This window comes from Vipera berus (genome assembly GCF_964194415.1).
Source record: "Vipera berus genome assembly, chromosome: 1".
NCBI lineage: Eukaryota > Metazoa > Chordata > Lepidosauria > Squamata > Viperidae > Vipera > Vipera berus.
The window spans coordinates 97,458,889-97,678,888 of record NC_138202.1 but is presented as its reverse complement, the minus strand read 5'-3'; the positions used below and the strand labels follow the sequence as shown (position 1 = coordinate 97,678,888).

The window sequence follows — 220,000 nt, the reverse complement described above, 5'->3', positions numbered from 1 at the left end:
AGAATATATGGAAAATTATTGCATGGGAACAAAGAAGTATGTACTGAATGAAGAAATGTCTGGTCTCCCAGCAGCTCGGAAACACTTAAATAAGTATGTGGACTTGACTTCTTTATTTCATAAATTAATACATATTTATGTTAATTATTCTGAATGTAAAATGAGCTGTGGGGGCAAATTGGTTAGAATGCAGTATTGTAGGCCAACTCTGCCCATAGCCAGGAGTTTGATCCTGACCGGGTAAAGATTGACTCAGCCTTCCAGAGTAAGTAAAATGAGGACCCAGATTGTTGGGGGCAGTATGTTGACTCTCTAAACTGCCCAGAGAATGCTGAAAAGTACAATGGAGCAGCATACAAGTCTAAGTGCTATTGCTATTGCGATTGATGTAATTCTGTGAGTGTCAAAAATGTAGGAAGGCATGCCACACTAACTCTTGTATTAATATTTAAACATTAAATATTAAAATACTCAACTGATATTGTAATCATTTCAAAAAACGCTAAACAGGTGTGGTAAAATAATTTAGGTGAGTTACATAAAGACTCCCTACATTTCTTGCTTATCTCTTTTGTCTGAAGATTACATATTTGGGTTTTGATAATCCTTTAAATTGGGGAGAAACTGGGAAGTGATGTTACTGTTTGTATCAGTCTTTCAAATGTAAGTTATCTTGTAATTATTAATATATGTACTCTATAGGAAGAGAGCATATGAATTGCACAAAAATCTTTTATGTATGATGGGAGAATTCTATGATATGAAATCTCTACTGCAGAACAGTATAGTTTACTGATACACACATTTTTTAGAACTAAACTGTTGTATTATCAATAACAAAATTGTACACTACACTACTATAAAAATCCCTTCCCAATCAAATAGAAACGCGATAAAGAATATGTTTTGTTTCATCCTCAAGTTGTTATATTCTTATTTGCCAGTTTTCTTAAGTTTCCCACATTTCTTTTCTTTTCTTTTTTCTTTCTCTTGATTTGATTTATCTCTAGGCTAAGGAACATACGGTATGGCTTCAATACAGTACTTGTAATTCTCATCTGGCGAATTTTCATTGCAAGATCCCAAATGGCAAGAAACATCTGGTATTTTGTTGTTAGCCTATGTTACAAGTTCCTCTCTTACTTCAGAGCATCCAGCACTATGAGATACTAGAGATGACAATTCCAGCATTAGGACATCTATGCATTTGGTGGTCTAATGGCACAAAGCCGTATAATATACCTACTCATCTTGTCTTTTGTAAAAACATGAAATATTAGATCTGGATTGTGAAATACAGTTCATGTGATGCTTAATTGTGCATTTCTGTGAAGATTATATGGCTAATCTGAATCAATCTCTCATTAGGCAAATATGTAGGTAAAATGTCCAAGCAGATTTATATCTGTATGAGGAAAATGTTAGGCCATGGACCAGTGTAACTGCAATTCTTGAATGCATTCAATTAAAATCTGCCTTAACATAGTAAACTTAATTTTTATTGCAAATAAGCGCATTTAGATAAGGTAAACAAATTATTCTCTTGGGTGGCAATTTATTTGAGAATCACAGTGGATTTTTATGGTTAATCTTATGAGAAATATTCCTTGTAAATTATTTAAACTGGGCATTCTGTTAATCTTTCCTTCTTAGCTCTTTTCCAAAGGCTCTTAACTATACAAAAATTACTAAAATAAATCAAAAATCTTTTTTGGGAGGGGTGCGGGAGGGAACTGCTGTTACAAGTACACCTATACATGCGGTTTAATCCACAGGAAACGGTTAACTGTCCACTACTGACAATTATACACAAGCATTAGAATACTTGTTTCCCTCACCTATTTCTTAAGCCCATCATTCAACTAAAAAGGCAGATTTCTTTTAAGAAGAAAACTGCCATTGGTACACAGTGTTTTATCTCAAGCTTTTTGAATTGTGGCTATAAAAGAGAAAATGGTGAAATCAGTGAATTTGTCCCTTAAGATACAGCAAGAGAAACTTTCACTGCAGATCAGGAACTTGAGATCTGAATAGGAAAAAAGTCTGTTCCCCGTGTTACCTATATAATTTAAAAATGAATTACCAAATGCTTTATTTAGCATTTAGGAGTCAGTATATTTATGCTAAATAAGTTCAGTAGTTTCAGTAGAAATAGTTGAAACAAAAATGTAGAACATGGAAACTGTTGAATAATTCCTACTTGGGCTAATATCTTTTTCTATATGTTTAAATTGATTTAGAGTGAGCATCCATTTGCAACTGTCCCCATAAAAAGTAGATTTGAATTATGCTACATTTAAAACATGCTTTTTATATCTCATGACATGTTCTACATTCTTATATTTCATGACATGTTCTACATTCTGTGTTAATTTATATGCTTTTGTTATAATCCACATTTACAGGTGTAGTATAGGATACTCCGATCAACTTCTATTATATCTATTTTTATTTCTATGCTTAAGTAAATTGTGAATGAACCATACAAGTGTTATGCACAAGACATATGTGTCCTACACTTATTATTCCACATTTAAATTTTATGCCACTGTTAAAATCTTCCATGTAATTGTGCTTCTACTTTTAAAAAGAATGTTTCCTTGTTAAAATTTAACTATTTTTCTCATAGTTAAATATGATTTTTAAAAAACAAAAGTTAAATGTGCATATAATATTTACAGGGATACAACATTTTGCATTGTCAAGGACTATACTCTTTTAAAGAGTCTATGAGACTGCTGTTGCAATGGTGGAATACAATAAATAGTGAACTTTGTGATGTAACATTTTACCATTTATTTGCAACATCCTTACTATATCTGTCTGTCACCGTTGCTCCCTAAATTCTTCCTCAATGACCATATATCAGTTTGGCACATTGGAATAGATGTCTGGAACTTAACATGCAATAGTATGGGTACATGTGTACATGTGTACACAGATCTAATAAATATTGGTAAGACAACTGAATGTTACTTAGGTAGTCATTTTTTCCTGTGTATCTTGTTTTATGGAATAAATTATAGGTTTCCTTAAAACAAATACAGCTGAGAAATAACACAACTCTCCATAAAAAAAATTTTGAGACAAATCTTTCAGCCTTCCACACATCTAGTTGATTCATGCTTTTTTTGTATCTAAATATTGTCATGCTATTCTTGTAATATAGCAATATCAATACTAGTTGTTTCAAACCTGAAAGAAAAATCTGTGAATTTGAATATTAGCCTGGAAAGTTTCAAAATTCAAAAAAATTGTCAAATTTGAAGTGAGAGAAAAAGGCATCATGAAACAGATCCCTTGAATATGCCAGAATTTAGAATTAGGGCTATAGAACAGCATTCCTTTACAGTGTGAGTTCTCTAGTATAAGAATAGATTTCAGAAACAGCATTTTAAATAATTATTTAATAAAGAATATTTGGGTGCCTTTGTCTGTAAACCAAAAATAAACCAATTCCTGAATATTGCTTTTGTTGCATTTATCAGGTGGCTTTAGCTAAATGTGAAATCTTAATTGAAAGTATCATGTGCTCTGAAATAGAACTAAATATACTACTGCTTTGCTTTAAATGTTTGTGGTATACTTGTAAACTTTTGAAGATGAGACAAAGATAAAAGTAGCACATTACCAATTTTCTGTCCTTGAAAGGGAAAAACAAAGTAGAGAGATTGGTCATTGAATCCAGGGAGTGCCTGAAATTTCATTAAAACATTGTTTTACCATGCTTTTAAAGAAGTACATTCACATAAATAGAAGTCTGACTTACAAACAAGTGTTCAGCCCATTTTAGCTATAATTATTACCACTTAACACATTTTTAAAAGAAACCTGTGCATTAGTTAAGGCAAATTTTGAATGGCTTGTGTCACGATATATCTTCTGTTTTACCTTAAACTGCAGCCAAGATTTCTGCTTCTTCATGAACATCTTTTTGTGGTGTTGCTACAATTAATATGTACTGACTCATATCATCTGCCTATGTGAGGAAATACTGCAGTTACAAAATGTATCAAAACTCTGATGTAACATTCTTTTATCCTTATAAGGAGAGTGCTTATAATAAGATAGAGTGTGTTTTCTTTAAGGTATTTTTTTAATCCCATTTTTTTTGTAGGATGGATAATGGGGCATGGAATAAAACACAAATAACATATTGACAGATTTCAATTTTTCCTCATGGTTGGAACGTTTTCCATTTTACCCCATCACAACATGGAAGAATTTAAATTGATTAGGATTTATCCAAGTTGGAATCTCACTGAATGTTTCAAGTAGCTGTATTGTTCCAGGCTTAAACCAAAGTAAATGTCTCATGTCATATCTAATTTTAATAAACAGCCTTTTATATTGTAAATAAAGTAGAGGTAAAAATACTTTTTTTCTGAGAACCATTGAACCAGAAATATTGATTGTATCCTTTTCATCAGGCATGTCTGGACCTCAGGCTTTATGCAGGCCTGCACAGCTAGTAATGCAGCCCACAAGATCGTGTTTAACATGTCATTTATATACATTAGCTGTCTTATATATCTTATACATGACCCAAGATAATTCCTCTTCACTCAGTGTGGCCCCGGCAAGCCAAAAGGTCGGATATCAATGCTTTAAATGGAAAGATCTGTCAGTTATCATCCATGCTTCTGTAGTCTCTAGGGCTGACTATTGAAATCTGTTTCACATATGGTTAATTTTTGCATAGTATATTAGAAGCATGCAACAAGGTCAGTGCTGTCTTTCAGCAACTCGTTCAAGAGACTTGGACCTATTCTTTCAGAGATAACTTACTCCATATAATAGAGATCAGATACTTTATAATATGCAAATATTTGATCAAATTTTGAATTGCTTTGCTTATTGGATCACTTCCCCAAATCCACCTTTTAAAATACATGTGTAGGATAGTATTGTCTGATTTAATAGACTAATGTATAATTTAATTTAGTTAATGTCTAATTAGATTTGCTTATTCAAGTCCTGCTGTGTACTTCCTCATCATGGTGACAGTGATAGGTGCATTCCTTGAAAGAATGAGTGAAGAATAACAGTACTTGCATGTTCAACAGATACTCAGTCACCCGAGGGTTGAAGGCTATCTCAAATAGATTCCTATATTTGGCAGCAGTGATATAGGAAAATGCTGGAGGTGGATGATTGTATGAAAGAAGACAATGGTAGACACTTATTAACCTTCAGTATTGGAAATACTCGCTAAGAATACAAGTAGCCAAAAAACCCCAAACAAATGGATTATTGAATAAATCGACCCAGAGTTCTCACTTGGGATACAAATGACCAAGCTCAAATTATATTTTAAGATATATTACATAGATTATACAAAAAACTAGCTTCCTTGAGAAGTTTATAATGCTAGGAAAAGTGGAAGGAAAAGAACACAAAGCATAGTAGCAAGATATATGGGGATGGGTTGAAAGACCTGAAGGACCAGGTTGGAGGCATATCCTGGAAATTAGGGAAGGGTGACACTGATTTTAAAGAGGAAACAGGTGGGGCAGAAACAGATAAAGTTGTCATGTACTATTTTTCATATTTCAATTTTTACATAATGTCTAATTATAGCCTTACTTTTAAACTTTATCAAAGCATTGGGGTCTAAGATTTTTAACGAGGCAAGGCAGCAACAATAAGAAGCTATAAAAATAATACTACAATAGTTTTGTAGGTTGAAAAATCCTAGTCCTTTTCTGTGCTCCTGTTAACAATTACTGAATAGTGCAAAACTACAGTATATCTGTTCCTCCCCCTGACCTGTTAAAAAAATCTATTTCCTCTTTAAGAGCAGTGTCACCCTTCTCTAATTTCCAGCTGACATCTGAATTGCACCGGTTTGTGTCATCTGCTTTTGAATACACAAGTGATGAAAAGAGACACACATAACCAATGCAGATAGAAGCAAGCTTACCAAGTGTAGCATATTCCTATTAAAAATAAATGCACAAGGCTTTAAGTGAAAGTCACAAAGAACAAAAATAACCACATGGGTTTCTTTCCAAATAAAATATTAAACACTGAATTGCACAGAAAGATATCACAAAGATCTACAGTTGGAAACCACAGCCTTACATTCCCAGATAAGATTCTAGATCGGGCCCCCAACCTTGGCAACTTTAAGACCTGTGGACTTCAACTCCCAGAATTCCCTAGCCAGCATGGTTGGCTGGGGAATTCTGGGAGTTGAAGTCCACAAGTCTTAAAAGTTGCCAAGGTTAGGGGCCCCTGTTCTAGACAATTCAGAATATAGAAGATTAAGAGTCGAGGAAACTTGGCATTAAGACTTAAAAGTTCAGCTTTTTGTGACTGTCATCTCCAGTATGGTAATAAATAGGATTATTATTTACCATATAGTTGAATCATAGATCAAACCTCGCTTCTTAAAATTATAGATATATTGGCTTCTCATTCAAAATGACAGTCTAGACCAGACATGTCAAACACAAGGCCTGGGGGCCGGATCCGGCCCGCGAAGTGGTTTCATGCGGCCCGCGAAGCCATCCTGGAAACAGGGAATGGCCCCCACTGCCTTGGCCCTGGCCCAGAGACCCTCCTGCCAGAGACCTTCAGATCTGTCCCACTCCTGCCCAGGCCCCCATAAGCACCCTTGATGCGAACGATGTAGAGCTGGCCACGCCCACTCAGTAGGTCATATGCACTCTAGCCACACCCACCCAGTAGGCCACGCCCACCCAGGCCATACCCACCCGGCCCCCTGAGGGCAACCGCAATGCTGATGCGGCCCTCAATGAAATTGAGTTTGACACCCCTGGTCTAGACATTTTAAATCTACATTATCAAATTTATTTTTCAATCGCAAGCTTGCTTGCAGGAAGACTTTCACATTCGCCACTATTGATACTTTATATTTCCCCAGTTCTAGTTTCATCACTAACACTCTTTAACATGTGATTGTTAGATTGATTCCTTGATGCCTAAGCTCCAAGAAAAGGAATTGGCATGTGCTATCTACTGCTGCAAAATGGTCTCTAATAAATTCCTTTAAGTCCATACATAAGACCATTTTAAAAATAGTTAATCTTTTCAATAACAGCTGACCCTTGCCTTCTTCCTAGGATTAAGTTAGTGACTAGTCCAAAATTAATCTGCTCGCTGTATGTCAAGGCAGGAGACTTTTGCGTTCTGCCCAGTGCCACTATCCAATATGAGGGAATTGTACTGTATGTGTTCTGGCAGTAATTATTAAGTTGTGGGTTTTTTCCCCCGGGAATCACCAGATAATGAGACCAGAGTTGGGTAGTGCGGACTGCAGACACTGTTGCACTTGATGTGTCGTAACGGCTGGCTGTTATCCAGACTGAAATATGGGGAGCAGAATGGAAAGTTTATTTCTAATACAACCAAGTCACACTGACTGCCTGTGGTACCGGGAGTCCTAGTTGTTAAATGACCATTTGTTCAGCAGTATTAAAAGTTACAACTGTGTTAAAGGAATGCTCCTTAGGCCCAGTCCTTAAAAGTTACCGCCGTTTCAGTACCTCTGTGGTCATGAAATGAAAATTTGGGTACTTGGCAATCCACGCACCTCTACAACTGCAGGGTGTTTCAAGACCCCTCTGCCCACCATGACATTGCACTTTATGTCCTCATTGCTTAGTGGTGGAAATTCTGGTCCCAATTAGCATCATTAACCTAGAACTATCTATACAATAAAGCAACAATTGTAAACAACTGTGGTCCATTTTCAATAAATAATCAGTTTGGATTTCAAAGCTTTGCTTAATGCAAGGAGGATCATAACTAAACATACTGTAATATGCTGTATACCTGCATAAGGGGTAGGAAGTTCAACGATCCTCTCGATGTTTGGATCAGACCAGTGAAGTGACATTTGGCAAGTATTTTTTTAAAAGATGGCTGGTTGCAACGTGGAGCCCAAGCACAGTGTCCTGCCATGTTGCTTACTGTTCTACATAGGAGTTATCAAACTGGGTCAGGCTTTCCAGGGGTGAGCAAACATGAGAGGGGAATTACAATCCCAAGGTATGGTTGCTGCCAGAACTTGCCCCTGTGCTACCTGGAGAGAATGAAAGTGTGCTTTGGCAGTGATTCAGCCCTAGGGATATGTGGTGCTTGTGGCCAGAGCTGGTTTGTTCTCAAAGTGAGGTAGGGCACACCTTATAGCACAATCTGGCTTGGATCTAGTGCTGGACACTTGCATACCTAGAGCTTTAACACTTGGAGTTTGCCCCCACTTTGATGTGCTGGCAGCAGGGTCAGTATCTTCTTGTGTTTGCTACTGTGGAAAGTAAATATTGATTCAAGATGAGAGTGGCTGGTTTGGTTGGGCCTGGATTTCAGGGACTGTGGTAAATTCATTCACTATTAAAAGGAAAATTTTAAAAACCCAAGTTTTGAAGAGTTGGAAACAACAGAGAAATATTATTTCTTACCCCTTTACTATTTGCCCTATAGCAGGGGTCTTCAACCTTGGCCCTTTTATGACTTGTGGACTTCAACTCCCAGAATTCCTCAGCCAGCCACAAGTCATAAAAGGGCCAAGGTTGAAGACCCCTGTCCTATAGTGGAATGTTTTGCTTTCTGCTGAAACAGGTTTAACACACACAGGATGAGTGGGATGAAATATGTTAATACATAGCCAAATGTGGCAGAATTCTGCAGCAAATTAAATGCTTTGTTTTGGTGAAGTGTAAAATGTTCCGTGTGCCTTTGGCGTCTAGTCATGCCGGCCACATGACCACGGAGACGTCCTTGGACAAGTGCTGGCTCTTCGGCTTTGAAACGGAGATGAGCACCGGCCCCTAGAGTTGGAAACGACTAGCATGCATGTGCGGGGGAACCTTTACCTTTACCTTAAAATGTATTTTATTGTATTTGCATGCATTCATATATTGCTCAGCTTCACTCCAGGCAGTTTACAATAATTACAGCATAAAATCCGCCATCTGTTGCCCTGTTCAACAAATATTGCATTGTGTGATAGGTTATATCATGCAAAGCTTTGATCAGCTTTTTAAAGTGGTAAATGAATAAATCAGAACATTCTCTCTTCCTAATACCTTGATTTCTTACCCAGATTTGTTTCCAGCATGAATTCTGCCAAAAATTCTCTCTGAATCTTTTTATATAACATTTTTGCACAACCTGCATAATAATGAGGAAATTGTGGAAAAACATTGAAGCAAAGAAAGAGGAAGAACAACTTTTCAAATGTTGGAACACTTGAGCAACTCAAAGAACCATAAGTTCTTGACCTATAGGAGAATAGTCACATTTTCTGCATTTCTTGTAGATGTTTCATCTTGTTTAGTGTACCCACCACAAACCACCTTTTCCTCAAAAGACATGACTAAGTAGAGATAGGACAATCAGAATATCCATTTTCAGGTGTTGTACATAGATTAGTTAAAAGTATAATTAAGGTGGCATGTCAAATCGGCTGCTTCCATTCACAATCTTGGTCATAATGTGGCCACTCAGAAAGTTTGCAAGAAGTGTTTCTTCTCTGGTCATTTGTATTAGATTGACTTCACCCATTTCCTAACCTCAAGAACAAGGAAGATTTGTGGTGTACGGCTCTATGGGTGTGGGTGTGTGGGAGAGTGAGAGATATTTACAGGAAGTATTTATAGATGACCGTCTCCCATGATCTCAAAGCTAACTGCTGGCATTTTGTCAAAAGTGCCAGGCATCTCAGTTTGCAGACTTGAGATTTATTTCTTAAAGGCAGAAAGCCCAAACCGATTAAAACTATCTGGTTATGTGGAATTTTAGTTCCTTTCTGCCTTCCACTTCTTTCTGGCACAGTGAGGGAGACAGCGTGAACCAAAGAGCAATGCACATCAATTGATTGAAGTTGACCCTGGCCTGGTTTGATAAACCTTGTCTGATAAACAGAAAAGCAACCTTTTTCACTGCTTCCCCAGGGCCAGTCCTGCCAGTAAACAGGGCGGCAGCTGCTTCAGCAGCTAATTTTGAGTGTCATGAAAGGGCAGCAATATTTAAAATAGGTTAGTCGTGTTTTCTGTTCTTGTAAAGGGTTAGAAGAGATGCTTAGTGGGTCTCTCTCTCTCTCTCTCTCTCTCTCTCTCTCTCTCTCTCTCTCTCTCTCTCTCTCTCTCTCTCTCTCTCTCTCTTTATTTTAATCCCATTTATATCCCGCCCTTCTCCGAAGACTCAGGGTGGCTTACAATCTAAGAAGCACAAATCAATGTGCTTAGCAATAGCCTTCATCCTATGTATATGCCTGCTTATTAGGGCTTTTGCCTGCCCTCCCCCAAGCGGCATTATTACAAAGTCAGCTTATTGCCCCCAACAATCTGGGTCCTATCTATCTATTTTCTACCCATTAAAATAGTTGGAAGAGGATTGGCATTTCATGCTGTATTCTGGCTGCAAGATATTTGAGGCAGATGCTAATGGGAGCAACAATCTCTTCTTTGTGGAGTCTAAAAGCTGCTGGGAGTTGCTCAATTCTTTGTAGGATGAATTTGATTGAGCCTTGGCAGACAGGTAAATTAATAATGGCTGCTAGATTAAAGGCTCTGAAATAATGTTTTAGCTCTACAAATAACTAGACAAATAATAGCTTTTTAGCCTCACATGATGACTGTTGGAAAGAGCTTGGAGCCTTCTGATTCTCCTATAGTACATATGTGCTGGATTAGCAGGAAGGTTACCTAACTTGTAAGTGAGCATATTATATACATTAAAGCAAATATCCATAAATTACTATCCTTCCCAACCCCCACCCCTCCCCCCAAAAAAATCTTGTGATCAGGCAAACCAATGAAAACAACCCCAGCTTAGTAGCTATCCTAGCCAATATTCAAGCTTGGCTGTAGAACAAAACTAGCACAGGAACAAACAATAACTATGTAAAGAATGTTTCAATATGTCAACAACCGAAATCAGTCACTTTCTAGAAATGGTGGTTGGATTTTTCTCTACCAAGTCTGTGACCTCTTTATAAATTTGTTTTTACTCAGCCAAGTGCAATTTCTTCCTGATGTATGCAAGTAAGGTCTTTTTCTAGCCAAGCTGCAGTCTCGGTAATTTCATGTGATTTCTTGGCAACATTTCAACAGATGACAGCACCTGGCTGGTCTTGCCTGAGCTCAGAGGTCAAGCGGGGCCAGACCTGGTTAGTACTTGAACAGGAGATTATCCAGGAATACCAGGGTTGTGGGCTTGACTGACAAGTTGAAGACTTGCAAAAATAGATAACTGGTACAGTAATCAACTTCTGTATTATTTACAAAGGAAAAATGTGGCTTCAGGGATCTTAAGCTGTTGACAAAAATCCAAATGACTTCTTTTCCCCCCCTGTGGTGTTTTCTCTGCTTAAAAGCTGCCTCTCTCTTTCTTGCCGCTCCTTACAGGAGAAGAATATACAGTAGTAAGAGCTTGGTTAAAGCAAAATGACACTTACCTAGTTGAACAGCCTTTTGCTGTAGTGGAGAAAAAAACCAAAATCATTTAAGATTTATGACAATAAAATTATAACAGTATCTTGCAGCACACTCCAAAAATAGCTGTCATGGAAAACATAAACAATAATAAAGAACAGATTTACCAAAATTATATCTACTGTACCATCTTCCCCGATTTCACTCCCTCACAATCTGCAGTACACTCCTTAGTATTTCTGTTATTTTTTGCCATGGGGTGGGTGTTATGTATTGGGCTCAAGTGTAACACCACGTGGTAAGCTGGAGCAGCTAACGGCTCTCCAGCAACCCAGACTCCAGTTCTCCAGTGCTGCTATTGGCTGCCCCTAGGCGGCAATGGGTTGCTTTAAACCTATCGGCTGCCACCTAGGGGCCTGGCTATAAATTGCTGCAAGCTGCAGCCCAGTTCTCATTTCAGATCCTGCAAGCAATAAACCATGAGCTTTGCTGAACTCACTTGCCTCGTCTCCTTTCCTGCACGAAGAACCCACTACACAACAGTGGGGATAAGAGCAAATGTACCCATTTCTAAACAAAGCAGAAACCTTCCAAGTGCCCTCGTTTTATTTTCTAAGAAGGTTTGTTGTGCCCATTTGAAATCCAAGTGGTTTCTTGAAACTTGACTTGGAGATTGGTAATTTACCTCTTAGTATAACAGTTTCAGTTTTGGTGTGAAAAAAATATCTTTTCTAAAAAAAATAGAACCAGGCAGATGGTCCAAGACAGTAGGCACAAAGACAGTAGTGATGGGTACATTGTGATCAGTGGTGGGATTCAGCCAGTTTGCACCACTTTGGCAGAACTGGTAGCTAATTTTTTGTTGCCCAGATCCAGAATGGACTTCCGGAAGCAGCATCCAAACAGAGAACCGGTTGTTCACATAGTTGAATCCCAGTACTGATTGTGATACTCAAGAACCGCACTGAAGATGTCAGTTCTATTTTAAGTATGGATAACCAGGCAGTGCATGAATTTACTTAGGTGAAACAAACTATGTTAGTTCTACGATGGGATTTCAGTTGGTACATAATTGCAATGCAACAGGAGATCTCAGACTTTGATGGCTTCTTAGCTAGAAAAGCACCTAGCTAATTGGCTGATCTCAGAAAGCTGAAGAGTCAAGCCTGGTTAGTCCTTGGATGAGATAAAATCAGCAAATCTCAGGATTTATATTCCAACAGCATAATTTGGTATTTTGTGCAAAGAGAGACAGTGAATCTTAAGTTCCTGTGACAGCACATTCTGAATCATTTTCACTTAATTCATTGCATAGTTTAATTATTATCAGACCAGAGTGTTGTAGAACACAAGATCCAGGAAAACCTTCCTTTAAAGCTTGAACTTGTTTGTCATAGTTCTCAGTTTCTTGTATAATTTTACTTTTGCCTATCCCAAATTTGCTATTCAGAGACACTCCTTCTGCTAACTTCAGTACTGAAAGCGTTCAAACAATGATGCTTAACATCCGAGGAAGTGATATCAGCAAAGTTGTTTGACCAAACCAATCTGCAAATCCTTATAAATACATTTCCAGACTTTTAGCAGTCTGTCTTGTAAGAGACATAAATGAAGCATAGATCTTCAGCAAATAACTCCAGTTCTTCACAGATTTGTTCTGTGTGCCCTCTCTTTATGTTAACACAATCTGTTACTTATTGAAAAGATGAGTCATTTTTCATTATTTAAAATATAATCCCTAAGTGGATGTACAAAACCATTTTACAATGGCAGCACATTAACACCATAAGGACAAAACAACTATGAAATGCAGTACTGGAAATTCAACCAACCGTTTTATGAGCAGTTTGTAGATATTCATTTAAGCACGTTGTCCTAGTAACTCCCCAAAAATCCTAGCCAGGGAAATAGGTGAGAGTTATATGACTGCTGACACACCGAACAACACCCAAAACACAAATAAGCAGCCTAGAACGCTTTTATTGAAAACTCTGGTAGTACAACTTAACTATACACTTTTATCTCCTACACAAAATATCTACAGAGAGAGAGAGAAATGTTATTTATTTTATTTATTATTTATTAATTTAATTTCTATACCGCCCTTCTCCCGAAGGACTCAGGGCGGTGTACAGGGCAATAAAATGCAATAAAAATACAATATACAAAAGTTAAGATAAGAATTAAATAGAATAGCCCAATTGCAGTAAAAAAGTTAATTAAAATTACAATTAAAATACCCCAAACCCATCAGACCAGGCCGGCTTGTTCAAATAGGTGAGTTTTCAGGTCACGGCGGAAGGCAGATGCGGTAGAATGACCTGCACTAACCTGCTTTCTACACTCAGAGTTTCTAGACCAGAGAAGATAAATGCAGACTAAATCCCAAAGGGATGTTTGTCTATTTAACTTACAAAATTAAAATACATCCCCCTACGGTATAGCAGATATTCATAATACCAGGGCTTTTTTTCTCATAGAACGCTCAGAACGGAGTTCCGGCACCTTTTTTGGATGGAACCTTGTAGGATAGGCAAGGTGGGTTGTATGACATGTGTGAGTTCCGGCACCTTTTTCTTTTACAAAAAAAGCACTGCATAAGACACATGTCTGTCTAAATGTATATCCGTGTTTAGTCTTCTCCCTTCCAAGCCATCACAATCAGGCACACTGTGGCAATGCTTTTGATCACTTTAAACAATTCTTATGATATGAATATATGTGTGGCAAGAATGATTCATATTTCCAAGAAACCTGTAGAGACAAGATGTGGAAAAAAATTCACCTCCCTCCTAGGTCACTGCCAATATCTATTAATTTATTAGACTTATTTATTTATGCCTTACGAAATGATAAAAGTATTTTAAAACATAACACCAAATGATTAAAATTTAGATAGATTAAATAAAGACTAAAAACTACAAGGACAGGTAACATGGGGGTAGGGATCTTCTCTCTATCCATCAGCCACTCCCAGCCTAGAGTGTCCCTATTGGGGCACCAGGTCAGCTGACAGAGACCAGGTTTAAAGCTGTTCTGGAAGGGCAGGAGTGCAGGGGTCAACCTCAACTCCAGCAGGAGAATATTCCAAATGGTTCGATATGGTTGAAGAAAGAGGAGATGCAGAAGCATAAGTATATTTTAATTCACAAGTAAGAAGAAAATATATATTTAATAATAAAAATATCTTTAGAGGAATCAAACTACTGTAGTGTAATCTGCATACTTTGATAAAACCTATATAAGATCAAATTTAGCAAACAGGTGAAGACTTAAAGGAAAACCATGCTTTAAATATTGCCCAAGTACAACCAGAATACACTCAAAATAGAAGAAGTCTTTACTACATAATACAGATTGATTTTGTGAATATATATGGCGGCTATTTAAGTACAAGCAAAACTTAGATAAAAATAGACCAACCATATGCATCTACCAATTTAAAAGGAAGTGACTAAGTCTGCTTGCAGAGTATCTTATAGTATAAAGCAAAGCACATGTTTTTGAGCTCTATTAGTATCCTGATCCCTAGCCAGGAGTGTCCACAGACTGTGGCAAAGAAAGTCAAAATGGTGGCCATGAAGTTCCGCCTGTCCTAACAAGAATCATCTGTCTAAGAGAAACTCTGAAATGTGAAAATTGATTGGTTGGCTTCCAACAAGCAGCATTTCACAGGTTAGGCCTGGCTAGCTGGGAGTTGTTCTTATGCTCTACGAACTCTGAACAACATAGCCAAGACCTCAGCTTTGATATGATAGCGTGCAGCAGATTTTGACACAGCCAAGTGAGGTAACAATTTCCTTGTCACTGATCCAGGAACTGCAAAAAGCAGGGAAAGAAATGTTTGGTGCTTCTGGGAAATGGTGTTTAGGTCAGGATCCTGAATAGGCAGGACTCAGAAGTCACTGATAAAACTTTGCGTACTCTAGATATACAAAAAAGAGTGCAGTCATTCCTGTTAAACAACTCATCTTTTTCCCACTTTAAAGTCTGTTCTAGCAGCTCCACAAGACACCTCTGAATGAATTACTGTGGCTCACATTTTTATACAAGTTTTGAAACCAATAGTGTTGATCCTTAATCACTTGTGCAGCACAGCTCTTTGTCTCAAAGGGCTAGCTTCTGGCAATTCCATTATGATTTAAAGCTCAGAACATTCCGACATTTTAATGTATACACATCCATCATGCAATTCCTTCTCAGTGGTAACCAGCATTATGCAGAACACGGAAAATTACTGACTGAGGAGTAGAGAAGAAAGTAAACAAAGAGTAGAAACAAGAGAAAGTGTGGAGTCCTTGGTACTCTCTGAGCATGCTTGTTTACTTGCAGATGTTAGGAGCCCTGATGGGTAATGAAACATCTTCAAGCAGACAACCAAGGTCAGATAATACCAAGACTCCACAGTTCATCCTTGAGTGATGTTTATTCTCTTCTATTAGAAAAGACAAACTAAGTAATTTAATTCTATCAATACCATTCACTATACTTCTCCATGTTTTGCATCCTTGCAAACTCTTCTAACTTCCTGCCATAGCACACTGTAATTCTCATGCTCACTATGTTATTTTAAATGTACAAAAACCAGTGTTGTATCCTTCTGTTTCTCCAAAGGAGCTCAACATATACCTGCAGCAATTAAAGTTTTCTCAGCTAAGATCCAAGCCCAGGTCTGCTTCAGGACTACGTTGGGCCCCTAGAGGTCATTCCTTCCTCTGGAAAAAGTTCAATCCACATTTTTGAGAACCATTTTCAAGCAATTCATTGCATTTTGAATACTGTCTTTTCACCATGAAGTTGCCCTACTTAAAATTGACATTTCTACCTGGATTTTCATCTTCTCCTATTTTTCCCCATCTCCTTGTCCCCTTTAATTATGGTTGACAGTGATCAATCTTCCAGGCAGTACATGCGAAACTACAGTGACCAGCTTTCATTTTGATGGGCTATGAACGTGCATTAGCTGATCTTAAATATCAAGCCCTTGACTTAGAACTGCAACTAGGCTTTCCAGCTCTGCTCAGAAACACTTGAGTCATTAGGCACATCTTCTTCAACCAGCTAGCTATTTTAGCTGCACAATGACTCCAAAATTCAGAAGGATCTTATTCTTAGCCAAATTCAATGTCCTCCCAACAATGTTACTGAAAGAAGATACCAGATGATTCCCTTTGAACAACGACTATCTCTCATGGTTCCGACAGACAAGAGATGAATAAAGCAGAACTCCGAGGCTTGAAAATTCCTGAAAGAACATGTTTATTAGTTATAAAGTACTGGCACGGTTAAAAGTGAAACTAAGTCTGAATACACAAATAACAATTGCCCAATTACAAAGTATAATATCCCACCCACAAAACTATGCAAGCAACTACATGTCATGGTTCCCATCGACAGAGACAAATAAAACAGAAACACGTTTATTGATATGGAGTATTGGTGCTTCAAAAGTGAAACCAAGTCTGAAGATATGCATAACAATTCCCCAATACAAAGCTAAGAAATCCAACCCCCCCCCCCCGAGGCTATACAAGCAACTATGTTTCCCCACTTAGCTTGTTGGCAGGCTTTTCATGAAATGCCCAACCTGCAGTCTTGGGAGCAACCGATGACCTTGGTTCCTATGAGAGAAAGTCCAAGAGAGAAAATCTGTTTTGTCTAGTGCAACACCTGGCAACCTCCCTCCCTCCGTGCTATGTGTCAACTAGAAATGAGAAGGGAAAAATGGCTGCAGCCACTATGTTTCCCAATAGACTTATTTGGCAGGCTTTTTATGCAATACCCAGTCCCTGGTCTTGGGAGCAGCAGATGACCTTGGTTCCCATGAGACAGAAGATTGTTTGGACTAACAAAGCTCCTGGGCAACCCCCTCCCTCTGTTCTATGTGGCAACCTAGAATGAGAAGAAAAAATGCCTGCAGCCATGCTCATTGTAGAGCTGACACTATGTTCATATGGTGGAGGAATAATAGAAGCAATGGAACACATTATTCTGTACTGTACTTTTACAAAGATGCCCCCCAGGAATTATGATTTCCATTTTTACTCAGTATGCTGGCTGTTATGATGTGTTTATCTTAAGCTGCTAATTGAATCAATCTGATTTTATTTCTTTGACCAGAGTCAAGTATTGTTCTAAAGTCTATTCAGTTTGCCGTAGTATGTACTCTAATCCTTTTAAGATATTTTAGAACAATTATGTTTTTTTTCTTTTTTTATCCTAATTAATTGTGAATTTTGAATTTTATTTGCCAGTCTATAACTGAAGATAGAGAGATTGATTGATTCTAATTTCCACCACATCCATTTACCAATTCATACATTTTCTTAAAAAAAAACCCACCTTATTCCTCTTTTTGATGCATTTTAAAAATAATTATATAATGTCCTGGATACTTTAAAATAGTAAGGAAAACTCACAGTCTTCCAGTTTCTAAAATAAAAATAATGATCATAGAGGGGACTCTCATAGTACAATGTGGGATTGTTTTATAATTTTGCAGAAACTTCTAGAGTGATTTGTTGACACTGAATCCCTTAACTCCTATGTTTCATAGTAAACTCTAGAAGTGCCTTTTTATCTTTACATCTTGCTATTCGCTACGTCTAATGAGGCATTGCTTTCCAATGATAAAAACTGAAATAAAGAACAAATTGTGAAAAGGCTGTTGGAAGGAAAAGTTCATGATGTAGTTGCAATTGGTGAGTGACACATACCTATATTAAAATTCTGAGGAAGATAGGTGCTCCCAATGGTGGGATTCAAATATGTGAACAACTGGTTCTCTGTATGGATGTCGCTTCCGGAAGTCCATTCTGGGGCCGGGCAACAAAAAAATTATCTACTGGTTTTGCCGAAGTGATGTGAACCGGCTAAATCCCACCACTGGGTGCTCCCCATATCTTGTCACAGTATGATCCAGTGTATAGCACCCACTCACAAAACCCACAAAAAATAGTATGAATGAACTGTGAACGCAGACCAGTAAACTATGTTTTACAACTGGGTTGTTAGAATATTAATGCAATTTCATAGCTTCTTTGGAATGCAGACTGGCTTCTTTTCCTGGTTTGTGATTATTCACTGAAATTAAAAAAAATCTACACAGGTCACTATTACATCCAAGTGGGAGGAAGAAATTAAGTATGCCCTCTGTCTCAGGTAAGCTTGATTCTGGTGTCTCATTAGCAGCACTCACCAACCTTTGCAATGCAGGGATGTTGGGACGACATTGCTCAGAATACCAGGTGAACAATAGAATACTACAAACTATTTTTCTAGAGCATAAATTTATTTAATTGGGCAATAGTTCACTTATTTTCCTATTGTAAGGGACGCATGGTTGGTAGCTGCCCAAAGGATCCAGACTTACATATTCCAGGGTACAAAATGGGAAAGCAAGGAAGTAGTTTAAAGTTACGTAGTCTGGCACATTGCTAACCTGATACATTTTGATCTCAGGGTTAGACCACAGTTTTCAAATGCAACTGATATCCAGGGATGTGCTGAGACTCAGTTTAAACGCTACAGGATAACTATTCTTAAGAGAGAGAGATACTGAATTTCCTAAACAGAGGGAAAGCAAATTATCTTAAATATGACTTTATTTCTTTTGCTCCACAGAGGCTCTATTCCAATGCACTATTAAAGGAAGTGAGAAGAGTGATTCTCAAAATATGTATTTTTATTAGTAAGCTCTACCTCCATTATGGAACATTGTTGGCAAAGAGCTTTATCATGTGGTCTTTGGGGGATTAGGCATAGACCTATATATCCAACCTGATTTTAAAGTGGTTCATATGTTTGAGGACAATCCATGTTCTAAAAATGTGTCTCTAGCATGTGAATTATGTAAAATGTTCTTTTGAGATACTTTTCTTTTGCTTTTACAGCTTATTGATTAATTTTGCTCCTAAATGAACATTTTGTTGAAGTGACTCAGAGCCATTGCGTCACAGACAACTACGCAAATGACATAAATGAACAATAGTGTGGGGTGATTTTCTGCCTTTGCGTTCCTAAACAATGGAATTCAGCACTATGACAAATACTTGATACTTAGTCATTTTGCTCACAACTATGCTCTACAAACTTTATCTTTCGGATGCTCAAATCAATGGAAACTGAACTTTTGAACTGTATTTTTATGAAAGATTGTGTGAAAACAGGCAAAGAACCATTTGAATGTTTATCTCAAAAGAGGCATCAGTCCAGCTAGTGAAAGGCCGAGGAAAAAAAAAAGAGATTCCACCTTAATTATCTAATTACAGCTGAGAAATTCAACTTACAACTTACTTGAAGATTCTGTATTTAAACAAATCTTCCTGAAATCCATATTGCTTTTGTTTCCTTGTCTTGCTAGCTTCATGGGGCTTGGTAATTTCCTTGACTTCCTATTAAGATTATTTGTTAGTTATTTGCTTTTGGGAAAAATATCTTCTCTCTGTATGTGTTCTAGAATTGCCTAGTTATTACATGTAGCCATTTGTTTCAAAGATTAAATGTTGGAAATTGTTTTTTAGAATCTTGTGTGACAATAAAAACCATTAGAAAAATATTTTCTAAAATGCCTACTGGCGTGGCTGTCACTATAATTCATAGTGTGCTATTGCCACCTCATGGTGGTATTAAAAATATAACAAAGCTTAAAGATAATGTCTCCCATTACCTCCTTGTAAAACAGATGGTAAAATTGTAATTTCTATAGGACATCATTTTATCGAGTGATAAAGAAATCTCTGCATAATAAACTATATACAGTTAGGAGATGATGATGATGTATAGATAGATAGGATATATAGGTAGGTAGATAGATAGAAAGAATAGATAGATAGATAGATAGATAGATAGATAGATAGATAGATAGATAGATAGATAGATGATAGATAGATAGATAGATAGATAGATAGATAGATAGATAGATAGATAGATAGATAATTTTAAGCAAGCTTATGTTATATTTTCTGATAATTTCCAGAACAATAGCTATGTTGCAATGGGTGGGAGGGAGGCTTTTCAAAGGTCAGCAATCTGAATTATACATAAATAAAAGGTAAAGGTTCCCCTGCACATGCATGCTAGTCGTTTCCGACTCTAGGGGCCGGTGCTCATCTCCGTTTCAAAGCTGAAGAGCCAGCGCTTGTCCAAGGACGTCTCCATGGTCATGTGGCCGGCATGACTAGACGCCAAAGGCACACGGAACGCTGTTACCTTCCCACCGTAGTGGTCCCTATTTTTCTACTTGCATTTTTACGTGCTTTCGAACTGCTAGGTTGGCAGAAGCTGGGACAAGTAACAGGCGCTCACTCTGTTACACGGCACTGTTATCCTAAATACCAAAGTGAAAATACTTGGGCTGACACTGGAAACTAAGCAGGATTAGCCTTGTTAGTACTTGGATTAGTGATTAACTGGGAATGATAGGATTGTTGTTTAGATTGGGAAGTAGAAATTGGAAGAAGGCAATGGCAAGCTACTTACAGCAACAAGAATGCTGCCACTAGGTGTCAAACATGATTTGTAGGTGCCTTCACCTTATATGAGGTACATATGAGAAACAGAAACAGACGTACTAAATCTTGATGAGGAATATAATGGTATTAGAAATTAGGGAGGATAAGGAGTAATGAAATTGGGAAATACATACAGGGGTCAAATTGGGAAATAGGATCAATTATTTACTAATAATTGTCAACTACTTTTGAAAATGAAATTGTTACATTGATGAGTAAGTGTAATGTGATTTTAAAAGAATCTTGAGTTTGATTCATAGAAAATGCAAGTAACCAATACTTGCTTACCTACTTACATGCATGCATGCATACATACATACATCTATAAGAATAGCTCTCTCTTCTGTACTAGTCAGACGGACAAATAGAAATACAGACAGACAGACAGATATAGTAATATATGTATATACTATAGTAATATATAGTAAGATATATATTCAACTAAATCAGTTTAGTTAACAATAGGAAAACATATAAAAATTAGGAGGTAAAGAAGCACATGTGATCCAAAGCCTTCAAGGACGATTCATAGTAATAAAATGTCTGGGTGTCTTCCACCCTTATAGGTTTTTTTAAAAAATAATAATAATAATAATAATAGCAAAAGTACCTATTATATATTTTTCTTAAGTTCTTGCTAGTTTCCAGACTATTCATATACATTTCAAAAGCACCCTGAGATCAGCAAAAGGCAATTACTCTTTTGAAACAAATAGAACTTCAAAACTTGATTTTTTTATTTTTCTAATAACAAAGAGAGAATTTCCCTAGAAAAGTCTCGATAAACAATATTTTACATTTCTGAAAGTATATCATACACTATAAATACTGTATAGCTGTCAAGCCCTACATTGCTTGACAAGAGCCCCTCTATGTGGGAAATGGGCAGTTAAGAAGTTTGACAAATGAATGAATGAATGAATGAATGAATGAATGAATGAAAAATAAAAAATAATCAAAGAAGCAAGAACTACACAGATTTCAGTAAGGAATATATAGTAGTAGTTTGGGATAAACAAGATGTATTGGCCTTTTGTATATGTTGTAAGTGTTTGCTCTTGTTGCACTGCTTGCTAACTGCTTGCATTCAATTGCGAAGTGCTAGTTCACGTGTGTGTTGTAATGGTTGCTAGCCAGCCCAGACTGGTTGTGTCCAGCCGGCTAAGTAGGTCTTTGGGTGGGAAACCTATGCTTCAAACCTATTGGTCGCCGCCTATCGGCCAACCATATAAATAGCTGCACAGCAGCTCCCTTGTTCTGTTCTGACCTTCAATAAAGAATGTTGCTCTTTTGAACCTTCCGTCTCGCTCAATGCCTGCAAGAACCGGCTACACAACAAAAGGAATCTTGAAAATTGATTTTCCCAGCCTTAATCAGTTAATTCAGAGTGATTCTCTGAACAACTTGAAACACTTCTTCCCACATTTCTCTCTTAAGTTGCTGTTTATCAGATAAGCTGACAGTGGACTCACCTTCTATATCTCTTGATTGTCTGTGTTCTCCATTTCTTTTCTAGCATCTGCACAACGCTTCACGAAAGGTGCAGTAAAGGGTCTCTGTATTTCAATGATGACAGATGTCACAAACTTCCCTTTTCAGCATATACCTATCCCAGTTCCATTCACACCAAGCAAAGAATTCATGGCGAGTAATAATATCTAGTCAACAAACTGAAGATGGTGAAATATTTTTTTGTGTGAACGTATCTCCTTTTTATGCTCTCAGTACTTTAATCGTAACTACAGCAAGTTTACAGTATTGGGTTAAAAAGATTTTTAAAAAACCATAGGAAACTGACTCACTCAACAAGAAAAAATAGTTTTAATGGGAAAGAGGTTAGAGGACTGGGGACGAGAAGGAAGAGGGCAGTAAAGGGCAGAAGAAAAAAAGGAAGCTTGAGGTAGTGAGGTCCAACTCTAAATTGATTCATAAAAGCAATACGTTGGTGGATCCAGCATACAGGTTCCTGGATATATTCCTGTTTTGTATGAACCAATGCTTGTCACTATTGACCATGAAAAAAGAATGCATTAATAGATGTTTTTCATGCTTCTCTCCCTTTGGAGAGAGTTGGCTTGGCTTGCCGCTCTACTGTGAATCACTTGGACAAAGTCCCAGCTGCATGCTTGTGTGACAAGGCTTCTAAAAGGGTAAGTACTCTTTTGAAAAGAGGTTGAGTGTAAAGGCAAACAATGTGATTTTCTTGAAGCCAAGTTCTCAATGTGCATAGACGGCATCATCCATCTGTGCCTTCTGCTAATGGATTCTTCAGAAACTGGCAAGCTGTCAGGACTCATTCTAGGTCGACATGCTATGTTACAACGGCTGTTCTCAAGACATTCCAAAGAAAAATAGAGCGGCCTTCTAGACTGAGCTGAAAAATGATTGTGTTTTTTTCTTAAACAATTGTGTTTGTCTTTAAGGTGATTCAAGGTGCTGGTGATGACCTATAAAGCCCTAAATGGCCTGGGTCTGGGATATTTGAGGGAACACCTCCTGCCAGCATCAAACTCCCTTCGTCCAGTGCGCTCGCACAGGGAGGGTCTTCTCAGGGTGCCGCCAGTAAAAGATTGCCGGCGGATAACACTCAGGGGGAGGGCCTTCTCTGTGGGTGCGCCTGCCCTCTGGAACCAGCTGCCCGTGGAGCTTAGGACCGCCCCTGACTTTTGTTCATTCCGCTGGGACCTGAAGACCTGGCTCTTTGAGCTCTCCGGCCCAGGCTGAGAATTTTTAACTGAGGTTTTTAGTTAAGGGATAATTTAATCTTTTTTAATTGTTTTTTAACTTTTGTATTTCGTATTGTTTGATTTTAAATACCCTGTAAACCGCCCTGAGTCCTTCGGGAAAGGGCGGTATATAAATTTAATAAAATTAAATTAATTAAATTAAAAGCTCAGCTTTTTAAAATTAGGGCAAACATCACAGATGCTTTGTACATTCCAAGGAAATGGTATGGAGGCTGCATCTTTGTTTCAGCTGCTGGTGTAAGACAGCAATCTGTGTGATTCCCATTGGTACATTTTTTAAAAAAATTTCTACTGAAATGAGATGTCAATAAAAGTGAGTCACAGCTGCAATGAACATTTTGTCTGAGTTCCAAAGATCCCAGAAGGCTTCATTGCTAAACAATCTGGAAATAAAATTAGGCATTTGTCTATTTCCAGATCCATTTCATTCTGGGGTAGAACTCAGCCCACATAGATTGTCCTAAGTTTATCTTCTGAAAGCCCTAAATGTTATTTTTCTGACAACACTCTCTGCTGGGTTGAAAGAGAAGGGTGAGGAGCTGGAATGATAACATCCTTTCCTAAGCACTACTTAAACACCACACAATAATACTGAGCACTACTTAAAACAAAGTGTAACTTTTTGCAGCAAAAAGAGCATTTGTAATATTCTAAGAAAATATTAAAGGTATGAGAAGAGGATGATCAGCATAGGGGGATAGACTGTTACAGAAGCAATGGGTTCATGGTTAAAGACTCTTAAGGGCCAGATTTAGGATTTCCTGGAGAAAATCTATTTATGTGCTCCTTAAAAAAATCAATGTCCACTTGATGGCATATAATCAGTCAAGCTTACTCTTGGTAAACTAATGGATAACTACTACATACAGTATCTGTCCTACAACTTTTGTACAACTGAATTTTCTAATCCTTCCATTAATTTTCTAAATGTAACACTCATTTTTTTCATGCACCCCCCAAAAACCCCTATAACTTGAATTCAATCTTGCTGTTACGATTTCTGAAATAAAGTAGCAAATTATCTCTGATTATAGTTTTTTTTATTTTAAAAGAAGGCTTCTGTCTAATAATGCAAATGCATGCATCAGCTAAAAGTCTGGAAATAGCACATGCACAAGTAGGAAATGAAAAATAGCCTACCCCACTGCAGAAATTCATCTAACAAATTTGTATACAATTACAAAAAAACCATGGCAGAGGTACAGTATGTTAAGCTACACTGAATTTAAATTTAAAGGAACTGAAACAATTAATGAAATACTTTTCTTAGAAATTTATACACAATTAGTTCAAAAAAACCTTGTTCTGCATTCCTCATGAGTTAAAAACATGTAAATAAGTAACAACAATTTAAAACCGTGTCTGGCTTGGTCTGATGGCAATTCCTGCTTGCCTTGTAGTAGGATGATTGTAAAGGTCATCCAGATTTTAGCCACCTACCATATGTCTCAAGATTGGACAGTGCCTACTTGTCTTGGAAGCAGGGAAAAGAAATGCTTACTTTTCCGAGATTTGCTTTTCAACCACCCACTTTCAGTTACTACCATCGCTGTTTTCTTAACAGAAGAAAATTTTAAATATTTGATATTTCCCTCCCTACAAAGATATTTATTTACACAAGGACAGTGGTTTGTTTAATCCATTGTTACTATAAAGAAATACTTTTACTTTTGTAATATATATCAATTACCTAGAAATAATCTGTACTCATTTTGAAAGAATTGTTTTGAGATATACTAGGTAGGTTACCTATGATCTCACCTTTCTAATCTTGGTTTTTCAGCCAGTGAGGTCTCCTTTGACTATATCAGGGGTGTCAAACTCGCAATGTCATGTGACATGTCTTGATGCATTGTGACTTTTTTGCCATTGCCGGCAATGGGGTGGGCGCGGTTTCACTATGATGCATCTGGCCCACGGGCCGGCAGTTTAACACCCCTGGACTATATCATTGAGTATCTTTCTCTTGCTATTTTGTTTCTGTTGTGCCTGCCAACAATGAATTAAAAATTTAAGAATAGGCCAATGTCATTAAATAGTAAGACAAAGAAATACTATTGAAATCCTGGCTTCATCCATGTTCAAAATGTAGCCTTATCAATTTGTATAATTATTCTATCCTTTACAGGTCTTGTGCCTCCTAAAAATATTACATGAAGACCATCAGCATGTTCCTGAGCACAGAACTGTTATTGTTTGTTTTAAATAAGGAGGCACCAAACTTTTTCAGAGTAAATTAAGCTGGCCAGATGGAAGAATGAGTGTTTGTCATATTTGGCTGAAAAATCTGAATGACCACAAGATGTCAGAAAAGATACAAAAAACACATTGCTGCCAACTTGTGGTTGCCCAGATATGTTTTCCCTAAGTCCCTGAAATCAACGTACCATGCAGGAACAGGTGGAAGTGGGACCCACTTCATTGGAGAAAGAACCATCAGTCATACTTCTTTTATTTCTTGAACCAAGCTGGTAATGACAGAATTTGCACAACACGTGACATCACAATGTGCTTTTGTGTGTGTGCTTAGCTTGTTATATCAAATCATTATGTTATGTAAATCACAATGTATGGCTTAGTAAGAAGTTCAAATCTAGCTAACTGCAATTTATATAATAAAGTATGACTTAGTATGATATATGAACTATTGCATGTGATGTAGAGATTAGAATATCAGTCTAGAAATAGGTAATAGGAGGTTTTCAAGACTTTTTCTCAGCTGTGTAGCTCATTTAGTGTTTTTGGGCCAACCATCATCTCTCTACCTATCTCAAAAAGTTGTTACAAAAATAAAATGGGTTTTGGAAAAAGAGGGCATAATTCACTCCGCTTAATCTCTCCCCATAGCTACTGTATTTTTGAACCATTTTGAAGAAAGAAACCATCAGCATGTATGGTCTTAACCTGTCATTTCAGTTTGCATTTAACTCTCAGCATAATGAAAGAAATGGAATAGAATGGAATAGATCAAGAACAAAGTAGCAATGAAAACAAGAGTAATGGGAATGAGTGGGACAATGCAAGTTCTAAAATGATCTTAGAAGAAAAGTTGTTGACTGATGCCTTGGAAGGAAAGAGCAGACCTGCAAGTGAAATCTCATAATAGGGTAACCAGTAGTAAGGCCATCATTGTACCTCCAAGGCAGCTTTGCCAACCAATGAGTTTGGACTAACTTCATGCATTCTTCACAAATAATGAATTCAGATTTCTGACAAGAATGACTTTCTCTTTCTTCTGCTGGGCAAAATGAAAATGAAAGCAGGGACAATGACAGAAAGAAAAAAGAGGCTGTGGGCACAGAAACTGAACCACAACTAACAGGCTACATTTTGCCCAACTGTTCCATGAACCTTTCTGTTAGTTTAACTTAGGATGTCATCTGAATCAGGAGAAGTGAGTAATCTGAATCAAGAGAATTGAGAAAACCATGCTAGCTTTAGCCCTATCCATCCATCCATCCATCCATCCATCCATCCATCCATCCATCCATCCATCCATCCGCCTATCTATCTATCTATCTATCTATCTATCTATCTATCTATCTATCTATCTATCTATCTATCTATCTATCTATCTATCTATCTATCTATCTATCTATCTGTCTGTCTGTCTGTCTGTCTGTCTGTCTGTCTGTCTGTCTGTCTGTCTATCTATCTATCTATCTATCTATCTATCTATCCATCCATCTATCCATCTATCCATCTATCTATCATCTATCTATCTTTGTACTTCTTAACTACCCATCTCCCTTAGAGATCAATTTTTGAGTTTTATTCTGCCTACTTGCAAAGATGATTTCCAAGGAAATAGATTGTTTCACTTTCAATTATTGAAAGATCCTCTCCCTTTTGTCCTTGTTAGTTGTACAAAGGGAAAAATTACCAATTCTGCAACTTTAGTGGCTCTCAAGGAACCACAGGCCTTTAGAGAAAGACCTGAGCCAGTTTAATCTAGTGATTAAGGTGCTGGCCTAGCAACCAGGAGACGGTGAATTCTAGTCTCACTTTAGACATGAAAGTTGGCTGGGTGACTTTGGACCAGTCACTCTGTCTTAGCCCAACCCATTCATAATGTTGTATTAAGTATGTTTGCTGCCTTGAGTTACTTATAAAGTAATAAAGGTGGGATAAAAATCTAAAAAAAACAAACTGATTTTTACATGTTAGATTGAATGAATCAGCTAAATTTCTCAATAAGGCAAACAGATATGGAAAAGTTCCACAGCAGGAAGGTGTTAATGAACAGTAAGGAGGAACAGACATCTCTAAAGCTGATTGTGATGTGGACTTAAAAAACAACAACAGCAGCCCAGCCCAATTGCACTATGCTTACAAAATTGTCAATGACAACTACGATTGTTTTCTGGAAAGTTTAGAGGAATCCCATGAGATATTTTTCTTTGCCATCCAGTTCTCAAAATAGAGATCTATGTTACAGGAATTCCTGACTGTTTTTTTTAAAAAGGTCAGCCTTTTTTGTACATTCCATTTGAAAAGAAACTGGCCTCATAAAATTACAGTGGTTGGGTTTGTTCTTTGCATAGCAATGCCCTTAAAAAAATTATACACATCCTTGGGAAAGTTACAAATGCTGTTGTCTGTTCCTGAGGAAAAATTAGAATAAACTTTCCTCTTTTTTCCCAATGAATAAATGCATCTTTTTAGATAAAAACTCTGCCAGTAAATGGTAAATACTCCTTCGGACTCCTTCCTGGCAAAAGTACAAAAGTGGTTTTCCATTGCCTTAGTCCTTATTCTTTTTAAACTTTCCATGTACTGTAACTCATATCCCTAGAACTTTCTATGATGCTGGCCTAGAAACCAGGAGATGATGAAAGACACCAGCTGGGTGACTTTGGATCAGTCACTCTTTCTCAGACCAGCTCACCTGACAGGGTTGTTGTGGGAAAAATGGGAGGAGGAAGAAGTATCAGGTATGTTCGTTGCCTTGAGTAATAATAAAGTAATAAAGATTGGGGAAAGTCTAATTAAATAATTAAAATGATGACCATTTTTCACACTCAATGAATGTTGCACAGTATCCCCACAGCCATTTGATCAAAATTTGGATGCTTGGCAACTGGTTCATATTTATGATGGTTGCAGTGTCCCGGGATCCTGTGATCCCCTTTTTCAATGTTCTGATAAGCAAAGTCAGTATGTGTTGCTACTTTAACAACTGCAATGATTCACTTAAGAACTGGGGCAAGAAAGGGGCAAAATTCATTTAACAAATGTTTCATTTAGCAACATAAATTTTGGGCTCAATTGTGGTCGTAAGTCAAGGACTACCTGTACACACTGAGTTTAAGGAAGACTGCTAGTCCCATGTCATAAACATATCCATCAATCTTCCAGGGGTAGGCAACCTCGGCTCTTTTATGACTCATGGACTTCAACTCCCAGAATTCCTGACTCAGGTATGCTGACTCAGGAATTCTGGGAGTTGAAGTCCATGAGTCATAAAAGAGCTGAGGTTGCCTACCCCTATTCCAGAAGATCACTGGGTGTGTGTCAAAAAAAAAAGTGCCCTTCTACCTTCATGGATCAAGCACTAGCATGCCTGCTCTGCTGGGCCTGGATGGGCAACGTTACTATTGGGAGACTCCTGCCCATTTTTTCTTCTCATGATGGCGATCCCACAGATGGGAGAACAAATGTTAAAGAGCCCAGCATCACTTCCCTTGCCATTCCTACAAAACACCAGTTTGGGATTTGGTGCCACGTCTGGCAGGAGAAGTGAGAGAGATGGCTCCTTGGCAGAGAGGGGGAGGCTGGCTGTCTTGTTGCGAAATGAAGAATGCCCCTGAAGAAATAGCGCCTAGGAACCAGAGCAGGGCTGGATTTACTCATCATTGTGTAACCACCAAAGCAAGCAGAGCTATCTCCATCTCACGCTCTGCCCTGAGTTCTGACTGAAAGCAGTCCAGGCGAGCCACCTCCAGGATTATCCAAACTACTCTGTAACTGAAGCCTCATCATCTTTCCAACAACCTTCATCAAAAAGGGGACTATCAGCCAGGTACTATTTCTATCATTTTTGTTCATGTATGCTACTTGGATGCCTTCTAGAACAGGGGTCCAAAACTTTGTCAACTTTAAGGCCTGTGGACTTCAACTCCTAGAACTCCCCAGCCAGCTGGCTGGGGAATTCTGGGAATTGAAGTCCACAGGCCTTAAAGTTGACAAGGTTGGGGACCCCTGTTCTAGAAGTATGGCTCTGTAACTCTGTAACTCCCAGAATTCCCAGTTAAGTATGGTTATACAGGAGAGTGTCTTCAGGAGTTCTAGTTACCAGTCTCCAGAGCTTTTTTTCTAAAAAAAAAGGTGCCGGAACTCAGAGGTGCTGTCAGTGGGAGTGATGCCGGTGTCTGTAAGAACCCCCTCTTGCTACGGCATCGCCGCTTGTCCTTTGCTTGAAGCCAAAGGCCATGGGGATTTTCCTCCCCACAGCCACTGTGGGGATTCCCCTCCCTGCAGTTGCCACGCCACAGCCCATGCTGAGCCCTCACCCGGAGCTGCTCCAAACCCTGACCCAGAGCTGTGTTTCTCATGGCAGCAGTCTCCGGCGCTGAACAGCTGACCGGCACCATCCCTGACACCAGCTGAAGATGCCCCAGCCACAGAGCGCTGCATCAGGCCACCCAGCATCTCCAGCGCCAAACAGCTGATGGCCTCTGGCCCTGGCACTCATTCACTTACTGCCCCATCACTTCCAAATGCAGTAAGTGAGCGAGCAAGTGGCGTTTGGAAGCATTTAGAAGCGACAGGGCAGTGAGTGAGTGAATGAGCAAATGGCATTTGGAAGCGTTTAGAAGCAACGGGGCAGTAAGTGAGTGTGTGAATGAGCAAATGGCGTTTGGAAGCGACGGGGCAGTAAGTGAGCGAGTGAGCAAGAGGCCTTTGAAAGAGATGGAGTGAGTGGGGGAGAGACTGAATGAGGTGCCTTTGAAAGAGACGGAGGAGTGAGTGAGAGCGACTGGAGACTTTTGTGAGCAAAGTGTGAGTGGGGGGGGGCTTTTGTGAGTGAAGGGTGAGAGAAAAAAGGAAAAGTGAGGGGGAGAAGGGAAAAAGAAAAGGCACTAACTTCTGACTTCCTCTGTTGCAGGAGTAGAAGGAAGCATTAACATTGAACCTCAACTTTTTACTTTTCTATAACATTATAAACTAGCCATTTCTATAATAGCATTTTCAAAATAGAAGACATTATGGGTGAGTGAGTGAGTGAGTGAGAGAGAGAAAGAGAGGAGATTCTTAACTGAAATGTACAAAGAATATGGAAGATCTATGCAAGGACTTATGTGCTTTTGGGAACACTTCCTGAAACATAATGTCAGCTGACATTTAGGACTGATTTGGTGTCTTTCTTTTTTTTAATGTGGAACAAATTTTAACCTGAAACAAATCTGTTGTTCTTTGTTGTTTTTGTTTCCAAAACTTTATTTCTTCTGAGCTAATGTATGATTCACTTTTCCATTGGATGAACCATTTCTGTTTCTTGGACTTTTCCTTCTGTTATTTTTCTTTGTGAGGTTTTTGTTTTTTGTTTTTCTTTTTGGAGATATCAACTTTTAAATGCAGTGTGTTAAAGCAATTCAACACGGATTTTTCCTTTTTTTCACAATACAATAGCCTCTCATTATAATAATTGAGAGCCAGGGTTGCTAGCAATTGTAATGGCTGAAGTTAATTTAAAGGGATTTGATAAAGTAAATCATAGTCTCCTTTTTGATAAAGTGGAAAAAATGGGCTTAATGGCCCCACTGTGCATGGATTCACAGTTGACTTCAGAGTCATCCTGGTGAGATAGTCAGCATATAAATTTAATATATTTTTTTCCAAATGCCCCTATCAGGAATTGAATTTGAATGAAGTTTCAGAAAAGCAAATGTTCTGTGCTGGTGGTACTAAGCTCCCAAAGATCTAGCATGGGATAAATGCATTCTTCCTAATAAAAATAACTTCCTGCCTTTTTCAAATCATCATTTCTTCCCTACAGCAATTTGAAAAGTAAAACAAAGTGAAACAAACCACTACTCCCTCCATGCAGGGAAAATTTCCTTAGTCATACTTGGATATTCTATTTGCAAATAATATCTTACCTAGTTGAGATGGTGTAGTTGGGGAGCAGGGAGGAGTGCAAAGTTCCTGCCTTCGCTGCAACTTGCCTGTGCAACATTTGCCAGCCGGGTCTTTTGGCAAGCTCAGCAGCAATTCCTATTGGCTTTCAAAAGCCAATAGCATAGCTGACTCAGGAATTCTGGAAGTCCATGAGTCATAAAAGAGCAAAGCCTGCAATAGGCTTAAGCCAATAGCAACACAGCTTGTGCAAAAGCTTTTTTTTTTTTTGCAAAAAAAGGTGCCGGAACACCGTTCTGAGCGTTCTATGAGAAAAAAAAGCCCTGCCAGTCTCTCATATTATACCAATTTGTTATAGACCTGCTTTTTTGGATGGCCCTGGCAAACACTGAAGGTACAAATTACAGAGGGAAAGTGAAACATTTTTTCCACTTATTCTTTTGAAGATCCTTTTAAGAGGAAAGACCGTATTTTGGTTCAAGCAGATGGAATTTATGAACGCCTATCTTGGCTGATTTTCCCTCAATTTAAAGACATCCTTTTCACAATTATGTTGGGTCATTACCATTCTCAATAAAATCTGCAAACAAAATCTGCAAACTTGGCAAATTCACTGCTTACCCCAAATCAGGACAGTTAATGAGCACATTAAAAAAAGACATTCCCCCCACACTCAAATGTTTGAGGGACTTCACTTTTAACTTGATAAAACTATCCATTTATTTCCCTACCGGTAGTCCTTGTTTAGCAATCACAATTAGGACCAGCAACTCAGCTGTCAAGCAAAGCAATTGCTAAGAGAAGCATCATCATTTTACAATCTTACTTTAGCTTTCCATAAATGCAAGGATTGGTCACAAAACTACTTTTTCATTACCATTGTAACTATGAATGGTTGCTAAATGAGGCAGTTGCTAAATGAAGACTACTCGTATTCCATTTTGTTTTAATTTGTTTTAATCAGTTGCCAATCTACAAGAGGATAGGTTCTCTGTTCCATGAATGCTAAGTCTAAATCTGATGTTTTGAACCCACCTTTATGTCAGTAGAAGAAACAATTTTTCCCCATTTTTTTATGTTCTGCTTGGGCATGGCGAAAAGAAAAAAAAAGAAAGAAAAGGTTCTGGAAAGACAGAATTATCTTCATATTCAGCAAAAGTCTTCTTCTCTTATGCCGTCTGGAATTAGAACTTTGAGAGAAAAGGAGAAGTGTTGGAAGCAGAAAATCTGGGCTCCTAATAGTAGGCAAACCTTTTTTTGCTCATAGGAGTAGTATGTGTTAGGCATATGGTGTTAGCCTACAATGTTGGGTTGAAAATATATTAACCATAATGCTATGTCTTTAAGATGTTAATTGGCCAATGGGTGTGTAAGTGTTCTCATGGCCATAAGAGGAAGCTAGGAACGTAGCTTCTCTCTCTCTCTGGATTCACTGCTCTCTACTATTACTGTTTTTGCTCTGCTGTTGGTTTACTACTGTTGTAACCTGAACTGTGTATTGACCTCTGGACCGGTAAGAAGACTTTGTAGTTTGGATTACTTCTTGGACTGTTGCTATTGTTTATGACCTGGACTGTTTATTTTTGACTGTGCATTTTTGTTCTTACACCACCTTCAAGTAAACTACTTTTGCTTCAACAACTCAGTGTATTCTTGTGTGACTCTTGCTGCTCTCAGTACCCTTCCTTGTCTGTGCAACTCCTTGGTAGCACAAGGAGACCTCTGCACAACAAATTCCTTAACACTGGTTATGGGCCCAGGCCTGTACTGAGTTAGTACACACAGTATTCCTAGCTGAGTTTGTGTTAGCTTTTTGGTGTAAAATGGCACAAGAACTGTTGTCAGGCATCTCCTGGATAACCCGGTTGGATGGGACAAACTATGTTTCCTGGTCCACGAAATGCTGCTTGCTTTTGCACAAGGAAGGACTATGGACTGTAGTAAATAACCCACCAGATACTACTGCTTGGGATGCAGATAACGAAGAGGATGCAAAGAAGTTAGACAACTTTAAACGAAACAATGAGAAAGCTCTTTGCATTATTGGACTAACACTGAATGACCAGCAGCTTGTCCATATTCATGGTGAGGAGTCTGCTGCTAGGTGTTGGGGCATTTTGCGAAGGCTTTATGTTCGAGACAGTGTGGGTGCACATATACACCTTACACGTAAGCTGTTTAGGGCTCGTCTGCAGAAGAATGGAGATATGCTGACCCATTTAAACTACATGAAGGCAACTTTTCAAGAGCTTCATGAAAAGGAGCTGATTTTTTCAGAGTTGCATCAGGTCTACATTATTCTGTCATCTTTGGATGAGAGTTATGATGGGTATGTTTCTTCTTTGGAAGTCCTGACCAGAGAGGAACTGACTTTGACTAACATTACTGGGAGACTGCTGGAAGAGTCCAGAAGAAGGCGTGACAGAGACCAGCTGAGAGAGACACAGCCACAAGAGGAGCAGCAATTTACCACTGCTTACAATGTCAAGAAATGTTATTCTTGTGGGGCTACAGGGCATATAGCCAAATTCTGTAGAAAGGGTAAAAAACAGAATGTGAATAGCAGTGGGAAGGCTAAAAAGAGCATTGGTTTGGCTATTTCTGGTGAACCAACATCCAGAAATAATGAATTGTGGGTTGTTGATAGTGGGGCTTCACAATGCATTACTAAAGTGAAAAAGAGGTTTATTAAAATGAAAAACAGCAACCAATATGTTTCACTAGCCAACGGTTGGAAGATGAAGGCCTCTGGTGAAGGTAATTCCTATTGTCCATGCATTAATGAACAGTTACCTATGTTATATATACCTAAACTAAGATTCAACCTTTTATCTGTAAGGGAATTGGTTAAAGTTGGGTTTGTGGTAACATTCAGAGGGGAGCAATGCACTATTGAAAGGAATGGAACCTGTGTAACTGCTAATTTGAAAAATGGTTTATTCGTTCTCACAAGTAACCAGGTTAGTACAGTTAAAGCTAACTCAATATGTGAGAACAAGAAGCCACATGATGAATGTATACATTTATTGCATAGGCGGTTAGGGCATGTAAACTTTAACTCACTACATAAAACAGTTGAGTTAGTAGAGGGAATTAAACTGAAGCCATGTAGTAAGTATTTGAATTGCAATGCCTGTAATCAGGAAAAGAGTAAGGCAACTCCTGCAAACAGGTTAAACGGCTTCAAAACAACTGTTCCTTTGGAAGTTGTGTTTGCTGATTTAATTGGACCCATGAAACCAAGTTTAGGAGGGTCATGTTATATTTTAAGTATATTGGACCACTACTCTCGTTATGGATTTTGTTATCTGCTTAAGTCAAAGGCAGACACTTTCCAACAATTTGCAAACTGGCTGAAGTTTGTGGAGAGAAAAACAAAGAGAAAGGTTCAGTGTATAATTACTGATAATGGTACTGAATTTACAAATAAGTGCTTTGTTGATATGCTAGAATCAGCTGGCATTGAGCATAAACGTTCAGCCCCTTATAGACCTCAACATAATGCATTTGTTGAGAGACGTGGGCAAACATTACAAGCCATGATGAGAACTATGTTAAGAGATTCAGGCTTAACAGATAGACTGTGGGGGGAGGCAGCAAAATGTGCAAACCATGTTCTGAATATAGTTGTTAATACTTCTACTGGTAAAATACCATACACAATATGGCATGGTAAAAAACCAAACCTTGATTACCTGCACACGTTTGGCACCCCAGCTTGGGTCCACATTCCTGCACAACTCAGGAGTAAAGGCCAACATAGGGCTAGGCAATTATACTTTGTAGGTTATGAAGCTAACCATAGATCCTATCGTTTCTGGGAACGAGGCACAACTAATGTATATAACAGTGCAAATGCAAAATTCCTTGAGCACGTTGGTTGGGATAGGTTAGAGCAAGAAACTGTTAATACTGATCCTCTAGTGTTTGAGGACTCCCATGATAACATAACTAGTAATGATAATACATCTCCTGTAAATATAAAAGATGAAGAGGAGATAGGGGAGATAAAAGATGAATCAGAGGAAGGAAAGGAGACAGAAATTCAAAGCCCTGTAATTCCTTGGCGTTCAACGCGTATCAGACGTCCACCTGATCGCTATGAAGCCAGTGTAATATGTCAAGTTAGTTCAGAGCCTTCTAACTATGATGAGATCAGGATGTATCCTGAAAAGGAACAGGCATCATGGAAAGCTGCAATGAACAGGGAGTTGAAGTCTTTGCAGGATCTTAAGGTCTATGAGAAAGCTAAACTGCCACCTGGTGAGCAAGCTATAGGTTGTAAATGGATATATAAGATAAAGAAAGGAGTAGATGGAACTGTAACCCATAAGGCACGTTTGGTTGCACAAGGTTTTTCCCAAACTACTGAGGATTATGACGAGGTGTTTGCACCCAGTCTGAGGGCAACTACTTTAAGAGCAGCTTTAGTATGGGCGGCTAAAAACCAATATATAGTTAACCATGTAGATGTTGAAACTGCATATCTACATGCTCCATCGCAACATACTATTTATTTAAGAATACCACCAGGATTGACCAGTGATAGAGACCATGATTGTTGGGAATTAAAGAAAAGCCTCTATGGATTGAAACAATCAGGCTATGAGTGGAACAAATGTATAGTTAATGAGTTAAGTGCAATAGGTTTTGTAGCCAGTAATGCTGATCCTTGTTTGTTTAGAAGAGAACACAACGGAGCATTATCTTTTCTTTTATTATTCACAGATGATATTGCAATAATAACAAAAACTGAGTTAGAAGCACAAACTATCATTTCAAGATTGCAAAATAAATTCACAATTAGAAATCTTGGGGAAATAAGCCACTATTTGGGGTTAGATATTGTGAAAACAAATAGGGGTTTTAAGGTGTCACAAGCCAGTAAAATATCTCAGTTATTAAAGAGATACAATATGGAAATGTGTAAACCAGCAAAAACTCCGATGGCTATGGATTTGAAGGACACTAATGTTGAGAGTCCTGTATTTGATAAGACTATGTACCAATCTTTGATAGGAAGTCTTATGTATCTTAGTAATTGGACTAGACCTGATATTTCTTACTGTGTAAACCAATTGGCTAGGTACAACAATAATCCAACTGTTAGACACTGGCAATCAGCTAAACGAGTATTAAGGTATTTGAAGCAAACTATTCACTACTCGTTATATTTAGAGCCAAATCGTGAGTTAATCCTCACTGCATATGCAGATGCGAGTTTTGCCTCTGACACAAACACTCGTAAATCTACTTCAGGGTTGGCTGTAATGTTGGGTGATTCTTTAATTGGATGGAAGTCCATTAGACAAAAACACATAAGCTTATCTACAATGGAGGCTGAATTTTCATGTCTATCAGTGTTATGTACAGAACTGCTAGTGTACAAACAATTATTGTTAGATATGGGTTTAAATGTAAATGATCCATTTATTGTGTATGAGGACAATCAAGCTGCGATAAAGATGGCTGATAATGCTGCAGTAAGAACAAGATCTAAACATACTGATCTTCGTTATTTAAATGTCAGACAATGTATCAAAGATAAATTAATACAGCTAGAGTATTGTTCAACTGATGTAAATATTGCAGACCATTTTACGAAGGTACAAAGTGCTGTGAAACACAATGCTAATTGTGAAAGAATGTGCATAAGATTGTAAGAGTTATATATTATTCTACCCAAAGGGGAGAATGTTAGGCATATGGTGTTAGCCTACAATGTTGGGTTGAAAATATATTAACCATAATGCTATGTCTTTAAGATGTTAATTGGCCAATGGGTGTGTAAGTGTTCTCATGGCCATAAGAGGAAGCTAGGAACGTAGCTTCTCTCTCTCTCTGAATTCACTGCTCTCTACTATTACTGTTTTTGCTCTGCTGTTGGTTTACTACTGTTGTAACCTGAACTGTGTATTGACCTCTGGACCGGTAAGAAGACTTTGTAGTTTGGATTACTTCTTGGACTGTTGCTATTGTTTATGACCTGGACTGTTTATTTTTGACTGTGCATTTTTGTTCTTACACCACCTTCAAGTAAACTACTTTTGCTTCAACAACTCAGTGTATTCTTGTGTGACTCTTGCTGCTCTCAGTACCCTTCCTTGTCTGTGCAACTCCTTGGTAGCACAAGGAGACCTCTGCACAACAAATTCCTTAACAGTATGGATAAGAAAGAGATCAAGTCAGGGCTGACACAATTTTTCTTAATTTAATATAAGTGGATAGCTTTTCTGATGCAATCATCTGAAACTCGTTATTTATTGGTTACTTATTAAATTTATACCGTATGCCACCCATCTCACTATATGCTCTGTGCAGCTAGTCAAATTGCCACATTGCCAAATTATTAGAAATTATATCATAATAATACGTTAAAAGATGAAAGATGCATCCAAAGATGGGTAGAAAGGAAAGGCAATGGGGAAGAAGGTCATTACAGCATTCACACTCGTGCCTTGGTGAAGAGAGATATCTTGGACAGCTTCTCATAGTTTTTTAAGGGAGATAACTTTCCAGATGGTTCAAAGAGGCCTATAATTGACTTTAAGATGTCTTTCTATAAGTCACAATATAATTGTTTCCCCAAAACATTCTAGAACTTCACTGAGACATCTTCTTGAGCATCTTGCTCTGAAAGGATGGATATTTGACGGGCTTTAGTTAGATCCAAGAAGGGCTTTAAAGATCTGTCCTCCTTGAGAGCTTGAGTCAATCCATCTTCCTTGGCTGACTTGAATGAATGAATAAATATGGGCAGAAGGATAGAGAGACTATGGTGGGCCAGACTGCAAGTAATTCCTTGCTATATTATATCAAAAATAGAAAGCAAATGCATACAACTGGACTAAACCACATTCATCTTATCATGAAAATGGGTAATTTGTTTTCCCAAACTGCCACGGAAGTCTACCATGACAGGCAACACTGGGTTCTCCAGGAAAAGTAGCAAGTCTTAGTGTTTTTAAAAGGACAATTCAGAATAGTTATGGCTCTTTCAATTCTTATTGCAAAGATGGATCAAATTTTAATTTCATTGTCCTAGCCAGTGACATAATAAGGATCAGTCAATAAAGCTATATTGACAACTCCAGGACAATTCAAGTTAGCTGGATGAGAAATAAAATGCTTTTCTTCAATAAGATTATTCTATATGTAATTCATTCACAATATGGGGGGAAAACACCCTTTGCTAATCAATTCAGCAGAGAATTTTCTATTGCTCCCCCAAAGTTTTAAAAAAAATCTGTGATTTTTTTACTTGTTTGTTTGTTTGTTTATTTATTTGTATTCAGCCTTTATTATTTTTACAATAACTCAAGGCAACAAACATATCCAACATACCTTTCTCCTCCTAACAACCCTGTGAGATGGATTGTAATGACTGAACTCACAGTCTCCCCTTTCTAGTCTGGTGTCTTAACCATTAGACCAAATTATGCTAGTTTGAACCATTCTGGCAAATATTTTAAATATTTGAACCATTCTGGCAAATATTTTAAACACAGCTCTTGTTCCTTTTTTTGCCCGCCTGTAGTGTTAGAATTTCACATCCAAAAAGTTTAACCTGCCATGGATATAATCAGTTGGTATAATATCCTTCTGATTATGATCTAGGTAGTACATAAATTTTCAGAAGTAAAATTCAACCATCAATTGATAACTCTAATCCTAACCCTAACCCACAGGACAACTGAAATAGGAGGGTGCAATTGATTGGTTAAGGGACGCGGTGGCTCAGTGGGTTAGGACACTGAGCTTGTCGATCAGAAGGTCAGCAGTTTGGCGGGTCGAATCCTGAGTGCCGGGTAACAGAGTGAGCACCTGTTACTCGTCCCAGCTTCTGCCAACCTAGCAGTTCGAAAGCATGTAAAAATGCAAGTAGAAAAATAGGGACCATTATGGTGGGAAGGTAACAGCGTTCCGTGCGCCTTTGGCTTCTAGTCATGCCGGCCACATGACCACGGAGATGTCCTCGGACAAGCGCTGGCTCTTCGGCTTTAAAATGGAGATGAGCACCAGCCCCTAGAGTTGGAAACGACTAGCACGCATGTGTGGGGGAACCTTTACCTTTACCTTCAATTGATTGGTGCATGAAAGTCACTAGCAGGCAAAAATGTTTTGTGGGGCAAACAGAGAAAAGGGCCTGAAACTCTTTTCATAACAACCCATGCATTTTCATTGTTCTCTTGTATTCTTACTAAGACCTATTTAGTGGCTTTTAAAAATAGTAATATTCTCCACAAAATGAAGGGGAAACCAGTTCAGTAGGAATTCCATAGAAAGCACGATCCTACATGGCAATCCTAACCATCTGGTTTTGGAAATGTATCTATTGAATAGTTCTCAGTTCATCTTCTCCAAGCCCGTACCTTCAAAACATCAAAGGCACCACCTCTCCTAATTCCCGGCCAGTGGCGCAAGCGGGGGAGGCTGTATTTAGATAAAAGCACTACCATGTACAGTTCCTTTGCTGTCAGAAAATTAACTCCCTTTAAAAAAAACAAACGTGGGATACCCTTGGAAACAACTATAATGAAATCAGAGTTGTTAATCATCAGTTACCTTGGCATGAGGCCATTATGTGATGGCTAGCCAGGAGGTCACTTTTTATTATTCCTTTTAATGTATAGACAGTTTGAGAAACATTCAGGTTTAGCGTTGTGCAGTAAAGAATTTCAGTTTCCTGAGAACTGGAAAGGAATTAGACTCAGCTAAATGTGAAAAAATTTACTAGTGCCTGGTTAAAAGCTTTACAGCTGAATTAATGAGTAACCTGCACTTTAATGAGCAAGTTGGTGCTCTCCTACTGTGTTACAGTTTTTCTTTGGCTAATATAAAGGTCCCCACACTGTTTTAACATACGGTAGCTACAGCTTGACCATGCCAGTGGCTTTAGGGCATTTCCTTCTTATACTTGGAACAGTCTACCTGCAAAAAACAAGCTGTCCATCGATGGCTCTCCAACAAGGTATGATTCCAATTGCCTCTTTATTGCTAATCGTTGTAAAAATTTACTTGGGCCAAGTAAATATGTTTACTTATTTCAGTGACTTCATTTATCAGCTACTCTTTCTTATTTCTGCTGTAGCCAAGTGTAGGAAAAAGGTAGACTCACACAACTGTTCACGAACTCAGCCTTTTTTTTTAATTAGCCCTGTTAGCTCTGCATACAGAACAAGCTGGCCAATTGGTACCAAAACTGCGATTGGGCTGAGATTCTATCCTTCAACTCATATGGAAATTCTTGAGGGTGGTTATTGTGGAAAAACAAAAAAGGAGAAAGGAGTGCAATGTAAGCTATCTTTTGCCTCTGGAAGAAAGGCAGAATATACATCTAACAAATAAAAGAATAGGCTGTAGATCTTATATGATGAGCGGCAGTGACACATCACCTTAAAAATAACTTTGGGGGATGGGTTTTTGTAGATGAGATCATATTTCATTATAATTCTGGGAGTAGATTCTAAAGGGACTTATATGAAAATATTAATTTTACATGCAAAGATGCAGAAAGTTACCTTTGGTTGTGTCTGTCTGGAAAGCTCTGTGGTTCTGTCAGAGAATTTGGTACATGGAAAATATAGGAAAGCAGTTTAGTTGATTTCTTTTCCTTCAAAATCTGTTCAGAGCCTTGGAAGACACCAGACAATTTCAAATTACTTTCCTTCCCTTTTCATTCATAAATTTCTCTTCTGGAAAAAGGACATTTCATAATTAAGTGGACATAACTGGACATAAATTTACAACCTGTTATTTTGCATTTCAAATACTCATGGATCAGTTTATTCTGAAGATTCAGGAAGACACCAAAACCATACAGTGAACTGATATATAATTATTCAATTAATATAAAATAAAATGTTTAATTATTTCAAGTTTCACCTTTAGTAGGCTTATCCATATAGTGATATTTCACTGCTATATAGTCTGAGGTTATAACATCTTGAAGCGAATGTTAAATTTGTTAATAAATGTAAATATGCCCATGTGGATAATAAAGACTTGACATTCAATATGATAAGTCTGATCTTTGTGATTGTTTTGTACCTGGCATGCATAAAGTTAGTTGAACTGAATTTCAAATTAAGCCATTTGTATTTAGAACTGAGCACATATAGATACTACTTTATTGTTTTTAATAGCATAGTTTGATCTACAGAATTCTACAGAATGAAGAAAATTCTGTTGTAAATCTGAATCTTATCCTTTGCATTAAGAATAATATGATTAAAAATACACTGTAGTATTAAATAATATTTAAATAATTTCAACTATTGGGTGACAATTGAAATTTGGACATGATCAGTAAATAAAGTAGAAGAATAGTAGCAAGGGTTACTGTTTTCTACATTGCCTCTTTTCTTTGCTTTTCAGACTCAAGATGTGGGCAGAAAGTCTATGGAAGCAATTCATGGGGGTTTTATAACCACTTTGCTCGGATTGTTGGTGGAAGCCAAGTACAACAAGGATCACATCCATGGCAGGTCAGTGTATTTCCTCCAGCTCTTATCTCACTAGCAAGGAAAATTAGGTTACTGCATATCTTTGATTTTTTTTTCTTGTATAGATGCTTTTGCTGAACAGCATGTTACTCTTTGGAAGACCAATGGAGCAAATAGTGAACAATGGTTATGTTCTCCAATGGAACATTGTCATTAATTCTGTTGTCTGTATTATGAGAAACTGAGATAGGCATACTCATATGGAAAATAATTTTAATCTCAAACCTCATAGGTAACACCAAACAAGAGAACAATCCATTTGCTTCCCCCTCCACAATTTTTACTGGCCATCTATGGTTATTTGAAGAAAAGACATTGTTCAGATATAATTTAATTTTTTTTTAGAAAATTTGGGGTGGGAGTGTTAAAATAAATGTATAATTACTTTTCTTTCAGTTACCATCATCTTCCTCCCCCCATAACGTACTTTGTCACTTCTAAGCTTCTGGCAACACCAAACAATGCAGTATACTACATCTGTTTTGGTTGGCAGATATATGCACAGGCACAAATGATATGCTCTACTCTAATCCCCCCCTTTGGATTTTTCCTCCCAGGTGGTGCTACTGCAACTATTGACATTCACTATAAAGTTGAGGAAGGGAATATGAAAAAAAGATATTTTAAATCATTACGATGATGTTAATTCCGTATGAAGAAAACCATTTAGATATTGACAGCATTAGGCCAATTTTGACAGTATCTGAATAGTCGTGATTCTATGAATGTTACCAATTAAAGGGTGAAAGAGGGCTATTAGCATTCACTTCTGCTTCATATTAAGAACAGAACAGAATATCTGAGATGGAAGGGACCTTGGAGGTCTTCTAGTCCAACCTCGTGCTCAAGCAGGAGACCCTATACCATTTCAGAAAAGTGACTGTCCAGTCCCTTCTTAAAAGCTCCAGTGATGGAGCACCCACAACCTCTGAAGGCAAACCTTGCCACTGACTAATTGTTCTCACTGATAGGAAATTTTTCCTTTGTTCTAGGTTGCTTCTTCCCTTGATTAATTTCCATCCTTCATTAGTTTCCATGAATTATATAAAGCAGAGATTATGTTCATGCATTTATGACATTAATCTGGCATTGTTGATTTTTATTCCATATTCACTGTGCCCTACTGTGTATTCTGCCTTCTATTGCTCTGTTATGAGATGTACACTTCCTAAAGTGGTATGTGCTCTCTCTGATACAGGTTTCCTTGAAAAGAAGTAATCACCATTTCTGTGGAGGAACCCTTGTTTCCACTCAGTGGGTAATCACAGCAGCTCACTGTGTTGTAAGCAGGTACAAGCAGGCAATTCACTGGAAGGCTATGATTTCAGATTACCATTGTGTTTTATAAATCATTTTATAGACTTTTGATATGCTTTCTCTATAACTGTAGCTTAGTAAATGACCAGAGACATCAAATATTTAAGCACATATGTTCATGTGATTTCATAATGTAATAGGCAACACACACACACACACACACACACACACACACACACACATCCTAGTGTACAGGAAGATGCTAGCAGGTGCTGGGGGTATTCTATAGTTTGTAATGAGTTAAGGCAGTGCTACAGAACTGTGCTTCAGTTTTATGATAATGTCAGGTTGTTATTACTTTGTATATTATATTTAATGAATCTCAATATATTTAATGGTAAGTCACACAGAGTTGTTTTGCAAAGTGAGATGTGTTGCATATAAATTTCATAAATAAATAATACTGTATTTTATTGTGGGGTTTTTTTTCTTGTGCAATACCATAAGTCAGATTTTAACCACAGGATGGACGGATGGATGGATGGACGGACAGCCAGCCAGCCAGACAGAATCTCTGCCTAAAATAGTTATTTAGTTTTGAAAAAACCCATGTTCAGTTTTTCCTAGTTATATCTCTCCACTGTTCTGTAGATCACTGCTCCGTTTGCTGACTGTCACTGCTGGAGAACATGATTTGAGTCTGAAAGATGAGGAAGAACAGACCCTCTATGTAAAAGACATAATTAAGCACCCCAACTTTAATAGGAAGAAACCAATGGATTATGATATTGCTCTTCTAAAAATGGACGGTCATTTCAGATATGGTAATATGCTAGCTTAAGATGATGCTAACGTCCACATATATGTGCATCTGTATGTGTGCATATCTGAGCCATCATATAAAAATGTGGTACTCAAAGGAAAACAGTTTACTGTACAATCTGTATAGAATGTCTAGGCATATGGTAGGTTGCGCCATCTATCAGTGCGTTTACATAGCTTGATTCCCCAAGAAGTCTCATAACTAAGTTCCACCAGCACAGTATGTACATTCTTTTTCTTAATCTGCCTTTACCACCCACAGTGCAGCTATCAATAGAGTACTATGTTAATTGCTTTCTGGACAAGGAAATATGTGGGTGATTTAGAGGCAAAAGTTTAAGTGTAGGTAATGAGAACATCCTGAGGGCAAGGTAAGACCCTAGTTATACATCCAAAGACTTGTGCCTGGCTTGTTTATCATTAGATGATCATACAAAACCAGGTACTTATACACAACTCCAACTGTGGATGGAAAGAATACAACAAATTTAAAACTTTGGGTGTGACAGACAGGTGGGAAACACAGAGACATTTAATACTGGATTTTATTTTGATGCCCACTTTGGAACAGAATTGTATTTCCATTTCATAGTGTTAAATTAGATTTTATATTTTTTGTAAATTATACTTTAACTTTTGTAGAAATCACTTTCTATACTGGGCCTCTTGACACCTGTCAAGGTGTATGAAATTGGCATTGAGACATGAGCCATATTAACATTCTTTCAAATGTGTAATCAGAACTTTGATCTGTTTTAATGTTAGGTGCAGCTGTATGGCCAGTCTGTCTTCCTGGCCCACATGAAAAATTTGATCCAGGATATATATGTGTCACTTGTGGTTGGGGCCGTTTAAGAGAAAGTAAGGAAATGATATGATATTTGAAAGAGTTTCATGCTTCAAAAGGAATTATTATTAAATGTACATTTTTATGCACGTGTGCTATCAGCTCTCTCTCCCTCCCTCCCTCCCTCTCTCCTCCCCCCATAGGAAGTCAAGGTGGGAGGCAAACAATGAAAATGAATAATACTGAAATGAAAGTGGGGAGGAAGTGACAATAAATGCAGTTAAGAAGTTTTGGGAAAGTGTATGTTTTCTCTCTATGCTCAATTTATTTTCAGTCCCCAAATAAATCCAGCCTTGGTTTTAGTGCATGTTACTAAGGCTACATTTCCATGAATATAAGCAAGCATTAGATATTGTGGTAAAGAGATATTCAGAAGCACCTGCTTATCACTCTGCTGCTTAATTTATGAAAATGATGGGATAATAGTGTGTATCCCTGGATGTTCAATGATGTCATATATTTCAACATTCAGTTCTGTTTCATCTAGGGCTGGAAATCCAGCCTTCAATGGTGATCACATTTAAGAAATAATTGGAAAAGTGTTGGCTCCACATTGTAGCTTTTCATCATTTCAACTCATGATGTTTGAATGTTTTGTGGTACAATACACATAAGTACACTGAGGGCTAGTGATCCAGTTCCTGGAAGCTCCAGTTTAAAAAAGGATCAGGCAGTAAAAAAAGATCTTTGCTTGAGATCCTTGACCCTGTTTCCAGCTAGAATAGAATAGAATAGAATAGAATAGAATAGAATAGAATAGAATAGAAGAGAAGAGAAGAGAAGAGAAGAGAAGAGAAGAGAAGAGAAGAGAAGAGAAGAGAAGAGAAGAGAAGAGAAGAGAAGAGAGCTGGAAGGGACCTTGGAGGTCTTCTAGTCCAGCCTCCTGCTCAAGCAGGAGAACCTATACCATCTCAGACAGGTGAACAATTCTGAGCCTGATGGATGGACAATATAACAGGGCAACTTCCTGAGTTTTGTTTGATTTTCAGATGGGATCCTTCCTGACATTTTGCATGAAGTCAGATTGCCCATCTTAGACCAGACTCAATGTTCTGGAATCTTGTCATCTCTAAGGAGGCCTATTCAAAGCCACACGATAATGTGTGCTGGATTTCCAGATGGAGGAAAAGATGCTTGCCAGGTTGGTAGATTATATCAATATATTTATTAAGGAGAATATGGTGGTGGTGGTGGTGGTGATGATGATGATAATGATGTTGATGATGATACACAATACTGCAGTAAAATATTATAGTAGTTTTAGGTCATTTTTTGTGACGTTTAGAAAAATTCCAAAGAGAACTTTTAGGAGGAAAAGCTTTGGCTCAGTAACAAAAGATTTCTGGTTAATTCCCAGATGGAAATTCAGAACAAGGCTCTTTGAGTAGCCACTGAGAACTCTTGCTTCTGAATATGTAGAGTCATCCCTGAGCTATAAAAATCAGATACTTGGCTTGGCAGAACGTAACTAGGGCACTAAAAATTTGGTAAGAAATGTGAATAAAAATTATCTTTTTTAGTCTTTGCGAGCAGACAGCCATTCTAGTCTGTTGTAGTAGAAATGATAATAAAGCTTCAATGGCTCAGTTATTTTCAGTTTCATAGGGTGACAATTTCTTGATTGTAGCTATTGTAGCCAGTCATTTTCAGTCTTTCTGCCTTCTGGGAACAATGACAACTACTGAGTAATACTTGTACATCTGCTATGAAAGCCCAAAACAAGATAAAATATTTGGGGAAGTAATTTAAGATGTTCCACCTTTATTCAGAGATTGTCATTTATACTCATAATAGTAAGCTTGCCAGCCTATTTAAGACAATAACATTATAGCAGGGTGAAGAGTGTCCAAAACAAATGTAAATTACAGATTCAAACTACCTAAACTCAGATTTCCATAGACCAAGCTAGAAGGAGCTTTGTAGCTAGGATATTGATAGAATTGAAAAGCAATCATGGCGAGTAGTGGAATCATGCATAGAACAAGGGTGTAGTATGCGTTTTTTTAATGAACAGAGAAGTATCCTTGAACAATTAAGAGAGAATAGGTTGCTCACAATCATAGTTCTAATGGCCAGTTCTATGAATTTCTACAGAAGCAAATTCCAAAGGTGTCTAGGCTTCACTCCTTTCCCTACAGGACAAATTATTCAAGCAGTCTATTGATCAGTGGGATCCAGTAGCTTAACTATTCTTCTTTAATCCACAGTCCTGCCATTTTTATTGCAAACTTGGTGAAGGGATCAAAAAAGGGTCCAATCACTGATAGAGATTGACCAATTATATTTTCTCACTTCAACTGGATCTGCAATGGTTTCCTCTCTCTTGCCAAGGTCAACTTTTTGGTGAAGTCTTTCACACATCCAATCCTGCCACTGTCCCTTCCCTAGGCAACACTGCCTCTTTTAGGGAACTTTATAATGTGGCAAGGGTGGAATAACTCCCACCAGTCTGCAAAAAAAGAAAGTTTGCTTAAGATCCAATAAGTAAAGAACTGCATTTGCTGTTTGAGATGTGTCTCCTTTTGGGAAAAAAATAATGTTTCTCCTGCAGGGGGATTCTGGAGGCTCACTTGTGTGTCAACAGGAACATGGTTCTTGGACCCTGATTGGAGTGACTTCATGGGGCCTAGGATGTGCTCGAAGCTGGATTCATAATCTACAAAAGAAGTATGAGAAAAGAGGAACTCCTGGAGTTTTTACGGATCTGTCCAAGGTGCTGCCTTGGATTCAGCAGCATATAGATGCCGGTAGTAACAAAAACCACCAATACTGTGATTTATCTCATGATTATATCAATTAGCAGGTCATTGATAATAGCATTTTACCTGATTAGAATTTATGACTTGCATTAAGAGTAGAAACTTACTCCCTTGCAAAACTATCCCCCGTGCAAAATAAAAACAAAAATGCCTATGTTTAGCCAATTTTTATTTATTGCTCATACATATTTATTTTATTAGCTTATAGTACAAAATACAAAAATACAAAAGCAATTAGTAGGAACCAAAATGAGAAGTGTGGAGTGGGGGGGGGAGAGGAAAAAAAAGTGTTGACTTCAGACTCCCTCTGTTGCAGTAAAATAAGGCATTAACATTGAACCTCATTTTTTTTACTTTTCCACAATAGTATAAGCTAGCCATTTCTATGTTTAGCCCATTTTTTATGTCTGTCTTTTGAGGGACTCTTTCTCATCCCTTGTCGGGGTAAACCAGATGGGAATCACAACCAGATAAGCAAATTCTACTTTATTGTAAAGCTATGTTGAAACAATCTTGCAAGCCTGAGAAAGTACAATCCTCCTAGCCCCACCTCTTTTTCAGCCTTAGAGAGGGGTTCCCAACCCCCGGTCTGGGAACCAGTACCAGTCTGTGGCATGCCAGTAACTGGTCCACATAAACAAGCAAGTCCCCATCCATGACGTGCAGGCAGCACACAAAATCACACATTCTCCGGTCCATGGAAAAACTTTTTTCCACGGAACCGGTCCCTGGTGTCCAAAAGGTTGGGGCCCTCTGGCCTAAGAAACTAGGGACAGTCTCTTCTGAGCCCCTTGCCCTGTCCACGATCATGCTGTCTCTTATCTAGCCATTGCCTTGGGAGTGTCTCCTGATTCATTCTCCCAAGGTTTTCTCATATGCCATCACATTACTTGACAAAGATGTTGAAAGTTGGTGCCTAATTTTATGTTATGATATTATGTTATGTTTTATTTCTTACTGGGTTATAAAGTCAGACTACATCTGGATTTACATGAGCAGAGTCTGCTTCAGGAGCCAGATTTTTCTTTGCTCTGCCTTCTCTGCTTTACTCAAATATGTACCAGAAGGCACAGGCTTTCTTTCATCCCATTAGATTTGGGGTAATGTTCATTGCAGGGAGAAATAATGATAATGATAATGAGTAATTAGAGGGCTGTGACTTTTCAAAAGTTACTGAATTGCAACCTTCAGCCAACTCCAGCTATTATAGATTTTGGCATTTGTAGTTCAGCAACACAGAGAAAGCCATGAATCCCCTACTTGTGCATTAGTGAATACCATTCCATTGTTACACACTGGCAGAATTGGCAATTTTTTGTTTGAATGCAAGGACATTGGGTGACAAAAAGAAGCCAGAAAGACATTTGGGTGTGGTACACATGTAATATTTTTCATTTTGTTATGTTATACAGCAAAGTGTATATACGTGAAATGGCTCCATGCTCGTTTTGCTAATCTCTTTGTTTTAAGAGGCTAGTTGCACATTATGGGAAGCTAAATGTGGGAGGTTCTTTGTTGGTAGTGACTGAACGCAGTATATAACTTTTGCACTGCACTGTTACAAATGTCATTGGTTTTATTTTATAGTAATATCAATATTCAGCATCAAAGTTTGCCTGGGTAATAGTTCTATTTCAGTCAAATTCCAGTTGGACTGGAATTTCAGTCTCTAAAACAATGCAATCATTAAGCAAGTCATCATGGGACCAGACCTAATTTTATTACATTTTTACCACAGCCATTAAGTGTCAATGTCATTAAGTGAATCGTATGGTTGTTAAGTGAATCCTAGGATAGTTAAGCGAATTGCATGGTCGTAAAGTGAATTTGGCTTCCCCAGTTGAGAATAACTGGCTGGGAAGATCACCAATCCCAATCATGTGACTGCCGATTGTAAATCACTTTTTCCTAGGCTATCTTTAAGCAAATAGTGGTAAGCCAAGGTTTGCCTGTTTATATATATATATATATATAGCTAATCTATTTCATTCATTCCTTTTAATTAGATGTCAAAATGAAAAGTTCTGTAGGTGAGTATAGAGTTTCAAGAAGATCTTTTTGAATTTGAATATTCTTGATAAGATCAATGTTTTATGGTCAGCTTTGTGCTTATGTTTGATAATATTTCCAGTCAGGGCAAAATTAAAATGTGAAAATTGTATTTTTTTATATTTATATAAAAAATAAAGGGAACACTTAAACAACACAATGTACTGTATTTAATAGTAGGATGTCTTATTTTCTGTTCCCTTTATTTTTTTGAGCAGTATAGTTTCTCAATTCAACAGATTTTTTTTAAGTACAGTAACTGATATTCCTTTTCCATATAAGTGTTGAATACCGGTATAATGAAATTGTCATGGTTCTGATAGATGAAACCCATCAAAAGAACTTCGAGGCAAAATTCTTCCTTAAAGAACATTTTTTGGGAAACAAAGTATCGGCACTACATAGTTGGACCCAAAAACTAAATTCCCTTCCCCCTGATACAAAGTAACAAAGCACAGTTCTCTTCCCCCAATAAACTGTCATAAAACACATTCCCCAATTAGCTTCAAGCATGGGCTTTCTCCTCAGTTCCCCAGCCCGCCAAAACATTATCAGCTCGTCCTTGAGTTCCCACAGCAGTGTTATTATGGCTAACTGAGCTTACATTCCCCCCCACCACCACTGCACCTGAATTCTAAAAGTAAAGAACAGCATGTTAAAGGAGAAGAGAAAATGGCTGGCTGCATTTTCATCAGTTGTCAAAGCAGGAACATCCAATGTTAGCAGCATTGTCAGAAATGCTTAAAGTTGATGTATTTGGGTAACATTTAAATAAGCAGTTCTTGAAATAAGATAGAAAGAAGAAGGGTGAACTTTAAGAATGTGTATGGCTATTCTTGAGTTTTAGTTTTACTAGCAGTTATGCTGATTAATTTGCAATGCCTTTTGCATTGTCTCATTTGGTAAGGAATTCCAGCGGATAAACTTTGCCATCCCTTGAAATGAAGGCTAAGAACTGGCTTTGTCTCTGAACTCATGTCTTCATTGCCTTTATTTTATAGATTAGGTTAGTGAAATAATATTTAAATATGGGAGCTATGCTGGCTTATTTGGACTCCAGAACTTTTAAGCTGTGGACCAAAAGGAACATAAGTTGAAACAAGTCCTTAATTATAGGAGCTAAGCAGCTTTCCTCCTCTAATTCTACAAAATTGAATTTTACTCAAAGCACAATTACATTTTTTATTTTTGTTATCCCATTTCACAAGCATTATATTAGGGACGCGGTGGCTCAGTGGGTTAGGACGCTGAGCTTGTCGATCAGAAGGTCGGCAGTTTGGCGGGTCGAATCCTGAGTAACAGAGTGAGTGCCTGTTACTCGTCCCAGCTTCTGCCAACCTAGTAGTTCGAAAGCACGTAAAAATGCAAATAGAAAAATAGGGACCACTACGGTGGGCAGGTAACAGCGTTCCATGCGCTGGCTCTTCAGCTTTGAAACGGAGATGAGCACCAGCCCCTAGAGTTGGAAACAACTAGCACACATGTGCAGGGGAACCTTTACCTTTTATATTAGGGCAGGGCTCTTCAACCTTTTTACCCATTGTACCACTTTTGGGATATGGCAACATCCAAGTACCACCAGTAGTCTAGCAAGGTGTCAAAAACTTGACCAAAAAAAGAAAAAAGTGATGAAGCACAGGTAGTCCTCGACTTACAACAGTTTGCTTAGTGACTGTTCAAAGTTACAATGGCACTGAAAAAAGTGCCCCTCAAGCCACAGCCGAGCAAGACACCTGCCCGCCTGCCCGCCCAGCGGTGGTCTTCCTCCTGTCTGAGGTTTTCATTGTTGTGAGGTTTTCTGTTGAGGATTGGCAGCAGGGATGGGGTGGAGGAGGGTGTTTGGTTTTTATTCCCCCCATCTGCTGGGTGGTTGCAGCAGGTTTTGGTCATTTCACATGACCCTGGGACACTGTGACCATCATAAATCTGAATCAGTCGCCTGGTGCTGATCCTGGAGCTTCCACTGAGCCCTGACAGCCCCGAAGAAGCGCTGATCCTGGCGCTTTCTCTGAGCCCTGACAGCCCTGCAGCTCCAGCCATTTCTTGCTCAGGCTTGTGCGGTTCTGCTACTGTTTCAGCTCATTCCCCTCCCCTGCTTCCACTTTTCTAGGATGGTCGCATACCACCTGCCAGGTGCCAATGTACCACAGGTGGTACCCGTAACACTGGTTGAAAAGCCCTGTATTAGGGCAACCCAGCTGACACACTGTTTCTTGTCTTCCCTCTTGCAATTGGCAAAGAGTAATACGGAAGGGCTGTAGCTGTGTAACAGAACATATCTTTCCTATACAGACTGAGTTCCTGCAAAGGTTCTCCAAATTAAAAGCCCTGGAAACCTGCAGAAAATTATGTGTGTGCATTTTTGGATCTCCCCCAGAGAAGCTTTAAATTCATGCAGTCACTTTCTTATCTTAAGTAATATAGAAATGTTACTCCTTGTTTACAACATGCTTTTTCCCCCCAAGATTTTATTGTAAAAAACAAAAGAGCTGTTTCCTCTAGACTTCCTATGCTGTTACTTTATTTTTGAGGAAGTAAAAATACAAAATAAGCAGAAAGTTAAAGTGCCTAAGTAAGAAAAAGTGAAGAAAATAATCTAACAGATGTGCTAGATGTCAACTTCCAAAATTCCTAGCAATGATTGGCTAGAGATTCTAGAATTTGAACTCTTGAGGGCAGCAATACAAATAAAAAAATCAATGTATTTGTTTTAATTAAAATGATCCACTGTAACATATTGTGTATTCACAATACAGCATCGTGTAACATTCAAGATGGTGCACTTTCTGGCAGTGAAGGAAAACTGATTTTTCCTGAATTCCCAAAGCATTTTTATCAGGATAATCAGTAAGTAGTTAAATATTTATTTATTTGCCATTTTTGAGGCTCAGTTACCCTGGATTGTTGCATATAGCCCTTCTCAAGCCATACTCTATTGCAGCAAAAGTATTACAGGTAGTCCGCGCCTTACAATCATAATGCAGTCCAAAATTTTGGTTGCTAAGTGAGACAGTTGTTAAGTGAGTTTTGTTCCATTTTATGACCTTTCTTTCCACAATTGTTAAATGACTCACTGCAGTTAGTAACATGGTTGATAAATGAATCTGGCTTCCCCATTAACTCTGCTTGTCAGAAGGTAGAAAAAGAGGATCATATGATCCCAGGACACTGCACATTATGAACCAATTGCCAAATTTGGAATTTTGATCACATGACCATGGGGATGCTGCAACAGTTATAAGTGTGAAAATAGGTCATAAGTCACATTTTTCAGTACTGTTGTAACGTCGAGACAGTCACTAAACAAATGGTTATAAGTCAAGGACTACCTGTATATTTAACTAGAATTCTTAATTATGTAAACCCAATTAGACTGACAAAATTCAGAAGATTAAAAGTATTCATACAATATATTAAAGGCATTTTCTCATGGCCATAATGATCTTCATTATTTTCATCTTTAATTTGGCAAGAAAATAATAATGCCAGAATAATTCCTGGTGCCTGAAACCCTAGCCATATTCTCCCTCAGAATATGCTACAGGAGATCGGTACTGCCCTTAAAGATTTCATGCAGGACAAGTTAAGGAAAATGAATAATGGATTCCTACAATTCACTTCTCCTCCAGCTGAGCACCAGTTGCTAGTGAGAAAAACTATCAACTATCAACTGCTCTTCATAACCTGGAATGGTGCTGGAGTTGAGGAAAAAGTGAGTTTTAAAAGATAGGAAAACAAATTTGTTCACGTTTGCTCTGTCTTCATGCATGGGTTGAAAGGGACCCCACTATCAATTAATTGCCAAAATCCTTTGACAACCTAAAGGTAAAATGGTGAGATATCTTCTAACTATGGTTAGCAGAATGTGAGGATAATCCCTAGACTTTAATGTGCTTTATTGTTGTTATATAAACCCAGATAATGGGCTTGAATTTATACAAACTACCGGTAAGCTGATTATAATTTATCAGCTAATTCATGGTTAAGCAAACATGACAAGTATGTTTGTGTACTGGGTTATTCAGTAAGTAAAGTAAGCAATGAATCTTCTTTTAAAAATGTCTTATGTGATTATGACTTCTGTATACCTTAGTTAGTATATAGACATTCATACTTTATGCATGTTCCATAACATTTATCTTATCTTTCACTAGCCTGGGAAAGTCTTCTTATGCTGTTTGAATTAAGTTTTTCAGAAACAAATCTAAAATCTCACTGGGTTTCATTAGAGATCTAAAATTATTCTTATGTGTGCATGGGGGGAAGGTTATGTGTATTTAACTGAATTTCAATATAATATGCATGGGAAGGTAGAAGAAACAAATTACCTCTTTGTTTTATCTATGGTTTTGTGCACCTGTGCTTAATTCATGGTTTAATTTTCAACTAGAAATCACTCAATGTTTTCTCAATCTAGGCTCTGCGTTTGGACTTTATCTGTTCCAGAAGGGAGGCATATATTGTTGAATTTTTCTCATTTTGATGTGGAGCCAGATGCATTCTGTGACTATGATTCTTTGTCAGTGATTTCTATGGATGATAGACTCATTGGTAAGTTTCTTCTTCAAAATGTATAGCCAAAAGCTGATTTCTAATTAAATACAAAGGATACTGCTATTAATAGCAATAGCAATTAGACTTATATAGCGCTTCACAGTGCTTTACAGCCCTCTCTAAGAGGTTTACAGAGTCAGCACTGCCCCCAACAATCTGGGTCCAACCTCAGAAGGATGGAAGGCTGAGTCAACCTTGAGCCAGTCAGGATCAAACTGCCAAACTGCTGAAAGCTGGCAGTCAGCAGAAATAGCCTGCAGTACTGCATTCTAAGAGGGATGCGGTGGCTCAGTGGGTTAGGATGCTGAGCTTGTCGATCAGAAAGTCTGCAGTTTGGCGGGTCGAATCCCAAGTGCTGCGTAACAGAGTGAGCGCCTGTTATTCGTCTTAGCTTCTGCCAACCTAGCAGTTCGAAAGCACGTAAAAATGCAAGTAGAAAAATAGGGACCACTACGATGGGAAGGTAACAGCGTTCTGTGCGCCTTTGGCATCTAGTCATGCCAGCCACATGACCACGGAGATGTCCTCGGACAAGCGCTAGCTCTTCAGCTTTGAAACAGAGATGAGCACCGGCCCCTAGAGTTGGAAACGACTAGCACGCATGTGCGGGGGAACCTTTACCTTTACCTTTACTACATTCTAACCACTGTGCCACTATGGCTCTTTGTTGACATTTGCATATGATTTCTTTGACCATCAAAACAATCTACTATTCAAAAGTCAGCATTACTTGACACTTTATTGAACTGAACCTGCAAAGAAAATTTAAAGCTGGGAGTTTTATGGCATGGAAAGAAAAATCATCCATATATTCAAAGTGGTAAGAATGTTTCAGCGAATGACCACACATTTTTTAAAATTAATCTCTGAAAGTTGTAAGGGATGTATGTGCGACCATAATAATAATAGGCTTCCGGTTTGCCGAGCCAGCCAGCATGGACGTCTGGAGGATGGCTCTCGTCTTCCACGTCCAGTTTCGCATCGCTGGGGGGTCCTAAAAGGGCCAAAGAGTCACCTTGGAGGGGTGACCAGAAAGAAGGGGCTTTTGCAGAAATGTGGGGGAGCTGCAACCCCCCCGTTAGTGCCTGCATTTCCTTCGTACCGGCGGACGAAAGACTGGCCATAGTAATATGGCCAGTTACTAGGCTGCAGACAGCCGAAGTCAAATTTACCATCAGGCAACATTAAAGCAGCGTGGAAAGACGGGGGTAAGATTCCTCTCTTATACCTTAATCTTTTTCTTTTCACCTAAATAAGCTACTAAGTACCTTTCCCCCTGTGGAGGGGGAGGGGGGAATTCAACCCTCCCTTCAAACAAGTGGCGAGCAAGCTCAGGGGTGGTTTTTAAAAAAAACATTGAAAAAAGAAATGGACTAAAAGAAAAGAACTTTCAAAGCACTTGGGGGACATCCAGTGGCTAAACCTGAAATTGCAATCTGATTTTTTTTTTTAAAAAAAGAAAACATTTAAGAAAAATAAGATAAAATTAACCTTGAACACCAGATGTAAAACTCCACCATGGAAGAGTTTCAAAAACAAATCTATGCTATATGGGAAATATCTTACCAAACTTATCAGTTCCTTTCTGCAGCTGTCAATGAAATAAGAGCTTTTGGAAAAGAATTAGAAAGTATCTCTAAAAAGCAAACTCAAATTGTGACTACAACCAATATTTTATCGGGACAGAACTTAACAGAAGAATCAAATACATTGGCAGAAGAATTAACTACTCAACAAACACAGATTTTCGAAGACGAAAATGAGAAACAGATGGAAAAAAATTTATTCAGCCCAGCGCAATTATATCAAGAGGCGAAAATAATGAGAAGATTTCGTGTTGTTAACAGACCCCTCAATCCTTCAAAAATGGAGACTGGAGGGCTACTTAAATATGATACAACAATATAAGAATGCTTTGGTGACCCTGAGGCAAAGAAGCAAAAAACGACATGGCAAAGGAAGAAAGCAAGAATAAGATTGAAGAAATATGGACATACTTAAGAGGCCTGAAATAGATAACACCAAAATAGATAGGATTGTACTTGGATTATGAGAGATTGCTTTGATGAGTAGATAAAAATATTGACTAATTAAAAAAAACAAAATACAGATGTATGAATACTAACATTGAAATACTGAACTCTTTAAATGAAATGGATTAAGATGTATATATGTTAAGGTAACAGCGTTCTGTGCACCTTTGGCATCTAGTCATGCCAGCCACATGACCACGGAGATGTCCTCGGACAAGCGCTAGCTCTTCAGCTTTGAAACAGAGATGAGCACCGGCCCCTAGAGTTGGAAACGACTAGCACGCATGTGCGGGGGAACCTTTACCTTTACCTTTACTACATTCTAACCACTGTGCCACTATGGCTCTTTGTTGACATTTGCATATGATTTCTTTGACCATCAAAACAATCTACTATTCAAAAGTCAGCATTACTTGACACTTTATTGAACTGAACCTGCAAAGAAAATTTAAAGCTGGGAGTTTTATGGCATGGAAAGAAAAATCATCCATATATTCAAAGTGGTAAGAATGTTTCAGCGAATGACCACACATTTTTTAAAATTAATCTCTGAAAGTTGTAAGGGATGTATGTGCGACCATAATAATAATAGGCTTCCGGTTTGCCGAGCCAGCCAGCATGGACGTCTGGAGGATGGCTCTCGTCTTCCACGTCCAGTTTCGCATCGCTGGGGGGTCCTAAAAGGGCCAAAGAGTCACCTTGGAGGGGTGACCAGAAAGAAGGGGCTTTTGCAGAAATGTGGGGGAGCTGCAACCCCCCCGTTAGTGCCTGCATTTCCTTCGTACCGGCGGACGAAAGACTGGCCATAGTAATATGGCCAGTTACTAGGCTGCAGACAGCCGAAGTCAAATTTACCATCAGGCAACATTAAAGCAGCGTGGAAAGACGGGGGTAAGATTCCTCTCTTATACCTTAATCTTTTTCTTTTCACCTAAATAAGCTACTAAGTACCTTTCCCCCTGTGGAGGGGGAGGGGGGAATTCAACCCTCCCTTCAAACAAGTGGCGAGCAAGCTCAGGGGTGGTTTTTAAAAAAAACATTGAAAAAAGAAATGGACTAAAAGAAAAGAACTTTCAAAGCACTTGGGGGACATCCAGTGGCTAAACCTGAAATTGCAATCTGATTTTTTTTTTTAAAAAAGAAAACATTTAAGAAAAATAAGATAAAATTAACCTTGAACACCAGATGTAAAACTCCACCATGGAAGAGTTTCAAAAACAAATCTATGCTATATGGGAAATATCTTACCAAACTTATCAGTTCCTTTCTGCAGCTGTCAATGAAATAAGAGCTTTTGGAAAAGAATTAGAAAGTATCTCTAAAAAGCAAACTCAAATTGTGACTACAACCAATATTTTATCGGGACAGAACTTAACAGAAGAATCAAATACATTGGCAGAAGAATTAACTACTCAACAAACACAGATTTTCGAAGACGAAAATGAGAAACAGATGGAAAAAAATTTATTCAGCCCAGCGCAATTATATCAAGAGGCGAAAATAATGAGAAGATTTCGTGTTGTTAACAGACCCCTCAATCCTTCAAAAATGGAGACTGGAGGGCTACTTAAATATGATACAACAATATAAGAATGCTTTGGTGACCCTGAGGCAAAGAAGCAAAAAACGACATGGCAAAGGAAGAAAGCAAGAATAAGATTGAAGAAATATGGACATACTTAAGAGGCCTGAAATAGATAACACCAAAATAGATAGGATTGTACTTGGATTATGAGAGATTGCTTTGATGAGTAGATAAAAATATTGACTAATTAAAAAAAACAAAATACAGATGTATGAATACTAACATTGAAATACTGAACTCTTTAAATGAAATGGATTAAGATGTATATATGTTAAGAATGATACAATGTAACTAATATACTTGGATGTAGTAACATGAAAGGATGTGCTAAATGTTGAAACAGAGAAATTTTGGTTAATTTTCAATATGTGGAAATTATAAATGAGAAATAAGAATATTATATTGTCCTCCTCCTCTTCTTCCTCCCTGCAATTGGTATTCTAATGACTACCATTCTCATATTGTACTACTAACTTGTAGATATGAAAATGAGATAAATAAGAAGTGTATTTACATTACTAGGTATTGGAGAAAATTGTGTAAAGGGAAAGGAGTTTATTTACAAATATGAAAATGAGAAACTTTAAACGTTTAATCTTAATATTAATGTAAAATTAAAGCTGGAAAAATGTATAAGGCGTTTTGATATATTAAAGATGGAATATTAAAATATAAAATATACTAAGGTATTGACAAATATAAGAAAACTATTAAATGACTGATGGATAGCAATGAGAAGTATGTTAATTTAGATAAGAGATAATATGTATTAAAGGAAATAAGAGAGAGGGAATATTAGTTACAACAACATGGAGATCTGTAATAATACGTATTTGTCTGAAATGGAACTACGTATTGTAACCCAGACACCACATTGCTTTTTAAAGATACTATTGTAATAGTGGAAAATTAATAATAAGTAAGTAAGTAAGTAAATAATAATAATAATAATAATAATAATAATAATAATAATAATAATAATAATAATAATAATAATATCCATGTTTATAAATATCAATATCTTCATTTCTACATCTATGCCTTTTAGGGAAATTGTGTGGAATGGACCTCCCACTACCTATTTTGATTGGTTCAAACAGCATAAGATTGAAATTTGTCTCAGATAACAAGGAAGAAGGAACTGGATTTACCATGACATACCAAGCTATTAAGCCAGCTAGTTTTCTAGGTAAATACTAATGCTCTCGATCAGTCCATTGTGCATATTCAGATTATTCTTTATTTGACATTTGGAGCCACACCTATCCTGCATTCATTCCTCTCTCCTTCCTTTTCAAGAGATAAATGTGGTCTTTATGGTTCTGAACTTCTGAATTCCTGAACTTGACGAAGAAGTACCATTACCAAGTTCCTTGAGGAGTAACTTGAGCTATCACAAGACAGGATGGAATTGAGATATGAATTGACTTTACATATAATAAGATGTTTACACTCAAAAACTGAGCAGTTACTGATACAAATGAACTGATCCCTATCAACTTTAGAACTGGCCACTCTGACAAAAGAGATACCACCACAAGCAAGGCCAAACTATCTATCCACTATTCAAATATCTTTTTACACCCTTTGTAATAACATTATCCATTTCAACTGTTTTCATTCATCCTCTAAGTAATACTTCTTTCCCTATAACAGAGGTCCCCAACCTTTTGGGCACCAGGGACTTGTTCCGTGGAGAAAGGTTTTTCCATCTACCAGAGAGTGCATGGTTTTGTGTGCTGCCTGCATCTCGTGGATGGGGTTTGCTTGTTTGTGTGGACTGGTTGCTGGCATGCTACGGCCCGGTACTGGTCCACAGACCAGGGGTTGGGGACCCCTGCCCTATAATGGTAAACTTCCTACCTTCCCATGCATATTATATTGAAATTCAGTTAAATACACATAACCTTCCCCCCATGCACACATAAGAATAATTTTAGATCTCTAATGAAACCCAGTGAGATTTTAGATTTGTTTCTGAAAAACTTAATTCAAACAGCATAAGAAGACTTTCCCAGGCTAGTGAAAGATAAGATAAATGTTATGGAACATGCATAAAGTATGAATGTCTATATACTAACTAAGGTATACAGAAGTCATAATCACATAAGACATTTTTAAAAGAAGATTCATTGCTTACTTTACTTACTGAATAACCCAGTACACAAACATACTTGTCATGTTTGCTTAACCATGAATTTTGTACAATTTTAATGTACAATATATCACAAATATATTTATTTATTTATTTTTATTTATTTTAATTCCATTTATATCCCGCCCTTCTCCGAAGACTCAGGGCGGCTTACAAGCTTAGCAGTATGCATATATTCCACAGTGTGATAGGACAACATAACCTTCTAAATGTTTGAAACAGGTTATTTCTCTGTGTCATATAATACTGTATATGTGGATATATGCATAATGCTGTATTTTTTTTAAAATTCCATTTATATCCCGCCCTTCTCCGAAGACTCAGGGCGGCTTACAAGCTTAGCAGTAGCCTTCATTCTATATATATGCCTGCTTATTAGGGCTTTCATACACCCCCCAAGCGGCATTATTACAAAGTCAGCTTAATTGCCCCCAACAATCTGGGTCCTCATTTTACCTACCTCGGAAGGATGGAAGGCTGAGTCAACCTTGAGCCTGGTGGGATGCGAACCTGCACTAATTGCAGGCAGCTGGTGTTACTTAAGGAGGCATTAGCCCACTGCTCCACCAAGGCTCTTATTTATTTATTTATTTATGTCATATTTATGTAGTGTATATTGGAGGTGGTGACCCTTTGAGAGCTATATGCAACGAAATTTCATTTTAATGTATGCCGATTAGTGTACATTCAATGTGACAATAAAGTTGTTATTCCATTCCATTCTATTCTATTCTATTCTATTCTATTCTATTCTATTCTATTCTATTCTATTCTATTCTATTCTATTCTATTCTATTCTATTCTATTCTATTCTATTCTTTTGAAGAAATTTTGGTTTCTTTTTAGATTCTGGCTGTGGATCTTTAGCAGTTCTCTTTAAAGAAGGAACAGTGCAAAGCATGCACTATCCTGAAGCATATAATAACCTGGCAGAATGTCAATGGATTGTTCATGCTCCAAAAAATCATGTTGTTAAGGTATAAGTCACATTCGTAAAATATTTCTTTCAGTCAGAATTTATGCATGTTTGAGCTGGTTCAAATGTTCAAAGTAACACTTTGGTACCTTTTCTATTCATGATTATACACACACACACACATACATACACATACATATACATACACATACACATAAAGACACACACATACACACACACACACGGTTACTGTGTGTTTATATTAGATTTTTTAGTCCAACAGTTTTAGTATCAAGACTGACTATCATCAGCCTGGCTTTTATTCTATGTCCCTGATTACATCCTATAAGTAAATGTTTATTTCTTCATCAATCCTGGTCGTTGAAGTGTTAAAAAGGACATTGCTATTCTCATTTTGAAATTTGCCAGTATATTAAACATTAGTAAATTAAACTCTAGATCTGTTTTGAATTGAATAGTTGTAAAATTATTTTTTATATATTTTTAATGATGTGCAACCCAATCTTCTGCATATTTTCTTGGGAAGAGGAGAATAGCATTTGCCTGTCCTTTGTTGATTGATGTTTTTCTTAAGCACTATGTTTGATCAATGGTTTAACTGTTTGATAACAGTAAGTCCTCTAAGAAAAAGAATAGAAAAACATAAAATCAAACTCCTTTGTTTTGCACGAATTTTAGTTCTTTCCTGTTTTTATCTTTCCGAAGCTTGTCTATGAACACTTTGAATTGGAAGAAAATGAAGACTGCACTTACGACTCAGTGACAGTTTATGAAAATGTTGCAAAGGAGAAAGAAATAGGTTTGTTATATTCCTTTCTGAATTGTGGGTTGATTCAGATCTAATGGTTCTTGTGTATGTACAGAGAGAAACTAAATTAAGAATGCTGGTATGGTTGATTGGCTTTATAGGAGCCAGCTATCAGCTGCAAAATGCATGCTTTTCCATTTGCCTTTGCCTGAGTTCTTCTACCATACTGGTGGTTATCTCTTACATATAATCTGAATCCATCATTTGCAGTACTGTAATAAAAATACTGCGGGACCTTATATGGCCCTATTTTGTAGATTATTGAGATAATGCAGGTGAAGTATCCTCTAATGATTCTATGTAAAGTACAGATATTGCTGTCTACCACGTTACTCTCAACTTGGGACCTGAGGTAAATAAATGGGATATGGCTGAAAGAATGTATGGGTTACTCCAGTTAGGATAGAACTAATTTTTGCTTTGCTCCCTGGAAATAATTAAAATCAAAGACAATTGGTAAGTTGAGAGAGGCTATAGCAAATAATTTTTAAAGAGCTGGACCAATGTCCAGTTAAAAAAACCCAGTTAGAGCAGAGATACTCAGAGACTGCCTTGAGCATGGAGGCAAAGGAGGCAGCTGCTTGTACCTCTTCAGGTACAAGCAGCTGAGGAATAGGATAACTTGAGTAATGGACCAGATTCTTGTGAAACTGAGGCAGGACTCTTGTGGACACTTCCCTCCCCATACCTAGGTTATCAGGTACCTTGCACTTCATTAAACCTGCCTAATGGCATACAAGGCACACCAGGCAAGAAGCTTCAAAAAAGGTCACCTTCAAATCAAGGAAGGAAAGCTCTTTAAAGATTCATTTGTCAGGTATGGGTAGAGATTAAGAAACGCAAGTTAGATGGAGGGACTCAGAAAAACGTCTTGTGGAGGTCCTGTCTCAGAAATTAGACAAACAGTATCATTGCTCAAAATCCAAATAGCGCCAAGCACATACGATCTCTCAGGATATACCTGAACAAAAATCTTTCTTTAAATTAATTGAATTTGACAGCAGGATGTGATAAAGCTAGATACTGGAATTATGAGTTATTCCAGTGTTTTATTATGTATTTCAAATACATCATCAGAAAAAATAACGATACAGAAATCATGTCTGCAATATAACTTGTCACTTTCCCCTATCAAAAAGGTTAAAATCAGGATAATTATTACTTGATTACTTATAGAGTTAATTATGCCCTTGAATAATGCCTGATGTTTTACAAATGTTAAGAGGGGTGAAAACATTAAAAGAAAATAGCAGAGGGCACCAAAGGTGCTTGAAACTCACAGGCATGGCTAGACATGTGTCTTTCAATATTAGAGGGCCTTCTCCTGTATCTTTGATAGGTCGGAATGGAGCCTCTCCTTTCATCTGATTCATCCCTAAATATGTGGGACTCTTTTTAAAATTCTGCTCAATCATGTCTGATTTTTGGAGTCTGTTGGTGCCTGCAGTTTTCTAGGCAGGATTTTCAGAAGTGGCTTGGCATTGCCTTCTTTTGGGGCTGAGAGACGGACTGCTCCAAAATCAGCCAGCTGCCTTTGTGCCTAAGACGGGATTAGAACTCATGGTCTCTTGGTTTCTAGCCTGATGCTTTAATTACTACACCAAGCTGGGTCTCTATTAATAAGAGCATTCATTTTTGTATTGTTTTAACTAAATATTATAAATGTATTGCATTTTTTTAAAAAAAATGACAGATGAAACAAAAATAATTTACCATTTGTTGCCACCTTAATGAGATAGATGAGGAAGTGATCATCAGACAAGACAAAAGGATCACATTTTCCAAATGGACCGACAAAGTCTAATATTAAGTTATTGGCAGTGTCAAAGAAATTGACATTGAATGGAGCAGGTAACCAAGCGAAACCTACTACAAACACACAACTACAAACATTAGTTGTTGTATCCTTTATATAAGTATGTAGAATGCTCATTCATTGAGAAGACCAAGCTGAAGGCACTGTGTGGATTTTAGTATTTTATCTTTTAAAAAGTGGCAGTTTGCTGTTATCATCTTACCATTCATTCATTCATCCATTCATTCATTCATTCATTCATTCATTCATTCATTCATCATTTTCTTAGCTCGATCATGTGGATTTGCTGTCCCATCACCAGTTTTGAGTTCCTCTAACACCATGCTTATCCAGTTTCATTCTGATGAAACAGAGACCTACAGTGGGTTCAAGGCCATATTTTTCTTCATTGATATTGCAGGTAAAAAAATTGTTACTGTGTACAGTATGTGTGTCTTAGTTCTGCATACATATGCATAGTATATTTTGTCCACTTCAGTATGTTGTTTATAGCAGCAAACCTCTTTCAAATTGCTAGATTTCAGTGGATCATTAATACATTTTTTTATTCTAAATCAAGTCATAATTTATATTTAATCTTATTTCTTCTGCCTTTCTAATGTAATACTTGAATTAATGAAATATAAAGTTTACCAGCTCTAGAGCCTATCCAGAATAGTGATTAATACAATCACCCAGTTATAATGTGCAATTTATCATTAACATGGATAGATTTATATCACCAAAACCATATCTAGATGAAGCCACAAAATTGTTAGCATGGATGGCCTCTAACCCTCAGATCATATTCAGAAATCAGTCCCTGGAATATCCAGATAGGGGTGGAAACATTCTTACTTGACAATCTAGACAGCCTGTGAATCAGTGCTGACAATATTGGGCTAGATGGTCCACTAATGGCTTGGCATTAGACATTATCTGAAATTGCTCTGTCTTGCTCCTAATTAGCTGGTCATGGTGCCCTTTGAATTGTATTTTGGACCCAAGTTTAAAACCAGCTACTCTAAATTTACCACACTGTCTTCTATGCATCTAAATCATGGTACATGACGTATCTTAAACCTGATTTTACACAACCTGCTACTCTTCAGATTTGGGCATTCAATATTAACAGCTTCAGATTGAGGAAATCTGGTCCTAAATATTAAGAGAATGAAGCAATGGTGATACTAATTAAGAACCAGTATTACACCAATATTGATTTCATGTACCAATTTCATCTGCCACTTCAGGCTCAAACCGTCCTTTGTACTGATACAACTTTAGTGTAATATCATAGGCAAAATATGCAAGTGTAATTAAGCCATGGTGCTCCAAATTACAGACCATAAATTAAATCAGTTACTTCTCTGCATATACACGTAGTTGTAAACTGAATTTTTACCTTTCCTGGTGAAAGCTGAATAACATTCATTACAGGAATTCTGAGAATGCCTCTGTGTGCTTGTTCTTCTGCTTTTGTTAGATTTAAACGTAACAAATTCGAGCAGTGGAGTGATACTTGAAGAAATCAGTGAGCCTGCAAATGAAACAGACATGCCTGGTAAATATGCTTCTCATGGGAATCTCCTTAATAACTCTAAAGAAGGGGAAAAGGAAAGCAGAGAGAAATCCAGAATTTAATTTATAAATATTCTTGGCATAAATGTGACATACACTGTAGCCTAACTCATGCAAAACAATAATTATGCTAAATTTCTGTAAGCATTCAATCATCATTCACCAAATCTAGATGGAAACTGTGTTATGCTAATAAGTAATTCATGAATGAATCCACTTATTTAAGAATGAACCTCACAGATTAGAAACCTGAATTTTTGTAAATTATTTTATAGAATATTGGCCAATCAGAACCTCAATCTATTGGATTACTCAAAGGGGTCCATTATACAGGACTTATGATCACAATTGAGACCAACATTTCTGTTGCTAAGTGAGACATTTGTTAAGTGAGTTTTGCCCCATTTTACGACCTTTCTTGCCAAAGTTGTTAAATGAATCACTGCAGTTGTTAAATTAGCAACACGGTTGTTAAATGAATCTGGCTTTCCCATTGACTTGGTTGGTCAGAAGGTCACAAAAGTGGATCACATTCCCCTGGGACACTGTAATCGTTGTAAATATGAGTCAGTTGCTAAGCATCTGAATTTTGATCATGGGGATTATGGGAGTGCTGCAAAGATCGAAAGTATGAAAAATGGTCATAAGTCACTTTGTTCAGTGCCATTTTAACTTTGAATGGCCATTAGATGAACTGTTGTAAGTTGAGGACTACCTGTAATGGGAAGGCTTTAAGGAAGGTAAAAGAAAAAGGTGTAAAGTAACAGTGCTCTAGTGGTGGCTCATAAAGTATTTTTCTAGCAAGACTTGTTAGCTGGCCCCAGTGAAGTGACTTTCCTCTCAAGGGATGGAGATGGGATGCAGTAGCCCGCACTTGGCCACTGCACACTGGTAGAATAATTAGGGATTGAAGTATGGATACCATATTGAAGGTCATCTGATGGATCTCCTATCCTGACACCAACTTTTAGACTGGCAAATCCCCATTGCTCTGCTGTTACTGTTACTGATAGCTTACCTAGGCAGTGTTTCTCAACTGTGGGAACTTTAAGATAGGTGGACTTCAACTTCCATGCTGGCTGTGGAATTCCAGGAATTTAAGTCTACCCATTTTAAAGTTTTCAAGGTTAAAAAACTGACCTAGCAAATAGTCTCATCAATCCCTGCTGTAAAGATCCAGCTGTACAACATTAAATTGATACAAGCAATCTAAAGGGTCAGCTAAGGACAAATAAGGGACACGGTGCCTCAGTGGGTTAGGACGCTGAGCTGCTCAATCAGGCTGGCCACATGACCACGGAGACGTCCTCGGACAAGCGCTGGCTCTTCGGCTTTGAAACGGAGATGAGCACCGGCCCCTAGAGTCGGAAATGACTAGCACGCATGTGCGGGGGAACCTTTACCTTTACCTTTAAGGATAAATAGCATTATGTTTTCCATGAAGATTGTTGTGCTATATACATTTACATTTTCTCTGTTAACAGATAGTACTTGTGGATTAGCATCCAACCAGCCGAGATTTCTCTTTAGTCGGATAGTTGGCAGTGAGGAAGCTGTGCCATATTCCTGGCCTTGGCAGGCCAGCTTGCAAATTTTGGATGAAAACATCTGTGGTGGAGCTGTTCTCACAAGAACGTGGGTGGTTACTGCTGCTCATTGTTTAAAAAAAGAGTAAGTACAATATGGATACTCTAGTTTTGAGAAAGAATAAGTCTATTCAATGTAGAAAACATACCAACAAATGCATAAATTACAATGCAATGTTCCGTGTATCTACTCACAATTGTCCAGATAAGTAGACACATTGACTAAAGGCAGGGTGACTTAGCAATAATCTAACTTAAATCTGGTTCTTGGTTTTTTTGCATCTCAAACAAACATTTCCTGGATTACAAGTTTTCAAAGAATTATTTTGTAATTATGTAGAAACAGTTACCCCTTCATGGATTACTGACTTGTCGTGGCGAAGGAGCTTGCATAATTCAATGAAGCTATGAGCTATGCCGTGCAGGGCCACCCAAGATGGACAGGTCATAGCAGAGAGTTCTGACAAAACGTGATCCACTGGAGAAGGAAAGGGCAACCCACTCCAGTATCTTTGCCATGAAAACCCTATGGACAGTACCAAAAGGCAAAACGATATGATGCTGGAAGATGAGCCCCTCAGGTCAGAAGGTGTCCAATATGCTACTGGGGAAGAGCAGAGGGCTAGTACTAGTAGCGCCAGAAAGAATGAAGCGACTGGGCCAAAGCCGAAAGGACGCTCAGCTGTGGATGTATCTGGTGGTGAAAGGAAAGTCTGATGCTGTAAAGATTTTTTCTCCATAGGAACCTGGAATGTAAGATCCATGAATCAAGGAAAGCTGGACGTGGTCAAACAAGAGATGACAAGACTGAACATCGCCATCTTAGGAATCAGCGAACTAAAATGGACAGGAATGGGTGAATTTTTAATTCAGATGACCATCAGGTATACTACTGCAGGCAAGAATCCCTCAGAAGAAATGGAGTAGCCTTCATAGTCAATAAAAGAGTAGGAAAAGCAATACTGGGATACAATCCCCAAAATGACAGAATGATCTCAGTTTGAATCCAAGGCAAAGCATTCAATATCACAGTAGTCCAAGTCTATGCCCCATCTACCGGTGCTGAAGAGGATGAAATTGACCAGTTCTATGAAGCCCTACAGCACCTTATAGAACTAACACCAAAAAATGATGTCCTTATCATCATGGGGGATTGGAATGCTACAGTAGGAAGCCAAAAGATAACCGGAATAACAGGCAAGTTTGGCTTTGGAGTACAAAATGAAGCAGGGCACAGGCTGATAGAATTTTGTCAAGAGAATACGATGGTCATAGGAAACACTCTTTTCCAACAATCCAAGAGACGGCTCTACACATGGACATCACCAGACAGTCAACACAGAAATCAGATTGACTATGTGCTCTGCAGCCAAAGATGGAGAAGCTCTATACAGTCAGTAAAAACAAGACCAGGAGCTGACTGTGGCTCAGACCATGAGCTTCTCATTGCAAAATTTAGGCTTAAACTGAAGAAAGTAGGGAAAAGCACTAGGCCACCGAGGTATGAATTAAATCATATCCCTGTTGAATATACAGTAGAGGTGACAAATAGTTTTAAGGAATTAGATCTGATAAACAGAGTGCCTGAAGAACTATGGACAGAGGTTCGCAACATTGTACAAGAGGTAGCAACTAAAACCATCCCAAAGAAAAAGAAATGCAAGAAAGCAAAATGGCTGTCTGAGGAAGCTTTGCAAATAGCTGAGGAAAGGAGGGAAGTGAAAAGGAAGGGAGAAAAACAAAGATACACCCAATTGAATGCAGAATTCCAGAGAATAGCTAGAAGAGATAAGAATGCCTTCTTAAATGAACAGTGCAAAGAAATAGAAGAAAACAATAGAATAGGGAGAACCAGCGATCTCTTCAAGAAAATTGGAGAGATGAAGGGAATGTTTCATGCAAAAATGGGCATGATAAAGGACCAAAATGGCAGGGACCTAACAGAGGCAGAAGAGATTAAGAAGAGGTGGCACAATTATACAGAAAAACTATGCAAGAATGAGCTTAATGTCCCTGATAACCACGATGAGGTGGTCACTGACCTCGAGCCAGATATCCTAGAATGTGAAGTGAAGTGGGCCTTAGAAAAGCTGAGCAACAACAAAGCTAGTGGAGGTGACAGTATTCCAGCTGAGCTATTCAAAATCTTAAAAGACGATGCAGTAAAAGTGCTACCCTCAATTTGCCAGCAAATTTGGAAAACTCAACAATGGCCATAGGATTGGAAAAGATCAGTTTACATTACAATTCCAAAGAAAGGCAGTGCCAAAGAATGTTCAAACTATCACACCATTGCACTCATTTCACATGCTAGTAAAGTTATGCTTAAAATCCTACAAGCTAGACTCCAGCAGTATGTGGATCGAGAACTACCAGAAGTACAGGCAGGATTTCGAAGAGGCAGAGGAACTAGAGATGAAATTGCCAACATACGCTGGATCATGGAGAAAGCTAGGGAGTTCCAGAAATACATCTACTTCTGCTTCATTGACTGTGCTAAAGCCTTTGATTGTGTGGATCACAACAAACTGTGGCAAGTTCTTAAAGAGATGGGAGTACCAGACCATCTTATTTGTCTCTTGAGAAACCTATATGCGGGTCAAGAAGCAACAGTGAGAACTGGACACGGAACCACTGATTGGTTCAAAATTGGGAAAGGAGTCCAGCAAGGCTGTATACTGTCGCCCTGCCTATTTAACTTATATGCAGAGCACATCATGAGAAAGGCAGGGCTAGATGAATCAAAAGTTGGAATTAAGATTGCTGGAAGAAACATCAACAACCTAAGATATGCAGATGATACCACTCTAATGGTAGAAAGTGAAGAGGAACTAAAGAGCCTCTTGTTGCGAGTGAAGAAGGAGAGTGCAAAACTTGGGTTGAAACTTAACATTAAGAAAACCAAAATCATGACATCTGGCCCTCTCAATTCCTGGCAAATAGATGGGGAAGAAATGGAGGTAGTGACAGATTTTATTTTCCTGGGCTCCAAGATCACTGCAGATGGGGACTGTAGCCAAGAAATTAAAAGACGCTTGCTCCTCGGGAGGAAAGCCATGGCAAATCTACACAGCACACTAAAAAGCAGAGACATCACCCTGTCAACAAAGTGCGTATAGTCAAGGCCATGGTCTTCCCAGTTGCAATGTATGGCTGTGAAAGTTGGACCATAAGAAAGGCTGAGCGCCAAAGAATTGAGGCCTTTGAACTCTGGTGCTGGAGAAGACTCCTGCGAGTCCCTTGGACAGCAAGGCAATCAAACCGGTCAGTCCTAGAGGAGATCAACCCTGACTGCTCTTTAGAAGGCCAGATCCTGAAGTTGAAACTCAAATATTTTGGCCACCTAATGAGAAGGAAGAACTCACTGGAGAAGAGCCTAATGCTGGGAAAGGTTGAGGGCAAGAGAAGAAGGGGACAAGAGAGAATGAGGTGGCTGGATGGAGTCATTGAAGCAGTAGGCGTGAGCTTAAATGGACTCCAGAAGATGGTAGAGGACAGGAAGGCCCGGAGGAACATTGTCCATGGGGTCGCAATGGGTCGGACACAACTTCACAGCTAACAACAACAAAAGAAACAGTTATATTACTTATTGAAGGTTTGATTTAGCCAAGTAACCATCTAATGGTGAGTCTGAACTATCAGTTTAAAACATGGGAGGTGGGTTAGCTAACAAGTTCTATAAATAATATATATTTTAAAAGAAAATAAAGAGTTGCAGTAGTTTTTGACCCTATTCTTAAAAACACTTTCTCGTATGCATTTTTCTTTGTGGCTATGACAGCACAAAAAGTAAAGTACTTATCCAACTAAGTTTCAGTCATCAATAACCCATTTTAGATTTGACAAATTCAGTATTTTATCCACTTATGTTATTATGTTAAAAATAAAGTTGATTTTTACTGGCAGCTCTTGATCTTTCTCTGCTAGTGCAAGAGTTACTTGTACTAGCAGTTACTGGGGAGCTTGTAACAATCCTTATATATTCATGCATACAACAGTATTTCAATCTTGTTAATCAAGATCTAACTGAAAGATGTAAGCTAACTTCATGACTGGATGATGGCTTATAATAAAAAGATTCTTTCTCTCTCCATTGATTTGGTTGAAAAAAAAATCTTTAAAATCATTGGGAAGAGTCAATGCTGGGAAAGATTGAGGGCAAGAGAAGAAGGGGACGACAGAGAATGAGGTGGCTGGATGGAGTCACTGAAGCAGTAGGCATGAGCTTAAATGGACTCCAGAAGATGGTAGAGGACAGGAAGGCCTGGAGGAACATTGTCCATGGGGTTGCAATGGGTCAGATATGACTTCGCAACTAACAACAACAACAACTCTGATAAGAAATTAACTTGGGCTTTACATAAGCTACTTACTCAACATTTTCCTACCAAATTATCAGCAGCAGTATTGGAAAATAAATGAAAAATTGATAATTGATGTAATTTGCATTTGTGCTGTTTCCCAAAGTATGTATAGCCTATTCTCTATTAATATAGTTGCAATTTACCAGTACAACCTACACTCCTCCTCCACTGTTGTAACCTTACTTTCCTTTTGTATCTCATTGAGTACAGAATTGTGTTCTGTATTAAATCTATATACTATATTAATTATATTCTGTATTAATTAATGAACAAGCACATTTCAGTACAATTAATAACAGAATACTATGCTATGTATGTCATCCTAAGTTCAATACATAAGCTGACCAAACAGGAGAAGAATAGCAGCAAAACTGTACACTAAAAGCAGATATAGTATATGAGTGAAGCCTGTCATCTATCTTCATAAAAAATAATAATAAATAATGAACATCCAAATTCTTAAGATCCACTTTAAAATAAAGCTGCATTATATAACATTCAGTAAGAATATTCAGCCACAGGAAAAAAATTTCTTCTGCTCATCAGCCTAATGCAGTAACTCTAACCAGTCAACATGTGAATTGAGTCTTTATGGTTGATCTAAGAATCTAGACATTGGCAGACTGACACAGTAATTTCATACTAGAATGGCCATTTCATGTACCTGAAAGGAAACTGATAGCTATCTCCATCAATCAAACCTACAAATCCCTTTAAACTTCATATATAGCACATGACAGTAATTTAATTGAGGTATAACCAGGGTATGGTGTTAAGTCCTACTTTCTCTAAAAGATTCAGCTAACAAATTAGCACTTGTGATAACCAATTACCTCTACCACGTTTTTACCTATATTTGATCAAACTCACCACGATACATGTGACAAATGCCGTCCAGTTCTCAAGACCAATGTTTTATTTCTTCTAATTCTGAATATTACGGTCGTCATACAATTCTGATTCAATTTCAGGGCAATCATACTCATGGCTTGGTTCACCTCATTATACCAGCATCTAACTCTCAACTAACTTCTGCAACTTTAACTGTATTACCTGGGCATTATATTAATGTATTCCATTCAATGACAAAGTCCCTCCTTAATAATTATTGATGGTTATGTGACTGCCTGTTGCTACATGACAGTTACAACTTTTATATTCTCATTTCTTCTCATTACTGAGACTCTATGAAATAAATTGGAAGTTTCATACCCTATCAAGTGACTGGACATTTTTTGGACATCGTAAATATATTGAACATTTTTTATTATATAATCATATTTTAACACCTAGTGGTAAATATGAACTTACTTGGTTTGTGATCAATACTGGATTCTTATTTCAAATTCAGTATTTTTGTTTATCTACCAATGAATAACTGTGTAGGGGAGTATGAGAGATGCTATGCTTGAGCTGATTAAAGCAATATTTGAATTATATTTTTTTCTAGGGGAAAATATCAAGATCTGTGGAGAGTGGTGGTGGGCACTCATGATATAAAAGAGCAAGAACAGAGCAGCCAAGTTAGTACAAGTTATTTTTTCTTTATGACATAATGTGAGTTGATCGTGAACATGTAGAACTCTATAATCTATGAGCCTTAGTTCTTTTTAAGGAAAGTGATCCTTTTTAGTTGAACTGAAAATGGTTTGGGAACTATTTTGCATTTTATAATACTGGTAAAGCCAGTCTTACAGGATTTTTGAAACAATATTAAACTTGTCAAACTTGTTCACTTTTTAAGTACTGAAGCATTTTGTTGAAGTATTTATACTATTAGCTATGATTTCTATTTGAATCAGCAAATAGTTTCCAGCCAAACAGAGGTCTTAAAAGTCTTTGGTTCTGCTGCAGGATTACATTTACGATAGCTAAGACAGCTAGGCTGGAAATGTTTTTCTTTGGTTTCTGGGTGTTATTTCCTTACTCTGCTTTTCTTGCTTTTTGCTTTTGCTTTTGTTTTTAACATCTATCCTTTTATTGGTTTTATTATCTAGTAGTAAATAAGGAATTGGAATATGAATCATTAAATGTAGAGGGTTGATTAATACCAGATCTTTGGGAATCTTGAGTATCGTTGTTTGAAGCACGAATGTTCCACTCTGTTGCGCTGACTGGTGGATGATGAAGAGTTGCCCGGGTTGAATGGTCTACAGCAGAGTTACCCAACTGTGGCAATTTCCAGGTATATGGACTCCAACTCCCAGAATTCCACAGCCAGCATAGCCATCATTGAGAATTCTGGGAGCTGAAGTCCACTCATTTTCAATTTGCCAAGGTTGGAAAACACTGGTTTGCAGCAGTGGTGGGATTCAGATATGTGAACAACCGTTTCTCTGTGTGGATGCCACTTCCGGAAGTCCATTCTGGGCCTGGCCAACAAAAAATTAGCTACCGGTTCTGCCGAACTAGTGTGAACTGGCTGAATCCCACCACTGGTTTACAGATACAGTAAGGTGTACATTTGAAAAATGTCATTACAGGTAGTCCCCATCTTATCGCCATTTGTTTAGTGACAATTTGGAGTTACAATGGGATTCATATTTATGACGGTTGCAGCATCCTACAGTCAGATGATCATGATTTGCAATCTTCCAACCTGGCTTTTGACAAGCAAAACCAAACCTTGTAGGGGGAGGCATAAAATTTATTTATTTATTTTTAAAACTTTAATAAATAAATGGGAGAAGTCAGATTCACTTAACAAATGTGGTAAAAATGATTATAAAATTAGGTCTGGTCACATTATAATTTACTTAATAACCACATTGCTAAGTGACTGAAATTCTGGTTCCCAATGTAGTTGTAAGTCAAAGACTTCCTGTACTATATAATAGCCTTGAGCAATTAATAAAAATACAAAGAGCATTGCTCTTTAGCCACCCAGTGGTATAGGAGAAGATTATTTAGGACATCTAAAAGTGGAGTTACTCCAGCCTAAAAGTGAATGCTGCAAGTACAGGCTGGAGTAACTTCAAAGTTAGGGGACTATTATTTTTAATGTGATGGATGGTCGAGTATGATTAAATATGTGAGAAGAAATCACCTTGTTGTTAGTTGCAAAGTCATGTCCGACCCATCACGACCCCATGGACAACGTTCCTCCAGGCCTTCCTGTCCTCTACCATCTTCTGGAGTCCCTTTAAGCTCACGCCTACTGCTTCAGTGACTCCATCCAGCCACCTCATTCTCTCTTGTCCCCTTCTTCTCTTGCCCTCAGTCTTTCTCAGCATTAGGCTCTTCTCCAGTGAGTCCTTCCTTCTCGTTAGGTGGGCAAAGTATTTGAGTTTCAACTTCAGGATCTGGCCTTCTAAAGAGCAGTCAGGGTTGATCTCCTCTAAGACTGAGCGGTTTGATCGCCTTGCAGTCCAAGGGACTTGCAGGAGTCTTCTCCAGCACCATAGTTCAAAGGCCTCAATTCTTTGGCACTCAGCCTTTTTTATGGTCCAACTTTCACAGCCATACATTGCAACTGGGAAGACCATGGCCTTGACTATACGCACTTTGTTGGCAGGGTGATATCTCTAGAAATCATCTTAGCTAATACTTAAGTTTAGATAAAAAAACACTATATCTAATCTGTTTTGGGCCTGCACATTTTTTACTATGTGGCTCCCAGCATGCCATCAAAAGCTAAATGTAACCTTTGACTTAAAAAGTTACATACTCCTGTCCCCAGGCAATTTGATGCCACAATCAGGATATGATTATGTTCAGGTCACTTTAGGCACAAGGGACCAGCTCTGAGTCCCGGCTCTCCAGGTGTTATACACAATGCTGCAAGCCCCACAGAATTTAACCCCTTCACTCTTAGGGAATGCTTCCCTCCTACACTACTCTTATACTATTGCTCTCATAAGGTGCAGGTAGTGTTTCATAACTTTATGCCTGTTATTTTCTCTACCCTCTAAGTAACAAGGCAGAAGCATCAAGCAAGCAAAAGGTTTGCATGGAAGTATTATGCTTATTTATAATACGGCCTGATTTGCACTGGATTTCTATAGTGGATTACTATTTTGCCTATCTTACTCTCTCACTGGTTCTTGCCTCTCATGAAAAGAAAAGATTTCTTTCTAAACAGCTATAGGTAGTCTTTGACTTACAACCATTTGTTTGGTAACTGTTTAAAGTTACAACAGCACTGAAAACGTACCTACGACCTATGTCACACAACTGTCGCAGCACTCCCATGATTGTGGGATCAAAATTCAGGGTCTTGGTAACTGGCGTGTATTTACAATGGTTGCAGCATTTTGAGGTCACCTGATTGCCATTTGTGACCTTCCCAGCCAACTTCCAACAAACAAAATCAATTGGGAAATGGATATGCTTAATAAATGCGCGAATCACTTAGCTGCAGTTATTTGCTTAACAGTGGTATAGGGCAGGGGTAGGCAAGCTTGGCTCTTTTATGATTTGTGAACTTCAATACCCAGAATTCCTGAACCAGCCATGCTGATTCAGGAATTCTGGGAGTTGAAGTCCACGTCATAAAAGAGCCAAGGTTAACTACCCCTGGTATAGGGTTTCCTGCCTGAGCAGGGGGTTGGACTAGAAGACCTCCAAGGTCTCTTCCAACTCTGTTATTCCATTCCATTCCATTCCATTCCATTCCATTCCATTCCATTCCATTCCATTCTATTCTATTCTATTCTATTCTATTCTATTCTATTCTATTCTATTCTATTCTATTCTATTCACTGTGGCAAAAATATATAAAATCTCACTTAATCTCATTTAACAACCACCCTGCTTAGCAATAGAAATTCTGATCCCAACAGTGGCCATAAGTCAAGGACTACCTATATTGAACTCTGCTGTATCAATGTCTCAGACAGATCAACTGGCATGCACCCAAGTTGATAAGCATATCCAATATACATGAGCATATACATCTCATATAACATGCTGCCATGATTTCCCCATGTGTAGAAAAGATTGGTGAAGCAGTACATCACACATCCGGATTTTAACACCAGTACTCTGGATTCAGACATTGCTCTAGTGGAACTTACTGAGCCTTTAGAATTCAATCATTACGTTCATCCAGTGTGCCTTCCAGAGCAAAACAAGAAGATTGAACCTTCAAGCATTTGTGTAATTACAGGATGGGGCATTCAGCATGAAGGTGAGCATTTCCCCTTCCATCAGAACATTCTCTTCATTGATTAGCCAGAATGATTCTTATTCAATTCTTCAACCAAGGGAGGGTATGGAAAAAAAGCTATAGAAAACAAGTAAAGGTAGACTACAAGAATGATAACATAACACATATCAACTCAGTGTATTAGACTTAAGCCAGGGTTAGAAGATCCTTTTTATATCAAGAATTACATTCCCTGATAGGCAATCTCTTGTGGGGGGGTCCCACGCAAGGCCAAACCAGTGGTAGGCAATCCTCCCTTTTTCATTTTGCCTCCCATTCCCCTCTTTTTTATTTATCACTTTCTCCTCCTCCTTCTTTCTCAAGGAGGGTTGTTCATTCTTGCCAGATGCCCAGAGTGATTTCACAGATGGATTTTGAAATTAGACCAAGGGTTCTGTAATGTATTGGGATTTTTACTTGTACTGATTCACGTGTCTGTTTGAATGCTGCGATAAGGATGCTCAATGGTGTGTCTGTGTAACGGTCACTGACTAAGCCAGACTTGTTGTCTCCAAGAAGATCATTGGATGATTCGGGGCAGAAATTGGTTCCTTTAAACCTATTGGTCACCGCCTAGTGGCCAATAGTATAAGTAGCTGCACAGCAGCCTCTGTTTCAGTTCTGTTCCTGTTTGCCTCAATAAAGCATGTTCCTGTTTGCAACCTTCCATCTCGCTTATTGCCTGCAAAGAACCAGCTACACAACAAGTTCTATGAAATCAGCTGCTATCTTCCTTTTAAAGATTAAGGTCCTCCTTATTGCTTTCTTCATTGGAAACTATTGTTTCTTCCCTCTTTCACCTCAAGATGGAGCACAGTCAAGTAAACTGCACCAACTCAAAGTCCCTATTTTGGTTTCCGAAGAATGTCAGAAATATTATGAGAACTATCCTGGTGTTGTGAACAAAAAGATGTTTTGTGCTGGGTTCCCTGCAGAAGAAGGAAAGGATGGATGTACAGTAAGCTGCCTATAGAATATATGCATTTCACAAATTCTGATGCTCTCCTATAATACTAAGATGGTGACAACAGAACTGTTTCACAGAAAATTAATGCATCTCTCTTCATGTTTTTTGTTCGCCCAACAAAAAAATGTATATCTAATGCAGGGTATGTTTTGGCTAGGAAGTTGGCTGCAAAAATCTGAACATCCATTAGATGCCAGCAAAGATGATGGAAATCGTACTCCAGATTTTTGCAGCAGAGATGTTATCCTTTCTATCAGCCTGCCTCTATATTTTTGCATTTGTCACCTCTGCCTCCCCTCTCCACCAACATCTTCCCTTATTAAGTGAGCAAATACGAGGGGGTCTTTTCTGCACATTTGTTTGAGGGTAGTTGGAAGATCCTGATCTAGTGGGTTTCCCAGGATATATCCTAGATCAGGAGTCTTCAAACTTGGCCCTTTTATGACTTGTGGACTTCAACTCCCAGAATTCCTCAGCCAGGCATGCTGGCTGAGGAATTCTGGGAGTTGGAAGTCCACAAGTCATAAAAGGGCCAAGTTTGAAGACCACTGTCCTAGACAAATATGCAGAGAAATCCCCTATTCATACCTCTCTATAGAACAGGATGGATTACAGTGGAACAAAGAGAGATGTGGAGGCTTTGATATTAGTGGGAACACCCTATTCAGCCATATTGCCTGAACACTGTTTGTTTGTTTATCTGTTGAATTTATTTGCTGCCTATCTCGCTGTAGGGCTACACTAGGTGGCTTACAATAATACAAGGAAGAAAAATGAAAGATGCGTAAACAGAACCCAAGTACAATAAAATAAGCAATGAGAAAGGAACATGGTTCTCATTCCCTATATAAATGTTCTGTTTGATAGTTTACTTAACGAGAAATGTTCTGTTATGAAAACTGCTTGTTGGAAAACATTGAGGAAGCAATTCCTATGATTTATTTAGCAGACCTGTTTCCTTAAAATGTGCATCTTTCAGGAAGAATAGATTAGCAAACATCTGCTGTCTTGCATTGTCTTCAGAACTTAGCAGGATCCATCTTCATTTGCTAATAAATGGTGAGGAATAATAAATAACCAGAAAATAATGATGGGATGGCAACAGGAGTTATATTCTTAACTCCTTATTGGTTGCTATGGGTTGCCAATCTTGGCAGGTCTTGAAAAAGTTAACCAGGGTTTGTTTGTATTTGAATCAGAGACTACTGGGAAATTCCATGGCTGTAGATTAGATTGGGAAGATGAAAAAACTCCCTAGAGGAAAGCAATGGCAAACCACTGTATATTGTATCAGAAAACAGATGGAGGTGTCCATGTAGTCACTATGAGCCAACCGATATTTGAAATAGCAATAGCAATAGCACTTAGTCTTATATATTGCTTCATAGTGCTTAGTGCTTTACAGCCCTCTCTAAGCAGTTTACAGAGTCAGCGTATTGCCCCCAACAATCTGGGTCCTCATTTTACTGACCTCAGAAGGATGGAAGGCTGAGTCAACCTTGAGCCGGTCAGAATCGAACTCCTGGCAGTGGAATGCAGAGTCAGCCTGCAATACTACATTCTAACCACTGCGCCACCACAGCTCCAGAAAATTTCATGCAGAACATATAAACTAAGATCATAGTGACAATCTGTGATAACATTCTTCTTTGACAAACAGATTTTGTTAACATAAGTCATATTCCTTTTCACTAGGGTGATTCTGGAGGTCCACTGGTTTGTCCTGCAAAAGACTCAAGTTACTACACCCTTAATGGAATAATCAGCTGGGGCTTTGGTTGTGGAAGAAAAGGCTATCCAGGAGTCTATACAAATGTTGCTGCTTTTGCTGATTGGATCAGTCAATACATATATGGAAAAAATAGTATGCACTTATGTTCATTTTAACAACAGCTCTTCAACTTTGATCTGGATGTTCTTCATATGCATAATCAGTAGGGACCTGCACAAAACTGTTATGGACTGGCTGCTGCCCTTTGCATATATCAGAGGGGGCAGAAACAATCTCAGTGTAATTCTGCTCACTCAGTCAAGTAATACTGCTCCCAGCCCTTTAAAGTTCCAATGCATAGAAGCCAGCAGGGGAATTACAAACACAATTACCAATAAATCATTCCAATCAAATTGTTTTAAGAGATGACAGAGCTATTTTCTGTTGCCCACTCCCACCCTACCTGCAACTGCCCTTGCATCTTATTTAGGAAAGCATTCCTCAGAACCAGGACTGTAAACTCATAATCTGCAGTCCCTGGGAGCAAAGGTACTCCCACCTATGACCTGACATTCAAGAACAGGAATTTCCAAACCCCAAGGGGAAATTTTATCAGATTGTCATGGCTCTCATTAGAAAAAAAAGGGAGGGCATGTGGGGAAGGGTTGCTTCGTATTAGTTAACTGAAGGATAATTCATGCTTTCAAAAAGCCCCCAATCTCTTCCAGCTAATATTTGCTTTCAAGTTGTAACTTTGCAAGGATTCTTTTGTAATTTACCTGTGACCTGTGTTGACCAATCTGGTTTAATGATTTTGACATTTTTCTCCATTTGTGGATCTGTATATTGGACTGTGGATCTTGTTAGGGCTCCTTTGTATGTTTATGCAGAGATCCTTAAGCGACCAGAAGTACTCTGGACCTTGAGAAATCTTTTCTCTACCAGCCCCTGCAATTTTATTTTCAGATTATTTTGTTTTATTTTTTTGAGTCAGAGCTCATTGTTCATTTCTTCCAGTCAGTCTGGCTGTTTCTGCATTAACAATGGAGTTGGGCTATGATCCCAAGAGACATGGCAGATGTGTCTCACACTGGTGCTGTGATGGGATGTTGTCATCTGCTAGCAATGGATTTCTAGGATCTTTATCAAAATAATGGCAATCAATGTTAACCTTTAATTAAATGTATTCCCAGGAAGCTTAAGCTTTTCATAATCATTATGCCATTCCTTTGTTGTAATTTAATGTGGGTCACCTTTCGAAAGGCCTACATTTATTGTGCGCTTCTTTCTTTTTGCAGATTCATCAAGCATGGCATGAAGACCTTTGGAGAAGACAATTAAATGAAGGCACAATTTTGAAGGGCATTGCTTAGTTCATGTATCTGAGCCCCAGATGTGTGGGCTACATTGGTCAAAAAGGGAAAAAAAGAAGATTAAAAAGCTGTAACTGTTCTATTCTCCTATTGGGATATTCATTAATTAGTACAGTCTTAATTGTGTGCTTATATTCAAGTTTCTGTATGCATTAAGAATTACTCAGTAGTAGGAAAAGCACTGAATGAGTTAGGAGTTCTAACTTTTTTTAAAAAAAGAGTGCACCTTGTTTTTACAGTAACTTTATAGTATAGATGAATATATATTTTTTCCATATTGTTAACTATCTGCTGAAGTGAGGAGAAAAAGGGACAAAAATAAGGATTTAGCAGCGCTACTGATTGCAAGGCAAGAAATGTATGTGATTGTATTATTACTTATACAATAATCAACAATGTCCAGATTCCTGATGAAAATTATAGAGTTATATAGGTTTTTCTCCATCATACTTGCAAAGGCTGCAAATAAATGTATGTAGAGGGATTTTTAACTGAGATGTTTGCTATATGTTTTCAAATAATGCTCTAAGGCAGTGGTAGGCAACCTTGGCTCTTTTACGACTCGTGGACTTCAACTCCCAGAATTCCTGGCTGGCTCAGGAATTCTGGGAGTTGAAGTCCACAAGTCGTAAAAGAGCCAAGGTTGCCTACCCCTGCTCTAAGGCAACGGTCCTCAACCTTTTTGGGTCTGTGGACCAGCAGTGGCAGTGGCGGGGAAGGGCAGGGATGATTGCACAAATAAAGCTTAGCACACTTGCCTGCCACTTGCGGGACCCCTTTCCTCTAATGAAAGACAGTGGCATGTTGTTTTTTCCATTGATCACCTATCCAAATAAAGACTGAGAGTTCTTAGCATTTTTTAAGATAAGCCCAGGTTGGTGAGTTGCTCCCCAACCCTCTATTTCTTTTCTTTCTATTGACCCAAGATTCTAGGGCATCCCCAAGGATCCACCTACCTTTTAATATGAGAAATAAACTCAATTTAATTGGGATTTATACCCCAACTTTCTATTCACAGTTTTACATCCAAGAATGCTGCAAGGCACAACGTATTTCTGTAGTCATTCTGTGTCCAACCAAAGGGCCTCTGAAAGCAGAAACCTAAGGAACCCCAAAAAATCCTATAGAAAAAGGCAGAGCGCACCAGCTACCTCCAAGTACTTGAGTTCAGCAGCTCTTCTAAATGAAGAGTGTCTAAAGCAGGGGTAGGCAACCTTGGCTCTTTTATGACTCGTGGACTTCAACTCCCAGAATTCCTGAGCCAGCCATGCTGAGGAGAAAGGGAAGAGGTTTCCATGCTGAGCCATGCTGGCTCAGGAATTCTGGGAGTCGAAGTCCACAAGTCATAAAAGAGCCAAGGTTGCCTACCCCTGGTCTAAAGCATCAACGGGCAAGCTGAGCTTTTCTTGGTGGCCCAGAGAGTCTTCTCTGATCAATCTTGCTGAAAATATAATTTTTCATCTTATTAAGGAACGGAATAGTAAAACTGGAGGGGAAGGTCTACCCTAAACCTATGAACCCCATTGTCCAAGATCAAGGGGGGGAGGGGAAACTAAGGGACTCCCTTTCAATCACTGTCCCGCGCCCGGCAGTCCTCGGGGCTACCTCGGGGCCGCCCCTCCCCTGCCACCCAATGGGCGCCGACCTCTGCTATCACCCTAGCCCAGGGGTAGGCAACCTTGGCTCTTTTATGACTCGTGGACTTCAACTCCCAGAATTCCTGAGCCAGCATGGCTGGCTCAGGAATTCTGGTAGTTGAAGTCCACGAGTCATAAAAGAGCCAAGGTTGCCTACCCGCGCCCTAGCCTTTGCAGAACAGGTACGCAGCCTGGAGAAAGCCAGAGCAGGTGTTGCAATAGCGGGCGCCGAGCCAAGCCAGCGGCGCCCTTTTGTCCTCTGGAGCAGCCGAAGCAGCGAGAAGCTTGAGGCCGTGGGAAGGCGCGGCGAGAGCTCCAGAAGCGGGGAAGAGAGGAACCTGCGAAGCTACTTCGGCTTTTTCGCCCTCCGTTCTTGCCTGCGGAGGAACTGCTGCCATGGAGCCGATCAGCTGGGTAAGCGACACCGAAGCCCCCTGGCTGGCAAGAATGGAATAGAATAACAAGAAGGGACCTTGGAGGTCTTCTAGTCCAACACCCCTCCCCGCCCCCTGCTCAGGCAGTTCCAGGAAGGCAGATTCTGCAGGATCCAATCTGGGTTGCTCGCCGGGATTCGAGGTCTTGTCTTCCAAGCTTTCTAATCCGAAAGCTCGGAAGACAAAATCTCTGGTCCCGGTGACCGACCCAGATTGGACCCTGCAACATTATCCTGGACCTGGGACATTCGCCTTATATTCGTAAGGCACATTGTAGCTGCCTTTTTGGAGACGTTTCCTTACAAATGCGGTGTCACAGCGTAGGGCGGGCTTCTGCTCATTGGATAGGCAGTCCGGTTAATACTTTAAATCTGGATTCCCACAACAAGCAGAGATTTTTGACTTCAAAGCCTAAGGGACCCCTCTTAATCAAAGAAATTATATGTTTGAAGGCAGGGTGGGTGGGTGGTGGCTTATGGTTACCAGCATTAACACTTCCATTTGTGGTAATTTATTCCTTTATCTATTGTCTGATGATCTGAAGTAATGCTGTAGATTTATTTTTATTTTTTCCCAGCTTGGACACAAATCTAAAAAGTTGGCACAAGAAGTGGTAGTGAAAAAGTACAACTCATATATGCTCCACCTCTGAAAAGCTGCAACTTGAACTAACTTGTTCATATAGCCGTGCATGTCGGCATTAAGACAAGTTTCACATTTCTTAGGTGGGAAAGTGATAAATGGAGGTTAGAGAAATGCCTTTTCATTATCCAGAATCACATATAGTTAATGAATTCTGCCCTTGTCTTTAATAAACCGAAAGCTTAAATTTTCCTTAGTCATAAAGCAGACTGTATAACTTTTAGACAAGTTGCTCCTTCTCTGGGTCCTTGGTCTTTTTGGTGGGCACATTTTGGATTTTGAGAGCAAGTCACCAAACTTCCATGTGTCAGATGAACAAAAGCCTGGGCCAAACACTCCAACACTGGAAGTTTTTAAGAAGAGACTGGACAACCATTTGTCTGAAATGGTTGGGTTCCCTGCCTGAGCAGGGGGTTGGACTAGAAGACCTCCAAGGTCCCTTCCAATTATTATTATTATTATTATTATTATTATTATTATTATTATTATTATTATTATTATTATTATTATTATTATTATTATTATTATTATTATTATTATTATTATTATTTCATTTTCTAAGATTGATTCTGGGTGCACTCAGGCATCATGGAAATTCAGGTAGTCCTCAACTTACAAGAGTTCATTTAGTAACCGTTCAAAGTTACAACAGTGCTGAAAAAAGTGACTTATGACTGTTTTCACACGACCATTGCAGCATCCCCCCCCCCATGGTCACATGATCAAAATTCAGATGTTTGGCAACTGGTTCTTACGTATGACGGTTGCAATGTCCTGGGGTCATGGGATCAGCTTTTGAGACATTCCGACAAGCAAAGTCAATGGGGAAGACAGATTCACTTAACAGCTGTGTTACTAATTGAACAACTGCAGTGATTCACTTAGCAACTGGTGATGACCTATAAAACCCTAAATGGCTTGGGTCCGGGATATCTGAGGGAACACCTGCTGCCGGCATCAAGTTCCCTTCGTCCTGTGCGCTCCCACAGGGAGGGCCTTCTCAGGGTGCCGCCGGCAAAGGATTGCCGGCTGGCAACACCCAGGGGGAGGGCCTTCTCTGTGGGCGCACCTGCCCTCTGGAACCAGCTGCCCATGGAGCTTAGGACTGCCCCTGATTTTCGTTCGTTCCACCGGGACCTGAAGACCTGGCTCTTTGAGCTTTCCGGCCAGGACTGAGGATTTTTTAAAAAAATTTTTAACTTATTGTAATTGGGATTTTAATCAGAGTTATAGGGGTTTTAGATTTTAATTAAGGAAAATTTAATCTATTTTAATTGGTATTAATTTTTGTATTGTAATGTTGTTTTAATTGCCTGTGAACCGCCCTGGGTCCTACGGGAGAATGGCGGTATATAAGTTTAATAAATATAAATATAAATATAACTGTGGCAAGAAAAGTCATAAAATGGGATAAAACTCACTTAAATGTTTCACTTAGCAGCATACATTTTGGGCTCAACTGTGGTCGTAACTTGAGGACTACCGATACTGCTTATTCTTGAAACTGGTGCTTTGCTTTACAGCATGATAGCTTCCCATATATTTTTTCTAAAGTCTTTAAAATGTTAAATGGGGTTAGGGAATTCTGCTATGTTCTGGATTGTGACATTGTCTCTGGATGCCACATGCAGGATCGAGGTTTGGTCAATAGATTTAAAGCTGATCAATTTGATGATAATCTGACTGAGAAGAGAGTACATCTTTGCAGTGGAGTTTTCATTCTTTTTGCATACCTGTGCTTCCCCCCCCCCATCTTTTAGGACATTTCTGTTTTGATTGCTGTGGCTGCAATTGTACCATCTATGCTATTTCTGCTTTATAAAATAATTGGATCTCAGAGGAAGAAAGATCCAGTGACCTTGCAGGATCCAAATATCAAATATCCATTGTCTTTGATGGAGAAAGAGGTGAGCTGTCATTTCTTTCTTTCTTTCTTTCTTTCTTTCTTTCTTTCTTTCTTTCTTTCTTTCTTTCTTTCTTTCTTTCTCTCTCTCTCTCTCTCTCTCTCTCTCTCTCTCTCTTTCTTTCTTTCTTTCTTTCTTTCTTTCTTTCTTCCTTTCCTTCCTCCCTCCCTCCCTCCCTCCCTCCCTCCCTCTCTCTCTCTCTCTGTCTCTTTCTTTCTTTCTTTTTCTTTCTTCCCTTCCTTCCTCCCTCCCTCCCTCCCTCCCTCCCTCCCTCCCTCCCTCCCTGTCTGTCTGTCTGTCTCTCTCTCTCTCTCTCTCTCTCTCTCTTTCTTTCTTTCTTTCTTTCTTTCTTTCTTTTTTGGCTTGAATGTATGAAAATGCCAGATAAAACTCTTGACAGCAATGTGCCAAGTTGGAGATCTATATTTTAAATGAGAGATTGCAGGGGTTGGATTCGAGCCTTTGGCACAGAAAGCATGTGCACTGAAAAGATTGTGTCTGTTCAGAAACATTAAGATTTGAGCATGCGATATTGACTTACATCTATTTTCTCATGTTTGGAAGGCCATAAATGTGCCAAGTTATTTTGAAATTTTGCCCTTGGGATATTGCATAATGTTCAGTAACAGCAGTTCTGATATACTGAAGCAGCAACAGAGTAGATACCGCTTGAAATTCTAATCCAGCGTGTACAAGATTTTCCCAACCCACAACTGGGTATGTTGTATATTCAGTTCTGTGCGGTTGTGCAGTGATCTAATAGAGGCATAAAAAGAAAGAAAAAGAAATATTCCAAGGAATTAAAACTTAAATGATTATGGGGCCCACAGTGCATAAAGTATGCTACCTGGTGGGCCGCATTCATGTCCATAGAAATATTAAAAACTGAATTGAAACTGCATGTTTTATATGAAATATATAAGGTACATTATTCAGTGTACTCAACGTCATATTCCTGGTGTGGCAACCAACCATGTTTCTCATCGATTGGCAACCATATTATCCAAACTGGGACACTTTGAGAGAGATAGGGGGACATTAAAAAATAATAAACACATATTAAAATTACATAAATCTTCTGAATGTTTTTAATTTTCCTGTGTTTCCCACTGACCTCACTGTCTATCCCTATAGCACCTCAAGGGAATTACAGCTGTGGTTCTTCACTGATAGGCAAACTATCTGATTCAAGGGAAGTGAAATGAGAAGACACACAAGCCAATGTGTTGAGGGAAAAGCAAAGGCAGCCTTCTTCCCTGCTGCACAGCTTGTGAGGCTCAGACTTCACTTTTACACCCACCCACCCCCCAGTGCCTGCTTATACGGCATCAGTTTCTCTCACACAGGGTTGCAGTGTTGGCTTTCTCTGTGGGGGAAGAGTAACGTGCTATTCACTATGGGAGAGAATCCAGCAATGCCAGGGAAAAAACATGGGAAATGGGTGCCTGGAGCTTGAAAATCTGGGACAAATGATAAACCCAGGAGGCATGGTCACCCTATTGAGATGCTGGCTGCCAGGCATGGCCAGATGCACACAGTGGGGATGGGAGGAGAAGCTGAGGCAGTAGTGTCTTATGGGTGAGGCTGCCATAGGCCAAACCAAAAAACTCTCAGTGGGCCAGATATGGCCACAAGCTGAATGTTTGAGATCTCCGAATGAACCAATGTCCAAAGATCTTGTACGTTCTCTGCCTTGTTATGGCTAGGTCACTTTTGGTATCCTCAGTTCCCCCTTATCATTTATGGTGCCTCCCCCCTTTTTCCTCAGCTGTATATTTTAGCACATGGAAAGTGAGGCTTGTCATGATGAAAAGGTCTTAAATTATTTTTGTGATGCTTTATTGCTCAATGTTTTTCACCTGATTGCTTTTCCCCAGGATATCAGCCATGACACCAGGAGATTTCGATTTGCACTTCCATCACCGAAACACATATTGGGCTTGCCTGTAGGTAAGCATAGCCTTATTCTTCATCACTTCCTGATGCAGAGTCCCAACATCTTTGAAAAGCCCTTCTCTGAAACTTGTTTGATACGGAAGCTGGTTTTTTTTAGCACTGCACAAAATCTTTTGTTAGTTATCTCCTTGAAATCATAAGTGATTTTAATGTTGAGATGTTGAATAAATACTATAGTATGCAAAGACTCTTAGAGATAACAGTCTGTTTTCAACAGCATTGGTCAGCATTATAAGTGAATAGTGTTCACTGGATCCAAAGGACTGAAAATTAATTCACAGTCTGTATCAAACTGAGTAGCAAAGTTACTTCCAAGTAAGTAGTTACGCTTACTAAGTTACACTTACTATTTCATTCAACAACTCTCTTAAATGGATGCTGATGGGTTAAGACATACTTAGGCTGGAACTTGTTCACATTGTAGGGGAAGCAGTCAAAATGCAGTCATGGCAAACTTTCCTGGATAAATCCAATGGACAAGAGTTGACTTTATTTTTAACTAATTGTGTTGCAGAAGAGGTTATCTATCAGTTCTGGGAAATATGGGTGGAAACCATCCAGTTGTGAGGCATCCAGCTGTGTGCACATGTTCTTTTCTCTTCTTACGGCTCTGCCACCCACCTTCTTTGAGGGACGTACCTTACCCTGTCCTTTTTACAGGAAACTATATGATGCCCAGACATCTATCCATTCCCTGATAGATGATTTGCTTAACTAGAGCAGTGTTTTTCAACCACTGTTCCGCGGCACACTAGTGTGCCGTGAGATGTTGCCTGGTGTGCCGTGGGAAAAATTGAAAAGTAATTATAAAATACTTTCTTTGTGTTTATTTGATTCCTATTCAAGAGAATTACTTTATATATAGTCAATATAGGCACAGAGTTAAATTTTTTAACATTTTCTAATGGTGGAGTGCCTCGTGATTTTTTTCATGAAACAAGTGTGCCTTTGCCCAAAAAAGGTTGAAAAACACTGAACTAGAGTTTCACACAGGCTGACTTGCCTTATTATTAAAGTTCTTTTATTGCAGGTGTTTATATACTGTCCTTTAATATATCATAATGGGGATTGCAAAATAAAATGAGAAAGTAAAACACAGAGGCCATAGAAGTAAACTACAGCCGAAAGGTGGCATATACAGTATTTAAAACTCATCTCTCATTGAACACCGGGGAGAATAAAATATTTCAGTTTTAAATAGTGGTCAGTCATGGTTTTTCCAAGCCAGGTGTGACTCATGGATGGTGAAGACATAGATGACAAGGAATTATTAAACTAGAAACAGGTTAGGAAACTAGGCAGATATTTTAGCATAAAAGATAGGTCTCCAATGAGGTAGAATTCTAGCACTGTACTGTGATCTCTTAACTTTTGGAAAAGGCAGAAACTACTCAAAATAGGTTGGAATTTAACTGTTGATTGCAGCTGCATCTGTATTTTATTTCAACAGGCATGCTGTCTGCTGCAATCCTTTTAATATAGTCATTAACCTCTTTAAGATGTATCTGCCAAACAAATGCCTTAAGAGAGGTGGTCAAGTTATGCGAAGAAAAGAGTTAATCCCCTGTCCTGAACACTAAAGTTCAGGCTGCCATAGTTAATTAACACATGCTCATAACTTCAGTCATGCAGTTAATGTCATGTTTTGTTTGGTGGCCTTCTACTTTTTCACAAGCTTGAATGATGACACTCCACACCTTTGCAGGATCTTCAGTTCACGGGGATTTGTATATTTCCAGTTATTATTTTCTTATCAGCTAGTTGGAACTTACTTCTTCCACTCCCACCCAGCATTTTTATGTTTATCTTTACAACTATAGGAGGTTCTCCTTCTTTCTTAACTAGGTATATAAGAATTGACATTTCTCTCTGGGGATGAGAAGAATTGTGTTCCCAACCAATTTTGCAGATGTTATCCAGTTTGAAAAGGGATCCCAAATCATTTGCTTTCTTCTTTAATGCCATAATAATAAACTTTGGAACTATAACTATTTTTCTCTAGGCCAACATGTATACCTCTCTGCCAAAGTCAGTGATAACCTTGTGATTCGGGCTTATACACCAGTTTCTAGTGATGAAGTGAAAGGATATGTTGATTTAGTAATAAAGGTAGGTTTAAACGGTTTTGACCAGGTAAATTAGTCTGTTTTGGTTGCTATGTTTCTCAAATAAATTGGTCCCTAATAGTCAAGTTACATAAGTCAAATTAGAATAGAATAGAGCAGGAAGGGACCTTGGAAGTCTTCTACGCCAGCCCCCTGCTCAAGCAGGAGAGCCTATACCATTTCAGATAAGTGACTGTCCAGTCTCTTCTTAAAAACCTCCAGTGATGAAGCCCCTATAACTTCTGGAGACAAGCTGTTCCACTGGTTAATTGTTCTCACTATTAGGAGGTTTCTCCTTAATTCCAGGTTGCTTCTCTCTTTGGTCAGTTTCCAACCATTGTTTCTTGTCTTGCCCTCTGGTGCTTTAGAGAATAGTTTGACCCTCACTTCTTCTTTGCAGCTGTTAAAAACAGACAATATACCACATTTGATATCTAGAAATTATCTTTGAATATATGGTTGGAATACTGTGCACAATTATTTTAGAGATAAAGCACTGAGACCGAGAAGAAGAATGAGTAAATGATGAAAAATCTACTTCTCTATAGCTTATTTAATTTTCTTACTTTTCTCAGCAAAACCAATGTACCTACTTACTATAGGTGCTTCTAAAACATCTGAGGAGTCCTGATTTGAATTTCTTGTTCATAGTAAAAGTAAAAAGTCTTAATGGATATTGACATACCAGGGTATCAAAAGATAGAATGTGATATAAATTTAAAACAGTTTTTTTAAACCAAGTATTTTATGTCTAATTTGAGATAAAGACCCAGAGTGAATAGTTCTTCTTGACCATACTATGTTTGGTTCTGCCTGTATGTATAATGAAGAAATAATATCATCCAGAGCTTAGTAAGCAACGTATTCAAAATTACTCTGAAGTGATGTTGATCATGGTTTTGGGTTTATTCATTTTTATTTACCATGTTAATGTTGCTTCCTTGAGGCACGCATTCTCTTAAGACCTCACAAAACATATCTAACATTAAAACCCGCTACAGTATAAAACAGTTATACTTAAAACAGGTTATAAATAAAGAAGCTCAGCCTAGAGTACATGTTCTTCAAAAGGTTAATTAAAAAGTTCTTTCCCCATTGTGAAAAGATCATTAATGTGTCTTCAGATGAATTTCTCTGGGGAAACTGTTCTATAACTGAAAAGGCCTTCTCATTAGAGCTTTCCCTACTTGCTATATGAAGAGAGGACACTATAGAGAAGGAATTCTAAAGATCCAGCTTATATTTAAGATGGTATTTAAGGCAACTCGCTCCCAAACAATTTGGAGTCTAAAACAAGTACATAAATAGGGCCACTAAATACCTGGTAAAATACATAATTGAGGGTGAAGGTTTGTTCTCTGAGCTTGTGGGTTGGTTCCAAACGTTTTCTTACCAGGATAGGTAACATCTTCAGCAGAGTTTAGGGGATATAATTAAATACTTCATAATTGGCCAAAAATAACAGTCTAGGTTAATACTCTTGTAACTTTATTGAGGATAAAATTATTTGCCCCTAGCAGTGCAGTGGATTTGTTTTATAGAGCGTAAACAGGAGAAATGTGGCTTTTTCTGGCTTCTAATTCATGATTTATATAATAGTACAAAATAGAATGATCTTTTCCAATACAGACCACTGTCAGTTATTGCATGTGTGTGTATTCTTTCTAGGTTTACCACAAAAATGTTCACCCAAAATTTCCTGAAGGTGGAAAGATGTCCCAGTACTTAGATGCCATGAAGATTGGTGACACCATGGATTTCAGAGGGCCTAATGGGCTTCTGGTTTATAAAGGATCAGGTACTATTTCATTGTCAAGTCCCAAGAAGTTTATAATTATGAATAGGTTTAATCAACTGCTTTTGAAGAAATAAAATGAGAGATGAGAGAGATGAGAGATATTTATTTTTTATTTTATTTATTAAGTTTTGAAACTACCCATCTCTCTACAGAGAGACTCTGGGCGGATAATATAGCATGTCACAAGTTAAACAAACCTTAGATCTTTTGCCCGTGCAATCAATTTTAAGTTGTTTGTGTGTGCTTCGTAGCCACTTGACCTACAATAATTTGGGGATATTTTACAGATAGCATCTCCAACTTTAGCATACTTTTTCCCTCTCCTCTCCTGCTGTTAATGAATATCACATTATTCATGTGGTTGAATATAATTCATTAAATAGGCAGGGGTCCCCAATCTGTGGGCTGTGGTCCACTAGCGGGCTGGGCCTATTGGCCTCCAGGCCGCATGAGTGGCTGGCCAGTGCTTGTGTCTGCACGTGCGTGCACAGCCCCACTTGCAGGAGCATTGCAAGCATTGCAAGTGTTCGCGGCCCCACATGTATAAACATTACCACGAGCGTCACGGGCATTCACGGGTCCACTCATACAAGCGTTGTCACAGGCACCCACTTATGCAAGCAGTGGGTGTTGCTGCATGAGCACACATGCACACATGCATTTTTTGTTGTTGTTAGTTGCGAAGTCGTGTCCGACCCATCGCGACCCTATGGACAATGTTCCTCCAGGCCTTCCTGTCCTCTACCATCTTCTGGAGTCCATCTAAGCTCACGCCTACTGCTTCAATGACTCCATCCAGCCACCTCATTCTCTGTCGTCCCCTTCTTCTATTGCCCTCAATCTTTCCCAGCATTAGGCTCTTCTCCAGTGAGTCCTTCCTTCTCATTAGGTGGCCAAAGTATTTGAGTTTTAGCTTCAGGATCTGGCCTTCTAAAGAGCAGTCAGGGTTGATCTCCTCTAGGACTGACCGGTTTGATCGCCTTGCAGTCCAAGGAACTCGCAGGAGTCTTCTCCAGCACCATAGTTCAAAGGCTTCAATTCTTTGGCGCTCAGCCTTTCTTATGGTCCAGCTTTCACTGCCATACATTGCAACTGGGAAGACCATAGCCTTGACTATACGCACTTTTGTTGACAGGGTGATGTCTCTGCTTTTTAGTGTGCTGTCTAAATTTGCCATGGCTTTCCTCCCAAGGAGCAAGCGTCTTTTAATTTCTTGGCTACAGTCCCCATCTGCAGTGATCTTGGAGCCCAGGAAAATAAAATCTGTCACTACCTCCATTTCTTCCCCATCTATTTGCCAGGAATTGAGAGGGCCAGATGCCATGATCTTGGTTTTCTTAATGTTTAGTTTCAACCCAAGTTTTGCACTCTCCTTCTTCACCCGCAACACGAGGCTCTTTAGTTCTTCTTCACTTTCTGCCATTAGAGTGGTATCATCTGCATATCTTAGGTTGTTGATATTTCTTCCGGCAATCTTAATTCCAACTTTTGATTCATCTAGCCCTGCCTTTCTCATGATGTGCTCTGCATATAAGTTAAATAGGCAGGGCGACAGTATACAGCCTTGCCGGACTCCTTTCCCAATTTTGAACCAATCAGTGGTTCCGTGTCCAGTTCTCACTGTTGCTTCTTGACCCGCATATAGGTTTCTCAAGAGACAAATAAGATGGTCTGGTACTCCCATCTCTTTAAGAACTTGCCACAGTTTGTTATGATCCACACAATCAAAGGCTTTAGCATAGTCAATGAAGCAGAAGTAGATGTTTTTCTGGAACTCCCTAGCTTTCTCCATGATCCAGCGTATGTTGGCAATTTGATCTCTAGTTCCTCTGCCTCTTCGAAATCCTGCCTGTACTTCTGGTAGTTCTCGATCCACATACTGCTGAAGTCTAGCTTGTAGGATTTTAAGCATGACTTTACTAGCATGGGAAATGAGTGCAATGGTGCGATAGTTTGAACATTCTTTGGCACTGCCTTTCTTTGGAATTGGAATGTAAACTGATCTTTTCCAATCCTGTGGCCACTGTTGAGTTTTCCAAATTTGCTGGCAAATTGAGTGTAGCACTTTTACTGCACTGTCTTTTAAGATTTTGAATAGCTCAGCTGGAATACTGTCACCTCCACTAGCTTTGTTGTTGCTCAGCTTTTCTAAGGCCCACTTCACTTCACATTCTAGGATGTCTGGCTCGAGGTCAGTGACCACCTCATTGTGATTATCAGGGACGTTAAGCTCATTCTTGTATAGTTCTTCTGTGTAATTTTGCCACCTCTTCTTAATCTCTTCTGCCTCTGTTAGGTCCCTGCCATTTTGGTCCTTTATCATGCCCATTTTTGCATTAAACGTTCCCTTCATCTCTCCAATTTTCTTGAAAAGATCTCTGGTCCTCCCTATTCTATTGTTTTCTTCTATTTCTTTGCACTGTTCATTTAAGAAGGCATTCTTATCTCTTCTAGCTATTCTCTGGAATTCTGCATTCAATTGGGCATATCTATGTTTTTCTCCCTTTCCTTTCGCTTCCCTCCTTTCCTCAGCTATTTGCAAAGCTTCCTCAGACAGCCATTTTGCTTTCTTGCATTTCTTTTTCTTTGGGATGGTTTTGGTTGCTACCTGTTGTACAATGTCACGAACCTCTGTCCATAGTTCTTCAGGCACTCTGTCTATCAGATCTAATTCCTTAAATCTATTTGTCACCTCTACTGTATATTCAACAGGGATATGATTTAATTCATACCTGAGTGGCCTAGTGCTTTTCCCTACTTTCTTCAGTTTAAGCCTAAACTTTGCAAGGAGAAGCTCATGGTCTGAGCCACAGTCAGCTCCTGGTCTTGTTTTTACTGACTGTATAGAGCTTCTCCATCTTTGGCTGCAGAGCATATAGTCAATCTGATTTCTGTGTTGACCGTCTGGTGATGTCCATGTGTAGAGCCGTCTCTTGGGTTGTTGGAAAAGAGTGTTTGCTATGACCATCGTATTATCTTGACAAAATTCTATCAGCCTGTGCCCTGCTTCATTTTGTACTCCAAGGCCAAAGTTGCCTGTTATTCCGGTTATCTTTTGGCTTCCTACTTTAGCATTCCAATCCCCCATGATGATAAGGACATCATTTTTTGGTGTTAGTTCTATAAGGTGCTGTAGGGCTTCGTAGAACCGGTCAATTTCATCCTCTTCAGCACCGGTGGTTGGGGCATAGACTTGGACTACTGTGATATTAAATGGTTTGCCTTGGATTCGAACTGAGATCATTCTGTCATTTTGAGGATTGTATCCCAGTATTGCTTTTCCTACTCTTTTATTGACTATGAAGGCTACTCCATTTCTTCTGAGGGATTCTTGTCCGCAGTAGTATACCTGATGGTCATCTGAATTAAATTCACCCATTCCTGTCCATTTTAGTTCGCTGATACCTAAGATGTCGATGTTCAGTCTTATCATCTCTTGTTTGACCACGTCCAACTTGCCTTGATTCATGGATCTTACATTCCAGGTTCCTATGGAGAAAAAATCTTTACAGCATCGGACTTTCCTTTCACCACCAGACACATCCACAGCTGAGCGTCCTTTCGGCTTTGGCCCAGTCGCTTCATTCTTTCTGGCGCTACTAGTACTAGCCCTCTGCTCTTCCTCAGTAGCATATTGGACGCCTTCCGACCTGAGGGGCTCATCTTCCAGCGTCATATCGTTTTGCCTTTTGGTACTGTCCATAGGGTTTTCATGGCAAAGATACTGGAGTGGGTTGCCATTTCCTTCTCCAGTGGATCACGTTTTGTCAGAACTCTCGGCTATGACCTGTCCGTCTTGGGTGGCCCTGCACGGCATAGCTCATAGCTTCATTGAATTACGCAAGCCCCTTCGCCACGACAAGGCAGTAATCCATGAAGGGGACATGCATTTATCCCCCCCCAGAAAATCATCCCTTCTTTCCCTCCTCCCTCCCTTTGGGCCGCCAACCCCGAAGGTTTGGGGAAGTCTGGAATATGGCATTCAACAAATACCACATTATTCTGTTTATTTCTTTGTATCCTATCTGTTGTTTTTACAAATAACTCAAGGTGGCAAACATTTCCAACACATCTTCCTCCTCCAATTTTTTTCACAACGACCCTGTGAGGTGGGTTGGGCTGAGACCCAGCTGGCTTTTGTGGGTAAGGGTGGACTTGAACTCATGGTCTCCTGCTTTCTAGCCTGGTGCCTTAACTACTAGACTAAACTGGTTGTCTTATTTATAACAAATAGAATTCCCTTTCTGTTACACTAAATATAATTTGGTAATAACTCCTGGGAGTCTCTGGTCAAACTATTGGATCTGAGCTGAATGTAACCAACCATTAGATGGTAGCAAATATTTACAGAATCCTAGCAAATACTTACCGAATATTATAACTCTGTTATAATGGTAGCAAATACTTACAGAACATCTGTGCCACCATCTAAAGATGTTCATATTGTAGCAGATTGAATAGCATGGTTCCAAAGGTCACAAGAAAACCTCCAGGAGCCGTAAACTGCTCTGGAGACTCAGATTGTACACTTGTGGATTAATATTTAGCTTTGTATGAGCTCAGGCAATTATGGGTTATTCAGCAAGCTAGTTTCAAATACCGGTATATATCAAGCTTAACTCTGATATATGAGAGGGAAGGCCTTTAGCACTGTACAGGTTTTCACACTTAGAAATTGATATAATATTGCAGATTTAATATACAGTAATGTATATAGCCATGATTCAGAGCTTTGCACTGGTCCAATTTTGTTGGAATTGACGCTTGTAATTTTACACAGGTAAATTTGCTATCAAATTGGATAAAAAGTCTGAAGCAAAGATGAAGTTTGTTAAGCATCTTGGGATGATTGCTGGGGGAACAGGTAGGTATTCCTTGTTTTGGGAATAGGGAGGCTTGAATAAATTAAAAAAAGCCATATACTTCCTGATTATGATGTATGCTGTAAAAGGAACTTCGTCAAATTAATATTTATTATTGTCCCCTCTATTGCAAAAGAGTAAGCACAGAAGACCTGACCAAGGCTTAGCATGGAACAGAAGATATGTCATATCTGATGCACAACTTAATTTACTTCTAAAAATGTTTGAGTACTTACCCTTGTCTAAATAATTGCTTAATAAGCTAACTCTGTACTCAGTTTGAAGCGCTGATTATGACATAAAGTCCTAGTCAATTTGACACTTTGGCTTTTGAAAAGCCACATTTTTATTATGAGCCTAGGCATTTTTGAAATCTTTTAAGATTCTTCTCTACTGATCCTCTTTTATAGTTAAGTATAATTTAATGTTCTGTCATTACCCATGAACCTGTGGCTCAGAAACTGAATGTAAAATTAAATAGTGTGAGACTATTTAATATAATTTAATATATTAAATTTAATATAAAAGGAGGAGAAAAAAAGATATCCTCTTAGACAAAGTATTAAATAACAATATTCTTGAATCTCGGGAATGACTGTTTTATCTATCATTTCTCTCTCTTTCTCTCTTTTCTTATCTTGGAAATTTTGGAGAATTATATTACCTTCACTGAGTATTAAAAAAGCACACATTTGTTCTATTTTGTATGCCTTTCATGCTCAGACAAATGTCCACCTAGTTTTATAGTTGACAAGGATAGGAATAAGAACCCAACGTTATGGTTCTACTTTTGGGCTATGGAAAAAATATTACTTCATTCTGAACCTTGGCTTTGATTTGACAGGAATTACTCCAATGCTTCAGCTGATCCGCCATATCACAAAGGACCCTACCGATAAAACAAAATGTTATCTCCTTTTTGCTAATCAGGTTGGTTGACTTACGTTTTGTTTGCCTTTCCGTTTTTGTGAAATCACTATAAAAGCAACAGCGACCAGCAGTTGCTTGGACATCCACATCATCCTCCCGAATACATATCAAAAAGTTTCTTCATTGCTCTTCCTTTGGTGAAAATTAAACATTTTTTTCTGGTTCCATGAAAAGCTGGATGCTGCTGATTTCAAACAGAGGTATTTATTTTTATTTTTATTTTAATTTCATTTATATCCTGCCCTTCTCCGAAGACTCAGGGCGGCTTACAAGCTTAGCAGTAGCCTTCATTCTATGTATATGCCTGCTTATTAGGGCTTTCATACACCCCCCAAGCGTCATTATTACAAAGTCAGCTTAATTGCCCCCAACAATCTGGGTCCTCATTTTACCTACCTCGGAAGGATGGAAGGCTGAGTGAACCTTGAGCCTGGTGGGATGCGAACCTGCACTAATTGCAGGCAGCTGGTGTTACTTAAGGAGGCATTAGCCCACTGCTCCACCAAGGTAGGTGGGAGGATGGTGAGGTAGCCAGGAAGAACTATAGTTTGAGTAGCCTCCTCATCTTCTTATATACCTCCTGTGTAAGACTGATATATGCCCAGTCAGGTGATGACAGATTAATTCTGCATGCCCCATGGGTTCATTGGAAAGGGATTATACTTAGCACATTCTTATTATTAAGCCCAATGCTAAATTGCATATTTAATTAATAGAACCAGCATAAGATGTTGTGCCAGATGTATAGGAAATCCCTGGTGGTATTGATAGTTTTCTGATTCCACAGAATTGCTAACATCTAATTCTAACCACATTGCCCACAACGCAAGCTACTCTACTTGAGAATAACTCACTTCTAGGAAGGTTGAATAGATTGCCTTCCACAGCAAAGAGAATTGATGAATACAGGGAAGCTGCAAAACAATATATAAAATAAGAATCCTAGATCAAAAGGTAAACTAATACTAACAATGGACTCTGTATCAACCTGAATGTTCAACTCTGAATGGATACTTGACTTTTGATTGGCAGACGGAACACGATATATTACTGAAACCAGAACTTGAAGATGTAGCTGCAAACCACTCAGACCAATTTAAATTGTGGTATACTTTGGACAGACCACCTCATGGTAAGTTGATGTTGCTCAAAGGCTAAGTGAACTCTTCTATACAGAACAGTTTAAGATAACACATTTGTTACTCGTCCCAGCTTCTGCCCACCTAGCAGTTCGAAAGCACGTAAAAATGCAAGTAGAAAAATAGGGACCACTCCGGTGGGAAGGTAACAGCGTTCCGTGCGCCTTTGGCGTCTAGTCATGCCGGCCACATGACCACGGAGACGTCCTCGGACAAACGCTGGCTCTTCGGCTATGAAACGGAGATGAGCACCGGCCCCTAGAGTCGGAAACGACTAGCACGCATGTGCGGGGGAACCTTTACCTTTACCTTTATACTTTGGACAGACCACCTCATGGTAAGTTGATGTTGCTCAAAGGCTAAGTGAACTCTTCTATACAGAACAGTTTAAGATAACACATTTATCTCTATCGCAATCATATGGGACGTTTGCCTTGCTATGATGCACCACTTTTACCAAAGTAGAGTTTGAATGTTTCACACATTGCCTTTCCGGACTGAAATTATTACCATTATTCCAAGCACCTTTCCACTGTGATTTGAGCAGTACAATATCAGATATTGTCTTTATAGAAAATTACTTGAGAAGTATATAGTTACTGTGCTGTGTTTCTAAGCAATGGATTACCTATCACAGTTAGCGACACATGTTTTTTAACACGGGAAGGTGAAGAGTAGCATGAAAATTCATAATGCAGTCTTTCCACCTGTAGTAATAACAGTAATTAAGCAATTATGTTTGTGCAAGTCAACAACAAATTTGTTAGATTTTTACCCTGCCTTTATTACTTTATACATAACTCAAGGTGGTGAATATACATAATAGTCCTTCCTCCTCCTATTTTACCCACAAAAACAACAACCCTGTGAGGCAGGTTGGGTTGAGAGAGTGATTGGCCCAAAGTCACCTAGCTGGCTTTCATGCCTAAGACCTATAACTTGAAATCTGGTTTCTAGCCTGGCATTTTAACCAGTGGATAAGCTGATCTTAGTTAAGGTTATGATTCTATCTCTGAAGGAGAGGTATACAATCTTGGCCATGTGTGTTTGCAGGGTATCTCCAGATGTTGCTATCCAAGTATCAATATGGTTTGAGGAAATTATTAAATATAAAGAGAATGATCGTGTTACTATGAAATATAACATTCAAATTTAATGAAATCAAGCTTAGTTAGATTTCTTTGAAAGGGAGAAGCCATGAGAACACCATGAGTGTGTGCAGTACTATCTTCTGCCCAGACATTGCCATAAAGCTTCTCTTTCCTTTTTGTTGCAGGATGGAAGTATAGCACTGGCTTTGTTACTGCAAACATGATAAAGGACCATCTTCCTCCCCCCTCTGGGGACACTTTGATTCTGATGTGTGGACCTCCACCCATGATTCAATTTGCCTGTCAGCCCAATCTTGAATTGCTGGGATATGCAAAAGAGAGCACATTTGCTTATTGAACTTGAATGTAATTCACTTAGCAGATGTCATAGGTACTATGGTTACGCAAAACATTTGAAGGTGCACATTGCAGAGTGGGTTGATGTAAGCAAAATTTTCCTCCTTGAAGCAACCATGACTTGTAGGAGTGTCCCTACAGCTACCTTGAAGAATTTTCCCAAACGTGTAATTCTGCAACTGCTTTGGTTGGCTGGCAATCCCAGAGAAGTGTTGTCTGTGCAAGAATACTGTAATGGAATGCACACCTGGAAAAGCAGTGGATGGGTGGAAGGGACTTGTGGCAACATAGAGCTTTTCCAGAGAGAGGCCCAGAGTAAAAGGCTGCACAGCTCCAAGCTGTGTGTGGGGGTGGGGGTGGGTGGGAAGAGGTTCAGGGTAGACACAGTCTAGAATCTCTCAGGATGTATCTAGTAAATTAGGTTACAATTTTAGTCTGGCCAGATTCTATTAACTGTAAGCAAATGAAGCAATGAACTCAGTTGCATGTTGCGGTATCATCTCTAGGCCTGTGCCTGACAAACACACATTACAGAGGGGAAAGACTTCACAGGACCTGTGCTGATCCTTCAAAAGAGGACTCTTATCTCATACTTTCTAATGCCTTGCCTAGCCTTAATAAAGTTTTATAAAGCTTTTTTTGTTTCACGTGAATGAAATGCTGATACATTTTGTCAGTGCTTTTTTTTGTAAAAGAAAAAGGTGCCGGAACTCACACGTCATACAACACGTCTTGCTTACCCTACAAGGTTCCATCCAAAAAAGGTGCCGGAACTCCGTTCTAGGCATTCTATGACAAAAAAGCCCTGCATTTTGTGGACTTTGAATTTCCATATGATTTTATGTCAATTTTTATTAGTGTATAAAGCATGAACCGCTTTTGAAACAAAGTTGGTTAGGAATTAATTGCAATGGGACAGTGGTAAGGAGCCCGTGGCTTCTTGTAAGATCTGTAGTCCATTTTTTTTGCAGTTGTTGGATCTTCTTCTGGCTACTGTTGCTGAAGCTGACTTCAGTTTTTCACCAATGTAAAAACTATGACATGCAGTTTTTCAAACATACAATTAAAAAGATTTAATTCAAGTATGGCCAAAATAAATCCAATTGGGGTTTTGCTGGGCTTAAATAGCTAATTTATATTCAGAGTTGCTTCCCCAAATATTGACTCCAGATGAACTGGATGAAACCATTAGCACACCAAGGCATCCCTAGAGAGAAAGAATGCTCCTCACCTTCTTTATTGACGAAGTTTTTTTTTGGGCAGTCTCTGACTGAAGAGAAGCAGGGATGCATTTAGCTTGATGTTTCTTGTAGGAAAGATGGTGGTCATGTAAAAAGCCGTCTAATTTACCATATGCTATTTATTTATTATTTATTATTAATGGGATTTATATCCCGCCCTATCTCCCGAAGGACTCAGGGCGGTTGGCAAGACCAAAATATTTGTCTTCTGAATCAAATATGCAGCTTCGCAGGTGCAATATTTAGAATAACCATGCAACTACAGCACAATTTCCGATCATAAACTTCACACCAAGCTACTGGTGGGAAATGTGCTTCATATAAACCAACTTAATAGCTGTAAATACAACTAAGAGTGACATCACCTAATTATATGTGATACCATTTGGAGCATAAGCATTTTCCACAGAAGACTTTAATATTTAGATAATAAAGAAGACAAGCAAGGAAATTATAATTATTTAAAACCTATTCTCATGCAGAACCTAAAATACCTCATTTGGATTCAAAATATTCTGCAGCAGAGAAATCAAAATTCCTCCATTTACTGATATATGATACTCTGGTCCAAAATATTTTACCTTGTAGCCCAAATAATGCTTCAGGTCCAGGAACACCTGTATACATGCTTGTAATGCAACATTAGTTTTGTAAAAAATATATTGTAGAACAAAGTTTGACGTTTGAACATGCAGTATACAGTATGAAATCCAGAATTATACCTATACAACAAATAAAAATATGTTCAAAAGGGTACATAGGTCTGAAAGGGACATCTTCTGGATGAACATTGAGCTGTGTCTCTGCAATTTACCATTGATTATAGTATCCAAAGCTCTCTTTGTTGTTAGTTGCGAAGTCGTGTCCGACTCTTACTTAACTGTGAAAGCTGGGCTGGTGCCACAGAATAAATTTGTTGATATCTTCAGGTTAATACTTCTGCAGGAAGAGTACACTCAAGGCTGTGCTTATGTCAGCAATAACTTGGGAATGTATTTTGCAAACAAGGAATTTGTTTGCCACTAGGTGGCAAACGTGTATAAAGATATTTAGATGATCACGGTTGCATTAGAATTGCTACAAGCCCTTTAATTTAAGCCTTTAAATTGTAGATTGCTACAAGCCTTTTTGACAGATCGGCAAATATTTCCACACAAAAAAAATATTAAGAGTGGCCGATTGCCCCCCCACAATCAGTCCTGAAAAAGAATAGTGTTGAGGTGTGCCCATTTATTTCATTTCAAGAGGAAACTGAAGCAGACAAAAGTGCTGTTGGAGATAAGACAGAATACCACGTCAGACTCTAATTATTAACAATATTCCCCTGATGTGGTAATCTGTTCTCACACACCACTGAAATATTACTAATCCTTCCCCCTGAATTTAGGTGGTGAACATGGATCACAGATTTTGGTGGTTTAGATGTAACTATTAATTATAACATTAATTATAATTATGGTTCTTTTCTGACAAAGGTATTTTTCTCTTGATTACTGTAATTTAAGAAAATATTAAAATTTAATAGTTGGGAGATGACTTCAAGAATTTTCTGCACTGAAAGATAAGCGGGATGACAGAACAAGAATACAACTGTGGGCATTTGCTTGGTCCCTTCATTGTTTTTCATACTTCAAATTAACTTCAATCTATAGAATATTTCAAAGAATGTTTAGCTTCCAGCTGATTAGGACAAAAATAAACTGATCTGCTAGGCTATTATGTATAAAGCAGTGATGAGCTTTCTGACTGAATGGCTATGGTTTAGGAGTGGGGTGTCCAACACCTTGACAACTTTAAGACTCGTGGACTTCAACTGCCAGAATTCCCCAGCCTGCCATACTGCCAGGAAACTCATCACTGCTTCCTTGATGTCAGCCGTAAAAACCTATGCCAACATGTTGTTATGTGTTTCCTTTGAATGAGTAAGTCAAACAAAATATAGAATTTAGTAATATTTAAGTAATTGTAGAATTTAGTAGCATTTACGACACATTTTTGGTGTTGCATGAATTAATGCACCCATTTAAACCCTTGAATGAAGAACAGTCACCTCTAACTTTTCAATAGTTTCTATCACACTACAGCAATGAAATGTTATACAAATAACTAATGTAAGTTTTTGTTAACCTGTCACCACTTAGCCCGGGTAACAAGGGTTCTTGTTGTAGAGTGAATGTATAGTTCAGAATTAGCAAGTGGAAGGAAGACAAGAATTATTGCAGAGGATAGGAATGATTTCATCATCAAATACTGGGAGCTTCTAGTACTCAGTAGGTGACACTCATAGTGATTAGTCAAAGTGCTCAAGAAAACAGTGAGTGTATCAGTTGGTGGTAGCACCAGGTTAACATTGTCCAGCTCTGAAAATCAAACAGGAACACACCTGGTTAATTTTGGAATGGGAGAACATCAGGGAATATGATTGTAGACTAGCCCAGAAAGCTTTAAAAAAATGAAGAAAAAGGCAACTTCCATACTGCTTTAAAAATAGCTGCATGGTTGCATCTATTGAGTCATCAGGGGTTAGGTTGCTCTTGATCATGACTGTCTTTTGAACCAATGAACACATTTTTAATGCATCAAGGAATCACTTTCTCACTACCATAGTTCAGATTCAATATACATCATTGCACAAACAACACTAAAGAATAGCTACAGCAGGGGTCTTCAAACTTGGCCCTTTTATGACTTGTGGACTTCAACTCCCAGAATTCTTCAGCCAGTGTGTCTGGCTGAGGAACTCTGGGAGTTGAAGTCCACAACTCATGAAAGGGCCAAGTTTGAAGACCCCTGAGCTACAGCTTTGAAATCTACTGCAGTTCCATTGCTGTGCACTATAACCAAATCTTAGAATTACAAAAGATAGAAAAATGGATCACTATTAAATTGTTCATAGTGATTAAAATAGATTAACAACAGATCTTTGATTTCCAAATTTCTAGAAAAATTGCAGTTTGTTGAATGCATGTTTTTACTACCTAGACCATAGTATTTATCTCTGTGTATATGTGTATCCTTTAAAAGCACATTGAACTTTCACATATTTTAGTGGCAAAGAAAATGATATATTTCTAGGTATAGCATCCAGCTTGTTGCATCAGTTTTCTGGCATGATAGGAGAAAGGATTTAGTGTTATTCCTGTGGCATCTTTATCTCCAGTCCTCAAAAGTTGATGTTAAAAATTGATCGTTGTTCAGCATTTGATCTTGGCTTAACATTGTCTGGAAATTAAAAAAAAATCAAGCCATATCTAGTCAGATATATCAGAAAGTAAGAAATGTTTTTATAATTTATGAAAGGGTTTACCCAAAATCCTTTTCTCTATCAGAAGCCTAGCCTTCTTCATTCCTCTCTTAAAGGATACAACATTTTGAAATTAATAGTGTTTTCTTCCAATGACCTCAGTGGGAGCAAAAAACATAAATGAGGGGAGCTTGATAGAGCTCAGGAATCCCTCTCATGAATAGGGATGGCAGCTAATATTATATTGCTGATTAACAATGATCAATAATAAAACTTGTAGATGGTCCTCTTGAATTCATACATACCGTAAGGTTGTTTATTCCTCGAGACAGCTCCCCTATTTGCATCACTGTTCCTTCTGAATGGTCCATCTGCAAAATCATTTCGGCAACTAGATGAAATTAAAGCAGCCATGCAATCTTAGTCAAATCTGCATGCACAAGTTTTGGGATAGTTTTGGGATATGACAGATGTCTCTGTCTTCAGGAAGTTGAAGTTGAATTACACGATTGCCCCCACCCCCAATACTGGAAATATTTCCAAGTTGCACATTTTCCATAAACATATATCTGACACCACTCCATATAACAATTAGTAGGTTAATGGGACCAAAAATGAAAAGGCAATTCATTGCAACTTCTTTTTTTTAAAAGTTCTAGTTTGATGCTATATTTTTAAATAAAAAGAATGAAACAGAGCTGTTTTTGGTAATTCAAAAAGCATTTCTTGATCTCATGCACAGATTCAAATGCTTATCATAACTATTTTAATAGCTCAAACATTCATGTTCATTGTTTAACACATAAGATATCCATTAATATGTTCAATGCTTCATTATTCTAAAATGTTTTTCAGTTTTTTATTTGGCTCCATTACAGTATTTAGTCATGGCAGTTGTCACTGTAACAGAGAAAGTAGGAATATGACCACTGTTCTTTCCCCTTTTCAACCCCACTCAACGTCCCCATTGTAGGGCCTGAATTTCGGTATTCAGAGATATTCGTGGTGATGGTAGTTTGTTTCTAAACTGATTAGGCTGCCTGTCTTGTTTAGATCCATGGGAGATTAGGTGCCTAAGTACAGGACCTGAAGACCTGGCTCTTCGAGCTCTCTGGCCCAGGCTGAGAATTTTTAAATTTTTAATTTTAACTGGGTTTTTATTTTTTCTCAGGGTTTCATTTAATCTTTTTTAATTATGTTTTAACTTTTGTATTGATTTTCTTTTAAATACCCTGTAAACCGCCCTGAGTCCTTCGGGAAAGGGCGGTATATAAATCTAAATAAATAAAATAAATAAATAAAATAAATTATAGCTAATTCTTGTGGCCTATGTTGACTTGTGTTTTTCACACTATCCCTTCCCCTTGCAAATTTTAGAAATTGACATTTATCAGCTAGCCTTACTTAGATGTGTGCCTTTTCCAAAGTTGGATTTCTTATAATCTCCCTATTCCAGATAGCCTGGGCTTTATTTTGGGATAGACACCTTTGTCTAACCCACAGGTCTGCAACCCGCGGCTCCGGAGCAGCATGCGGCTCTTTCAGCCGTCTCCTGCGGCTCCCGGTCCTCTGCCATGTGCAGTCCCCCCCCAAAAAAAAGTGGGACTAAAAAAGTTCAACCAATCAATTCAAATATGCAGGGTAGGTGCAAATCTCGCCTTGGCTCCACTCTTCAAACCCTGTTCTGCGCATGTGCGCATGTACGTGCATGTGCACATATTTTTTGCGGCTCACAGTTTTTCCTTTTGTGAGGGAACCGGTTCCGAGTGGCTCTTTCACTGTTTCAGGTTGCTGACCCCTGGTCTAACCTTACAGTATTCTATACAAATCAGCCTTAAGTGACACTCAAATAGGCCTACTAGCAAATCATACAATTGACTGGATGTGTTTAAGGATTCTTGCAAGCCATAAGGGCTAGCACCTGGGATAGCACAATTTAAGAGCATAGTTTTCCTCCCATTAAAATAAACATTTTATTTTAAGACAAGAGAGCCTCATCTCTGTAATGATTTTTCTAAGGAAACAGTAGCTGACAAACTTATATACTTATTAATATGACTCTAAGATACAGTCCATGAATGTTACTCAGCTGTATATTCCACACTGGTATTCCATACCAAGCCAGTGTTCATGGATATTCAATTAAATTTTGATGACTTCTTTTAAATCAATGTTCGGGCTGGAAATTTCTGGGAGTTGAAGTCCAAACTTCTTAAAATTGCCAAGTTTAAGAAACACTGCTTTAAATGAATTGGGACAGAACAGATGGGTCTTCAAACAGTGTGTGGTTCCGTGGTTTCCAAACTCTAACCATGACTGCTTTAAATGGACAGTGAAACAGCATATAACTCCAAATTACAAGTTACCAGGAATCATAATATTTAAAACATGCAAATTCCAAGTTTAATTTTCATTTACTTTGTGGTATTACATGCATGCGTACTGAGAAGCTTTTCTGTACAAAACTGATTCCTGTAAACCACGCAGATCCTTTATCCTCACTGAGAGGGGAGTTCTCAGTGAGTTTGAAATGAAAAGAGGCTGAGCTCAAAGTTAGGAGGCTAAGAAAATGTGAGGAAAAATCTATACTTTATGAGTGTTTAATTTTAAGAAGCTCCAGGAGTTAGACTGAAACCTGTGTTTTAAAAATAAACCGAACATTAAAATAGTTCTGATCGTGTCTAAATCAAACACATACCGAACAAATTACATGCTTTAAACAAAATAGAAAAACAATTACATTTTAAATGAGAGAAAAATGGAATGTGTTAGATGTAGTAAGTCATGCATATGAAAAAAAACTTTTTGCAATTGATCTTGTGTTATTACCATAATTTTTCTGATCAGTTTAAGTGGAGGTTTGGCTTGCTATTTTATATCTTGCAGAAAACTCCCAATTACTCCATTTTTCAGGCTTTTAAAAAATTACTTTACACATGTTTCTGTGTAGTATTCCTTGGGGCAGCAATTCATAAAATCACTCTAAGTACTTTTTAAACCATAATTCAATCACAAAAAGAATAATCACAAGAAAAACAATTAGAGGTTTTCGCAAGTAAATATTTTATTGCTTTCTTCAAGAAATTGTATTCAGATTTTTTTTAGAAAAGATTGATTAGGCCTATATTTTAATGTTCTATTGTATGTAACCACTATGGTGCAGACACTGCACAATTAAAATAACATATTTTAATAAAAATATACAATCCAGCTGTGCTGTCAAGAATAAAATAGATCATTCTTACCACTGTGGGCATGAAAAAGCTAATACAAAATGTTAAAAATTATTGTTGGGCATTATAAATGAAATATAAAAAGCTCTGTCCTGCCACAGCAGCTCAGAGAACACTCATGCTCAATTTTAGGTGCCTTGAATGTCAGCTACAACTGTTGTGTAAAGCTTTTTCTTTTCCTGAAAAAGGGCTTGAGAAGATGAGTAGGATGAAACAGTTGCAAATGGGGGAAATTTTTTTTTCCAAATGATATTTTAAAGATTCTTCAAGCTTCATCCTAATACATTAACTAAAGACATGCAGATGCATTATGCACTTTAGTTAAATTATAAGAAAAGGTTATCTGTAAGCTCCAGAATACATCAAGAGGATGAAAGGTGAGTGTTATCAGTCCCCTTGGCCCACCTGATCCAGTTTGTCTAATTCTTTGTCAGGGAGGGTGTTATGCACTCTATATGCACCATAACTCTTCTGAGTGCCATTGGTTATACTTGTATCCATAGGGCAAATATAATCTGTAGATTCATCAAACTTCTTTTTTCTTAAGTTTCCAAAATGTGAAAATCCAAGTTTCTTTGGCTGTCAAGAATGAAGGGTGGGTGGAGAAAGAGAGAAAGCTTTGTCAGATAATCACTACAGAGGAAACACAGAAAAAACACTGACAGTTAAAAATGACCTCTGCTAAATAATAACACCTTTCACAGACTTTACAAGATTAATTTGAACATTTTCATTGATTTTTTAAGTTCCTGTAGGAAATGAACAAATGCATTAAAAGGAAAGGGGAGGATTGTCTTTTTGCTGAGGAGGATGGCTAGTAATGGGCTCACTGACATAATTCTTTGGACTCCGTGTAGGGAAACGAACCTGAAGTAAAGTTCTTTAAAAATCAGAATGTAACTGTTCACCATTTCAGCAAGAAGTATTAACATATTATCCTTTAAAAGGAGAGGGATGATAATAGTTAGATGAAGTCTTAAAACAATTTGTTCTGTGCTTCCAAAGTCACAGTATTTGCAAATCCCAATATAGAATTCCAGGACTCCCTACACAAAGTATCAAAATACTAGAAGATGCTTCAGAGGTTATTTAGTCCAGCTTCCTGTAAAAGGCAGATTCTCAGCGCAAGATACAACAGCAGCATCCCTCGTTGGTTACAAGAAGGCAGGCTTTCTGAGAAGCCAGACAAGTCTTGAGAGAAGTGAAACTAAACTTTCTACTGCTGCCATCTTGTTCCTATTCAACCTTGACTCTTCTAGGTACATTTAAGATCCTTAAGGGCATGCATACTTTTAAGGGCACTAATTCACCCACCGAAGAAAAACTGATCCCAGCTGCAGAATGTGTGATATGCAAACTAGCAGAACATAAATAAATGCTTCTTTAAAACAAACGAACTACTCTACTCAGTGCTGAGAAACACACACAAAGTTCCATATGTCATTATGGAGGGTTTTTCTTCCATACCTGCTCCCAAATATCAAACCTTTCAAGTGGCACAAAACCATAGCAGCAACAACCCATGGATGTTTTTTTTTTTGAAAAAACAAAAAACAAAACCCAAGCTTTAAAAAAATCTGGACAAACAAGCATTGTTTCCAAAGAAAGAAAGAAAAAGAAAATTATCATTGCAAATATATTGCCCCATAATGAATCCTGGTTAACATCACAGACATGACTGTCCTCCTATTATGTTCACTTAGAAATAAGCCCTACTATCTCATCTTCTGTCTTCTCTCTCTCTCTCTCTCTCTCTCTCTCTCTCTCTCTCTCTCTCTCTCTCTGTGTGTGTGTGTGTGTGTGTGTGTGTGTGTGTGTGTGTGTGAATCAGCCTTGTATGTGTGCCTTTGAATCTGTGTGCCTTGATATAAACCCCTGCATTATTTTGGAAGAATCGTTTTGCCCCTGCCTTCTTCCTAGGGCTGAGAGGGAGTAACTGGCTCAAAGTCACCTAGCTGACTTCTAAAGCTGAAAGAGGACTAGAATTCAAGTTTCCCCACTCCAGCCCAGTCCTTAACTTATGAGAACAGACTGGCTTCAAAATTTAACCTAATATACTGAACATAAAATGAATATGTCAGATGCAACCACCAGCAGGGTAATGTTTACATCATTGTTCCCTGACTGGAAGCTACGCTGCCTTTCCATCCCACGGATAAGTTTAAGTACAGTATTTCAGCTACAAAAGAAAAGCCTGCAATACTCTGCAGATGCAGATACTGTTGCTAGAGCCTCAAAATGGCTTAATAATCAGAGCAGGTATTTCCTTTTTGAGGACACTAAATGAAATTCTCATCCTCACTTAGCCAGATTTCCCAGAATTCTTTGGGGACGCAGGCTCTTAGTGTACTAAAAGCCTCGGTTTTCAAATAACATGCCAGTTATAACAGCTCTTATCCAACTATTTCAAAAGAACTCCTACTGACCTCTCCGTGAAACTCACTCTCAAGTAGTTAACATGAAATACAAGATTGCTGCCTAGGAGATTACTGGCTTTTAAATTGCCAACTAGGAACTCATGGCTTCTCTATAGCCTACCCGGACTTTTGCGGTGGTAGTCAGAGCTGTATAAGCGGTAGATTCCACGATTTCCCTTTTATCTTGCTGAGCCTCTGGCCCGATCAGCACATTGAAATTTGTGGTTAAGTGGCGTCTTAGCAGAGTCTTTTGGGGTGGAATGTTGAGGAGCATTGCTAGAGTGTCTCCATTGAAACGAGGCTCCAGGATCTGTGGGAGAAACAAAGAGCATCTGTGCTGCTTGAAGTGTGGTCTCTAAGCAGCAAGGTATTCAAAGGCTATTCTGAGGATTGCCTGGTTTCATTTGCTCTGCTAATGTGGGATGTGTTACTGTATCACAGAGCCAGAAAGCAGCGTCAGGGTTTTTCACATGTTAACCATTATAATCCGTTTCCGGCAACTCTATCACATTAACAGGAAATATAAATTTTTAAAAATGCCATTTTAAGCGGCACTTCTTTGGGATATCAAACAAAAACATCTGTTTCAGATAGTTATATTGAAGTTTCAGATCTATACTGTAGGATGAGTAGGCCCTTCCATTTCCATTTGATCACATCTCTTAATGCAAGCCATAATGACTCGGATCCTGGAGTAATTCCTAGGATTTTGAGTCAGAAGAAACTCCCAATGTCAGGAAAAGAAATGATTAATTCCCTTTCCTCCTATATTTCCATGCTATTCTGGAGGGTGCCCCATTCAGTTGCAACAAATCTATGGGAGGGGATTGTAACAAATGTCTAAAAAATTTCCAACTTTTCTGTCCAGCAGTGAGAACTTTGGGGAGCTTAGTTTTGTTCACGGAAGCCAGGATCCAAGCCAATGTTTAAAAAGGGGTATCGGTCATTTATAACAAGGCCATTGCCTCAATGGATATTATAGTTGAATGATGAAAAATAGCACAAGAGAAAAAAAGAACAGAAAACTGTAAGAAGAAGAGATGAACAGAATTAAGTAGGACTATATGTGTGTGTGTGTGTGTGTGTGTGTATACACACATACACATATATACACACTATCTACATGCATAACATCTGTTGTGTCATTTTTAGAGGCACAAAGGAAGGAATCAATTGTAGAAAAAGATTTAAAAGAAGGAAGAGGAGGATTATATGCTTGATATAACGTTATGAAATGTATACAGTTCCTAGGCTAATGTGAGCTTGTTTTAAATAAGATAAACAATAACTGATGTCAAGAACACAATTGTTTTAAAGAGCATTTGTAACTGTCCATCTTCAGTCTAAGCCACTTGAGTTTGCACTGTTGTTTAAAACAATTCATGATGAAGGATAATGTGTTCTCCTTTGCCTGGCATACTTTATACTTTATACTCCGGACTGCCCCCGACCTTCGTTCATTTTGCTGGGACCTAAAAACCTGGCTCTTTGAGCTATCTGGTCTGGACTGAGGGGTTTAATGTTTTTAAATTGTGATTTAATTTTTGTGGCTAGACTTAATTTAATTTTATTTTAATTTTATATTGGATTGTTTTTAAATTTTGCCTTGTAAACTGCCCTGAGTCCTTTGGGAATAGGGCGGTATATAAACCGAATAAATAAATAAATAAATAAATAAATAAATAAATAAATAAATAAAATATTCATTAAGACTTAGCCAACATTTTATCAAAAGTAGTTTCTGCTCTCTAATTTATTTCATATATGAAGTGCTAATGATTTGGGTACTGGTTTATAACACAAGATGATTTGTGTCAATAACCGTCATGTTAATATTTATATTGCAAAACCTAAAGGAAATTAAGCTCTTTTCTCTTACGATGAGTCCACCGTGAACGCCACTTCCTCGAAGGTTTGGTGCATATTCTGCCAAATCTACTGATCGGAGCCATTCCATCACTCTATGATTTGACCATTGAACTACTTCTGATGGTAAAACATTATTCTGTGTTGTAGGGGGGGAAAAAGGCATGGTAAATACAGTAAACTACACCTAGATGCTGCTAATAATGTGATGTTTCTAAATATTCAGTAATTCTTCCTTAATCTGTTTTGTAGGCTTTATTTAATTCCCCCCCCCTTTTTCCACAAATATCCATTTGCATTTCAATCTGTAAGGTAAAATGTAGGCCGTAATCAATCTTATACTTAGAATTGCATATAAATATGGGCCTGGCATTCGTATCTCTCTGAGCAGAAGCAAAAGGCAAGGAGAAATTAACTAGTGAGCTTGCCCAGGAACAAAAAAGTCTGATAGATTTCCTCACCAATGGATATATGAGCACTGAGTCTAAGAAGCAAAAATCAATGATTTTTATCTCACCTCATCTGCTGGTCTTCTGCGTAAGCAATGTGGGTTAAAGCTGTTCATGTGTAGCACGTGAATGGCACATTTAATGCTGAGGTGATGCAGCTGGCTTGTGACTTTGAGGAAGAGGAGGTCGTTCTGTAAAGGAAACCATTGGTTTTAACAGAATAAAGCTATTAAACTTTAGAATTGGAATTTCTTAGAATTTTAAGAAACCAGAACAACACAATTTTTCTTTTCCTATTGGGGCCTGTATGTACCATCATTGTGATTTCTACTACTGTTATCAGAGCACACAAAGTAAAAAGGGAAGCACTGTTTCTTGTTCTGTCACCACGGAATCTTCCTCGACTGACAGCCACAACTGGGAACAGAATTTCCATCGCTAAGCAAGGCAGTTGTTAAGTGAGTCAGGCCCGATTTTACGAACTTTTTTTTTGCAATGTGTGTTAAGCAAACTACATGGCCGTGAAGCAAATTCGGCTTCTCCCATTGACTTTGCTTGTTGGAAGATGGCTGGGAAGGACGCAGATGGAAGTCACATGACCCTGAGACACTGCAACAGTCGCAAACACATGCTTGTTGGCAAGTGCCTGTAAGTGCAAGGATCAGTCTTAAAGACACTTTTTTCCAGTACCATTGTAACTCTGAATGGCTGCTAAACAAATGATTTTAAGCTGAGGACTACCTTTAATGTGCTTTATAAAATACTGGGGAGTCATCAGTTTAAGGAAGGTGCAATGCTGCCTCATGCAACTAATGAGCGGGAGATTCCCCTCCATTTTACAGTGTGCTGGAGTTCTGAAGCTGACTGTTTCTTTTGCCTATTGTACATCTCAGTTCTGGATCCAAAAAAAATAAATAAAAATCTGGTGGTTGTTTTGGTCTGTTCTGTTTTGTTTACTCCTTTGTATTATGACACTGGCATTATATATAAACATACTGTGTATGCATGAGAGCCAGTTTGATTTAATGATTAAGGCATCAGACTAAAACAGGAGGCCATGAGTTTCAATCCCGTCTTAGGCACAAGGCCCTCTGGGTGACCTTGATCCAGTCAGAAAGGAGGCTATGGCAAACCACTGTTGAAAAACCTTGCCAACAAAACTGCAGGGATTTTTCCAGGAAGCCTCTGAAAATTGGACATGGCTGAACAAAAAAAAATGTACACATAGTACGTTGTTTAGATTGATCTATCGTTTTAATAATTTTTATAGGATTGAGATGTGTTGTAGGATGAGATTTATCCTTTTTTGTAGTATGATTTTAACAAAAAAACATTCACTTGTTTTAAGCTAGAGCAGCAATTAGTGTTGGTTTTAAAAAAAAGTATGTGTGTGGGAGTTTCCCCTTGTCATGTTTACCATGAAGGTCCCAAAATGATCTGAGTTAGCTTTCTGCCCACTCAAAGTGTCTGGAAAGTTAAATATTGACAATACTTGGGAATGCAAATTCTAAAAATGGTTTTGAAAGAAAGAAATGCTAGGATAAAATTATTCTCTTCTGCTCCAGGTCACACATTTGAATGGAAGAAAGGAACTTTTGCTAGTCCCAAACTTTGAAAATACAAATTTTAGCTACCTTACCACAGTTAGATATTGCAGCATTCTGCCATCAACTCGTGATTCATGAAACTGATCTTTGTACTGAGGTAAACCAATATCATCAAGCCATCCTGTGGAATGCACATACATATATTTTACTGCGTAATAATAAAAAAAAACACCAGTTCATTTGTTCACAAGACTAAATTTTGATTTTGCAGAAGGTTTCTTCCTATATTCTCTGGGGAATAATATAATTTCCATCCCTATTGTTTGTGTCACTTCTACATATTTAATATTTTTCCCATCAAAAAAGTTTTCTAAGAAATCTTCCATCTAATTTCATAGTTTATACAAAGCAATGCAATGCTTAAAAACATGTCAAGGAAATAAAACTGAAGAAAATGAAAATAAAGCCACATATCTCTGTAATGTTTCTAGAGATGAAATTAAAGCTGAATAGGTTTTTTTAAAAAAAACAACACATACACATTTTTAAATTGTAAAGTAGGCTAGAAACCTAATCAATTGGATTTTCATTTCCTTTTGCCATTTCAAATACTTACGTGTAACCCAGATATGATCTAACTGTGCAGACTTCTCATCTTGTTTTGCATTTATAGCTTTGATTGCCAAAACCAATTTCTTTCTGTGTAAAGGATGCTTAATTCCTAATTCCTGTAAGGGGAAGCAATGATGATAACTAAAACAGTACCTTTCAACTTGACACCTCTTCAAATAGATCACAAACACACTGAAGTTCTTGAATAAAAGATACTATGCTGAATTGGAAATTGGGAATTTCCAAAGTAATATTAATGTTTTAATGTTTAAACCTCAAGATATCCAATTTGTTGTCTGCTAGTACATGACATAAAGTTGCTAAAAAGAGCAACTCTTTTGAATAACTGAATAATAATTCAATATATGCATGGCTGATTTTTTTTTTGGACCTATGGATCATAAATACTGTATTTCACTTTTACGCTTAAAATATGCAGAAAAAATTATATGTCAATTATATCTGACATATCTATTCATTTTCCCTGCTTAGACCTCTGCTCTATATTTTTGGGAGATAATCCAACCATACTGCTGCAGCCAGATCAAATAACACCAGGGGATATTTCTTTAATATTTTCAAAATTACATATAACAGAGTTGGAAAGTACCTTGGAGGTCATCTAATCCAACCCCCTGCTCAAGCAGGAAGCCTTGTATCATTTCAGACAAATGGTTGCCCAATCTCTTTTTAAAAACCTCCAGTATTGGATACCCACAACTTCTGGAGGCAGGTTGTTCCACTGGTTAAATGTTCTAAATGGCAGGAAATTCCTCCTTAGTTCTAGGTTGCTTCTCTCCTTGACTAGTTTCCATCCGTTGCTTCTTGTCCTGCCTTCAGGTGCTTTGGAGAATAGCTTGACTCCCTCTTCTTTGTGGCAGCCCCTGAGATAGTGGAACGCTGCTATCATGTCACCCCTCGTCCTTCTCTTCATTCATGCCCAGTTCCTATTGCCATTTTTTATATGTTTTAGCCTCCAGTCCCCTAATCATCTTTGTTGCTCTTTGCTCTCTTTCTAGAGTCTCAACATCTTTTTATATCATGGCAACTGAAAATGGATGCAATATTCCAAATGTGATCTTACCAAGGCATCATGAAGCGGTACTAACATTTCACGTGTTAATATATAGTATCACCTGAATGCAACCAGCAAACAGAAAAAAAAACCAAACCCAGAATGGAACTTAATGGAACTTTTAGCAATCTAGAATGTTTACCTTTTCCATATCCTGAGGTGTTGCTGTCAGAAGTGTATGGCCAGATGTTATCCACTGTCTTGCAAAAATGACATACTGACCAAGACCAAAGTCCTCAAGCCAGTTGCAAACGCGTTCAGTGCCCCATTGGGCAAATGGGGCATTATGATCACTAAGAACCATAATTAAGGAAAAGGGATTTAAATTAGCATATCGTTATCAACAATATGCGATCCATAACTGGGACTAAGATGTAAGATAAATTGAATAAATAAATATATAACACTTTTCTAACTATCAGTCATTTCAGATTAAAATCTTAATCATAATATTATCATAATAATATGGGGAGATTATATGCAGAAAATCTTGAGCACAGAGATAACACACTTTATACTCTTAAAGAATTACCAGTATATTTTTGCTTCCTTGCAGTTGGTTTTTATTTTCAAGAATAAGGAAATTTGCTATGCATCGACTTGGAATATTAATAAAATTGTAATATTTCTCAGAAACATACAGATAAGCTAATTTGGCAAAAATGGAACCCCAATAGCTTCAGCATGACATTTAGATTTTAGCATTTCATACTAATCCCATTGCAAATGCAAATGAATTTGCTCTTTGGTCACTTGCTATGACTCAGTTGCAAACAATCAAAGTCCATTTTGATAAGGTTAATGGGAAGTAGCCTAAGCAAAGAAGCGAAAAATATGCTTGCTCCAGAAACTGCAACCAAATATAAGTGGGAAAAGAAAAAAATTCCCACTCCACAGTGAAGCTGCGTAAATAAGAATTACTACTGATAAAGGTTCCTAAACAGTTGAATGCATCTTGTACAATTACAAGTACATATTCACCAATTGGTTTGAAAATCTCTACATAATGATAAAATCAATGTTTTTCACTGCATAGTGAATTTAGTCAAGGGACTAGAAACACTTAAGCAAATAGCTAGCCACAGGAAAATAAATAAATAGCCATCTTCTACCTCTTTTGTCCCTTGGTGTCCTTTGACCGAGATAATCGAGGTCCAGCTGTTGCACGGAGTCCACCTCTTCGAAATTCAACTAAGCCTAGATCATCTCCAGGGAAATTTCCAGATTGAGTTCGACGTATCCTTTTATGGAGATATTAAAAATGCTAAGTCGTCAGAGATTCATCTTTCAGCAACTTTTACATACCAATACCTGAACTTTTAATGTCAGGTACCCTACAGTTTCTAATGTTTCTTCAGGTGGATTCATTAATTTATTATTACTTGTGTCTCCTGGATTTTCCTTTTATATTTTGTTTTACTATGTGATTTTTATCTATTATTATTGTTACTATACATGATGTATACTGAGCAATGTAAATGTAAAATAAATAAATAAATGAGGTAGAGCGGGGGGGCGGAAGCACACTTACTTTCCCCATATTTTTTTAATTCCTTTTGGACTTCTTTTACTGTCTGGAGATAATGGAGACTGTGCACCTGAATTTGTTCCAGACGACAAGGGTGAAAGTTCCTCTGAAGTTGCGCTGTCCATGTGGTCAGGGGCTCCTGTGGAGTACAAAGGATATCTATGAAACTCCAGTTGCTCAGAGTATATTGGGCAAAATTGCAAAAATTTCCATCCGTTTTTGCTTGCAAAAATAAAAGCCTGCATCCTCTCAAATGTATAAACTGGTGTTCTAAGGGGAAAAAAGGTAATTGTACTTAATTTACTCGGTGTACAGTCATGCTAGCCATATGACCATTGAGATGGCTTTGGACAATGCTGACTCCCTCAGCTAAGAAACGGAGATGAGCATTGCCCCTATTGTTGACATAATAGACTCTAGGACAGGGGTTTGCAACCTTGATAACTTTAAGACTTGGGGACTTCAGCTCCCAGAATTCCTCAGCCAGCTATGCTGAGGAATTCTGGGAGCTGAAGTCCACAAGGTTGCAGACCCCTGGTCTAGAGAAACCTTTACCTAATCTATAACCTTGGATGGCTAGCTGAAGACTTCACTGATCATATTATAAATTGAGCAGGTGTCCCATGATGGATATTGGTAATTATTGATAATTAAAGCCTGATTTGTAACATGGATGCAAAAAAAGATTTTTCAAATGAACGGAATTCTCTATGGCATGGAATAGCCAAAATGTTTTCCCATAAGCTATGTTTTGCATGGTTTAGTGGCAAAAATAAGATGCATTTAAAAAAAAATTCCCCCGAAACCTAAGTGTTTTCTCTCGAAGCACTAAATACAGATTTCAAGCATGTCCAGTATCCATTAAAAACCACAGAATCCCTCGTGTTGCTCTCTAAACACAGTCTTGTATTATTAGGACCATATGTGGCTTTCACTTGCTGGATCAGAAATCACAATTAAAAAAGGCAACTCCCTGCAGTTCGGATTTTCAATAAAGTTATTTATTTCTAGCATAAAGGTGGCATGTTAGTTAGGTATACAATACCTAATATTGGTGCACTGACACTCCTGATGCGATCTTCACTCATTCCAAGAAGCAGAAAGCCATATGAAGAAGCAAAGATGATGTAAAATTGAAGCAAAACAAAGTTAAAGAAAAGCAGAGAAAGCAAATAGCCGAAGGAAGAAAAATAACATGGACAGGAGGCAAAATAGCAAAGCAGATGAATTTGAATGCTCAGGAGCAGAGTGTACTTCGTACAGATGAAAATCTTTTACTATGAGAAATGTACAATTTAAAATGCAAATAATTCATAGCAAAAATGTGCATCTTTTTCCTCCTTAAAAACAAATCTTGCTGATCTTCTGGGCTCAGCTATCAGTTTTATTTATAAAGAGAGGCCAACCATCTTTTTTCCAAGGAGAATCTATGCATTTGAAAAGGACTTACTATTTTGACAGGCCTGAGTTTTTGAGTGTCTCTATAATGTAAATGAAAAGCAGAGGCAGAGTTCTTAGGAATTCTGGCCTAGTTGTTAGGAATTCAACCATTAAGTCATGCAGCTTATTTACATGCCCCAGTTAAATTTGTGGGTAGCTTCAGCTGACATGATGACATTTCTAATTAGCAATTCAAAAAGGTGCAATAGGTTTACAACAACATGTAGGCAGTGCATTAAATAATAATAAATAAAGAATGAAGGAACTAAAGTAATACAAATAAATAATGGAAGTTATCTTTCCTGGGCCTACCCTGGCATGGACACCACTGCCTTGGTCTGACAGTGGTTAGTTATAATCATGAACAGAGGTATCCACAAGGTTTTAATGTGTGTCACATATGACATTGTTGTGGCTGCCATTGTAACTTTTCTGCGCATATCCCTGCAGTTGTTCCATTTCTAGCCTTTGTAGTGGATGCAACAATTCAGTATACACAAAATTCTTCCCAGATCAATAGACACTCCAAACTCTCAGACTAATTATATTTTAGGGCCATCATCAACTAATTATGAAGCTAACAGTTTTGAATTCAGGGAATTAGGAAATTCCAACTTTCTGCACTACAGTGTAAGAGCCATATTGATGGAAATTAAGATTCATTACTCTTGATAACATATTATTCTGACAAGTCCAAATTTTACTCAGCAACATTCTAAAAATATTTTTAAACCATACACAAATGCACATAGATGGCAAGTCCATTGTTGTTTCCACAGTACATACTCAGGCTCTGTATGCCGTTGTCCTCACTGCCATTTATACAACATGGAGTAGTAGGTGTATTGTACAAGTGGTTATCTCCATTGTGTGCTGTTCGAGGAAGTTTTCCTGGCAAGGTTTGGTACTTGCTGCTTTTCACATGAGTTTTATTCTATGCATGTTACAATTTTTTTAACAAAAAGAAAGAAATAATTAGGGTTATTATTAGCATTATTTCTAAAATACGCTACATTCGCTTTGTTCAGAAGCTATCAGCATTTGTCTTCTGAGAAGTAAAAATATTTGGCCAATATAGAAATTCTCACTGTGCTCAAACATTCTCTACTATTGTGGAGAGAGGTGACTTTCTGGATTAAAGAATGTACAAGAGAGCAGGATTTGACAGCTAAAAATAGAGTAATGAAGGCAGTGCTCATCACATATAAATGTTTACATGCCACATATCAAAATCTATAGTAATTACTTTATCTTAATTTATCCTTGTATGCTACTGGAATCACTATATTATTTAAGGAAATAAATGCCACCATCCGTGTGACATCTGGAACAGATGCACCATGGATGTCCTTAATTTATCTGACACTTGATATCTTCTGAGTGCCTGAATTCTGTGCTGAATAGTCATGGATAGCTTTTGTGGCCGATTTAACTATTCTCACTGTTGAGAAGCCTACACAGTCCATTTGTTACAAATACCTAATTGTTATCATTTATAGATTAGGAAAGCAAGGAGTAATGTGTTAATATTTAGTTACACAAGCATTTTGACATGACTTCATCCTATTATACCTACTCACTAGCCTTAGTAAATGTTAATTTTAAGACTTAACTTAAACGTTTATTATACAAAAATTAAAAATAAAAGTTTGGCTAATTTACACACAAAATAAATAAATGGTTTTCAGAGTGTAAATGTTAAAATGGAGTTAATATACCTCTTCTCCTAGATCACGTTCTACTGGTTTCCCATCAACATGCTATGAAGTTGCAAGAAGGGCAATTTCAAAGTATGAGGGAGAGAAAGTAACAAACAAAAGGTTAGTGTAGACATAAATGATGTGATATTTTTAGTCCAGTCTGTTGGATAACAATAATAGGTTTATTTTCTCCTCAATATCCAGTGTCCTGCTATACTGATATTAATGTGCATGTCATTTCTCATAAGGATACAGAGAAGTGCAACAAAAATGATAAGGGGCCTGGAGGCTAAACTGTACGATGAACAGTTGAAAGAACTAGGTATGTCTACTCTAACAAAGAGAAGGACTAGAAGTGACAAAGAAACTGTCTTCCAATATCTGAGGGACTGTCACAGAGATGTTGACCTATTCTCCAAAGCACCAGAGGGGAGGGCAAGAAGTAAGGGGTGGAAGATCATTAAAGAGAGATCCAATCTAGAACTAAGGAGAAATTTCCTGACAGTGAAGACAATCATGGAATAGCTTGCCTCCAGAAACTGTGGGTGCTCCTTCATTTGAGGCTTTCAAGAACAGATTGGACAATCATTTGGTATAAGATCTTATGCCTGAGCAGGGGAATGGACTATAAGACCTCAAGGTCCCTTCCAACCCTTTTATTCTGTCTTCTAAGTCTAGTTTCTACCAAGTCAATGGAATCTGTTGCAGGGGTTGCTACAGACAGTATGCTGAACCTAGTCACCTTCCATTCTTTCTGATCATTGACTCACAGAAAACAAACTTCAAAAGTTGGCCACTGCAGAAATCAATACACATAGCACATGTTGGAATATAGTAAAAATAACACCCACTCCAATCTCCCCACTCCTCCATGAACAGAATGCAAGATATACTAATTGTACTAATCAGTGCTTTTATTGTATCTATGTGGAACGAAAGACCTGCTGATTCCCCTGTGAAAGTGAATGGCAATACATTACTGCTTTTAGGTTATACAGACTGGATTCAGCAATATAGGCAGCATAGAGAGTGCATGGAAGTGATGCAAATCTTCTGTTCCATCATTTTTTATATACTAAAAATAGGAATAGAACCATCTGTTTATAGCGAATTCAGCTTCAAATAAGTTGCAAATGAGCAACTTCAGAGAAAGGTGTGCACTGAAGAAAAAGTGCATTAATGGATGGCCAACAGTTTTATAAAACAAATTCTCACAAGTATGGAATCCCAGGGCTCCAGTACGTGATATGGTTCAGCTAGGATGCTGCAAATGAAACAGAATCTGTAATATTCCCGATAAGCATTAACAAACCTGCCATTTCTGGCCTAAGGGTATAAGGTCTTCCTTTCAGGTTTTTGGCCACAATCAGCTATTTCTGCTTCTGCCTAGGACAGGGGTAGGCAACCTCGGCTCTTTTATGACTCATGGACTTCAACTCCCAGAATTCCTGAGCCAGCACGGCTGGCTCAGGAATTCTGGGAGTTGAAGTCCATGAGTCATAAAAGAGCCGAGGTTGCCTACCCATGGCCTAGGATCTATTTGCCAATTGCACAATCTCTGGTATCACTATTATAGTATATCAATCTCAAGGTCTCACTAAAAATCTATTATTTGTATGTACATCCAAATTATACGCCACAAAAGAACAGAGTAAATGTGGAAAACAAGGAGAAAATAAACCTTAGAATTATATAGTAATTGGGAAAGTTAGTTCTTCATTTACTATGCATAAGAACACAAATTATACTGAAGGAATACAATGGAAAGCCCACAGATTAGCCTATTAAACTGATATATCACCTTCATGATGAATAAATGAGTATAGTTAGTTATGTTCAATCAAATTATTTTAGATTTGGATTTATATTGCATTTGTTGTTCAGAATTTATCAAATATATAGCTTCTTCCTGATGTTGGTGATTTAGCAATATTGATGCATTTGACAGTACAGAGCCACGTTGTTGTTTTTTATCTCAGTCAAGGTAACAGTGGAATTAGAATTATTCTGCTACATGAAAGTTCTATGAATTGAGTTTTATATCCAGCTTTATGTGCTTCCAATGCATATTTATTAGACAAAAATTGAAATATTGGAGCTAACCTTTTCCAGAGATTCACTTTGCAAGTCTTCTAGACTACTTGAAATTTTTTTCTGAGATATCCTTCAAAATATAATGGCAACAATTAATGAAATCCTACATATACCAAATCACATTGATGATAGCAACAATTATTTGACATTTACAAAACCCTTCCACATAACCTGCAATCTTAAGTTTGAATAATAAATGCCACCAGTAGGACTCTTAGCTGTTAAGACATGGGTGTGTCCATCTACATGAAAATAGGCTAGAGCAAGTTAAGATGCTTCCAGAACGTTAACATGGACATAATTTGTAATATACATTGTATATGAAGGGCAGAAGTGTACTGGTTTTTGACAGATGCATCGGGAATGCAAGAATCTTTTCCTTGCCATCCAAATGCCAGAACACATAAGACTCCAGGGCGACTGATTTGTTTATCAAAGGAAAACAAAACAGACTGTGAACGTAGTAAGTGAATTATTATTAGACTATGTGGGAGGCAAAGGAGGAAGAATGAATTGCACTTTATAGATCATATAAAGAAAACACATAAATATATAAAGATCAAGTAAATAGGCTGTGAGGAAGGGGAAGACATAATAAGAGCCTTGGTGGAGCAGTGGGCTAATGCCTCCTTAAGTAACACCAGCTGCCTGCAATTAGTGCAGGTTCGCATCCCACCAGGCTCAAGGTTGACTCAGCCTTCCATCCTTCCGAGGTAGGTAAAATGAGGACCCAGATTGTTGGGGGCAATAAGCTGACTTTGTAATAATGCCGCTTGGGGGGGGCGAAAGCCTTAATAAGCAGGCATATACATAGAATGAAGGCTATTGCTAAGCACATTGATTTGTGCTTCTTAGATTGTAAGCCGCCCTGAGTCTTCAGAGAAGGGCGGGATATAAATGGGATTTTAAAAAAAAAGCTTTGGTTGATGGATTCAATAATATCCTCCAAAAGAGAAAATTCAGAAGTGGTGCTTAAACTAGATCAACTTAAGATTTGTTTCCTTTTCTTCCCTTACCACTTATTTTAACTTCTTTCATTCGGTGGTACGCTCTTTTCTGTGCTTTTCATAACATAATCTACTTTGAAAGGTAACAGTGAGAGGTGTATGCATCAATGGATATATTGATAGAAAACCTCATTTAGATAAACTAGACAATAAACTCCTACAGATGGACCAAGAATAGACAAGTTTTTCTAACTCATTGTAGCGGTATCTCTTACAATGACTTTGATAATTTGATCAAAAAGATTTCAGTTATTTTTCTTACCTATTTTGAAATTCCAGGGTTTCCCCATTTGTCAAAGATAGTTTATTTGAGGGAACTGGAGAGCTTCCCCTGTTGATGATAACAATATTTTATTGTTGTTAGCCGCCCTGAGTCCTTCGGGAGATAGGGCGGCATATAAGTCCCAATAATAAATAAATAAATAAATAAATAAATAAATAAATAAATAAATAAATAAATAAATAAATAAATATGGTGTTATTTGAATTTGAATTTAATTTAAATAGAATTTAAGGGGCAATCTTTTACTTAGTTTAACTCTGTCTCAGGCTATATTACCCAAACAAACATACATACAGTAACTGTGTAGCCCACAATTAACTGTGAAAAATAAACTGTATAGCAGAAATAGGATACTTTCAGTTACATCAACAAACTAAGGAAAAAGTTAGCTCTTACCTGATTTCCAGTATTTTCTGTGATGCCGGGAGTAACATAGGTGGGGCCAAGTCCCCCTGAGGTATCTATGTAGAAAGCATTTCAGTGTCGATTAACTTTCACAGAAAAAAGCGACAAATTAAGTGCATAACTAAAAGAAAGAAAAAGCAAACCAACCTCTGATTTATATTCTATTTGTGGTGCATGTATGTGGTTCCATTTCCTTAAGGTTGCTTCAAAATCAACTTCCCCACTACCAGACAAAACTCTTTCTGAGGTCCCTTGAAGGTGCAAAATTTTTAAAACGTCAGTTAAAAGGACCAAAGCTCACAATATTACCAAAGTCTAAATACCAATTGGCTGAAAGCAAATATGTAAAGAATTCAGCAAGAAAAATTAAATAAAGTGGATTCATTTAATAAACAATTTCTGATATATGTTGCTGATTGTTACATAATCTCTTTAACAACTATATAATTCTACATTTTCTAGAAAGGAAAAGATATGATTTCCCGAAGTTGTAATTTCAGAATTGAAAATGGTTAAAGGATTTTAAGAATATCAGTTTGGTGTAGTAATTAAGGCACTAGCTACTAACCAGAAGACAGATAAGTGCTAGTTTCACCTTTGGCACGAAAACAGCTGAATGACCTTGCCCCGGTCACTCTCCCTTAGCCCTAGGAAGAACTTAATGGCAAACCAATTCCAAAAATCTTTACAAGGTAACTGCAGGAACTAGTCCCAGAAATTTATTTTTTATACAAAGTATATAAAAATGCAAATATAAAATAGAGAAAGAAAAGGATAAAGTACAAATAAATAAAGGATCTTAAAAAGCTAGGGAAATTATAATTTTCCAGTATATCATTAGTAAATTATGAACTGATTGAATATTTTGCCTTAGATAACTAAAAATCATATTATGCTATGAGCAAGAATTAATTTCAAGAACCATGGCCCGTTCAGTATAAATCACTACATAAAATTATAAGTTATAGTTGACACAATCAAAACTGAGAATCTGTTCTGCTTTAAATGTCTTATGAAATTGAAACATGAACCCTGTATATAGAAGAACACAATCATTAGATGGGGAAGATTGTGGTTTTGAAGTAATTAGATCTGAACTAGCAATAGCACTTAGACATATATACCACTTCATGGTGCTTTACAGCCCTCTCTAAGCGGTTTACAGAGTCAGCATATTGCCCCCAACAATCTGGATCCTCATTTTACCGACCTCAGAAGGATGGAAGGCTGAGTCAACCTTGAGCTGGTCAGAATCGAACTGCTGAACTGCTGGCAGCCGGCAGTCAGCAGAAGTAGCCTGCAGTATTACATTCTAACCACTGAGCCACCTGGGCTTCTACTTATTGGCAATCATGTAAAGACAGCTCTACAGCTTTTTAACATATCAGCACCAAATGGCTAGATTATTAAGGTTCTCTTCTGTAACCCTAAAATGAGAGAATACATCTACTGTAAATAATTTTAAATCTAGAAATTTGATGAAGTAATTCATTAACATTGGTCCTTGTGGAAAAAATATTACAAATACTAATTAATCAAGATGATTGAGCACCATTTGAGCTACAGCTGGTGCAGAGTGCAGCAGGGCAGGTAGTTTTGGGGCCCCCAAGAATGGCCCCTGTAACACTACCTGTCTTGCTTCCAGGTGCAATTCAAGGTGTTGGTAATCACCTTTAAAGCCCTTCATGGCATGGGTCCAGGTTACTTGAGGGATCTTCTCAACCCACTGGGATTGGCCCGTACCATTTGTGCCGGCAGAGGAGGCATGCTGCGGATCCCATCAGTCTGATTATTTTGGCTGGCGGGGTCCAGGAAGAGGGCCTTCTCTGCTGGAACATCTTGCCCCCCTCCCCATTGTGAGGTTGGCCCCAACCCTCTTATTTTTTCATAAGGGCCTAAAGACATGGCTTTGCCACTCAGCTTGAGGCTTCAGTGGGGGAACCAGCCCCATGGAGGTGGTTGATTGAGTAATAACAGATCCCACCTCTCCCCATCCTCTCCATGTGTCTTTGGTTTTAATGGTTCTTTTGTTAACTTGTTATGTTTTAACTTAGATGTAATTGTAAGTCCCAGAATTGCCCTATGGTAAGATGGGCAGCTAATACATTTTATACGTAAATAAAATTTGTCTGATTAAATTAAATAAATATAGATACTGCACTTATAACTCTGATGCATTTTGAGGATGCCTGAAAAGCACAATTATTCTTGATAAGTAGTTCTCTAGTAACTACTCATGGGAAGGCAAGGTAATTTTAATATTTTTCAATGTTTGAGAAAAACAAATATAGATTATTCCATGGTATAACAATATATAAGAAGCTTCTGGCTAAAAAAAAGTTTTCCCCAAAACAAATAGATTCAAAAATCTCTGTTGAAGATATAGATAATTGCACATGACATATTTCAGAGGGAAAATCTTCAGAGTTTTATGCCAAATAATATTTGTTAGATTTACCTATGTAGAAGGAGGTGCTAATCAAATTATATTTAAAGAAAGTATAATTTCTGTAACATTAAATCAAAGCTACAATATATAAATACCATTTATGTAAGAAATATAGAGTACTATGTATGAATATGGGGAGGGAGGGAGGGAGAGAGAAGGATGGTACAGTAATCAGGTTATTTTTTATGTTGTTCCATTACAGTTTTACCCATAATAGCCAAACATAGTTAATTACAGCAGATTGGATCACTAAAGGTTTTGTGGTAAATAAGTTTTTTAAAGATACATTACACAACTGGAAAATATAACCATACACAATAAAATATTGCCCCATAATATTTAGTTTACATATCATGTTTAGATAAATGGAGGCAAGGCCACAGAGAAGTTACTTCTTGCAATTCTTCCTGTATTTTTTGCCTGCTCTGGGGAAAAACTGAGCAATTTAGCACAACTTTTTTGCTAGACCTATCATTTAAGAAATATTAAAGGATTAGGCTTGGTAGTAGCCTAATAATGACTACAAGATGGGAAATATGATGATTAAAGTAATTTCTGATGTCAAATTATGTACCATGTCAGCAAGTATTACACTATAGCTTTATTTAAACTGCAATACTATAATTACAGGTTTACTTAAACTATAATGCATTAGTTGTACATTATTATGGCTAAATAGGTTTGAAACCTATTTTATTTGGGTATGCAGCTTTTATTTTAAAGAAGGAAGAATAAATGTTCTATATATATGCTTTCCATTCTGACTAGATATCCACATAAATTGTCAGTTCCTGTATTTAGAAAAGCCTAGTCATGAAGATAAGTGAACACACAGAAAATAGATTTAAGAATGAAATCAGTTTTAACAATGGAAGCAAGAATTATCTGAATACAATTTGCCATGCCATCCAATAAACGTTTCATGCTTAAGGAAGACAGTTTGAAGAATGTAGACACAGGAGACCAAATACCAACTAATATTCTTTCAACTTTTATTGTTTTTCTCATTAGTTTTACGTTATTGTGGGAAAAATCATTATTAAACAATAAGAATGCTTCCATTGTCAAAATTATTATTATCATAGTAACTAAGCAATACTTTGAGCTCTGACATCTGGAGACTTTTGTAATCTATACAGGTAAATTGAGGTGATTGAGATCTCAAACAATGAAGCTTCCTGGAAAGCATAAACGGAATATTTGTTATGTTACAATGTTCTCTAAATTCCTGCACGTGAAAAGGATATGAAATACACAGAAAACAAAACACATTACATTTATATTACACTCACCAACTTACCTTGCTGGCATTCTTTCCCCTTTTAAAGATAAGGTTTTAAAAATGTGTTCCAATGTAATTATTTTACAACTTCTACTGGTATGAATGTTTTACAGTTATTAATTGAGAATTTTATCACTTCTTCTTGACTTGCAAATGATGGAAAGGCATTTGCAGGCAATGATATGGTGATTTTTATCCATATCTATTCCTTGTATGAAAAGGGTGATTTGATCAAAGATTTTTCTTCGTCTTTCAATCTGTACTTTGCTGTTCAGTTCCTTCTGATTCTTAGTGATTGTCTACATTGTCTGTCAATAACTGCTTTCTTGAGTTTTAATAAGTTCAAGTTTAAATCACCAGAGATAATATAAGTCATGTTGTCTTCTGTTAGCCTATTTTTGATTGCCTTTTATTTTTCCAAGGATCAGTCCTTCTCTAATACTCTTGATTTCACGTTGTGGTTCAGTATATCTAAGCAGCTTGATTGTTAGCTGTATTTTCTAGGACCCATTTTAACTTCATATCTAGCTCTAATTCAGTGATCAAACCTTTCTACCCATCATCGATTTTACAATCTTTTTAACAAAGTTCCTCCAAATATTTTCACCTTTTTAATATTCTTTCTTCAGATCTTTGTGTTCTATATTTACATAACATGTTATCCTAATTTTCTTAAATAAATCTCCTGTACTTCCCTCCAAATATTATCCGCACCCACTTTGTCGTGTCTGTTTAGATGTAATTCCTTAGATGTAAGATGTCTCTTCTTATTTAATTCAGCCTGTAGCTGGGCAAACGTTTCTGCCTCTGTTGCCTTCTGAATACAGCCTTTCTTTAGTTATTTTCAACATATCAGCAGCAAGCCATTTTTCTTTCTTTTACCTTTTTATAGTACACTGTAGTAAACAGCTGCATAATCATATTATTTTAAAATGTTCCCTCTGAAACAACCGCACAAGCATTTATCAGTTCATTCAATTTTAAAGGAAATGGAAATAGGTTGGTTTTCCCACAACTGTATTTCTATATAGTAGCTTGTGGATTATAGCTCTAATCAATATTAAACTATGTTCACCTGCTAAAAACACAAATGGTACAGCAAAAAAAAAGTTTAATCTTCTTTTACCTTTCCCATATTGACAATGCAATCTACTGATGAAAAGCATGTGATTACATAATAAACATAGAGGTTACTATACTGTGTTCCACACAAAATATCCACAGAGCTTCAAAGAAGAGATGGTAATGAAGGCAGTTGGCCATTTTTTTAGCATTAGATAAATTTTAGTTATTAAATTAGATGAGACCATTTTGAGGATCTTCCAATCAATACATCAGTAATTAATTATACCTTGGACCGCCAGCATTATTTCTTTCACCCTTCGGTACTGGCTTAGCAAAACAGTTAACTCTTCTATGCGACGGTCCTATAAAGGAAAAGACAACAACACTGAATTTATAAGAGTATCGAAATAATCACACAGAAAGTTCTGAGTGGAACATTAGATACATGAGACTTTTTCTAGTCTTCCAAATCCTGAAGTTATTTCTGTGGGATGGTTTGTAGGTAACCCTGTAGGTAGGTTATCCCATTAGCCTTTAAGACTCCATGATAGGTATGGAAGTGTCCGTGTATCAACTCCTGTGATAGCAAATGGGTGCTACGTTAGTGGTCCTGTGTTTTCTGGACATCCTCTTCTGAATCAAATCTGAAATAATGTACCATCATATTCAACAGTGCACAAGTGCATTAGTGTGCCTTTGCCACTCCTTCTGCAGAGGGATAGCATCTTGGTAATGAGACAGCATGTGAGGCCGCTTGCAACATTTTTTAACTACAACTGTTAGCAAAATAATATACACAGTATTTGCTTTAAAAGTCACATTATTATTTCAGGAAGATTCATCAGCCTGTACATTAATACAAAACTATCTATCATCCTCCCTATCCCTCCCCATTTCTCAAAGACATGCTAGTCTAATTTAGCTAAACCACACAGTTGATTTAAACTTTCGATACGCTAATACAATCCCCAGAATGATAGCCAGTTTGTTCATGGAAGTAAGCCATCAATCCTTTCTCCAGTCCAAGTATTCATTAGACATTATTGGTTTTATTTTATTTCCAGGCACAAAAAGACGTATTAAGGTCTCTCTAAGGTAATGAAATGGGTGGGGAAAAAATCATGACAGGGTAGTTAGCTACTTCAATTCTGGATAACCACATTTTAAGAAATACTGATATAAAATTATTTAAATTACCATGCAAAGAGGAGGTCCCTTATAAAGAACCAATTCCCCTCCCCAGTTATAGCTTGAATATAATCTATATTCCATAAAATATAAAGAAAAATACAATAATTATAATAAAAGATTAAGATATTTTACCACTGTAATAATTAAAAATAAAAACAAAATTCTGAAAGGCTAGAGTCAGCATAAGGAATTAACAAAGCACTAAAAGGCCAGTACATTATACAATGCCAGAAACCATGACCTTAAAATGAGTGCATCACAGATAGCTTCCAAAGAGGAACAGGGAGACAGAGCAGATATCTGAGGAATGAAGAAGCCGGCCAAAGAAATAAATGAGCACGCATTAACCAATTAGAATTGCGCACAGTGAGATTTTGAGCAACAGCACAGATATAAAACCTTTTAAAAGAGACAATGCAAGTGGCATGCTCTTTATCCTCAGGAAAACTTCCCTTTTCTTGAGTTGGATTGGGCCAGAACTAGCAGTGAGAGAATAAGGGATGTGGTGGCTCAGTGGGTTAGGACGCTGAACTTGTCAATCAGAAGGTCGGCAGTTTGGCGGGTTGAATCCCGAGTGCTGCGAAACAGAGTGAGTGCCTGTTACTCGTCCCAGCTTCTGCCAACCTAGCAGTTTGAAAGCACGTAAAAATGCAAGTAGAAAAATAGGGACCACTACGGTGGGAAGGTAACAGCGTTCCGTGCACCTTTGGCGTCTAGTCATGCCGGCCACATGACCACGGAGACGTCCTCGGACAAGCGCTGGCTCTTTGGCTTTGAAACGGAGATGAGCCCCTAGAGTAGGAAACGACTAGCACGTATGTGCGGGGGAACCTTTACCTTTACCTTAGCAGTGAGAGAACAAGAGAGATGAGTGAATGTGTAGCTGCAGTTGCTTGTGAGCTACTGAAGGAGTTTGTGCATATTTCTCAGAGGAGTAAGAAAGTGACTGTCTATACCTGGAACTCAAACAAATAAGGCTAGCTGGATTTGGGAGAAAGTTTTTTTAACACAAAAATTCATAGCTACATGATCACCCACTGAATCTTGATTTAAACTTTTGATACTCAACATCTTTCAGTTTAAACGGGGTGGAGAAATGCAGAATGGCAAGGACAGGATATTCCTTAGCAAGGAGGGTTTTTTTCCCCTTTTAAAATCACTCTCTTAAAGAGATTCCTGGAGGAATATGGCAGAATGAATACAGCTCAATGGACAAGTGGATCCAACATTTGCAGCAATTTACAAAGGAGCTGGTACAGATTGTCTCATATGAACTTCTGGATCAAAGAGACGAGAAATTGCTCAAGCTGTTTCTCCCTATGGTTGCTCCTCTTCCTCACAAAGAGACTGCAAGACAGTTATCTCTGGCGGTGGGGGTGACAATGAAATTGGGAGATGGGAATTCACCATATTTTTCCCAGCTGCAAACAAAGTCTTTCGAACGACACACAGTTTGTGCACCTTCCTTGCTACCTTTTTTCAGAAATTGCCTTTTACTTACTTTAAACCAATTAAAGACACCTGCAGAGGGGCAAGGCTAGAAGTACTGGGTGAGAGCTTTCAGTCTTCAATATAAGAATATAAAGATTTACTTTTATAATCTTTAAGAACTTAAACAGCTGAGAGCAAGACAAAGTTTTGGCTACAGAAAATTTTAAGGGGTCAGAAAATTCTGGAGTTTTGGGCTTTGAACATTAAGCCTCTTGAGATTATTTTTTAAATAAATAAATGTATGCCTGTGGGAAATAAATTTTGGGTTTTGAGACTGGAGGCATAAAAGACAAGCAGGGAGTTTTGCATCATGAATTTATGGAACCGCAGGGAGTTTTGCATCATGAATTTATGTTAGCTTTGTTGGATCTTTTTGAGAACACTTAGTTCCCAGATGAAAATGTTACGGAACAAGTTATGTAGCAAAATTTATTTGACAAAACTATAACAAGGTTCTGAATAAGTATTTGTCACCAGATAGAAAGAGAAGACTCGATTAGGCTCTACAAATTACAAAGAAAATAAAAATGATAATCCCAAAGGACAATTGCAATAATTTCCTTTTGCTGGATTTACAAAAGAGACTGTTTAAAATGCTAAAGTAATTTGTAACCAGGATCAACAACCATTTGAATGGATTACAGAAAAAGACTGCCCCTATAGAAGAAAAAAGTTGGTTTATTCGACTAAGAATAAAATGGGATATGTTATTTTGGGTGGCTCTTTCTGAATTTACTGATATTTTAATTGGCAAAATATGGTACTTGATTTGCTCACATTTAAAATGATGTAAAGGTTCTTTTCTTTATACCTACTTTATGAAATCTTAAATTTATAGAAGTTAAACTGGCTTTGTATTTAACTGCTTTTTGAAAAATTAAAGTGAGGACTTGGTCTTTTTAAAGGAGAAAATATTTCTCTTTGTTATGCTAAATGTTATTCTTTTGTTTATATTATGATACTAGGATTATTTTATATACAAAAAGGTAAAGGTAAAGGTTCCCCCGCACATGCGTGCTAGTCGTTTCCAACTCTAGGGGCCAGTGCTCATCTCCGTTTCAAAGCCGAAGAGCCAGCGCTTGTCCGAGGACGTCTCCGTGGTCATGTGGCCGGCACGACTAGACGCCAAAGGTGCACGGAACGCTGTTACCTTCCCACCGTAGTGGTCCCTATTTTTCTACTTGCATTTTTACATGCTTTCGAACTGCTAGTTTGGCAGAAGCTGGGACGAGTAACAGGCGCTCACTCTGTTTTGCGGCACTCGGGATTCAACCCGCCAAACTGCCGACCTTCTGATCGACAAGCTCAGTGTCCTAACCCACTGAGCCACCACGTCCCTTGATTTATATATATATGAAATATGAATGTGCTTATACCTTAGAGTTGTGGAATGTACGCTATAGGGATAAGGTGCTTTTTGGAATGTGGTTTATTGGAGTTTGTTTTTTGTAAGGGAGGAATGGTTTTTGTCAAATGTGGGCTTTCTTTTATTTAGATGACATTAGGATACTGGAACCATTGTATGGCTTTTAAATGTTATAAATGATTAAGTTATATGCCAAGCTACGAAGACTACTTTCACTGGGACAGCCATGCCACTTCTAGCTTGCCAACAGTTACGAGGGGGAACAGGAGCATATGGAATGCACAGTGGTTTCTATCCGTATGGGAAGCAAGGTCGCTGGAGATATGTTATGGCGAGGAGAGAATTTCTTCTCATAACAACTGCCTGAAGATTAATTGGACAATGTGACCTGGACTGTCAGAGAGGAAAGGGAAAGTTTTACTTTTTAAATTATCCTTCTGGTGCCATATTGCCAGAGCTGGTTTTCCATTCATTAGTGCCAGTATGCTTTGCCCAATAAAGTTTTGCATTAGGGAATTGGAATGTTTCAGGTGTGCTTACTTCGTGGGATCATCAGCCACAACCTTGACATTACAGCTGAGATGTAGAATGTTTAGCTCCATATATACATTAGTTAACGTTACAATTTTAGATTTTTGTTTGGATCTTTTGCTGGTAACTGGATTGAAGAACAATGCCACTATATGACTTCCCTATGGCTAAAAGATAGGTTATAGGATGAAGAGTCTTATATTTGTTAGCTAAGAGGAGGTGAAGAGATTATGAAATTGTTTACATTTGTCATGATGAGAGTGGAAAATCACTTTTTGGGGGAGGGAGTTCTTTTCATACATTTGTCTTCCTTTTCCTTACATTATTTTATCTTTTTTTAATCTTCTGGTTTGTATTATCTTTTATTATGCTATTCAAAACAATTAATAACATTTTTTTGTTTTTTTAAATCTCCTTAAGAGGGAAAGGCTGGGCTTGTTCTTCAGATCAGATAGGAAAAATTAGAGCAGAGTTTAGTTCAGCTCTGTAACTAAAGGCATAAGGCAGGTGCAGCTGGATGCTAAACTGATTGTCTATTAACATTGCCTTCCAACAAACCAAACCAACCCCAACCCCCAGGACTAACTCATAACTGCTTTCTTACCTTTTCCTGATTTGCAGCCAAGAGTGATTCCATTCCTACTTTTAAACACTGGACTTCTTGCTCTAAAAACGGAAACAATATTTGTATAGTGTGAATTACCCCAAATGGAATACAAAATGAGTGATTTAGTGAACCGTAATAGCTTCATTGCCCCTCTTCCCATTTAAATGACATACAGATGACAAATAGTTGCTGAGTATTAGTTCCCAGGTTTTATCAGATGTGTATGTCTCCTTAAAAAAAAAGGTAAAGGTTTTCCCTGTCTAATTGTGTCTGACTCTAAGGGGTCCTGCTCATGTCTGTTTCCAGCTGAGGGAGCCAGTGAAGCAAAGTTGCCTCCATGGTCCTGTGGCCAATGTGACTATCCACCAAGGCACGTGGTACACTGTTACCTTCCAACCAAAAAGTGGTACCTATTTACCTACTTGCCTTTGCATATTTTCGAACTGCTAAGTGGGCAGGAGCTGGGGCAAGACTGGGAGCTAGCTAGCTAACCTTCTAGTCAACAAGCACAGCGTCTTAACCACCAGCCTACCACCCCCTTTACATGTCTCCTAGGAGGTTTCAATTGTTGTTCCTCTTCCTCACCCTTCTCGCACAATTAGTGACGTTTTGGCCTCAGCTTTTTTTTCACAATTCCACCCTACAATAGCTTTCCTTTGGTGGAAGAGAGAAGTTGAGACAGCTACACAAGGGAGGAGAATGTGGAAAAATTTTCTGTCACTGATTTTTATACAACATTCAAGTTAATGAAAATACAGCACAAAATAAAAACACAAGAGGAAAACAATTAGCCTAGAGTTGTACAACTAGTATGTTTAAGTATACACATAACCGTATCTGTGTCTGTAAAAAGACAGATTTCTATGGACTACAGAAACTAGTTGCTTATTAAAAAGCAATACATTGTGTCAATATTTTAAATATGAGAAAATGGACAGTTCAAACCAAAGTAATTGAGAGTGATTAACAATTTTTTTTAAAAAAAAAATCCAACTGCTTAAAACGTGACTTGAAAAGACAAAGATGTTTATAAAGTTCGGATTTTGTTTTTCTTTCCGATTTCTAAGAATAACTGCCTCTTTCTGCTTTACTAAATGATATAAAATTCCTCAGGAAAAAAAAATCTAGTAATTTCATTCAAGAGAAAAATGGTAGCAACTGTTCCACTGTATCTTTTTCTCTTAAATTTGCTTAAGAGAATTTTAGGAAAAGTCTTGTTATGCAAAAGATATTTACCACATACTATAACAACTTTTCACTAGTCTTATTAAACTATAAGATTTTTGTCTGTCTGTTTCTTTTAATGTGGGCTACCTTCATGGTCTTCTTCCAGATTGGATTGCAAGTATGCATGTAATCACTAGATGGCAGCTAAGAAAAATGAAAAACTCTGTTTCTTTGCTAACAACTAGGGGCTGCCTGGTTTTCTTGCAGCCAGTTTGGTTGCCCTGTTTTAGCCTATATGTAAAATCTTAATTTTATGTTGGATTTAATCTAAGGTGATTTACTGTAATAGAACAGTCCAGTCACCCTTCAAAGATGAAACATGGATAAATGGCTCAAATATTGTAAATGCTGCTAACTGGATGGAAGATTCTTCATTGTAGACATAAAATTGTTAGCATTTTAGGGAAAAGATATAGCTGATGATGTAAAAATGGATTTGATTATAATATCTGCCCAAACAATTCTGAGGAATTTTAAATGGACATTTCCCAAGTTTGAGAGTTTTTTGTACAGCAATGCAAAATGATTCAATTTATTTAAGCTTCAAAGAAATAATCGGCAAAGATGGCAATGTGACACACAAGGAAAGTTCAAAGAAAGAATGAGCCCTAGTTATGGATATTAGTATGGCATGGAGGAAATATTGTTTAGAGATAATTTCATGCAGAAAATTTGAATTATTAATTCTAATGATTTATAAAGTTTTGTAAAGTATATTGAGGGAGTAGCAGAATTAATAATTATATGTTTTATTTTATTTTATTTTATTTTATTCTTAAAAACTAAAGTTGGCATAGATGGTGAAAAAAAGACAAGGCCATACAAAATTGCATGCAATGTGCAGTAACCAGACAGAAAAAAAATGTTCATCTTGTATTTAGAGATTTTTGAGAGCCAATTTAGTCTAGTGGTTAAGGCACCAGGCTACAAATTGGGAGACTGTGAGTTCTAGTGGCACCTTAGCCATGAAAGCCAACTGGGTGACTTTAGGCCAGTGACTCTCTCTCAGTCCAAATCACCTCACAGGTTTGTCGTTCTGGGGAAAAGAGCAGGAGGAAGATAAGTTAGATATGTTCACTGCCTTGAGTTATTTGTAAAGTTAATAAAAATGAGTTATAAACAAACAAACATTAACCTTCTAAAAGAGTCACAGCAAGGTCTTTTAATATTTAAGAACTCTTCTCCTAAAAGTACTTTATTAGACAAATATTTTAAAAGGTCAATTTGTACTTTTTTTTTTTACAAAACTATAAATGCTGGATGGGTACTGAAAGTAAAAAGGAAATAAGTTCTTAAACGGAGGTTGATACAATCCTGTCATTTCTCTGCAACTAGTAGCGATTTTCATTTCAAGATTTTTTTCCCCAACTATCCAGTCTACCCTACAACTTGGCTGTTTACCATCCATTAAACTGCTGCTTAAAAATCTATCAAAATTGTTTGAGTATTGCGACCCTCTGTAGAAAAGCACTTAAAAAAAGATCTTTTGCATTTATGGGTTAGATCTAGATTTTATTAAAAATAAACCCACCAAAATCAACAACATGTAATTAAGCTATAGCATTCTAGTTACTCAAAATGTAGCCATAAAGAGCTTGTATTAGAATTCACTGACTTTGACAGAACCTATTTAAAAGTGTTACATTATTATCTAATTTCAAACTGAGATTTATTTTTGTCAGATACAAACAACAAAAATGTTATCTGCAACACAAACCTTACGGTATAAGTAGTCCTCATTTAACAATCCTTTTTTCAACAACTGTTATAAGTCCCTGAAGTTATGGCCTTTACAGCATCCCACAGTAATGTCATCAACATTTATGATTTATTTACATTTTATCCCACCTTTATTCTATTATTAGTAACTCAAGGTAGCAAACGTACATAGTCCTTTTTTCTGCTCCTATTTTCCCCTCAACAACAACCATGTAGAGCTGAGCTGAGAGAGAATAACTGGCCCAGAGTCACCCAGGACTTGGCAGTCCATCCCCAGTTATGACCAGAGGAGCATTACAAATTCTCCCATCTCTCCAATGTTGCTGCCCTTTTGTCCACCTTGCAGGGACTCCTTGGTGGTGGTGGCAGTGTTGGGGCTAAAGTAGAGGCCTGGGGCCTTCAGTAGTTTCAGCTGGCCACTTGCACTGTTGTCCTCACACTATTCTCACAAAGCTACAGAAGGGCTTGGAAGCTTTCCAAAGGATTGCGAGAATGGTGCAGGCTATTTGGAGAACAGCCCGAGTAGCCTCAGGAAGAAGGCCTGGCATGGCCAGCAGCTGCCTTGCTGAGGTGGGCACGTCTCATTAGCAGAGGGATGAAGATGACAAAATTCAGCTGTGAGTCTGTGGAGTGCAGAGTGGAGGGGTGGCTGGGGCTTTGTGCTGTAGCTCTGGACTGGTTGGCCATGGCATGGAGTTTGAGGAAGTGCTCCTCAGCAGTGGCATTAGGGTTGAACTAGCGACCTGTGAATGGTGGCGGCTGACTGAAAGTGAAGGCCCTGAGCCTCTATTCAGCCATAGCACCACTGCCATGAAGTGCCAGTGTGCAGGGTGACTAAAAGGCAGAGATGAGAGGGAGCTGGGTGAGTGAGGGGAATTGAAAGGAAGGCAGAGATGAGGCAGTTACTCCTTATTGGGGCTGGGAGGACCAAACCGGGAAGTGGATCAGGGTGGGTCCTCACTTAATGACTGGTGGGGTTTGGTTAGTGACAACGATGGGAACTACCAGGATTGCTGCTGCTAAACGATGTGGACATGTTACACTGTAATTTACAACCATATCACTTAGTGACATAAATTCCAATTCCGATTATCATCGTAACTTGAAAACTACCTGTGTTTAGATCATTCAGATAGCTGCCTGGTTGCTTTCAATAATGAGTTATTCACATATATTAAAATTACAATTTAGCAGCAAAATATAAATTAATGTTCACTGCTGCAGAAATGCATTTTATCTGCAATTTGTGTTTGAAAGGCAAGAAAGGGAAGTCTCATGGCTTACGTTTTTCTTTTAGCCTTCTCTTATACACTTCCTCTACAACAGGAAATGGAGAAAGTCAATCAAGAATGCAGGAAAAAACAGAGGAGATAACTATATTCATTTCCACTGAAATATGCACCCCAAAATAAAAGATATGCTTGACATTTCTAATCTCTTCCCCATTTTCAAAGGGACATAAGAACATTTGTAAGGAGCTAAGTCACTTAAAATGCACAGGCCCTCTTTTGGAATCCACAGACAATTCAGTGGTCTTCAAAAACAAGTGTATTTGCTAACTTTTCCAGCAATTTTTAGCCAATAGTCATATCTAGCAAACGTCTTTAATGCAAAGCATGCAACAACATTATGAATAAATAGAACCCCTATCCATTTAACAAGCAATGCAATTCCTAGTGTGTCTCAAGACAACTTTGAAAAAAAAATCTTAAAATTGTCATTTGTCTACGGTAAACTACCACTAATTCAATTTTACTGCCCATAAATAGGAGAACAAGATTATTATTATCCACATTTGATCTGGAAGGATAAAAGGCTGAATAATTACTATATAACATTATGAAACCATCAAGTTGGAAACAGCCATGTACATCATCAGCTGCAACCCCTGACTCAATACAGGAATCCAAATGAGCTTTCTACAATTTTTACTGAAACACAACCAGTAAACATATATTTTCCTTGTGTGAGTGATGTATAAAGATATTGGTAAATAAGAGAGAGTAGGGACAACATTTAATATTGCCCATTATTTTGTATAATCTAGAATAATAGTGTAGTTAATGAAAAATAATCCACTTAGCAAGTCTAGCTCCAACAAACTCTTAGCAGGAGTATACTCTTGCCTAGTATACAACAAGATTATAGTTGGAATTCCACCTGAATTGCTGCAAGCCAATTAAAACTATGACACATTACTTAGATAATGAAGCTTGATATGGGAATGCAACTGCTGTAACTTAATAAATGCATAAATGCTGCATGGATAACTGAGAAAATCCCTTTTTATTCTCTTTGGCACTATGGCTATCTATTAAGGTAAAGGTAAAGGTTCCCCTGCACATGTGTGCTAGTTGTTTCCAACTCTAGGGGCCGGTGCTCATCTCTGTTTCAAAGCCAAAGAGCCAGTGCTCATCCGAGGACGTCTCCGTGGTCATGTGGCCGGCATGACTAGATGCCAAAGGCGCACGGAACGCTGTTACCTTCCCACCGTAGTGGTCCCTATTTTTCTACTTGCATTTTTACTTGCTTTCGAACTGCTAGGTTGGCAGAAGCTGGGACGAGTAACAGGCGCTCACTCTGTTACGCGGCACTCGGGATTCGACCCGCCAAACTGCCGACCTTCTGATCGACAAGCTCAGCGTCCTAACCCACCGAGCCACCGTGTCCCTGGCTATCTATTGGACACTTCATTTTAAATAATAACAGTCTACATATGATTTTTTAAAACATCTGGAAATAACAGAAATAAAGCAAAAACCATTACCTCTCTCTGCAATTTCATTATTGGCTGATGTCCTCGAGATTTGACTCTGTAATCGTTCAATTTCTGAGTCTTTTAGAGCTAACTGTTCTTGAAGTTGTGCTATTTCAGCCTAGAGGAACAGATTCATAATAATTTTATTTCTATCTTAACACTTTGCCAATAAAGTAATACACAAAGAATCACTGTGATTTATTTCTTTTAACAATATCAGTAAACTAAAACAAGCCCCCTCCCCCCTGCTTTTATTTTGTAGGGGATTAGAAGACAGGATAATGGATACATATACTGTATGATCCTACACATATCCTGGTTTTACACAGCATGAGCTATTGCATTAATTAAAAGGTAGGAAATATTTGGTTATAGGAGTTTCAAGAGAGGAAAAGCTTTGGTGTTCAAGTTTCAGAACAACTGTCTATTAAGATATGGTCATTGACCCCTAATGAAGTTTCAGATTGTTCACTGACCCTCAAGCACTTATTATATGAACATAATTTAATAAATACTACTAAGTACTCCAAATTCATAATAATTTTATTTCTATCTTAACACTTTGCCAATAAAGTAATACACAAAGAATCACTGTGATTTATTTCTTTTAACAATATCAGTAAACTAAAACAAGCCCCCACCCCCCTGCTTTTATTTTGTAGGGGATTAGAAGACCGGATAATGGATCCATATATGATCCTACACATATCCTGGTTTTACACAGCATGAGCTATTGCTTTAATTAAAAGGTAGGAAATATTTGATTATAGGAGTTTCAAGAGAGGAAAAGCTTTGGTGTTCAAGTTTCAGAACAACTGTCTATTAAGATATGGTCATTGACCCCTAATGAAGTTTCAGATTGTTCACTGACTCTCAAGCACTTATTATATGAACATAATTTAATAAATACTACTAACAGTACTCCAAATAATAATAAAGCAGCAATAATAATGGATATTGTAGTCCCACTGATCACTTTGCAGAATCTTGATCTAGAGTCCGGGGAGTAGGTCGCATACAAATTATTGTACATGTATACGGACCTATTTTGACATGTTCTCTATTTCTATGACATTTCTTTGGATTTAACTTCTAGCAACTAGCAATTTTAAAGAGCAAAGTAAATGTTCATTGTAACAGTGTGAAGTAATTGAAATATTCTGTAAGATCGTTCCTCAGGAGCCAGTCTATACAAAATGCTTTTGGCTTCCTTCTGATATGTCCCTACGTTCCTCACAAACAAAAAGAATCAAAATGCACACTATAACCCTCTGGAAATTAGAATATACATCATAGAACAGTGTTGGTGAACCTATGATATACATGTCAAAAGCGACATAACATGATATTTTGGGTGACATGCCAGCATTGGACAAGACCTGGCTTAAAAACAGTAGCTGTGAGAGGGACCTTGGAGTCCTAGTGGACGATCAATTAACCATGAGCCAGCAGTGTGCAACCGCCGCCAAAAAAGCTAATACAATCCTGGGTTGTATAAACAGAGACACAGAATCAAGATCACGTGAGGTATTAAGGTAAAGGTAAAGGTTCCCCCGCACATACGTGCTAGTCGTTTCCGACTCTAGGGGCCGGTGCTCATCTCCGTTTCAAAGCTGAAGAGCCAGCACTTGTCTGAGGACATCTCCGTGGTCATGTGGCTGGCATGACTAGACGCCAAAGGTGCATGGAACGCTGTTACCTTCCCACCGGAGTGGTCCCTATTTTTCTACTTGCATTTTTACGTGCTTTCGAACTGCTAGGTGGGCAGAAGCTGGGACGAGTAACAGGCACTCACTCTGTTACGCGGCACTCGGGATTCGACCCGCCAAACTGCCGACCTTCTGATCGACAAGCTCAGCGTCCTAACCCACTGAGCCACTGCGTCCCTCATGTGAGGTATTAGTACCGCTTTATAAATTGTGCTGCTTACTTTAGTTGCTTTCAGTTTCCATTCATATTGAGTCCTCTCATTTTCTAGCTCTTCAACCTTAATTTTCAGGTGTTTCAGTTCCTGTAACAAATTCTGCAGAGAAGTGAGAGATAAAAGAATACTTCTTAATGACACTGCACTTAGGGTAAAATCATCATTAATCACATGTAAATATTATTATCAATGACAAATACATTCCATGGTTAAATTTATGTTATGGTAAAACGACTTGACTGAAAATATTGCGGTATGGCAGTGTTTCTTAAAGCGTGAGTTTTATAAAGAGTGGTTCTAAGACCTCTGGGTGTCCAAGGACCTCTCATAAAAAATCAAAATTATTCACAAGTCTATTTTGAAAAATAACATAATATTAAATCCCATCGGGCAATCATGAGTAGCGGTAGCAGCAGCAAATGCATAAATTTTAATATTTAATATGGTAAATATTGATAATTATATAGCCCATACAAGCAATTTTGGAATCCTCCATAATTTTTAAAAAGGCGAAAGGGCCCTGAGAGAAAAAAGTTTAAGAAACACTGTTGTAGAAGAAGCAGAATCTAGCATTCTATTTTATGCGGCACTGTTTTATTTATAAGCCAGAAATTTCCATTCTTAATCTCCTTTCATTAATATCGGAGTTTGGTATTCTACAAGTAGTCCACAACCTATGACAATAATGGAGTTTTCCCATTGCATTCCTAAGTCATGAGGGTCATAAAGTACATGAGCGGATTAGATTTTATGAACATTTTTTGCAGTTGTTAAGCAAAATAATTGTTCACTATGTGGCATTTTTGCCAAAACTCAAAGAAAATGCCAGGTTTGGGCAAAAATATCTTGTCCCATGTTTATGGGATACTGCAAATGGCCATAAATGGGGGACAGTTGCCAAGGGACTGAAATGCAGTCACATGACGGTGGAGGGGCCCAGTTGTTGGAATGTTGTAACTGGGTCACAGACACCTTTGGGGGGCACACTGTAGCTTTGAACGATCACTAAGCAACTAGTCATAATTTGAGTACTATCTGTATAAAGTCACTTCAAGTACTACTTTTAGCTTTAAGTACAGAAAGACAACTTCTGTGAGAGTATCCCAATATAACATGCGTTCTTCCTGAGTGAGATAGAAAAGCTAGCTAGGTCTTAAGTCCCTCCTGAAACCCAAGAGGGAACTGATAGGCAGGATCTATGTAAAGAGAGCGTTCCCACACATTTGTTCTGTACCAGCCTACTACCGGCCCTGCAGATAAGGCAGGGACAACCCCTTTACAAGAAGGCAAGAGGCTGGAACTAAGCCTGCCAAATTTATGGACACAAAAGCAAACAGAGCAAAACAAGACACGAACCATGAAACAGGAGCTATTCAAACGGTTGCCTTCAGCAAACCAGCCCTCCCACACATTCCCCTTTTAAACAGTTCTGGGCGTGGCTTCTCTCTGCCTCCTTCCGAGGTGCCCCATTGCCTTCCTCTGTTTACTCCTGCTTGACTGCCTCCTGCGTCGGGCATCCTTGAACAGGGCCAGCTGTGGGTCATCTTCATCCACGCTGTCAGGCTCACACAGCTGGGTCTGCATCATAACCAGATGGGAGGGGCCTGGCTGAGGGCTCTGTGGAGCCTCAATACTATCCTCAGCAAGCTCTCCAACACCCCCCTCCTCCTCCTCTGAATCATCCGACCCAACTGCCGAACCCACAGGCTGACCCTGAATCACAACAACATTGGAGCAGAATAAAAAATGCATTTTAAGATCCTGTCATTCTCAGATAGATGGGACCTGCAGGAAGTTGACCCTACTTGATCTAATCCAATGGGGAAAATAATATATATAATATTTTGTGTCAGTTTCTTTCAGCTTTGTTTTCTTTTTCAGTCTATATGAGGTAACCCTTACTACGTTATACTTAATGTTAAGCAACCATACAGATAGAGTCAGAGGCATTACTTTAAAGAAATCAGCAGGAGTAAAACAAATATGTCCAAAATGTGATTCTCCAAGTTTCAGAAAAGCACAATGCTACTTCAACAAACCTGAGCTAATAATAAATCTTAAAATCAGCTTACGTTAGGCATACCAGTGTCAGTCCTATCCTGCTGAATTCTACCAGCTTATCTAAAGTAGCTTTCAGTCTGACATATAAAGTGGTTTTGATCAGAGTGAAAGTTTATTCTACAAAACCCATATAGCCCTGAGATGTTTTTGCAGAATAAGCAATTAACTTTAAAGAGCTTTCAACAAAGAAAAAAATGTCTGAGTTTTATGGAGGATTCCCTTTGTCCCATTCATTTGATTCTTTGGAATAAAATGTACAAAATAAATGAAACCAGATGCCTATAACTTAAATACATTTTGAAAACCATTGCCTTAAATGGAGGCCCTCAGTCAAATAATTTTCTCACGTCCATCAAATAATAAGAGTTTGATGCACTTTGCTAATACATTATAGATTAACTTTTAAAAATTACTTAATGGGTTTAATAACACATTAATTACTATAACACTGAATTAAAAAAACAGATTATATCCGAAATAATTTTTTGCTTTCCTTGTTAATTATACATTATTAAAATAGATTTACCAAATTAAGCAATTTGGTTCAATATTCCTTACATACTTCTATAAATTAAGAGGACTGGTTGCTTTAAATAAAAGCATTATAAATTAATAAAGAATCATAGAAGGACCTAAAGTCCTAAGGGACATTTAACTAGACATAAGAACATAGAATATCAAGGGTGGAAGGGACCTTGGAGGTCTTGTAGTCCAGTTCCCTGTTCGAGGAGGAGACCTTACACCATTCCAGACAAATGGTTGTCTAACCTCTTCTTGAAAACTTCCCGTGATAGAGCACCACAGTTTCTGGAGGCAGGCTATTCAACTGATTAACTGTCAGGAAATTTCTCCTTAGTTCTAGGTTGAATCTCTCTTTAACAATTTTCCACCCGTTACTTCTTGTCCTACCCTCAGGTGCTTTGGAGAATAAGTCGACCCCTTCTTCTCTGTTATAGCCCCTCACATACTGGAAGAGAGCTATCACGTCACCCTTAATCCTTCTCTTTGTTAGACTAAACATATCTAGCTCTCTTGATCATTCATCATATGGTTAAGCCTCCAGACCTCCTTTATCGCTCTTCTCTCTACTCTTTCTGGGTCTCAACATCTTTTTTGTATTGCGGTGATTAGAATTGGGTGCGGTATTCCAAATGTGATCTCACTAGTTAGTACAATATAGAGTGGTATTGTCACTTCCTGTGTTCTTGATGCTATCCCTCTGTTGATGCAATCTAGGACTGCATTGGCATTTTTGCCAGCTGCAGCACACTACTGGCTCATATTTAAGTGGTTATTCACTAGGACTCACAGATCTCTCTCACAGTTATTGCTGTTGAGACAGATACTGCCTATTCTGTACCTCTGCATTTGTTTTTTCTTGCCTATGTGGAGGTCTTTACTTTTCTCACCAATGAATTGCATTTTTTTGGATAGGGCCCAGTGTTCAAGTCTCTTAAGTTCTTTACAATTTGCAGCATGGTTCTACTTTAATAATATACTGTGAGTTAAAATGTTCATATATTAACAAATTAGACAGTAAGCACACATAGGAATAATCCATAATTTGAGACTACTTACATATTGTAAAAGTGGGTTTTACAAATATGCATCCAAAGATGGATCACCATTACAATCTCATATCAGGAATAGCCCGTTATTTCAAGCACAGCTCTTCAGCTTTGACAAAGTTTAACAAAATCCCTTTAAGCCTGTTATTGCCTCAACTCCAAAACAAGACAAGCAAAACTTGACTCTTACTTTGTTAAGAAACACAGCATTCTGTAAAGGCAGCATCAATTCATGCCAAGTGGTCACAGAAAACTCTGATTAGTAATGTTTAGTTTATTCCTCAAAAAAAGAAAAGAAAAGAAAATGTATAGATTCAGGCTAACATTTGACCTTCATACTTCACACTGAAAGCAATTCTCCTGTGAAGGGAACTCTGTCACCCATTCAGTGCTGTTTTGAGAACCAATAGCCTCGACACTCGGCTTCCTACTGTGTGATTTTCTTCCCTGGATTTGATTATTAATCTCCAGTTGCAGTCTACACATCTGTTCTTGCAGGTCACTGATCAGGTTGACTACTGACTAAATAAGAAAGACAGAAAATGACATCTAGAGACAACATGAAATGAAGCCAAAAACATACTCTCTTGGGGGAGGGGATGAGATAGAACAATAGGCATTAAGGTGTCCTCTTTTGTGAAATAGTGAAAAGGGTAGGGATCATTCCACAGAACAGATTCCATTAATGCTTAAAACAACTATCAAAACTATTCCTTCTTAAGAAGCTCAGATGACAAGTTAACATCGTAAGAGATAAAAATAATGCATTGGGAAGACTCAAAAGCCCTTTAGTTTGATAAATGTTTTAGCTCACTGTGTATCTGTAACTGATTTCCTCAATATCTGCCTATGATCACATCAAACCAGTACCTTTTCTGCCATATTGTAGAAGGAAAGCTTGCATCTGCAAAGCTTACATTTCTTAAAAGAACATAAAAAATGGACAGTAAAAAGTAATGGTGCTACCTTTTAAGGCTAGGCAACTCTTCAGATTCAGCTGAGAAAATATGCCTGCAAAAACTTGGAAAGACATCACACCTATCTGTAACTCATTAAAGCATTCCTTTTTTTTTACAGAATCACATAACTACAACAAAAAGCATTCCATTGTAGCTTTGTGATCCTGAAAGCAGAAAGTGGTTACTTTAATGAGTTGCAAATAAATACTACATTTATGCTATGTTCTGAAGCCCTTCCAAAAAGTATACAAAGAACTGACAGTCTTAATTCTATATTTTAAAAAGTATCAAAGACCTCATAGATCACAAGCTTTCATAAAATATTCCTGGGAATTTGGCTATTGTGGAATCTTATTAAATAGAATCCCCCTTGTTGTTTTCATAGCAACAATACAGAGGTATGTTATTACTGGCTTCTTCTGGGAGAGTGTTCAATTTCCCAGTCTAGCCCACAACCTGGGATTTTCCATTCAAGTGCTTAACCAGCTTTGACTGCTTATTCAGAGCCAACTAAGAACAGCCAGATACTGCTACTGTTCTGAGAGAACCCTGATAGCTCTTAAAAATCAATTATAAATAGCTCTTAAAAATCAATTATAAATAGCTCTTAAAAATCAATTATAAATAGCTCTTAAAAATCAATTATAAATGCAAGTATCATATCCATCATGATCTACCAATATTTTTCTTTTTAATGCCGAGTAGATCTCATTCAGAAATAATGAATCGAAAGAATATCTTACAAACATCCAGAGTTCTTTTTAAATCACAAAGATTCAACAACACAGACATTGAAAACATCCTCTGAAAGAACAGCTGAAAATAATATCTCAAAATATAAAGCTATTTCCCAAATGAAAATAGAAGCACAGATAGCCTTTGCAGTGTTCATTGAACCAAGATAGATGAGAAAGTTTGGGTACAGTTGCATCAGGTTTAGCATTCCATAACCTCAGTTTATGCTTTTTTAAGATTATGATACACATACCACAGAGGTACCATTAAACGCTCTATCAACATTGTATTTTGTTTTTATTTTTGATGGGTGTCAGCTCACCTATTTTTACATAAAAGTTAATTTTAAATGATAAAACATTAAAGCAGTAAAAAGTCAACTCTAACTTTATGCTGAAGTAAATTGTAGCTTCTGAGTGGCTCTATGATTATACACAAATTAGGGTTGACACGACTTATTTTTAAAAATAATACAGGAGTCCTCGACTTACAACAGTTAATTTAGTGACCGTTCAAAGTTACAATAGCACTGAAAAAAGTGACTTATGACTGTTTTTCACACTTACAACTGCTGCAGCATCACCATGGTCATGTGATCAAAAGTCAGATGCTTGTCAACTGATTCACATTTATGACGGTTGCAGTGTCCCAGGGTCACGCGATCACCTTTTGTGACCTTCTGACAAGCAAAGTCAATGGGGAAACCAGACTCACTTAACAACCGTGTTATTAACTTAAGAACTGCAGTGATTCACTTAATAACTGTGGCAAGAAAGGTCTTAAAATGGGGCAAAATTCACTTGACAAATATTTCACTTAACAATAGAAATTTGGGGCTCAATTGTAGTCGTAAGTCAAGGACTACCTATTAAAGGCAGGATACAAATAAATAAATAGGTATACATAGATCAGCTTTGTAGTCATATAAAACTGTATCTTCAACTCATATAAGAAAATCAATTCCAGGCAAGATATTCCAGAATGAAAATGTTAAAAGTCTCGATCTTTTTTCTTGCCGTATCAATTGGAAACATTTTGCAAAAAGTCCTTAAGTTTTGAGAAGAAATTCTGAAGGCATAATTTTGGAGAGAAAACATTCTCACTAAGCCAAAATCAAACTGCAGCTGCATATAGTTTGCCTGGAAAGAGAAATGCAAGTAGTCTTCAACTTATAGCCCACAACTGGGACCAGAATTGTGATTGCTAAGCAAGCTGGTTAAATGAATTATACTTGATTTTATGACCTTTATTGTCATGGTTGTTAAGTAAATCTCTGCAACCGTTAAGTGAATTACGCGGTTATTAGGCAAATCCAGCTTTCCCATTGACTTTGCTCATCAGAAGCTGGGTGGAAGGGGCACAAACAGTGACCACATGACCTGGGAGACTATAACTGTGGTAAATACATGCTGTAGGTCAGGGGTAGGCAACCTCGGCTCTTTTATGACTCGTGGACTTCAACTCCCAGAATTCCTGAGTCAGTTGACTCAGGAATTCTGGGAGTTGAAGTCCACGAGTCATAAAAGAGCCGAGGTTGCCTACCCCTGCTGTAGGTCAAGCACCCAAATTATGATCATGTGATCATGGCGGTACTTTGATGCTCATAAGTGCAAGGACTAGTCATTTAAGCCATTTTTTTCAATGACATAACTTTGAACAGTTGTTAAACAAATGATTATAAGCTGAGGATTACTTGTATATATTCTGCAAAGGGAATTCATTTTCAAAGTAGAAGAGATAGGGATTCTGACAGGTTCCCTTCACTTAGCTGAAAGCAGATGCTAAACCCTTCCCTGCTTCTGTCTCTCAGTCAGGGTGACCCATAGGCTTCACCACCCAATTCTTGTGTGAGAACTAAGTACAAAAATTACAGCTTTGTTTTTCATGACATTTTGTTGCCATAGGAACCATTTCACAGAGTCTATAGAGCCACATGATTCTGCTACTTTTCTTTCAATCTGTTTCTGTTTATTCCCCTGTTTGGAAAAAAAACCCCCGTTACATTGGTTTCATCTGGTTTCTTCTATGTCACTTCTTTTCAGAATTAAAATGGGAAACAGATTCAAGTAGAGTGGGAAAGAGACGTCTCTGATTTAAGCAAATCTGTTATTTCTCAACAGAGTACTATTATCTGTGTGTGTTTAGACTGAAATTACAGAGATAAATCAAGGGAGATAAACCCAATTTCAGGTTTGCAGCAGAAATATTTATTTTATTCAACTTGTATTCCGTCCATCTCCAATCATTTTGGGATGGCTGACAACAATAAAAGAATAGAAAGAGAATTCAAAAGAATACAAAGAGAAACAAATTATAGAAATTACCAAAACAGGCACAAAAAATAATTAGAAGATAATCACAAGATAGCAATCCAACAACGAAACAAATATATAATATCACAAATGGAGAAATACCAGGTTATCCAAAGTTCTGGGTAAATAGCCAGCTCTTAAAGCTTTCCAGAATTAAATCATGGTGGGAGTTATATGGATTTCAGGGGAGACTTTATTCCAAAGGGTAACATTGCTACACAGAAGGCCTGTTTCCTAGGCCCACAGAGATGACAGTGTTTAATGGAGCGGACCTACAATTAATCCATTGTGCCAGCTCACACTGGACAGGCTGAAACAATTAAAGATAGGAGGCCCCATAGGATCTCCTCAGGAAAAAAAAACCAGCAAGCTTCTTGACATGCAAGCTTCTTGACAGCGTCCTCACTGACATACTAAGGGGCAGTTTGTAGACCATGTGTTCTATAATCAATAATTAACTTCCTTAGGTTTAAGATTAAGGATGAAACTGCACTGTTTGCATCTCTTAGCACTCTTTCCAAGTGGCTTTTTAAAACAATATAAGAGATAAATTTATGCAGGTAATGTATTCTGCCTGTATTGCTTCAGCAAAGGGACATACAAAATTATGTTCAAACTTGTTATACTTCTCTGACTGCTTTGGAAATGGTCTTTTAGATAGCAATACATTTGCATATTGCCGAGTATAATGCTGATAGAAGAAGGTGCATGCTATTTATATAAGGTAGAAATCAAACTGGAAAGTTTTCTAACTGAACTGTAGAACTGATTACACAAGTATGCATTTAATCTAGATCAGATCCTTTGATAGTGAATTATGTAATTGATAATACAATGGACAAAACATGACAGGAATAATAGGAGTAAAAGAATGCTTTTAAAATGATCTGCTTTTCTTAAAGCCTGGGGTTAGGAAAATATTAATTTTTATTTTTAAACTACATCAGGAGTATAAAATATGCAGCTTTTAGAACATGTGTGGCCAATGGGAGATTGAATATAACTCCAACTATCACATTAGAATAGATGGGGCCAACAATTTGGATTTTTTGTTTGGCAAGGCTTAATCTATCTATTTCATCTCCTAAGCATCCACCCCAAAGATACAAAAATAGCTTGAGTCCCATTCATTTTGGCAGCTTTTCCCTTCCACTTGCTTTTCTGATAAAAAGGAAAATCTGCAGTTTTCTCTTCAGGAGAATTTCACTATTCTTGCATCCTCTATTGATTTAAAAAAAAACCAACAGGAGGGAGAGGGGAGTACTCAATATTGCGATTACAAAAATTTCTCTTGAGGCAAATGAGCAGTTCAGAAATGTGAAAAATAAATAAGTAAAACAAAATGCTGACATAAAAAACCCACATGAAATGAAGTTAAGAAAAAAAAGGAAGGTGTTTTCTTCCTTCAGGGTTAAACAAAAAGAGATTGAATTTATATATAGGATTTTCTTAATATGAACTAGGATAAAGATTAATGAGTCAATGGAGGTACATATTATTCCCCACAGCAATGAGAAGCAGAGATGGTTAAACTGATTCTTTTATCCACAGATGAGAACATATTTAATCTTGCTTCTATTTTGAAATTGATTCCAGATTTTGTACTTGCAATGAAAAAGAAAATGAAATTTTGATTTTGTTTCTGTTGATTAGATAGGTTTATTGTTATAGAAATGGTTTCTGCATACTGTTGTGTAAAAGCAAAAAGTTGTGATTATTATTATTATTATTTATTGAACTTATATACCGCCCTTCTCCTGTAGGACCCAGGGTGGTTCACAAGGCAATTAAAACAACATTACAATACAAAAAGTTAATAACAATTAAAATAGATTAAATTATCCTTGATTAAAAATCTAAAACCCCTATAACTCTGATTAAAAACCCAATTACAATAAGTTAAAAATTAAAAGTTCTCAGTCCTGGCCGGAAAGCTCAAAGAGTCAGGTCTTCAGGTCCCGGCGGAACGGACGAAAATCAGGGGCAGTCCTGAGCTCTACGGGTAACTGATTCCAAAGGGCAGGCGCGCCCACAGAGAAGGCCGGCGGCACCCTGAGAAGGCCCTCCCTGTGGGAGCGCACAGGATGAAGGGAACTTGATGCCGGCAGCAGGTGTTCCCTCAGATATCCCGGACCCAAGCCATTTAGGGCTTTATAGGTCATCACCAGCACCTTGATTGTAATGTTGTTATCTTCTTCTGTGCTAAAGAGAGTCAGAAGTTGGTGCCTTTTCCCCCCCTCTTATTTATTTATTTATTTATTTATTTATTTATTTATTTATTTATTTATTTATTTATTTATTTTTGGGACTTATATGCCGCCCTATCTCCCAAAGTACTCAGGGCGGCTAACAACAATAAAAACAACAATACAAAAGTTAAAAGAAATTAAATAAACAGCCCCAATAAATAAGTTAAACTAAACAATTAAAAATTAAAAAACATTTTTAAAAACCCTGTCGTCAGTCCAGGTCAGCCTGATGAAAAAGGAAAGTTTTAAGGCCGCGGCGAAAGGACCGGAGATCCGGGGCCATCCAGAGCTCAAGGCGGAGTTGGTTCCACAGGGCTGGCGCTCCCAAAGAGAAGGCCTTCCCCCTGGGGGTCACCAGCCGACATTGTCTGGCCGACGGCACCCTGAGGAGGCCCTCTCTGTGTGAGCGCACTGGGCGATGGGAAGTCGTTTCCGGCAGCAGATGGTCCTGCAAATATCCCGGGCCTAGGCCATGTAGGGCTTTAAAGGTAAGTACCAGCACCTTAAATCTCACCCAGAAGACAACCGGTAACCAATGCAGCTCACGCAGGAGGGGTGTAATATGGGAGTATCGGGATGCTCCCATCACTACCCGCGCGGCCGCATTCTGCACCAGCTAAAGCCTCCGGGTGGTCTTCAAGGGCAGCCCCATGTAGAGAGCATTGCAGTAATCTATCCGGGAGGTAACGAGTGCATGAGTGACCGTACGTAGGGCATCTCGGTCCAGATAGGGGCGCAACTGGTGCACCAAGCGAACCTGGGCAAATGCCCCCCTGGCCACGACTCCAATAGGATCTTCAAAACTGAGTCGTGAGTCCAGGAGGACGCCTAAATTGCGTGCCCTATCAACGGGAGGTAACACCTCTCCTCCCATAACCAAACATGGAACCTCTTGGACAAGTCGAGATGCCGGTATGTAAAGCCACTCAGTCTTGGCCGGGTTGAGCTGGAGCCTGTTCTTCCCCATCCAAATCCGTACCGCTTCCAGGCAACAGGACATCACACCGAGGGCATCGCTGGGTTGGTTCGGGGTGGAGATGAAAAGCTGGGTATCATCAGCATATTGATGATACCTCACCCCGAAACCACGGATGATCTCACCCAGCGGCTTCATATAGCTGTTGAACAGGAGGGGCGAGAGTACCGACCCCTGAGGCACCCCACAACTAAGGGGCCTAGGGGTTGACCTCTGCCCTCCTGCCAACACCGTCTGCGAACGGCCCGAGAGGTAGGAGGAGAACCACCGTAAAACGGTGCCTCCCACTCCCAACCTCTCAAGAAGTCGCAGCAAGATACCATGGTCGATGGTATCAAAAGCCACTGAGAGGTCTAATAGGACCAGGACAGAGGAATAACCCCTGTCTCGGGCCCACCAGAGATCATCCACCAGCGCGACCAATGCCGTCTCTGTGCTGTACCCGGGCCTGAAACCCGATTGGTATGGATCCAGATACTCAGTTTCCTCCAGGACCAAAGGGAGCTGCCGTGCCACCACGCTCTCAACAACCTTCGCAAGGAAGCGAAGGTTGGAGACAGGACGAAAGTTATTTAAAATAGCTGGATCCAAGGCAGGTTTCTTGAGGAGGGGCCTTACCACCACCTCTTTCAAGGCAGCAGGGAAGCACCCCTCACTCAAGGAAGCATTAATAACTGCCAGGAGCCAGTCTCGTGTAACCTCCCGAGCCGCATAAACCAGCCAGGAGGGACACGGGTCCAACAAACACGTGGCGGCACTTAATTTCCCCATGATCCTGTCCACTTCATCCGGAGTCACAGGATCAAACTCTTCCCAAATATTATAGGCCAAACCCATCGCTTCCCCCTGGTCAGATACTGCCCAGTCGGAGTCCAAGCTCACACTATCTTTTTTCTTTTCCCTTCCCCCTTTTCTAATATTCTAATATTTTTTAAATTTTTCTTTGTATTTTATATTTTGACAAACTAATAAAAAAGTAAGAAAAAAAACTTGGAATTTACACACTTAGTTAACTTTCCCTCTGTCATAAATCTATCTAGATCTAGATCCTATCCAGATCTCGAACTTGTCTGAGAAAAAAGATGAAAGACATCTTTAAAAAATGTAGAAAATATTATTGTTATGTATTGGGCTCAGTTGTAACACCACTGGTAAGCTGGAGCAGCTAACGGCTCTCCAGCAACCCAGACTCCAGGTCTCCAGTGCTGCTATTGGCTGTCCCTAGGCGGCAATGAGTTGCTTTAAACCTATTGGCTGCCACCTAGGGGCCAGCCTATAAATTGCTGCAAGCTGAAGCCCAATTCTCAGTTCAGATTCTGCAAGCAATAAACCATGAGCTTTGTTGAACTCACTTGCCTCGTCTCCTTTCCTGTGCGAAGAACTCACTACACAACAATTATCATCCTCCCTCTCTGCTGGAAATTATGTCTTTACAAAAATTTTCTTGCCCCAACATAGGAATATGGCAGGAGTCAGCTTTAATAATGTAGAAAGCAATCAGTGCAGAATTCTGATCATAGCTTAGGGAACCGAAAAGATAAACCAGGCTTACCTCAGCTTTGTTCTGCTTCTCTTCATACTCGCTTTGTTCCTTCTCCATTCCAACCAGTTTGATTTTCAGATCTGAAACTTCTGCCATTAAATCCAATTTCTGAGTTTCTAGCAACGTCCGACTTAACAGTTCCTGAAAAAAGAGAACATGACTTTTCCAGCTATTCAATTCTAAAATAACAGAAATGGTCTTTCACCCATCTGTTTCTGATTTTAACAATGAATATGCAACATCTACTTTACTGTTGTTGTTGTTATTGTTGTTGTTATTATTATTCGTCCTACAGTCAGATGTTTAGACTGGATTTGGCATTTTTGTCCACCCAGTAAGTCCTTCCCAAGAACCTGGGATAGGCATGTTTGATGGTGTTAAAGCTACCGTTGCAGGATATAAGCTGTTCTAAGTAAAACTGTGTTTTGCAATTGACTGACGGTGATTTTGTCAGTGCCAATGGTGATCAAGTGGTGCTCCATATGTTTTAGATTTGTACTCAAGATACCAATTATTATTGGTACCCATTTTGCTTTCTTTTGCCACAATCATTTTGACTATTTGCAGCTCCTTGTATTTTATGATTTATTATTATTATTACTATGTACTACAGTAATTACTTTATTATCCAAGAGATTTACCATTCGGTATATGGTTTGTTAAGCATGTTTTGAATTATGGACGCAGTCAAATAAATATGTAGTACCAGTAAATAAAATAAGTCATAACTGTTAGAACAGAGTAAAAATACCAAAAATAAAGGGTTTTTCCCCCTAGGGTTCATCCAGAATAAAGAACAAAATTGTTTTACTATTTTAGGTTTAGAAAATTATATATGAGAGATTGGATTTTTTTTTATTTTTTTTTTATTGAAAAGTTTTAAAATACAATTTTCCTTCAAAAAAACCCCCCTTCCCCCTCCCTCCTCCCCCCCTACCTCCCCCCCTCCCTCCCTCCCTCCTCCCCCCCCTACCTCCCCCCCTCCCCCCCCCGACCTCCCAGAGCTGAATACAAGGTATATATATAAAAAGAAAAAGAAAAAAAAGAAAGGCAAACATAAGCAACCATATACTAACAACTATAAATTCTAAAATCCATCACTCTCTAGCTTATATAAGATAAACCAACCCTTGGCAATATTAAATATATATAAAAAACTAAGATAAACAAGAAACACTTTCTAGCTTATATAGAATAAAACAAACCTTAATAATATTAAATATACATTAAAAACAAGAAAAAAAACCCCAAAATATAAAGAGATAAAAAAAAAAACAGAAAAAAAAGGAAAGAGGAATTATTCAAATACTATATAATACTTCTCAGCCTATACTTGTCCTAAATAGACCCCATTCAATTTGTCCATTCCATGATATAACGTTCTTACAAATAATCTTTCAAATTAACCAAAATCTTCGCCACCTCAACCAAATCAAAAAACTTTAAAGTCCACTCTTCTGTAATCGGCCGTTCCTCTTCCAGCACATCTATAATTATTCCAAACAATAAAAAAAAAAAATTGCGAACAAAACTTTAACCTCCATTTGGAAATCTTCTATATATTCCACCAAACTTTAATCCAAAAAAAAAAACTCACCCTTTCCACAAAACCACCACATATAAAAAATATATTGCGTCTACACCCAAATCTTTTCCCCCCTCCCATACTTGACTATGAATACGTCGTAGAAATTCCATAGACTTCTGCAAATCCTGCTATTTTCTCTTCTTAGATCGTTTTGCAGCAGCACGCGTCACCCTCTGTTCTATAGAATCATCCGACGAAGTTGTATCTTGATCTCTTCCAACACCGTTGTCTTCTATCTGACCACCTTCGACCTCTTTATGCACTCCTTCTCCAGATCCCTTTTCAGCTTCCAAAGGTGTTAATGGCGTTGCATTTAAAACATTATTGTAGAAATCACGCGCTTGCATCACAGTAACCAGACGGTACCTTTTACCTTCGTGCGTCACCATCAACCCAGCTGGGATCTCCCATCTGAACCTTATATCTCGTTGCTTTAGCTCTTGCACAAGAAATGTAAAATCCTTCCTTCTCCTTAAAATCTTTGGAGGAATTTCTTTTAAGACCAAGACTTCTTGATTAGCAATCACAACTTTAGTATCATAAGCAGCTCGTATAACTTCATCTCTAGTTTCCCTTTTTGCAAAGTAAACCACCACATCTCTAGGCAACTTTCTCTGTCTAGCAATCCATGAATTCACACGAAACACTTTATCCATGCCTCCTTTTATTTCAGATGCTGGCTGTTTCAACACTACTTCAAAAGCCTCAGAAACCAGCTGCTTTAAATCTTCCTTGGTATTCTCCTTTAAGCCTCTAACTCTAATGGCAAACTGCATCTGGTAATATTGAGCAAGACTCAGTTCCTTTTCCACTTTATCTTCATTCTCCAATACTTTTGCTTCTAATATAGCATTCTTTTGAGTCAAATCTTCTAGCTTTTCCTCCAATTCTTCCACACAGCGAGCCACTTTACACACTGAAGACAAGATGTCTGCCTTCATCACTCTGAACTTCTGTTCCATCCTCTCCTCCATTCTCTCCTCCAATTTCTCCAATTTCTCCTCCATCTGTACAAATCTATGATTAATTGATTCCAAAATTACCTGGGCGTGTTTTTCAAGAGCATCTTGTAAGTCCTTTGATGTCAATACATCAGGAGGATGCAGCGCCTGCAGTAATGATTGTTGCACAGGAGAAGTTCCAGCACTCCGAAGAGTTTTAGGGGGTGGTTTAGCCGCCATCTTTTACCAAATGTGACGCACTTTCACTTCAGATTTATAATTCAAAAAAGTCCATCAAGCTGGAGAGTAAAATATACCTTTTCCTCTTGTATCGCTCTGCCTGCTCCTTTAATCCATAGTCATTCCTTCAGGCAGGGGTGGTCGCAGACGCCTGGCTCTGCTCCAAGAAATCAGGAGCAGAAGCGCCGGCCAGCTGGGAGCAGCCCAGGCTACGGGGGAGTTCAATCCTTCAGTCGCCCAAGCCATAAGCTCAGGCGGCCCTGGAGAACTCTACCCCTACCTGGGAGCTCGCCCCCTCCTCTTCTCCCGAGGAGGGGGCTTCAAATTCGCCCGAACAGCTGATCAGCGCTGTTTCGGGCGAAAAAACAACAGCTGAGCCGCGGGCAGCCCGGGAAGGCTGTCTCCGTCGCCGCGGAGCCACCGGAAGTCCGAGAGATTGGATTTTTAAGGAGGAAATAGCAGCTGGGGAAAATGTTTGCCCTTTTCCCCTCTTTCTTCCCACAAAGATGACTAGATAGGGCATATTTCACAAATACAAATACAAAGGAATTCTGTATATTAGAAACTGCAACAAATGTACCTGTGGCCAAGTGAGGGAGGGCATCCATTTTAACTCAGATGGCTGGTAGTGACAGTTAAAGTAAAAATTCCCCAGAAAGATCCACTGAAATCTATAAACCATCCCCACTCTACAAATTAATCCTGGGGTTTTTTTTGTGAGTGGGATTGTTCTAGTCTAAAATTCCCACAAATTGTTGGGTGGAACAATCTTAAAAAGAACCAGAAGATAAATAAGCATTAAGGATTCCAGAAAGTCACATGACAATATATGGAGATACTATTTCTAATAGCGTCATGTCTCATTTTTCTCACAGCTAGCTCTCTAACCCCATCTTTTCTGGAAGCTGGAAAAATGAACATTAATATCGGCAAGGGAGCACTAAATAAACACTAAAAAACCCTTTGCAAATGGCATCAAAATCAAATCAGCTGAGTAATTTTATTCACAGATGCTGTAAAAGACATGACAAGAAACAATGGGTTAAATTATAAGGAAAAATGTTTTTTCAGTTGGAAGTCAGAGAAAATGTCCTAATTTCCTCAGTTGTTCAAAAATAAAATAGTGGTGGACTCTCCTTCACAGAAAGTGCTTAAATAGAAATGATCACGTCAGTAATGCTACAGTGGCAGGTTTCTGCCCTGGGCAGAGGTTTGGACCACATGATCGCCAAGGTCCTCTTCAATTTTTACATTCCATGAGTAAATGATTACTAGCACTGGAACTAGAAATTTGCCCTAAAATGAAAAGAGGCCTAATAGTGAACATTTCAAATAAATGAAGCACAAGTAATTTCTATCTTGTGTTACAGTCAATAAACAACTTTTTTGCATGAAGGCAACACCTATTAAAAATGAAGGAAATAGAGAATGCTAAAGATAGCAGCGATAGACAAAAGTTGTTGATTCCACTTCTTCAAATAGTCTGGTAGTCTAAGGAAATATCAAATTTCTGGAATAGTTTTAATTGTCAAGAAAGAGATAATTATTGCAGGATTAACTTGGAGTCAATTGTAATTCAACAAAGGCTTCATAAAAGGTGAGAACAACTATCCAAGAATTACAGGACGTTTTCTCGCCTGGAAGAAGATGCTGTGACCAAAATACAATGTCAGTTGTTCATGAAATACATCAATATACAGACTTATTCTTGTGTTTACTGATTTTGCAGGAGCATTTGACAGTATCCATTGGCAATGGTATAAATGGTGCTACTCCAGAAGGTGTTCCTGCTAAAACAATATGCCCCTTGCTCCACTTATACAATGTATGAAGGATGACAAAGTTCCTGGTAATGACAAAATGTCCAAAGGCTTCCCTGTATATATTGGTGAAAGGCAAGATGGGATTGCTCTGTCTTGGGATTCAACACTACGATCAATGCAGTAAAGTGGAAGTCTACTTTCTAGGATGGTGTCATATTTGGACAAGATGACTTCATCACAGATTAAATGTTATTTTGCAGCCAATGAAAGAAAGATATGCCTACGAAATCATGCTTAATATAAAAACTCCTGCTTATATCTAACCATCAATATTGACAAGACCAAGGTATTCACAACCAATGATTCCTAGACAACCGCACCCTTTGATGAAGCTCACTTGAGCGATTTACATACATTGGCCAAATTATGCAAGAATATAAAATAGTTGCCACAGACAATATCAACAACCAAATTGGCCAGGCTGCTTTAGCCTTCAGAAAGGTGTTTTCTAGAGAAAACCCAGCATAAGGTGCTGCCAAAATGTACAGTTATCAATAATCGATTATCAATGCGTAAAGTCAAGGACCTTACTTTCAAAATGATTTGAAGAAGGTTGAAGTTTTCTAAAGGTTCTGCCTGAGCCAAATAGTAGAGATTATAATCTATGCAAAAATACAAAGTGAAACTGTTAAAAGAATGGCACTGCAACCAATTTATGCTAGTTGAGTAAATTCAGAAACATAACTATTGCATGACCCCTGCCAACTTTCTCATTAACATCTCAGGAAATCACACCAGGGAACTGGAAAATACAAAGATGAGCTCCAAAAAACAAAAACAAAAAACCCTTAGCTGAAGCATATGGAAGAAATCCCAGGAAACAGGACCACAACAAAGCCATAACAAAACAAAAACCGGAGGAATATTCTATGTGATATCAGCAAACTGATAGTATCTACTAATTACTGTAGATCAGGGGTGTCAAACTGCCGGCTTGAGGGCCGGTTGCATCATGCAGAGGCCTTGCCCACCCCTGCTCCAGCAATGTGAAAAATGTCGCGATACATCGTGACATGTCATGTGACACGGCGAGTTTGACACCCATGCTGAATATGTTTACGAGATATAAATCGAGGACTTTTAACATCAAGATCAGATCTGAAAGGCATGCAGAAAAATGTCACAGAAGTAGACATGAGGCATTTGAACACATTTTAGAATGTTATACAAGTAGGAGTGTCAAACTACCGGCCCATGGGCCGGTTGCATCATGCTGAGGCCACACCCACCCCAGTTCCAGCAATGCAAAAAAAGTCATGATACGTCATGACATGTCACATGATGCGGCAATTTTGACACTTTTTTTTTAATTGAAAAGTTTTACAAAATTTTAATAATAACCCCCCCTCTCCCCATCAACCCTCCCCCCTTCCCTCCCCCCCAGACTTCCCAAAGCAGAATACAGGGTATTACATATAGCAATCTTATGCAAACATATGCTAAATATCTATTACAACAATAACAAACCTTCCACCCTTTAACTCCCTTATAACAAAACTAAAGTAATTATAATAACACTTCTATAATTGTTAAGAATTATTCATATGCTATTTGAAACTTTTTAGTCCCATATTTGTTTTGAATATAGTCAATCCATCTTTTCCATTCCAAAATATATTTTTCTTGTGACTGTTCTTTCAAATATGCTGAAACTTTTGCCATTTCAGCTATGTCCATTACTTTAAGTATCCATTGTTCTATTGTAGGTAAATCTTCTTTCTTCCAATGTTGCGCCACCAACAGTCTGGCTGCCGTTATTAAGTGTAACATTAATTTAGTTTCTATAACAGTACTATCCGAAATAATCCCCAATAAGAATAGCTGCGGAGTAAATCTTATTTTTTTCTTAAAAACTTTCTGAAAAATCCACCATATTTTTATCCAAAAGGCTTTAACATTTTTACATGTCCACCATATATGATAATAAGTTGCCTCTTCACTACCACATCTCCAACACTTAGGTGGCTGATTTGGATACACACATGCTAACTTTTTAGGATCTAAATGACATCTATAAAACATCTTATAAAATTCTCTCTTAAGTTTTGTGCTTGTGTAAATTTTACATTTCTAACCCAATTTTTTCCCCAAGTATCCATCATTATGGGCTCTTGAATATTCTGAGCCCATTTTATCATACAATCTTTAACTAACTCTGATTCTGAATCAATCTCTATAAGAGCATTATATAACCTTTTTATATGCGATTGACTTTGATCTCTAATTTGCTTTATCAAATTTTCATCAACTTTTATTATACCAATTTTCTGATCTTCTTTCCATCTAGCTTGTAATTGTATAAACTGAAACCAAGTCTGTACTATCTTTTCTTCCTTTAAAACATTTAAAGGTTTCAGTTTCAAAATATTCCCTTCCATCCTAAGAAGTTCTTTATAAGTAATCACATCTTGTTTCTGCTCCACATTTATATTTCCTATTGCATGTCTAGGTATTGCCCATATAGGTATTTTATTATTTAATATATATTGGTACTTTTTCCAAACTCGGAACAAAGCGTTCCTTAAAATATGAGTCTTAAAAATATTATCCACCTTTTTGTCATAAAATAAATACGCATGCCATCCATACAATAAATCATACCCCTCAATATTCAATATTCTTTCATCTGTTAAATTGAACCAATCACTAATTGTTGATAACACAACTGCATCATAATATAATCTCAAATTGGGCATCTTCAAACCCCCTCTCTCACGTGCATCTTGCATTATTTTAAGCTTTACTCTCGGTCTTTTCCCTGCCCAGATAAATTTATTAATACCTTTTTGCCACTCATTTAAATTTGCATCTTTCTTAAGTATTGGTATCATTTGGAACAAAAATAAAAATTTTGGTAAGACATTCATCTTCACGGCTGCTATTCTCCCCAACCAAGACAATTGTAATTTTTTTCAACTATCAATCTCCTTTTGTACTTTTGAGTCTTCGGAGAAGGGCGGGATATAAATGGAATTATTTATTTATTTATTTATTTTATTTATTAGTTTTTATAAACCGCCCTTCTCCCGAGGGACTCGGGGCGGTGTACAGAGGAAGGAAGGTATACAGATGAACAATAAAAATAATAAAACAATAGTGAAAACAAACTGGGTCCCCAATTAACGCTATCATGCCAGGCCGGACTGCTGGAACAAGAAAGTTTTTAAGTCGCGTCGGAAGGTACGGAGGTCGGGGGCCATCCGGATTTCGGTTGGTAAGCTGTTCCAGAGGGCTGGCGCACCCACTGAGAATGCCCTCCCCCTGGGGGCCACCAGCCGACATTCCTTGAGCGGTGGCACCCTGAGGAGGCCCTCTCTGTGGGAGCGCACAGGACGGTGGGGTGCTGACATTGGCAGAAGGTGCTCCCGTAGGTAGTCCGGACCCATGCCATGTAGGGCTTTGTATGTCATTGTTAGCACCTTGAACTTCACACGGAAGGCAACCGGAAGCCAGTGCAGCGCACAGAGGAGAGGTGTGATATGGGAGTATCGGGAGGCTCCCAAGAGTGTCCGTGCCGCTGCACTTTGCACCAGTTGAAGCTTCCGAGTGGATCTCAAGGGCAGCCCCATGTAGAGAGCGTTACAATAGTCTAGGCGAGAGGTCACAAGGGCATGGGTGACTGTACGTAAGGAATCCAGGTCCAGATAAGGCCGTAGTTGGCAAACTAGTCGAACCCGGGAGAAGGCCCCCTTGGTCACAGCTCCTATGTGGTCTTCTAGGGAGAGCTGCGAGTCTAGGAGGACACCCAGGTTGCGGGCCCTATCAACAGGGGGTAGTAACTTGTCCCCGATGTTAAGCAATGGGACGTTCTGAATATCCTGGCTTGCCGGAACGTACAGCCATTCAGTCTTGTCCGGGTTCAGTTGAAGCCTGTTCCTCCCCATCCATTCCCGGACCGCTTTCAGGCAGCGGGACATCACGTCTAGGGCATCACTGATATTGTTTGGAGTTGAGATAAAAAGCTGGGTGTCATCAGCATACTGATGGTACCCTACTCCAAAACTGCGAATGATCTCACCCAGCGGTTTCATGTAGATGTTGAACAGGAGAGGCGAGAGGACCGACCCCTGAGGGACTCCGCAAGCGAGAGGCCTCGGGGTCGACCTCTGTCCCCCTGTCAGCACCGACTGCGAGCGACCCTGGAGAAAGGAGGAGAACCAACGCAGAACCGTGCCTCCCACTCCCAGTCCCCTGAGGCGTCGCAGCAAGATACCATGGTCGATGGTATCGAAAGCCGCCGAGAGGTCTAATAAGACTAGGACAGAGGAATGGCCCCTGTCCCGGGCTCTCCAGAGATCATTCATCAGAGCGACCAATGCCGTCTCCGTGCTGTAGCCCGGCCTGAAACCCGATTGGTACGGGTCTAGATAAACCGCTTCATCCAGGATCTGAGGAAGTTGGTGCGCCACCACGCTCTCAACAACCTTCGCAAGGAAGCGAAGATTGGAGACTGGACGAAAGTTATTCAAAGAGGATGGGTCCAAGGTGGGCTTCTTGAGGAGAGGTCTCACCACCGCCTCCTTCAAGGCGGTGGGGAAGTGACCCTCACTCAGAGAAGCAGAGATGACCGCTAGGAACCAGCCTCGTGTCCCCTCTCGAGCTGCATAGGCCAGCCAGGAAGGGCACGGGTCCAGTAAGCATGTGGAGGAGCTCAACCTTCTCATAATCCTGTCCACTTCCTTAGGAGTTACAGGATCAAATTCTTCCCAGATGACGTCGACAAGACTGTCCATGTCTTGTTCTTCCATCTCAGCCCAGTTGGAGTCCAGGCCAGTTCGAATCCGAGCAATTTTATCCAGCAGATATTGACCGAATTCCTCGGCTCGACCCTGCAAGGGTTCTTCCCTCACCTCTTGGTTTAATAGGGAGCGAGTCACCCTGAACAAGGCAGCCGGGCGATTATCTGCGGACGCGATGAGGGTGGAAAAATAGTTGGATTTTGCCACCCTTATCGCAGCGAGATAAGACCTGGTGAGGATTCTTAGTCGCAATCGGTCGGATTCGGATCGACTGGATCTCCAACGGCTCTCAAGGCCCCGTCTCCGACGCTTCATCTCCCGGAGCTCCTCGGTGAACCATGGGGCTCGCTGGGATCTGCGCCGGGTCAGAGGCCGCAAGGGTACAACTTGGTCCAGAGCCTCCATGGCTGCCTTTTCCCAGGCTTCCACTAAGGCATCCGCCGAGCTGTGAGCAGGGAGTGCATGCGTGTCCCTAAGCGCTGCCTGGAACTTATCAGGGTCCATTAGGCGCCTAGGGCGGTACCATCTGACTGGCACCGTGCACCCACGGTGGGGGGTGGCAAGGGGGAAGTCTAGCCGCAGGAGGTGGTGATCGGTCCATGACAGGGGTGTAACAGTTGTGGTACCCCCACCGATATCATCACGCCACCGTCCAGACAAGAACACCAAGTCTGGGGTGTGGCCTCTCTCATGAGTCGGTCCAGAAATTATTTGCGACAGGTCCATGGCCGCCATGGAAGCCATGAACTCCCGAGCCAGTTCGGACGATCCTCCCAGGGACGGTAGATTAAAGTCGCCCAAGACCATAAGTCTTGGGAATTCAACCACCAACCCTGAGAGGGCATCGAGTAGCTCGGGCAGGGCCGCCGCTGCACGATTAGGTGGTAGGTACGCCAGCAGCAGGCCCAACTGCGCCCCTGGGCCGTATCTCAGTAGGAGAGACTCACACCCGACCATCTGAGGGACTGTGGTCTCTCGCGGGCTAAGGGATTCCCTGATGATAACTGCCACTCCCCCGCCCCTCCCATGAGCCCGAGGCTGGTGCAGCACCTGGAAACCTGGCGGGCAGAGGTCAACCAGAGGAACACCACCCTCTGGGCCCAGCCAGGTTTCCGTGATGCAAGCCAGGTCCGCATGCTCGCTCTCCACTAGGTCACGAACAAGGTGAGCCTTGTTAGCAACGGACCTGGCATTTAGGTAGACCAGCCTGAGCTTAGGAGGCTGCACATCTTCGCTCCCGGGTCCTCGGGGGAAGTACAGAGGGTCGGAGCGTCTCACCGCTTGTACAGAGCGGAGATGACCCTCCCGGTGTCGATACGGCCCTCTGCTTGTGCACCTTCTGCCGTTCCCCACCATCCTGGGAATTGGTTGTTCGTCAGCTCGCCACTGGGCTTTGTCGGCGACTGGCCCACGTTCCTCACCTTCGTGAACGGTCGTAGGCCCGGCCTGCGCTATGGTAGTTGGAAGGCCCCCCTTCACCGAACAACCATAGTCTTTTCCCGCCCCCCTCCCTAACCCGACAAAGAACTTAACTAGGAACTTAACCAGGGGCCTCTTGTTGGACTTATGCTGGAGGCCCCTGACCCTGCCCGGCCATCTCTCAGAGGCCCAATGGTCTGGCCCGTCATCGAGATTGGATGTAGTATAGGCGGGTCGCACCCAGGAGAGGGGGGAACCTCTGAGGGCGTGTAGGTCTGTGCTGGAATACTGGAGTAGCATAGAGTTACAAGGGTTTTTGGGAAGGCAGCCCCCTGGATGGAGAATTGGCAGGAGGGTCGAGTCGGGTGGGTGGGTATCTGACCATCACCCAGCCACTGCCACTTGGCTGGGTGAACCCCAGAAGCAGGCCACTCCCCATCCTCTCACGATGGGTTGTGACTCTGTTTCCGGGGGTGGTCCAGAACCCACTCTGGGTGAAGCATACCCCATAGAGCTCTCACCTCTATGGGGCTGCAGGTGTAAGGTCAAGCCACTCTGCCACCATGGCTTGCACCCAGGCCCGTCATGTCCTGTGGGGAGAGGGTGGGCAGGGAGGTTGAGAGTTGGTAGAGGCAAGGTGATGACGGCTTCGGTGGTCCAGTCGCTGCTGTCTCCACTGATCAGCTGGATCGTGGCATCTTTTTGGTTGAGGATCGGCACGGAGACACCGTCGGCTCCCAGGGTGCGGGCCGGAGAGGCCACGCCGCGTCTATTAATGCTACCGTCGAAGGTTCGTGGTAAAAAGTGGTCGACCGGGGCCGCAGCTCCATAGGCCCCTGTTGGTTAGGGACCGTCCAGAGCTCGGCCTCCCAGAGGTACGGGAGTCCCATGTCGCTGCCTCCGTTCCACGCGCCTCGAAGAAGGCGGACCATGCCGCGTCCCAGGAGCTCGGGGATGCTGTTGTCGATGTTGCCGCCGTCGCCATCGTCGTCGATGGTGTCTTCACTGATCAGCTGGCCCGCGGCTCGATCGGGGGCCGGAGAAGCTGTCACCGACGCCTTTGCCCTCGCTGCCGCCGTTTCCGCCATACAGCTGATCCGCGCCGATTCAGCCGCACAGCTGATCTGCGGTGAATTGTTAGGGCCGATTCCCAGCTGATCTGCGGCGATTTGTTAAGGGCCGCTTCCTCCGCGCAGCTGATCCGCGGCAATATGTTCAAGATCGATTCCGCCGCACAGCTGATCTGCGGTGAATTGTTAATGGCCGATTCCGCCGCACAGCTGATCCGCGGCGATACGTTCAAGGGCCGATTCCACTGCACAGCTGATCGGCGCTTTGTTCAGGGGCCGATTCCGCCGCACACCTGATCGGCGCTTTGTTCAGGGGGCCGATTCCGCCGCACAGCTGATTGGCGCTTTGTTCAGGGGCCAATTCCGCCGCACAGCTGATCGGCGCTTTGTTCAGGGGGCCGATTCCGCCGCACAGCTGATCTGCGGCGATCTGTTCAAGGGCCGATTCCGCCGCACAGCTGATCGGCGCTTTGTTCAGGGGCCGATTCCGCCGCACAGCTGATCTGCGGCAGTTTGTTCAGGGGCCGGTTCCGCTGCGGCGATTCTTCAAGGGCAGGCCGAGGGGACGCTGGTACCCACTCACAACGGCCGCCAACGGCCCAGGGGGCGGGCCGGAGATGGCCCGGCGCCCCTACAGCTGGTCCGGGGGGGCAGCGGGCGGCACATTGCCCAACTCAATAGCCCAAGTCTCTGACCCCACCACAGGGGTCCAGAGACATCCCTGGGGGCTCCTGGGGGGCGCCTTACCGTTGGGGGCTTACGGAGCTCTCCCCAGCACGTCCGCCATCTTTGGGGCCGGAAAAAAAAATTTAAAATAAATAAATAAATAAATAAATAATTGTTTTTATATAATTTCACATTCGATGCTGTGATATATACCCCCAAGTATTTAACCTTTTTTACTATTTCAAATCCTGTTGATTTTTCTAACGCTTCTCTTTGTTTTATGGTCATATTTTTTGTTAATATTTTAGTTTTTTGCTTATTAACTTTAAATCCAGAAACCTGTCCATATTGTATTATCACATCCAATAATTCTAAAACCGATTGAGTAGGTTGACTTAAAGTAACAACCAAGTCATCTGGACACTTGTGTTATACAGGTAGACCTTGACGTATGACCACAATTGAGCCCAAAATTTCTGTTGTTAAGTGAGACACTTGTTAAGTGAGTTTTGCCCCATTTTACGATCTTTCTTGCCACAGTTGTTAAGTGAATCACTGCAGTTGATAAGCTAGTAACCCAGCTGTTAAGTGAATCTGTATCTCCCATTAACTTTGCTTGTTAGAAGGTCACAAAAGGGGATCACATGACCTTGACACAGCAATGGTCATAAATATGTACCAGTTGCCAAGCATCTGAATTTTGAACACATGATCATGGGGTTGCTACAAAGGTTGTAAGTATGAAAAATAGTCATAAGTCACATTTTTTATTGCCATTGTAACTTTGAACGGTCACTAAACAAACTGTTGTAAGCTGAGGACTACCTGTACAAAAACATTGTTCAACAATATAGAGGCAGTTTTCCACTGTACTGTGTTATACATAAATACATCACATTTTAGCTGAACATATAAATGTGCATCATAATGTACACATCATATCAAAACATCTATACTGTCCTAAACCTCTATGAACTACAATTATAAACTCTCAAGGTTTGTTTTATATTTTTATTTAATCCAGATTACATTTCAGTGAGGCCATCTTAAATGTTAACCAAATGACACTTGTGGCCCAGAAAATATGCTGAACTGAAAATTATTTGAAGTGGAGCTTAAAGAAATCACCATGGTGCAGTTACTAACATGTGGAAGTAATTACTTCTATTTTCAAGCAGATGCTTACGTTGACCAATTCCCTAGTGGAATATGGCCCACTTTGCTATGTGGAAATTAAAGAGTATTCCAGCGGTATGATGCAATTGGAAGGCAGCTTAAATAAACATGCAGTTGTAAGAAGTAAAAGTACAGTTCAGAGTTGTTACTTTTGAAGTGAAAATACAATATATGCCATCTGAAATCTATAGAAACTCCAATATGAATGGCAAAGAACTCAGAGTAGAGCCATAGAAAATGGAATGTATACTATTTACAGCATTATGCTTCCATCTAAATTATTGTTTTATTTATATTAATATATATGTATTTATTATCAATTAAAACAGTTTCCAAGAAAAGAATTGATTTCATGAAAACAATGAAGGTGGCATGATTGAAAAAGTTATGAATGATTCATACACTTATCAATCACTCATATTTTTCAAATAAAGGTAAAGGTTCCCCCGCACAAGCGTGCTAGTCGTTTCCAACTCTAGGGGCCGGTGCTCATCTCCGTTTCACAGCCGAAGAGCCAGCACTTGTCCGAGGACGTCTCCGTGGTCATGTGGCCGGCATGACTAGATGCCAAAGGCGCACAGAACGCTGTTACCTTTCTGCCGTAGTGGTCCCTATTTTTCTACTTGCATGTTTACGTGTTTTCGAACTGCTAGGTTGGCAGAAGCTGGGATGAGTAACAGGCGCTCACTCTGCTATGTGGCACTCGGGATTCGACTCGCCAAACTGCCGATCTTCTGATCGACAAGCTCAGCGTCCTAACCCACTGAGCCACCGCATCCCTATTTTTGAAATATAATACTATAAATTAGCAGTGTAAATTATTTTTTAGTTTGATTTTTAAACTAAAGATCTTCCATGAGATTATTTGCATGTTATGATTTACAAGTGTAATTTGCAAAAATTAATGTGAAATACATTGAATAAATATATAAATATTTCTTAACAGCAATAATAATATGGTATATTAAATAGTAAGGAAGTATAGAACAGCAGCAAAGATTCATACTGCAATTGTAAGTTCCAAAACAGCACAGTGTTTTTGAAACATTAAGTTTATTTAAAATAAAATTATTTAATAAATGCAGTTTGAAAATGCAGCAAAATCCCCAACTATCAGGAATTTAGAAAACAGAAACAAAGCAGAAAATGTTATACTACAATGGAGCAGTCCAAAACAATATATATGCTTTATTAAAATATATATTGTTGAAAGTGCAAACTATTATGTTCTATCTCTTCATGAAAGAAGTTTGGAAAAAATCCTACCTGTTCTGCAAAATTCAGCAAGAATCACCATTGTATGAAGGCTGCAGTTTATAAGAACCATGTGTCAGCTCAGATGTAAAAGGGATGGGATGCTACTCATTTAAGTCAAACACCGCTAAGAATCTGACTGTGTTATTACACAGTAACAGGCGTTGGCCTGCAGCCTTCCCCTTCACTGTTTAAAACATTGTAAATTTAAGGAAAAGGAGAAAGCCCAAATTTGCCAGAGCAAACCATTTCAACACATAGGCTTATACATTTATATTCAACACTAATTTTAGATGTAACTCAAAAAAGCTTAAACAAGAACATTTTTCAGGGGCGAAGATGGTGCGCTTTAAAAAACTAAAAACCTCCTACAGCATTTCAGCAATTAATTATGACTGGCTGTTATAATATCTGCATAGCATCAACAACTAATGCCTTTTTTGTCCTATCTTTTTGAGATCTGAAACCTGAAAGTGGGGGAGAGGGGGCAGTCTTGTTGTCATGTCAGTAAAAATGGCCTGCCTGCCTCTGTGACACAAGTCAGCTGAGCTTGGCTAGACTTGTATGAGAGATACCGGTAATCAGGAAACTCAGGGCTAAAGGCCAAACTGGGCCTTTCCAGGACTGAAAAATGTCCTGGAAAAAGGAAAGAGCTTAGGAATAAAATGGTAGCTTCAGAGTTTCCAAGCAAAGCTGAGAAACAGGCATATGTCCCTTGAAGAATGTACATGGCAGAAAATAGCAAAGCTCTGCATTGCAACACGTAAGTCTAATGAATGCATGCTAGAACTGCATAAAACAAAAATAAGAATGGGATCAAATGGGGCTATGCTTTATCCCAGACATCAATTCCGGCTGTACACCATGGATCTTCCAGAAAAAAATAATGTTCTTGTAAGTTCCCTCTCAATTTAATTTAATTTAATTTAATAATATTTATATACCGCCCTTCTCCCTGAGGACTCAGGGCGGTTCACAGGGCAAAAGTCAAATACAAAGTACAAACATTAAAAAGAGATTAAATAATTGCCCAAGTTAAAACAATTAATACAATAATAAAACCCCAAAAATAAAATTAAGAGTACAAAAAAATAAAAACCCCACCAATCCCCATCAGGCTAGGCCGGCTTGTACAAACAAAAACGTCTTGAGATCGCGACGAAAGGAGCGAAGATCGGGCGCCATCCGGAGCTCTACCGGCAACTGATTCCACAGCTCCGGAGCGCCCACAGAGAAGGATCTCCCCCTGGGCGCCACCAATCGACATTCTCTGATCGGTGGCACCCTGAGGAGGCCCTCTCTGTGGGAACGCACAGGGCGCAGGGAGCTTGATGCCGGCAGCAGATGTTCCCTAAGGTACTCCGGCCCCATGCCATGAAGGGCTTTGAACACCATTACCAGTACCTTGAATCTCACCCGGAAGGCAACTGGCAACCAATGCAGCTCACGGAGCAAAGGTGTAACGTGGGAGTATCGGGAGACTCCCAACACAACTCTCGCGGCTGCATTCTGTACCAGTTGGAGCTTCCGGGTGGTCCTCAAGGGCAGCCCCATGTAGAGAGCGTTGCAGTAGTCCAGACGAGAGGCCACGAGCGCATGAGTGACCGTGCATAAATCATCCCGGTTAAGATAGGGCCGCAACTGGCGCACCAGGCGAACCTGGGCGAAAGCCCCCCTAGTCACAGCTCCTATATGGTCTTCCAAGGTGAGCCGTGAATCTAGGAGGACTCCCAAGTTGCGAGCCCTATCTACAGGGGGTAATAGTTCACCCCCCATAGCAAGAGGTGGAATGTCCGAATAGACCCGGGATGAAGATATGCAAAGCCACTCAGTCTTGTCGGGGTTGAGTTGAAGTCTGTTCCTACCCATCCAGACCCGAACCGCCTCCAGGCAACGGGACATCACGTTGCCTGATGTTTGGATGTTGAACATTTTGTTACAAAATTCACATTGTGGCTAAAGATAAAAACAATAATAAAACATCTACATTCACCGTGAGGACTGCAATGGGCAGAAGACTCCCAGAGTCCATCCGTAAATACCAACTAGCAGACAGACAACATGTTCAAAAACTCCTTAATCTCACAAAATATGGACAGATTCAGCCATAGTTTCAACTGGGGAACTATAAACGACAGGCCAAGCTAAATCCAAAAATGTAAGGGGATTCTTGGAAGCTTAGCATTTAGACAAGTCAGCCATCAATAAGACACAGAGAAATAAACCATATTTATACACCATTCAAAAGAAACAAATAAAGCTATCGATATTAATATTAATATGTCCTAGAAACAGTGCTGATAAACCCCAAATGAACTTTGAACTATTAATTTTAAAAGCGCTGTGGAATACAAATATTAAAAGTAAGAGGATGTGAGACGATTGATTTTTTTTTTTCATCCAGAAGATGAAGTAAGAAAGAGGCCTCTGGATTCCCTGACAAAAGTAACAGAGCATTTTTGTGGTGGCAGCCAATGAATAAATGGAATACCCTCTGCAGAGAGGCTCATTACCATCCTTTTGGTGGCAGGTGAAGATCTTTTTATTTTATTATTTTATTTTCTCAGCTTTTTAAAATTGCACTATAATTCATATTGTTTTAGATTTTTGACAACCATCAGTATGTATTTGTATTGAGATGTATTTGAATTATATAGTATTTTATTTGATCAGATATGTTTTAACTGTTTTATTATATACCACCCTGAAAGCTTCAGCTATTAGTAGTTTAAAGGTATAATAATAATAATAATAATAATAATAATAATAATAATAATAATAATAATAATAATAATAATAATAATAATAATAATAATAATATAAAGTTGGAAGGGACCTTGGAGGTCATCTAGTCCAACCCCCTGCTCAGGCAGGAAACCCTATACCATTTCAGGCAAATGGCTGTCCAGTCTCTTCTTAAAAACCTCCAGTGTTGGAGCATTCACCACCTCTGGAGGCAGGTTGTTCCACTGGTTAATTGTTCTAACTGTCAGGAAGTTTCTCCTTAGTTCTAGGTTGCTTCTCTCCTTGACTAGTTTCCATCCGTTGCTTCTTGTCCTGCTTTCAGGTGCTTTGGAGAATAGCTTGACTCCCTCTTCTTTGTGGTAGCCCCTGAGATATTGGAACACTGCTATCATGTCACCCCTCACCCTTCTCTTCATTAAACTACACATACCCAATTCCAGCAACCGTTCCCTATATGTTTTAGCCTCCAGCCCCCTAATCATCTTGGTTGCTCTTCTCTGTACCCTTTCTAGAGTCTCGACATCTTTTTTACATCGTGGTGACCAAAACTGGATGCAGTATTCCAGGTGTGGCCTTACCAAAGCATTGTAAAGTGGTATTAGTACTTCACTTGATCTTGATTCTATCCCTCTGTTAATGCAGCCTAGCACTGTGTTGGCTTTTTTGGCAGCTGCAGCACACTGCTGGCTCATATTGAAGTGATTGTCTACTGAAGTGATTGTTTAAATATACATATACACATACATACATACACACACACACACATACACACACAAACACACACAGTTTGCTGTCTCGTCCTTGATCTTGTAGTCGGTCCGGTCCGTTCTCCCATGTCCTCAATCGTCATAGCTTCCAGCTGTACTGGCATACAAGAATCCTTGCCTAAAGGAGAAATGTCATCTGTGGTTTACCAGATTAGTTGCAATGATTGTACAAGCAACTATGTCGGGGAAACTGCAAAGCGCCTGCAGACAAGGATTCACGAACATGAGTCAGCAGTCAGGCAAAATGAACACCGGTCCCAAGTTTGGACATATATGACTGAAAACAACCATACATTTAACTTCGGAGGGGCCGAGGTCATCACCCAGGATTCGACAAAGGGCAGCCACCTGCTGAAGGAAGCCTGACTGTCTGACCAGTATTCTATTAAGCGGCATGTTGACCTGTTACTGGCATGTCAAGCGCTAAGACATGAGCAATCGCGCAGGGGGCCAGAAAGGGCAAATTGACAACCACCACCCGCCCGTGTAATCACTCAGGATAGAAAGGTGAGGGACCCTGAGTACACATCAACTGATATGCCAGTATATATGTATATATGTAAATAGCCAAAGGATGGTGCTATGAAATCACATTTTTTCTGTATGATTCCTGATTGGCTATGTTCCCCAGGTGGTCAGGTCTATTCAAAATATAAAAACATATACTATTTTACATAAAAACATTTATTTACAGTAGAGAGGTAAAGGAAAAAAAGAAAACAGAATTCACAAGTGGATTGATTAATAAATACATAGGTTTTAACCCAGAAGCAGCACATTTCATACTGAAAAGAGACAGCAGTGAATATTTAGCAGTTTTAATTTAAAAATAATTACTACTTCCTTCCTGCATTATAGAGAAATTCCTAAGTTACCACAGATAAATTCTTAATTTACCAGAAAGACTGGAAAGAGGTGGCTGGAGTCAACATTAAAGGAACATCACTGAAAACAAATGCTTGCAAGTTTACAGTGCATGAAAATAATCTTGCGTGATGGTCTGTGACCACTTTGGAGAGCTATTTAATTACATTTGCTGAATTGGAATATTACGCTGCCAAAAAGAAAGAAATGTTTAAACTAGCAACAAGAAGAGTGAAAATTTCAATGTGAGTTTGTATAAATACAGGGATCTGGTACCCTGCCATTCCCTGCCTTCCTGGACTCCATAATGTGCCACTGCCCACAGTACCCCGCTGCCCCTCCACGGCCTCCAGCAGCTGTTCAGCAGTGTCTGCCAGCCCACCTGGGGCCTCTGTCAGCCATTCTATGGCTTCTGTGGAGATGTCAGCCCTCTGTCAGTCCTCCACTGGCTTCCACTGAGCTGCCCAATGCCTCCCCTGGCTCTCCTGTGGTTTCTGGTGACCCACCTGAGGCCTCCATTGACTCTCTTATAGCCACCACCATATTAGCCATGCTTCCTAGTGCCTGCCTGCAGCACTGCTCCCTCCACACTCCTTACCTGGGATTCCCATCTTTCCTCACTTAACAGCCCACATGGCCTGGGATTACAATGGCAACCTGGACTGCCAGGATTGCTTTCATTAAGCAATGTACTCGTGTAACATCATGTTTTATGACCCTATTGCTTAGCAACAGCAATCTTGATCCCAACTGCTACCGTAAATCAAGGACTACCTAAACTTCAGAGGGGAAGGTAAGCTATCCTGTGGTGTATGTTTTTATGTTCTATGATTTGGATCTCAGAAAGAAAGGATGGGATCAAACTTTTGTTTAGAAAAAATATCTCATCTGCTCCCCAGTTTTTGTTGTTGTTTTCTTAGTTTCCTAACGCTCCTATGAGATAGATTAGATTGAAAGATAATGGCTGGCTCAAAATCATTCAATTACTTTTATGGCTGAGTAGAGATTTGAAACTGAATGTCCCAGGTGGACTCCAGTACTGTTATCTATTATAGCCCATCTGGACTTAAATAATCACTTATTGTTTAATTCAGTAATCCTTGTTTTTATTAGTAGCATCAATCTAATGTTTCTATGCTTTTTGTTATAAAAGAAAACAGTTGGATTTACTATTGGAATTTTGATTTTATTTATTTGCTAAATTTATATCCTACCTTTCATAAAGCTCAATGTTTAGACAGCACCGCCTCTTCCTATTTTCCCCAATAACAAACGTGTAAGGTAGAGGACAGGAAGGCCTGGAGGAACATTGTCCATGGGGTCGCGATGGCTCGGACACGACTTTGCAGCTAACAACAACAAAGGTACCGTATATTGGGCTAAGAGAGACTGACTACCCAAAGTTACCCAATCAATTTATGGAGCTGAGGATGGACTAGGATTAAGTTTCCCCACTCCTATCCAATACTTTCTCTACTACACCATACTTGTTTCCTGCAAGCAGCTAATTACAGGTAGTCCTTGACTTATGACCACAACTGAGCTCAAAATTTGTGAGTGAGACAGTTCTTAAATGAGTTTTGCTCATTTTACAACCTTTCTTGCCACAGCTGTTAAGTGAATCACTGCAGTTGTTAAGTTAGTAACAGGGTCGTTAAGTAAATCTGGCTTCCCCATTGACTTTGCTTCTCAGAAGGGCACAAAAGCTGATCGCACGACACCAGGATACCGCAACCGTCATAAATATGAACCAATTGTCAAACCTCTGAATTTTGATCAGGTGACCATATGGATGCTGCAACAGTTGTACATGTTAAAAATGATCGTAAGTCACTTTTTTCAGTTGTGTTGTAACTTCCAAATGGTCACTAAACAAATGGTTGTAAGTTGAGCACTACCAGTATATGCCATATTATATTATGCTTATCTGTTAAAGCATTTGTTTTTATTGTTTATTTTAACTGGGCAACTATGGAATTTAGTTTCCATAGTTCAATAACTGCTGTGTTGCTTAGATTCTTTGTAAATAAAAGTAATTAATTGTTTTGGAAAAAAATGTCATATGATTTTATAGACTCTATTTTGAAATTTTACATTGATATTCCTTATTTTATTTAAAAATATATATTTTATTTACGGTAAGCATTTGTGTAAACCAGTCTCCAAACTTGTTAATTCACTTCAAATCTCCTGTAATTTCAGCCACAAAGGAGAGAGAGCAGAAACAGCTTCTAAGCTCTCAGTTACAATGAATTTCTATATTATTAAGAGTAGGTAACCAGTCAAACAGGTTCTTAGCCACATCCAGTTCTCTTGTTGAATTTTCACCGTCAGATAGCCATGAATAATGTACACAGTAGTATTACTTTACATCCCAGCTGAATAGTAATATAACACAATATGACTGAAAAATTCAAGAACAAAGCAAATAAGTACAGCTGATCATTGGAAACATACTTAATCTCAGCTTTAGTTGAAGGGTCTGTAGAATCAAGAGTGATATTAAGTGTGCCTGTTTAAAGAAGAACTTGCACTAAAAAAACTTGTTTTCCTACCTGTTGAAGCATCTCTTCTGTAGCATTAAGCTTCAGCTGGTGCCCTTCAAGGCAAACTTCTAAGTCTCTGATTTTTTCTCCTTGGGCTTCAACTTGGTCTGTGAGAACACTCACCTGTAATATAAGAATAAGGATGAGGTTATCTGTAGCAGTAGCAACAACAGTGGCAATAGTAACCACATAAAAATACTAACACTTTCAGCAGTCAGATCTGTTTTTTTTTTGGGGGGGGGGACACAATCATATTAAAGTTTTCCAATTAATTTCATGTCTGAGAAAGGATTTGAACCCCACCTCCCCACAGACCTAGATCTGTCTTCTATATCACATACCTCTTAACCCATCTGCAAATATTACAAATTGTTAAAAAAGTTTGGCTATGTTCAAAAACAATATAATTCTCACCTTAAAAGCCACTACTTCGCACTTTAAAAATGAATCAACAGGATTTTTAATTAATTTAAAAAAGGGAAAAATGATCTGTTAAAAATTGACCTGAAGACCATGCACCAGTATTTACATTAAATACTCCTTTGAAGGAAAAAACCTCTGTAGAAACCCTGTTAATATTTTAAGCAGGCTTTGAGCAAGCAAAGTCCTTTCAGCTTTTGCCAATTTTCCCCTTAAAAGCAGGAAAAACACAAAGCAAAAAACCTTTCAGGAAGCTAACCAATAACCGTTCTTCTTACAAGAAAAGCTCACCTATCAAATAAAGCTTCTCTAACTTACACAACACAGTACACAAAAGACATGTCCTAGTACTGTCAGTGTTCTAGTTCTCACCAGTTCAAAGTATACAAGCTTGAACAAGAACAGAGAATTTATGCCATGAAATGGCCACAAAAGAGAGAATTATTATTACTCAGAGACTTATAGAAAAACATTATTAAGAAATAAATAACTCCATTCTAAAAGAAATTAGGAAATACAATAAGACCTTTGTTTTCTTTAAAAAAGCAGCTTTTGTAATCCATCTGAAAATGTAGTTATAATATGATTATAATTATCATATGATAAATGGGGATTCGCACCATTCAGATTTCTTTTATCTTTATAAAACTTAAAATCTGGGATAAATTGATTGAAGAGCTTTGTGGATTTGCTATCTCCTTCCTTCTTTTGGACAGGATTGGTATTAATAAAGGAACTATTGCAGAATGATGGGATTAGTGACATACCTTTTGTACTTTTGTAAGGTAAAGGTAAAGGTTCCCCCACACATGCGTGCTAGTCGTTTCCGACTCTAGGGGCCGGTGCTCATCTCCGTTACAAAGCCGAAGAGCCAGCGCTTGTCCGAGGACGTCTCCATGGTCATGTGGCCGGCATGACTAGACGCCAAAGGCGCACGGAACGCTGTTACCTTCCCACCGTAGTGGTCCCTATTTTTCTACTTGCATTTTTACATGCTTTCGAACTGCTAGGTTGGCAGAAGCTGGGACGAGTAACAGGCGCTCACTCTGTTACGCGGCACTTGGGATTCGACCCGCCAAACTGCCAATCTTCTGATCGACAAGCTCAGTGTCCTAACCCACTGAGCCACCGCGTCCCTCTACATTACTTTAGAAAACCTATAATTATGTAATGTAGAATTAAGGAGAAAGTTGTTGACTGTGAATGCAAACATTGGTTACAGATTCTTTTCATAAACAGGTATCCTCTCGGTTTAGGATTTTCCCATTAGTGTCCTACAGCTCTCTTTAGCTTTACCTGACCATCACTGAGACAACGTAAAGCATGTTGTGTCATTCTTACATTGACACAACAATGCCTGTACAATTCTAAAAGATATTAATAAGTCACTTGTGGGAATCCTGGTTTGGTCTGAAGGAACATCAACCTTAAACATTTTTAGTTGCAATCAGAACACCATGTTTTTATTACTATATGTATTGTACTATAGGTACAAAAGTTCAGGTATTTCATATTCAGTGAGTAAAAATGCTGCAATTGATTTTATGAAAATGAAAATATTTCTAATAAGAGGCCTATTAATAATAATTAGATGCATTATAAAATCTCTTGCATTAGCCAAATTGTACAAACTATTGCAAAATAATTGAATCATTACTTGCAGCGCAAATGTACTTTTGCAAATAATGTCATATTTCTACATGATGCACTATTTAGGCAGTGCCTCATAAAAGAAACATTAATGACTTGCACCTGCTTTTCTAAATGCGAAATAGATACTAGAGCAGGAAATAAGATATGCAATTCACAAATAATATTTTAATTACTTCATCTTCAATTAACTATCATGAACATTTAAGGCCAATGGAAGGATAAATGACCATGCTCGTAAAAATAATAGGGACAAGATTACCTTGTGGCACAGTTTAAGAAGTGCAGTTCTATCATGGAAGATGCTGCTTCTATCATGGAAGATACATTCTCCAAGAGGCAAATAGATCTGGCCTTTTGTCTTTCTCTTGGATAATGTTCTAGTACTCATATTTTCCCCAAAATAAGACCAGATCTTATATTAATTTTTGCTCCAAATGACGCATTAGGGCTTATTTTCCAATTAGGTCTTATTTGGGGGGGAAATACGATACTATTTTGGGGAACACAAGGTATTAACAAGAATCTTGAGGGAGATGAGCAGTCTAGAAACATGAGAAATAAAATAAAATAAAAAAATAAAATAAGGAAAACCCTTTATACTTTTTGGAGAAAATTAAGAATACTGTAGCTAAATTCCCAAGTTTGGAAACAACTGTATATATCTTTTTTGTCCAGATAAAACAGAAAATGAAGATGTTTTCTGTTCTGACCTTTAAAGCCCTTAAGGGCATTGCTTCAGGCTACCTGATGAACTGCCCAATCCCTCTAGGACAAGCCCATCTTAGATATGTTGACACAGAGGGCCTACTTTCAACCTTGTTGGTCAAAGAACTCTGGGGGAGGGATAAGACACCCCCTAGCTCCTGTCTACCACGCAGTTCTTTCAGCAGTTCCAATCTTCTTCTTTGCACTCTGATACAGGTGACTCTGAGGCCAGATAAACCTCCAAGTGGCCTCAAGACCTCACAGGGAGAGTGCTAATGACCTGATGACTGCAAAGAAATATAATCCTTCCAATCACTACCACCCATCCTGTCAGAACTAATCCTTCCATCGACCACACCATCCTGCCAAAACTGATGAAGCTTCTTGGATGAGAAGTGAAACGTCTTCCTCAAGGGGGAAAAGAAAACAGTCCAAAGCACCTTTGAGACAATTCTGAATATCAGGAGCCAGAAGAAGAGCCTTCTCTGCTGCAGCACCTGCCCTTTGTAACATCTTACCCTCTAAGATGTCCTTGCCTTCCTATCCTTCCCCAAGAGCCTGAAGACCTGGCTCTGCTGATTGGCCTGGGGATCAAATGGGGAAGTTCCAGGTGGCTGCTGGATTGATGACAGACTCCACTTCCCCTCCTTGCTGTCTACTCTCCACCCATCCATCCTTTTGGTTATCATATTGATGTATTCTCATTGTGTTCTTTTTCGTTGTTTATTTTACTGTTCTATTATTTTGCTTCTGTTCAGTTTATACTCTTTTCATTTCTTCCTTTTTAAAAAGGCGAAAGGTTTGTACGATCTGAAGAGAAACCAGAGTATCCTTCCTTTTTAAGCCACCTAGAGTAGCCCCACAGCAAGATAGACGGCAAATAAATTTAACAAACAAACAAACAAATGAGGAAAAACAAATGAAGGAAAACACATTGCACCATAATTGTAACTTTTGCATGTTTGTTTTATCCTGTTTTATACTACAGTTGCTTGATAAGTCTTTTTTCCCTATATGATGGGAAAAGAGATTAGCATTGACCTGAGCTAGGAAACAGGTTCTTAGCAGCCACAAAAAGAAGAGGCTCATGTTAATGTAAGACAAACAAGAAAAAAACAAGACAGCCAAGGCTTTGCCAAGGAATTCAAGAGAACTGGTATAGTGAAGGATATTGAACTTTTCAATAAATTCCATAAACCTATTTCCATAAATCATAATTGGCTGCAAAAACAGCAACTTTTACAACAAAGCTTACACTCCAAACCCAGACATTGCATTAGGGTTCTTGCGAGGTGCTAATGTAGTCCAAAAGTAAATGACACAATATCTAAAATCTGCATGGAAGAGACTTAGCAATTTGTGGCTCGGCCAGCCCACTCCAGACTGGGCAAAAGCATTCGCATGTGTATTCTCTAGGGTCATGGGTGAGCTTAACTGCAACCTACCACCCAAAGGTTGAAGTAGAAGCGAAAGCGTGGGAGATTACATTTGATAGTTTGGAGCACAACCCGCCACTCTCCCCACTTAAAAAATAAACGGCCGCGGGGTCTTTTCAACAGCCTGCTTGGCTATTTACTCCGAATGAAAAAACTATTTTCATAAATCATTCCAGGACTTTATTGAAAGTCCAGGCCCAGTAGATAACTGGATTTGATGGCTTGTATGTTTGCTTATTTTCCATTACTGCTTTTGTAAAATGCCAAGGGAGTACTTTGGGAAGAATGCTCCAAGGATTGGCATGAGAAATAGCCATTCATCTGCCAGGGTTGATAACAAACCAATACAAGAAGTGCAATAATTTTGGTAAATGGACAATCCAGCCAGGTCATTTGTCTCTCACACCCTTATATCTATAGTATGGTAGATGAATCCACCATTATAGCAGAAATCCAGCAGACAAAAAACTGAAGTTCTCATTTATTGCTCCTTTAGCAATGATTAGCTTAGGCAAGATGAACCAGTATGGAAGCTTTTAATATAGGAAGCTGATTTTACACAAGGACACAAAAGACTGCACTGATAAGTTACATTGACTTGTACAAGTGTATGACTCTTAAGACTATTTTAAGTTGCTCTAAAAAGAATAAAGTGGTTTAATCATTCTACAAGCCTAAACTTCTTTCATATGTAGCAGCTAGGTGATTCATCTTCTGTAAAAATCAGGACATACTGTATCTGAAGAAAATGAATATGAAATTATTTTTGACGCCACCATGACTATCAAATGAATCAATGTATTTCATACTTTTTAAAAAGAGGTTAAATTACTTCCAAATTAGTGCCAAGAAAATCCCATGGCTATATCCCAATAGTTATCAGGAGGAAGACTTTGTTATGGTATAATCAATGCAAGGTTATGTAAATTCCATACCTGCAATATGAGAGATTCTTTATCGCCTTCTAATCTTGTCAGACGTTCTTGATACGTCTCATTACTGGTGGAAGTATGATGATTCACCTGGGACTGAATAGAAAAAAAGTTTAGAGCACAGGTAACAGAAACATAATTACAGTGCTGGGATTCAAATATGTGAACAACCGGTTCTCTGTGTGGATGCCGCTTCTGGAAATCCATTCTGGGCCTGGGCAACAAAAAAATTAGCTACCAGTTCTGCCGAAGTGATGCAAACTGGCTGAATCCCACCACTGCATAATTATTATATGTAATTAATCTAGATATTCCATTTTAATGAATGTAATTGTTGTGTAAAGCTAGATCTTTCCATTACTAGAAACGAGAGAGAAAGAGAGTGGCACAGAAAGGATGCAACAAGGTTGTGGGTTTTTTTTGGCTCTGTGTGTGCCGTTGTTCTATCTTATTCGCAGGATATTATATAGGATCCAAATAGGTAAATATCAGACTAGACGAGCCATGGGAAGGACATGGAGAAAAGTTGTGTAAATACAGTTAAAACAAGCTCAGGTCATTCTCAAGATTTAGCTGTTGATGGAACACACAAGCCAAAAAAATAACTCTTGCCTGAACCAGAGGGTTGTTAGTTATACCTTTCAGTAAAAAAGATTAACTTGTTTTAAAATAGGCCTGGAATGGGTGGTAACAAAGATGTGTCATGGCTAATGAAAGGAAGTTTGAATCATCACATTTCTCTATCAAAACAGAGGCAAACATAAGCAAAATATAGTTATTAGGAGCACTTCTGTTATTCTTTCTGCTGTGATCAACTTGGTTGCTGTGAACAAAACTAGGAATATAGGCCATTAATTTATTGCCCTCCAGCTCCTAGAGAGTTGATCTAATTAGGATACAAAATGCCAGACTTCAAGTTCAGCAACTTCCCCTAAGCTAGCAATGGAGCAAATGGAGGCATCCATATGTTAATCTGCAGAAGTTCTCAAATCAATATAATAAACCTCTCCAATTCCTGGCCTATTTTCCAATTGTCATATATTGACTTCTTCTTCCAGAACAAAACATAATTAATAAAGAAATCTTTAGTGAAAGTTCCTGAATGAAGCAAATTATACTGTCAACTTTATAAATGAGCATGGCTGTAGCCATCTTCCCTATTCATTTTTGGTTGACACATAGGAGGGAGGGTGGATTGCCAGATGCATTGATAGTCTAAATAAACTTTTATGCCATGGGAACCAAGGTCATCGGCTGCTTCTGAGACTGCAGGCTGGGCGTTGCATAAAAAGCCCGCCAAAAAGATGTATTGGGGAACGTTGCTTGCATAGCTTTAGGGGTGGAATTTCTTAACTTTTTATTGGGGGATTGTTACGTGTGTCTTCAGACTTGGTTTCACTTTTGACGTGCTGATACTTTGTAAGTAATAAACATGTTCTTTGAGGAATTTGCAAGCCTCCGAGTTCTGCTTTATTTGTCTCTATCTGTCGGAACCATGACATCATATGTCCAAGTAGCCACTATATCCAAGTTCCTCTATGACATCCTGAAATTATACTTGCATTAGAAAACTAAAGTGCCGTGGAAAAAGGCCAAAGCCCATCTTAGTCCAGCATTTTATTTCACATTTGGGCCTCTGAGGTGGTCACAAGCAGGAGATGTGCTCTTCTCCTGCTCCTGTTTCTCTATGGCTGGGTTTTTGGTTGTCTGTACTGCAACCTGGTGGTAATCTTGAGTTTCAAGGCTAATAGCCTGTGACAGTTCTAACTTCCGTTAATTTCTCCAGTATTCTTTGTAAAGCCATCCAATTTAAAAGATATCATCATGACCTATGTTATCTAATTCCACAGATTTATTATACGCTGTGTGAAGAAGTGCTTTCTTTTAGTTATGCTAAATCTCCTTCAAATCAGTTTTATTAGTTCTTGATCAGATTTCGTCCTGCCTATGTTCCCTCAGTGTCCTGTAGTGGTATAATATTGGCAGTTTGATTTTCAATCCTTTTTTTCCCCACTCAGTCTTCACAAGCTTCACAAATAACATTGGGAACAAGCAAGCACCAGTGCACACTCTCTTGAAAGTATCTATGCAGATTCTCAGTCATCCAGGTCATGGTAGTCCCCAAAGTGCTTTAAGAAAAAAACAAAGTCCAGTAGCTTTTGAAAAAGCACTGTTGGGTCCCTTTAAAGTAGAGTCTATGACAGGGGTAGGCAACCTTGGTTCTTTTATGACTCGTGGACTTCAACTCCCAGAATTCCTGAGCTGGCTCAGGAATTCTGGGAGTTGAAGTCCACGAGTCATAAAAGAGCCAAGGTTGCCTATCCCTGGTCTATGAAAATTAAGATATCTAACTGTCAAGAAAAATGCTCTACAATATCTTCAACCTTCTAAGAAGCTTGACTACATGTTGAGCTTCATAATAAATCAGAAAAATCCTAATTAGCCAAACCTAAGAGATAAAAAACCAAATTCTGTATAATGGACAGGGTGTATAGTAAGCAGAAAAGCAAGGTGCATTTTGAATGCTGCAATACATTTTCCCTAGCTTATTTTGTTCTGGAAAAAAAAATCATTCTACATTAAGCCATAAATAGATAAAGTATTACAATGCTTCCTACTCTCATTTAAGCTCCAAAATATTCCAGACTGAAACTACATTAGCTAAAATCCACATGAGATGAAGTAATCAAGGAAAAAAAACATCAGCTCTGCCAAAGCATCAGCTACTACCGGCCTTAATAAAAATAGGCAAACATAGTCCAGACAAGTTCATCTATTAAGTAAACAGCTGCTCTGTTTCAGTCTTAAAAGTATGCAAGTATCTATAGCAAAACTAATGACAAGATAAAACATAGAAGCACACCCCAAAAGAGTATGTGTGTGGATGAAGCTTGAAGCAAACAGTCATGAATATACAAGACAAATATCTTATGGCCAATCAACTAGTGTTAAGATAATTATGAGATTTTTGCAGCATCTGGTTGCTACATGTTTATGTTTTAAAGAGCTGGTAACTGTTTACTGGCTATGTTTAAAAGAATGTTATATTCTAAGGGCAGATATCTTCCTTGAGCTACACATTGATCCCAGCTAACTCAAAAACTTTCCCAAAGGACTACAGAGTTGCAGGAAGTACAGAAGAGAGGGAAAACAGCTGGGACTGTCATTCCAGGCTCATAATGCAGAATTGGAATAAGGGTTACATCAGAAATCACTTCAGAGAAAATGTAGAATGCAGAGATATCATATCAATCACACTCCAGAGACCTCTATGATTATTTGGAGATCTAGCGGCATATGTTTTCTTTATACATAGAATGCCAGATATCTGCTATACTGTCTAAAATATTGATACATGGAGCTTTCAGTCTGATAGCCATGTCTTCTTTCTCTAAGTTACTTAATGGTAAAGTCCTCCAAAGGGCCTCTGAAATGTTGAAAGAGCATATATATCCCTTCTAATAACTTTATGAGATATCTTAGGGTGAGAGAAATAATTACGCTGATGGTTGAACTTCAGAATTTGAGCCAAAATCCACTCAGGACTGGTCCAACACTAACTGTAACATCTCACTGGCTATCCTCCTTGATAACATCATTCCCACATACTGATACAGAGCAGCAGGATTCCATGACCTAGGACATCGTATTCTCAACACAGAGTATGAGAGAATGGGTGAAGTCATTTGAGAACAGAAGAGATTTTCAGTTAAGACTATTTAGAAATGGAAGAACAAAGGATAAAGAAATCAAAAAGGAACGTCAACGTTGTACAGTGTATGACAAGGACAAGTTGATGCGGAAGTCACTGACTTTTTAAAAGCAGCTGTAGGAGATGACCAGGCTGAGCCCAAGGGAGGGAGTCAAATGTGTTATTTATCAGCCATGATTCTAAGTCCAGCCCACCTTGAATTCCTGGGACTGTTTTCTACCACCAATTTGCTTGGGCTGTTAGTAATTCAGATTCTGGTAGAGAGCTTAAGCTTGCAATACATATTTATACCCATTTTAATTGCCTGGATCTCCAGATTTCCCTGGAGCTTGACAGTAGCCTTCCAATTTCAATCGCTGACTATGGTAATAATAAATGATGATGGGAGATGAAGTCCAGTATCACTAGGAAGGAGAACATATACATGGCAACTGATTTGATAATACACTAGTAACCTTGTTCACAAGTATATACTAAACTCATGATCAGGAAGGAACCTTCCAAAGTGTTCTATTAATTGGGGCTGCCCTGGAACCTAAAATGCATTGACATACACTGAAGCAATTCCACATAGCTATTTTTTTTAAAAAAAATGTTCAATTAACTTGTCTGCTCCAACTTCAAAAACTTTTAGATTTCTGCCTCTATTAAGAATGAAGTGCTAGATAATGGAATAGGTCAAAAACAATTTTTTTAAAAGCCAACAACAAAAACCTCTAGCACTTGATTAAGAAAAAAAAAGTCTTTGTGTGATAGGATGAGGACTACTGAATACTGGTTCTAATTTTCAATCAATAGTTATTTCAAATCAGATCAGAGGCCATGAAAAAAGAAGCAAGATTACAGGAGATGGAAAGAATTACACATATACACCAACATACTAATATTGTTTATTCATACACTAGTACCACAGTCAGTGATTGTTTTCATTATTGTATTTGTTTGCCATTAACACATTATGATTCAATGCTATGTGGTTCTTTTGGTTTACTGCTTTTGCTATTGTTTTTCTGCTGCACACTGCTCGCACTGTTGGATTTGGGTGGCCCCATAAGTCCATACAATAAAATAATAAAACAAATTAAAAAAATCTCTTTGTCTCATAAATTCCCTTTTTGACAGCACTTTCTTTTGCAAACCACTATGTTATTTTTCAATTTACCATCCTCTTTCTTGTTCTCACTTGATTCATTCTTGCTTAATTCTCTTCCAATTAGTTCGTTTGCCTTTCAGTTCCTCTCTTTCCCCACTCTTTCTCTGACTCTTTCATAAGTAATTATACTTCATTACTTCATGTAGAGACAATTCTATTCTACTAGATTTTATTTAGCCATTTTCCTTCATTCACCCCTGCTGCATCATTACTTAATTAAATTTTATTTTGCCTTATTGTGTGGATTATTTATGCATTAGATTTAGATCTTTCTTTCTCTTTTTATCCCCATAAAATAATCATGTGACATGGACTGGGCTGAGTTAAACTAATTAGCCCACACATTTTTAGTATTTTTTATTTGCTATGCACTTCAATCTAAGATCTATAACAGCAACCTTATCAGATAGGTTGCACTGAGAGAATAGTTGGCTCAAATCTATCTGGTGAACTTCCGTGTGAGGATAGACTAGAACAGGGGTCAGCAACCTGAAACAGTGAAAGAGCCACTCAGAACCGGTTCCCTCACAAAAGGAAAAACTGGGGGCCGCAAAAAATATGTGCGCATGCACGTACATGCGCACAACAGGGTTTGACTGAAGAGTGGAGCCAAGGCGAGATATGCACCTACCCTGCATATTTGAATTGATTGGTTGAACTTTTTTAGTCCCACCTTTTTTTTTTTTGGACTGCACATGGCAGAGGACCGGGAGCCGCAGGAGACGGCTGAAAGAGCCGCATGTGGCTCCGGAGCCGCGGGTTGCAGACCTGTGGACTAGAACTTGGGTCTCCTTGCTCCTAGTCCAACATGTTGTCTATTCCACCACAGAAACTCTTAAAAATTAGAACTGTTTGTGTTACTTTTCTTTTGCCTTGGAAGCAATATTCTCTTAGATTACAATTGGAACCTATTCAGTGCTTTTTTTGTAAAAGAAAAAGGTGCCGGAACTCACACATGTCATACAACCCACCTTGCCTACCCTACAAGGTTCCATCCAAAAAAGGTGCCGGAACTCCGTTCTGAGCATTCTATGAGAAAAAAAGCCCTGAACCTATTGATAGGGGTATGTTTAGTAGGAAGTGTCACTAGAGAAATCAAGAACAGGGTAGGTAGAAGCTGTTGGTGCTCAATCAAATTACACTGGCAAAGGATTACTGAGGTTCCAAATATGCTATGAAAATAGCTTAAGTGCGTAGATTGTTGATGAAGATTGTAAATGAAACAATTTACAAAATTTGGGGTACTATACCCCCTCTTAATAGCTTATATTTCCTGCAAATTTGCTGCTACTTCTAATAAAACAAGCCAGCAACATTTCTAAGCAAAGATATGCTAGAAAATGGGGGGGGGGGGAAATTCTGTTTTTCACACTCCAGAATCAGGCTGGCTGTTCTTTGGACTTAAACAAGCTAAGGGTCCAGATATGAAGAAGGTTGGCCAGATTTTGCTCAGTACAACTGCTTATCATTTATGTAAACAAAGTAATGTTAATATGCAAGATATTGCAAAACGTCAGGTTAACTACCCCAGCTCTAAAAGGGTGCTGCATCATAAGAACAGATTGCATTGCTTTTGCTGTACCATTATCCTATCTTGAATACTTAATAAAATCCATGTCCCCTAAAAGCAACTATTTGTGCAGAAAAGATATAGCAGAACATTGAGATATGTTCAATGCATTGTGGCATTCTGTTAATGAAAAGTGGCAGAAGGAAGCAGAGCAGAGACAAGAGAATGTGGTCATCCAGCTATTTGTTTAGTAGCTCATCATTTTGAAGGCTGTGATCTGGTTTATTAACACACACTCAGATTTGAAAAGAAGTGGGGGAAGGAACAGCTGCCTGAGCTTTTCAGCACATTTCTGATGTGAATAGAGAGAAAACCGAGGTCCAGTTGAATAATGTGTTTGAGTTTCTGGGGAGCTCAGAATGAAATAGCTTCCTTACTCTGAACTGTGCCATCATTAATGTAATAATCTCATAAAAATTATATAGAAAGATTTCACAAGTTTTCACTGCATTATATATACCAAGCACAATCATTAACATACTTACCTACAATACTGATGATTCTCTGATACTGGGTTTTGCTTTATATTTCCCCAAAGAAAAACCTAATAGCTCTAAGACAGGTGATAAGAAACAGAATTTATCCCAAAAACCAAATATCTCTATTCAATCTCTTCTCCCTTAGACAAAGAGAGTGTCACACCAGGAGCCAGGCTTCCAAAAGAGACAATTTGGCTCATGTAGGAGAACCACTTTAAGGGATCTCCTTCTACAAGGCCCCCCTCCCCACCAAGGTTTCGAAATACTGTCATTTAAATGTAAATGACAATAAACCCGACTAAATAGATTTGACTCATCATTTATTTTTTTTTGGAGGGGGGAGATAACCATAGTAAAGGGTAGCCCTTAGCTTCCTCAAAAGTTATTGATTACTGCTCTGCAAGAATTATTTTGCTGCCTCACATGGTTCTCAAAATGGATGAAGCTACAACCATCTAAAGTTGCCTTCAGGGAAGACGAGCAACATATAAGATGAATGAAAATGAATGAATGAATGAATAAATAAATAAATTGCAGGCACTCCCTAATGGAAACATTGTAGAGTATAAGCTACATCTTTCTAACCGATGGGACAAAGGTTTTTTTTTCATTCCCATTTATATCCCGCCCTTCTCCGAAGACTCAGGGCGGCTTACAATCTAAGAAGCACAAATCAATGTGCTTAGCAATAGCCTTCATTCTATGTATATACCTGCTTATTAGGGCTTTCGCCCCCCCCAGCGGCATTTTTACAAAGTCAGCTTATTGCCCCCAACAATCTGGGTCCTCATTTTACCTACCTCGGAAGGATGGAAGGCTGAGTCAATCTTGAGCCTGGTGGAACGCGAACCTGCACTAATTGCAGGCAGCTGGTGTTACTTAAGGAGGCATTAGCTCACTGCTCCACCAAGTTATAGCATGTATCTCATCAGCTTGCTAATCATCTAGCCAACATCTTTCCCCTTGGTTTGAGCTACATTCAGGGAACTAGCTGTGCACAGCAATATCATTCTCCACGTGGGGAGACCCATGTCAATACACCTTTGTGTGGACTCACCGTGGATGCAAAAAAGATGTAGAATGTTGCTTTCAACATGTCGCTAATGGCCTAAGTTGAAGTGAGAGGTTAGTTCATCATAGAGGAATATGATCCTGTCTTCAAATATAGAGAAATACTTGGTGATTCTGCACCAAGTGTCCCACCAAATGAAGTGAAGATGCATCCTAGCAAAAGGGCTTGGTTGATGGCCTTGAAGGACAGGAGGAAGAGCCAACTAGAAAGGCAATGGTCAGATAAGCAGGGCTTGAGCCTAGACCAAGAAATTAACTTGAGAAAATTGTTCCAGGAAGTTCACAGGAAGGGGGTGCAGGGGAGAAGAATGTTCAGACTTGCAAGATTCTGTTATCATAGCTGTTACAATAAAAGTAGCCCTGACCTATAGGGCATTGGCTTTTTAATCTAGTCTATCTTGTAGGGCTGATAATTACACATACCATCTCTATGATTCTACGTAAGCCGACCTTTTATAGCTTAGTGTTATATGTTAAACAGACAATTATGGTTCTTTTAGCACATTGTGGTTTTAAAAATCCAGGCTTGATAATACATTAACCAAGGCTTATTTTGGACTGATCCATTGCTTTGACTTAGTAGATTTCATTCTTTGATAAACATAGGGAAAGAGGAAAATATCTGATAAAAGTAATGCAACACAAAGCAAAATAAGGAAGTGGCTAATTTGCAACACATGTTATCGTTTTAAGGTGGATAAACATATGTTAAGTAATGCCTTTTTTTCCTACTAACTCTCTTTTGGCATAAGATGACAGATAATTAGTTTACTCTGCTCCTCTGGTGAAAGAAAAATTCACTATTTGACTCCTGTCACTTGACCTTTCTGTATGCTGGTATACAAAGGCATTTTCTGACATTAGTTTTCAAACTAATTTTGGAACTTTCAGGAAAATATTGTTCTTTGTGGGCATTGGTTTGATTATGTGTGTGTGTGTGTGTGTGTGTGTGTGTGTGTGTGTGTGTGTGTGTGTGTGTGTGTAATCTTACATAATCCTTTCTTTTTCTTCAAGTAAAGCAGATTTATGTTTTTCAATCCCATTAATTTATTTCATCCTTTGAATATGTGAATGATTTTAGGTTATTTATTTCAATTCATTCTTATAATGGACTTGCAATCTTGCAACATCAGAGCAGAAATTTCATTTGAATCCCCCTCCCCCAGCCCCAGTCTTCCTTCTCTTTGAAATTAGAGCTTGGTTTGGCAAATGCCACGGAGGACGGATAGAAGTCCAGCTCAAATCCTTTCTCTCTCCCATGCTGGACCGGAGGAATTAGAGTTTTTATTACCAGCCACAGAGCATCGGTTTACCACCACAGCTGGTGTCCAAGCATGCAGCACCAATGTAATCATGTGGCATAAAAAAAATAAATGTAGACTGAATTTTCAACAAAAATTAGATTGCTTTTCAAATGAGCTTGTGAAATTTTATGCAAATCACATTTTTTTCCTCAAGGAAGAATAACAAAATAATAGAGTTGGAAGGGACCTTGGAGGTCTTCTAGTCCAACCCTCTGCTCAGACAGTAAGCCCTATACTATTTCAGACAAATGTTTGTCCAATCTCTTCTTTAAAACTTCCAGTGTTGGAGCATTCACAACTTCTGGAGGCAAGTTGTTCCACTGATTAATTGTTCTAACCATCAGGAAATTTCTTCTTAATTCTAAGTTCCTTGAATTCTCTTCATACACTACTGCTCCACTACATAGTTTCTCTTCTCAACCCTTTCTTTAAGAATCCTTTTAGAAGTAGGGCATTTTGTTCCTTAAAAGTCTTCTCTATAAAGCCAAAATTACTAAAACCCCATCTGACTTCTCTTTTCTCAGAATCTGAGCAGAAATAAGAGAATAAATATATTTAATAAAGTATATTAGCAAATAATCCCAATTTCTCCCAAGGCTTTGAGAATTAATTGTCCAAAAAGGATTTCATTGTAAATGAGAAATTATTATGCAATTATTGTACAGCTTTCTGTAAAGTGCTCTTACTTCTCTCTTAAATCACCCATCCACCCTTTTTTAAGTTCCCAGAATTATAGACATGGGGCTGCAATCTTACATCCACTTACTTAGGAATAAATTATGACTCCAATAGGATTTACCAATGAAAAGATATATTTAACATCAACATGAAATTCTTAATACAAAAAATCCAAATGCCTACTGTCAGGTTTTGCGAACTTTAGTGACTAATAATACTGAATGTAGTGAAGACTGAATCTAATTAATGTCAATTCCCTCTGCATTATTAAAATTAAATTGTATAAAAAAAAACCTTTATGTAAACAACATCTTAACTGCAACATTAAAGGTAGTAATACAGTCTCGAACTAGAGGGAATATCTGGAATATACCTCCAACATTACTGTACATAAAATATACAGTTTTTAAGTATTTCTTAATAATGTGTTTAGATTAAACATTATAAAATGAAGTGGATCTAAATCAATTGGGACCATTACATTTTTATCTACTTAAGGAAGTCTGAAATTGTTTAAATCTAAAAAAAAACTACCTTGCAAGCTAATTAGCTTAATGGCTGCTCTGATTAATTGAACTTTTATTACTTTTAAAACTAATTGTACGCTATATTTTCAAAAGCTACTAAAGAAAAGCTTTGCATACAAACATGACCACCTCACTGGAAAACAGACTCTAACTTGATCTCTTGTTAAGAACATTCTGTTCCACCACCAAGCTAAAGCATTGCTTGATCATTTTCCTTAGACTTCCTTGTGAGTTTTCCTAAAGACAAAGGGGAATACTGGCTACGTCCCCAGTCCCCTCCCTAAAGGGCTACTAGTTTCAAACTGGAGAACAATTTCTCTCACAGTGGCAGAAAATGTAACATGCTTAGACTTCTCTCCCTATAAGCGCGGTAAATGGTAGAAATACAAAAAAAGAAAAAGGTCACTTACCCTCTTTAGCCACGTGAAGTGTTTGTAAATATTAATCTCACTATCCATGCTTCGGGCCCATTGCAAAGATCTTCCCTTGGTTCACAGCAATTTTAGCTCCGTTATGGAAAAACACAAACTCTTCTTGGCTCCCCTCTCCCTTCCAGCTCCTAGCTAGCAGAACGTCTGCACCTCTCTGACTTTAATATGTCCTTCAGGCTTATTCCAAACTTTTCTACCGTACTATGTTTATACACAACTGTATAAACTTCAGGCTGCATTCCCCACCTCCTCTACTAGCAGCATCTGGCTTTTTTTAAAGAGGAGATCAGTCATCAACAGGCTCCCATATCGTTCTAAAAACATCAAAAGATACCTAAAGCCAAACAGACTCAGAAAGAGAAGAAAAAGACGGGAGCTTCCGTGAACTTGCTGCGAAGTCTGCAGCAAGAGTGTTTAAAGTAACCAGCTAAAAATTGCCAGGCTGTCATAGAGAAACTATTTTCAAGTAATGCCTTCTCTAGCTTTCTGTTTCAAGAGTGGCTGGAACTCATTACCCCCAAGACCCTCTTATTTCCTGTCTCAGTTTTTTACACTGTGTTTATCGGAAGAGTCTTCAGAGTCCCAGTTTATTTCAGGCTGGCTTTAGCCTAAAAATAAGCCCTGCTCTTGAGAATTGTTAGTAGCTCCCTTCTCACAAACACTTGGAAAGTGACTTTGTCTCTGTAATGCCAAGTATTCCACACTTGGTTGTTGCTTTTAGTGCGGGGGATGAATGAGCATATCTCAAATTCATAACTCAACATTCTTTTCATTCACTCTTACTGCAGTTGAAAACTGCATAGCCCTGCAGCCCTCAAGCCAGACTGTGATCACGTGAGATTACAGGGCTGAGAGTGGATTCCTTCTTGTAGTTTTGATGTGTCCCTTTCATCTTCTCTGCAAAACCACTAGCTTTAGCTTTTGATTCATTCAAAGTAACCTTGGATGAAAATATTAATAGAGAAAAATAACCACACACTCTCCTTAGCACTAAGCAGTTACGCTCTGTGCATCAGCCGAGGGTGCTAATTGAAGCAAAGTTTATAAAATCTGAAATTTTCAGTTGATTTGACCAAGATTGTGTATTTACTTATTTACTTTATTTTGTGGAAACATAGGAAATGCCTTATTCCAAGTCAACCTTTGATCCATCTTGCTTAATACTGCCTTCAGTGATTGACAGCAAGTTTCCAAGATTTCAAGGCCTTCTCCAGAGCTGCTGGAGGTGTCTAAATATTAATCTTTTGCATGTAAGGTTAGTAGCTGTATAACTAAGCTACTCTTCTCTACTAATGGAATGCTTCTAAAATATTGGTAAATATGGTGTAGACCAGGTGTGGACCCCCGGTCTGTGGACCAGGATCGGGCCATGGCATGCCAGCAACTGGGCCTGCACAAACAAGCAAAGCCCCATCCGCAGGGTGCAGGCAGCACACAAAACCACGCATCCTCTGGTCCATAGAAAAACCTTTCCACAGAACCCCAAAGGTTAGGGAACTCTGGTATAGACCACTAAAATATGATAATGCCTGCTGCTATCTGATCAGAATGGTGACTTTTTGCTATGGGGGAGTGCATCAGAAGTTGACTGCATATCGGTAGTTAACTACAGAAATTAAAGTCTCACAGCAATACCTTTGTTTAAGGGGAGGAACTATATACCAATGAAACAGATGTTCACTTATGGAATTATGGCTATTCAAAGCATCGTTTACTATGTGTATCACCTATGATAAATTTAAGGACCCTACTTCCAACTAATAAAAGTTTGTTGCAGGACCCACTTTGCGTCGGTCACTGGGACCAAAAGTTTATTCTTCCAAGCTTTCATGCTTGTGCTGGAACCCATCATAAGGGAACTGCTCTCTCTCCAGAATATGTGCACTGGGCTGTTCTATGGGTTGTATTTATATGGTTCCTGGTTGTGTGCAGCTTTTAGTTGTTAGTTAGGATGTTGTTGGTGCCCAGTGCAAATATTCTGGAGAGAGAGAAGTTCCCTGAAGATGGGCTCCAGCATGCTTGTGAAAGCTTGGAAGAACCCACCTTTGGTTCTGGTGATCAACTCAGATTGGATCCTGTAACAAAATTTGTTCATCCAGTCCATTTAAGAATCAAGCTTTTTGACCTCAAATGCAGTAATACTTGAAATAGCAGTGTTCTATGACATAATCTAGATTGGGTGGTTGAAGTTGAAAGGGAGCATTCAAACTAGTAATTTAATACACTTATTAAGCAGAAAAGTATAACTCTGCTGTTACCATTTATTTTATTTTTTTACAATATTTTGTTGTTTCATCATTTATTGCACTAACCATCTTAGATGACTTCATCTTGAAAGGGAAATAAAAACATTAAATCGTTCATCAGACAGATGTTCAATTAATCAGGACAGTAAATGTATAACACATATGCAGATGGATCGGTAAGAGTTTTCTTTGAGACTACAGATTGTGCTTCCCATTTCAAAAATCCGTTTGCAGACAATTCAGTTAGCCTGAAAGTTATCAATTCAAGTAGACTATCAACCCTTATAAAATATTACCACCTATTATGTAATAATATATATTCTGGGGACCACTGAGAATCTAATTGAGGGGTCTTCAAACTTGGCCCTTTTATGACTTGTGGACTTCAACTCCCAGAAATCCTGAGCCAGCCATGTGTCCCATTTTAAACCTAGAGAATTGTTCCAACATTTTTTTCTTTCCCAAATTCTAATATGAAAGTCATATATTATTCTGCATGTCTTCTACATCCTCATTTGTGAGTAATATCTCAAAACATTTCAGTAAAAGCAGAACCTCACATTTCCCCTATATGTAAGAGGAATGGCCAAGAAGTAGAAAAGTAGTATTATCATTTTCTGTCTATGTAGAATCCCAGTAACAGGGGAGAACCCAAACAGGTTCTAGAATGAAAATCAGTAGCATTATGCTCTGATTTGTTCGTCTGAACTATTTCTTTAATTTTAATCATTGTAGCATAGCTAATCAAGTTCCCTTCTCAGGGTAAATGTACTTCCCCTATACTGCTTGTAATACAGAATGAGTTCAGAACGTTCTGAGTGGCAAAGCGTGTTTTCCATTGTCCCAACCCTTATAAATATGTTACTGAATCCAGGTCTTCCTACCTAGAGAAGAAAGTCTCCGGCTAGGAAGTAAGAAGAGCTGAAAGGGAGACTCTCCTGCATGCCAGCTCAAATACTGACTCATTTGAACACTACTTTCATGGACAAAACCAGCATATTTAAAAGATTCCACATACCTATTTCTGATTCACTGACCTCCTCCAGGTTTCACATAACAGAACCTTGATCCCCTCATTGTTCTTCTTCACTACAAAGGAACTGAAACTTCCACAGACTTTAATCCAACCCTCCTCCTCATGGTTAGGAATGTTGACAAAGTACATTCCAGTGAATCACATGCCACCTTGTTACCTGCCTCTTAGTTTTCAGGTCACAATAGAACTCTGGCCCCAGGTAGTTTGGAGAAAGAGACAAACAGTGAAACACTGAACAAACAATGTTCCTTAAATGGGTGAGGAACTTCAATAAACTTCCTTTCTACCTGTTCACTTGTTCTGCTCAGGATACAAGAAAAGTAATTATTTTCAATTTTGAAATCTGGTGACATCTATTAGTTGCTCTTACTTACAACTATAGGATGCCACCGAACAGGGATGGCTGTCTCCTCACTTGGTACGTTGATTTAATACTGTGCTTTTGTTTAGAAGAGCGTTGTGGCCATTTCTCCATGCCAGAAAACAAAAGTAAACTGTCAGTATACATACTGCTTGCAACTTCCTGGAACAAAATCTCAAGAGTTAACCCTTGAGTTCATAAATCCAGTAAGTGTTAAGTAAGTCCCTCCCTTTCCTTTGAAGTTTAAATCTGTGCTCTAAATACACACACATAAACAGATGTCTCAATGTATTAATGAACTCCTTCATAGAACTGATTTTATTTTACTGCCTCTTTTTAGTTTCTCTTATAATGGCTTTGGAAATTATGTTCTGAGGATTCTCTTGAGCATTTCCTAATGTAGCTTTTTTTTTCCAAAACACATTAACACCAACACCATCGTAATATCACAATCAAATATCAGGAGAAATTAGAATCCACCTAGAGGAGGGGACACGGGGATGGCGAAAGGACAGCAGGGCTGCTCTGGCCAAATGCTAAGGTAGGACTTCCCTCAGACCCTTCCTCCCTCTCATTATAATCTTCCTTCCTTCCTTTTCCTCTTTTCTTCTTTTTCCTTCCCTCGTTATTCTTCCTTCCACTCTTTCCTTCTTTTTGTTTGTCTTTCCTCCTTCCCTTTCTCCTTCTTGGATGCTCAAATGCAAAAGGGGAAACATTTCTCGATGCTTCCTTGCCTTGTGATCAAAGGCCACGTTTGCTAGTAGTCTGTGGCCACTTGAAAGACTGAGAATAAACCAGGCTCAGTTTATCCCATGCTTGCATTTAGTGGAGGTGTCCGCAAACAACAGTACAGCAAAACTGTCAAAATGGTGGCTGTGATAGCTGACCAGAGCTCCACTGTTTTTTATGCGCAACAGCTTTAGCATTTAGGAACAGAGGTAAGTTAGTTGCTTTTCTATTCATACATAATCCTTAAAAGAGCTCTCCTGTAGGGACTATGCTATGGTCTAATTCAGACTGGAAATATAGCAAAGGAAAATATTTTCCCCCACTCTGCTTTGTCCTGTTTTCCCCACTGGAAATGGCTGATTGCAACACACAAGGAGGGGATACTTTCCTAAGAGTTCACAATTCAAGAATACCAATGTTAACTTGGATTGCCAATAAAGTCCTGTCTGTTACAAAAGAGAACACAAAATTGCTTTCTCCTTTGAGCCCAAGTCTCAATGGATCCAGGATTGAAGCAGAACTGCCTGAACTGGGGCATCTCCAACCAAGTTGCCTTTCCTTCCTTCCTTCCTTCCTTCCTTCCTTCCTTCCTTCCTTCCTTCCTTCCTTCCTTCCTTCCTTCCTTCCTTCCTTCCTTCCTTCCCTTCCTTCCTTCCTTCCTCCCTCCCTCCCTCCCTCCCTTGTACTTCTCATCTCTTTCCTTCCTCCACACTCAGAAAGGGGTGATGGGAGGGGGACAGATTGCCAGAACTGCCGGTCTCATGCTGCCATCTGCCGTCGCTATCCCACGTGGGCAGGCGGGGCTGGTCCCGGTGAAAGGGAAGCCTCGTGGCTACAAGGCTAGGTCAGCGAGGGAGCCATGGAAGTGCTGGTGGGAGGGGGTGGCGCTGATCTACAACCTGGCTGCGTCCATCAAAGCCAGAATGCACTCAGCCTTAGATACATGGGGCAGCCTTGGAACCAGCAAGGAGCCACCCTGCCGCCTCTGCCCCACCCCCTGGGTGTGTGCACAGGAGACGGCCAGCGCCAGCATCCTGGGCCAAGTCAACCTGCGGGGCAAGACAGCCAGCAGTGATGCCAGATTCCTCTATCTGCTCGCCACCTCTTGTGTGCGCGCCCAGGGGGTTGCCTGTCACTGATTCCAGGGCTGCCCTGTGGATCTAAGGCTGAGCATGTTCTGGCTTTGATGGCTGGCACCAGGTCTTAGATCAGTGCTGTGCGCCAGTCCTTCGCTGTTTCCAGAGCAGATCCCCAGGCCAGACAGAACCACATGGTGGGCTGAATCCGGCCTGCGGGCCTTGTGTTTGACATGTCTGACTTAGGGCCTGGTACCCATGCATTCCTCTTCAAAAAAATCATACAGTTTGTAGTGTACATAGATTTGCAGAACAATGGAATAAAGGACTATTCCTGAACTTTGTTTTATGATTTATCTCATGGTTACTATGAAATTGTGTGAATGCATCAATGCAGTGCATGTTATCTCAGCTTTGAGAGCTTGGATTCATTGAAGGAGTTTACCAAAAATGTAAATATTGTAGAATATACAGCCTCATGCTACATAACTAAGCTCCATTTCATGCTGAATAAACTAAATGATTAATGTATCTTAAATAGAAAACTATATTTAGATAGATTTTTACTCCAAAAGCATTTGATTAAAATAAATTGGATAAAAATAAAAAAAACATTTTTTTATTTTATTTTTTTAAAAAATAATCAATTATTATCCACCCTGTCGAGAACAGTGCTCTCTATAGGATAAAATGAAAAAAACACCTCAACCCAACAACAAATCCAACTCTAACATGATTCCCTAATAGTATTATTAGCTAATAGGATTATAAACACAAACTCATTCTTACAGCATGTTTCAACTAACTACATGTTTGCTCTTTGGATGACATTTGTTATGCATATATGAGGCTGTTGAGCCAAACTGTTTTGAGGCTTAAAATAATAAGATAAACGATAAGGATCAGTTGAATTTGATTCCTGCTATGTGTACAAAGACACGGCCAAGTGATTCTCTTGGCAATAGCACTCCAAGAATTGCTATCTTCAGGTTCTTTCAAATGCGTTTCCTTTGAGAACATTAGAGTTTAAAGGCTGAACTCCCAGACAGCTATAGTCTTTTTCTTTTAAATTACCAATTCCTCTATTATTACCTTATTAGTCATTAAAATGTATAAGAAAACAAAAAATAAGTCTTCAACTATTATTCAGTGACTCATAAATTGTATACGGTAACTTAAAAACTGTCCTAAGAACATCTTATTCTATGCAGCACATAAGTTACCATCAAATAGCAAAATATGTAGAAAATATGTACACTAGTTACATATGTACACTAGCACTCTATATATCCATTGTCCTTTTATCACCGTTTCAGTCTTCTGAGGACCAATTCAATACAGGCGTGACCACTAAACACATATAAATAAATAATCAACAGCTCCACTTGACCCAACATAGCAAATTAAGCACAAACGAGCTGTGAACTCTGATAATAATCTAAAATCAGCAATTCATTTTACATGAATTAAAACTATATCAAATCCAAGGTGCTGCCTGCCTAAACATGACCTGGAATAAGCATACTTTTTTTTTCACCTGCAGGCACAATGAGATGATTGCCAACTGATTTACTGCATCAAAGCGACACATACTTATAAATAAAGAAAAATAATTGTCTTTAAAAAAACCTTTTCAGGAGGAAAAACAATAACCTCAGGAAATAGAAAAAGTTTGAATTTTGTTACCATTTCAGTACCAATCATTCCATTTTTTTGTTTAGATATTTTTTCCAGCCTAGTAATTGTAATATTATCATGACAGCATGACTGAAGGCAATTGGGTTCAGATGACAAAGTAATATAAGAAATGCTTAAAAATAGAAATAACTTATCTGGCCAATCCAAAGACAGGATAAAATACAACTATCAGCTTCATCACTTCCCTGTAGCCCTCCTTTGCCACTTCTAATCTGCCTTCAAAGATTATTCACTTTTTTGTTACTCAACTGTAAAGTGAAAAATGAATCGTTTTCTTGAGAGAAATATATTCTACACAATCTATGCATTTTCAGATCTTTCAGTTCAGAAGATCATAGACACTAAACCAGCCAACTGGAATTTTTATGTACCTCTTTAGCACTCAGAATAAGTTTTATATAATAAATCTTTCCAGTTTCTTTATTTCCAGTTCAGTAATCCTTTGGGAACTGATGTTATATGCCATGGATGCTAAATACACATATATATATTCCAACTAAAATTCACTCAAAGGATTACGTGAGTGGGATGGAAATTATACATATTCACATATTCTTTTTTGTCATAATAGTTTCCATAATAGTTTCCATTTTACTGATATTCAGCAACAATATAAGCCAGCATTAATATTTGTAAAATTAAAGTCACATATTATCTTAAAGGTGAGATGTTGGTTCTAAAATTTACAGACAATTAAAACAGATGCATTGCCTATATAGCAATACTTCAATAGCAATGGGAAGAAAGCTATTTATTTATGTAAGGGGAAAAAATAAGATTGGGATAACCTTTCCACTATATATATATATCACCCTACTCCAGGAAAACTGTAAATCCTGAACTGGTGCTTAGAGGATGTGAGGATTTGGATGGGGCAAACCAGATTGTTTATACATTTCAACATTGGTGCTAATAGCCCTTCATGGCATGGGTCCGGATTACCTACGGCAACACCTGCAGCCGGCGTCAACTTCCCTCCGTCCAGTGCGCTCCCACAGAGAGGGCCTCCTCAGGGTGCCGCCGATCAAAGAATGCCGACTGGTGACCCCCAGGGGGAGAGCGTTCTCTGTGGGCGCGCCAGACCTCTGGAACCGCTTACCGGTTGAGCTCCGGATGGCCCCCGACCTTCGCTCCTTCCGGCGCGATCTCAAAACTTTCTTTTTCGAACAAGCTGGCCTGGTCTGACGGGATGGGGTTGGGTTTTTATAAATAGTTTTAATTTTAATATGTATTAATTTTATGGGCATAATGTTTAATGGCTTTTTAATTTTTGTATTCTATTTTTATTGTGTATTGCCCTGTTCACCGCCCTGAGTCCTTCGGGAGAAGGGCGGTATACAAATTAAATTATTAAATTAAATTAAATTAATAATAATTATCTCGGTGTTCACTCAAAAAGGGATGGGTCTTGGCTATGAAGCTCTCTGAAACGCTTACTTAAGCAAGAGTCTGAAGCTTTGGCTGGTGTACCAATTATGACTCTAACTGGTTACAGATATTCTTGTGACAGTAACTCATGTCTTGATCATTACTTTATTTACATAATCTGAAAGGCAGCCCAATTTAAAAGGACCATGGGCAGCATATAACATTCAAAACAGATAAAAAACCAGCCATTAATCAAAAGAAAAGTGGCACAGAAGATTTAGCATAACCCACTGAAGAAGAGTACTATGTAGGGCTTTTAAAAATAAAGTCAGGGATTTCAATAAGAATTAAAAGTCATCTGCAAGATGAATTGTTCAAGCCAACAAGCCATGAATTGGCTTTCCTTTGTACCTCTGCCTTGAAACTACAGTTAAATTTTTAAAAGCATATTCTGAAAACAATCTCTTGAATTGTGGCAGTGTATAAGTTACACAATAGCTAATTAATAAATATTTTCATTTATTTGCCTTGAAAGAATTTGATTCAGGAGACTAACTCTTCATAATTATACAACATACTCTTTCCATACCAAGAAATCAGCTGATGGACTGCAAGTTGTCTCCCTTGTGTGTTTTTTCCAACTCTATCAAAACCAGCAAAAAAGGCTGCCAGACGATAGTGGTATAAGTTCCCACTGATTTTTTAGCAGAAAATGCATGAAATCTTAATGAAGGTGTAAAACACATCTACACTAAAGAAAATCAGGGAGAGGAAATAAGACAAATTTCAGACCTTGGTCCCTCAACTTAATATTAAAGAACCTGGCTGACCTGGACTGACAGGGATTTTAATTATGTTTACAATTTTTAACTCTAATTTTAATTTATTTTAATTTTTAATTTTAATTTATTGTACAGAGGCCTTTAATTTTAATTTTATCTTAATTTCTGTATTTATTATATGTTTTGTTGTTAGCCGCCCTGAGTCCTTCGGGAGATAGGGCGGGATATAAGTCCCATTAATAAATAAATAAATAAATAAACTGCCTTCCACTTTGTTTCCTGCACAAAAGTAAAGAGTAATAAAATGGAGCCTCAAGCATCTCCTCTAAACTCAATTCTTCCACACTGAAATTAAAATGTTGAACTCAGAAGAAGAAGAAAAAAAACCCCAGAACATGAATGGTTTAGCAACAACTATATTACTTATCTTTTACCATTAATATTAGAAATGCTATCCAGGGATATTTGCTAAAGATATCTACTAAAATGCTTAATATTTGTATAGTTGTTAAAAAGGGAAGTGGTAACCAGGCTGTTGAACTTTAGAGACTTTTAATGAAGCACTAGGACTGTAACCGGAAATTTTGACCTCAGGTTTTATTGATTACTCATTAGCTAAACTGTAAACCTGTGGTGATATTTGAACTAAAGGCTTATGGGTGACAGATATTACTCAAATTACAAAATCTCATTTTATGTCTTCATATCACTTTTCTGTGGGATTGATACAGGATATAAGAAAAGAAACCCATTAAATTTCAGGTTTGTTTATAAAGCAATTGAAGGAGTTCAACTTGAGTGATGGATAACATTTGGGCAATTTCAAACTACTGACTGCCCAGAAATCAAGTTATTAACTTACGCCTGGGGAAAAAGAAAACAACTGTTACATATAAAACTCATTTCTAGAGCAAGTAAACATTCTGCTAATATCATCCTTTTATTTAATTTCCTACTTGGATACAAAATGGTTTCCAATACGATACTCTAAAGGTATTTTTATTTATTTTATTTTTATTTTAATTCCATTTATATCCCGCCCCTCTCCGAAGACTCAGGGCAGCTTACAAGCTTAGCAGTAGCCTTCATTCTATGTATATGCCTGCTTATTAGGGCTTTCACACACACCCCAAGCAGCATTATTACAAAGTCAGCTTAATTGCCCCCAACAATCTGGGTCCTTGGGAAGGTAACTTTGCATAGAGCAAAGTAAGACAAATAAACTAAAATAAAATAAATCATGAAAACATTATAATTTGAGCTACGTTATTATAAAGCATTGGGTTACATTTCAAATTTGAATAATCTTGGATTTTAATTTGGTAGTGAATTGGAAGACTGTGTCAAAGATTTCACTGAACAGAAATTAAATCTGTTGTGTACCCTGTGCATGACTCCATTCTAAGATAGTTCAACTGTGATATCTCATGTAAACAGACTTTCATTTACAATGTTTCAGTCCTCAAAGTATAAAAGAAAAAAGAGTTAATGATGGGGAAAGTTAGGACAGCTTTTGCCACTAATTGGTTTTACTGGGGGAAAAAATCGTAAGTGCAACTGCAAAAACCACTGCTCCACCTATTTTAAAAAGTAACCCTGAAATTATTTTCTTAATGGGAATGCAAAGTTAGCAATGTCTATTCTTTGTAACCAGTTCTGGAGCTTCCTAATAATCTCTGTCATAAGATGCTGACAACTGAATGTTGCTGATATAGTACAGAGTAGTCCTATCAGAACGATACAAAGCTTTTCATCTTGAAGAGATGTAATGAAGCCTTACTCTAGGTCTAGGAGGACACTGTTAAATATAATAAATTAAGATTTCTTTATTCTGCTTGACCAACCTGACATAGGATTTTAAAGTGGCCATATTTTAAATCAATATTAAAATACTTTAATTATAAAAAGAGAACAGTATAGAGTTCAAAGTTGATTTTTGTTTACATTAGTTCTCTGAATACTGCTGAAGATTTATTACCCTGTTGAAGCAAACCAGTGGAACCAACTCATGTGTTCCTTAGCATTTCCTAATGTTATGATTGCCATGAATACATATCTGCACAAATGCTGCAGATAAGCCTAAATATATATCTGAAACTATATACTCTTTAGACAGTTAATTTAGATCAATTCAGTTAATGATAACATGAATATAGTATGACAAATATTAATTAGGGGAAAAGTGTAGTGTCTCTTTGTGAACAATTTCCTTTACAGGAAACTATTACTAGCTGATAATAGATACATTTCCTTGCAAGCTTATTCCCGAGCAACAAATTAGATGTCAAATGAAATAATACAATTTCCTATTTCTATACCTATAATTAATATCAGGATGGTGACAAATGAAGCACAGAATTCTTTGGAAGCTAACTTTGCAGAGAGGTAGAGGAAAGTAAAAGAACTAATAAAATAAATCATGCAAATGTTATAATTTTAGCTATATTATTATTAAGTAATGGATTAACCAGAACCAAACCCTTCAGATTTAAATCTTAAGAGGGTAGAGGTAATATTCAAAACACAACACAAGAAAACAATATACGTACCTTTAGCAATTTCTAAGGAAGTGCACCATGCAGATTAGAAACTCTTGTATTGTGAAAGTTTATAAATCTATTCAAAACCTTTTAAGATGTTTTGAAATCTGCAAGAGCCACAAGTTCTCAGTATTACAAACTTCATTATGAAACATTAGGAAAGGGCCCTTGGCTATCAAACCAGCTACAAGTAATTCAAAGCTGTAATGCATGTTAACTTGATTCAAAGCACAACTACATACTGTATTAACTTTCAAATAACCTGCTATTGTTCTGGAACCAAAACTATCTCATATCTTGCAATAGTTTAAATTTCTATCCACACTTCTATCCACATAGAACAGGGATGTCAAACTGCTGGCCCATGGGTCAGATGCGTCGTGCTGAAGCTGTGCCCACCCCACTGCCGGCAATGGGGAAAAAGTCACGATGCATCGCAACACATTACTTGACGTTGCGAGTTTGACACCCCTGACACAGAATAATAGAGTTGGAAGGGCTCTCAGATGTCTCTTCCGACTCTTATTATTACTCTAACCCAGGGGTGTCAAACTCAATTTCATTGAGGGCCGCATCAGCATTGCGGTTGCCCTCAGGGGACTGGGTGGGTATGGCCAGGGTGGGCGTGGCTAGAGTGCGTATGGCCTACTGGATGGGCATGGCCAGCTCTACATCATTCGCATCAAGGATGCCTATGGGGGCCTGGGCAGGAGTGGGACAGATCTGAGGGTCTCTGGCAGAAAGAGGGTCTTTGAGCCAGGGCCAAGGCAGAGGGGGCCGTTCCCTCACTGTTTCCAGGATGGCTTTGCGGGCCACATGAAACCACTTCGCGGGCTGGATCCGGCCCCCGGGCCTTGTGTTTGACATGTCTGCTCTAACCTAATTAGGCAATCCATCTGTTACCACTATTCTGTTACCACTTTTTTGTAGTAGTAGTCCATCCAAGTGAAAGTCTCAGATCTACTGCTATGCTTGATGCAGTCCTCTGGCGAGGATCTTTTCCAGGATTGCTAATTGAAATCCTAAAACTGGAAATCCACCAACTGTAACCAAACACAAGGAAAACCACTGTGGTAACCCATGGCTTTTTAATCAAGTAGTATTGCCCATACCAAGGGACGCGGTGGCTCAGTGTGTTAGGACGCTGAGCTTGTCGATCAGATGGTCGGCAGTTTGGCGGGTCGAATCCCGAGTGCCACGTAACAGAGTGAGCGCCTGCTACTCGTCCCAGCTTCTGCCAACCTAGCAGTTCGAAAGCACGTAAAAATGCAAGTAGAAAAATAGGGACCACTATGGTGGGAAGGTAACAGCGTTCCATGCGCCTTTGGCATCTAGTCATGCCGGCCACATGACCACGGAGACGTCCTCGGAGAAACACTGGCTCTTCGGCTTTGAAATGGAGATGAGCACCGGCCCCTAGAGTTGGAAATGACTAGCACGCATGTGCGGGGGAACCTTTACCTTTACCTTATTGCCCATACCAGGGGTAGGCAACCTTGGCTCTTTTATAACTCGTGGACTTCAACTCCCAGAATTCCTGAGCCGTGCTGGCTCAGGAATTCTGGAAGTTGAAGTCCACGAGTCATAAAAGAGCCAAAGTTGCCTACCTCTGGCCTATTCAAAACAACTCTTAAGAAGTTTATTACATAGCCATTTCTGATATTTCAGAACAAAAGTACTGCAGAAACAGGAGTTGATATCTTCCAGCAATACAATGCAGTATATACATTGTTTTTTGCTTTTACTTACCAGATGTTCCTCCAGCCAGTCATGTATGCAAGCTATTGTAGCCCCTGGTACTTGGTGCCACAAAGCTTCTTTCTCTTGAGGATCCTTGAGCATTTCCAATGCTAACTTCAAATCTTCCAAGAGGTGCAAAATTTGAAGTGAGCCAAAATACATTGATTGAGCAGGTGACACCATGTCATACACACCATTTGTATATTCTGCAGCTGCCTTGGTACCTAAAAAGAAACAACAGAGTTAACAGAGAGAGAGAGTCCAAGAAAAAGCTAAAGAGCCAGATTAAAGAAAACTAGTTATTTGTTTATATACTGGATTTTATTTATTGTCCATTTTATGTGCTGGAAAGCACTCTCCAACTCCTTGAAGTAATATTTATTCTTCTTTTAAGTTCAACTGTATCTCATTTGGCTAGGCTTCTTAGAACATTTAACTTATGGCATGCCAACCAGTTATTGGCAAAAGCTGCAAATACATTGATAAAAAGATGTAAATTACTGCATGGTTCTGTTACAAAAGCTTTGACAGATACCATGTGGGAGACTCTTGATGTTTTTAGAAGTAATTTTTTGCAAATCATTTTCTCAATATTTTATAATACAGTGCATATATACATTGCACATGTCTTGAATATAGCTGTCTTTATTCAGCAAACAAAACTTGTAAGTTCTATGTCAAAATCAATTTTATGAAAACAAATACTATTTTATGGCTACATTATTTCATGAAAATATATCAATTCACCATCAAATCCACAGTGGCAAAAAAAAGAGAAACAGCTCATTCCCATTCACAGAAGATACAATGGAATGATCACTTATTAATACAGAAAAATAACAAAGACGCAGAAAAATAACTAACTAATGGACTATGTTCAGTAGTATGCTATTAAATGCATAGCAACCAGCGCTATTCTTGCTGTGTTGCAAGCCACCAAACATCTGATTGGCTTGCTAAGAGTCACAGCTCAGGCCTGCTCTCAACCAACTTGCAAAATTCCTGAAAATTTAACAATGGACTCTTGTGGGCTAATGCCACTGAGTATATTAATCATTTTCCCCAAATAATCAATACCAATATTTATGAAGTCCTAAGGCAAGATAAAGAGAAGCCAATTAAGCAAATGAGTCAAAAACATTATACTTGTTACCATATACCATCAGTGAATCTTGGTAGTAGCACTATCATGATTTGGGCCTGCTTTGTTCCCTCTGGACCAAGCCTGTTTGCTATCATTGATGGAACTAAGAATTCTGAATTGTATCAGCAAATTCTAAATGAAAATGTCCAGGTACCTCTTTGTGAACTAAAGGTCAAGAAAAAGTGGACATGCAGCAAAACAACAACCTAAAACACACAAACCAAAGAATAATTAAAGCCGAAGAAAATTAATGTTAATGTTTTGGAAAAGCCAAGTCAAAGTCCTGACTTTAATTCCACAGAAATGTTGAGGAAGGACCTGAAGCCCACTAACATCTCTGAGCTATTCTGGAAGGAGGAAACAACTAAAATTCAAATGTGTAGGACTGATCAGTTATCAGAAACATTTAGTTGCAGTTATTGCTGCCCAACGATGACATACCAGGTATTATAAGCAAAGGTTTACATTCTGTAGTCACAGAAACTATGTAGCTTTGGGTCATTTTCCTAATAAGTAAATGAACAAATATTATGTTTTGACTCATTGGTTTAATTGAGTTCTCTTTTTTCTACTTTTTGGATTTGTGTGGAAACATGTTGTATTTAGGTCGTAAATAATAGCAGTAGCAATAGCAATGGCACTTAGACTTATATACTGCTTCACAGTGCTTTACATCCCTCTTTAAGCGGTTTACAGAGTCAGCATATTGCCCCCAACCATCTGGGTCCTCATTTTACCGACCTTGGAAGGATGGAAGGCTGAGTCAACCTTGAGCTGGTCAGGATCGAACTGCTGAACTGCTAGCAGCCAGCAGTCAGCAGAATTAGCCTTCAATACTGCATTCTAACTGTGTCACCACAGTTCGTAATGCAAAAATATTAAAAATTAAAAGAGTTCATAAACTTTTAAGCACCACTCTATATGCAGAAGGAACTTGCTAAACAGCAAAGGTATTCATTAATTGGCACATTTTACTTCTGTAAGTTAAAATGCATATTCATTTTATTTTCATGAACCTGAGCATAACCAGCAGTAATTTTAGTGTAATCATGCCAAGAACACAGTGGGACAATAAGGTGATACAATAAAATAAAATAAATATATAAATTGGCTACTTGAAATTACTTTGAACAACCATTAGATGTCACTGTTTTTTCAAGGACAAATGAGTGAAAGTATCATATAAATATTAAGACAAAAACCCAAAGTACATATATTTTACAATGATCAGAATAATATAAATTGGTTTTCGTGTGTGTAGAGTATTCTTAATAGAAAAATACAAAAAAAATCTTACGTTGAAAAAAGTAATTATACAGTGAAAAAAGGAAACACATTACTGCATAGTGATGAATTAACAGTGCCCCATAGCCATGCAATCGCCATTTGCATGCTTCACAGTTTGCTTCCAACAAGCAGAGTGAATGGAGAATCTGGCAGTAAAATGCAAGTCGTGGACACATGATGTTTTGCTTAATGACCATGGCAGATGTGAGGCAAGTCCATAGCAGTCAGGCGATGTCTCGCTTAATAACAGTGACACTTAGCAATTGAGTTACCGGCCCCAATTGTGCTTGCTAAGTGAGGACTATCTGTAATGATCAATCAACCAGATTCCTTTGGAAAACTGATAGTGAAATAGAAAGGCAGCAGTGCAGTCATCAGCAACTACACAAAGCTTGGACAGGTATTTTTCTCATATGGCAATATGAGAACATATAGAGCCTCTGCGCGGTGGGAAACTCACAGAAGAGAAGGGCATGTGTGCTATTCACTTCTCAACCAAGAGAATTATGTCAGTTATCAACCTGTGGGTACTTATTATCTGTCTCTACTACATAATTTTAATCGGAAAATACCAATGAATTCAGATAATAATGATCTTCTAGTTACAACATACATTCCAATCTTCATAAAGACTTTTATTTACAATATTTAAAGGGCAGTTTTCACTGCCTGTTCTAAAGATAACTTTCTGTGTAAAGATTTAGTTTTTTAAAAAAATAATAAATCTGCTTCATTTTCAGATAATATGGGCTATCATTAAAGAAAGCCTAATATTTGATTAAATAGCGATAAAATCTTTTTAAAATCAAGCTCAGCTCCTGCTGACTATGTATTGTAGATTTGTCCATGTAGTTTTCTTAGGAACATTTTTAAGCTTCCACAGTAAGCCTATTGCCTTGGAATCTCCTTGTCTCATCCAAAGAAGCCCTACACCGGTTTTGAAATCAGCCAAATCCAGATAGAACTATAGTAAATATCTCTTTATGGAAATGAATAGAAATGTCAATTTTGGACCATAACTAAATGAAACTTCAGTACTGGAAGAAGTGGTTGGCTGTTGATTATGCTGATCTCTCATTCGCTCAGAGCCCTTGTGCATTTTCCATTCTGAAACATGTTCCCATGTTACATACAGTAGCTGATTATCAAAAGACACACGGAGCTGTTGGAAATTGGGTAGAGGGGAAAGGTCTTTAATAATCACATCATCTTACTCCAGAAAGCATGTCTAAACAACACAATGCTACATTGGGGATGGGCTCCAGTGTGAGTCTGAAAACTCAGAAGACTAAACCTCTGGTCCCGGTGACCGCCCCAGATTGGATCCTGCAACAATGCTATATACCGTACAAGAATAATATATCTGAACCATCAATATAATACATCTTCTTGGAGCGCCAAGAATTTGGAGTAACTTAAACAGACAAACTCTGTTCTGAGAATGACCATTTTAAGGGATGCTGCCATTTGAAGTTTTAAAAAAATACTTAACAGTTTTTTTTAAAAAAATTAAGACCCTTTTTAATGAATCATGAGGAAGGCTCTACCTAGCTGATTATTTGAATTTCTGCAATGAGGATGGTATTTTAGATTAGGCACACTATAAATACCAGCATTCCATATATTCCAGAATACGAGTTTCCTGAAAATAAAAGATGAAGGTCAATAGTCATGACTTTCCCTGAATGGCTGGTCTGCTAATTGCTCCTTGCATTGAAGGAGAAAACTATTATCCAGTGTTGTCATTTTAAGAGGAGTAGCTCTGTATAGAGAATCCTCCTTTGTCTGAAAAAAATCATTTTTATTTCAAAGAGTTTAAAGTTTAAAAGTTTAAAACTGACTTTGACAAAATCCTCCAAGAGAGCTTTTTTTGTGTTTGTGTGTGGGGGAGAGGAGTGCGGGGAAAAATAGACCCAGCACAGGATGGAAGAAACATAATCTTGCATCCATCTTCTAATCGCAAACAGATGCTGTGTTATTTTTAAGTTAAATTGCTGCAGCAGTTGCTCTACTAGTCCTTTCACTTTCTGTCTGGAAAGGTGGGGGGAAGGAAAACAGGGCCCTGCCTGCAGAAGGATTCAGCTTGTACCTCCATTCCCCCTCCCAAACAAATGTAGAAATGCCTGTTTTTAAATCAGCATTTCCCATTTAACCAATTGACCATGAAGAGAAATCTGAAAATGAATCCTCTCATTTCATGTTAACTTAAACTTATACTTGTGCTTATGTAGCCAGAAAGATATGCAAGTTAAGCACACTGCACACATTAGAAAGAAAAAATGTAAATAGATACAAAACAGCAACCCCAAAACATATTGTTTTCTTCTTCTTTTCTCTTTTATTTAGTTTATTGCTAAATAAAACATCTATAAAATGTTTTCACTATTTAGAAAGGAAGCCATAACTTCTATTGCATGTTTAGAACCCTGGTTTGTGCTCTCTCTTACATTTACTTATACAGATTCTTTAAAGTTGAATTGCGAGCTGCCCATAGTCATTGACTGAGATGAGCGGCTATGGACATTGAATAAACTAATGAATAAATAAATAGTTCAGTTAAAAGAAATGCACACACAAACCTAAGAATAAAGTGAAATGCTTTTACTACAAACGAATGCTTCTAAGATCTACTATCATTGGCACAACAATGTCAATTGTTAGATAAGATTGAATGTTTAATGAAAAAACATTTTTCCAAGTGTCAGAAAAAAATCATATATATATACGTATAGTGTTTGCATGTGTATGGAATATAATACTCTTTCTATTGTAGCTCCTTCTACATTCTGCACACAAACACACAGACACAGACACACACAGCTTTTGTTATTCAAAAAAGAGAGAGTTTTTCTCCCTTTTTAATCAGCTGGATCAATACTATATTTCCTTCACTAGGGTTATTATTAACAGAAATACTTCCAAGGAAGGAAGGAAGGAAGGAAGGAAGGAAGGAAGGAAGGAAGGAAGGAAGGAAGGAAGGAAGGAAGGAAGGAAGGAAGGAAGGAAGGAAGAACTGGGCTGCAGACTGGGGTTGGGGATCCCTGTTGTAGAATCTGTCAAAGATGCCTTTTATTTCCTCTTAATTTTAATCTGAAATTAAAATAATTGGCGTTATATTGAATCAACAGCAGACAACCTATACATTCTAATAACAGATATTTGTAAATGTGGAGTTTCAACTGTTGCTTAAATTCCTTTAAATACATAAGAATAATTATAACAAGAAAACTTTCTTTCTTTTGGAGGATAATAACTTTGATTTTTATTCATCTAAATTGCGCTTATCATATGATAGATGTTTCAGTATTTCCATCTTTCAATTTTATTGTTGGGCACATGTATTTGATTTGAAATTCTTTATAGAATACAAATAGATTAAGCAAAATAACAATTATGAGCATAACTATAAAATATTAACTAATTTCAAACTATTAACTAATTATAAATATTATGGTAATCGCTCGACCCTGTTATTTTAACCATACCTTCATTGTAATTAATACATCAAAAATCACACTGGCATTTGGAGATGTTGGGACAAAAGAATTATGTTGACCTTTATTGACTTGATCAACTGGATAACTTTAGTTTGAAATTAACAAGTTATTTTGGTGAGGGGTTGGAAATGTCTTGTGCTATAGCATGTTTTAAATCAGATTATAGCCAATCTAGTTTTTAAACTAAGTTATTGCATGAAGAATATTTATTGCCTAAAAGAGCAAAAAAGCAAAAAAAACTATCTTTAGTTAAACATATATCACAGTTTGGTCCAGATGCTTCAGCAGGATCTAGAACCCTTGAATAACTATCAGTATTGAAATGTGTTTTGCATAATTGTCAGGCTGAAGCATCTTTTAAAAATATTAATTCATCTTAGTTATATTATGGATAAGTGGCTAAGGATCTTAAATAGAGTTCAGTATGCTCCTTCAGTTAATAAATTGTTTTCTATTTTCTTTATTCTCTTATTTTTTTATAATAAAATAGGATATAAGTTATTAAGTGTATCTTAAAAACATATTTTTTCAATGAAGGTTGAAAAAACTTCACAAATAAATGAAAAATAATAATGTAAAAACAGTAAGGAATGCTAAAATGATTTCTCTTATGACTTAAAAAAATAAGATCAATACCATGCCTGTTTCTTAGTGTTGTCTTTTCAAGTTTCTAACATTTTCACTTTACATTATGGTGAGATTTCTGGATGCTTCATAACAGAGGAATATGCAACATCTAGAACCCTGGTGGCACTGTGGCTAGAATGCAGTATTGCAGGCTAACTCTGCCCACAGCCTGGAGTTTGATCATGATGAGACTCAATTCAGGCTTCCATCCTTCTGAGGTGAGTAAAATGAGAACCCAGATTGTTGGGAGCAATATGCAAACAATGCTTCTACATTATAAACTGCCCAGAGAGTGCTGTAAATACTATTGCTATCTAAACTCAGTTAAAACTGATAATGCTTAAGTAAATTGCATGAAAGCAGAGAGGAAGATGTGTTTGTGGCACGAAAGAAACAAAGCCCCACAAATGAAATATGCATTTTTAAATCAGTTTCTATGGATGTCTAATGAATGAAGTTCCCAGCTATCTCAGATTCACAACAGCTATTGATCTAGTTACTAGTTTTGGAAAATTAATTTGTCTTTCAATTATAATTAAAGTAATAAGGACTGAAAAAGCATAATGTCTGTCAGATACTTCTGATTAGAAAATCCTGGATTTAGAATTCCCATAATAGAAAAAGGATGCAGATGCAATAAACTATGTTAAGGTAGACTTTTCTCTCCCTTATAAAGTTATCATAAGCCCTGCCTAAAGTATAAAGGCCCATGCCCTTAAAAAGGTAAAGGTAAAGGTTCCCCCGCACATGTGTGCTAGTCGTTTCCGACTCTAGGGGCCGGTGCTCATCTCCGTTTCAAAGCCGAAGAGCCAGTGCTTGTCCGAGGACGTCTCCGTGGTCATGTGGCCAGCATGACTAGACGCCAAAGGTGCACGGAACGCTATTACCTTCCCAATGTAGTGGTCCCTATTTTTCTACTAGCATTTTTACGTGTTTCGAACTGCTAGGTTGGCAGAAGCTGGGACGAGTAACAGGCGCTCACTCTGTTACGCGGCACTCGGGATTTGACCCGCTAAACTGTTGACCTGATCGACAAGCTCAGCATCCTAACCCACTGAGCCACCGCGTCCCTACTATGCCCTTATTACAGTATAAATAAATAACAAATTTGTTATTAAATTTATTGTAAGGGTTAAAGATGTTGTGTATCATGTTTCTGTTCCAATATTAGATTTTATTAACCAATTAAAACATGTTTTTATTAATAAATTTTCACCAAATTTACTAAGTCATAGTAACAGTTCTAAGACTGTAAAATCAAGTGGCATTCTTAGAAAAGAAAATAGCATGTTTACTAGAGCCCACTGATTTTTTTTTGTACCTTTGACTCAGTGTTGACCTCAGGCAAGTCCTTGAACAAGTCCCTGCATTTTCTTTCTTTCTTTTGCATGATTTTGAAAGTAGTTTGCCATTTTCCTCTTCTTCCGAGGCTGAGAGAGAGGGACTGGCCAAGGTGGGGCTAGAATTCAGAGTCTCCCATTTTCTAGGCTGGTGCCTCAACCAATTCTGCTAGAGAGAAGTTCCCTGGTGGTGGGCTGCAGCAAGAATCCAGAAGCTCAGAAAACTCCAACCCAGATTGGATCCTGCAACATTATCCCGGGACATATATATTTGCCTTCATTCGCCCTAACCACTACACCAAACTGGCTCTTGATATAGCTTAGGACATCCTAACCCTAAGCTGCTTGTTCACAAATGGTAAACTGGAATGATAGAAAATATCCTGAAGTGGGGCTGTCAGACAGCTAGCTGCTTCACTTTTTGATAAATTATTATCTTGTGAATGACAGTAGCAGTCATTTTATGGCTGGGTCTCCCATAATAAACATTCTGAGTTAGCACACAAAAATGTTATTACCAGCTCAGTCAAGCTCAATTGCACTAAAGGATAGGAATGTGCAGGCTTACAAACAGATTGGAAGGAAGCTCCTCGCTGCTACTTGTTATTTCAAACTGGCTTCCATGAGAATTTTATGGGTTTCTGCAAGAGTCTGAGGCAGGAAAATGTTCACTTGCATGCAGTCAACTTTCCATCACTTAACCTTTGCTTTTTGATCAGGGATTTCAGGACTTTTTTTTCTTTTTAACTAAGAGGTTAGACAGCAAGAAAATGTCTGAAAATTCCCGTGAGTTCCAAGTATTTTCAGGCTTCTCCATGGAGAAAAAGGAAAGATGCCACCACTTTAGGCAATTATTGGAACTTGAAACAGATGCATCTTTTTTTAGTCTCAAACAAAAGCTTGCAACATTCTTTAATGAACTGTGGATAGATGCTGCTTTAGGAAGCATTTCCAAACAGACAGCTCTGGTATTTATAGGAAGCTTCAAGATTCTCCTGATTTCAAAGAAACCTCCAATTCAGCTTTATGAGCTTTGTTATACTAGGAGCTGTAAGATGCAATTGCTTGCTTTTGGGATTCTTTATGAGTAGGGAGGGAGTAACTTAACTGAACAATTTTCAGTCCATGCACTTGAAAAGAACAGAAACTCCTAGTTACCCACCAGAATTTAAAAGGGGGGAAAGAGAAGGAGGATTTTGTTATGACTTTGAAAGTGATACTTTACAAAACACTATTTTCTGTTGTTTTCACTATTTTTTCTTTGCCTAAAGCTGAAGCTTTAAAATTTGGAAGCTTTCTTTCTTGCAACATATATTTCAATGTCATATATAGATAATACCCTTTTTCTTGATATTCTTATGCTAAAATAATTGATATCCTTAGTTTATAATCTCTGAAGATTCTTATTCTAACGTTAAATGACCGCATCAAGAAAAATGTCCAGTCTGTCCCTTTGTTTCAGTGTGTGTGTTAAAGCTTACTCTATCCCTGGCCATTTTATCCCTATAAACTCACTAGACTTTTCACAAAACAAAGTACATTCTGCTCTCCAGGAAATTGACCTTGATCCGGTTAAAAATAGCTCAGCAAACAGAACTATTGTGGACAATAACTTGAGAAAGCTTGGACAGTCAAATATAAATGGAAATTCATACAAATAGTTCATCTTTCATTATCATAGTTACAAAACAGATCTTAGTAGGTTTTTTAAAAAAATAAACTCTGATAATACCTGCAATGATATCATCCATCTGTTCCAGAGCAGCTTCAAGCATGTGACTAGCATCAGAAGCCATGTTTTCTAGCTTGCTTGGATCTCGTTTTCTTAGTCTAAAGGGAGGAAAAAAAGCTAACACTTATTTGTTTCATTTGATTTCTATAGCTGCCCATCTCAATAGGTGACTTAGGGCAGCATACATCATAAGACATAAAAACAATTAAACAGTACAAAATAAACGTGTATGGCACCAAGTAAAACTGGTACTATGGATGTTAATACAATAGGACCCTTAACCACTTGTGGCTCCAGCCACACAACCAAGTCTTCACAGTCTTGTAAAAGGCCAGTAGGGTCAAGGAAATCCTGATATCTGAAGGGACAATACTCCAGAGGGCAGGGGCTATGGCAGAGAAGACACTCCTGGTTCCCACCAGCCAACATTCCTTGGCTGATGGGGCCTGCATGTGTCCAACCTGTCTGATCAAATTGGATGGACAGAGACAACTAGGAGAAGATGATCTCTTGGGTAACCTGGCCCTATCACGTAGGGCTTTAAAGATGCCAATTAGCAGCCAGAATTGCATTTGAAAATACACTGACAACCAATGGAGCAGTGTTTTTTTATTAAAGAGTTTTACAAAAACAAAATTTTACAATATATCCCCAAATCCCTCCCACCCCAAACCCACCCACTCCCCCCCCCCACTTCCCAGAGCTAAATACAGGATTATAGTTACAATAATCATATTCTAAATAAAAATTATGCATAATATACAATTAACCAAATTCATAATGCGCTTTAACTCTCTTTTAACATAACTACAAACAACGTACCAATAACAATATCCCACTAAAATCTACTCATAAGCTAAATGGTACTTTTTAGTCCCATATTTGTTTTGAATATAATTTATCCATCTCCTCCAAACTGAAATATATCTTTCCTGTGAATGATCCTTCAGATAAGCAGAAATCTTAGACATTTCTGCAAGATTCGAAACTTTAAACACCCATTCTTATACAGTGGGCAAACTATCCTTCTTCCAATATTGTCCCACCAGTAATCGTGCTGCCGTTATCATGTTCAACATCAAGTTAGTTTCTTTAACATCACAATCTACAACAATGCCCAATAAAAACAATTGCGGGGAAAACTTTATCTTTCTCTTAAAAATCTTTTGAATGTTCCACCAAATTTTAATCCAAAAAGCTTTTATATTTCTACAAGTCCACCACATGTGAAAATAGGTAGCTTCTAAACTACCACACCTCCAGCATTTAGACTGTACATTAGGATACATATTGGACAGCTTCTTGGGATCCAGATGCCATCTATAAAACATTTTATAAAAATTTTCTCTTAAATTTTGAGCCTGGGTTGTTATGTGTACTGAATGTCTGGCATACTGTACTCTCCACGTAGCCAAATTCTGCACTAGTTGAAGCTTCTGAATGCTCTTCAAGGACAACCCCATGTAGAGCACATTGTAGTAATCCAGATGACAGTTTACAAAGACATGAGTGACTATGAGCAAATCAAATCTTAACAATGTAGCTATCACAATCTTAATTTGCCATTAACAGAAACCATTTAATTTTAATGATAAATACATATGTAAAAGTAAATAATCAGATCATATTCATCCTTATGATTTATAAAATCAGTGGATTAAGTGAACAAATAGAAAGCATGTAGAGGACTAAAGAGGGTGGCAGGGACAACCATTTTACCTTAAATGGCTGTCTGAAGGCTGATCATACTAGAAAACTCACTACCGGTAGATGGCAGTTAACAGAGAGTGTTTTATCTTGTTGCTGTCATCTAGTGATCATCTGGATTTTTTTCAATTGAGATATGGCTGGGACAATCGGTTAAACTGTTTTACAAGAAGGCAAATCCATCTCTCACAGCAGCCATTTTGTCAGAATTTCTGTGGCATGATCTCATAATTCTAAATATATCCATCCACTTCTCCAGAAATGTTGGTTGATTGCTAGTGTTCATTCTTATTCTAACAGCTCCCCCCTCTCTGAAGAAGAAGTACTGTTTGCTCAAGAGGACATTTCTACATAGGGACCTTTTGCTATTACTAAGTTACAGTGTTCGCCACTCATCCTTCAGTTGGCGGCAAATTGTTACAGCATGACATTTGTTATACCTATTGCCAATCCCTATTATCTCTGGTTCTAGCCACCAGATTTTCTTGCAAATTGATCGATAATTATGCCTAGCAGATTCTGTACAGCCAGCTATCTTGGATGGTGTCAGTGTAAGGCGAAAAATATTACTTTAACTAAGGATAGCTTAAGGTTGCCTCTCTCACAGAATGAGTGGGGGGATGAGTACAGCCAGGACACAATTATGCTTATTCAGATGGTCTGCCCAAATATTTCATGGACCCAGAAGGATGCAGAGCTTCTCCGTGATCTGGAAGGCAGTTCCATCAAGTGTCTAGTCAGCTACTATTGAGTTTATACTACCACAACAGGTTAGTTGTAAACTGTCTTGAGAATAATTTGATTGAAAAGATGTTTGAGTTAAGCCATTAAGGTGTTGAACTAGGAGTGGGGAGGCATAAGTTGAACTCAGGGACCAACAGGTTAGGATGCTGGGCTGATGATTGGCAGGCTCACATTCAAGACCCCGTGTTGCCACAGAACATCACACGCTCCAGCTCTTGCCAACCTAGCAGTTCAAAAGCTGACAACTGTGACTAGATAAATGGGTACCACTTTGATGGGCAACTTAACCAGGACATGAGAGGAGCCCCCAACTGGGGGTTCCCTGGGAAATGGTGATATCACCGTTCAATCCTTTCAATCTGGAAACGCTTTGGCACTCCTGACATGACTGTAGTAGTAGTTGTAGTCCACCCTCAGCCTAGAAGGTCACTAAGGTATATTGGATCAGTTTGAGCTCTTGCTCATCACCCCACTACTTTCCAAGGTTGCTGTTGCAGAAAGGGAAGACAGCACCATGTTTCCTACCTTGAATTTGTCAACTTTATTCATACCTGAATGAAAAGCAAGATATAAATCTAGCAAATAAATAAAGCATGTAATTACACCTGTAAGATTCAAGGTGAACTGAATTTTTTTATAACACAGAATTATAGAGCCCAACAAGGAGTATTTTTTATATCGGTTTCTTTTTTAAATAGAGAAATGTCCTAAAGTTGCTCATTGCTTTCTAAAGCTCAATTATTAATATTTTTACTTATTTTAGTTCACAGGATGGGACCTGGAAATAGTTAACTCGAGCTTCTTTAATGTTTTTCTCCTCTCCTAGTCTTGCTCAATCCCAGATTTGCAGAGCTCCTCAGGTGGCACAGCCTCCAACACAATTTTGGCAGAAGCATCAGACATTTCTAGGTATGACCTCTACTTTTGCTATTCACAAGCAGATTTAAAGTTCATTTCAGGAAATAAGATTACCAAAACATTCCTTCTTTGAAAGAATTTGGCACCCTTTTTTGTTTTTCCCCTCTAAGGGGGAAAAAATTGCCGGTGTATCAGTAGATGTATATATACATATATGCTAAATTAACGTATTAAATTATTTGGGCTGTTTTCCCTGGCCAAAAAAATATAATCTATGCATCTCTTATATTTATGTTATGTGGCATTCCGAATACTGTATTATTTAACACAAGCCTATGTTTACTCAAGAGAAAGTACTGAGGTTGAGTGGGGTACAATACTCAACAAGGAATGTTGAGTAGTAGGAAAAAACATTTCAGTAATCTTTACAAATCTCCAATGAAACAACTTAGCAGGATATTATTCTTTTATAGGGCAGAACCAAATCTTGTACAAAGGCCACCTAGAGAGTCAATGGTGATAGAAACTAGAAACAGAAAACATTTTGTTCTCTTACCCGCTGCACTATATAAAGCACTCATGCTGTTGTAATCAAATCACAGATCAAACTTCGTTGGAATAAGCCTTAAGGCTCTCTATCTTGTATAACTCATCCCTCACACAGGCAGCAGGCACTTATTTGCATAAGGCTATTTTATGCCAAACATTTTCTTCCACAGGTGCAGAACGTAAACAGGATGAAACTAGTTGGCACTATCCTACACAGAAATTATCCAAATTATCTTCTTTGCTGCCCATTTGTATGGGGGGAAACTCCAACAGCTTCCAGAACATCCCTGTTTTCCCCAAACCAAAAATAAATGGGTAAAAGTACCCATCAAAAATGTAGTTTCTGTGAGTCATTTATTATTTATTTATTTATTTATTTATTTATTTATTTATTTATTACCTTTTATTACTTTATAAATAATTCAAGTCAGTGAGCATACCTAATACTCTTTTCTCCTTCTATTTCCTCCACAACACGCCTATGGGGCGAGTTGGACTAAGAGTAAGTGACTGGTCCAAAATCACCCGCCAGTTATTCAACAGGACTAGAACTGGTTTCTAGGCCAGCATCTTAACCACTAGAGTCTAGACCAGGGGTAGGCAACCTTGGCTCTTTTATGACTCGTGGACTTCAACTCTCAGAATTCCTGAGCCAGCCGGAAAAAAAAGCCAAGGTTACCGTATATACTTGAGTATAAGCCGACTCGAGTATAAGCCGAGACCCCCAATTTCACCCCCAAAAACTGGAAAAAGTTATTGACTCGAGTATAAGCCGATCCGCCGTTCTGCAAGCCTCTGCCGCCAGCAGAGGCTCGATCCGCCATTTTGCAAGCCTGAATACACAGGAATACCCTGTGTGGCCAAGGCTCGTCGGCAGGTCTCCGTTCCTCCTGCCGACCTTTGGGGAGGTTTGGGCGCCTCCCCAAACCTCCCCAAACCTCGGCAGGTCTCCGTTCCTCCTGCCGACCTTTGGGGAGGTTTGGGCGCCTCCCCAAACCTCCCCAAACCTCGGCAGGTCTCCGTTCCTCCTGCCGACCTTTGGGGAGGTTTGGGCACCTCCCCAAACCTCGGCAGGTCTCCGTTCCTCCGCGCAGACCTGCCGACCTTTGGGGAGGTTTGGGCGCCTCCCCAAACCTCGGCAGGTCTCCGTTCCTCCTGCCGACCTTTGGGGAGGTTTGGGCGCCTCCCCAAACCTCCCCAAACCTCGGCAGGTCTCCGTTCCTCCTGCCGACCTTTGGGGAGGTTTGGGCGCCTCCCCAAACCTCCCCAAACCTCTGCAGGTCTCCGTTCCTCCGCGCAGACCTGCCGACCTTTGGGGAGGTTTGGGCGCCTCCCCAAACCTCCCCAGGTCTCCGTTCCTGTTTGGGGAGGTTTGGGCGCCTCCCCAAACCTCCCCAAACCTCGGCAGGTCTCCGTTCCTCCTGCCGACCTTTGGGGAGGTTTGGGC

The 220,000-nt window shown here is 38.6% G+C and overlaps 4 protein-coding genes across 12 annotated transcripts in view; 3 read left to right on the top strand and 1 right to left on the bottom strand.

The window, feature by feature from the left end:
* Positions 1-4,154, top strand: part of FAR1 (fatty acyl-CoA reductase 1) — a 49,589-nt gene extending 45,435 nt beyond the window's left edge. For all 4 annotated transcript variants that reach the window (XM_081339461.1, XM_081339462.1, XM_081339459.1 and 1 more), the window contains exons 11-12: positions 1-93; positions 1,011-4,154. The exon at positions 1-93 is cut by the window's left edge and continues 35 nt beyond it. In XM_081339461.1, the coding sequence (XP_081195587.1) occupies positions 1-93; positions 1,011-1,173 (256 nt within the window). In that variant the 3' untranslated portion in view covers positions 1,174-4,154. The remainder of the gene's footprint in view (positions 94-1,010) is intronic.
* A 36,353-nt stretch (positions 4,155-40,507) lies between these two features.
* OVCH2 (ovochymase 2) lies at positions 40,508-80,355 on the top strand (the record flags this gene model as incomplete). The annotated part of the gene is made up of 21 exons (XM_081329462.1): positions 40,508-40,559; positions 42,118-42,227; positions 43,444-43,535; positions 44,154-44,326; positions 45,090-45,185; positions 46,161-46,312; positions 47,723-47,918; positions 49,937-49,960; positions 52,736-52,826; positions 54,397-54,530; positions 59,200-59,340; positions 61,153-61,283; positions 61,949-62,042; positions 64,136-64,267; positions 65,333-65,410; positions 66,912-67,098; positions 72,828-72,900; positions 76,310-76,505; positions 77,330-77,481; positions 79,186-79,354; positions 80,219-80,355. 21 exons carry the CDS (start codon positions 40,508-40,510, stop codon positions 80,353-80,355), a joined length of 2,610 nt encoding a protein of 869 aa, XP_081185588.1.
* A 2,146-nt stretch (positions 80,356-82,501) lies between these two features.
* CYB5R2 (cytochrome b5 reductase 2) lies at positions 82,502-99,761 on the top strand. Its single transcript, XM_081314821.1, has 9 exons — positions 82,502-82,625; positions 85,048-85,194; positions 87,069-87,141; positions 89,150-89,256; positions 90,921-91,050; positions 95,831-95,914; positions 96,757-96,842; positions 97,875-97,974; positions 99,258-99,761. Exons 1-9 carry the CDS (start codon positions 82,608-82,610, stop codon positions 99,428-99,430), a joined length of 918 nt encoding a protein of 305 aa, XP_081170947.1. The 5' UTR covers positions 82,502-82,607; the 3' UTR covers positions 99,431-99,761.
* A 3,756-nt stretch (positions 99,762-103,517) lies between these two features.
* PPFIBP2 (PPFIA binding protein 2) lies at positions 103,518-191,869 on the bottom strand. 6 transcript variants are annotated; one of them, XM_081324070.1, is made up of 28 exons: positions 191,827-191,869; positions 191,472-191,546; positions 180,571-180,663; positions 175,431-175,544; positions 153,593-153,724; positions 145,149-145,331; positions 141,187-141,279; positions 139,266-139,374; positions 137,783-137,815; positions 133,550-133,611; positions 128,653-128,728; positions 123,718-123,821; positions 123,562-123,626; positions 123,145-123,213; positions 121,885-121,945; positions 119,800-119,841; positions 118,868-119,015; positions 116,645-116,780; positions 116,226-116,354; positions 115,256-115,406; positions 114,043-114,154; positions 113,519-113,607; positions 111,948-112,070; positions 111,444-111,569; positions 109,686-109,874; positions 107,553-107,726; positions 104,220-104,285; positions 103,518-103,892 (listed from the first exon to the last, which is right to left on the bottom strand). In XM_081324070.1, the coding sequence occupies exons 2-28, from the start codon at positions 191,517-191,519 to the stop codon at positions 103,821-103,823; spliced, it is 2,799 nt and encodes a 932-aa protein (XP_081180196.1). In that variant the 5' UTR covers positions 191,520-191,546; positions 191,827-191,869; the 3' UTR covers positions 103,518-103,820. The 6 variants fall into 6 exon arrangements, with proteins under 6 accessions (XP_081180196.1, XP_081180198.1, XP_081180197.1 ...); XM_081324072.1 differs by lacking the exon at positions 119,800-119,841 and having other exon boundaries at positions 191,472-191,860; XM_081324071.1 differs by lacking the exon at positions 137,783-137,815 and having other exon boundaries at positions 191,472-191,859.
* Between the last annotated feature and the right edge of the window lie 28,131 nt (positions 191,870-220,000).

Coding starts and splice junctions, on each gene's coding strand:
- PPFIBP2 (XM_081324070.1), bottom strand. CDS start 191,519: ATGGATAGTGAGATTAATATTTACAAACACTTCACGTGGCTAAAGAGG. Junction 175,545..180,570: donor AAGAATCTCTCATATTGCAG/GTATGGAATTTA, acceptor CTTATATTACAG/GTGAGTGTTCTCACAGACCA. Junction 123,627..123,717: donor AAATAGAATATAAATCAGAG/GTTGGTTTGCTT, acceptor CTTTCTACATAG/ATACCTCAGGGGGACTTGGC.
- CYB5R2 (XM_081314821.1), top strand. Junction 85,195..87,068: donor TGTCTTTGATGGAGAAAGAG/GTGAGCTGTCAT, acceptor GCTTTTCCCCAG/GATATCAGCCATGACACCAG. Junction 91,051..95,830: donor TCTGGTTTATAAAGGATCAG/GTACTATTTCAT, acceptor AATTTTACACAG/GTAAATTTGCTATCAAATTG.